At 37.5% G+C, this 288,358-nt stretch overlaps 1 protein-coding gene across 3 annotated transcripts; it reads right to left on the bottom strand.

Moving 5' to 3' along the window:
• Nucleotides 1-79,694: 79,694 nt before the first annotated feature.
• Nucleotides 79,695-277,263, bottom strand: NECTIN3 (nectin cell adhesion molecule 3). 3 transcript variants are annotated; one of them, XM_021007156.2, is made up of 9 exons: nucleotides 276,850-277,263; nucleotides 242,694-243,035; nucleotides 236,378-236,674; nucleotides 231,140-231,257; nucleotides 228,287-228,438; nucleotides 210,659-210,797; nucleotides 208,151-208,235; nucleotides 91,490-91,552; nucleotides 79,695-89,856 (listed from the first exon to the last, which is right to left on the bottom strand). In XM_021007156.2, exons 1-9 carry the CDS (start codon nucleotides 277,001-277,003, stop codon nucleotides 89,677-89,679), a joined length of 1,530 nt encoding a protein of 509 aa, XP_020862815.1. In that variant the 5' UTR covers nucleotides 277,004-277,263; the 3' UTR covers nucleotides 79,695-89,676. The 3 variants fall into 3 exon arrangements, with proteins under 3 accessions (XP_020862815.1, XP_078002826.1, XP_078002824.1); XM_078146700.1 differs by lacking the exons at nucleotides 79,695-89,856; nucleotides 91,490-91,552 and adding an exon at nucleotides 170,862-172,787; XM_078146698.1 differs by lacking the exons at nucleotides 79,695-89,856; nucleotides 91,490-91,552; nucleotides 208,151-208,235; nucleotides 210,659-210,797 and adding an exon at nucleotides 219,214-222,470 and having other exon boundaries at nucleotides 276,850-277,260.
• Between the last annotated feature and the right edge of the window lie 11,095 nt (nucleotides 277,264-288,358).

The raw sequence follows: 288,358 nt of genomic DNA, 5'->3' as shown, positions 1-288,358 counted from the left end.
ACCACACTTAGCTGATCATAGGACTAAAAGAGACTGGAATGTACAGCTAGGGCTACATGGGTTAGTGTTTCCTTCCCCTACCCCGTCCAAACCACTTTATGTGAATCTTTTTAGTGACCCAGGGGTTGTAACATTAAAGGTACTAGGTCTGCCTCAATATTTCTTAGGCTTTTTTCCCCTTATGATTGAGCCCCTAGTCTTCTTCTTTAACCTCCTCCCCAAGTTTTTTTCTTGTGTTCCATTTGTACTGAAAAAAAATCTAGAATCAAGTAAATTCATTTCAATAGGCATTTATAAGCACCTACTATGGTCTGGCATTATGCAAGGTAGTAGGGACAAAAAGACAAAATGAAAATTGACCATGTCCTCAGCCATCTCATATCCTAAAGAAATGCAGAGGGGTATAAATATAAAATATATACAAAGTAAATATAAAGTAGTTTGGGGGAAGTACTAATAATAGAGGATTTCTGGAAAAAACATATGTTTGTATTTGCATTTTACTTTAATTTCCCTGTTAAATTGTGAGCTTTTCCAAGATAGGGGACGTGTCTTTTCTTATTTCCAAACAGGAAACACAGAGGATAGAGTACTGGGATTAGAGTCAGGAAGTTCTGAGTCCAAATCCAGTCTTGTACACTTACTAGCTGTGTGACACTGGGCAAATCACTTAACCCTTGTACCTCAACTTCTTCGACTGAAAAATGAGGATCATAGGACCTACTTCCTAGAGTTGTTGTGAGGACCAAATGAGATATTTCTAAAGTATTTAGTACAGTGCCTGGTATATAGTAGGTGCTTGTAAATGCTTCTTTTCTTCCTTGCTTGCTTTTTTACCCTTTGGTAGTAAGAGATCAGTACTCTTTGTGAATTGACTGACTTATCTATGATATTACTACAAACAAAAAATGTCTATTAGATATACAAAGAGAAATATATATGTATATATGTGTGTGTATACACACACATACACACACACACACACATACATATATAGTTGGCTAAACTTAGCTATATTGTTGGCTCAGCTTAAATATTTTCCTTTTTTAAACATTTACTACATAGGCCCTGAGCTCACTAACTCAATTCGCACTCGACTAGCAGTTCAGGTCCAGACATAGCTGGCTAATTGTCTCCTTAGAATTCTAAGAGTAATCCTGATGGACTAGGGTGGTTTTCTAGTACTTTTTCTCAGAAGCCATCATCTGGTATGTTTCTCCAATATAATCTGACCCATTAATATCTCCCCTATGACTTGGTCTCTGTCTCCTTTTCATTTTGGGCACTCTTACCTAAACATGCTCTGTCTCATAACATATCCTCCCTAAAACGTGGCACCCATACTCGATCATGGTGTTCATGCTGGGATTTAACCATAGCAGAAAGCAGCAGAGGAATTACCACCATAATCCTGGAAATTAGATGTATTTAATGCAGACTAGAATAGCATGAAACTTCCTGATTGTTGTGTCATGTAGGGGATTCATTTTGAGTTTGCAGTTTATTAAAACCCCCAGGTCCTTAAAAATGTCAACTGCTTTTTTAGTGATGCCTCCTCAAATTCTCTATGAAGCTGATTTCTTGAACCCAAGTGCAAGACTTTACATTTATGCCTATTCAATTAAATCTTATGAGGTTTGGCCCATCATTCCCACCTCTCATGATCTTTGTGAATTCTGACACTGTGATCCAACATCTTAGCTTTGCCTCCCAGCTTTGTATTACCTGCAAATTTGATAAGCCTATCATTTGAACCTTTATGTGAGTCACTTTAGCAATGCTAAAATGCACAAAACCATAGACAGATCCCTGGATCACTCCACTAGAGATCTCCTTCTACATCACTGTTGACCCAACAATTGCTTTTTTTGATCGAAAGGTTCTGAATCCGGTTTACCATACAACCTGCCTCTCTTCATCTTGTTCATGAGGATCTACTGTGTCAATAGCATTTCTTCTATCTACCTGTCATAAACATGTCAAAAATGAAACAATGTTAATCTGTTATAACCTGCTCTTGAAGAAGCCACATTGGCTATCAGTTATAACCATTTTTCCATCTGGAAATGTTCACAGACTTACTCTCTGGTAAGTCACCGATGATAGCTTTATTGTCAAATTGAAGAGCCTTTTTTAGTCTTCATCCTTCTTGACCTCTCTTCAGCATCCGATTTTATTGATCATCCCTTCCTTCTGAATAATCTCTCCTCCCTGGGTTTTCATGACACTGATTGGTCGTGGTTTTCTTCCAACTTGTCAGGCCTATTCATCTTGATTACAGATTCATCATTCACATTCTATCCCCTATGAGTGGCTATAAATGCTGCAGGCTTCTGTTCTTGGCCCTCTCCTCTTTTCTCTCTACACTCTCTCGTTCTCGTCAGTTTCCATGGATTGCATATCATCTTTATGCAGATGACTCCTATATCCATCCCTCACATTTCTTTTCTGAGCTCCAGCCCTGCATCAACAGGTGCCTACACAATATTCCACCGCTTGGACATCCTGTAGGCATCTCCAACTCAACATGTCCAAAGCAGTACTCCTTATCTTTCCCAGTAAACCTACCTTTCCTCCTAATGCCTTTATTTCTGTAAAGGGAATTGCCATTCTTCTATCTACCCATATTCATAGCTTGTGAGCTTTTTTTTAATTTGTTTTTTAGGCGATTGGGGTTAAGTGACTTGCCCAGGGTCACACAGCTAGTAAGTGTTAAGTGTTTGGTCTGAGGTCAGATTTGAACTCAGATCCTCCTGACTTCAGGGCCAGTGCTGTATCCATTGCACTACCTAGCTGCCCCCCACCATCTTCATATCTTAAGATTCATCTTTGACTCACACCGTCATTCACTACACCCAGGGGGCAGCTAGGTGGCACAGTGGATGGAGCACCGGCCCTGGAGTCAGGAGGACCTGAGTTCAAATCTGGCCTCAGGCACTTGACAATTACTAGCTGTGTGACCCTCAGCAAGTCACTTAACACTAATTGCCTTGCCAAAAAAAAAAAGCACCTTATTTATTCATTTACCACATCCCTGTCCAATCAGTTGTCAAGTCTTATAAATTCCACTTCCTTAACATCACTCCCATGCTTCCCTTATCACTGTTAACATCACAAGCGTGCTAGTCCAGGCCTACATCATCCGTCACCTTGAATATTGAAATAGCCTTCTAACTGGTCTCTGCATCCAGTCCCTCCCCTCTCTAATCTATCCTTCACATAGTTGCCAAATTTATATTTATTTATTTATTTTTTGCTTTTTGATAAGGCAATCAGGGTTAAATGACTAGCTTAGGGTCACACAGCTAGTAAGTAGCAAGTGTCTGAGTTCAGATTTGAACTCAAGTCCTCCTGACTATTCCAAGGCCAGAGCTCTATCCACTGCACCACCCAGCTGCCCCCAAATTTATATTTTTAAAGGCATTGGCAAGTTACTTAACTATTCTTAACTTCAGTTACCTCATCTGTAAAATCTTAAAAAAATCATAATACCTCCAGAACTTACCTCACAGGGTTATTGTGAATGTCAAATGAGGTAACATATGTAAAGTATTTTAACAACATTAGATACTATCTAAATGCCAGCTACTGTTCCAAATGCATGCTCTGGGAATGCAGCAGAACTCTCTATGGTTTATGTTGAATTAACAAAAAGCCATCTCCTTTGTGCCATGTCTATCACCATCCAGCATCCTGCCACAGCTTAGAATTGTCTTCAGCTTCTTCAGATTTTTTTCTTCCTTATTTCTTCCTTGAAGCTCTTATTCCATTTTTTTAAAGGTAGGCTTCATTTTCCTTGATAACCTGAAAACTTGAGATGGCTCCTCCAACTCTTTCATCTTCTTTTAATCACTTGTAGTTTCCCAATCTACCTTTTTCTTCTGGGGCCCTTCCTTTCACATTTATGCTTTGTATACACATAGCTATTCCTCAAAGCTGGCTGGAAAGGTGAACATAGCACATCGTCTGTGAGTCATTAACAAATCTGTCCATCAGGTGACATGAAGAAGGCCTGGACTAGAACGCTTGGTACTTATAGTATGAATGGAGAGAAGGGAAGGACGAGAGTGATACTGAAGAGCGGAAGTGATAAAACTGATTGGACAGGTAAGGTACGTGAGAGTGAGAGTCAAGGATGAATCCTAGGAATTGTTTGTTGTTGCTCTAAATGGCAATTTTCACAGCTTCCTTTCTGGGCAAACTGCGTGGCAAATTACCTCATTGCACTTCCCATTCTCTATAGTGGGAACTCTGGAGTATGGGGCTCCTGAGCAAGTTTTACTTTATTAAGGGCTTCCTACTTGTGTAGGCTATCTGCCTTGGTTGGTAATAAGCACATTCTTGCCAAGACCAACTGCAATCATGACTTGTTCCAGGCTGTATGCTAGGAATTCAATTACTAGTAAAGTCCTAGCTAATTAAGTCTAAGTATCCACCTCTTTTTTTTTTTCCTTCTGTTCTCCTACCTTGAAATTCTCTGGCCTGCAATGTGTTGGGCCCTGTGCTAGACACTGTGGGGAGTTTCAAAGGAATGTAAGTCATTGTTTCTTTTCTCAAAGAGCCTACAGTCTTCCATATTTCCAATTTCAATTGCCTGCTAAATTAAGTCCAAGTCTAGCCTAGCACTCATCTTCTACGATATGATCAAACCTACCTTACAAGGCTTATGTCTCATTTACTTCCTTACATGAAGACACTTTGTCCTCTTCACCTCTGTGTCATTTCCCTTACCTGGAATGTCCCCTCCACTTATCAGCATTTTGGATATCTGTATTGCATCAGGTCAAATGCTGTGTCTTTCATGAAGTTATCCCCATCCAAAACAGATTTCTTCTTCCTTGACACTCCTATGCCACTTTATATTACTCCTCTTACTGTCCTGCTTGTTAATTTTTATTATATTATTTTGTGTAGATGCCCTATATGCCCAGTAGATGGCAAGCCCTTTGAGGGCAGGGACTGTGTCTTGTTCATCTTTGTATCTACCATAATCCCAAGACAAAGGCTTGAATTCAGTAAGGGTTCAATACACATTTGTTGAATGAATGAAATCATTACTTCAGCAGTAATTTCTAAAGTACAAAGCTATAGGTAGAGTGTTAAGGAAATGGTTTCCATTCCTGAAAGGGCGATTGATTTCTTCTCTGGCCATCACTATTTTTCAGGTTTCAGTTCTATAATATGTAGTAGGAAGAACACACATACACATGCACACATGCACATATACACACAAACACACATACAAATAGTTTGTTCTTCCCCATTTAAAAGAAGTTAAAATGTCATAGAATGATAGAGCTAGGAAGTATGTTGAGAAGTCATCTAGTGTAGTTTTCATCCTTGCTTCACAATTGTGTGAATTGTCAAAGTGGAAACAGAAAGCAAATTGCATAGAGTTACGGGGTCCATGGGATGGTATTGGCAAAGGTTCTCAAAGTACCTTTAGAATTATCACCATTTGAGCCAGAAAAGAATTATACAACAAAGGTGGGAACATTGTCTCCAGAAGGCCACTGTTAAAATATGCATATTATTATTAAGAGGAAACCTTTTGGCTTCAAGTTAATAGAGATTGGTCTATAAAATTGGGGAGAAGAGGTAAAAAGGGGGGCAGGAGCAGCATGAGGTTCATTGGAAGATGCTTGAAGGGAGTCAGGGGATTTGAGAAGAGAGGGAAGTTGCCAAAGGAGGGCACAAGACAAACGTCCTCCTCTTAATTTTACCTACAGCTCTGTCCTGCTGCCAATTAACTATCCCATTGTAAAAAGTCCCCAGGGAAGAATATTCCACAGCTTTTCACTGTCTGTGCAGTGGCATTTTTTCAGCAACAAGGGCACTATGGAATTACCTAGCAATGCAGTAATTGCAGGCAGGCTTCCTGAACTCAATGGCTGGGAAAAGGCCACTAATTTTTACACCAAATCTGAGCAGCTGCTCAGCCCGGATGTTTCAGAACCATAACTTACACTTGGCTACAAATACATATGTAATTAAACTCAGCAACTTTATGAGCTAGAAGCTCAGACATTGCCCAGTTTTATCCACTTTTTTCCTATGAAATAGAGAACAAATTAAACAGCATCCAAGGGAACCTGGGTGAACATTAAACAGAGACAAGAAAATTGATAAGACTACATTTGCTAGTTTCCCAAACCACTAACAATAGTAACTAAAAATCAATTTGAGCTTCCCTTTAATGATCTGCTCCTGTTGTTAAAAAAGAAACCCCTAAGTCATACCTTATCACCTGGGTGAAGTGCTTTTTCTCTTAAAATTCTTATTGCTTCTTAGGAAACACCTCAGCTACTAGCTTCAATAGATGTCACCATGTTGGTCTTGGCAAAGTACTTTTTAAAAAAAAAATTCTTTCTATTTTTAATTAGGAGCTCAGTAACCAATGGGCATGAACATCTTTATGTGTGAAGAACAAAAAAGAAGACTGAATGTAAAACTGTGAATTTGTCCCATACAATTTTGAAGTGTGTGTTATATTTAACACAGTAGTAACAAAATTGCCCTGCCTGCGTCCCCTTCTGAATTGTTTTTTACTTCTGAATATTCCTTATTTTATTGATGCTCTTTTCCTTTATTTATTGCATCTCTATCACTGCCCATTAACTCCCTCCAACTCCAGTGCAAGTTCTCCCTTCTAACAAATAAGTATCATTTAAAAAAAAATCAACATATTGGCCAGTCCCGAAAATGCGTGTCTCAATTTTCAAGTTTAGTTAAAAGGGTATTTCACAGTCTTCACAGTCCCTGCAAACAACAATTGTTTAATAAATGCTCATTGAAATGAAGTAATGGAAGGAAAGAAAAGGAAGGTAGTATAAGCAATTGGAATTTACTGATAATTCTAAAAACTAATCTTATGCAATTCTCTTAACCATCTTCTAGTCCAAGTCTTCAGCCAGAGCTAATAAGAGGCAGAAAAACAGTCAGACAGTCTATGCATCTTCATTCAGTTGTTCAGTAGAAGTGATGCTGTGATCTACTGTGTCAGCTGGCAAATATCAGGCAAGAAAAAGGGGCATTGTTTGTATCCCTCCCCCTGCAAAGGAAACAATCTTCTGTTCACAGTATTTCATTTCAACACTTCCTGTGTACCTACTATTGTTAGGGGCCACCGTTCTGGTCTGGTCATGAATATGTCCATGATGTGATAGTCGGCCTCCTAACGGGATGGGAGTTACACATACGTATGGGTTGAACTGATGTGGTTGAGGCTGCAGAGTTCTGGACTCTTGCCATGTCTCCATCGACATGCCCACTCAGTGTCCCTATGGGTTAGACCTATGGGTTCTAGCCAAGTCTCCGTCATTGGCCACCTGTGCATTGTGATTGCTCTTCATGATTGTGGAGGCGGGATTGGATTGTGGAGTATAAGTGGCTTGGTCTGGACGGGAGGGGCTCTTTTTCTACTCTTTCCTTGGCTTGCACGCTTTACCCTCCCTGTTCCTCCCACTTGCTCTCTCTGCTCTTAAATCTTTCAACATGCTATAATAAAAGTGATTGAACACTTCCCGGTTGACTCGTCCTTTCGTGTATCCGGGTAGGCTCCGAAGACTCGGTGGTGAGTATGACCCTGGTGGCCTGATCTCAGTAGGAGATAAAGCACGGCAACCCCGGCCGGTGCATACTATGTGCAGGACGTGCTAGTAAACTGTGTTGCATATAGTAAGTACTTAATAAAGGATCCTCAGATTATAGAGCTAGAGAAGGTAAAGGGCATATGATACAACCCACCTAAGGCCCAAAGTCAAACAGGTTCTGAGCATCAGAGATGGCCTCTGAACCCAGCTCTTCTGACTCCAGAGCCAAAGTTCCTTGCTGAGTGATTAGGGCAAGGATTATAGTTCAAGATATAAAAAAAGAAGAAAAAAACTACAGAAACAGTCTTGTTCAACAACCTCATGAGAGAGGGAGAGAGGAAGAATGGGTCTGGAATGGTCATTCCGTTGCTGTAGAGAACTCCCAGTGTGGAAATCCATCCACTGGTACAATTAGCAGCTGATTTGTAATTTGACGTCTTTCAAAAGTTTACATGGGGGTGAAGAGGGTAGTTAGGTGGCATAGTAGATAGAGTCAGGAAGACCTAAGTTCAAATCCAGCCTCAAACATGTACTAGCTGTGTGATTCTGGGTAAACCATTTGACCTCTCTTTGCCTCAGTTTCCCCATCTGTAAATTTGGGTAATAATAGCATTTATCTCACAGCATTGTTGTGAATATCAAATACACACACACACACATATACACATACATACATATATACATATATAATATTTATCATATCTCATATTATTATATAATATGTCATGATTAATATGTATCTATATATTTTAAGTTGCCTGGAGCATATAGAGGAGGCACAATATTATAATAAAAGGAAAACTGATTTTGGAGCCAGAAAACCTGGTTTCAGAGCCTGCTTCTGAACCTTCGACAAGCTTCTCTGTAAAATGATGGAGTAGACTCAGTTGCCTGTGAGGTCTTCTCCACTTCTAAATCTATGATCCTATGATTTACCCATTGTCATATATGTCAGAGGTGGGTCTTAAAATCAGGTCTTCTCAACTCTTAACCTTCAATCCACTCTCTCAAACTCTCTTTCACTCCTCATTTTAAAGAGGAGGAAACTGAGGCCCAGAGTAACCATCCAAAATCTATCCAAAGTCCCACAGAAAATTAATGACATAGGCATGACCTGAACCCAGGTCTCCTAATGAAGTAGGCCAGTGGTCTCTCTACTATACCAGGCATTGCATAATTTGGGAGAGGAAATTTGCTTAACAACTTTTTTTTAATTTCCTGATTGAATCAAACTAATTAACTTCTCTGGCACATAATAAGTGCCAAATAAATGTTAGTTATTATTATAATTATTACCTATGTATATGTTGCATCCTCTCTTGATTCATTTTTGCCTGTGTATCCCCAGAGCCTAGTGTAATGCTTTGCACTTACACAAAACATTTGTAATTTTAACAATGTGAGAGAACTTCCAGTATGGGAGCTCTCTTTACTGATGCACATCATCACCTATTTATGACTTAGTAGATAGGTCCTGGGAGTTGCTTGAGACAAATAGACATTACATGACTTGTCCAGGCTTATGCAACTAGAATCAGAGGTAAGACAGAAACTTCGGTTTTTCTGACCACACTCTACCACTCCTCTCCATTTTCTGCTTCCATGCCTTTGCATACACTGTCTCCCATGCCTGCACTGCTCCATCCTCTTGGAGCCCCCAGTTCCCTTCAAGGCTCAGATCCAATGAGTCTTTTTTCCCTGAGGCTTTTCCTGATTCCCCAGTTGTTATTGTTCACCTAATCACTGTGGATTTATTTTGCACATATGCTATTTCTTTTTCTGTACACATGTTGTACTTTCTCCTTCCAGTAGTATACAGTACCCTTGAGATAAGATATGTCTCACTTTCTACATTTTCAGAGCCTAGAACAGTGAGAGCATATACCAGGTGTCTAATAAAAGCCTATTGAATTTAAATAAATTTGATTTTCATTCTCAGTCACTCTCAGAACTTATCTATAAGTCAGCCACCTTCTTACTAAGCATCAGAAGGTGATGCAGAGGAACTGGGGCTTGGGTCCATTTACTACTATTGGACATTGAGAGTGATTGTAGTAACAGACCCAGTTGTTATTCAGTCATTTTCAGTCCTGTTTGACTCTTCATGATCCCATTTGGGGTTTTCTTGGCAGAGACACTAGAGTGGTTTTTCATTTCCTTATCTAGCTCATTTTACAGAGGAGAGACTGAGGCAAACAGGGTTAAGTGACTTGCCTGGGGTCACACAACTTAATAAGTGTCTGAGGCCATATTTGAATTCAGGCAGATGAGTCTTCTGACTTCAGGCCTGGCACTCTATCCATCATGCCACCTACCTGCCCAACTATCCATAGGAATTTTAATTGTAATTCACATTTACGTATAGCTAATTAGTGGCAGAGCTGACATAAAATTCCAGTCTCCTGACTCCAAGTTTAGGAATCTTTCCACTCCATTGCACAACTAGACTTTGAAAGAAACAAGGGGTAGTAAGTAATGGTAGTGGTAGTAGTAGCAACAGATTTAGAGGTTGACTCTAATGAGTTAACAAACATTTATTAAATACTTACAATGTCCCAGGCACCGTGGTAAGCACTGAGGATAAAAAGAATGTGAAAAAAGTAATAATAGGTCCTTCCCTCAAAGAGCTCACAGTCTAATGGGGGAGACAATATGCAAACAACAATGTACAGACAAATTATTGACTTCTGGGGGTGGAGTAGAAAAAGCACTTAGCTGAGCTCTCCCAACATTCTCCTCCAAACAACTTTGAAATAATGCCTCAAATTGATTTCTGAGTGGCAGAGCCAGCAAAAGGTCCCAGTGAGACACCCTTCCAGCCCAAGACAACGTAGGAAGTCAGAAAGAGAGATCAGTGAAATGGGAGAGGAGGCTGGCCCTGTGTCCACATGGATGAAACACCGGTGGTGGGATTAGGTGGTAGAAACAGAAGCAGCTGCAGCTTCAGGAGTTCTCAAGCCAGAGATGGTAGAGGAACCTGGCAACTGATCCGAAAGAGATTACAAGATACCTCTATGGTAGCATTATACACAGGACCAAAACTTGTTTGACAGCTTCATTGCTTATATTCACTTCTAGGTCATAGTTCAAGAGCAGAGAGGGACATTTTTGGTCAAGAGGGAGTGGTAGCCCTGAGAGGCATTATCACTTCTGGTCCCAAGGAAAGAGGGACCCTGAGGAGCAGTAACAATTCCAATTCCAAGGGATCAGAGGCCCTTCCAGGTTAAAGATCAGAATGTAGACCAAGAAAGCAGTGACCAGACCTCTCCCCAGATCACACCGTCTTGGAAGCACCCCAAATGTCCAAACCCCTAGAACTAGCTCAGAAAACAGCAGTGCAAAAAGAAAAAAAACCTGAAGCTTGAGACAGTATCTCTCCCTCCCTGCCTCCCCAACTGGGAACAGAGTTCAACATTAACATAAAGTTGTAAATTTAAAAATAGGGTAGAAAAATGAGCAAACAACAACAAAAATTACTGTGGTGACAAGGAAGACCAAGACACAAACTCAGAAGGCAATGAATTCAAAACAGCTATATGCACAGCCTCAATGAAAAATGGGAATTGGACACAAGCCCAACAAGAATTTCTGGAACAGATTAAAATTTTATTTTCAAAATCGAGAAGAGTAGAGGGAAAATTAAGTAAAGAAATGAAATCAAAGGAAGAAAATTATGAAAAGATAATTAATGACATGGTACACATGGCACAAAAAATACTGGAGAAAATTACAACTTGAAAAACAGAATAGGTCAAATGGAAAAAGATGCACAAAAATTCTGTAAATTGAAGTGAGCAGAACCAGAGAACATTGTACAGAGTAACAGCAATATTGTGAGGATGGTGAAAAACTTAGTTACTCTGATCAAGACAATGATCCAAGATAATTCCAAAGGACCTATCATAAAAAATGCTGTCCACCTCCAGGAAGAACTGTTGAACTCTGAATGCAGACTGAAGAGTACCTTTTTTTTTTTTTTAACATTTTCTGTTTTTTATTGTTTTGGTGTGATTTCTTTTGCAACATGGCTAACACAGAAATATCTTTTGCATGACTTCATGTGTATAATTGACATCAAATTACTTACCTTCTTAAGGAGGAAGGAGAGGCAGAAGGGAGGGAGAGAATTTGAAACTCAAAAATTTTTTTAAATGTTAAAAAAAATTTACATGCAATTGGGAAATATTTTATGAAATAAATGAAAATGATTTAAAAATAAATTAATTGCAGACAATTAAAATGTAAAAACAAGCTACAGACAGGGTAGATAGATGGTAACTACCTATTATCATTTTCCTTGACTTTTTTCTTCTTTCCAAGGAAACTCCTTTCCTAGACTCCATTGTATTGTCTTTCTTCTTGTACCAGAGCTTCAACCAGCAATTTTTGTAATAAGGGCAATTGAATTAGGAGTTGAGGAGTGGGCCTGAAAGCTACTGGAGGAAGGAAGGCCATTGCTGGGGACTGGGGAAACAAGAAGGGGCTGATTAGGAAGGAGATTACCTGGGCTACATACATAGTAAAAATTATTCTTGCTAAGTGCTGTGCTCAGTTGTTTCTACAATGAGGTATATAAATATCATTAGCAACCTCTAATTTCAGTGGCCTGGGGCAAAGCCCTATTTGCCTAATCCTAATGGCAGTTCATCCCTTGTGGCCTCATAACTCCTTCTTTCTATCTTTTAATTTTCTAATTTTTATTGTCTTCCTATATTTTTAGGATCTGCTAAGCTTCTATCTTTGACTCTCTTGTATTTTTTGTCTTATTTCTTTGGTAAACTCGGATATTCTCATAGATTTATCCTAAGAATTAAACTTCCAATGTGACTGAATTTATATCACCTGTCTTGGCCTCTACAGTGGGTAGCTGCCTAATACATACTTGACAATTGTTGATTTTATAGATGAAATGTAAAATGCTTGTAGAATGTGACTCAGCACTCTGTGGGAAGCAACTAAATATATCTATAAACCTTTCAAGAGTTTTAGGTCCCAAGACATTGTATCCAACTAAGAGTGAAGGCCCACATGGTGCATGAAAGTCAACCTTTTGCCCAACCTTAATCTGCAAAAAACAAAAGACCTCCAGTGGGACGGAGAAAGTCCCACAGTACATTCCTCTGGAAAACTCAGAACTGGTCTCTGTCTAGTAATTTCAGTGATGAACCCACATTTATTTTTGGTCTTCTAAGCACAAACTAAAACAATAATTCCAACTTTATAAGTTCTCACCATGAAAATAACAGATATAGCATTTTTTCTAGCTGCTGTGTTTTTCAATCCCTGCAGGCCAATTAAGCCCTTTCAAAGCCTGGGTGAAAACTAGAAGGTTAATTAAAATGTCTGATTTAGGAGGAAAGACAGAGACTAAACTACAGAATTTATATACATACAAGTATTCCACTAACTGTCTTTGAATCAACATTTAATTAAAAGGGAATATAGCTCAGCACCCTCCCAGTATTCCATCTCTACTCATACACTGGACCACAGGTTCCAAAGTCTCACTCCCTCATGTGAGACCCAATTAAAGAGCCACAATTTCTTTCAGGACTAGTTAAACTCGCTGTGTGTTTCCTCTACATCAAGATGCCCACCATCTTCACTTTGTTAAGTGCTGTCCAAGCAAGGCTTCTTGTTGAACCCAGCCCTCCCCATCCCACCTAAAATCCTAAAACCTTGTTCACTCCTTCTTCTCTACCAACACCTATGTAGTAGTGTCACTTGTGGCAACTGAATGAGATTATTATTGAGTTTGATTAATTAATACTCTTTTGAAGAGGTGGAAAGCATTGTCACATAGTGAAAAGAGGATGAACAAGGAGGCTGAAATTCTGAGTTCTAATTCTGGATTTGTCACTAACTTGTTTAATTAATTTTAGAGAAGTTATTTCCTCTCTCTAGACCTCTATTTTCTTACCATAAAATGAGGGGATTGAACTAGATGACTTCTAAAGTGCTTTAGGCAGGGCAGCTAGGTGGTGCAGTGGATAGAGCACAGGCCCTGGAGTCAGGAGGACCTGAGTTCAACTCTGGCCTCAAATACATAACACTTACTAGATATGCGGCCCTGAGCAAGTTACTTAACCCATTGCCTAACCAAATTTAAAAAAAAAAGTACTTTGGGAGTCTAAAATGATATAAATCTGTAACTTTTTTAAACCTTTTTAACCTTTTTTAAAAACTTTCCCAAGTAATGGAGATCCTTTAGACAATCCATTGTTGATTCAATGAACTTCAATCATTAAATATTTTAACTCATCAATACAATGTGCTAGTCTCTGGGGGAAAAAAGAAAGGAAAGAAAGAAAGAAAGAAAGAAAGAAAGAAAGAAAGAAAGAAAGAAAGAAAGAAAGAAAGAAAGAGAGAGAAAGAGAGAAAGAAAGGAAGAAAGAGAGACAGAGAGACAGAGAGAGAGAGAGAGAGAGAGAGAGAGAGAGAGAGAGAGAGAGAGAGAGAGAGAAGAGAAAGGAAGGAAGGAAGGAAGGAAGGAAGGAAGGAAGGAAGGAAGGAAGGAAAGAAGGAAGGAAGGAAGGAAGGAAAAAAAAGAGAAAAAGAAGGGAAGAAAGAAAAGAAAGAATGGAAAGAGGGAAAGAAAGAGAGAAAGAAGGGAAGGAGGAAAGAAAGGAAGGGAAAAAAAGAGAAGGAAAGAAAGGAAAAAAGAAGGGAAGGAAGAAAGGAAAGAAGGAAAGGAAGCAAAGAGAGAATGAAAGGAAGGAAAGAAGAAACAAAGGAAGAAAGAAAGGGAAAGGAGAGAAGGAAGGAAGGAAAGAGGAAGAAAGAAGGGAAGAAAAGAAGGAGAAGAAAGAGGAGGAGGAGGAAGAAGAGAAATGATGCAATAGTCACGGTGGTGGCAGTGGTGGTAGAGGTAGCAGCAGTTAGTGATAAAAACAGTAGGGTGTTCTCCACAGGTTTTCTCAAAAAGTATGTTAAAACAAACTAACTAACTAAAGGTCTAGAGTAGATCTCACAGTGCTTGTGAATTTCTTCTCCCTGATCCCCCAGGGTTTCCCCAGTGGTTCCAAAAAACATTCATTCAGAATATTTATTCAGGCCAAAGTTAAGCTTCTTTAAGGTAAAGAGAGTCATGCATAAATTATAAAACTATAGAATCTTAAAGTTGAAAAGGGCCTTAAGTATTACATACTTCAACTTCCCACCAGGAGTAGACATTCTTTCTTCATCTCTGATAACCTCTGCTTAACCACTTTCAGAAACAAGGAACTTGTTCCTAAGGAGGAATTTTGTTCCTTTTTTTTGATGGTTGCAGTTGCTGGGAGATTCTTTTTTTATCTAAGGAATCTCTTTATTTTTTTTCTTTTTTTAAAAACTAATTTATTTATTTTTAGTTTTCAACAATCATTTCCAAAAGCTTTTGAGTTTTAAATTTTCTCCCTCTCCCTCCCTACCTCCCTTCTCAAGATGGCATAAAATCTGATATAAGCTCTACATGTACATTCCTATTAAACATATTTTCACATTAGTCATGTTGTAAAGAAGAATTAGAACTTATAAGAGGAACCACAAGAAAGAAGAAACAAAACAAAACAGAAAGGAAAAAAAGAGCAAAAAGTATGCTTAAATATGCATTCAAACTCCATAGTTTTTTCTCTGGATGTGGATAGCATTTTCTATCATAAGACTTTTGCAGACGTCTTAGATCTTTGCATTATGGAGAAGAGCCAAGTCTATCAGTTAGTCATTGTATAACATTCTCCTGGCTCTGCTCACTTCACTCATACAAGTCTTTCCAGGTTTTTCTGAAGTCTGCCTGTTCATCATTTTTTATAGCACAATAATATTCCATTACATTCATATACCACAACTTGTTCAGTCCTTCCCCAATTGATGGGCATGCCCTCAATTTCCAATTCTTTGCCACCACAGAAAGAGCTTTTATAAAGATTTTTGGGCATGTGAGTCATTTTCCCATCTTTATGATCTCTTTGGGATACAGCCCTAGAAGTGCTGTTGCTGGATCAAAGTGTATGCACATTTTTACAGTGCTTAGGGTATAGTTCCAAATTGCTCTCCAGAACGGTTGAATCATTTCACAACTCCACCAACAACCTATTAGTGTTCCAATTTTTCCACATCTTCTCCAACATTTATCATTTTCCTGTTTTGTCACGTTAGCCAATCTGATAGGTGTGATGTGGTACCTCAGAATTGTTTTGATTGGCATTTCTCTGATCAGTAATGATTTAGAGTATTTTTTCATATGACTATAGGTACTTTTAATTTCTTCATCTGAAAACTGCCTGTTCATATCCTTTGACCATTTATCAATTGGGGAATGACTTGTATTCTTATCAATTTCACTTAGTTCTCTCTATATTTTAGAAATGAGGCCCTTATCAGAGACACTAGCTGTAAAAATTCTTTCCCAGTTTTCTGCTTCCCTCCTAATCTTGGTGTCATTGGCTTTGTGCAAAAACTTTTCAATTTAATGTAATAAAATTATACATTTTGCATTTCACAATGTTTTCTAACTATTGTTTGGTCATAAATTCTTCTGTTTTCCATAAATCTGACAGGTATACTATTCCTTGCTCTGGGAGATTATTTCTTATGTTGAGCAGAAATCTATTTCCCTTTATTTTCTACCCTACTCCAATCCAGTTTGGGATCTGAGGGGGAGATACTGTATTCAGTATCTTGCACTCAGTTACCCCCACTACAATTTAATGACAGTTCAACAAGCCTGTAGGGAAATGGTAGAACAAGCAAACATGGGAGACAGAAACACATCAACCACCATGACCAGTTCTGATGAGTTCTGATCCAAGATATACTGAGGCCAGAAAATCTAAGTGCCTACTGTCCTTGAGCCTTGGGCTTTTTCGTATTCAGAAATATGAAAACTATATGTACCAGGGTAAAGTTAACATTATAAGCAGCCTGAGGTATTGGATAGAGGGTATACCTTGGAAGCAGGAAGATTTGGTGTTCACATTCAACCTTTGCTATATATAGCTATGTGACCCTAAGCAAATCATTTAATCCCTTAGTGCCCTGATGCAGCTATCTAAAACTTTAAGTTTCAAAGCTGTTATTGATCCACATTGGTAGAGGGAATTTCCAATTGAAAGATTTTTCCTATGTCCAGACCCCCCCCCAAAAAAAGGGCAGTAAGAAACCCCCCTCACATATATTGATACATTAATCTTAATCATTCCAGACATTAATTCACATCTAAGTTAGCAAAATTCTTTGGGTGCTACTCTTTTTGAAGGGATCAGTCATCTCTACTATTTTTGTCTGTCACCAACACACACACACACACACACACACACACACACACACACACACATGCACATGAGCACATACACACATGCACATGCACATGCACGCACACACATATACACACACACTTTCTGGGCAGGAGAAAAGGTCCAGGTATAATTAATCTCCATCAAACTCTCATCTCAATACTACCTTCTGAAACAACAAAGAATAAGGCTTCTCCTTCTTCCACATACCAGGCCTTCAAATATTTAAAGATGCCTCCTCTCATGTCTTCTTCTCCAGGAACATTCTCAGTCTGCTTCATTATTTCCTTTCCTTCTAATATCTTCTAAGGAAAAAAAAAGTAACCTTATTTCACGGATTTCTTTTCTTTTAATATCATAATTTTTAAATATTACCCAGCCAGCAAACTATCTTTTATAAAAAAGAATTAAAAAGCGAGAGACAAAAGGGCAGTTCAGCAAAATCAATGGAAACATCAATCATGTCTGACAGTATATGCAAAATTTTACACCCATAGTCTCTACCTCTCATGCAAAGGGAGAGAAGTCTATTATTTCTACTCCTCTCCTAGACCAAACTTGTTCACTACAATTACAGATTGTTCAGTTTCATTTTTTTCCTTTCTCTTTAAAGCACTTTTCTTACAAAAACCTCATGAGATGGATGTTGAAGGCATTATTAATGCCATTTTCAGATGAGGAAAACTGAGGTTCTAAGTAGTTCTTTCACTTGTCCGTGATTCCATGAAATATAATCTGGCTTAGTAGATAAAAAGCTAGCCTAATGGTGGGGAAGACTTGAGTTCAAGATCTACCTCTGACTCACACTTGAGTGTGTGACCCTGGATAAGTCACTGTAATCCCTTGGCACTCTAGACAACTCTCTAAGACTCTGAATTGTAGAGAAATTGCCTACCTTCATTGGCAGGGAACTTCCTCATCTAGAGTTTTCTAGTGCCAATGAAAATAAAGAACATCAAGACTTGAACTCAGGTCCCCAGACTAAAAGTCTGTCCTTTGGCTTTTCCACTGTACCATATATTATACTTTTAGAGCTGGAAGGAAACTTAGAGATCATCTAGTCCAATCTTCCCATTTTATAAATAAGGAAACTGAGATTTCCAGAAGTAAGGTGACTTCCCCAATGTCACACAGGTAGTAGATGGCAGATGCAAGAGTCAAATCTAGGGCCGCTGACTCCTGATTCAGTATTTCTTTCATAAACTGTGCTGCTTACATATTATATTTCATCTGGTTGATTTCAGCCTAGCATTTTAACCTGTCAAGATAATTTTGAATCTTCATTCTGTCATCTAGGGTATTAACTACCCTTCCTAGCCCTGAGTCATCTGCAAATTTGATAAACATGCTTTCTGTGTCTTCAAGTTATTGATTAAAATGTTGAACAGGACAGGGCATATTCATAAACCCTTGTGAGTATGAATGGGCATTTATTTTTCTTGTTAAAAATTGGGCACCCTTTGACTGGTTAATGAAGCTGAGTACGACTGGCTTTACATAAAGAGAGAGGCAGCTACCCAAGGAGACGATTTTAGAGGTGTTAGAAAGCCCAGTATTAGACCTCTCCTGAAAATCTCCCACCTATGACCAGATAATTGAAATTTTTTACAAGACCAAACCATAATTAGAAATCAGGCTTAAAATGCAAGTATCCTTATAAGAAATGACAGAGTAGCTGATTTTCTCTGAAAGTTATAAATGACATACATGACAAGTTGTTTTCCTGGCAGTACATTTTTATAGATAGAGAGGGACAGGGGTGACATAGGAGAAAAGGGAATAGAAAAGAGAGACTTTTGCCCCTGAATACAAACTTCACCTACTTTAGATTTGTGCCCAACTAAAGATAATTCACTGGTCAACATAACTACAAATTGGGGGCTCTTTCTAGTCTATGAACCTTGGGTTTTTCTTCCCATTTCTAATAGCATAGTCTGTCAGATTGCATTTGTCAGGTATCTGTTATGTATCGAGCACTCTAGGAAGAGAGAAAATAAATAGGAAAACATGTTTGTCTTTAAGAAATTTACTTGTCTTGTTGGGAAGACAGGATCAGAACATGTGAAAGAAAGGAAAAAGGAAGGGAAGGGAAGAAAGGAAGGAAAGAAAGGAGGGACAGAGGAAAGGAAAGGAAAGGAAAGGAAAGGAAAGGAAAGGAAAGGAAAGGAAAGGAAAGGAAAGGAAAGGAAAGGAAAGGAAAGGAAAGGAAAGGAAAGGAAAGGAAAGGAAAGGAAAGGAAAGGAAAGGAAAGGAAAGGAAAGGAAAGGAAAGGAAAGGAAAGGAAAGGAAAGGAAAGGAAATTTAAGTATTTACTTATATGTCAGACATTATGCAAGTGCTTACAATACAAATATAAAAAGGATAGATATGAGAATCATCAGTATAGAAATAATAATTGAATCCACAGGAATTGATAAGATCACCAAGTGAAGTAGTATAAAGGAAGAGAAGAGGAACAGGACAGAGTCACATGGGACACCCATGGTTAGTGGGCATGACCTAGATGAAGAACTAGCAAAGGAGAATGGCATATATAAAATAAAATTCATAATAATAATAATAGAAAATGTTAAAAGAAGGAAAGTAAACCAATGTAGTAAACATTAAAAAATATTGAGTATGGTAGATATTCCGTATGCAATATGAAAATAAGTATGACATGCCTCCTAAATTCAGTGAGTCAGTGAACAGGCATTTATTAAGTACTTACTATGTGCCAGGAGTACCAGGGATTAAAAGAAAAGTCAAAACACAATCCCTTCTCTCAAAAAGCAGCCATTCTAATAGAGGACATAACATATGAATAATTAGGTTCATAAAAGATATATTTAATGTAAATGGAAGGTAATCTTAGAGGGAAGAGACTAGAGGAGGAAAGGAGCTACAAAGGACTCCTGCATAAGTTAGGGTTTAAATTAAGCACTGAAGAAAACCAGGGAAGCCTGGAATCAGAGGTGGGGCAGGAGGATATTCTAGTTGTGGGGCAAAGCCAGGTAGCATGCTTAAATTGGGAGAAAGTGTTACATTGGAGCACTGCCAGTGGACCAGATTAGCTGAAGGGGAGTAGAGTCTAAGAAGTCTGGAGAGGTAGGAAGGCCCAGATTGTGAAGAGTTTTAAATGACAAATATGATTTTAGATTTGATCCTAAAGGTAACGAGGAACCCAGGAAGTTTATTGTGTTAGGGGCTTAGGAAGATGAGCTGAGTAGCAGCTGAGTAGAGGGTACATTGGAGTACAGAATGGCTTGAAGTAAGAAGATCAATTGGAAAGTTGTTGCAGAGATTATATCCCTGGTATGACAAAGATAGTGGCTGTGTAGGTAGAGACAAGGGGACTCAAGTGAGAGATGTTGTGAAGATTAAAAAAATAAGATTCTGACAATAGATCGGTTATGAGTGTGAGTGATAAGTCAGAGTTATTTCTGGATAGACACTGTACAAACCATCTGTTCAAAAAAATTGAAAAAAAGAACTGATCATGCACTTGAAAAAGAAAAAGTTAAGCAAAAACTACTGCAATAACTTTGTCAATGCGTACAACATTCTACCCTTATTAATCCCCACCTCTCTGTTAAGAGGAGGGAGGTATATTTCATGAATGATTATAATGTGGTAGAAGTAGGAAACTGAAGCAGAGAATCATAGAATCTCAGAGGTCCAGGGGTGACAAACACAGTCCCATAATAGTCCCAAGTGTGTCTGGAACCAAATTAAAAGTTGTTGGAAAATAGTTAACAAAATAAATAAAAATACAATAGAACAGAGGCAATGTTAATTTGTGATTTTCTAAGTTAATATGTGGCCCACAAGGATCCTTATATTATTTGGTTTAGTGGCCTGTCTGTATCTGAATTTGATACCCCACTGAGATAGTCCATCCCATTGACCTAACCAGAATGCAGATTGGCAGAGAGTGATTTCTGGGTAAAGAATGATTTAAATGCTTACTTGAGAGCAGAAATTGTCTCTTAAGAAGGCTCTCCAACCCTCCAGGAGGCCCCACAAAGGCCCAGGGAAGCTTTCTTCTATGTTCTGCTGAGATGATATAGACATAAAGGCACTGCATATGAAAGTGCTCATAAAGAATATATAAAATTACTACTAACGAGGCAGACCCTAATAAATCTGCTGCTATTTAAGTCGAAGGAATCAGAAATGGTGAAAATAAAAATCACGAAGGCAGTGAAAAGAAAAGGTTTTCAGACCATCCAGGGCTGTGCTCAGAGTGGTGTTTGGAACCCAGTAAATTAAATACCTGGGAAACACAACAAGGGGGAAAACAAAACAGCTGAGTTTTTTTTTTCATTAACTGAGCTAAGTCAAACTGAACACAAAGAAAAGCTGCAATTTGGTTTCTAGAAAGTGTTTTAGCTGAACAAACAGAAGCTGTTATTGGACAAAGCTTCATCTGTGCCTTTTTAAAGCTCACTTGTGCCCTTTTCCATCTTGGGTTTCCTAAATAGAACCCCCTTTGGTTAAACAAACTAACAAAAATTATCTCCCAACTGTCTGAAGGCATAACATAATAATTTACATTTATGTCTAAGGTTTACAAAGCATGTTCTTCTCAACAACTCTGTGTATGATGTAGGGAGATGAAATGTTATTAATCCCATTTTACGGAAGAAGAAACTGAGGTGTAGAGAAATGAGAGCAAAATAAATTTCTCCATGAAACAGTAGAACATCTTGAGAGGGTCCTAGACTCTGAGAGGCAATGCAAGTGATATGAGAGACCCAAAAACAAAGGAGAGGGACCAGTGCAATGCTGTTATTGGGCATTCATTGGTTAGGAAAAGTATATAAGGTGGACACACAGTGGAGGAATAATAACTGATGTCTACACTGGTTTTCAGAGGTTTACGAAAAACTTTGCATATCTTATGACATTTGATCTTCAAGTACTACAAGTGATATGATCCCCATTTTACAAGTATTTGGGTGGGATGGGGAGGAGCTGATCAGAAGAGCTCTGATAATTCACACACACACCCAAGCTTAGATGATGAAATCATAGAAGATAAACAACAGGAAACAGAGATCACAAGGGTATAAAGTCATGAACAATGTGTAAAGAAGCTTATTGCTTTACAATATTTGTGGATATCCAATTAAAATTGGTAGAATTAAAGGTTCAGTCCATAGAGCACTGAGCTTGTAGTCAGGAAGATCTGAGGTCAAATCGGGGCTCACATACTTACTAGCTGTGCAACCCTGGGCAAGTCACTTAACATCTGCTTCTCTTAACCCACTAGACAAGGAAATGGCAGACCATCCCAGTATCTTTGCCAAGAAAGCCCCGTGGACAGTATTGGTGTGCTATGATCCACAGGGTCACAAAGAGTCAGACACAAGTGACTGACTGAACAATAAAAAGTCTGCAGATAGCCATGATCCTGATGGCCCTTTAAAAAGAGACACATTGTCTTAGTCAGTCAGTGACCCCTGGGAACAAAGAGCCCAATTTATGAAAAAATAGTTTTTCACCTGGGGGAGGAGGGGAGGATTTCCTTCTTCCCCTTTCCCCTGTAGGCAGAGCCATCTTGCTTGTTTGTCTTGTAGCAGAGTTACTCACCCACTAGGAGACATCCAGTAGGGAATAGGCCCAAGAACTGAGACAACAAATAGGTGAGGAGTGTGACTTCTGTGAGCCAGGAAGAGAGCCAGTCTTGGTCATTCACAGTTGAAGTATAAAGAAGACTAGGCCCAGGATACTCAGCCTAAGTCCTTAGTCTAGCAGTGATGCTTCATAACCTGAGGGTGGATGGAGGGGGAAAAGCAGAATGAGGATTCCATAAGGAGGGAAAGCATGCCCTTGTACTGCCTGGAATGCTCCCTTCCCTCGTCTCTGCCTCTTAGTGTCCCTGGCTGCCTTCAAGACCCTACTGAAATCCCACCTTCTGTAAGTGGCCCTTGCCCAATGTCCCCAGATGCTGGTCCTTTACTCTCTGAGATAACCTTCCATCTACTCTGTATATCTTTTATACATACTTAGCTATTTATATGTTTTCTCTCATATTAAAAGGTGGGCTTTTTTAGGGCAGGAACTACTTTTTAACCTTTTTTTTTTTTAAAAAACCCTTAGCACTTACCATAGTGCCTGGCACATAATAAACATTTTATAAATGTTTATTGATTGATTAACAACAGTGCCAGAGAGTTAAATTGTCTAGGCCTATCCCAAAGTGTGCCTCTTTACTACTGTGCTCTAAATGTTTTCCTTCCCTTACTATTGGTACCGTGTGCATTTGTGAGAGTGTGCCCAGATTTATGGTAAGGGGGATGGGGGTGGGGATGCTTTATAGCTTCTGATCTTATGATGCCATTTCATTAACTGCTTTTCTTTAAAGCTAATTACATCTCCTTGTTGACTATTAAAACTAAACACAGAGGTGGGGGTGAACCCAAAGAGGACCCTGAAACTGGGGCATCTGGCCCCCTGAGGACTCAACCTTCAAGAGAGTTGATAGAAAGTAGTCCTTGAGGTGGTACTACATACAAATAAGGAAATTGAGGTTTATGATGCTGCCTCTGACAAGACTACTACTTATTTATCCTTGGAAACAATGCCTCTTTTAACTTATCCTAAATCACATTAGGTTTTGTTTTTTGGCTACCATATTTTATTGTTGATTCATATTGAGTTTGTAGTCAGTCTACCAAAAGAACCTATTTAACTATGCTTTTTCCATCTCATAATCTTGAAGTTGATATTTTCTGTGCCCACTTTACATTCATCCTATTAAATTTAATCTTATTAGATTTGGCCCAATTTTCTAATCTGTCAAGATTGTTTTTAATCCTGATTCTATCAAGTCTGTTAGCCATCACTCCCAATTTTCTCCCATATACAAATTTGATGAGTTACTATCCATGCCTTTATCTAAGCTCTTTTTTTTTTTTGAAACAAGGCTGCGTGCTTGCTCCCATGCTTTTTAGCATGATATTTTCAGCCATGTTGTCAAATGCCTTCAATGAGGATGAACATAGCATCAAGGTCAGCTACTGCATTGATGGTAAATTCTTCAACTTGAAAAAGCTACAAGCCAAACTAAATTGAAGGGAGTGTTAGTGCATGATTTTTTGTTTGCAGATGATTGTGCACTCAATAAAGCCTCAAGATGAGATGCAAAAAAGTATGAATCAATTCTCTGCTGCTTGTGCTAATTTTGGCCCCTTTGAACCAGGGCAGATAAGAAGCATTGCCTACTCTCTCACCCACCACTTTTGCCTCCATTATAAAAACTCTTTACATCTTTTCTATGTGAGATAATTTTCCCATTCTTTCTCTCCTTTCACCCTTCTACCACTAACTCTCTCTTTCTCATGTTTCCACTCTTTTTTTAAGATCATCTCAACATAATAGTCACACATATCCATACCATTTGTCTAAGTAGATGCCTAACTGTCCTAATGATGATAAAGTTTTTGAGGGTTGTATGTATTATCTTCTTATATGGAATTGTACACAGTTTAACCTTGTTAAATGTCTTATGATTTCTTACTCATGTTTACTTTTTTACACTTCTCTTGAGTCTTGTGTTTGGATAACAAATTTCCTATTCAGCTATGGTCTTCTCATCAGAAATGCTTCACAAACCTCAATTTCCTTATATGTCCATTTTTCCCCTTATTCTCAGTTTTTCCGGGTAAGTTATTCTTAGGTGCAATTCTAGTTCCTTTGCCTTCTATAAAACCACATTCCAACCCTTCTGCACCTTTATAGTGATAGCTGCTAAATCTTGTGTGGGCCTGACTATGACTGTATGGTATTTGAATATTTTCTTTCAGCCTACTTGCAGTATTTATTCCTTGATCTGGGAGTTCTCAAATTTGTCTACAATATACCTGGGGGGGGGCTTTATTTGGGAATATCTTTCAGGAGGTGACCAGTTGATTCTCCTACTTTGCCCTCTATTTCTGAGATATCGGGGAAATTTTCCTTCATAATTTAAAACAAAAAAACATGATGGCTAGGCTCTTTTTCTTAAATGATCCATCCTCAATCTATTTTCCAGGTTAGTTGTTTTTCTGAGAAGATATTTTATGTTTTATTGTATCATTTTTTTAATGCCTCATGGAGTTATTAGCTTCTACTGACCAATTCTACTTTATATCGAGTTATTTTTGAGGTTTTTTAACTCTTTTATTATCTGGCCAATTCTGATTTTTAAGGATTCATTCATTCATTTATCTATTTATTCATTTATTTTTGCCAGGCAATCAGGGTTAAGTGACTTGCTCAGGTTCCACAACTAGCGAGTGTCAAGTGTCTGAAGTCAGATTTGAACTCAGGTCCTCCTGACTTCAGGTACAGTGCTGTATCTACTGAACCACTCAGCTGCCCCAAGGATTTAAATTTTTCAATATTTTTGTACCTTTTTTTTACCAAGCTGCAAATTCTTTTTTTCATTATTTCCCCCCATAGCTCCCATTTATTTTTCCAATTTTTCCTCTACCACATTTATTGATTTATTAAAATCTTCTCTCTTTTTTTGCCTTTTTCTCTCTCTTTTTATTTCTTTTATTAACTCTTCTAGTAATTCTTGTTGGGCTTGTGTCCAATCTGCAATTTTCTTTAAGACTTTGCTTGTAAATATTTTCAAGTCATTGTTTTCTTCTGAGTTTTCATCTTGATCTTCCCTGTCATTTTTTATGGTCAGGTTCTTTTTGTTGTTGTTGTTTTCTCATTTTCCAGCCTACTTCCTGACTTTAGATTTTATGTTAGAGTTGACCTCTGCTCACCTCTAGGGGGAATGACTAGTTTATGCTTCTGTCTGTTATGTTCTTCTGGTTTCATGGCTCAATCTGGAGCCCTGAAGATTTTTTGTGCCTCAAAATGCTGTGATCTGAGAGATAACTGTTACTGCCCTCCTGATCTGTGCTCTGCTTCTTACACATGTAGGCCCCTACTCCCTTGTGATTATGACATTCCTCTGTGCCATGGACTATGACCTGGAACTGGGTAATTGATGATAGAGATGACAAATGACACTTGAACCTACGTCCAATGCTGACCAGGTTACTGTCCCTGGACACCAGTGCTGCTTCAACAGCTGCCTGTGTGTCATGCTCTTGGCCAGCCCTCACTGGTGTTCATAGACTTCTCTTTCTATCTTCCTAAGCTGCCCTGGGCTGGGGGAAAAAAGACTCACTGTTACTTTTTCTTGGCTTTCCCCCTCAGAATTCATTCAATGTTTTCTAAGGTTGTTTTGAGAGGTTTGGCAGTTGTGACTTTTCACTCCACCACCTTGATTCCCTCCCCTCCCCCCAACTTGTATTGTCTCAATATCAGCAGAAGTTAAGCAAGTTCTCTAACACCCTGGGTGGACTCTATGTTGAGAGTTTATGGGAAGACATAAATAAAAGTAATGTAGGATGGGCCATCTGAGACAACTTCCAAATTGATGAGATCACAGATTCATCTGAATGTTAAGCCAGAACAATTTAGAAAACTATCCAATATGGGTTAGTTAGTGAAGCACCAAGACATTATTTCAAAATCATTTCACCTAAAAGGTAGTCAGTTTCATTGTATTCACTCCAAGACAGTGTTCTATTGATACTCCAATCAAGGCTGATGTTTAGGGAATGTATAAGAAGAAATGTGACACTCTAGTGGCTGCAGTTAGAATTCATGACTGCATTGTATATATATATACACACACATATATATGTATATGTATGTATGTATGTGTATATATGTGTGTATATGGGTGTGTACACATATGTGTGTATATATACATATATATACACACACATATGTGTGTATATATACATATATATTATACATGTCTTTAGATAGATAGACAGATAGACAGATAGATAGATAGATAGATAGATAGATAGATAGATAGATAGATAGACAGATGAGGAGCATATAGATCTTATAAGGACCCATGGCTTTGATACTAAGTTGTAGATCTGACACAAAAAAAATGGTCTGTGGATAACTATAGGGTTTACCAATCTTCATGGGATTACTAGCTATCTATGACTATCTCCAGCTAAAAAAGAGAGAGAAAATTTGGCGCAATGTAAACTCAGATTCTTGCAACTGTTTCTTCCGCTGGGGAATATTTATGGAGAGAGAATTTTTTCTAAGGCTATGAGAAGAATGTGCAGAATAATGAAATTTAGTAACAGCAACAATAAAAATTCATATTAAGATTTCCAAAGTGCTTTCACAAAGAGCTCTATAAGGTAGTTTGAATATTATTTGCAAATAAAGAAACCGAGGCAAAGCAAGTTAGTGACTTGCCCAGGGTTACTCATTTTTTAATTCTAGTAACACTATTTTCTACCCACTGTAACACATTGCAAGAAAAACTAAATGCAAAATCAGATAATCTCTGTAGCATAAGGGCTTGTTCACTTTCCCAGGGCAGGGTCAATTGTGGGGAGGCTCCAAACATGTCTGACCATTCATCTCTTTGGAGAATTCTTTTTTTTCCCCTCCTGGCTGTTGGCAGGTTTGTTCAGGCCTGACAGGCTCTTTTGCTGGCTCTCTGCCTTATAACCTGTAACCATTTAGTCATGCTCTGCTGACCAGGCTCATTATTTCTGAAGAGCTCAAGAAGCAAGTCATATGAATAATTGTTTCGTCCAGGCACCAAGGCAATCTTGTCCCTATAGGGTTCTCCCTACACATTGTGGCATTGTGGAGAAAACCTTTTGTGTTTGAACAAGTCTAAGCAGATTGGATCTTGCCTCACTCGGTCACACTCCTGCCATTCACTCCTGTCAAGTAATACCAACAATAACAGTAATAGTAATGGGTAGTAAAAGACTGTTTCATCCCAAAAGATGTCAAATTACCTTATATGTCTCTTGCCCTATGTTAGAAGCGTTCACTTTGCAATGAAACACAATCCCTGGAGAGGAAAAAAAAATAGCAATGGGGCAACGTTATGCCACATGACCAGAAAAAAAACAAGCTGGACAAGAATGCAAAAGCGCAACTGTAATTTGGACCCGAATGCATGGTGGATACTTACAAATGTTAAACAATGATACTCAGGGATGGATATTGTGCTGGGGATTAGAAAGCAGGCACCCAATTATCCTAAAACCATCAGGGCCCATTCATACATATGCTGAAGTGATGTTGCCTACAAGGAATTTCACAACTGCTACTCTACTTCCCCATATCTGAATTGTATCTGGATCAATTTATCCCACATCCCACATTCTTTCTTCCACCTTTGAGAGGCAGGAAGGTGGCATAGTGGATAGAGCACTAGATTTCAAATCAGGAAGACCTGAGAAACCCACTAATGGTGTGATCATGATGTGACAATTAAAAAGGCTCATGGCAGGCAGACTTCAGAAAAACCTGGAAAGACTTATATGAACTGAAGCTGAGTGAAATGAGCAGAACCAGGAGAACACTGTATACAGTAACAGCCATACCATGCAATGACTGACTTTGACAGACTTAGCTCCTCACAGCAATGCAAGGATCTAAGACAACTCCAAAGACTCACAATGGAAAATGCTATCCACATCTAGAAAAAGAACTTAGTAGTCTGAATGCAGATGGAAGCACACTATTTGCTCTCCTTTTCTTTTGTTGTTTTGTTTTGTTTCTTCTTTCTCATGTTTCTTCCTATTAGTTTAATTCCTCTTAACATCATAACTCATGTGAAAATATGTTTAATGAATGTACAGGTAAAGCTTATATCAGATTGCATGCCATGTTGGGGAGGGGGGTGAGGGAGAAAATTTAAAGCTCAAAATCTTATGGAAGCAAATGTTGAAAACTAAAACTAAATAAACTGTAAAATATTAAAAAGAAGTTTCAAGCGACATAGATTCTGGGTGATTTAATCATTTTATGAATAAGGCCAGCAGGTTATTAATAAAAGGATAGTCATTTGGCCATCTCTCTTAGACCAAAGACAATCAATGGTGGTGGGCTTACAGTTCATATAACCTTCAAAGCAATGAGGGGCTGCTAGTGACCTCATGTCACCCTTGGACAGAGAAATTACCTCTACTTAGACCACCACAGCCTTGGGCTATCTAGACAAAAGGATATGTCTCCATCCAAGCTAAGTAGAACACAATGGGCTTCCCCATCTTAGATTAAATTCTTTGTAAGGTTGGGTGGGGTCTGACCAAGAAGAGGAGAGTTAATGTAATCTCGTTATCAGTAATGTCCTTCAAGAAAACTGAACTTCTTAATGTGAAGAATTTAGAAAAAGGGGAGACCTCTGAATCTCTCCAAGATATTAGTTATTAATAATCATTTCTCTCAATGAGAAAGTGACTTATATCAGCCTCAGTTTACTCATTTATCAGATGGAGATAAAAGCAGTACTGACCTCATGAGATTGTTGTGAGGATCAAATGAATAAGATATGTAAAGCTCTTTGTAAATCATTAAGTGTTCTATAAATGTTAGTCATTATTATTAATATAAGTCTTCACAATGCACTTACCAGAAGGAGGTAGAGGTCTCTGTCACTTAGAAAAGATGGCATGGCCCTCTTAAAACAACCTTGAGACTTTCCTATGGCAGAATCTCCTTGTTAGATGCTATGACCTGAGAAAGAGAGAGAGAGAGAGAGAGAGAGAGAGAGAGAGAGAGAGAGAGAGAGAGAGAGAGGGAGAGAGAGAGAGAGAGAGAGAGAGGGAGAGGAGAGAGAGAGGACAGAGAGAGAGAGACAGAGAGAGAGAGAGACAGAGAGAGAGACTGGGATTAACATCATGGAAATATACAGGAATAGTGAGAGTTGTAGATGAATATTTAGCACTTGTTTGCCTATGTGTCTCAAATTTTTTAGTATGTGTGCTATACATTTTTGTGTAACATCATTCAGAAATCATCTCAATAATATTTTTTTGTTGATGGATAAGTAGGATTGTGTTTCTGCTTATACGTACACACTTTATATATCATATGTTATATAATAACACAAAAATGTCCACACTGATCCTTCACAAAATCCCTATATGCTTTGTATTTTTATAGCTTAAGTTTGAACAGTATGACAGAAATGATCATAGTATGTTTTGAATTTTAATGATTTTTTGTTGCAGGTATGCTAGAAGCTAGATTCCATTTCTTATTTCAGATCCTATCATATTCAGAAAACTTCTCATGGGTGATATGAGGAACAAACTTCTCCAGCTGGGAGAATTGCTGTCTATATCAACTATGCGATTTTTAAAAAATGTAAAGTGCCTTTGAATATCATTTAAACATAGCCTTGAGTGATAAAAGTATAAAAGTTTAAACATCGCCAGTGACTATGCTATACAGCAGGCAATAACTAGAGAAAGGCCAAAAGAGCACATTGTGTCAGGTTGATGGGGTGTGGCCCAAATCCAGGTCTTTGCCCCTTGCCCCAAAGGGAATCTGGTTCCCCTCGTCTACAGGCCCCAGCCCCTCATCTGCCTTTGAAAGCCTCAGCCTACTTTATAATCTCATTCAGATACCTTTCAGTTCCTTCATTATCTATTCCCATTGTCTATTCAATCTCTTAGACATTCCAATCTCTGGGAATTCTCACCCAGACCCTTTTCCCAGATCATTTTCCCAGACCCTTCCCTGGTCACCCAAAGTATAAAGATCTATCCTGGCCCTCATTCAGGGCTGAGAATCTCAGGCTCACAAGGCTGAGAACCTCTCACACCCGCTCATCCTCATGGGTGTCACCTGGCCCTAAGTATTGTATCACTAATCAACTTTTCCTCTGGCTGAAGAATATTTGAGTTGAATTCTTTCAGACAGGGCCCAGTACCATGATCTTGGGATTCCAGCAGCACCCCAAAAGTCCTAGACCTCTTCAAGGTCATCAAAATTTGGAGGGCATTAATGATACTTGCACTCCTTCAGTGGGTAGAAACAATCGCACTTTGCATATAATTATCAAGAAAAATTAGTTAAAATAAGAAGCTAACAGATAGCATTTTTCCTTCCTTCAGTAGCCATATGCTAAATGAACTTCTCTGTGGCCTGGTCCTATCTTACTGCCTTCTGCAATCATAGGCCTCTGCTAAAAAGTGTCTAGGGTCTTCAGGAGTCCCTGCCCATAGTATTTGAGGCTCACTGCTTCCCTGATAAAGGGCAGTATCCCTGAGTCTCTCCTTCTACAGGGTCTTATATTCCAAAGTTCAAGATCTCTCCCCATCCCCAAGTTCTTACCCTAGATGTCAAAAGTACTGACTAGGGTTCCGCTGAAAAATCCCCCACATCTCTCCCTCCCTCTTTCTCTCTCTCTGTCTCTGTCTCTCTGTCTCTCTCTCTCTCTGTCTCTCTCTCTGTCTCTCTCTCTCTCTCTCTCTCTGTCTCTCTGTCTCTCTCTCTCTCTCTCTGTCTCTCTGTCTCTCTCTCTCTCTCACCCACACCCACACATTGTTTTACAATACCAACAATTTGCTCTTAAGAATCAACAAAAGGTAGAGAGTTCTTAAAGAGGATCATGGGATCAATCAAATAAGCAACAAGCATTAATTAAGCATTTACTATGTGTCAGGTCCTGGGCCCAAGGATACAAATACAAAACCAATTAAACAGTTCCAGCTCTCAAAGAGTTTACATTCCATCAGATGACTTTCTTCCATTTGAAGAGGTTTCTTAAAGGACCTCTCCTTCTAGATCCTAAAAGTGGAAGATATTTCCCCCAGGATTGAGTGGGGAGGGAGAAAGTTTTAGTAGTACACACATTCCAAGATTCTTGGCCACCCTGAAGTACAAAATATTATGCAGGGAGAAAGGAGAGTATCATTTTGTGCCATGTTTAGAATTCTCCTATCCAAATACCCACCTGGCTAACACAGCTTAGGCTGCACAAACTTATCAAATTCTAGCTTAAGGTTTGCTAGGAGATGAGAGAAAACACCATTCTTTTCTAAATAGTATCATGCCTATTTTTGCATAACAATAGTTTTTTGACAATGGTTTAATTCCCAGGCTGCATGCACTCCATCCACAAATAACAAGGACAGAAACTAGACCTGTAATTTCATTGGTATCAAGAACTAACTCCAGGGTGAAGAAACTATCTCTAAAAATGTTGTTACCTTTTATGTAATTATCTAGAGAATTGTCTAAAAAAAACCTGAAGGTCAAGTGACCTGACCAGGATCATATAGACAGAATATGTCAGAAGCAAGACTTGAACCCAGATCTTCTTAGCATTAAGGCCAGTTCTCTAAAATAGTGTAACTGACATCAGGATAATTACAGTGCCCATTATTAAAAATGGCAAAGGTGTAGGGACCACATGCTGCTTCACAAGTTTCTCAAGAAAAGACAATGCAGTCTGAAATATCTGAATCCATTTTTTAGAACATGAATAATTTATACAGCATTTATATTAGTGTCAGAAATATTATCACATTTAATACCTTCACTGGTAATAGTAAACCATGTTTCTGTGATGGCTGAAAAGAGTCTGCCTCTCCTTTCCCTCTCCACCTCCTTTCTCACCCAAGCATGGGAAAATACCTTCATCCTTGAGGATGTGGTAGGATTCTCCCTCTGGGAAGCTCTTCATGCAGGAGATCATATCCTCCCACCAACCCTCTCCAGACCTCTTCACCCTTTGCTGCAAGCAAGATCAATGGAGCATGAGTTTCCATACTTTCTAGCCTGAAGTTGTCAGTGAGCCAGGAGCTGAGAACTTCTCAATTCTCAAAGGGGCAGCTGCTGGAGGTGGGGAGGGAAGAGAGAGAAAGCCAATGCTGGGAGTATGTAATGAATCTAATAGTGTAGTCTTCTTAGGAAAAGGAATCAAATGCATAATTATAAAGAGGTCATCACATCTCTGCTTGAGGCATTTGGTTAGTGTGAAGTACCAGGACCTAAGTTTCCACAAAGCTGACATTTTTGTAGCATTTTAAAGTTAACCCACAAGAAACCCATTATGGGCATTTCATGTAAGCTTCACATAAAGCTTGTGAGATAGATCATACAGCTATCATCATCAACATCAACAACAACAGTTATTTATTTAAGCACTGTGTTAACTGTTGTGGATACCAAAATAGAGCAAAAGCACCGTTCCTATCTTCCAAGAGTTTATATAATCTCTATTTTAAAAACAGAAAACTAGGGTTTTGAATTGTTAAGTGGCTTGTCTATCCATGACCAGACAGCTGAGATGGAATTTGAACCAAGGTCTTTATAACTCCCGAGTCCAGAATGCTATCCACTAGATCACATTTCTTCTTAAAAAGTACAACTAGGGGCAACTAGGTGGCATAGTGGATAGAGCACTGGCTCTGGAGTCAGGAGGACCTGAGTTCAAACCTGGTCTCAGACACTTGAAACTTACTAGCCACACAGGCTCTGGGCAAGTCACTTAACCCCAATTGCTTCACAAAAAAAAAAAAAATGTACAACTTGGAGTCTCAAAGTCCTTCCTTTTGGTTTGAAGAAACATCTCAGAAGGTCAGAAAAAAGGCAAGCAGGACAGCTTTGAATGCCAAAGATTAAACTTGTTACATTCTTTAAAATATTATATAGTGGGGCAGCTAGGTGGCACAGTGGATAGAGCTCCAGCCTTGGAGTCAGAAGGACCTGAGTTTAAATCCAGCCTCAGACACTTGACACTTACTAGCTGTGTGACCTTGGGCAAGTCACTTAACCCCGATTGCCTCACCAAAATAATAATAAAAAATAAAATAAAATATTATATATTATATATTCTTTAACTGAAGAGCATGCAGTATATAATAGAGACCTGAAGTTTCATGTACAATCCTTTTCTGTTCTATGTTGTTGTTCAGTCATTTCAGTCATATCTGACTCTTCATGACCCATTTGGCAGAGATACTAGAGTGGTTTAACATTTCCATGTCCAGCTTATTTTACAGATAAAGAAACTGAGGCAAATGGGGTTAAGTAACTTACCCAAGGTCACACAGCTAGCAAGTGTCTGAGGTCAGATTTGAACTCAGGAAGATGAGTCTTCCTGACTCCAGGTCACCGTTGTATCACTGTGCCACATAACTGTTCTACTGTGAATATATAAATGCCAATTCTGTTTGCTGGGTTCAGAATAAAAATAAAAAATTAAGAACAATTTTAAAAGAAATTACTCAAAGGAAATGTAATCAGTGGTGTAATAGGAAGCATTTGAAAAGAGACCTGGATTCAGGTCCCAACTCTATCACTTACTAACCCTTAACCTTTTAACCAAGTCACCTAGCAACTCTTGGGATAATTTTTCTCACTTGTGAAATGAGAGGGTCATCCAAGTCCCTTCCAATCTAATTCTGCAAAAAGGATTCATCTTAAGATCATAGATTCAGAGTTAGAACAATAGAGGTCTTCAGAAGCCAGGTACTACAACCCCCTCATTTTATATATGAGGAAAATGAGGGCCAGAGAATAGATTTACTCAAGGCCATGTAGGTAGTAGCACAGGCAGGATTTGAATCCACATCCTTCAATTCCAGAGACAATCAACGTGCTGCACTGACTCCAGTTGTCCTTTCTAAGAAAAGAGAACATGATTTATAAAACCACGAAGGAGAAGAGTTTTAGTGACAAACCAATGTAGGGAGAAAGGTTCAAGAAGCTGAACATGTCAGCGATGACAAAAAATGAGGAAGAATTTGCAACTACAGATATGCCAGAATTGATGTATTCAAAGATCTTATTTTCCCGGCACCAGAAAGTGACCAGTAAGGGGAAAAAAAGGAAGAAAGAACATTTTACTCCTACAGCAAGACCAGTTTGCCAGACAAATGAAACATCCTCAGGATCTAGTGAAGCTTGTTAATTATTGAGGTAAAAAGAACCATGGAGCAGCTAGGTGGCCAGTGGAGAGAGTGCTGGGCTTACAGTCAGAAACACTCACATTCCTGAATTCAAATCTGACCTCTGACACTTACTAGCTGTGTGATCCTGGGCAAGTCACTTAATCCCATTTGCCTCAGTTTCCTTATCTATAAAATGAGCTGGAAATGGAAAACCACTCCAGTATGTCTGCCAAGAAAACCCCAAACGGGGTCACAGAGTCAGACATGACTGAAAAATGACTGAATATCATAAAGCACCTTAGAATGAAAGGTTCTACACAAATCTAGTACGTGATTTTTCTTGGAAGAATTAGATTCTAAAATCAACTGAATTCCACTCAGTGATTCTTCGGCTTATTTTTAAAACGCATCCCTGATTTTTCACACAGCCTAGGAAATCAACCCAGTCTCAGAACAAAGCAGCTGCAGAAATTGACAAGAGTTTCTTCATCATTCCTCATGCATGAGGCTCTGTGGACAGATTCGTGACCCTCAGCCAGAATTAGTTTTCTGCAGATTCTAAATTTTCTTTGCAGGACAGGTGTTCTGTACAGAGACATTTAACCCTTGTTCTGGGAGTGAATTTTAACCTCTGAGCAGAGGAATGCATCAGCACAAAGATGACACCAGCAGCTTCCCAGGTTTAATTGAGTTCTTGGTCTCTCCCAGCTCTTCTGAGGGCTAGAGATCAGACTTTTCTTAAAGGGGCAGTAACACACAATGGAATGTAGCTGTTCATTGCCGGTTTATTTACTTCATGACTCTAACATAAGTATAGTTAAGGTAGTGTGATGGTCCAGGAAAAAAAAAACCTGGTATTTTTTTAGACTTTGTCTTCCTTTCAACAGGCTATCTCTGACCTGGAAATAGTCCTTTCTTTGGCCTGGCTTTCCTTTCCTTTTCTGGACTCTGATGGGGAAACCCCTATGTTAGAGTCATCCCATGACTCTGATAGGAGCACAGACTTGCATCTGGAAGGGTATTCAGAGGTGGTAAAGTTCCACATCCTCATTTTACATGTAAGGGCAAACTGTCAAGCTCTTTTCAGATCTTTTCTTTGATGGCTGCAAATGCCACTGAATTGGTTAAGGAAACAATGACCTTTCCCCTCTGGGCATTTTTTCCCAATCTTCTACAAGGGATTATGAAAGAGATTTATGATTTGAAAACCAGGGTACCCTGAACCCCGGAGCTATTTGCTAGTTATTAGACAAATAACCATTGCCTGGCTTAAAGTATAGCTTTCAGAGATTAAAATTGGGGTGTACATAAAATACTCACCATAGACTCCAGTGAGGTGTCTAAAAATGGACCCTGAATCTCTCTCATTGTAGAATGATACAAAGAAAAACCTAAACCTGAGGACCTTCAGTAGATAAGAGGCCCTTGATTTCTGTTGCAGAGAACCTGGTTCCTGGCTGAGTATCTCCTACTGAGATCATAGAATCACAAAACATGAGAGTTAACATCTTCCTGCAGCTAAGTGGTACAATGGGTAGAGCACTGTGCCTGGAGTTAGAAAGACATCTTTCCTAGTTCAAATCTGGTCTCAGACACTTACTAGCTGTGTGACCCTGGGAAAGTCACTTAACCCTGTTTGCCTCAGTTTCCTCATATGTAAAATAAGCTAGAGAAGGAAACGGCAAACCACTCTAGTATCCTTGCCAAGAAATCCCTAAATGGCATCACAAAGAGATGGACATGACTGAGCAACAATCACAACAACATCCTCCTGTCCAACTGAAAAGAATTCCTCCATTAACACACTTTGTAGGAGATCGCCCAGCCTCTGCCTGAAGACCTCCAAGAAGGAGAAGAGGTCAAAAGGAACAAGACAGGAGAACCCAAAGGATTTTTCTGGTCCCTAACAAGAATTCCTCATTTTTCTAAAAACAGAACAAAACAAAACAAAAACAACTAAGAGAGAGTTTATGTGCTTTAAGCTGAAAGAATATGACCTGTGCCTATTCCCTTGACAAAGAGAGCCAGGGATTTTAACCATTCCGGGAGTTGGAGGCAGCAGAAAATTCAGTGAGCAGCATCCAGCATAGATGATGTGCCCAGCTAAGCAGCATCTAGAAGAGAAGAGGAGAGCAGTGGGGAGCATTCAACTAAGCAATGTCTATTAGCAACTATGAGAACAGTAAAGAAGAGGATGATCAGGATCAGTATGATAAATGTGTGCCCTTCACGTGTGTTTTGACCATAACTTAGGTGTATGTCCTTACTTATGTGTTTTCTGCATGTGTCCACTCTTCTTACTGGCATTGTGTGTGTTACTGGGAGAGTAACTGAGGTGTATAAGTGCCCTTCAAATGTTGTTTTGTTACCTTTCTCATTTCATCATTTCATTAAATGTCTCCTGGCTGACCATAACAGGTGGAGGCATCAGTGGGGTCTCACTAGCTACAGTTTTAGGGAATGCAGACTTACACCTAAGACATTTCTTGAACCTAGGGTAGTCATTCCCTAGGGGATCTACTCCACCATTTGGAAGGTTCTTCTAGGCACTACATACAAATGAAGAAACCAACACTAACTAAAGTGGGGTGACTTATTCAAGCTCACAAAAGTAATAAGCATCAGAGGAAAGATTTAAACTAAGATTCCTATGACTCCAGAGTCAAGGTTCTAACCACTCCATCTCCCTGAGTATAACATTAGAGGTAGAGAATCATTTGGCACTTGGGTAGGACCCCTACTGTTCCTATAAAATACTTACCTTTCAAGGCTTTTACTATCTCTCCAGGAGGTGGTCTGTCCTAGCACATTGACTTGTCCTAGTAGGTGGAATGGTCTTAGCACAATACTCTGTTTTTCTAACATTGTAGGAGTTGGCTTATGGTCCCAGTATGAAGGAACTGGTACGCTTCTCTGGAAGAGAAAATGAGATCCTAGCTCTCTTCCACATGGATTAGGGGAATGACCTTTGAGATGAAGCTTGTGGTGCCAACACCTAGAAACAACTTCTCCATAGGAACACTATTAGCCACCCTCTATCCTCTTGTAATGGCCTAAAGGTATACAGTGATCATGCTGCTGTTAGCCTTATTTTATTGCTCTTGCCTTACCCTCTGAGTTCTCAGTCCTAGGAGATCCCTTAAGCCACAAGCTTTTCTTTGTGTGGTATTAAACATGCCTGTAAGAGAAGCCTATTGTTTTTCATTTCTGACACACGTAATTATTCTTCAAAACCCACTTTTAGCCAGCAACATAGTAGAGGAGATAGTTGCATTCACACACACACACACACACACACACACACACACGTATACATACATACACATATATGTACATGTACACACACACACCACACACACACACACACACACCCCTCTTCCCCACCTCCTCCAGGAGGTTTACAATCTACTTAATGTTCCTGAGATCAAATACAAATTTCTTCATCATTTATAAAGCCTTTCACAATCTGACTCGAACCTACTTTTCCAGACTTATTATGTATTACTCCCTTTACAAACACAAAGGTCCAGTCAAACTGGTCGTCTTGCTGTTTCTCAAACACAACCCTCTATCTACCATCTCTCTACTATTGCACTGACTGCCTGCCTCCAAGCATGAATGCACTTCCTCCTCACCTCTGCCTCTTAGAATCTCTGGTTTACATCAGAGCTCAATTCAAGTACCACCTTCTGCATGAAGTCTTTCCTTATTCCCCAAGCTGTCATGCCTTTCTCTATTCCTCCCCCCACAAAACTTACCTTATGTAATAATTGCTAATATTTCTATAGTGCTTACTATGAGCCAGGCACTGCTCTAAGCACTTTATAATTAATATCTCATTTGATCCTCACAAGAACCCTGAAAGGTAGGCACTATTTTTTCATTTTAGAGATGAGGAAACTGAGGCAATCAGAGGTCAAATGCCTTGTCCAGGGTCACACAGCTAGTAAGTGCCTCAGATTTGAACTTCCTGACTCCACGACCAGCACTCTATTCATCGTGCCACCTAGCTACCTCCATAGGCAGGTTGCTTATATTTATTTTCTGTATCTACTTTGTGGAGGAGGATGTGGGTTCAAAAGTTGACTCGAATACATACTGCCTAGATGGCTCTGTGCAAGTTACTTTAACTTCTCAGTGTCCCTAGATAATTCTCTGAAGCTAATAGGCACAAAGACGACATCTTGTACTGGTAGAGGAGGTTTCTTCAACTAAGAATTCCTTCTCCTCAGCATTCCCCATGCCAATGAAATCACATGTCTATCCCTATCCTAGATACTTACATATATACTCATACATTTTTTGTATTGTCTCCTCTGATAAATATGAACACTTTGAAGGCAGGGACTAATTCATTTTTGTCTTTTTCTCATCAACACATGGTAAAATGCCTGGCATGCAGTAGATGCTTGATAAATATTTGTCAATGAATTAATAGATATTTAGATACTTTTTATGTTTAGTCTTCTCCAAGAAAAAGAAAATGATTCCAATGTCTTCATTCTTCATACTTCGATTCTTAATTATTACCTAACATATTTACCAATGTGAGACATCATTTTAAGGATGGTAATATAATAATAATGTTACATTTGTATGAATAGCACTTTATAATTCTAAAATGTTTACATACATTATCTCATTTAAAACTTACATTAACTCTGTGAGGTTGAGGGGGAGGGCTAACATTATCCTCTACTGATTTGCTCTACTTTATTTAATTTATCCCTGATATAACTCATTTGTACATAGCTGTTTGCATATCATCTCCCCAAATTAGACTATGGGGGCTATTTTTACTTCTCTTCATATCTACACCACTTAGCACAGGGCCTGGCATATTTATTGTCATTTATTATTATTGTTATTGTTATTGTTATTATTATTATTAATCAATTATTTATTATTATTAATTATCTATTAAGTTGACAATAAATGTTAACTATATGACAGGAATGAAATGTGATTTACTCATGGCCAAATGATAACAAATCAACAACCAATATCAGAAGGATCAAGATTCCTATTACAAGTCTCACTCTGGTATGTCAAATTGCCTCACTTTGGATGAGCAGATACAATTAAGGGCATGATTTAAAGAAACCAGTGACACAGGGAGCAATAGCATACAGTGGAATAACCACTGACCTTAGAGTCAGAGGACCCAGGTTCAAATCCCACTTCTGATGTAAGCGTACTACTAGTGTATCCTTGACAAGACACTTCATCTCCATTAGATTTTGTTTCCTCATCTGTGAGAAGAGAAGAGTTAGACTAGATGGCTTCTGTGGTATTCTTCAGCTTTACACATATTTCCCTATGATCTATATGTTTAATATGCTATCATGGCATTTTAATTTGCATGTGCTGCTGTTGTTCAGTCATTTCAGCAATGTGCAGCTCTTCATGACCCCATTTGGTGTTTTCTTGGAAAATATATTAAAGTGGTTTACAATTTCCTTCTCCAGTTCAATTTACAGATGAGCAAACAGGGTTAAATGACTTGCACAAGCTCACACAACTAGTAAGTGTCTGAGGCCAGATTTGAGCTCAGGAAGATAAATCTTCCTTACTCCAACCCCTCTGCTCTATCCACTAAGCCACCTAGTTGCCCTAATTTTCATGTAGTAGCTATCTAATAGATATCTCACAAATGAATTATCAATGATTTCACCTTCTTGAAAAGGAAAATTTGAAAAACAAAGATGTATTTGTTAGCTCTAATTTTTAATAACGATAACAATAATAGCTAACATACAGCACTTGGTATGTACTAGGCACTGTGATAAACACTTTATAATTATTGTCTTTTTCTTTGAGAGGGGTGAGGCAATTGGGATTAAGTGACTTGCCCAGGGTCACACAGCTAGTTAAGTGTCAAGCATTTCAGTACAGATTTGAACTCAGGTCTTCCTGAAGCCAGGGCCGGTGCTTTATCCATTGTGCCACCTATCTGCCCTAGAAAGAGCTTTTTGTTTTTTGGTTTTTGTTTTTTAAGGCAATAGAGGCTAAATGACTTACCCAGGGTCACACAGCTAGTAAGTGTCTGAGGCCAGATTCAAACTCTGATTCCAAGCCTAGCACTCTATCCATTGCACCACCTAATTGCCTATATATAATTGCCTATAATATAATTATTCTCATGTGATCCTCACAACAGCCCAAAGAGGGAGGTACTATTATTATTTCCATTTTACAGATGAGTTAACTGAGGCAGACAGAGGTTAAGTGACTTCCCAAAGTCACACAGTTAGTAAGTGCCTGAGGCACTTATATCTTCCTGAATCCAGGGGCAGCACTCTATCCACTCTGCCAGTTTTAGAGTTTATTTACATAATAATCAATCACAAGGGTCACTTGCATACAAGAAGGAATGGTACATGAGAAGGAAAAGGAGCTGGGAAGATTATGTAGCTAGATTGAAAGCCAATACATAGGCAGCCCAAGGGCTTCGCTGTTAGCAAGGAAATATTAAAAGTATATAGTTAGTTCTTCAGCACATTGGACAGAGTCCACAGATTAGAAAGTGTGAAAATAGTAATCTATACTGGTATATTGGACTCACACCAACAAGATCAGAGAATCATGGAAGCATTGAAGATGGTAGGATTAATAAACATATTGAAGCAACATAACGGGCTTCTAGGGACCAATTAAGTAGATTCTTCCACCACATGAAACAGTTCCATAGTGAACTGAAAGAATTACACACCTCCTGAATATGAGCAATTCACTCCCTTCCAGTTGAGTCAATATTTATTTCATTAAGTCATATATAATCAAAACAGCAATAATGAATTTGTGAAGCCTTTGACTCTAGAAACCAACTCTCTGTTTCTCATTTATTATCAGAGAGAAAAGATTTGACTATCTTAGAAACACATGGAACAAAGAAATTGCCTAATGTGTAACTTGGGAGGGGAGAGGGGAAGAATTTAATGATGCATCTGTCTGTTTTGACATAGCACAATCTTGCAATATCTATTTAAAATAAAATCAACAGATTGGCAGCGATTAAAAATGAAAGGCTATAAAAAGTATTTTGGGGAAAAGCATTAATGTCTAACAGCTCTTGGTTTATGCTCTAGCACTATAGTAAATATTTTCAACACCAAGCGTCCCCTCCTAAAAGCCTAGTATTAGCGCCTGCAGAAACTATCACCATTAGAGACGTGAAAAGCTATCATTTTTAAAGATTAGGTGACGAGTCCATCTGGGATCCACTAATGACAGGAAACCTATAATATTTCAAGAAATTTTATTAGATGTTGTTCCATGTTATCTTTCAAACCACTGAGGTAAGAACAATATGTTATTGCTTAGTATAAAGTTGTCTGATGAGTGTCTTGGAAGCCCTTTGCTAAAATACTAACTGTTCTTATTCAGTAATTTGTTTCTGAGTTGGAAAATTTCTGAATTGAGGGAAATCTAAATAATCTTTTGGACATGTGCTAAATAGCTGAGTGGTGTATTTCTGTCTCTTCCGAATACTGTTTGTGCAGTTTCTACTTTCAGGCAATAGGCAGGGATGGATCAAAGCAGCTCCTTTCTCCAGCTCAAAACTACCTGACTGTATCAATACCTTATTAAGGCAAGTAAATCATGAAATTACACAAATGTTCTTCAGTCTTCTTAGACTATGCATGAAGCAGAATTAAATGCTGTGATCAAGACTTAAAAACAGCGATGCTGCCAAGAAACATTAGATAGACTTGGTAACACATCTGTTATTTTCCAAAGTGAGAGAGCTTAGAACACTTCTATCTAGAACACAAGCAACTTGGCTACCACAGGATGCCACAGGGGTCATGTGTCCAATGATGCCCAGGAAATATCAAATGATCAGACAGAGGACCTGTATTCAAGCCCCACTTCTTATCCTTAATGTCTCTGTGATGTTGGGCAAATCATCTATCTTCACAGGCCTCAGTTTCCTCATCTATAAAATGTGGAGATTGAACTAGATGGCCTTGGACCATCTACTCTCTTTCTTCCTACTTCTCTTTCTGAGAACTTCTGAAAAAGTACTTTGAGAGTACTTCCTATTCTCTTTCTCTGATCTTATGAACTGTCTTCACAGATTTAGAACTAGAAGAGATCTCAGAAGTTATCTTGGCCAACCTCCCTATTTCACAAATGAAGAAACTGAGGGCTATAGAATAGACCTCAGAAATCTCGTCCAACTTCCTTGTTTTACAAATGCAGAAGCTTAGAGCTTCAGAATGAACCTCAAAAGTCATCTTGTCCAAATTCCTTATTTTACAAATGGTGAAACTGAGGGCTTTAGAATAGACTTCAAAAGTCATCTTGTCCAATTTCCTTATTTTCAAATGGCATAACTGAGGCCCCAAGAAGTTAAGTCACATGGAGTAGCAGAGACATGATTCAAACCCCAAAGCTCTGATTCTAAATGTAGCACTCTTTTACATGGCACCTTTATCATTCACTCAGTCTACTCTACTGGATGATCAACCAGAATTTTTAAGGACCCAAGCCCTTGTACATCCCTCTGAATTACCTAAATAAGAGCAGATAATGTTCCCTTCTGTCCATGTCTTCACTAGTGTTGTCTCCCTTGTTTAGAATATTCACCTCGGCTCCCTGCTCCCCTCCCCTACTCCTTGTTTTCTCTGATCTCCATCTAACTTGGATCTGAGGCTTCATTATATTGTATTCTCCCTGAAGACAGAGACTGTCTTTTGCCTTTCTTTGTATACCCAGCACTTAGCTCGGTGCCTGACACATAGAGAGCACTTCGTCACTTCTTCTTGACTGACAGACTAGATAGAGCAGAAGAGATATGAAAAAGCATTCAGTTCCATCTCCTCACTTTCCATTCTTCCAGATTCAGTCAGGGTCTACCTCCTTCATGAACTTTTCCATAATAATCAACAACAACAACAATAGCTGGTTACTTGGTTGTTCTCCTTTGTTCTCAAAGAGACACAGGGCTAAGAGCTTTGCAATTATTTTCTTATTTGATCTGTACAACAACCCTAGGAAGTGATAATAATAACAGCTACCATTCACATAGCATTTACTATGTACAAAGGCACTAAGTCCTTTACGATTATCATCTCATTTGATCCTCACAACAACCCTGGGAAATAGGTGCTATTATTATCTCCATTTTACAGATAAGGAAACTGAGGCAAACAGGGGTCAAGTGACTTGCTCAGGGTCACACTGCTAGTAACAGACTGGATTTGAACTCAGATCTTTGCAACTCTAGGCCTGGTGCTCTATGCATTGTACCACCTAGCTGCCTAACAATCCCAACGCTCCATCTCTCCCCACCTCCTGTAACATGTTTTTGTACTAAGTATTCCATCACTAGCTCATTACTACGTAAAATTTTATCATTATCTGTTCTGGAGTTTAGTATTTTATCCTATCAACATAAAGTGTCCCAAAAGTCTTAGTGCCATTTTAAGCTACTAAAACTTGAAACCACACTAAGACTTTTGTGATACCTTGCATATAATGGTACCTAACAGCCAGAAACAAACTTTAGAAGCTTTCCATTCCAAACTCCTCATTTTACATGCAATGAGGGGACTGGCCAATGAGGGTTCACTTGTTAGAGCATGCACATATTTGCACAGCTTAGTAGATCATACAGAGCACATATGTACAATGTACCTTGCCTGGTTGAAATCCAATGCTTAGAGTCCTGGCCGTGATTCACTGAAGGGATGCTACTAGGAAGGCGGAGAATATTCTAATTCATGGAGAAGGTAAGAATGCCAAAGGTTCAAGCAGATAATCTCTCATTCATTTTCCAAGGAACCATTTAGGAGACTCTTCATCCTTAAAAGTCACAGCCCATTTACCCATCATGGCCTGAGTTAAACTCTCAAAGCCTAAGCATGTTGAATTGAAAGCAAGCAAGTAATGTTGAGCAGGCTCTGAATAACCTAACACAAAGGGCAAATCCATGCGTGTTCTAAGGACTGGGCTTTATTGGCCAGTTCCCTGGTCACCTCATTATACCCAGGTAAGAATATGTTCCAGAAGGGTTAGGTGGTTTGCCCAGAGTTACAGAGCCAATTAGTGGCAGGGCTATACCTCATTCAATAGGCTTTCATTAGTAACTACTATGTTCAAGGCACTATGGGTACTGGGACTATGAAAACAACACAATAAACAATCCCTACCATAGATTTTACATGAATAAAACCCAGATGCTTCAACCCAAAGGGGAAGAATCAAGCCAATAGTAGCATCAGAGACACAAATATATCATGGTACCAGATGTGAATTTATACCATAATTATTTTAATGACAGCTCAGAAGTCTAATTAATTAGCTAATTAATAAAGTGACAGAAAGGTAATTAATGTAATTTCTCTAAATAATGCTAAATTCAGACTACAACATTTAAAATTGTAATCTAATTCCCATCCAAACAGAGCAGGGAGAGGGACAATAATGTGTTGTTTGCTACATAAGGAAGGCAGTAACCTCTGAATAGCAAAGAATGCTGAGGTGACACTGTGTACCTATGTAAAGGACTAACTAAGTTAGCAACAGAGATTCTTAGGAGAAACACACAGGTAGAAGATAATCCAGGGAGACTGTGGAGAGACAGAAGATTTGGAATGACAGACATGCATGGGAAGCTAGTCTCATCATATCTCTGGATATTTTTGAAGTTCTAAAGATTGCTGAGAATGAACCTCCTCTGTGTGACACTCTTCTCTCCTTCTTGATTAGAGCTGAGATTTTATCTTGCTCCAGACTGAGCACTTGTGTATTTTTTGGTATACTTTAATCTGTATTAATTGTCTGGTTTCTGCTTGCTATATTGCTTGGATAAATTGATTTACTCAGTATTCACTCTTTGTAACATAGTCTTCTGTGTAACCAGTGATAAGAATAAATCAAGGTTCTCTCCCCCTTGAGAGTAATTAGAAAAACAGCTTTTGTTTGGAATGTGTCATGGTCAAGACTACCAGTATTTGAGGAGGTCAGATAGATATAATTTTTTTTTTAGTTAGGCAATGGGATTAAGTGACTTGCCCAGGGTCACAGCTAGTGTTATGTGTCTGAGGTCAGATTTGAACGCAGGTCCTCCTGAATCCAGGGCCAGTGCTCTATCCTCCGCGCCACCTAGCTGCCCCAGACAGATATAATTTGAATCTCGCTTGATACCCCTCGAGGAGATTGGACCAAGTACCTACAGTTCCTGAGTACTATCTCTGACTACTCCCTCCACATGTGTTGGTGGTACAGATATTACCCTTGGCTCTCTTTCATACACACAGATTGACAAGACTTAAGATCATATCTATCCATAACACTTATAAGCTGCATTTAGATATTTAGACATCCCTTTTAGGCATATACATGACAGAACAAACAGATATTTGGAGCTCAAGGAACCTTGGAAATCACCTAGTCCTGTTTACAGACTTTTTTTCACGAGCAAATCTTTGGGATTTTCCATGTATATCATCATATCGTCTGCAAAAAGATAGTTTTATTATCTCATTCCCTGTTCTGATTTCTTCTATTTCTTTTTCTTCTCTTACTGCTATTGCTAGTACTTCCAATACAGTATTGAATAATATTGGTGACAGTGGGCATCCTTGTTTCACACCTGATCTTACTGTGTGGGAAGGCTTCTAGTTTATCCCCTTTATAAATAATGCTTGCTGATGGTTTTAGATAAATGCTTTTTATCAATTTAAGGAAAAATCTATTTATAACAGCACTTTTAAGTGTTTTTAATAGAAATGAGTGTTAAACTTTATCCAAAGCTTTTTCTGTATCTATTGACATACGATTTTTAAAACTTTTATTATTGTTGTAATCAATTATGTCAATAGCTCGTCATCTCACAGATTAGATTGCTTCTTATGGCTAAGAGTTGTTTGTCATATTTCCTCTGTCACTAATAGCACTTGACATGGTGCTAGGCAGATTTTTACAGGCCTTTGTCCTTCTCTCATGCACTTAGGATCATAGGATCAAGCCTCTAAACCTAAAAAGGGCCTCATCTCGTCCAATCCATTTTGCAGGTGAGTAAACTGAGGCCCAAAGAGGTGAAGTGACTGCTCAAGGTCATACATGTAGCAAGCCTCAGAAGAGGAATTTCAATTCAATTCAGATTCTCTGACTCTAAAACCAGAACTCTCTCTACTGGACCACTTATCATATTCTGTGTTCACTTACAATCATTTGAATAGATATCATGTCTTCTTCCAGATTAGAAATTTTTGAAGGCAGTGAAGATATTATTTTTAACTTCTCTTATCACCTGTGCCTTTCACACAGTAGACAGATAATACATGCTTCTTAAAATTTGAATGAATGATAAATACTTGTTGATTAACTGGTTAGGAAGTTAGCACTAGCAGTCAGGAAGATTAAAATTTTCCAGGTCTAGTATCTAAAATGAGTTTGTATTCTAACCTCTTGTCTAAACTTTTTACCCTTTAGCCTGACACAATTGGGTAATCTTGTTAATATTTGTTAGCATCATCCATATCTTTGGCAAGATCTTTTTTGCAAAACAAAATTAACATTGATTTTTCTTTGTTATGCTGAGGCATGATTTTAATATAAAATATCTCTGGATTCTATGAGGATTCGGTATTTGTAATATTTGTGTGTGTGTGTGTGTGTGTGTGTGTGTGTGTGTGTGTGTGTGTGTGTGAGAGAGAGAGAGAGAGAGAGAGAGAGAGAGATTCAAATTGTATGGCTGTGAGGTCACAGGACACTATAGGCTCAGGAGACCTAAAAATAAATTTCACAGAGAGGGCAGTGGAGAAGCACATTGCAGATGTGAATAGGCCACAACATTTAACAGCTAAGGATCTTTAAAGAATTGTGGTAAAGGTGACATCAGAGAAATGTCTAAGCAATAAAAATGTGCTGGCCATGTGTTGATAACAAATCAGCCTGCAATGTCAGGAGAGATCAAGGAAGGCATCAGCACTTTTCATAAGACCCCTGTGGCAAATGTATAGGAGGCCATGGACAACAGTCACATGGGATGAGCAGGTGTGGATGGATAGCAATTTCTAACGCTGAAAGAAACACACGAACTAAAATCAAAGATCTGTTTGAGTGAGTATGGTACAAGGGAGAGAGCAGTAGTTCTGGAGTCAGAGGACTTGGGTTCAAATCTCATCTCTGATTCCTTTGTGACCTTGGAAAACTCATTTAATCTGTTTGACAGTTAGTTTCATGATCTATGTTTTTGGGTTTTGGTTTTTTTCTTTTTGGCTAGGCAATTGGAGTTAAGTGACTTGCCCGGGGTCACACAGCTAGTGTCAAATGTCTGAAGCAGGATTTGAACTCAGATCTTCTGGACTCTAAGGCCGGTTGCTGCCCAACTAATTTCATCATCTATAAAATGAGGGGATTGAGTTGGGATTTCTTCCAGCTCTTAGATATGTGATTCTCCTACTGTGATCCTCCCACTAGATTCAGAATCTATTACTGTGTTCAGAAACCTCTTTTAAAGAAGACAACCAAAATGCATGCTCATTAATTAAGGGATGGTTAAACAAATCATGATACATGAATATAATGGAATATCACTGTGCTATAAGAAATGATGAATGAGATAAAGATAGAGAAGTATAGAAAGACTCAAGTGAATTGATGCAAAGTGAGGGAAGCAGAGATAAGAAAACAATATATGCAGTGATTACAATGTCATTGTAAAGAACAATAGCCACAAAATAATTGAAAATGAATGTTGCAAAATTACAAAGGACAAGCATGAACACAAAGAAGAAATAAGGGGGCAGCTAGGTGGTGCAGTGGATAGAGCACCAGCCCTGGAATTAGGAGGACCTGAGTCAAAATGTGGCCTCAGACATTTAACACTTACTACCTGTGTGACTCTGGGCAAGTTACTTAACCTCAATTGCCTCACCCCCCAAAAAAAAGAAGAAATATGAAAAGACACTTACTCCCACTACTTTTCAGAGATGAATGGCCTATAAGAATGCAATATTTCATATATTTTCAGATTTTTTAATTCATTGATTAGTTATGCTGATTTTTCTTTGTTACATGGTAGGACTCTCTGGGAGGGCAAAGGGTAGGAATATAAAGGAAAATTGAAGCAAAATAAAAGCAGAAGATATCAATAAAATTTATTTAAATAAAAAAGAAGCTAGAAATTCTGTTCCCATTTTTGTCATTTATATGCTAATTGATGCTGGTAAAGTCAATACTCAATTAGTTCTATAACAGCAGCAATAAAACCCCAATAAGCTAAAAAAATAAATAAATAAAAATAAAAACAAAAAACAAACCCTTACCATATGGCATTTCTATATTAGTTCAGTATTTTCATAAAGAAAACGACAAGGTGATTATGAGACAGTCAAACCAGTCACTCTCATCATCAAATTTATTTCTTTAGAAAAGCAATGAATTGGTCTCTACCAAATAATTCTAGAATTCAGGCAAGAGTGGCTGTCAGTCGAAAACTTTATCCACATTTTTGTTGGTATGGGTATTCCCTCAATTTATTCAATGTAATCCAAAAACCATTTACCAAGAGTCTGTGTGTAAGGCACCACAGATACCAAGAAAAATCCCAAAACTGTTCTCAAGGAATTTATACTGCCCTAGAGCAATACAACATGTAAAAATAAAAGTTAAAAAAAAAAGGCAGCTAGGTGGTGCAGCGGATAGAGCACTGGCCCTGGAGTCAGAAGAACCTAAGTTCAAATCTGGCCTTAGACACATAACACTTACTAGCTGTGTGACCCTGGGCAAGTCACTTAACCCTATTGCCTAGCCCCCCCCCAAAAAAAAAGAAAAGTAAAAACAAAGTAATTTCAAGGAGGTGAGGAATAAAAACACTAATAAATAATGAAAGAAGAATTTATTAAGCACCTACTATGTGTCAGGTACTGTGCTAAGCATTTTACACATAATCTCTCATTTGATCCTCACAACCACCTTGGGAAGTAGATTCTATTTTATCCCCATTTTAAAGCCAAGGAAACTGAAGGGGCATGCAAAAAGCTACATGACTTGTCCAGGATCACATAGCTAGGAAGTGTTGGAGGTCAAATTTGAACTCAAGTCTTTCTGACTCCAAATCATTGCACTATCTAGCTGTGGTCTGGGGACAGGCCAACTATCAACAGCTAGAGGAAGAGGATCAAGGAAAGGAAATGTCCCTGAGCTGAGCCTTGGAGAAAGCTAATCATTCCACAAGGCTTAGGTAAGGAAGGAGAACACTCCAGGCAAACGGGTGTCGTTCAGTTGTTTGTCCCTCGTGTCTAACTCCTGGGGACTCCATGTGGGGTTTTCTCAGCAAACATACTGGAGTGGTTTGCCATTTCCTTCTCTAGTTCTTTTTACAGATGAGGAAACTGAGGCAAACAGGTTTAAGTGACTTGCCTGTGGTCACACAGCTAGTTCATTTTAAGGCCAGATTTGAACTCAGGAAGATGAGTTTTCCTGCATCCAGGCTGGCGCTGTGCCACCAAGCTGCCCAACACGCACAGGGAGCCCCCACCAAATGCACAGTGTTATTTATAGACTACCAGTAAGCTGGACTAGAAGAAGCAGGGAGAAGTCATCTAAAACAAATCTGGAAAGATAGAGAGAACTAGGATAAGATTGTAAAGAGTTTTAAATTGCAAAATGAATTTTTCTTTTTTATCATAAGGGAAATAGGGAACCATCAGAGATTCATGAGCAGAAGAGTGACATGGTCAGATCCTTGTTTCAGAAAGACTCTTTGGGCAGCTTAATTAATTAATTTATGCAGGATGGATCAGAGAGGGAGAGAATGGAAGTGGGGAAACCAATTAGGAGGCTATCATAATTGTCCAAACAAAAAGTGATAGTGTCTGAGGTAGAATGATGGTTATGAGAGTGGAAAGGAGAGGAGAGGTGGAAGATCTTTGCAGAGGTAAAACTGATGGATTTTGCAACTGATTGCATATGGAATGTAAATTTCTAGAGGGCTGGGACTATGTCGTTTGTGTTTTCCTATCCCCAGTAATTAGCCCACTGTCTAGCACATAATAGGGGCTGGTTGTTGCGTTGTTCATCCTTCATTCTCAACGAGGACCAATGACATCATGAGGATGATGTCTTGACTTGAGAATGAATTAGATTTAATCTAGGTGAGGCAGAGCTGTGCAAAGTCATTAGCCTCACTCTCTCCTCCAGAGTCATCAGAATCCAGCGGCAAGACAGAGGTCAGAATGACTGACAACGGCCCAGGGCGCAGTAGGTGACCTTGGCTTTTCTAAATCAAGGTATTTCCCAGGTCTCAGTTTGTCTGAGGCCACACCCATTCAAAGACTAAGGACCAAGGAGGAAGGAAAGGAAAGGAAAGAAAATTTAACTCCAAGCTGCCTTTTAATATGAGATGAACAAGCAATGAATTCTATTAAGCAAATATTGTGGGGAATGAGATAATCAGGGAATAGTTAAAGAACAACTGCAAAGCAGAGAGGACCCAGTACAGATCTGACAATATAAAATTGTTGTGGACCTGGTGGTCAATATTGTCTGATTTCCTCTAGGGGCATTCAGCAGCACGGGCATAGGAGCAAAGGAGGAGAATGGTGTGAGTAACTCAGGGTTGGGTTTTGACAAGGCATGAGAAAGGATAGGAAAAGAGGCAATAGGAGAAGGGGCATTGGATTCAAAAAAATGTCCAATCCGTAGAGGATGGTGCAAAGTCAAATAAATTGGTCAGTCACAAAGGGAGGAAAATGAGGTCAGAGACTTGGCCCCTACAGACACTCTCCACCACTCCTCCCAAGTCATTACTTGGTAGGCCAAGTTGATGAGCCTCTTTGAGGTAATCTAGTTTTGTCCTTAGATGACGGGACACATTGCCTTTTAGAGGTCTGAACTCGAAGTCTTTTCAGTACCTTATGGCATGCCTTCAAGATCACCGTTATGCTATGAGGAAGATATTGGAGTAGGACTGCAGAGGACAACTAAGCTTTTAATAAAAAACTGGGACCTACTATATAGAATATTGCTCATACCTTCTCTTATACCATGGATTTTCTGAATTAAATCTAATTCACCAAATAGTTATGTACCAATTGTGTCTAGAGCACAGCAATAGGAGCTGGGTAAGCTAAAGTTTAGGTAAGGCGTGGTACCTGTGCTCATGGATTTTATATTTAATTAGGGAGTTAAATTACACATAGAGATAACTAATAAATGATCAATGAAAAAGAAAGTACTATGTGAGGTCCTGAGGCAGGTCATTACAGGCAATGAGGATCAGGCTTCTTAGAGAACTCAGTTTTTAAAGACTAGATAAGAATTTAGGAGATAATTCAATTCAACTCAACAAGTATTTATAATGACTTTACAACGTACAAAACCCTGTTCTAGACACTAGGGATACAAAAACAAAAACAGCTTGTCATTTCATAGTGAAGTCAAAAAGAAGCACACGTTAAGGGGAACAGATAATAAAATCAATTGAATGTGAAGCATTGATGATGGGGAAGTTCTAAAGTTCTTAACCTTTTTTGTGTAATGGAGCTCTCTGGTTGTCTGGTGAAACCTGAAGATCCCTTCTCAAAATAACATTTTTTAAATGCATAGGGTGGGAAGGAGGTCGCTGGGGCCATAAGGATAGAAGAATAAGGTAGGAACAGTTGGTATTGGAATGCGATAAGAAATCTTAAGATTATGGTAAAAAAAAAATTACTATGTAGCAGCAAGGACCAGGAAGAGCTTATGTAGTTGGTGAAAACAGCTGTTTTAGGACTTTTTCTAAGAATGGGGAAAAGTCTGAGACATATGTAATTCTACAATAGTGTCTAGTAGAATATTAAAATGGTATATCACGTGGTCAAGACAAGTAAAGTCAGAGCAAAGAGGGGATGACCTGAATGAACTGCAATGAGTCAAGGGAACCAAGGTCACAGGAAAGATGGAGAATGCACTTAGCAGTGAGGGAAGGAAGGAGTGAGATTAGTAGAAAAAAATGGGCTTGTTTGGTTGGTGGGTGGAATTTGAATGGTTTGGTTCTTGGAAGTGGTACAATTCTAAGAGACAGTCAAGTTTAATGTGAAACCAAGATAGTATATACATGTTGCAAGATGGAGAAGGAGGGGGCTGGATGTTGAAGAAGTTGAGGAATTGTGGGGAAAGGTTATTAGAGAGGTCATTGGCATGAATATTGAAGTCCCAGAGTATAACGAAGAGGGTAGATTGAAGAGAAAGACCGCGAATTAGATTTTAAAGTCATTGAAAGAATTAGGAGAGTGACTGAAGTAGGGTTAAGAAATGAAAGCTGCAAGTATGGGAGAGGGTAGTATAAAATGAATGCACATGCATCAAAGACAAAAAACTGTCAAAGGATAGATGTGGAAGAAAGGTCTGGAAATGGCAATAGGGAGGAAGAAGTGTTCCCACCACTTCCACTGGACCTGTGTGTTGGGCTAGGGGCTAGATGGGGGGGTGGATAGGAAGGGGACAGAGAATAGTTGTTTTCAATTAAGATGGTTTTAAACATATGACATGTAAGGGGAGAACTAAGTTTCAATTAAAAGAAGCAATTCTTTTTGTGGAAAATTTCACAAATATGAGTTTGTTGACAATAGGTCACATTGAAAGGGCTCAGTGGAATGGGCAGGTGATAAGCAAATTGGATTATATATAATAATCAGAGGAAGAGATCTGGGAAGCAAATTCAGGAGATGAGACCACTAGCAGGCAATACTATCATCTTAGTTTCTAGGGTGGTGAGGTCCAGTGTATAGGACTGAAGAAACATGATGATAGTTTAATTGGAATGGCATACACTCCATTGGCAGATCATTCAATCTATAAACATTTATTACGGGGCTACTATGTACCAAACATTACACTTAGCACTCAGGATACAAAAAGAGGCAAAAGATAGTCCCTGTCCTCAAGGAGCTTACAATCTAATAAGGAATCTTAAACAATAGAGGATTTATAAAATTAATTTACTCCAAAACTTGGAATAAAATTTGAAATGCTTATGTTTTGTGAAAAATGACTTTTCTCTGTGAATTGGAGACTCAGAACTTCCCCTCTGCCAGCCTTCTGTCCAAAGTTGTTCAGAAGGACATTTCTGATAATGAGATTGCATTGAATCTTCTTATCTTGGTCAAACTCCAACCCAGGCCCAAATTGATTTTATCCCACTCAGGTTTGGTTGGAGACAGATTCCCAAGACTGGGGGTGGTATTTCTTTTGATGGGGGGAGATATAGGCCCCTGTGGACTAAGTGGTCTAAGGCATGTACTCAAGATCTCATTTTAATATATTCCACCTCCAGGTATGTCAACTAATCATGGTTGATTGGCACCTCTTGGGAATCTTTGAAGGGCATATGCCCAAAATGCCAGTTCTGAACCGGCCCTCAATTTTGTTTGTCTCTTTCTTAGAATAGATAATATAGGGTTCACAATTTTTAAGCATATATTCATGAAATCTGGATCTCATGCAGGCTTCTGTTCCAGATGACAGTTATAGGACTTCCCAGTTAGAGTGCAGGAAGGAGCTAACAGAATTAAAGATTCACCTACAATTAATTTCATTTCAATTCAATTCATTGAACTGGGTTGGTTGGTTGTTTTTCTCTAGACTTGTGATTTCATCATTATGGGGAGCTCTGTCCGAATAGGAAACTCACTCTGCAATACAGGTGGGCATGCACCTGCTTACAGTCTCAGGGAGTTCCCTAGTGCCCTGAGAGGTTAAATAATTTGCCACGGTTCACACAGTCAGATGTCTCAGAGACTTGGTAAGACTTGAATTAGGACTTCCTGGCTCCAAGGGTTGGTCTTTATCTACCACATCATCCTCCTTCTTTTACTGTTATATTTTCAAAATACATTCAAAAACATTTATTCCTTGTTTATTACATGCCTAGGATTGTGCCAAGTTCTGTGAAGAATAAAAAGACACATTCCACTCATACCAGGAAGTTCCCTATGAGAGCAGTAGTTTCTGGAGGGCAAGGAAGCAGAGTGGAAAAATTAACTTCAGAATCTGAGAACTGTGGTTCAAATCCCACCTCTGAGGCTTATTATGAGTGTGACCTGGGGCAAGTCACTTAACATTCCTGAGGCTCCTGGCTCAAAGGAAGCTTTTGGAACAGTGGTTGTTCATCTTTTGTTCTCAAAGAGGACCAGGAGGGTAATGTCATAAGCTGCAAGTGAGCTGGATTTAAATGAGGCAGAGCTCTGCAAAGTCATTAGTTTCACTCTCTCCTCCAGAGTCCAGTGGCAAGACATAGGTCAAAACGATTGGCAATGGCACCAAATGCATTGGGAGACTTTGGCCTTTTTAAACTAAGGTCTTTTTCAGGTCTCAGTTTGTCCGAGGCAACACCCATTCAGTAATTAGAGGATAGGTAAGAACGGAGGCAAAAGATGGGCTCATTTGCCTTCATAAAAGAATCAATTTGGGAGGGCAAGACCGTCAGAGTTTCTATCCAGGCCAAAAACAGTCACTATTTACACTGTCTCAGAGGCAACAGATCCAAACAACAGGCAAATGAGGCTTGGTCTGGGATCTATTATTGGTCAATCAGAGAAAGCCACAGTGATTTGGGTTTAAAGGCTCAGTCAAGTAGCTCCATTTGAATCCCAATGGGCTTTATCAAAGCCTGCTTTTTCAGAGCTATATTTCAAGAAATCATAACTGAAAACCACACGAAACAAAAGAGTTAATTGTCCTAGTTTTTTTTGGGGGAAAGGATGGAATAAATAAAAAGGAAGAAAAAATAACTAGCTACCAAGCCTCAAGATACCTGGAGTAGATGGCCTCTGAGGTTAGATCCAGGATTATTTTAGTCTTTGTAACTCTTGGGTCTAGGAGAGATTGCTACTTCTACATCTTTTGTACTTGTGTTCTTAGGGACTAGTGGGCTGCCAGGTTTGTGGGTGAAAATGCTTGTTGAATGAATGCTTGGCTGCTTGATTGAATGATAGAAGAATATAATTTACTGGGGATGAAGGGAAGCTTCACACAGAATAAACGTTCAAATAAGACAAGGAAGCATATGATTAAGCATCCAAATGAGTATATGCACACAATGCTATAGGAATTCAGAGGGAACAAGGGTGTGCCAGCAAGCCCATAGTTGAATTTTCAGTGAGAGCATTTACACCCACGGGAAATTGGCAAATACTATAAGTGAGGATTTGATTTATTATTGTTTGCTTCTAAAACAGGGTGTTGTTAAATCTTACTAGTAAACCCTCAAGGAGGAGTCATTTTTGTTGTGATGGTTGTTGGTGGTGGTCCTTTTAAAAGAAGAGCAATGACATCATGAGGTGATGTCTTGATTTGCTCACGAATTGGATTTAAGTGAGGCAGAGTTGTACAATCTGTAAGCATCACTCTCTCTTCCAGAGTCATTGAGGTCCAGCGGCAAGACAAATGTTAAGATGACTGGTGATGGCCCAGGATGCAATGGATGACCTTGGTGTCTTCAATGTCTAACTAAGCTCTAAGTGCTCCACAGCACCTGCTTCAGCTGCCTTCATAGTGTTGGAAATAACCTCTGGTGCCCAAATAGACACAGTAAGTTGGGTAGATTCAGGATAAGTGGAGCAGTTGAAACCTTTAATACACTTCGCGCAGGAAGCAGGTGTGGAACTCGAGTTGAGCACACACACCCTAGAGAAGTGAGAGCAAACCCTATATTGCTATTCCCCACCCCAAGGTCCTCCTAGCTGACTTTCATGGGTAGAAGTCAGCATAGGTCACCGATTTCCCAAAACGTCCACCACATGTGCCCCTTGGTATGTTTCTCCCCCCTTCTTCATACACTGAATGTTCAGAAAATGGAGTCTTAACCCTGCCCAGAGGTGGAAAAGCTAGTATTCATGAGCTTATTAAGATGAGTACTCTAAGTAAAGCTTAGCTTTTGTCCTACTTTCACCCTCTTTAATCAAACAACCAGTTTCACCAGATTTCTTAAAGCTCCTTATCCAGAGCTATTTTCCTCTCAATATCTTTATATGGAAATACAATCATTTCTTACTTCCCACAATAACCATTGCAAATTGTTCTCATCCTTCCATTCCTTCAGGAGAAGTCTTCACATGCTTAGGGCAGACATTCCCCTAACTCATCAATGGTTTTGAGACCTGTTGGTTACCCTCAATCTGGTTTAGCCTGTCTGTCAAAATGGTTTTACTGGGCTGTGGCTGCTGTTTATGCTACAGGTTCTTGGAGCCATAGGTGAGAGTTGAGTGACAGGTTATTATAAGCTAGAATAAAGGGGAAACTGATTCAAGAAAGAGTTGAGATTTAAACTGGTCCATGAAGGATGACTAGGACTTGAACTGGGAGAGAGGAAGGGATGGTATTGCTCTAACATTTAATTGCCTCAATAGCAATCAGTGGTTGATGGATTATTCCAACAGTACTAACAGAATCCATTACACTGTAGCTCTGTAATTCTGAAATGTATCAGGAAAGAACTAGGCAATCATATCACAGACTCATGAACCCCTTATCAGCCTTCCTTTTAGCACCTGAAGATTGCCATACTATTCTCTGAATTCCTGACAGGGCTTAGAGTAGAACAGCACTCAAAATTGCTCTTCCATTCCATGCTTACAACACATAGTGACAGAAGCTCTGGGAAGAATACCATCCTACCCAAGTGCTTGTTCCCCATCCCCCCCTGCCTTTTTTATAGATAGGACTGTAATACATAACTCTCTAGTAGAATGATTCCCTGACTCTTGCCCTGGTATAGTTACATATGCAACTGCAGTGGTGTCTGAATTTAAAATTACCAGCAGAGAGGTCAGCAAAGTGTGCTTTCTACCCAGTCAGATGAAAACTCACAAATTAATTTGTCCATTTAGTCATGAAGCCGAATAAATATAAGAGCTCTGGTTTTAACGTTCCTATAGACTAGTGTTTTAAGTTTGCCTTCCAAATGCACATAGGACATTATGTAGCATTTATTGATAGAAGCAATCCAGAAGTGTGACATTTGACTGCTCTCTCCTATGTAGCCCCAGGTACCACCCCAAAACCACAATTTAATTTTAGACCCTGAGTGAAAGGTTTATGGCCATCTTATTCGAACAAACACATGTTGCTGTGAAAAATTACCCTGTCTGTACCATCTGTTTGTCGGGAAGGTTTCATTTAGTCCACAGATCAGATGGATAAATCAGCTGAATTTGGACTGAACAAGGAGTCCATGTGGAAGACCAAAGTCTATGAGTTTCCAGTCATTGTTTCTCTAGCAAGAAATCTTAATAATAATGGGCTATAAACAAATGGCTTGATTTAATGTAATGGTCATTGATCTCTGCTTTGCAAAATTTACTTCCTAGATGGTCATGCACATCAATGTAAATTACTGATGTCTGTGTTACCTGTAAGGAGTTTTATGTCAGGCATATTAATTAAACTCTGTAAAAATTCATCCATCTTTTATGATATTCATTTTTTCTAGAGCTCATGGAAAAACTCGAACACTACAAAATTCTAAGGCCTTATATAGTAGTGGTGCTGTGGTTCAGTTGATGGCATGCTAGCCCTATAGTCAGAGAGACCCAAGATCAAATCTTGCATTTACTTGTATAATTCTGAATTGTTTTCCAAAATGGTTTTATTAATTCACAGCTCTATCACCAATATGTTATTGTGTCCCTAAGCAATTTTTGAAGCTATAAATGGTAGAACAATTGTTGATCGATATTGGTAAAGGAATTTTCTTATCAGGAGTTTCCTACATCAATGAAATTGCAAGACCAGTCCAAAGCAAACAAAAATTCTTGCATGGATATAAGCTATTGAATATCTATCCTTGAAGAATTAAAGTTGCTGGTCACTCAAATGACAAGAGAGAGATCCCACAGCCATGGTAGCTACATAAGGTGCAACCTGTTAATGATGAAGAATTTCACAGCAGAAACAGCTTTGAACAAAATTACCATATAAAAATAGGTTTACTGTGAACACTTTTAAAACATTTTTTCAGTTCCAATAAATATATTTTATTTACTTTATCACTTTTACAACTATTTTCTCCTTGACATATCTCACACTATGACATCTCTATCACCATTTCTGCAACCGAAGACAGCCTGTCTTGATGACTCTGATGATAGATAGAAGAGTTAGTCTTTTTTTTGTGTGTGCCATTGTGAAAATTACTGAAGTTTCCTGCACTTCTCCATAGTTCCCAAGGTCCTATCTTAAACTTATCTTCTCTAAATCTGGTATTAAAAGCAAAATGATAGGTTGTATGAAAACTCCATAAAATCAATATGTGGGGTGGGGAAAGTACAGCTTATATTTTATTTTATTTGAAATTTTTTTCAAATTTATTTATTTATTTTTTCCCAATTACATGGAGAAACAATTTTTAACATTATCTTTTTTTTAAATTTTGAGTTGCAAATGCTCTCCTTTCTTTCTGCCCCTCCTCCCTCCTTGAGAAGGCAAGCAATTTATATAGATTATACATGTGCAATCATGCAAAAGATATTTCCATATTAGCCATGTTGCAAAAGAAAAAACAGACCAAAAAAAACCAAGAAAAAAAAAGTTTAAAAAAGTATGCTTCAATACACATTTGGATTCCACCCCTTCCTTCTCTTAAGGCAGATAGCATTTTTTATCATAAAGTCCTTCAAAATTGTCTTGGATCATTGTATTGCTGAGGATAGCTATGCCATTCACAGTTGATTGTCATATAATATGGCTATTCCTGTACAGAATGCTCTGGTTCTGCCCACTTCACTTTGCATCAGTTCATATAAGTCTTTCTAGGTTTTTCAGAAACCATCACCCACATCATTTCTTATAGCGCAATAGTATTCCATTCAAATCATATACCATAATTTGTTCAGCCATTTCCCAATTGATGGGCATCCCCTCAATTTCCAATTCTTAGCTACCACAAAAAGAGCTACTATAAACATTTTTGTACATACAAGTCCTTTTCTTTTTTTTTTTTTTAATGTCTTTGTGATACAGCCCTAGTGGTGCTATTGCTGGGTCAAAGGGTATGTATGGTTTTACAGCATTTTGGACATAGTTCTAAATTGTTCTATAGAACAGTTGGATCAGTTTACAACTCTACCAACAGTGCATCAGTGTCCCAATTTTTCCAAAGTCCCTCCAATATTTGTCATTTTCCTTTTCTGTCATGTAAGCCAGTCTGATAGGTGTGAGTTGGTACCTCAGAATTATTTTAATTTGCATTTCTCTAATTAATAGTGATTTAGAGCACTTTTTCATATGACTATAGATAACTTGACCAATATGAGTATTACAAGAGGCATCCTAGTGTAATGAGATGGCCTTGGAGTCAGGCAGACTTGAATTTAAGTCCTGCCTCTGACTGTGGTCACACTGTTTGTGTGACCATGGACAAGCCACTTAGCCTGTAAAAATCACTGCAGACAACATTCTTAAGTGCAGGTAAATGTAACTGGGAAACAATTAACAAAATAATAAACAAAATATACAATATTTTATATACAAAATAAACAAAAATACAATAGAACATAGATAACATTAATAAGATGGATGCTTACATCAATCTTCTCAAAATATAGCCTGCAAGGATCCTTACGTGCAATTTAGTGCCCCCCTCTTTTTATTTGAAGTTGACTCAAGGTTGTTCTAGGTAACTCTCTAAGACTAAGTGTTGGAGAGAAGCATTGTCTACCTGTATTGGGAGAGGAAATCCCTCTCTAACTGACCCCTACACCATTGAAATCATAGATCTGATTTTTTAAAAAAATCAATAAAAAACAAGTATTGTCATATGTCCAAATGCCAAATGGATAGTCTTATCTTACAGACAGGAAATCAGTAATAGACTCAGGAAGTACGATTCAGGGAGGTAGCTTTAGGCTGATTCTGACCATGGCTATAAGGACCTCTTACTTCTCCAGGGATGGGTGCACTTTGTGGAGGGGCTCTGGAGCAGGTCATAAGCCCCAGAGTCCTCATATATCCACCAACACCTCTAGTCATGGCACTGAAGAGGGGAGAAGAGAAGACACAGGACCGGATACAATAAGTGCCAAAGTCTTAAAACCCAACAATTGATCTATCCCCTAGACTAGACACTCCTGTATTTTCATAGAATCCCTTCTCAATACTAGGTACACTGATTCTCACTAAACATGCTGTCATCACCAATCATAGAACTTCAGAGTTGGAAAGAACCTCAGGCCATCTTGTCCAAGCCACACCTGATGGAGAATTCTCCTTGCAATCTATTCCGCAGGTGATCATCTGACCTTCACTCAAAGACCTCCTGTGAGCAGAAGTGTACGGGGTGCTCAGGGAGGATGAGCCCCTCTAGTGTGAGGGCTTGCTTAGCCCTTTTCCGGGCTGCTCATCCACCTTTGGTGCATGCTTATTATCCAGCTTTTTCCTGTGGCTCCAAGAAGCTGTAGCATGTGCAGGGGCTACACCTCAACAGGTGAGCTAAACCAAGTTGAAGGTAAACAATAGGCCTCAAACCCTTCAGTGAGTTGGGGGGATGTCTACCCCAAGCATGTAAAGACTTCCCCTGGAGTCATGAGCAGATGAGAACAATTTGTTCCAGTGGCTAGGAAGGTGGCTAAAACAAGTGCTGTGGAGCACTTAGAGTTTGGTCAGGCATCAAAGATATCAAGGTCATCTACTGCATCCTGGTCCATCACCAACTGTCTTGACTTTTGTCTTTGCCACTGGACTTTAATGACTCTGGAAGACAGAGTAAGGCTGATGACTTTGTGCATCTCTGCCTCACTTAAATCCAATTCACGAGCAAGTCATAACCCATGATCCACTATTTTACCTCAACATTATGATGTCATTGATCCTCTTCCAAAATGAAAGACAAACAACTACAAGGGGTCATCCGATCTTCACTCAAAAACTTCCTGCGAGATGAGGTAATACTCTTTTCTATACTACGGTGAAAGTGACTAAAGTTTCCTGCAATTCTTGACACTTCTCAAGATCTCCTCTTAAATTAATCTTCTCTGCTCTGATACTATAAGCAATGCTATAGGTTGAATTCAAATTTCATAAAATTCAATACGCTGGGTGAAAGTACAACTTATAATGAGACCTCATAAAGAAGTCCCTGTGGCTTTTGGAAAAATGGTTTGTTTGTTTTTTTCCTTCATCGAGTCTAAATTTGCTTCCTTACAACTCCCACCTATAGCTCCTAGCACTGTCCTCTGGGACCAAGCAGAAGACATTCAGTCTGTTTCATGGGAAAGCCCCTAACAACTTGAAGACAGCCAGCATGTCTTCCCTATGTCTTGGGAGACTAAATATCTTCAGTTCTGGTAACCAGTCCACAGATAGCATAACGGAATTTCTTCATCATGCTGGTTGCCTTCTTCTGGATGCTGTCTGTCTTGCCTAAAATGTGGGTTCCAGAACTGAACATAATTCTTTAGATGTAGTCTGACTGGGACCAAGTGCAAAGGGACCCTCACTTCTCTGGTCTTGGACAATCAAACGTAAATACAAGGCTGAATGCTAAGGACTGAATGGAATCAGAATACATTAAATGTTAGCTATTCTATCACAGTTAGCTCTTTTTGAGTTTGTAGTTCACTAAAAATGCCAGATCTTTTTTTTTTCAAATTTCTCTCTATTCCTAGTGTCCATATTTCTTTCTCCTTCTCTATCATGCACTTGTAAAGTTGGTTTTTAAAATCCAAGTCCATATCTACATTTATCTCTCTTCTAGCCTGTCAAGATCTTTTTGGATACTGACTCTGGCATCCAGTGTGCTAAACAACTCTCCCAAGAGTGTGCCATCTAAAGAGTTGACAAGTATGCCACCTATGGCTTTATAAGAGCCAATGATAAAAAAAAAAAAAGTTAAATAGTGTTGAGTACCGCACAATCACAGATCCCTGGGGAATTTCTCTAGAGACCACTTTTCAAGTTGGCATAACCCACTAAGTATAGTGGCCCTTATATAGGGAGGAAACAGTGATATGTGGGGATAAAAAGGAAGAAAATAAGAACCTGCTTCATATATCATATGTGAGTTGTGGATTTTCTGATCTCTTCATAGTTCTATTCCAGTAAGAGATTGTCTAGCTGAGGAATACCATAGCAGGATCCAGGGTGCAGGCAAAGAAGGCTCTGGAGACAAACTTTGCCTACTCCCAGATTTTGCCCAAACCAGAAGCATTTAGCGAGAAATCTGGAGAGGCTGATGAAATAGTCATGGAATCACAGAATTATAGAACTTGAGAGATGGAAAAGATCTTAATGGCTACCAAGCCCATTGTATGTAGCAAAGGAATTTCCCACTGTTATATACCTGATGAGTGGTTGTCCCCCTCTAAGAGGGGGAACCCATTATTCCTCTAGACAACTCATTCTCTTTTTGGTTAGGTTTAATTATTAAGGATTTTAAAAATGATAACAAACCCAAATTTACCTCTTTGCAACTTCCACATGTTTCTCCTAGTTCTGCCCTTGGGGGCCAAACAGAATGAATTTGATCTCATTTCCATATAACAGCCCTGCATATACTTGAAGACAGCTATAACATCCTCCTCTCCAGGCTAAATATGCCTAGTTTCTTGAACTAATCATCATATGACATGGACTCCTCTGGACACTCTGGTAACATGTGCCAAATGCCCATGAAGGCAGAAAAACACCAAGGTCTTTTAAAGGACACTCTAAATGATCCTCACAATTCAGGCAAGTGAAAAAAAAAACACCTTAATTTCCCAAAATAAATACTAAGAGAATAGGCAAGGAAAAAATGTGTATAAGAAGTGAGTCACAGGGGCAGCTAGGTGGCGCATTGGATAGAGCACCCTCCCTGGAGTCAAGAGGACCTGAGTTCAAATTCGACCTCAGACACTTGATACTTTACCAGCTGTGTGACCCTGGGCAAGTCACTTAATCCCAATTGCCTATAAAAAACAGTGAGTCACTAGGGAAGGCAAAATGTATTAAAGATTATAAGCAAAGAAAAATGGGAATGGGCAACCCAAGAATATACTGAGATTGAAAAGTTGGGGAAGATTTCTGTGGACACATGGAAGAAGAAAAGACCAGAGAGAAAATCATCCTAGAAGTAAATCAGGCTCATGAGATTAATAGTGACTTTTAAATGGTTAAGGTATTGAACTGATTTCTTAATTTGCCTTTAATAAGAGAAATGGAGCAAAGCAGTATTTCCAATTAGGTTGTAATGTGGAGTTTAAAAAATCATATATCCACAGACGATCAGAAGAACCTGGAAAATGGGAGGATCGGCTGCTCAGCAGACGGTGATGAGATCTATTCTTGGCAGCGATAATTGTAAATAATTAACAGGGTGCCTGTAAAAGAACACTTCATTCGTGAATATCCTAGGAGATGAACAACAAGACAAATTAAATAAGATACAAAGGAATAGAGAGACAATTCACTCCTGGAGGCAGGAAGGGCCAGTCTGGTGCAGCTTGTTTCCCTGTGGCTCCTACCGTGGTCTAGAAAGCTCCATGTATCAGAAATAAAGTCATTTCTGGAAAGGATCTACTCATGTTTGAAAAGGGCATGGGAGACTTAATACAGTTCACTTTAATTTAGCAAATATTTACTGAGCATCCATGGGGCTAGCATTGTGCTAAGGCGTTGAAGGGTTGTGTGTGTATATATATATACATGTATATATGGTCTGTGACTTAAGCATTCTCTCTCTCTCTCTCTCTCTCTCTCTCTCTCTCTCTCTCTCTCTCTCTCTCTTTCTGTCTCTTTCTCTCTCTTTCCCTCCCCTCCCCTCCCATCCCTCTCTATTCTCCTTTCCCTTTCCCCCCTCCCCTCCCTCTTCTTCCCCTCCTCCCTCTTCTTCCCCTCCTCCCCTCTTCCCCTTCCCCTCTCCTCCCTTCTCTCTCTCTCTCCCTTCCCTCACAAGTGTAGACCACAGCCTATAACTTATCTATTCATTTCACAAGCATTTATTAAATGTCATTTATGTGTCAGACAATGTATTAAGTGATAGGGATACAAAGACAGAAATGAATCATTCTCTACCCTCAGGGAGGCTTACATTCTATTGGATGGAAACAACATGGATAATGTGGGAATGTGTTTTGCTTGACTATGTGTGTGTGTGTGTACACACACATACATATACATACATATATTATATATATTCATATGCTTATATTATATTATATGTATTTATATTACATATCTATTTAATTAGAGGAAGGACAGGAGAAAGAGGAAGTAAATGCTTGTTAATTAAAAATTAAAACAAAATAAAAAATTCAAAAATAGTGAAAGAATAATTGGCACCCAGAAAAGTAAATAAAAATAGATACAAATTGATTTCTAAGGGGAAAACACTAACAACTGGGAATTGAGGGGTGGTGATCAGGAAAGGCTGCCTGTAGGTGGTAGCACTTGAACCAATCTTTGAAGGAAATTAGGGATTTTAAGAGGCAGAGGTGAGGAGACTTTCAAATATGGTGGACAACTTGTGAATGTTATGTATGGGGAACAAGAAGCAGGCCAGTTTGGCTAGAACGTAGAGTTTGTGAAGGAGAGTGTTATGTAATGATCTGGAAGGGTAGAATAGAACCAGATGGTGAAGGACTTTGAAAATTAAACAAGAATTAGTAGTTTTTTTTCTCATGGGAAAGAGGAAGCCACCGGAGTTTATTGAATACTGAAGTGAAATAGAAAGACCTGTATTTTAGGAAAAGAAATCTTGTCACTGTGTAGAGGGGGCAGATAGATGGCATAGTGAAAAGAGTACCAAGCTTGAGTCTGGAAGACTCATCTTCCCGGGTTAAAATCTGGGCCACAGACACTTATTAGGTGTATAACCCTGGGCAAGTCACTTAATTCTGTTTGCCTCAGTTTCCTCATCTGCAAAAGGAGCTGGAGAAGGAAATGGCAAACCATTCCAGTATCTTTGCCAAGAAAAACCCCAAATGGGGTCATGAAGAGTTGGACACAATTGAAACAACTGAACAACAACAAGCCTATAGAGGAGAGGTTAGGGAAGGGAGACTGTTCTCATGCTACAGAGTTGTCTATAGAAGATTTATCCAGAATGTTAGAGGCTTTCCTTTGGATTTTAAAATGGTTTTAAAGGTACCAGTGAATACCTGAACTCTCTGTATGTTAATCCTCACTCACTATTTTATCACCTGACTTCTTTTGTCAATCATAAATGCTTTAAATAATATCCTTTATGCCAGCTATCATAGCAATACAGTGAAGCTCATTACAATCAACATGTGCCTTTCCATTGCCCTTTGAGTAAGCTGAAATATTGATTTTTCTAAGGTTATGGTATTGCATGTCACATATGTACATATGTGTACAAATATGTGTACATATGTGCAATGCTTTATATATACATACATTATGATACTAATATATTTATTTATGGAAGAACATTGAGATTTAAAAGATGGACTTTTACACTTGAGAAGCTTGGGTTATTTGAAAGAATTTCATAGTTTTCTGTATGTGATATTCCCCTCTTTAATTCTGGGTACAGCTTATTGTCCATGAGCAGTGCTTGTTTAAGAGATGTATACTCTAGCTGTGTGACTCTGGGCAAGTCACTTAACCCCATTGCCTAGCCAAAAAAGAGAAGAGATGTATACATATGTGTGTATATACATACATATATGTATGTGTATACATATATACATATGTATATATAAATATATATGCATGTGTGTGTGTTTGTGTATATATATATATACACTGATGAACTAACAGAAAGAATAGCTTAACCAACTGCATGTGATAATTTGAACTATACATTCTTCATCCTCTTTAAAAAAAATTGGCTAGGCTAATTTCTGGGCTGTGAATCTGAAGAGGTCCTGTAGTTTTGAGGGCTTGATGCAATCAGCACAGTGTCATTTGAAAATAAGAGCATCTGAAAAAACTTTGCTTTTGCATATGTGAACAGACGGATCATCCTACCTTGTGTTTCTGTTTTTTGTTCCCCCCACAACCTGTCCATGCATGAGTGTAGGGCACATAGTCAGATTAAGCCCATTGAATAACATTAGTGATTAGTTGGTGCGGTGCAAAGGACCAGCCTCGAAGTCCTGAGTTCCTGAGCACCTACATGCAAAGGTTCTTGTGAGGATTAAAAGAGGTACTATTCAAAGAGTGCTAGTACAATGCCTAGCACATAATAGGTGCTTCAAAAATGCTTGTTCCCTTTGTCCCTTCAGTAAATCACAGGACAAAATTTATAAAACTAGGCAACAACTTTCTTAAGTACATGCATCTTCCTTTTTGTGCCTTCCTTGACATCCATACTGGAAGGATCCCTGAACAAACATGGTTCTGTGATCACACCTTTTAAGGGATTTTTTTCTGATCATAAGCATCAGAGGTAGTTTGTCAGACCACCTTTTGCTTTACAAAGTAAAGTGCTTTTTGCTAATCCACAAATAAATACATGAAGATCTCTGCCTCTTAGGCAGCTGTGTGACTGTGAAAATGGGATCTTCTGTAGAAAATTATGTTAAATTTACATAGCCATAATTAATATGGCTAATTCCTTCTCATAATAATAATAAGTGCGTTCTTGGTCTATGCATAGACTATTCTCATAGAGATTTTCTAGCACTGGGAACATAAACCTATGAATCAGTAGCTTCTGAAGTTTTCTTGGTCACTTTTGTTGTTGTTATAAAACCATCTGTACTGTTTTCTATTCTTTTAGAATCTTCTGTTCTAAAACGTCTTGATAATTGGAGTGAGTCACCATTTCCTTCTCCAGCTCATTTTACAGATGAGGAACTGAGGCAAGCAGGGTTAAGTGACTTGCCCAGGGTCACACAGCTAGTAAGTGTCTCAGGCTGGATTTGAACTCAGGTAGGTCCTCCAGACTCTAAGGCTGGAGCTCTATCTACTGCACCACCTAGCTGCCCCTATTCATTCTTTCTTAGAATAATAATTTCTTTTTTTAAAAAAAAAGAATAATATTTTAAATTTCAGTTAGAGACTAGTGAAAATACAAATTAATTTTTCCCCATTCAAGTTCACATATGCCTCACTTAAGAATTCCTGTTTTGGATGGTCCTCTAACTTATCAATGACCTGCCTAATATGTGATCCTCACAATAGAACACAATACTCCCAGTGTATTGTGGTAAGCACTGAGACAGACTATTACCAGGGACTTTGTGATAAATGTTTAACAATCAGCTTTCTGGGGGATGTGGAACACCTGCATGGCACACTTTGAAGCTTAATCTATATTATTAACATTTTCCCCATCACTTTCCTAAGTTTAGGCAATCAACAAAAAAATAAACCAAGTTCTAATTTGTAGCATTTGCCAATTTTCAAAGAGGAAATACTGTGAAAATTTAACAACTGGCTTTTGTGAGCCAGTATGAGCCAGCTCTTACACAGAACTGACATAACCTCCCTCATACTGGACACAATTCCTCTCTTAATACAGCCTAAGATTGCATTAGGCTTTTGATTACCATATCATACTATTGAATTTGAAATCCTCAAATCTTTTTCATATGAATTGTCTCACAGTAACACTCCCATTATTTTGCATTTCTGAAGTTGATTTTTTAACCCAAATGAAAGGCTTGACTATGTGTACCTATTAGATTTCATATTCTTGGATTCAGTTCATTGTTTTAGCCCATCAATATCTCTTTGTAGCTGAACTCAATAATACCACATGGCAATGATCCCTTTCAACTATGTGTCATCTGAAATAAATCTATGCCTTTGTTCAAATAATTAATAGATCAGTCAAACACCACAGGTTCTAGCACACTAGGGCACGACTCTAACTACCTCCTTCCAAACTGATATTAAACCATTACTGACTACTCTTTGTGTCTGGCTACTCTACCAGTTCCAAAACCACTGAACCATATCGTTGCTGAGTTTCTCATCTCTCCATCCATGACAATTTTGCACTGAATCTTCCTATTGTCTAGACTAAATTTTTACTTTTCATCCCCAAGAACTGTATGAGAGGTTCTGTCAAATGCTTTGCAGTAATATAAGCAAACTTCATCTACTGTATTACCCTGATGTGCCAACTGGGTTATACTGTAGAAAGAGGAAATGAGTTTAGTCTGGCATGACCATTTATCAATGAAATAAATCATGTTGTCTCTTTGTGATCATTTTTATAATATGTTCCTGAAATATGCCCAGAATCAAAACCAAGCTCACTATCCTACTGTTTGCAGACTCTCTTCCATTGTTTTTTTAAAATCAGGGCAACAGTGTCCTTCAGTCCTATGGCGCCTCCTCTGTTTTTATAACCTTGGTAATCACAATCACCACTTCTTTCAGAACCCTAGAAAGCAGAAACTGAGGCTTTGAGATCTGAACTCATCAGAGGCAGTTCTGTGCTGTTTTTAGCACGTTTCTTATCTTGGATTTTGGCTCTCTAAGAGTAGCTTCTATTCTATCCTTTTCCAGTCCAAAATCAAACCATTTTCCCCAAAGAAAATAGAAGAAAAAAGAGTTGAGGAGTTCTGCCTCCCATCTGTCATCCACTATTATTTTTCCATCGTTGTCAATCAGCAGTTCTATCCCCAATTTAGATTTTTTAAAAAATTACTCTTTTTATTATCCTTAGCATCCATTCCTAACTCCTAACTTATTTTAAGCTTTAGTTGCTTAATACTATTGTTACAGAACTGCGTCAAACTAATGAATCTATTCTCTATTATACACTCTTGTTTCCAACATTTGTACCTGCCATATAAAAATCCAAGTTGGTTGATGAGTTTCCTGTACATGTACATTCGTTTCTTTAGACAACTCTCTTGTTTCTTATTCACCAGAATTATTACTCCTTGTGATTTAAGGATTTCACTCTTGAAAACTTCACATCCCTCTGACTTCCCTTGAGGATTTTAGGCCATTGGGTCCTATTTATCTTTTGAAGTCTACTCTCTTCATAATTAAAGAACATTTCAGATGATCCCCAACTTTCTTCTTATTTTCTATCATCCCTGGTCCCCATCCCATTCCCAACCTTGCTTACTCCCTGCTAAGGTTTCCATAATATCTTCTTTAGCATTCAATTGCTCCTTGTTGGAAAAATCAGGTCCAGACAAAGTTCCTCTTATCACTTCTTCCACTTTTACAAGTGCGAAATTATCATTATAGTAAATCAAGAATGTATTAGCAGCTCTTATTTGGAGGGAGGGATGGAGAGAGAGAGAGAGAGAGAGAGAGAGAGAGAGAGAGAGAGAGAGAGAGAGAGAGAGAGAGAGAGAGAGAGAGAGAGAGAGAGAGGAGAGAGAGAAAGCGAAAGATTACTGGGTAATTGAATTTTCCATTACTACAATATCATGCCTGTGTGCAGGTTTGTTCAGGTGGTCTGTATTACTCCCCACTGCTTCTGTTCCTCCTATTCATCTTTGCTCAAATATTCGTCACTATGTTTATTTCTTCTTGATTCTGAATTTCCTCACCCAAGTATATCTTTCAAATAGACAATGCTATTATGCTCACCCTTTATCCCTGTCTCTCCTTTTGGATAAGTTAAAACCTTCCAGAGTTTTATTATAGTCATAAAAGCTATTTCACCAAATCTCAGCGATGCTTATGAAGTCAAATTAGCCTCCTTATCTAGACTTTCTAGTTTGTTTCATTTGTTGCCCATGTTCAGTGCACTTGTTTTATTGCTGGCTTCTTAAATTTTTTTGTCTTCTATAAATTACCGAGCATCTCTATTGCTATTCTGCTTGTATAGAAGCTATCTCAAGTAACTAACTTGGTAGGTAGTTTCATAGTTCTACAGAAAACCTGTAGACAGTTTTCTCCTTTCTTTTCTACTTTCAAGTATTTTTCATTAGAACTACAAGTCTAGGGAAATGTATTTTTATAAAAGCCACATTAGGTGTACTATATATCCTTTGCCAAGAGTCCGTCATTCCTGCCTTTTAAATTATGGCCTAGAAATCTAAATCCTCTTATCAGACATCATCTTCTTATTTAGTGGCTCACTTTGCAAAAAACCCATGTCTCTGATTGGCATTATTGATGAAAATGACAACTATGGGGGCAGCTAGTTAGAGTAGTGTGGATAGAGTGCCAGCCCTGAAGTCAATAGGACCTGAGTTCAAATTCAACCTCCAACACTTACTAGCTATGTGACTCTAGCCAAGCCACTTGCCTCAAAAAAATTTTAAATAAAAAATAACAATTATGCTTTAAGTTATTTTATTTCCTTCCCAGGGCTTAATCATTCTTAGCAATAAGTAATAATCATCAAGCCTGACAAAACTTGGGAGGTTCTCAATCATGTTTCATATACTTGCCCTGGGAAGTCAGCACACTAGTTTCTGGATCCCTTGGCCCACTTGTTATGGTGAGTGTTTTGCATGAGTTAAAAGCCTCCAAAGCATGATGGAAATCAAATTGAGTATCCTTACATTAATTTGTTTACCATTTTTTCAGCATCAACAGCTGAAAATCAGGTTAGAATTTTTCCAATTGCATTCAGTATCTTCTCATCTTTCTTTTTTTCTGGTGTTTATTTTCATATTTTCTCTAATTAGTTGATTATCTACACATACACACACACACACAGAGCTGATTCTTAAATAGCTCTCATGTTGGTAACCAGACACTTCTTATCTGTCAACAATTTCATTTTTTATGATGCTGATCTATACACATTCTGGTGGCTTCCAGTCCACTTCTTAATGAAAGTATTCATTGAAGTTTCTTCTTGTTCAGTTTTTTCAGTCCTGTCTGACTCTTCATGACCCCATTTGGGTTTTTCCTGGCAAAGATACTGGCATAGTTTGCTATTTCCTTCTCCAGTTCATTTTACAGGTAAGGAAGTGGAGGCAAAAAGGGTTAAGTGACTTTCCCAGGGTCACACAGTTAGTAAGTGTCTGAGGCTGGATTTAAACTCAGGAAGATGAGTTTTCCATTGTGCTACCTAGCTGCCCCTATGAAAATTTCTTAGAAATATACAAACTTTTGGTCTCCTTCATTTATTAATCCTGAACTTTATTTCCCAAATCAAACAAATAAATAGCAACACAAGACAATTTGCAAAACAGTACAGCCTTGGAGCCAGGAAAGCCTGGGTTCATGTCCCATCCCCGACATTTATTTGCTATGTGACCATAAGCAAGTCATTCACCTTTTCAGTGCACTAGGCAAACTTTAAGTCTCAAGGTTGCAGATCTGAATCGGTAAAGGCAGATTTCTAACCTAATAATTCCTTATATCAATAGAATCACAGATCCACTTCCTATCCCTTTTCCCAGCAAAACAGCATATGATTAAATGAAAAAACTATGAGGTTATGAATGTTAAGTTAGATCAGAGTACAGTGATATCCGTTTGGGGAATAGACAATAGGGAAAACTTTGTGGAATTAGTAACACTGGAAAAGCTTTTGACTGAAAGGGGAAAGGCATTTTCAGAAGGTAGAATGGCATGGGGAAGGGTCAAGATTAATTTGTTGCAAAATGGGGTAAGAATGAAGCATAATTTTAGTTAGGGAAAAGCAGAAGATAAAGTTGGCTAGGTAAAGTAGAAGCAGACTATCAAATTTGACTGAGTAGTCCCTAGGGGAATTGTGACAGATTTATGAAAAAGGGAATGGCATAATGAAAGTGGTATTTGAGGAAGAGTTTTTTGGCAGAATGCTTTGGAAAGGCAGAGTCTGGAGGTAGAAATAGCAACTTGAGGCCTGATATAAAACAAGCTTTAGGGGTTGATGTAAATTGGTGGCAGGGTGAATGGAGGGATACGGATACTCAAAAATACATTTAAAAATTTATAATACCTTTGAAGTAATACAGGAAGAATTAAGGATTGCCTCAAGGAATATGAGTTGATAATCAATCTTCTTTTTGCAGAACTATATTGATTCAAAATGTTTAAAAACACTTGGTTACCATGACCAAAGAATTCATCACTTAATGACCAGCCTATTGGTGGTAAGTCTTTTCATCTCTAGTCACTCTTGTCTTTGGACAGTGGACAGAATCTGTCACAGGGATCATATTTAGAGACTTTCCAGTGTGGAAGAGCATATCAAGGATTGTGCTCTCCTGGTACAGGTTCTGAGAGTTCAGGGTTACTTACATGCCATGATAAGACATCAGCACAGGACTTCTGAGTGGCTAAATATGGACATAGAGGACTGAAAAAAGACAGAGTTTTATTACAGGGAGTAACATCATAAGCAAAAAAAGGCCTCCTAATGAGACGTGCTTGGTGACTTCCTCTGTTTCTTTTTAAAAAAATAAACTCGTAGTTTTATTTTATGGTCATATTTGTAACACAATTTTGAAAAACTACTTTTCTTTCTCTATTGCAGCCCATGTTCTACATATCTTTGGTTTTACATAGATGAAGTTCAAGTCGTGGCAGCATTTTGGATGGTAATTCATCTCATATGGCTCATTTCTCTTTACCTAGTTTGAAAACTGGCATTTCTAAAGTTACTCTGGTGGACATGTTCAGTTGGCAAACATAAAATGCAAGTAAAAGACAACTTTTAACCAGTAAAACAAAACAAAACAAAATGAAAAAATGGAAGAAAAAACCATTTCCAAATAACTATAATCTCATTCTCCCTTTCTTTTACCTCAGAAAAACTTAAAAAACAAAATAAAACTCCTCTAAGACCTATGTCTCAGGAATGGAGTGGGGCAGGGGTGGGGTGTGAGCCTTCAGTATGAACAGCTTTGTCAGTGGTGCTAGAAAACAATTTGTGTTGTTACCCTACACAACTCTCTCATTCTGCATCTCACTGCAGTTTTCAATCCCAAAGTCCCAGAACTGGTAAGAGCAACCTATCACTCCTTTGGGAATTATTGAACAAGAGGCCCCAAATCACTTTAATAATTATACATTTTGCTGTTGTTGTTGATTTTTTTAAAGCCTTTGACTCAGTTCTACATTTGTGGCTTATTCATATGCTACAAATAAATGTACTGAGGGCATTAGGGGCAGCTAGTGGATAGAGCACCAGGCCTGAAGTCAGAAAGACTCATCTTCCTGAGTTCAAATCTGGCCTCACACACTTACTAGCTGTGTGACCATGGGCAAGCCACTTAACCCTCTTTGCCTCAGTTTCCTCATCTGTAAAATGAGCTGGAGAAGGAAATGGCAAACCACTTCAATATCTTTGTAAAGAAAACCCCATGACAAGTTGAGTATGACTGAACAACAACAACTATTTGACATTCATATAAAAGACAGAAGTGTCAGCCTTAAGGAACAGAGATTCAATCAACAAAGGATCACTGCAAGGAAACATTAGACACTGTCTAACACATTATTGTAGGCTCTAAAAATTTAGTACCTACTGAATAGCTAGTAAGATAGGACCTGATGATCAGAATTACTCATCAGAAGTTTACAGGTGTTAATTATTATTACAGATGTTGACAGATATGTCAGCAATTAACAGAGGACAAATCCCCATACTGAAAGTATGAACTTCATGATATTTTGAAGATCTCAACTAATAAATGAATCTGGATACAGACCATTATCATAAACTAAGCTATTGTTTAAAATCATTTGGATAATAATACTGATCCATAAAACCTTATGGCAGCCAGCTGGCACAGTGGATAGAGAGCAGAGCCTAGAGTCAAGATTCATCTTCCTGAGTTCAAATCTGGCCTCAGACACTTACCAGCTGTGTGACTCTGAGCAAGTCACTTAGTCCTATTTGCCTCAGTTTCATCATCTGTAAAATGGGCTGGAGAAGGAAATGAAAAAGTCTAGTATCTTTACCAAGAAAATTCCAAATGGGGTCACGAAGTGTCAGACATGATTGAACAACAAATTATCTTCAAAGGGTTTCAGTGCTTGTGCATTAAATGATAAATTGTTAAAAACAGCCCAAGTTCATGTGTATAGTTCAGGAAAATATATGTGTAAGTCAGATTTTATTTAGTAGTCGACAATAGCCTTGGCAAAATGGAACATATTATTGGGAAATCTAAAGATGAAGGAGCTTTATTTCCAGGCAGAATTCATCTTTTCTACAAAATGTTCTGTTCTTTAGTCACCAAATCATCTACTGCAGGGCTGATGAATTTAATACATGTAGGCGACCAATCTATGTCCATAGTAGGCTTTTAATAAATGCTTTTTGATTTATTGACTGGATTCAGGCAATAAATTCCACAGCTACCTTCAAGAGAAGCATGTTTGTTGAAATCATTCAGATACTTGTCTAATAACCTGTTCCACTTTCTGCCAATGTAGCATAAAGTTAAGATTTAGCACGAAATTCAGGATTATACTATTTTAGAGCTGGAAGGAGGAGAGTCTAACATTCATTTTACAGATGAAATTATGGAGACTTCTAGTCTATAGACCAACTGCCATTTCATCCTAACTCCTCATACACAAATCAGTATTTTAGGAAGCCAGATTTGTAAAAGTTCTTTATTTTCCAAATGTACATTTTAGTAGAATTCTCATAGAAAGAAATGATCTTCTTGGTCATGGAATCTTGCACGATCTTAATGTATGCATAGGGGATAACTTATTTGACCTGTATTTTGTTCTACTAAATCAAATGGTTTCTCTTTGTTGTTGCTGTTGTTTCCTCTCAGATTAGTAAAGGATGGGGTGTACAGGTAATGACTGGGCAGAAGTCCAGAGAGGACAGATGGATGAGAAGGTTGCAATTTCTGCCTCAGCCTTTGTTTTGTTTTTGTTTTGTTTTTGGGGGTTAGGATCAAACTTTTGTTTGTGGGGAGTAGGGCACTGATCACAGAGGGACAAGTGATAGTTGGTTAGAGCTAGCAGAAAGGAAGCAATCCAGTAGCATGATGATGGGACCCCCACAGAGACACAATATAGACAGTCACACTGTTGGCCTTCTTCATTAAGGGGAGGGAACAGGAGACCTGTTTCCCCCGGAGTCTTTTTTCCAATCAACACTTTGGCTAGCACCATGACACGTTGTCCAAAGTCAGAAGCTCAATCTACGTGAATCATAGCAGTGGAGATGTATGGATGAAGTGAGAATTTTTGGGGTATGAGGGAGACGTGGGCAAATTTGTAGGCAGCAAAGAAGAAGCCAGTAGACCTGGCTGTTGAAGAGAAATTGAAGATAAGTAATAATGAGAATGATAGAGGAGGCAATCTACTGGAAAAGATGGGATGGAATAAGATCACTTGTGCACGTGGAAAGGTTTGCCTTGACAAGGAGAAAGGCTGCCTCATTATGTGAGACAGAAGTGAAGGCAGAGATAGTGGCAGAAGGCATCTGGGAAATATGATTTGATGATTAGGGGAGAACAGGAAGCCCTTAGTGAATGACCTCAATTTTTTTTTTCAGTAAAGCAGGAGGAGAGGTTCCTAGCTGAGAGGGGGAGGGCAGGAGAACTATGGGAAGTCTGAGGAGGGATGAAGGTTTGGGAAAGCTATTGTGGTTAGTAGGATAGTTAATTAAGGGTTAATTAAGGAAGTATAAAAGGACTGCCCTGCTATACATTTTGCAGTGGATCTAATCAGTGCCATTTGGAGATTTTTCTGCCTGAAAAAGGAGCTAAAAATTGGAAGTTCAAGAACTTAAGTGTCCATATACCAGGGGTATAAGCTGACACTAATTGGTAAGATGTACTTTTCTCCCAAAGGGATTTCAAAAAGCTGAACTATATTATAAATGTTTGTTGGAGAAATGTGGTCTTTTTTCTTTTTCTGATGCCTCTTTTCTTTCCTATAGCGAAGCTAGGAGTAGGTAAGAATCTGTGTCTTCCTGAGACCTCTCTGCAATTAGCATTCAAATGTAAAACATAAACCAGTCTTGGAAAAACTGACATTTCTTCACTCGAGATTCCTTCATCACTGACCTCATACTATAGTCCCCTATTCCCTATCCACAGGCAGGTTTCCTTTTCATCACTGTCTATGTCTGGACCTGGCATGGACCATGGACCATGGACACACACATATATATATATAGGTATGTGTCATCATACATCCCCCCCCATACACACACACACACACACATGTATGTATATGCATGTATGTTTATATATATATATATGCATGTATGTATATATGTATATATATGACACATGCTTCCATTTGCTAGGTCTTTTCCCATCAATTTTACAAAATCCTTCTTATGATGTCTGAAGTAGGAAGCTATCTCAGATTAAATACAGCTTTCTTTTAAAATACATGTTCAACCTCATTGTGTTGATGATTTTGTGTGTATGTGTATATAGTCTTGCGTTTGTGTAGTGTGACATACATAGTCTTATTTATTGATTATAAGCACCTTGAGGGCAGGAACCATGCTTCATTCTCCTCCCCCAACCTCAAATCACTTATTACTAAATAAATCTTAATTAAATTTCTATAGACGTGTATGTGTGAGTTTATAGTATGAATCAGCCAATAAAAAAGAATTTATAAAATGTAATAAAATATATAAAAATATATAATAAAATGTGCTTACTATATGCTGAGTTGCATTAAGGGCTAGGAATACAAAGAAAAAAAAAATAATACTTGTCCTCATAGAACTTTCATTCCAACGGGGGAGACAAATACCTAAATAGGCAAGGCACTAGTAGCTGGTGGTAAGCAGGAAAGATCTGTGTCAAGTGGCATTGAGGGGGTGGTGGGACCTGAACCCCAAAAAACACCAGGACCATGTCTCTAAAAGTAACCCAGCCTCCCCCTCACCCCCTTGAGAAAAATTTCCCTTGTTTCATGCCTGATTCTGTAATTCCTTTATCAGATGAGGCATAGGGGTGCCTGGCCCAAGGACTTTCTTGACATCAAATCCCCAAGGTCCATGCCTCTGACAAGTCCTTCAATGTCTGGCATATTCCCTACACTTTCCCATCTATAGCTCCCAAAGAAACCTGGACCCTTAGATTACCTAATAAGCATCCCTGGCATTCCTTTCCCTGCCCCTTTTCTATATAAGTTCTAGATTCACCCTGATTATGGTGCAAGTTCTCCAAAGGGACTTAACCCACTTCTATTGGCACTATAATAAACTGTCTCTTGACTGAAAGATGGTTTGAGTGTGTGAATTCATTCCAGGAGCCTCTGCCTTGGCATTCTCAGCATCCCAGCACCCATAACCTCTACCCCAAACCTTGTCATTGTCTGAGCTGAGTCTTGAAGTAAGTCAAAGGTTCTAAGAGGTAAAAATGAGGATGGCAATCATTTCAGGCCTAAGCAATAGCTAGGGCAAAGGCCCAGAGCAGGAATGTCATGTGTGAAGGACAGCAAGGAAGACAATAAGGCTGGACCATGGAGGGAAGTGATGTGTTTAGAAGACTGGAGTGAGAAGACAAGCCCAAGTTGTAAAGAGCTCTAAATGCCAAACGAATTTATACTGGATGCCAGAGGTAATAGTAAGCCACTGGATGAAGTGACAAAATCATACCAAAACTTTGTTGTTCAGTCATTCTTAGTCATTTGTCCTGACCTATGTCTTGCCATTAAACTCTGATGGTTCTGGAGGAGAGAGTGAAGCTGATGATTTGCACAGCTCTGCCTCACTTAAATCCAATTCCCTTCAAAGTCAAGATGTCACCCTTCTGACATCATTGGTCCACTTCAAGAACAGAGTACAAACAACAACATCTGACTCTTCGTGATCCCATTTGGGGTTTTCTTGGCAAAGATACTGGAGTGGCTTGCCATTGTCCTTCTCCAGTTCATTATACAGATGAGGAAATCGAGGCAAACAGGGTTCAGTGACTTGCCCTGGGTCGTACAGCTAGTAAGTGAGTGAGGCCAGATTTAAACTCAGGTCTTACTGACGCCAGGCCTGGTACTCTATCCTCTGGATCAACTAGCTGCCCTGAATCACCTAGCTGCTCTAAACCTAAACTTTACATGTGCCATTTTGGTGGTGGTTTAGAGGATGGAGTAAAATGAAGAGATACTTTAGGCAAGGAGATAAATTAAAAGGCTATTGTAATAGGTCAGGAAAGGGAAAAGTGATGATTTAACAGTTTGGCAAATAGAGGGAAGGGGACATATTTGACAAGAGACTGTAGATAGATCTACACTTTATTTGATCTCCCTACTTGTTAGAGCTTTGGAAGCACAGCTTTCATTGTTCTTTATTTTGGTACTACATGGAGTAGAGATCAGAACCAAATATGTACCAAATGATTTAGTTTGTGTTTACAAACATTTAATAAACACCTACTGCGTGCAAGGCTCTGGAGAAGATACTAAGTTGAATAAAACATAGCCCTTACTAGAGTCATAACTAGGGCTGAACAACGTGGATTTGTTCCAGAGTACCAAAATTTAGAGGGTGCTGACAGCAACCAAAGTCTTTCTTTGGCATCCCAGAAATAACTTCTTTTCATACTTATTTGGCGAGAATAATTAAGAATGAAGTTATTAGATCATGGATTGAGGACTATGACCCAGGTGAGTTCTTTCCTGGCCTGCTAGCATGGTGCCGCCTAACTCTAATCTGCAGCAGCCCCTATAAACATGTTAGTGAGTGTTTCACGTTGTATGTGCTCTTATTGTACTTCACACACACACACACACACACACACACACACACACACACACACTGGTGGGGGGCATGGGGGTGGTGTGTAGTGCTGTCTATAAATCGCTACTTATGGCTATGTTCTCTCTAGGAGATGGGGTATAACACATGCAAAGTTAATTATAATTTTGGGTAAAAAAAAACTTTTAAGTGCCCAATCTCAGTACAAAGTACTATCTGGGTGCTGAGGAAGGATTACTTCTGCTGGTGGATTTATGTAGGGGAAGGCATTTGAATGGGGTGGTGTGCCATTGGTGAACAAGCTTAGGTGGGGTATATGTGATGGTTTTTCAGCAAAGTTAAGAATATTTTGGCAAGCAATTCAAATAACTGCTTGCGTGCTCTGACACATCCTTTAGTTGTTTCAGAATGTTCAAAAATATTGTAAAAGGATATTTGAAACTACAAAAAAGTCATAATTTTTGAAGAATAGCCTTTTTATAGGGCTTCTCGCCTGGAAGATGTCTTGCTCTTTGTAACCATTCAGTAAGGTTCAGGTGAGAGTGTTTTGCTTAGGGAAAAAAAAATCCTCTTACATTTTTTGGAGTCAAGGTTGTATGTTGTATATAAGTGTGATTGTCTTTAAGTCACATGATCGATTTGGTAGGAAGAAATATAAAAGGATGACAAACCTTGTCACTTGATAGTAAAGATGTTTATTTAAAATGTGTCAACAAATCATACACTTCAGAAGAGTGCAAAAATAAAAGTCAATATCTGGTAACTTAAAAATAAGCACCATCTACAAATAACTACGTAGCATCTGTCTGTTTAATTATAAAATCTCATAATTCAATCTAACCTTTGACACACTTCAGCACTTTCTTCACATTTGAAGGTCCACTTACCCTTTCCCTCCCTCCTACATTTCTGTGTTAACTTTTCAGTTTTTTACTTTAAAAGAATGTTTACATACTTTTTTTTTGACAAATGATACAGACTATTGTTATCTTTCTACATAGGATTCATCAAAGTAAAAAAGTAGTTCAAACGAACTAGAAACTACCTTTGACTATCTCAACGTTACAGGTTAGTGCAGAATTTGTATTTCAAAACAAGTTGTAATACAGCATTTTGAAAAAAATACATTAAATTCTTTAAGGGAAGAAGCCATAAGACAGAAAGGAAATTTTGAAAGACAAACTTCTGATAAAAAAAAAAAGCAAACCACTAATCATTGTAATGAGTAAGAAAAGGGGGAGGTGTTTAAAGAGACTGGTTTGAATACACAGGCTCCCCATCAACAAACTCAGAATTTAAAAAAAAAAAAATACAGAAAATTAGTGAAGTTCACATTTACATAGTGTGTGAAGGGCAAAGCACTAGACATACAGCCCTGTAAGAATGAATGTAAATAATACAAAGGTCAAACCAAGCTGGGGCTAAAACTAAAAATCCCTTTAGCATGTTTTGTTGGGGTACGATGAAGACTAAAGAGATAGGCCAGCTTTGCTTCTCTTCGAAGTTCTTTAGATTTAACTTTACCCCTGACCCCAGCTTTTTAGCTTTCTTTTGTATGCTGTCTTGATGCCTCCTCCATTCCCCCTTTAGACTGTAAGCTCCCTGAGGACAAGTATTATCATTTTTTGCTTGTATATATAGCCCCATTCCTTTGCTCCTTTACTTCTGCCCTCCCACCCTCTCTTGTCCTTCCTCCCTTCCTCTCTTGTCTTTCCTCTTTCCTTCCTTCCTTCCCTCCTTTCTTTCCTTACTTCTCTCATTTCCTCCTTCCTTCCTTCCTTCCTTCCTTCCTTCCTTCCTTCCTTCCTTCCTTCCTTCCTTCCTTCCTTCCTTCCTTCCTTCCTTCCTTCCTTCCTTCCCTCCTTCTGTGGTATTGATATTTTAAAAGGAGGTGTTTTCTTCCAACTATAGGCCAGCAAATGTGATTTCTTTTCTTAACAAAGCTCGAGGACGCATTACTGAAGGGTTGGTTTGTGACCATTTAGAGAGGGAAGTGATGATCACTAAGAATGTGGGTTGATCAAGGACAAATTGTACAGACCAAGGCCATTTTCTTTTTTAGATGATGTTATTATATTAATAGATTAAAGAGCATTCCATAGAAATGACATACCTAGATTTTAACAAGGCGTTTGGCAAGGCTTCTCAGACTATTCCTTTATGTGATATAGAGAAATGTGGGCTTCATGATGGTAGTTGGGATTTCTACCCAAACAATGGTAACAAATGCATAAATCAACCTGGAGAGAGGTCTTCTGTGGAATGCTCTAGGACTCTGTTCTATTGAAACCTCTTTTGAACCAATTACTTGTTTTACTTGGCAGATTTAGCAAAACTGAAAATGACATGCAAATGAGGGGCAGTTTGAAAGACTCAAGATCACCAAAGACCCAGAAAGGGATCTATCTAAATATTTAAATATGAAATTAAATAGGAATAAATATAAAAGTCAACACTTGGGCTGAGCATAAGCACACAATGACAGAGACATGGATGGATAATAATTTACAAGAAAAATATCTGGGTATTTTAGGGATTCTTACAAATCAGCAACTTGACATGCTAGCCCCTGGAAAAACAAACAAAAATATGATTTTTAGGCTGCATTACTAGTTTTAGGCTGCCTTACTGGTAGATCCAGAACAATGGAAGTTATAGTTATACTGAACTCTTCTGCCCTGCTCAGACCCACAACTGAAGTATTGTGTTACATCCAGTGTCCCTTTTTGGAAGGCAAGTTTGACAAGTTTTTAACACCTTTTGAGGAGGGGGATGAGGTTAACAAGGAATCTACAAGCCATGTCATATGAGGAGCTGTTGAGGGAATTTGGAAATGTTTAGTCTAGAGAAGATAGTACAGTGGAAGCTGTACTGACTCTAGAATCAGAGGACCTGAGTTCAAATCGTGCCTTTGATGTTGAATACTTGTATTAAATTGCATGAGTTTCTTAAACTCTGTGGGACTCAGTTTTATCAGATATAAAATGAGAAGGCTGGATTAGCTAGCTTCTAGGTCCCTTCTTGTTCTAGAGCTAAAATCCTATATAAATGTTACCTTTGAATCCTCCCACTTGACCTTAAAATCTCTGAACCTTGGAAAGGCAACAAGGTGGCATAAAGAATGGAGCTCTAGGCCTGGAATCAGGAAGACCTGAGTTCAACTTGGGTCTCAGACACTTACTAGCTATGTGATTACAGGCAAGTAATTTAACCTGTTTGCCTCAGTTTCTCAACTAGAAAATGGGGATAATAACAGCATCTACCTTGAAGTGTTGTCAGGAGGATTAAATGAGATGGTAGTTGCAAATGTGCTTAACACAGTGCCTGGCACATAATAGGCACTACATGAATACTTGTTCCCATTGGGCTAGAGAACCACCAAGGTTTCTTCTGGATCTATGATCCTATGTAAGTAACATTGCATTTGAAAAGCCTAACAATTGGACCTAACAATTAAATGGAGGTTGGCTGCCTCTGGAGGGAGTGGGCTCACTCTCTTTGGGGGTTTTCAAGGGAATGTTAGGTGACCACTTGTTAGTGTGGTGTGGAGAGGAATGCTGTTGAAATTTAGGTTGGACTAGACAGTCTTTGAGGTCCTTTTGACATCCAGCACTGGGGTTCTGTTAGCCTACAAACTATTCATCATATCCTGAACACTGAATTAACAAACACTTACTGGTCAGTTCTTGTAAAACCACTGCATTATGAAAAAGCAACTGACAACCACTGTCAAACTCAATATACAAATGAGAAATAGACACAGGTGACTGATTTCATGAAAGGTTTTTCAGGAAGTTAGTAATGTAGGCAGAGTATAAATTCATTAGCTTCTGACTCTTTTTTCATGGGGACAGACTATCTTTCTATGATTTAATTTCTATAATCTTGACAAAGAAGACTTTGTCATGAGAGATGTGGAGATCTCAACAACTAAATTTAAAACAAAGTTTCAAATCTGGATAACCTAGGGAGGACACTGGGTAGGGTATTAATGGGATAAAATCTGGAAGACAGAATACACTTGATCAGAGACAATTTTTCAGCTATAAAGAAAGCAGAAGTTGGCTGTGGAGGGGGTGAACACAGCAGTTGCAGAACTTGTTCAACTCTCTGTGACCCCATTTGGGATTTTCTTGGCAAAGACAATGGAGTGGCTTACCATTTCCTCCTTCAGCTCATTTTACAGATAAAGAAATGGAGGGTTAAGTGACTTGCCTATGGTCACACAGCTAGTTTCTGAGGTCAAATTTGAACTCAGTTCTTCCTGACTCCAGGCTTAGCACTATATCCACCATACCATCAAACTACCCTTAAAACTCTAAATTAATTAGATACACTTTCATAAGCAACTTTATAAGTCTCACCTCTCTTGGAGCACCTCATAGCATTTTATTTTTCAATAAGCCAGCTCATTCATTTGTCCCAATAACTGATGAGGTGGGCAGCACCATTTTACATATGGAGAAATGGAGGTGCAAAAAATTTAAGGGAATTGCTGAAGGCCATAGCGGGTAAAAATCAGTAGTTGGAGAAGGTATTATGACATGAACTGGTTTTGAGATGGAAGCAAAGAGTAAAGATAAATAAGAACTATAAGGTCCTTGAAGGTGCCCCCCCTTTATTTATTTATTTTTGGCAATCCCATTGGCACATGTAATATTTAATAAGTGCTTGTTGAATTGAGAGAAGGCTAAGCAATTAAGAAGTCTCACAGGAACTAAGCTTTTTTTTTTGACATTTTTTATAAATAATTTGGAAGCAAGAGTAAGCAGTGATAACTATGCCCACAGAATCAGAGCCAAAAGGGTACTTTACAAGTTATCGATTATCTTGTCCATTCTCCTCTTTTTATGGATGAAAGGACTAGGGTTCAGTGAAGTTAAGCAAGTTACCCAAGGTCAAACAGGTAGTAAGGACAATCTGAACCCAAATCCTCTGACTCCAAATTCAGAGCTCTCTGGGCTATCTAAATTCTTCTGGGCAGCAAAATGTCCAACAGAAGTGATAAATTATAGGAAATTTTTACAAGAGAGGCTGAGTGGGGGGAAAAGTATTCAATAAGCTTGGCTGTCCATGCATTTGGGGGGACTGTAGCTAAAATATTATAAGCACTGAGAAGCCAGGCACAGCTAAGAAAAAGAACCTAGCAGTCATTTTGTTTCTTGATAATATTGGCCCAATGAGCAACTGTAGCAGAAAATGCAGCTTATTTTCACAAAGGTCTTAGATGTGGGATGAGGATAGGAAAAACTGGATGCAACTCAGGCTCATGCCCTGGAAGAAGGACAGAATGGAACTGCAGAAGATCTAAAGGAAAGTATCCAATAAAAAGGATTCAAGGAATACATCTCCTTCCACAGGAAGAGAGATTTCCAATAATTGGGACTCTCCAATCTGGGGCAGGGGTGGAGAGGTGGAGGGGAGATGAGAAGTTTAGAAGTTTATCAGATTATGAATTGTATGTAGAGGATGACCACATTCTTTCTTAGCTGCCCTCTGAATATGAGAATCAGGGAGCATCCCTTGAAATTTGAAAGAGGTAGCTTTGAGGACATTTTAAAAAACGCTACTTTCACAACCCTGTTATCCTAAATGGTTCTTCAGCACAAAATTACAGATGGATACATAAAGAATCTTTTTTTTTTATCAATAATACTGAGAAAGATGCACTAGAGTTATATACCTCTTTCCTGGCCATTAGGGATAGATTTTCATTTCAATACCTCTATTATACCAGACTCCTGAAAGATGTTCTCACCTCCTTTGGAAACTTTAACATTTCAGTCTGTCCAGTTCAGTAATATCAGGTCTATGCACCTATGCATCTATCCATCCATCCGTCCATCTATCTATCTACCAATCTAGCTAGCTAGCTAGATTATCTGTATATATGTGTGTGTATATATAGCTATACCTATATATACACACACATACATACATATATAGAGACACAGAAAGACAGAGATAGATATGTACATGTGTATACACACCCTTCTGTGTCCATAAACATTTTGAGTATTCCTTAACTGCTTTAAATTCAAGGAAAAACATTACCTCCCCCTCCCCCTGCACTTCCAGAAGCAGAGCATTAGGAAGTAATGGAGTCAGCTTTGGCAATAATGGATATGCGCATTTTTGAATGTGAGTATGAATGAGAATGCATGGATGTAGGTTTCAAGTGAAGGGGACACTTGATCTCTGTAGATTTTGGCCCCATTTCTCATTGCATAGTTATGGCCCCATGATCCTATGACCTTGTTAATGGAACAAGAATAAACCCTGATGAGCAGCAATACGTTTCTCATGGTAGGGGATGTTACAAAGCGGAAAAAAAAAAAAAAACAAAACCACCAAACAACAAAAACAAAAACAAAACAGATATAATACTACCCTGGCATATTATTGACCTATGGAAGAAGAGGCTCCTCTCTCTAATTCTGTAACATTCTTTGCCCCTCTTGTCCTTACCTGCTGGCAACTTATCTGAATTAGCAACCAAGATGACTAATTAATCTTTGGAAAAGGACACAGAGTCATATCTTAGAACTAGAAATGGAAGGGACATCAGAGATCATCTAGTCCAAGTGTCCTCATGTTACAGATGAGGAAGCTGAAGACTAGGCAGAGCAAGGGACCTGCCCCAAGAGTCGGACACCATGGAAAAATGACTGAACAACAACCTGTGAGGCCAGGGCTAATGCTCTTCCCACCGTAGACATTGTTTGTATGTGATGGGAAAGCAAAGCAGAACCAAGACCAAGGATGGGGAGAGTTGGCAGTCACAACGGGGAGAGGGAGATGAGATGGAAGATAGAAAACATAACAAGGGATACTTATAATATTATGTTTTACAAATGCACACATTTTTAGTGCCAGTATTTAAAAATTGCAAATCATGTAGTCATGAAGGGACAAAGATGCTCAATGCTTTGGAAGAGCATTTAGTGGAACAAAGTAGACTGACTCAGGTGGAGCTAGCAATAATTCTTAATCTTGCCTGGGTAATAGAGGGCTATACCTTTGGAGACTTATCCAAGTGCAGAAATAGCATATTGCATTATTTGTTTTTGTGGCTGTTGCTGAGTCATTTCAGTCATATCTTACTCTTGGTGGCCCCATTTGGGGTTTTCTTGGCAAAGATACTGGAGTGGTTTGCCATTTCCATCTACAGCTCATTTTACAGATGAGGAACCGGAGGCAAACAGGGTTAAGTCACTTGTCCAGGGTCACACAGCTAGTAAGCATCTGAGGCTGGATCTGGATTTGAACTCAGGTCTTTCTGACTCTAGGCCTGGTGCTCTATCCATTGTGCAATCCAGCTGCCCCATTTATTTTCACATTGCTACTACTGCATCAGGGAAATAGGACCAAACTGAAAAATTTTAATTACTTAAATGTAACACAAGAAGGACTGCCAAATCTATTTTTCAGTCATTCAAAATGCAAAAAAGGTGGGAGGGAGCATTATTGAATCTGTAATTGTATAAGTGATTATGGCTTTGTTGTGCTCCTGTTATATTCCTAGATTGATATAAGCTACTCTTTTAAAGAAGTCAAATTGTATTCACACTTTGATGGGGAAGGAGGTTACACATTTTAAACCTTGATGAGGCACACACACACACACACACATATACCTCAAACCAGCTCTTAAGAAAAAGACATGGAGGAAACATTCTATTGTGTGCAACTCCAACACCCACAGGGAGACTGATGAGAGAAGGCTAGTAAAGGCTATGCTTATAAAAAATAACCACCACCAAAACCCATGCTGTCTCTTAATATGGAAGGGAGTTTAGGAAATGCATCTCAAAGCAGGAAGGAAGAAACTAAATGTGCCCCCTCCCCCACTGGGCAGATATGACCTGGGAAACCTAATAAGGGGATTTTTTAATAAATGCTTATTGAGAACCTACTATGTGCAAGGCACCACGCCAAGGGCATCAAAAAATCTGATTCTTTTCCTCGACTGGCAGGGTTAAGACTTCCATATTATACTCATAAGACTGCAGACATTCTTCAAATATGTGAAATGTAGAAAGGAAGAGGGGAAAAAAGCTTTTCGAGAAAGGGTAAATCACTGTCATTTAAGAAAATATCCAAACTCATCTCTTGCACATCTGGCCAATCCCAGCTTTTGAAGCAGTTACATTTAGTGGGACTTGCTGAGCAGCTGGTGGGTTGCTATTACAGCCACCGAATGCATTTGCTCCTGGAGCCTGGGCTGCCTACAAAATGAGCAATAAAGGATGTGTGTTTAAGATGGGCCTGCACACTTCCCCTGGAAATGCAAAACTGCCAGCCTGAGCGGGTAAGTGCTCTAGGGATTTATTCCAGTTTTACTGTGTCCTAGTAAATCAGTTATAGGAAGAGTAATCTAATATCAGCTGGGGATTACTTCTGTAAGCCTCCCTCACTCGCCTTTTAGAACCAAACTTCCAAATTTAAATGGACACCGTCAAGTTGTCTGGGACCCAAATTTAGGGACCAGTAGGCCATTTTTGGATGACATTTCTCAGTTGAGGATAAAGCTGAATATCCCTTTTGGGTGTCTCTTCCTGTTTAGTTCAATATTTAGAAACAATAGATAGAAGGCACCAGGAAACACTATTACAAAGTTTATGTGACCTAAGTAAGTAGGGCCCAAAACTGCAAAAATTTATGGGTGTATTCTAGGAAAAAAAAATCATGCATCTTAAAAGAAAAATGTGAAGAACTTATTAGACTACTTAGCTCTAGGAGAAGGAATTTAAATGGCGGCAACTCATCCATAATCCACTGAGACGTAATTTATAGATGGGCATGGAATGGTGCAAAGCAGAGAGAATTAAGAAAATGGTGGTTAGGAGTTTCTGAGGTCCAATGCACAAATGGCAACTCCATAGTTTTTTGCTCTCCTTTTCATTCATGTTGCATTAACGAGTGACCATAAGGCTAACCTCATCTAACATCTCCTCAGGCAGGACCACATATTCCGTAGGGACATAAGAGCACAATTTTAAACACTACTTCATGGTGTTGCTCAGTAACTTTCATGTATTTGTGATAGTGTTTACATTTGTGAAAGTGTTCACATTTTTGTAAATACACTCAATTCCCATCCTCCCTTCTCTCCACCATTGTTACCATCACTCTGCCCCATTTTTATTTAGAGATACTGAATGGGAATGAGGAAAATTTGGACCATCTGGCACAGGTAAAATAATCCACTGGTTGAAAAACAGGTCAAATCAGTGCCACCATTTTTCTTTGTAATGTCCAAGTATTTTTGTGGAAAATTCAATGACCTTTGCTCTGGCTAACCAGGTAAACTACTGGCAGTCCTTCAAAGCTCTCTGGCTGAGGAGAGGCTAGAGCTTGGGGTCTGTGCACATATGTCATATAAAAGTAGACTTCTGTTAGTTTTAAAACTCTCTTTGCATTAGACCTCAAGTGAAGAGCTAATTCAAAGGTGTCTCTGCAGCACAGAAATGCAATAGGCAGTTCTGAAGTAGGTGTTACATAGAAGAGAAGCAAGGATGAATTAAAATACAGACACAGGGGCAAAACCTATGGGAAAAGGCAGTTGTTTGGGGGTGGCATAAGTGGGTTAGATCAGATTTCAGTAGCAGAAGGTGAACATGTCAGACAGAAGAAAGTGGAAAAGAAAAAAAAAGGTGCTGAAGTCAAGGACAGTTTAGAACAGGTTCCAAGAATCTAGTATTTAGGAAGGATATTAATCTAAGAAGTACAGAGAGTCTGTAGAATTCACAGGAACAAAAGAAGAGAACCACACTTGGTCACTGATAGAAAGGTGGACAGACAGCAGCAGCTGAGCTTTAGGTCATATTCTACAGGGAAATTTTGGCTTCAAAGTTGTGGCTGAGGGATAGGTGGCACAGTGGATAGAGCATTGGCTCTGGAGTCAGAAGGATCTGAGTACAAATGTGGCCTCAGGCATTTACTAGCTGTGTGAACCTGGGCAAGTCACTTAACCCTGACTGCCTCCAAAAAAAGGAGAGGAATTGTGGCTGAAGAAAAATACACATATAGCAGCTTCATAAGGGTTAAAGCCTTCCACTAGCTTTAAGTTGGAAAGCTGCTCTTTCTCTGTCTCTCTCTCTTCTCTCTCTCTTTTGTGGTGATTGTTGTTTTCCCCACACAGAGCAAATTATGCCTCTTTCCTTGGGTCTCTATTTGTACACAGGTATTGTAATTTTATTAAGCATGTCAGGGAAAGACAAATCCCAGAGAAATAATTAGTGGAATGGATTCTAAACTCATTTTCTGCACGTTTGAACTACAGATGAATGGGCTGGCAGGCCTGAAACCCAGTGAGGCTAGTGCAGCCAGCTGGGGCTCTATTTCTGGAGACTCATAGCAGCTATCACAGGCACACACTGGAATTTTAAATGAAAATGCTATCGCAGGCCAAATGTTAGTGGTTTGTTGTTTTTTTGAAATGAAACACACATATACACACATACACAGCTATACTTGATTCACAGATAGAGGTTGAGGAAAACCTATTCAAGGCCAGGGGCTGGCCAATCAATGGTGAGTCATTCATCAACACTCCAAATGCACTTGGTCCAGCCCTATGAAATTCAGAGCTAAGAGATACACTGCTTGATGTTTTCTTTTCCCAGTATAAGAATGAGCACTCTGTCACACGTCCATAATTACACGTAATGTTCTCGGGGGTTGATGTAGGATCTTCCAGGATCTGAGTTTTGCTGATGTTTGTCACAGCTCCAGTCTTTGAAACATGTCTGACTGTAAAGGGGATACATCTGCTGAAACCCATCTTCCCCCTCTGGATGGTGATCTTCATAGTCGAACTGTCTGCCATTTACCATAGTCTAAAAATTCAAATATTGCTTACATTAAACACATCAGCTGTTTGCATTCTTCTCATTCTTGGTTACTCTTAGGTAAGACTATGACTCAGTCTATGTATCCTTACCTTCCCCCCAACCACACATATCCACCCACCCTGGCAATTCTTCCACCAACCATTAAGTGAAAACTATAATTCTCTTTTCATTTGGGGATAAAAAGGAGATCATCCTTGCTGCACCCCAGCAAAAGTGGTGTCATTCCCAGGATACAAGATATTAAACAACTCAGGGACATTTAGAGTGTGACCAGGTTCAGATTTCTAAATTTAAAGACATCATTGAGAACATCATTGAAAAGGCAAACAACTATGGAAGACTTCAGAAGTCTGATCAAATGTAGGACTCAGGATGAAATGTGCTACCTATTTCCTGACAGAGAGGTGATGAACTCAGAGTGTAGACCGAAACCCTTTTTTTTCGACATGGCTAATGGGGTAATTTATTTTGTGTGACTATACACGTTTGAAATAGGTTGGTTTTTTTCTTTTTTTCTTTTCTCAATTGTGGTGGAGGGAAGAGGAGGTGGGAAGGAGAGAAGGTGAATTTTCATTGATTGAAAAAAATAGAAATTGGATATAAAAAGAAAGACAATGCCACTTCAAAGTTCAGCTAATTATATGATAAACCAGGAGAAATAAAAGTTGTGAAGCTCAGGAGTTTCTACCAACAAGGTCTCATAGGCTGATGTTGGGAATAGCCACAGTAAGTTCAAGGAGTTTAAACAAATAGAAAAGCCAAAAATCAAACAAATAGGACTTGGGAGTTGTGTATGGGAAGATCACAGTACTTCAAAAGATTTTAGAAATCATTTAGTCTACCATTTGCATTGTACAGCTTAAGAAATGGAGGCCCAAGAGGCTGTCTTAGCCAGTGTCATTATGTTGTTAATGAAAGAGTCTGGATTTTAATCCAGGTCTTTTAACTCTAAACTGTATGTTCTTTCCACTACACCATGAAAATCTGTATGTAAAAAATGGAACCTTATTCACACGCCCTCCTCCAAAAAACTCCTACAAAAATCCCTTTAGAGTTAAAATTTCTTCCTTGTTTTTTCTAGCTTATGTCATGACTGACACCTATTATGAAATATATTACTCATAATTCTTAATAGTGTCTAGGCCAGTGTCTCCCAACTTCTAGTCCAAGGCAAGGACATATGGGTCCCAAAACAATTTTAAAATGGTTTTCTTTTCCTTTACATTTAATTTTTCCCATCTATAATAAGCCCTACTATTTTCCAGAATCTGTTCTTACACACTGAGTAATTTAAGTATTTAAAAGACAGAGTGGTTTGTGGTAGAGAACTGTAATATTTTACTGGTGAGCAATATAGTTTGTGTAAAGTATCTAGGACACTATAAACAGGTAATGTTACTCAGAATAGTTATTTATTTCATGGGACATGATGTCTACTGCTTAGGAAAGACAAACCCTAAATATTTTATCAAATTTTATTCCAACAGACAGTCAAAGACAACACTGAACATAAGAGGAAAAAAAAAGAAGAATCTTCATAGGATTAAAATAGCACTTTACTACTACAAAAGCTGTGGCTTGGCCAAGTTCACACCTAGAATATAAGCTTATTACTTACAGTATGCTGAAAGCTGCCTATTTCTCTTTCTTTGTACTGACTCTGCAAAGGAAAGTGTTCTCTCTGTAGGAAAAAAACAAACAAAATATTTGCTTTTATCACAAATACAGAACTATTGCAAAAAAAATCCATTCATAATACAAATTATCACATATAAAACATCTGGCTTTAAACCTTATTAAAAACTGATCCAATTCACAAAAATCTCAAGGGAAATATTGAAAAAAAAGTAGGAAGGAATGGGGCCTAGCAGTACCAGATCTTAAAGCAGTAATCATCAAAACAGCATGGTATTGGATCAGTGGAACAGATTAGGTACACAACATAAAAAAAAAACAAAAAAAACCCCACAAATGGACACAATATTTGATAAGTTCAACTTATGGTATAAACTCATGGTATAAAGACTCACTTTTCCATAAAAAAAAAATGCTGGGAAAACCATAAAGCAACCTGCCAGAAATTAGATATAGAGCAACATATACCAAGACATATAGGCCTTCATCACCTAAATAACTATCACATAGGAGAAGAGTTCATGACCAAATAAGGGATGGAGAGGGTCAGAGAAGGTAAAATGGACAATTTTGATGCTACAGAATTAAAAAGTTTTTTTGTATAGCCAAAACCAGTGTAACTAGAAAACAGTTAAATGGAGGGAAAATCTTCACAGTAAGTTTCTTTGATATGAGACTCCAATATGAAGAAGGATCTGCTTCAAATATATGAGAATAAGAACCATTCCAACAATAAATAAATGGTCAAAAGATATCAGCAGTTTTCTTTTTTTAAATTTTCTTTATTTTATTTTTAATTTATGAAACAAAACAAGCATTAACATAACATAATAGAATTTAAAAAAAGATGACTGCACATGAAACTGCAAATCTATTTATGTACTATTTGCTGTTCCGTGTGTGTGTGTGTGTGTGTGTGTGTGTGTGTGTGTGTATAAAATAAAATGATCATGTAAATTTCTTTTTTCCATTTTTTTCTTCCCTCCCTCCCATCCTAGAGATGGCTACCATTAAATACAAATAATTCAAACTATCAACAATCATATGAAACAATGTTTAAAATCACTAATAATTAGAGAAAGGCAAATTAAAGCAATTATCATGTTCTACATCAAACCTACTGACAAAGGTGACAAGAAAGGAAAATTATAGCTGTTGGAGGGGCCAGCGGAAAATAGGCTCACTAATGCATTGTTGATGGAATTGTGACTTGGTCCAGCCATTTTGGAAAACAATTTAGAACTATGTCCAAAAGGTGCCTAAACTCTACAAAGTCTTTGATCCAGTAACACCACTACTAGGTCTATAAGCCAAAGAAATCAAAGGAAAAAGAAAAAAAAACGCCAATGAACAAAAATATTTTTCCCTACTCTTTTTGTTATAGTAAAGAACTGGAAATTAAGAGGTGCCTATCAGTTGGGGAATGGCTAGACAAATTATGGTATGTGGATGAAATACTATTGAGCCATAAGAAATAAGAAGACTTACGTGAACTGATGCCAATTGAAGTGAGCAGAACCAGTTGTGCAATTTATACAGTAATAGTAGCTTTATAAAGACAGATACCTTTGAAAGATTAAAGAACTCTGAACAATGTAACAACCAATCATGATTTCATAGGACTGACGATGATCAGTCATACCCACTTCCTGACAGAGAGGTGATAGATTCAAAATTCAGGATAAGACATAAATTTTTGGACACTGACAATGTGGTAATTTGTTTTGCTTGACTATGCATATTTATTACAAAGGCTTTGCTTTTATTTTATTCTTCTAAATTGTGGGAGAGTGGTAGAAAGAGGAAACAAATGCTTTTCAATAGAAAAATGAAATAGAGGAAAAAAAACCAAGATAATGCTTGCACCTGAAAGTCTGAATCCTGTTTGTCTACCTCTACACTTGCTATGATGGTATGAGAAAAATGCAGAAAAGCAATATGCTGTATGGAAGAACTTTATACATATACTTGTATCTTACTGGAGGCACGGCTCAAGAGAGAAGGAAATCTCTCAGCTGGCCTTAGTCTGATATTTTGGATGGGCTTGAAGTTGAGAAAAATATGCTCACCCTGTAGCTGAACTCTCTTACATTTGTTGCTATCTTTCCCGTTCAGAGTAGAGTGAGCTCCATAACAGAAGGCACCACTGTCTTTTTCTATGTGTCTCACACACACACAAACACACACACACACACATACACACACAGAGTTTGGCACATGATAAGCACTTCATAAATGTATTTTAATTCATTTGTTCATTTATCTCTTCTTCTCTCCCATCTCCCAACCAAGAATAATATAGGGATATACCATACCACAGAGCAGCTAGGTGGTGGTGCGGTAGATAGAGAGTCAGACCTGGAGTCAGGAAGACCTGAGTTCAATCTGGCCTCAGATGCTTACTAGCTATATGCCCTGGGCAAGTCACTTAACCTTGTATGTCTGTTTCCTCATCTGAAAAATGAGCCAGAGAAAGAAGTGGCAAAGCACTCCAGTATCTTCATCAAGAAAATCCCAGAAGAATGTTCATGAAGAATCAGACGTGGCTGAAATGACTGAACAACAACAACCAGATACCATACCATCCCCAAACTCATAGACCAAGAACAGTGCTTGGCACCTAGGAGGCATTTAACAAATTTTTGTTAATTGATTGATTAAAGGATTCTCTTTTCTTGTAGATAATGGTCAGCTCTTGATAATCTACAGGGGGATTATTCACTTCGTGATAACTGTGCTTCACACTTACATAGAGATTTCCAGTTTATAAAATGCTTATATTATTTTTTTGCTTGTTTTTAAATTTTTTTTGAATGTTTCATTTATTTTGATTTATCAACAATCACTTCCATAAGCTTTTCAGTTTTAAATTTTTCTCTCCCTCTCTTCCCAAGAGGGTGTACAATCTGACATAGGCTATACATATACATTCCTATTAAACATATTTTCACATTAGTCATGTTGTAAGGAAGAATTAGAACCAACAGGAGGAACTCCCAGAAAGAGGAAACAAAACACAACAGAAGAAAAAAAATAGCAAAATACTAAGCTTTGATCTGCATTCAAACTCCATAGTTCTTTCTTTGAATGTGGACACCATGAGGCCTTCGGAGATGTCTTAGATCCTTGTATTGTTGAGAAGGGTTAAGTTTATCAATATTAGTCATCGTACAACATGGCTGTTACTGTGAACAGCGTTCTCCTGGTTCTGCTCACTTCACCCAGCATCAGACCATACAAGTCTTTCCAGGTTTTTCTGAAGTCTGCCTGCTCATCATTTCTTATAGCACAATAGTATTCCATTACATTCGTATACCACAACTTGTTCAGCCATTCCTCAATTGATGGGCATCCTCTCAACTTCCAATTCTTTGCCACCACAAAAAGAGCTGCTATAAATACTTTTGTACGTGTGGGTCCTTTTCCCATTTGTATTATCTCTTTGGGATACAGCCCTAGAAGTGTTATTGCTGGGTCAAAGGGTATGCACAATTTTCTAGCCCTTTGGGCATAGTTCCAAATTGTTCTCCAAAATGGTTGGATCATTTCACTCTACCAACAATGCATTAGTGTTCCAATTTTCCCACATCCTCTCCAACATTTATCATTTTCCTGCTTTGTGATATTGGCCAATCTGATAGGTGTGATGTGGTACCTCAGAGTTGTTTTGATTTGCATTTCTCTAATCAATAGTGATTTAGAGCATAAAATGTTTATATTATAGCAAGCATATATTCTTTGGCAAATATTCATTCAGCCAGTTTCACTCACCATCACACACATGCCTCTAGTTTACCTGTCCTACAGTGACTGTTTATACCAGACATTCAAACTTGTACAAGCCTGAGCCAAATATAATTAGGAAGGTATAACTGCTACCCTAGAGCCCTTAAAAAGTGCACCCAAGGCAGGCATACTTCACTGCTTCTCTGTTGTTTTACATTATCTAGGCCATTGCTGTCCCTACCTTAGTCTGAATCATGGAAAACTGCCTCTATGCCATTATAGCATGTAAATGAAAAACTGGAAAAATTCCCAACAGTATTATAGTTATTTTAGTATACCTTCTTCCCTGTGATTTAGTATCAGTACCAAGAGGCTAGCACTGTGTCTTTTTCATCTCTGAATCTCCCATAGAACTTTGGAAGACTTTAACACATGTTAGTTGAATTGAATCAAAGTGGTTCAGGGCTCTGACCTAAGGACAGATTCACAAGATGCCTAAGCTACTGAATCCTTAATTCATCCTTTTGAGAAGGTATGTCTGGATTTTTAAAAAAGGCAACCCGAGTACTTATTGTTTCCTTCCTTACATCTAAGTACCCTTTATGTCACAATACTAAATTGGGAAGGAGGAGGGGAAGGGAGGAACAATAAAACTCTTTTGCAAATGGTAGTGATTTTCTGGCAACTTAGTCAACTTAATAAACTGGCCAGCAAATTTTTCAACTTTTTTTTCAACTGTTCAACTTCTCCCTTATATCTATGCATCCTAGAATGATTGATTCAGAGTTGTAACATGACTTAGATGCCATTGAGTCCATCATCCTCATTTTACAGATGAAGAAAATGGAGCACAGAAAGTGAATTGCTTGGAGTCACACAGCCTGTAAGTATCTGAGACAGGAATGGAACCCAGGTCTTCTTGAGGCCAAGGCCAGGGCCCTACCCACTCTAACATGTTGCCTCCCAGATGCCCAGGGAAGAGAAATCCACAACCATCCCAAGGAGGCAACATTTTTATTTGGCCATTCTTCTTAAACGGGAAGATAATTGTTTCTTTCTACAATATATTCTCATTTCATAATGGCTTTTAAAATGCGTACTTATCTACGTGTATACATAGCATGTACTTAGTTCAAGGCCCTAGGGCTGCCAGCAGCAGAAATAGCTGTGCACCTGAGGTTTCAGGGTCATGCACATAACTACTCACAGCTTTCCAGGGCTATTTCGAAAGCATGGAGACATAAGGTCAATGCTGGTGTGAGGCAGGAAGCATGATAACAGAAACTAGCCCTTGCATGTGTGAGGCCAGTGTATGGACAGACAAAACTAGGTTCAGGAGTCCATGTGGAGGGCATTAATACGACTGAGAGGTAAACTCATTTCATCTGTGTCAAGTATGGTATGAGACTTGAGATCCTTGACAGCTCATACATAGGGGAACAGATAGATAAATAAGGCAAATTACATCCCACGATGCTGTAAGAACTGAGCCACTGTCAATGATCTTTCAAAGATCATGGGGAACAGGACAGATGCCCTCTGGGATTGGAGAACAGTAACATCTTATTTTTTTAAGGGAAAAGAGTGCAGTTAGCAGCCATAGATCAGTGAATTTGACTTCAACTTTTGGCAAAATTCTAGGATACCTTATTTTATTTTATTTTATTTTATTTACCTAAATAGGATACGTTATTAAAAGGATGGTTTAATGAACATTAGAAAAGGAGAAAGAAATCACAAAGAGATCACATTTCTCATCAACAACAGGTCATGCCAGAGCAACTTCATTTCCTTTCTTGGCAGGGTTGCTAGATTAAGGGAACATTTTAGACAGGGTTTACTTGGATTTCAGCAAAGTATTTGATGTAGTTTCTCATACTATTCTTGTGGACAAGATGGACAGATGTGGGCTAGAAAAGACTACATTTAAGTAAATTCAGAACTGGCTGAATGATTGGACAGAAAAACACAGCTATTAATGGCTTGATGTTAGCTTAGAAGGAGGCTCCTGGTGGAGTGTTCCATGGATATGTGTATGGGTCTGAACTGTTTAACATTTTTATCAATGACTTGGATAAAAGGATACAGCAAATGCTTATCAAATTTACATATGGCACAAAACTAGGAAGGAGAGCTAACATATTACAAGATAGTTATGATGCAAAAGTAATCTAGAGAAACTAGAACACTAGGCCAAATGGAATAACTTGAAATTTTAAAGGAACTTGGATTAAAAAAACCCCAAAACAAAACAAAACAAAAAACCTAGCTTCACAAGTTCAAGGAGGCATGGCTAGACAGTAATTTATCTACAAAAGGTCTGGGGGTTTTAGTGGAACTAGAATGCACTGTAAGCTCAATTCAATTCCTGTCAATAGTATGATGCAGCATCCAAAAATAAAACCATCTGTTGTTTTATAGGGAGCTGGGGTGGGGGTGGGGGGTGGAGGGATAACGTCCAGGCCTAGGCATCGGTCCACATCTGGAGTATTATGTTCTTTTCAGGGTGTCCCATTTTAGGAAGGACATTAATAAGTGGGAGATCATCCAGAGAAAGGTGAGTAGGATGAAGGATTTTGAGATTATGCTGGATTAATTAAAAGAACTGGAGATGTTCAGCCTAAAACAAGAGACAGATCCCCTTACAATAAATAGGAGAAACATTATAGTTTTCTTCAAGTACCTGAAGGACTGTCATTTGAAAGAGGGGTCAAACTTATTCTGCTTGGCTCAATAGGTATCTATCAATGCATGGAAGTTGAAAAGAGGGAAATTTAAGCTTACTTAAACAGGGAAATGTTCCTAACATTTAGAAGTATCCAAAAGTAGAACAGAAAAGCTAGGTGGAGGGAGTAGTGGATAGAGGGCTGGGCCTGGAGTCAGGAAGACTCATCTTCTTGAGTTTAAATCTAGCCTCAGACACTTACTAGCTATGTGACCCTGGGCAAGTCACTTAACCCTGTTTGCCTCAGTTTCTCATTTATAAAATGTGCTGGAGAAAGAAATAGCAAATCACTTCACTATCTCTGCCAAGAAAACTCCAGATAGGATCACATAGAGTTAGACATGACTGAAAATATGACCAAACAACAACAAAAAGTAGAATGTGTAGTCCCAGGGAACAATAGCTCACCCTTTCTTAGCAGTCTTCAAACAAAGGTAGGATGGTCACTCTTTGAGTATATTGTAGAGGGCATTCTTGTTCAATAATCAATAAAATATTTATTAAATACCTACTATGTGCCAGCCACTGTGTTAGGATTGTTTGGAAACAAGTTGGAAGCTGGACTAGTGAGTTTCTGAGGTCCCTACTTAGGGTGAGTTTCTGTGGGAGTTTGGAGCATGTGTGCAGAAGGGACTGTTGTTTGGTTACAACACAGGATAGATTTCTTCATAAGGAGTGGCCTGTTAACAATCAAGGTTTAAGCTAGAGATCAGGTAATGAAATATATCTGCTCTTTCTTCCACAGTGTGTTAATGAAAACTGTATATATAAATACACATTCCACAGCTTTACTGGTCTTGGGGATCAATATAAAAAAAATGAATCAGATTTTGTTCATTCAAATGGGACATTTCCAAGTTGTCAATCTTACATGGGAAAAGAAAGTGCCCAGAGGTAGTAGGGGTGGGTTGGGTTGGTGTGTCCCATGTTAAGCCCAGAACTTGGTACATGAGCGTGAATAAGTTGGTATCTGACACATGGCACTCCCTTAATGACCCACATCCAACCTGGCCAGAAGTAAGTCAAAAAGGAAAGGTCTGGAAGCAGGAATCAGTCACAAGTAGAATTTCTGCAGAAAAGATCTTGCTTTTCATTTTAACCAAGTGATCTGAGAGAGTAAATGGCGATGAGTGGGAAAAATCTGGAAAGGAAGGAAAGAAAGGGGAAGGAAGGAGGGATGGAAAGGAGGGAGGAGTGGGAATAGGAAGTGGAAAGAGGGGGGAGAGGGGGAGAGAGAGAGAGAGAGAGAGAGAGAGAGAGAGAGGAGAGAGAGAGAGAGAGAGAGAGAGAGAGAGAGAGAGAGAGAGAGGAGGTAAGAAAAGACAGGCAGACACTCACTGTAGGGTAGATGCAAAGCTGACTAAAGGATAAAAACTAGAGATGATTATAAAAGCCTGATTGTTTCAAACAGAGTCAAGAGAGGCCATGTGGTACAGTAAGACAGACACAGGAAACTAGCTTTTAATCCTGGCTCTCCCATTAGCCACCCAGCTGTGTCATTCCTTAATGTTAAGCTTCAAATGCCTTGAATGAGTCATTTGAATTCTCTGGGCTTCAGTTTTTCATCTATGAAATGGAGGTGGGGGTGTTGGGTTTGACGACTTCTAAGGTCCTTCCTCTTATAGAAATGTTATGACTATAATTATGACTTCACAGTCTTCATTAATCTACAAGGGAAGAAAGAACAGACATATTTCATTACCTGATTACTAGTCTAAATTACTAGTCTAATTGGTCATTCCTTACCAAGAAATCCTTTGTGAGCATAGGTTGTGCCTTATTTGAGGAATGAGGAGAGCCTTTAAGGCCTTTAAAGAAGGGAATATTTAAGGGGCTGCCAGAGAGGCACAGAAGCACAGAAAGCTCATTTGCTGTGCATGTTAACCAACCACTAGGAAATAAGGAATGGTCATGTATCCTGGTACTATAAGATCATAATTTTTCAAAAGCAGAACACAAAATTTCATAGGATCATAGATTTAGAGCTGGAAAGGACCTCCGAGGTTTTCTAGGGCAAACTCCTTATTTTATAGATCAGGAAATGGAGGCCAGGATATAGAGTAAGTGACTTGTCCAAGGTCATATGGGTACTAAGTAGCAGAACTAGACTTTAAAGCCAGGTTCTCCAGACTTCAAATCCTTTCTTCTTTACACTGTACCATATTAATTTACTTAATCCAACCAAGTGGGATGCTTTGAAGCTATCTAGGGCTCTGAAAAAACTCAATAATAGGCCCAGTTCAAGCCTGTGTGGCTCATTGTTTAGGTTTTGATAGCTTATACTTAGTGTAAATCGCAATTATTTTTTGTTTTGGCCAGAAACTTTGAAGGTCTTCCCCTCCCAAAGTGATATCTTTGGGATGCTAAATTTGACCATCTTTTGTCTCAACTCTTACCTTGCCTTCAATCATTCAATGGGTATAGTCTCAGACAAACCGAGACCTGGGAAAGACCTTAATTTAGAAAGGCCAAGGTCACCCATTATGTCTTGGGCCATTGCCAGTCCTCTTGGCCTTTGTCTTGCCACTGGACCCTGATGATTCTGGAGAAGAAAGTGAGGCTGATGACTTTACACAGCTCTGCCTCACTCAAATCCAATTCACTAGCAAGTCAAGACATCACCCTCATGATGTCATTGCTCCTCTTCAAGAATGAAGGACAAACAACAACAATAACAACACCCAACTGTCTTCCCTGACCCAAACCACAGACGCCCTGATACAACTCAGACTGCCTTGACTTCAGAACCAGCCTCAGACACAGAACTGAAGGGAGGCCCTGCACTATTCCAAGCTTTTAGTGTTGGGGGGTAGTGTAGGACCAGAGCCCATATCCCACATAAAAACACCAAGTCACAAAAAAGGAAGAAAAAATGAGCAAAAAAAAAATCACTATACAAAGTTATGGTGATGGGGAGGATCAAGGCATACATAAACTTAGAAGAGGACAATAATGTCAAAATAGGTACAAGTGAAGCCTAAAAAAAAAATACAATTGGGTCTCAGGTCCAAAAAGAATTCCTGGAAGAGCTTAAAAAGTATTTTACAAAGCAAATTAGAGAAGTAGAAGAAAAATTGGGGAAAAAAAGGAGGGTAATGCAAGAGAATCATGAAAAAAAGAGCAAATGGCATGGGAAAAGCTATACAAAAAATTTACCAAGGAAAATAACTCCCTAAAAAACAGAATTGGCCAAATGGAAAAGAAAATTCAAAAGCTCACTGAAGAAAATAATTACTTAAAAATCAGAATTGAGCAAGTGGAAGCTAATGATTCTATGAGATATGAAGATACGATAAAAACAAAATTAAAAGAGGAAAAAGTAGAAGAAAATGTGAAATTTCTCACTGGACAAATAACTAACCTAGAAAATAGATCCAGGAGAGATGGATGATACAAGAATTATTGGACTACCTGAAAGCCATGATTAAAAGAAAAAACAAACAAAAAACCAAACCTTGGCAACATCTCTCAGGTAATTATCAAAGAAACTAGAACCAGAGGGCAAAATAGGGATTGAAAAAATCCACTGATCACCACCTAAAAAAGATCCCAAAATGAAAACTCCCAGGAACATCATAGTCAAATTCCAGAGCTCATAGATCAAGGAGAAAGTGATGCAAGCAGCCAAAATTAAGCAATTAAAATATTGTGGAGTTACAGTCAGGATTACACAGGATTTGGCAGTTTCTGCATTAAAGAACACAGGTCTTGGAATATGATATACTGGAAGGCAAAGGAGTTAGGATTACAACCAAGAATCACCAACCAAACAAAACTGAATATAGTATTTCGGGATGGACATTTAACAAGAGGACTTTTAAGCATTTCTAATTAAAAGACCAGAGCTCAATAAAAAAAAAAAACTTCCAAATACAAGACTTGGGAGAAACATAAAAAGGTAAAAAAGAAACAAGAAAGAGAAAATATAAGAAATTCAATAAGGTTAAACTGTTTTTATTTCTATATGGCAAGATAATATTTGTAATTTAAAATTTTTTTTCTTTTTTTTCTTTAAAAATTTTTTTTATTATTTGTAACTTTTAAGAATGTTATTACTATAAAAGCAATTAGAAGGAGTATATATAGAGACAGAGGATATGGACAAAAGGTGACTTTTATGGGATGATACCCCAAAAAAACAAAATAAAGGGGTGAGAAAGAAAATTGCATTGGAGGAAAAAGGAGGGGGACATTGAGTGGGGTACATTACTCAGATAAAAGATGCATGAAAGAGGTATTATAATGAAGGGGAAGATGGGGAGTGGGGTGGAGGCCAAAGCTCAAACCTTACTCTCATCGAAATTAGCTCAAAGAGGGAACAGCATACACACTCAATTGGATACAGAAATCTATCTTACTCTATGAGGAAGTAAAAAGAGACAAGGATAAGAGAAGGGGCAAGGAGGACTGAAAAAAAGGGAGAGTAGATTGCGGAAGGCAGTGATCAGAAGTAAAACACCTGTGAGGAGGGAAAAGGGAGAGGGTAAGAGAGAGAGGGGGATAAACCAGCAAAAAATAGCATGGAGAGGAATACAGAGTTAGTCACGATAACAATAAATGTGAATGGGATGAACTAACCCTTAAAGGGAAGTAGATAGCAGGATGGATTGAAAATCAGAATCCTACAATATTTTACAATGTTTACAATAAACAATGCTTACAAGAAACACATCTGAAGCAGAAAGATACACACAGAGTAAAGGTAAGGAGCTGGAGCAGAATTTATTATGCTTCAGCTGAAGCTAAGAAAGCAGGGGTAGCAATCATGATCTCAGACAAAACAAAAGTAAAAGTAGATCTGATTAAAAGAGAAGGAAAAGAAGGAAAATATATCTTGCTGAAAGATACTGTAGACAATGAAGTCATATCAATACTAAACATATATGTTCCAAGTGGCATGCATCTGAATTTCTGAAGGAGAAGTTGAATGAGTTATGGGAGGAAATATATAATAAAACTATATTAGTGGGGAACCTCAACTTTCCCCTTTCAAAACTAGATAAATTTAACCAGAAAATGAACAAGGAAAAAGTTAATTAAGGAAGTGAAAAAAATGAAGGAAGCAGAGAAAATTGAATGGGAATAGAAAGGAATATATCTTTTTTTCTGCAATACATGGCACCTACACAAAAAGTTGACCATGTATTAGGACACAAAAATCTCACAACACAATGAAGAAAAGCAGAACTATTAAATGCATCCTTTTCAGATCCCAATGCAACTAAAATACATTCAATGATGGACAATGGAAAGAGAGACTAAAATTTAATTGGAAATTAAATAATCTAATCCTAAAAAATAAGTGGGTCAAAGAACAATTCATAGAAACAATTGATTATTTCATTAAAGAAAATGACAATAATGAGAAAACATACCAAAATTTATGAGATGCAGCCCAAGTAGTACTTAAGGGAAAATTTATATCTCTGATTATTTACATCAGTAAAAGAGAGAAAAAGTGGATTAATGAATTTGGCATGCAACTAGAAAAAACTAGAAAAAGAACAAATTAAAAATCTCCAATTAAACACTATATTGCAATTCCTGAAAATCAAAGGAGAGATTAATAAAAATTGAAAGTAAGAAAACCATTAAGCTAATAAACTAGTTTTATGGAAAAAAAACACAATAAAATGGATAAACTATTGGTTAATTTGATTGAAATAAGGAAAGAAGAAAACCAAATTACTAATATCCAAATGAAATGAATGAATTCTCCACCAATGAAGAGGAAAATAAGACAATTCTTAGGAGCTATTTTGCCCAATTATATGCCAACAAATTTGACAATCTAAATGAAATGGATGAATATCTACAAAAAACATAAAGTACTCATATTAAGAGAAGAAGAAATAAAATACTTGAATTACCCAATCTTAGAAAAAGAAATTGAACAAGCCATCAATGAACTTCCTAAGTTCAAAAAATCCCCAGGATCAGACAGATTCACAAGGGAATTCTACCAAACATTTAAAGAACAATTAATCCCAATACTACATAAACTATTTTAAAAAAATAAACAAAGGAGTCCTATCAAATTCCTTTTTATGACACAAATATGGCACTGATACCTAACCAGGAAGAGTCAAAACAGAGAAAGAAAATTATAGACCAATTTCCCTAATGAATATTGGTGCAAAATTTTAAAATAAAATACTAATAAAGAGATTACAGCAAGGTATCACAAGGATCATACACTATGACCAGGTGGAATTTATGCCAGGAATGCAGGACTGGCTCAATATTAGGAAAATTATCAGCATAATCGACCATATCAATAACAAAACTAAAAGAAATCATATAATTATCTCAACCGATGCAGAAAAAGCCTTGGACAAAATACAGCACCCATTTGTATTAAAAACATTAGAGAGGAGAGGAATAAATGGAGCTTACCTTAAAATAAGTATTATTTATCTAACCTCCTCAGCAAGCATTATCTGTAATAGTGAAAAGCTAGAAGCCTTCCCAATATAATCAGGGGTGAAGCAAGGATGACCATAATAACCTCTATTATTTAATATTATACTAGAAAAGTTAGCTATAGCAATAAGAGAAGGAAAAGAAATTAAAGGAATTAGAATAGGCAATGAAGAAACAAAACTATCACTCTTTGCAGATGATATATTACACATAGAAAATCCCAGAGAATCAACTGAAAATTTGAAATTATTAACAACTTTATCAAAGCCGCAAAATGCAAAATAAGCCTACACAAATCAACAGCATTTGTATATATTACCAAGAGATAGAAAGAGAAATTCCATTTAAAATAACTGTAGACAATATAAAATAGTTGAGAGTCTACCTGTCAAGACAAACCCAGGAACTATAAGAACACAACTATAAAACACTTTTCACACAAATAAAGTCAGATCCAAACAATTGGAAAAATATTAATTGCTCATGGGTAGGTCAAGCCAATAAAGTAAAAAAATGACCATTCTACCTAAATTAATCTATTTATTCAGTACTATACCAATCAAATTGTCAAAAAAAATGTATGGCACTAGAAAAAATAACAAAAATTCACCTGAAAGAACAAAGCTCAAGGATATCAAGAGAATCAATCAAAAAATGTGAAAGAAGGTAGTCTAGCCATAACAGATCTCAAACTGTATTATAAAGCAGTAATTATCAAAATAATCTGGTACTGGCTAAGAAATAGAGTAGTGGATCAGTGGAATAAAGTACAAACCATATTACAGTAAACAGCCATAGTTATGTAGTATATGATAAACCTAAAGATCCAAGCTTTTGGAACAAAAACTCATTAATTGACAAAAATTGCTGGAAAAACTGGAAAACAGTACAGAAGAAATTAGGTATAGACCAACATCTCACACAATATACCAAAATAAGGTGAAAATGGGTACATGATCTACACATAAAATAAAAATTTACCATAGGTAAATTAAGAGAGCATAGAATAGTTTATCTGTCAGATTTATGGATAAGGGAAGAATTGAGGACAAAAAGATATAGAGAGCATTATACAATGTAAAATAGAACATTTTGATTATATAAAATTAAAAAGTTTTTGCACAAGCAAAATCAATGTGACCAAAATTATAAGGAAAACAGAAAACTGAGAAAAAAAATTTGCAACAAGTATCTCTATGAAGGCCTCATTTTTCAAAAATATAGAGAACTGAGTCAAATTTATAAAAATACAAGTCATTCCCCAATTTATAAATTGTCAAAGGATATGAACAGACAGTTTTCAGAGGAAGAAATTAAAGGTATCTATAGTCACATGAAAAAAATGTTCTAAATCACTATTGATCAGAAAAATGCAAATCTAAACAACTCTTAGGCACCACATCACGTCTATCAGATTGGCTAACATGACAAAATAGGACAATGATAAATGATGGAGAAGATGTGGGAAAATTGGAACACTAATGCATTGTTGGTGGAGTTGTGAACTCATCCAACCATTCTGGAGAGCAATTTGGAACTATGCCCAAAGGGCTCTAAAATCATGCATACCCTTTGACCCGGCAATACCACTTCTAAGTCTGCATCTCAAAGGGATCATAAAAACAGGAAAAGGACCCACATGTACAAAAAATATTTATAGTAGCTCTTATTGTGGTGGCCAAGAATTGGAAATTGAGGGGATGCCCATCAATTGGAGAATGGCTAAACAAGTTGTGGTGTATATGAACTGATGCTGAGTGAAAAGAGCAGAACCAGGAGAACATTGTACACTATAACAGCCACACAGTGCGATGACTGACTTTGTTAGACTTTGCTCTTCTCAGCAATGCAAGGATCTAAGACAACTCCAAAAGACTCACAACGGAAAATGCTATCCATATCCAGAGAAAGAACTATGGAGTCTAAATGCAGATGGAAGCATCCTATTTGCTCTCCTTTTCCTTTATTGTTTTGTTTTATTGCTTCATTCTCATTGTTCCTCCCATTAGTTCTAATTGTTCTTTATATCATGACTAATGGGAAAATATGTTTAATATGAATGTGTAAGAGGAGCCAGTAAGACAGATTGCATGCTGTCTTGGGGTTGGGGGGGAAGAGAGAGATGGAGAGAAATTTTAAAATTCAAAATCTTACGGAAGTGAATGTTGAAAACTAAAAAATAATTATTTAAAAAAAGAAATATAAATTAAAATAACTCTGAGGTACCACTTCATACCTATCAGAATGGCTAATATGACAAAAAAAAAAAGGAAAATATTGGATGCTGGAGGGGATGTGGAAAAACTGAGACACTAATGCATTCTTGGTGGAGTTGTTTTTGTTTTTTGATTAGGCAATGGGGTTAAGTGACTTGCCCAGGGTCACACAGCTAGTAAGTGTTATGTCTGAGGCCTGGATTTGAATGCAGGTCCTCCTGACTCCAGGGCTGGTGCTCTATCCACTGTGCCACTTAGACTTTGGGCTTCCTGTTGGTGGAGTTGTAAACTGATCCAACCATTCTAGAGAGCAACAATGCTCAAAGGGCTATAAAGATGTATATATAAAACTTTGGTCTGGCAATACCACTGTTAGGTCTATATCTCAAAAACATCCAAAAAAAGGGAAAAGGACCTATCTGAATAAAAATATTTATAGCAGCTCTTTTTGTGGTGGCTAAGAATTGGAAATCAAAGGGATGCATATCAATTGGGGAATGACTAAACAAGCTGTAGGATATGACTGTAATGGAATATTATTGTGCTATTAGAAACGACAAGCAGGACAATTTCAGAAAAACCTCAAAAGACCTACATGAACTGATGCATAGTGAAGTGAACAGAACCAGAAGAATGTTGTACATACTAACAACTGTATTGGTTGACGAACAACTGTGAATGACTTAGCTATTCCCAACAATATAATGATCCAAGACAATTCCAAAGGACTAATGATTAAGAATGCTATTCACCTCCAAAGAAAGAAATAATATTATTTGAATAGAGACTGAAGCATGCTATTTTTCACTTTCTTTCACTTTCTTTTATTTGAGTCTTCTTGTACAAAATGACTAACATAGAAATGTTTTACATAAAAAAAAATAAAGTGACAGGAGGGCTTCCCTTCCAAAATTTTCCTACTATCTAAGATTCCTTTAACAGGAAACAGACAGCACCTTTCATTCCACTATGAGAGCTAAAAGTCTTGAAAATACACATACCTGAATGATATAACGTGCATTTTGGTGAAATTAAAAGTATAAATTAGAATATTAGATATGTGCTTGTGCTCCTGCTGTGGCGGAATTGAGAAAGAAATAGGGATCCTGATGGAATCCCTAAAAGGAAATGCCACCAAGAAGGGAAACATCACTAAAGGGAAGGCTGGAGATTATCCTGAAGATGCTCAACCTTCAGAATCATGCCTTGGGTCTCAATTGGGCTTGTACTAACATAAACTATAAACCCCTCATTCCCGTCCCCAAAGCCCCACCTTAGCAAGAATTATTCAAAAAGATGAAGTTTGCATTCTGGGTCTTTTGTATTTTCAAACTGATGATTTCTTTGGTCATATTAATACCTTTCAACAAAATAGATAAAAACTTCTCAAATAAAGTAAAATAAAGGTAAATAAAATACCTCTCATAACTCTATATGAAAGGTGTTTTAAAATAATTGAAAAGGCATATTATTTCTCTTTTACCCATTCCTCACATTTAATTACTCAAATTGAAAAAGTCCATTCCCTCTCCCCACACCCACATGCCACAATAAAGTATGTAGAATAGAAGGAGGCGGTGACAATAAGAAATTGCCATCACTTATTAACTCTAAGTTTAATCACAAAGTTTACTTATTAGATTCTATGAACTCTTTCAGGCCAATCGAGTAGAATTTAATTCCTTTTAAGGTGATGCTCAACTATTAAATAGTATCTTGAAAGTGTTAATTATTTTTCAAAAGGGGAACAGTTTTTCCCCCATTTCACTGGTAAGATAAATTTAATTATTTCTATCGTGTATAAGTTCATTAATTTAATTTTGCAAAAGTGAATTTTGAAATTTGATATATCTTAATAGATCTTTTAAATCTAGGTTTATAGTCTTTGCTTGCTTCTTATATTAAAATACATGGAAAACAGACATATTACAACTAAATTGTCATATATATGCAAAACAAGGTAACTAATTAGAGCAGGTGGATCAGAAAAGTGTTATGGAAACTTGTGCACATCTATGAAATGTTCCTGAACATAAACTGTATCTACTAAATAATACAAGTCAAAATACAATACAGCCAAATTACAAACTTTAGAATGACACATACACATTAGTAAAAAGTAATAAAGAAAATGATATTATTGATTGTCCGGTCTCCCTCATCCTCCACACTCAATCACTGTTAAGTCTTATTATTTCTACCTCTTCAATCTTCTTGGCATGCATCCTTCCACTCCATTCCCCCTCATCACACACTTGGACTACTGTGATAGCTTTTTTTTTTTTAATAAACTTACTTAAGTGCATGTCATATCCCCCAGTAGAATGTAATCTACTTCAGGGCAGAGACTGTATTTTTTGACACTGTTGTTTCCAACCAAGCACAGGGTATCACAACAGCTTTTTAACAGATTTTCACTCCTGTACTCTCTTCCCTCTCTAATCCATCCTTCACATAATTGCCAGATTAATTTTTCTTATGCACAAATATGATCACATCACTCTCCACTCAGACTCCTTTAACGGCTCCCTAGGGCCTAATGAATAACATTCAGGCTCCTTAGTCTGACATTAACAGATTTCTACAATTTGGCACCATCAAATCTTTCCAGTTTTTTCTTATATAATTCCCCCTATACATGTATACACATTTAACTGGGCTATTTACCATCCATCTTAAAGTCTTATCCTGTGTGCTACCACTAGGCTTAAGTTTATGATATTGCTTCTACTTGGAAATCTTCTTCCATACTTTTGTTGTTCAAGTGTTTTCAGTTGTGTCTGACTCTTTGTGACCCCATTTGGGGTTTTCTTGGAAGAGACACTGGAGTGATTTGCCATTTCCTTCTCTAGCTCAATTTACAGATGAGGAAACTGAGGCAAACAGGGTTACGTGACTTGCCTGGAGTCATCCAGCTAGTAAGTATCTGAGGCCAGATTTGAATTCAGGAAGATGACTCGAGGCCCAGCATTTTATTCATTGTACCACCTGGCTGCCCGAACTTACTATCTTCCCCCTAGACTTTCATTATCTCCATTTGAAAAAATCTTACTCATTCTTTAAGCTCTAGTTCAAGCACCATATTCTTCTCATGATCCCTATAGCTATTAATGCTCCATACCCTACTATCCCCTTAGACTTTGCCTAGCACTTGGTTTGCACCTCTCATTTTAAAAAAATGATATATTTTGTTTGGATAGACATTTTCCCCCTAAACAATCAATTTCTCCTAACAAAGTAATGCACATAAGTCTTTCCTGAAAACAGTTAAGCAAAACCACTTATTAGAGTACTTTTAACTAGCAGCTCTTTACTTGGCATTTTTACAGATTATCATTTCTTAACCAAAAGGATGTAGCATCTTACTTTTAATAATAGCAAATTTTTTCCAGTATACTTTCCTTTAAAAAAATTGTGAGATAGGTAATAATAAAATTATTTTTTTTCTATTTTACAGATGAAGAAGATGAAACTTGCAGAACTTATGGTTAGCCTATAGTCACAGTATTGGTGACAGAGTCAAGATTTGAACCCTGAACTCTCGGGTCCAAGTTTGGTGCTCCTTCTACTACAACAATCAACAGGCATTTATTAATCTCCCAACTCAGTGTTAGTCACTGCCCAAGGTACTGGGGAAAGCAGGAAAGCAAACAGTCCCTGACTTCAGAGAACTTTAGGTATGCCTTTCTGTACTGTAGTTATTTGGGTTATAGTTCTTTACCATACTGTTAGCACCATGAAGATAAAAGCTTTGCCTTATATAATTTTATTAAGACTTTCGGGAGGCTATCACAATGCTCTACATATAGGAGACATTTAAAAAAAAAAGTTTGATCTTGCCAAAATGTTATAAGTGAAGGGGCCCAAAACAAATTTCCAAGAACAAACAAATACATCTTAAAATGATTTAGAATCCCCTAAATATGAAACCCTTAACTCCATTTATTTCTCTTGATTAGATTGTGGGAAGATAAACCACCTCTTTTTCATCTTCCCTAAGGATCCCCCTTTTCTTCTACACATAATGCAACAAATATAACTAGGATAGAGACTCCAATATGGAAAGTTATCTGTTCCTTTGCAGAACAGTTTCTTCCCCTATTAAACAAAGCTGGATAAGAGGATCCTTGAATATTCTTAACAAAAGACTGTAATTATTTTTATTTCCTGGTTCTGATATTTATAATAGGTGTTTTTCAAATATCTTCTTTTTTCTTTTCAAAAGTTGCAAGCAACCTGATCCACTCATTTACCTCCTTCAGATGGAATGTAGCTAAAGAAAAGGAAAGAAGGTGGGGTAGGAGGAGGAATCCCTTGCTATAGAAAAATGCAGGCCTAATTTAACTTGCAGGTACACTAAGAAATACAAGTTGGGAAACAGAATGCCCAAAGAATGCAGTTTTCCTTTCAATTAGTGAAATCACTGTCTGGAATTGTAGCTTGGCACTTTTCTCCACAATGGAGATAATGCTTAAATGACCTGCCTATAGAGCACCTTGGGCTAGAATCCAGCTCTTAAATTAGGCAGGATCAGAATGCATCAGTTCACCAGAAGTGGGGGCCCACAAAGCTCCTGCAATGCAGGTGGAAAATGGGTGTGTGCATGTGTGTGTGTGTGTGTGTGTATGTGTGGTGTGAGGGGAGGACATGAAGGGCTCTCCATAGGAAATCTGTTGACTTCAATATTATTGTTTGTCTTTTGTTCTCAAAGAGGACATGACATCAGGAAGGTGATGCCATGACTTGCAAGTGAACTGGATTTAAGTGAGGGCAGGCTAACTTCAATATTATCAAAAAGGGAAAGAGCAATTTTCCAGAGGCCAGACTTTAAATGGAACCCCTGTTTGGATGAGATATCAATTATGTTCAGTGCAGTTTTAATTTACTCTTCAATGTCAGTTATTAAACCATGCTGCTAAGGAAGCACCATCTTGTTAGGTGCCATCTTAATGACAGGGCAGGAAATATTCTCCATATGCACCAATGTAATGGCATGTCTGATGGGTAAAAAGAGCAACTTATTGAGATCTAAAGCCACACAACCATTCACGATAGCTTTAATATTCTTTAAGTAACACCTAGTACATATTAGAGAATTGCTGCCCAACAGGATTGACATCAAGCCACAGCCCTGCATTTAACTCAATAAGCACTTATGGAGTACATACTATGTACCAGGCACTGTTTTAAGTGCTGGGGATAGGAAAACAAAAAAGAAGTATTGCCTGCCTTCTTTGAGTTTACAGTCTAGTGAGGGAAAACAAGATGTACACAGATAAGTATATATAAAATATAAGAGGGTTAGATTTGTGTCTGGACCTGTAATTTCTTAGGTATCAGGGCTTCCCGGATGAGGAACTTCCTTTCTCAATGCAGGTCAGTAACTTCTCTGAAAACTGTACTCACCAATGATTGATTGCCTGGAAGCACTGAGAGGTTAATTAAGTGACTTGTCCAGGGTCACACCATCAATATGTGTCAGAGATGGAAACTGAAGCTGAGTTTTCTTGATTCCAAGGGCAGCTAACTATCCATTTTCTTCTAGCAATACACACATATGATAAAGTTTATATAATATAAATATACAAAGTTTATATAATATATACTAAACAAATACACATAAAATATGTATTCATGCACATACAGACATGTATGTTTGTGTGTGTGTGTGTGTGTGTGTGTGTGTGTGTGTATAAAATCTGAATTCTAGGGTAGGAGAGCACTAACAACTGGGGAGATTACAATTGTCCCCATATCTTGACTTTCCCCATTGCAGTTTTGACTTTCCCCATTGCCGATTAATATAAGAAATTAATAAAATTTTTTTGAGAATTTTGCAGAAGCAACAAACAACATGTAAAGGCCAGAAGATAACATGGGAAACTCAAAAATGCATAAAATATATGTATAGTATTATATGATATTGACATACTTTCTCCTTTAATACTATAATAATTCAGACTTCTTCTCTGGTATTAAAGGAGGACCAAAAAAATTTAGGTGGATTTTCCAGATCACAGGTGATACCACACTCCTAAACCCTGAGAAGTTACAGGGATAACCTGAGTTGAGTTGAACTTTGGAGGAAGCTAGAGGTTTCAAGAGGTGGACATGATGAGGGAAAACATTCTAAGCACCAAGGATAGCCTGTTAGAAGTTACGGAGGCAGGAGATGTAATGGTATGTACAGACAACAAGAAGTCAGTTTGGTCAGAAAATAAAGTGAATGAGGCAGACTGGTGAGAAATTAGTCTGGAAAGAGGTTAGAGCCAGATTGTAAAAAGCTTTAAATATCAGACACAGAATCTGTGTTGCATTTCAGTAGCAGTAGGGAACTAATTAAATTTGTCAAGCAGAAGTGTGATATGTTCACACCTGCATTTTAGGAATATCCATTTGGCTGCCTCTTGAAGAAGAGATTAGAGAGGGGAGGGCCTGGAGGCAAGCAGACCCGTTAGGACGCTATCTTAATAAATGCTGCAGGTGAGAAGTAATAGAGGGCCTGAATGAGGGTGGTGATTTAGCAGAGAAAGGAGATGAATGCAAGAGATAGTATGGAGACCTTATGGCAACTGATGAGAGAGAGAGAGAGAGAGAGAGAGAGAGAGAGAGAGAGAGAGAGAGAGAGAGAGAGAGAGAGAGAGAGAGAGAGAAACAGAGAGAGTGAGAGTGAGAACGAGAGAGAGAGAGAGAGAGAGAGAGAGAGAGAGAGAGAGAGAGAGAGAGAGAGAGAGAGAGAGAGAGAGAAAACAACCCTGAGTGGCTACATGGAGGGTGGTCACTGTGATAGAAAGAAAAGACAGGATACAGGTTAGGTTTTAGGGAGAAGATGAGTTATGTTTTGGACATAGTGAATTTGAAAGTCAATGGTACATCAAGTTGGAGATGTCAAGCATGGAAGTGGTGTTACAGAACTGTAATCCAACAGAGAGGTTTGTATTGAAGAGGTAGATTTGGAAGTCAGTTGCATAGAGTTGATAATTAAACCCACAGAAGCTGATGAGTTCATTGAGAGTATAAGGAGAGAAGGGGCTCAGGACAGAATCCTAGAGTATCTATCTCTACACAAAGCCCAGATGGTACATGGATTATGATCTAGCCAAGGAGATAAGAGAATGAACAGTTAGATAGTTAGAAGAACCAGGCAGGAGAATGAAGTGTCACAAAAATCACAAGGGAGAAGAGGGTAGTCAACAGTGTCAGAAGCCACAGAAAGGTCAAGGAAGCTGAGGACTGAGAAAAGGCTGGTGGTTTGATCAATTCAACATGGAGAAACACAGAGAAATTAGTTTCAGTAGAGTGATAGGGTCAGAAGCCAGACTGCAAGATTAAGAACAGGGACGAGAAGAAAAGCGTAGACAGATGATTTTTTCTAGGATTTTGATAGCGAGTGAAAGATTATAGGACAATATAGCCTGAGGGGATGGCAGTGTCAAGTGAAGGTTTTTTCTTTTGTTTGTTTCTCTTCAGGACAAGGGAGGTAGGCATGTTTGTAGGCAGGAGGGAAGGAGCTAGTGGGTAAAGAGACTGGAGATTATAAAAGGAAGGGATATCCAAAGCAATATCTAAGAGATGGTAGGGAATGAGGTTCAAGGGCATGTGTACAAGGGTTGGCAAAGACAATGAGAAGGCTCACTGTTTCCTCTGGGATTGATACAAATGAGGAAAGAGCAAAGAATGATGTTGAAAGGAACGGAGACAGACAAGAGGAAGTTCCTGAATGATAGCCTTAAATTTTCTTGTAAAGGATGAGGTAACACAACCACAGAAGCAGATACTCACAGAATCTGAGTTTGAATGCACCATTGAGAACAGCTTGTCCAAACCTGGACCTAATTCAGGAATCCCTTCTACAACACTCCTGACAGATGGCCATCCACCTTCCATGTGAATACTTCCAGTGACAGAGGGCTGAGTCATGGGGAAGCGCATTTTATTTTGGAGGAGCTCTGATGGTTAGAAAATACTGTATTTCCTGTTGAGCTGAAATCTATCTCCCTGTAATTTTTGTCCACTATTTTCTGTTCTGGACCCTATTCTGGAACATAAGTCTAATTCCTGGACCACATAAAGCCCTTCCAACACCTGAAAGCAGCTGCCACGCTTACCCCAAGTCTTCTCTTTTCTAAGCTAAAGGTGCCAATGCGAAGTTGTCCCCATGACCTGATGAACTGTCTGCCCTTCTTCCCTGATGTGACTGTCAAAAATAGGTCTCTGTAGGTGATTTAAGTCACTCCAAGAGAACTGATTATAAGCTAAGGAGTAGGAACGAGAAAGAAATTTTTGAAAGATTAAACAAGAGGAGCAAGTTTAAAAGCAAATGACTGAAATTGGATGGTTATCCCATTTCAGAGGCCCACATCTGGATTAGGAAACTGGAGCAACAGGCTGGAATTCAGATGAATCTAGGTAGCTACTGAATGGAGAACAGGAAATGTACAAAGGGTAATGAAGGGAGAAAATAAAAACAAAAACTGCTAGGTGATACATTACCTAAAAACTGGGGGACCTCAGTGTTTCTCAAGAACAAAGCTGGTTCTCTTTAACTCTTTAGTCCTAATTTCTGCTGGCTTAGATTCACCCTAGACACTGGGACAGATCTAGACACAGTCATAACCAGCACAGGGGAAAAGGGGAACTGCTCCAAGGTGCCAACACGTCGGGAGGGCATATTTGTTCCACAGGAGGGCACACTTCGACACTTCTCCATCTTGCCGTCAATCATGTGCCTTACCCTGCGGTCCTCCAGAAGTATACCGCGCTGCTGCATGAGTTTCTTTTTCCCACTGCAACCCCACACCCTACCAGTCTGTCTCGGATGATGCGCCTTGTGTCTGCGGGGTCTCCATCAAGTGAATCTGCCTCCAAGTGAATTTTCAGAAAGAGAAGGCTCTAAATTCAGACTTTAAGAGGAGAATGTGGATCTATAACTTGGCTGGGTCAGCGGCAATTCACTCTCTCCTTCTGGGCCAGTTTTAACATAAGGTTCTTCGCTTAGTCCTTGCCACCAACTCCCAATTGGTATTTCAGTTCTCCACAGTTCTGCCTTATTTTTCATGCCTAGGGTCCTACTTGGCATTTCTGTTGCTTTGGGACTGATATCCTGCCTTACCCCTTTTTCCCTTGGCTCCCCCGCCATCCTTTCAGGGACTGGAGTCCAACTGAAGACCAGGACCAGCGGTTGGGTCCCCATTACCATACTGTCAGATCACCTTATTGCTAACTATTTTTTTTTCCTTCTGTTTTGAGTCTTGGTGGAACTCTGTGAAACCTCCCGCCTGCCTACTTGAAATTAGTGACATTGCCTTCTGGGGTTTTATAAGCTGTATTAAAGACTGAGGAAGGCTTTTGTTTAGCAAAGAAGAATAAGGTTGTTTTCAAGAATACAAAAATATAGAGGAAGGAATTCCAGTTCAGGGGGAGGAAGGAGGGGCAAGCAAAGGAGGAAAATAATTGTTCTTATAGAAAAAAGGAAGGCTGTAAACCTCTGGTATCAATTGATCAGTTTACATTGCAGACACATAAAAGACCGTCGGGATGGAAGAGGAACAGGTGGGGGTAGAGCTTCTCTGGAGAGGAAAGACAAGGAATACTGTGAAACTAATTTGTAGAAGGGGAGGCCCTTAAAAAGAGACACAGAGAGGAGTAGAGCAATAGATACGAAGTGGGAAAAACAAGTCATTATTATTAGTTATAAGACCTAGAAAGTCAGAAGGAAATGGATTTTTAAGGTAGAAGATTTTGAGTTCAGAAACAAAAACCATCAAAAAGGAATGAGGTCAAATGTTCATGGAAAGGATTTGGGTAGATAACGGATGGAAAACTCATTCATGAAGATGAGGAGCAGCTGCTTGTGCAGAAACAGACCCTCCTTGCTTATGGACATGAATGAAACCCTTTGTATTAAAGAAGTCCTAATGTACTTGGGAGAAGATTAGTGTTTTTTTCTTTCTTTCTTTCTTTTTTTGAGGCAGTTGGGGTTAAGTGACTTGCCCAAGGTCACACAGTGCATGTCTGAGGCCAGATTGAAGGGTCAGTGCTCTATACAGGATTAGTGGGGTTTTTTGTTTGTTTGTTTGTTTTTTACAAGACAATGAGGGTTAAGTGACTTGTCTAGGGTTACACAGCTAGTGGTATGGTGACTGAGGCCTTATTCAAACTCAGGTCCTCCTGACTTCAGGGCCCATGCTCTATCCACTGCCACCTACCTGCCCCAGGATTAGTGTTTTTCTAAGATGCTGATCTGTGTGTTAAAGTAAGATCCTAACCAATATTGCCCCCCCCAAAAAAAAAAGTTGTTTCTGATTCTGGTTTGTGGAAAAATGCAAAAATTCCTATACAAGTTCCATGGAAGGACAAGAAGATAAGAGCAGTCAGAGTGAGGGGTAGGCAAGACACACACTTACAGCACGAAACTGGTAGGGGCATATGCATTTGTGCTAATTTGCCACACGTGGAAGTGACAAGCATTTTAAACACAAGGTCCTAGAACCTCTGTAATGTTGACCTTCAAATATTGAAATAGGGAAATATTCAGTTCCCAAGGCCAAGCAAAGTAAAAGGGTAGGCAACATAGGTAAATAATAATAAATTATAATGTCTGACATAGGCTTCCAAAGAACTTTATTCATATGATTTAATTTGATTTTCAAAACATCCCTATGAGGTAGATACCACATTGTCACTATTGTTGCTATTCAGTCATTTTCAGTTGTGTCCAACTCTTTCTGACCCCACTTGGGGTTTCCTTGGCAGAGATACTGTAGTGGTTTACTATTTCCTTTTCCAACTTATTTTATAGATGGGGAAACTGAGGCAGAGATAAGTGACTTGTCCAGGGTCACACAGCTAGTTAGGTGTCTGAGGTTGGATTTGAATTCAGGAAGATGAGTCTTCCTGACTCCAGGCCCAGCACTCTATGCACTATGGTGCCACCTAGCTGGCCCGAATCCAGCTCTACCTGACTTCAAAGAGTGGCCTACAATCTACTAATTCCAGGCTGCGCATATTTTCTTTATATTCTAGAGGTAGCATAGAAGAGGATAAAGCATTACCATTAGGGTGAAGAAGAACTAGGTTCAAATCTTACCTTAGCCACTGACTAACAGGGTGACCCTGAGCAACTTTCCTAACTTTTCTGATCCTTGGTTTCCTAATCTGTAAAATGGGGCGCCATTTTAACAGCACTTACCTCACAGGGTTTTTTCTGAGGGCCAAATGAAGTAATGTATGTAAAGTGCTTTGCAAATCTCAAAGTACTGTATAAATGTGAATTGTTATTATATTAAGAAGCTTAAGTAATCCAGATTTCTCTTCATTGAAATAGGATCCATTGTGACTGACTCTGAATTTCAAATTTTCAAAGTAGATGGAAACGATCATCTTCATATGTGCCCCCCACCCAGATTAAAACACGTTTATTCCATTTTAAGCTCACTTGCATTTATGAATTCTTATTTAACTTGGCTGCACTATTAAATATTTCATCTGAGCTTCCAAAAGTCTCATAGCGACAAGGCGCTAGACCAGGGGTGGGGAACTTGCAGCCTTGAGTACATGTGGCCTTCTAGGTCCTTGGATGCTGCCTTTTGACTGAGTCTAAGTTTTACAGAACAAATCCTTTCATTAAGGGGATTTGTTCTATGAAGTTTGGATTCAGTCAAATGACTGCACTTTAGGACCTAGACGCCGAGTGCGGCCTTGAGACCACAGGTTCCCCACCCCTGCACTAAACTAATGTGGGAAGCAGAAGAAAGGGGGAAGAAGGTGAATAGGACCAGGGAGCATTGTAGAAAATCAGCTGCCATAAGACAATGGTATAATTAATATGGAAAAGAGAATGAGCTAAGATTATAGGAGTCGGTAACATACTTATAAAAATCTAATGAAGACAAATTATAGAACATGGCCAGAAGAGGAAGAAGGACAAGAGGACTGCAAATGGAAAGGTTTTATGGCCTTACAAGAAAGCTGTTTTAGTGGTATCCTGAGTTCTTGACTACCACAGACAGGTATTTAGACAAGAAGGCCTCAAAACATGTAGGTGGCTAATCTACAGATATTTGACTAATTTGTGAAGTTATTTTTTTTTAAAAATTTACTTTCATGTATTTGCTATAAAGCTCTGCAGCAGTTTTTTAAAAATTCTTTTTATTTTTTTCAATGAGCCAGATTGAGGAGTGAGCTGCCTTGAAAAGATGTATGCCCTTCAAGTTGCAACCAAATGTTCCTCACCTACCCTAAGGATGCCAATGCACATGTAGACTTTTTTCAATTCAATAGGTTTTCCAGCCCTTCCAGCCAACCCCTGCTGGCATCCCATCCATATTTACAGTGCGGTCATACGATATCTTCCTATTAATAGCTTTCAAATGGCAAGACACACAGGAGTCTGGGGCATTGGCCTATAGAGATGTAAAGACACCTGATGTGTGATGAAGCCATTCTGTATTAAATTGCAGCAGCTGGGTGCCTGAAGGTCATGACTGTTGGGTAATCTGGCTCAGGACCGACTAAGAGACAGATTCTATTTCTCCTTATCAACTGACAAACAGCAACAACAAAGTAGTAGACTTTCTTGGTATCATAGGCTAATAATAGATAGGAATGTCAGAGCTGCAAAGGACCATGGAGATCACCTAATTCAAACCTCTCACTTTACAGAGGAGGAAACCATGACCCAGAGAAATAAAGTGACTTGTCCAATGTCATATTTTCCTTTGAGGAATCACCACTGTAAGTTATAGAATTTCATATTTGAAATTTTATATAAGTTATATATCTCTCTACTCCAATTCCTTCTTATGAGAAAAATTGAGTTCATAAGAAATGATGTATTAAAAATGTTAACTATAGCAAAAAGATGATCACGAAATTCAAGGCATAAACATTTGCAAAGGGGAAAAGATTATCCCTATTAGCAGACAATATGAGAAAGCTCTATAAAATGAGAGATGAAACTGAGTTGATTAATAGCTTTAGTAAAGTTGCTGGAAACAAAACTACTGCACACAAAAAAAAATCATTTCTATAAATTACTAACAAAAACCAGGAAGAAATGATAAAAGAGATTGAATTCCATTGGAAAGAACTACAAAATACAGATAATATGTAGGAGTTGGCCTACCAAGACACAGACAAGATTTATAGAAATATATTACCAAATATTCTTTGCAGAAATAGGGGAGACTTGAATAATTGGAGAGAGACCTACTGTTCATGATTGGGCCATGCCAATATAATAAAAATGGTGTTGCTACCTAAATTAATTTATAGATTCTGTGCTATATCAATTAAACTATCAAGGGGAAACTTTATAGAACTAGACAAAGTAATAACAAATTTCATTTAGAAGAACAAGAAGTCTAGAATCTCAAGGGAAATAAAAATGAGTAAAAGGTGCTTAGCATTTGGACTAAACCTCAAACTGTATAATAAAGCAATAATCATCCAAACTACCCCAGAAAAGTAGATCAGTGGAAACAGAAACAATTGAAAATAGTAGTCTAGTGTGTGATAAATCTGAGAACATGAATTACTGGGGAAGCGCTTCCATATTTGACAAAAACTGGTGGTAAAACTGGAAAGGTAGCTTTCATACTTTTGGCATTTTGGGGGTAGAAGTATTACATTGTCACAATTTTGGGGGGTAGAATAATTAAACAAAGGATAGGGGAGATCATAAGAGAGGAAATAGACAATTATGATAGCATAAAGTTAAAAAGCATTTACACAAATCAAGGAAGATAGAATTAAAAAGAGAAACTGAAAAAGTAAGGAAAATATTTGCACTAAATAATGTTGATAAAAATCTAATCTCCAAGATATATAGGGAATTGAAACAAATATATCACACCAAGAGATATTCTCCAATAGATAAGCTGTCCAAAAGAATAAAGTTTTCAAAAGAAGGATTACAAACCATAAACAACCATTTGAAAACACATTGCCAATCATTAATAAGTGAAGAACAGACATTAAAACACAATTTCACCATATTCCATACATTTATTTATACCATCTGGCCCCAATCTCTCTTTCTGGTCTCAATGGACATTCCTCTCCCTCCTGCACTCTGCAATCCAGCCAAACTGCCCTCGTCTGTTCATCATACACATGCCTTTTCACTTGCCATCCACCATGCCTGGAGCGTACTCCTTCCTTACCTCTATCTCACAGAGTCTATCTCCTTTAAGATCCAACTCAGGTACTATCTTTTGCATGACTGCCTTTCCTTATTCCACACCTCACCCTACCCCAGTAAGTAACTGCTAGTACCTTGGGATTATTTCATTCTTTGTATTTGCCTAGTATAATGGCTGGCACAATCAAAGGCTTGTTAACTGATTCACTGATTGATAATCATTTCCACCAACTGCCAGCTAACAGGGGAGGCAAACCAGTCCAACTAAAGCAGTAAGAAATATTAAGGGAGTAACAGGAGGTAGCACATCTCAATTATGTCAAAACGTCTTGACCACTACCTCCTCTCAGACACTGATGGAGACAGTCTAGGACCACGAACCTAAGAATCTTGGGAAGAGCAGTGCTTACAGAACAGTGTCCCTTCCTAGCAGATACCACCCTCCTGCCATTCCAAGACTATTGGTCCTGCTTCCAACCTGGTCCCAGGAGCCATAGTCCAGGAAAGCATCAATTCTTGCAGGGATGTAACCTGGGAACTTCCTCTGAAGGTGGTGGAGCCCCTGTTTCCTCAGCAACCAGAGCTACTGAAGACCCGGAAAAGAAAGTACTCACTATCAAAGTCCTTGGTAGTGTCGGATTGTTCAGCAACAGAGAGATGATGATATTAGTGGAAACGACATTAAACTAGATGCTTTGCTTTCACCTACTCTGTCACTACACTTTAAGAACCATGAGACCTTTCCATATGACTTGCAGCTGAAACTTTAAGAAGTATTAGAATGTAAGCCTCTTGAGAGTAGAGACTATCTTGCTTTTCTTTTTGTATCCCTAATGCTCAGTACAGTGCTTTGAACATAATAAAGCTTGATAAATGATTTTTAATTCATTCATTGGTTCATCCATCCATTCATTTATACATTTATCCATCTATCCATCCATCCATTCATTCTCTGGGGAACTTTTCTTTTTTCCAGTGTCAACCCTTCACTTTGCTCCAGCTCATTCCTGTTGCTGCTTAGGCACTCTCTCCTGGCAGAAGCAGAACTGTTTGAAATCAATTGAATTCCTCTGACTTTGGGCACTGCCATTCCATAGAATGCCACTTTCTCTGCTTTGCTGGTAGGAGATGCTTCTGCTGGTACCACAGGCCTCCATGATTTTTGACAACTCTTAAGGCCCTGTACCAAAAGAAAGACCACAGAACAGGGATGTAGCCTCATGTCAGTCACTAGTTTGACTAGGAAAAGATATGTGCTCACAGCTTGTGGGCAAGGGTATTGATAGATCATAGTCTTTCTCACTCAACAGCTATTATTAGGTGCTTACTACATGCCAGGAACAGTGCTAAATTCTATGAATACAAATACAAAGTCAGTCCTTGCCCAGAAGGAGCTCATATGCTAATTGGGAAAGATGACATATGATAGAAGGATAAAGGAGGAGATGTTAGCAGAGGGTATGGAGAAAAGAAAATTCAGATTTGGGAGTGGAGACTCAAGAAGAATGAAGACATAGCTGGCTTGGACACTTTTCTTAAAAAATATAGGTCCTTTCTGGAAGGGACCAACCAGTGGAAGGAGCTGTAGGGGCAGGGTGAATTTCTGGTTGAGAAGGATGGAGAAGCATGATGGAGAAATCCCAGAGATTAGAAAGTCTTCCTCACAACTGGAAACCAAAAGGAAGAGGGCAAGGTAAGGGGCAAGTCACCCCTTTAATATAGTATATCCACAGAATTCTAACTCAGCAGCCAATAAGAGGATTCACTCTAGTAATGAGTCACAAATAGACAGAAGCAATCTTCCCCAAGCTTCTACATGGTCACCAAGAATAGCTACTGAGCATACTCCAAAATGGAGCGTACCTGCTATACAAGTATATGCAAAATACAGACAGAATCAATACAATGCTGGAGACAAGATTAATGACTGGAGGGATTAGCAAAGGGTTTATGCAGAGAGCGGAACTTGAGCTTAGTTTAGAAGGAAATAATGAACATATCTGTCTAAGAGACAGAGAAAAAGGAATATGTTCCCAGCATTTGAGTGGTCAGCGAAAAAGCAAATAGGAGATGAACGTCCAGCAGGAAGGCCAGTCTCGTTGGACTAATGAGGAGGGGAAGGAGAGTAATATATAAGAACAGAAAAGGACTCAGTGAATGTTAAATTTTACTAGGTTAGCACAGTTTCATGCACTATTGTTAAAAGGTGGAAATTAGTAGATCAAAGGGTAAAAGAGAATTAAAAGGGCTGAAATTTTGGTCCAGACTAGGAAGGTTGGTTTGGTTGTTTTCCTTTGTGCTAGAAGAGGACCAAAATGACATCACTTTGTGTGGGTCAAGGCACAGTGTGTTTAAACAACACGAGCACAGGATGCTCTACCACAGACCAGGTACAAATAGTCCCAATGAACACTTGGAGTGGAGATATCTTTACATCTGTGCATCTCACATTTCTCTTGAGCTATTGCAAGGAAAGACAAAGACCTATTTCCTGGGCAAAAGCCCAATTTCAGTAAGCATTAATATTTAAGGTAGGAGCATGGTTAAGAGGTTTAAACATCATTCCCTTGTTACAGCTCCATAAATTAACACAACATGGCTATAAGAACCAGGGTAAAGCTAGAAATAAATCTGTTTTCCTGATTAAGTTCATTCTTCTAGCTCTAGGATTACTTTGTCAATATCTGTACTGAACAAGGGAAAAAGCAAGGTGGGATGCTTTACAGGTCAGTGATGTTCTTGGAGAAGAAATATCAATGGATGTCAGGTCCTGGTAGGTTAAAGTAAATGAGGCATTGATCAACCATGACTTCAAAATATGCTTGAGCAAGGATGCTTCTAATCTGTTAATAATCTGGTATAACAATAGCATTTTTTAATGTATTTCCCTCATTCTTTAATTTCTAGTGCAATCTTTCCCCCAGATAATTTACTCATTGATACGCTCAGCTTGTTTTTATTATGCTTTGCTCAAAAATTTGATGGAAAAAGTCAGGCATTTTGAACAGCCAGCTTAACTATCTTTTTTTTTTTGTCAGAAACTTTTTAATCATCTTTAGATTGTTTCTCAGTCTGGTACAAATCATCTTTTATCTTGTTGGTTTTCTTCTGCAGAATAAAGATAGATGCATTTGCTTTAGTCTTTCACTAATCATTGTTCTGTTCACAGTCAGAATAATTGAAAGCTCCTATGATAAGGGATTTTCATGTTTTCTTTCATTTATACACAGATCAGAGGAGGAAGATGTTTCTGTTCCACAAACCCACATCAACCTTCTCTTTGGTCATTTTATTTATCAACTTTCATCAAGGTGCAGTATGAATTTATGGCTGAGGGAAAACCCTCTGCCACCATCCCCAGCTCTTTCTGGTATTCCCATTACAGAATCCCAAAGCAATAAAGAATTGTAGAAGATGTTGCTACAGAAATATAGTGAGTTTTATTAACTTGCTCAATCAATTGACCCATTCACATAAACACATACGGATAGAACTAACTCTAATGGGCATCTTTTCATCTTCGTGTTATAATGACTTTGTCATCCATGTTTTCCCCAATACAGTTAGCTAGATCTGTTTTGCATGATAAGATTGTATCAAAGAGTCTGTAGTGTTTGGCTTGATGCAGTTAGGACAATGCCATCTGCATATCGGAGCACCTGAAGAGCATTAGAATAGATGGGGAATTCTATTTGGTCACTGTGCAATATCATTTATGATAGTGGTAAACACCTTGAGGAAGCATGCCTCTCTATTTTATGTTTCATTTGATATCAAAACTCAGCAGATTCTTATTTTAGTGGCTGCTTAGTCATAGAATCTTGTGCGGTTTTAACACCTGTGGGAGACACTTTGTTTGAGGCATGCCTCTCAAGGTGTATTCTGCTCTGAGTCAAATGTTTTTTTAAATCAACCTATAGATACAGTAGGATCTTATGTTCTCTAGAGTGCTCAGTCAATTATGTGACTTTGGAGATGTGATTTGCTGTAGGAAACAGTTTTTGAAAGTGGGCTTGTGGCTTTCTTATGTTTTCATCAAGGATATCCTGGGTAACTCATAGACCACTATAAAAGATTTTATAGAGAAAATAAAGTCAGCATATAAATAGGAAATGGAAAATAACCTGCCACTCCTACTCCTCACACCCTCCTCTGCCTTTTTTTTTTTTTGTAAAAGCACCATCTGTGATTATTTCCATTCTTTTGGAATCTTCCTGACTTTGAGCGATCATTGGATTACAGATCTCCTTCTAAGGTGCCTTCAAAATTGTTCCACCTCTAGCACAGATTTCTTCTGCACATATTTGGCTAGGTCCAGCTACTCTGACTTCATGTGCCATTAACATTTCCTCATATAGTACGTCATGTAATACAGATGATAGAGCCCAAATATAATGAGTCCACTATCACTAGTGATGACCGTAGATAAACAAAGAAATTCAGATCTGTTCCATTTTACACTTAGTGAATGACCTTCTTGCAGGTTTATTTAGAGACGTGCTAAGGATGATCTGTCTTAGTTTGATATCATGCCAAACGCTTTGAAAGCATGTTTTTTATGTCCCTCAACTTTTCCCCTTTTTGGGGGTGATATTGCTCTTGACCTTCTGATATTCTCCTTCATAATGTATTGCAAATGAGATTGTCATCTACAAGGCTATTGCCTTTGACTGCTATAACTCTGCTTGGCGGGCAGATCAAATATTTGCCAAAAGAAATGGGTTTTGAGCTCTTCCATTCTCCACATTGTATTGACTGTTTCATTTGGTTAGACTTCTCTAAGTAATGGTCATAGAATCAATGCAGTTTTCTTTGTCTACTGCCCATTTTTTTGGTTTGTGTTTTTTTGAATCAACAGCTTGTATAACAAGTTATAACGGAACTTACAATAAAATTTAGTGCCTTCTCATCTTTATCTTTTTTTAAAAATTTGGTATTGATTTTTATCTTTGCTCAAATTAGTCAATGATCTGATATCACATTACAGATTCTTGAACAGCTGCTACATGAGTAATCCACCATTTCCAAGTCACCGCTGCCACTGATCCTCTCAACACTGCTTGGCTCTGATCAACTAGAACTTCCTCTGTTCTATGAGTAGTACATTTATGCCTTGTCACGCAGGCCAGAATAGAAACCAGGCTCTGAAGAACTTAACCCTTATGCATGCAATTCTCTTCCTGGGGTTCCACTCTCCTGAATGGTGGTCACTTCAGTCACTTGCTACACCAAGGATTTGCTTCAGTCACGCTTCATTTCACTCTCTAGACATTTCCTTCCTAGCCAACGAGCTGCTACATATCTCTCCCAGTTCTAGAACCATAATCAAATCATCTCTGTCATTGCTCCTTAAAAGAGGTGTCAATTTGCTTCCCTAGCTCTTCACATCTCTTTCCAAACTAAAATATCATTTCAAAATCTCATTCTAAAGTCATCATTCCCCTGTTTCTCTCTATTAGAATGAAAGTTCCTTTAGGGCGGAGACTATCTGCATTTTGGAATTTTGTTTCTCCAGCAATCAGCATAGTGCTTGTTACACAATAAATGCTTAATAAATATTCTCCACTGATTCCTTCATGTTCCCCAGTCCTTGTGAGAGAAAATACCTTACATCTCCCTATACATTCTCATTTATACCTTTCTCTAGTTCTTATTCTCATCTGCTGTCTTTGCCCTAAATCTACTAGAACCTCCAACCCTACAATTAATTCACCATCATCCTATCTTTATTCTTTTTATATTCCCTCTAATCTTTTCTTCATAGAAACCAGATTTCTCCAGAACGTGCCTCAACCCTTATCATTAGCTACTTTTTCCCTGACTAACCCTGCTATACTGGGACAGGAAGAAAAATCAGAATACTCATTTTCCTTGACAACACTTATCCCTTCTGGCATCATTCAGCATCTCCTTCTTTGAGGTTTAGTCTATCCATTTATATTACCCATTTCAGATCCTTGTTGTGATCATCTACCAGCCTCTAAGTCATTCTTTCTCAATTCTCCAAGAATATCTGGCTTACCTTACTTTTTTTCCCCTTCCTACCTCAATCCCTATACTCATTCTTGATGCTTCTAACATATACAGTGATGTCTCATTGACACCCCAGCTTCCCAGTTTATTAGCCTACTCAACTCTCAAGGCCTCCCTCTCCAAACTACTTTATTAATGCAAAAAGGTAGTAATATCTTAGCCTCACCATCACCTCAAATTGTTCTATCCCCTAATCTTGAACCCAATATTCCCTATGATCATAATTCCTGTCCTTCCAGCCTTCCTCTGATTCACTCTTATAAAACCTGTGATTTGTCCTCTTCTTTACACTCGATGACTTCACTCATTAGCTATTCCCAGATTACCATATTCCATCTCCCATTTTCTTGTCTTTGCCCAAGCGGTCCTTCATCCCTGGAAGGCATTTAACCTTTCCTTCCGCCTCTTAGAATGTCTAGTTTCCCTCAAAGGGTCAGTTCAGATGCTAAGTGATGCAAAGGATTTTCTGATCCCCTCAGTTTTCAGAGCTCTCTCTGTCTCTCTCTCTCCACAAATTATCTTGTACTCATTTATGTTTACTTGTTTATTCCTTCTCTCCCCTTCCTCCCTTGTAGCAGGGGATGTTTTGTTTCTGGCTTTGTGATCCCAGCACTTAACACAGTACCTTATACATCGTAGATGTTTAATGTTTACAGAATTGAATTGAGTTTCTAGTAATCACATCTTCCTCAGTTTTCCCTGTCTATCCCACCACTCCAACCTAACTTTCATCGCTTTTCAGTTTTAACACAATAGTCAGTTCGACAAGACATTGTCTTCCATGGTTGAATCTCCTGGTTGTCTTGTTCTTTTTTCTTTTATACCTCTCAATCCTCAACCTTAGGCCACTACTACCCCATCTGTCTTCTTCACACTTACTGCTAATCACCTGAAATCAGCTGCTGGAAGCTGTGAAACCATGGTGACTGGATCTGATAGGGCATCTAAATGTCACTCAGACTGTGCTTAAATACTTTTAGTGATGAGTGACTTGGCAACCCAGCTCATTGTTGCATAGCCCTAATTGTTTGGTGGGTTGTAATGGAAAGAACATCAGACTTGGATCCAGGCCAGAGCTGTGTTTGAATCTTGCCTCTGATACTTACTTGATGTGCGACCAGAAGTAAGGCACTTTATATGAACCTCAGTATCTTCATATATAAAATGAAGATTATACTTGTAGTACCTACATCATCTAGTTGTTGTGAAGATTCAGTCATGTCATGTAGGTAATGACTCCATGAACTTTAAAGCACAATATAAATGTCACCTATCAATATTATATTTAATTTAAAAAAGCATCGCCCTATAACTTCTACCTACTAGTCTCTAGCTCATCCCTCTAGAGAGAACTACTTCTATTATATGTACCCCCAACAGGATAAATAGTACACATCTTCATTTCAGTATTTTCTTTCTTTCTTTTTCTTTCTTTTTTTTCTTAGTGAGGCAATTGGGGTTAAGTGACTTGCCCAGAGTCACATAGCTAGGAAGTATTATGTGTCTGAGGCCAGATTTGAACTCCGGTCCTCCTGACTCCAGAACAGGTGCTCTATTCACTGTGCCACCTAGCTGCCCTAGTATTTTCTAATATGATCCATAAAGCAGCTAGTATTTATTGAGCCTACTAAGTGCTCAGCTTATGCTAAGCCCTATGAAGGAGAAGAGAGAGTCAAGAATAATAATTGTACATTTGTATAATGCCTTAAAATTTACAAAGTAATTATAGAAAAATGCAAATCCTAATTCATATACACAAGGGACACATCTATTTAATTTCTCCAGGCCTCAGTTTCTATATGTGCAAAACAAGAGGCTTGGACTAGATAACCTTTCAGGTACTTACCAGTTCTAATTCTATCATCTTCATCTTAAAATAAGACACACATCAAATAATCAGAACTGAATAATCAAGGTCTGAATCATAAGGAAGTTCTACCACAGTGACCAACTATGCTTTCTTGCTTTGGATTCCCTATAGTTGGTGGTGTGAACATCTATTTATCTAATCTATCTGCCAAGAGCAATGGATAAAGATGCCTGAACTACTAAGCTTTTCATTGGCTAATTCTTAGTTTAGTCTTCAGTCCTATTTAAAAAAAAAAGCAGACCTTTTTTTTTAGCCTTTTTCACCAATTCTTACCTACAAGTCTCCTCTTCTCCTTCCTCACTCTCCTCATAATAAAAGAACAAATTGTTCGTGTCTTTTTAAAGTAATACACACGAATAAAGGACACAAGCACAGTTTTAAGAAAAGAACGGTCACCTCTCTAATTAGCTCCTTATTTAAAAGCTTTTCCTCAAAACCAATATCGTTAAGTCTTCTATACAGGAAAAAAATACGTTCAGAACCACTCTGGTGGTCCTCGATTCCCTCACCTGTAAACTAGGAATCATAACACTAAGACCACCTTATCAGTGTTTCATTGTCAAATGAGATAATGTATGTATGAAGTACTTTATAACCATAAGGTATTGTATAATATAAACTATCAGTATGAGTAAATACATATTTGAATAGTAAAATTATATGACTACAACTGAAATGGACCTTAGAGATCATGAAGTCCATCTCTCTTATTTCATAGATGAGGAAACTGACATAAACCCACATAATTAAGTATATAGTCACATGCTTACCTCAGATTTGGATGAGAAAAAGAGATTGTAACCTATGTTTTAAGGATAATATTCAAAAAGTCTATCAGTTTGAAATTGGAGATTTGGAATACTACCAACAAGTGAATGGCATTTTCCATATTCCAAATGTTTTCAAAAGAGCACTTATCCCATTGAAACCAACCTCAATTAGTTGACTTCTACTATTTGTTATATTGAGACAGACTTTAAATTAGATCGGGTCCATCTAGCACATCAAATCAAGTACAATTATGAAATGGCCCATGGGATAGTGAAGGAATTTACTTTTTTTTTTTAACCCTCACCACAATAAATGGGCATACTTTTACCCTTAGATAAGACACTTTTTATGTTATCTCTTAAGGTCATGTGCAAGTCATCTGAAGAGTCCAGATGGGAGGAACACTGGTAGACTGATAGTTCGTGATAACTCAGGCACTGTTTATACTGCTTACGGATGATCCAAGACCCCCTTTTCTCCTTCTACCCATCCTTTGCTAGTCTTTTAGCCATTTCACCAAAAAATTGTCAGAGGAAGGGAGTGAAGTGGGAACTGAAATTTTGCAACCAGTTGATAGTAATGGAAAAAAAGTTTGGGGGGAAAGTTTAAAACTATTACCTGTAGTGAGGTTCCTGTTTTGCAGTTCTTTTCTCCTACTCCAAGGTAAGTGAAAATTAATTCTGCTTTGGATTAGTGGAATTAGAAATAGCCCTAAATATTTTTATCTTAATTCATTATAAAAATCCTCAACATGAAAATTATTTACTATGTAGAATAACTCAGAGTAAAGATTCAAGATCACTGGATTGGGGCTCAGAAGATTTTGGTTAGAGTACTGGCTCTTCGATTTATTACCTGTTTGAGTATGGCCAATTCATAACTTTCTGGTCCTCAGTTTTCTCATCTTAAATGAAAGCGTACACCAAATGGTCCTGTAAGGTTCATTTCAAGCCTAAATTCCACAAATGTCCAGGAATGAAGGATTTCATTCTCTTTAGAGGTACCACACCATTTTTCATCTTTGTATCTGCAACACATAGTCCAGTGCCTTATGATCAGTAGATACTTCTACTTTCATTTGGACGCTAAAATTGTTTTATTTAAACCACTATTGATCACAACTCTTACCATTCCCAAACAGCTCTCCCAGATACAGTTTTCTGTTTTGCATTTTTACTCGGGCTGAAGTCCTGCATCACAAACGGCCCATTGCCCACGTTGATCCTGGGTGTTTCCCAGGCATCTCAAACTCAGCATGCGCCAAAACAGAACCCACAAACCCACCTCTCTTCTGAACTTCCCTATTATTGCAAAGGGCACCACCATCCTCTCAGTCACCCAGGTTCTAAAACTCAGCATCATTTTCAACTCCTCCCTCTCATTTACCCCATATAACCAATCAGTTGCCACATTCTATTGTTTCCGTTTCTATGGCATCTCTGGTATACATCTTCTTCTCACTTACACAACCACCACCCTATTTCCAGTCCTCTTCATCTTTTGTCAGGATGAGTGAAATGATCTAATTGGTCTCCCTGCCTCAGATTTCTTCCCATTCCAACCCATTCTCTGAAAATCTACTAAAGTACAGGTCTAACCATGTCATTCTCATTTTATTTATTTTTTTTTCATTCTCATTTTCAATAAACTCTGGTGGCTCCCTATTGCCTCTGGGATCAAATATAAGCTCCTTTGATTGGAATTTAAAGCTCTTCATAACTTGGCCCCTTTCTACCTTTCTACTTTACTTACCTTTTATTTCTAAATGCTCTCTATGATCATCCGGCTACATCTGGCATCCTTGCAAATCCTTGGACACAGCACTCAAATCTCCCATCTCCATGCTTTTGCAATCGCTATGCCTGATAAATACTTCTTCTTGACTTATGATGAGAAATGCTGTCTACCTCCAGAGAAAGAACTGATGCAGATTGAAGCATACTTTTTAAAACTTCATATTTCTTGTGTTTTTTTTTGTCTGTGCTTTCTTTTACAACATAACTAATATGGAAATATGTTTTGCATGACTTCACATGCATAACCTACATCAAATTGTTTGCCATCTCAATGAGGAAGATAGGAAGGAGGGAGGAAGACAATTTAGAACTCAAAATTTTAAAGAATAATGTAAAAAAATTGTTTTTACATGTATTTTAAAAATAATATACTCTTTCTTCACTTCTGCCTTTTAGAATCCCTGGCTTCCTTAAGACTTTACTCAAATATCACCTTCTGCAAGAGGGTCCCTCTGTTATTAAAGTTATTATGTACATTTACTTTGCAAGTATCTTAAATATGCTTATAGATGCACATGTTTTTCCCCCATTAGAATGTAAGCTTATTGGAAATTAGAGACTGTTTTTATTTTTTCTCTGTATCTTCAATGGCTGCGACAGTACCTGACATATTTTGTTGTTGTTCAGTTGTTTCAGTTGTATCTGACTCTTTGTGACCCCCTTCTGGAGTTTTCTTGGGCAAAGATACAGGAGTGGTTTGCCATTTCCTTCTCTAGTTCATTTTACAGATGAAGAAACTGAGGCAAACAGGGTTAAGTGACTTGCCTAGGGTTACACAGCTAGTAAGTGTCTGAGACTAGATTTGAATTCAGGTCTTCCTGACTCCAGGCTCTCCACTACACAACTTAGCTGCCCTATAGTGGCATATGGTGCTTTATAAATCCTTGTTGACTGATTTCTCAAATTCTAATTTTCCCCAACAGTAAAATCATGGATCATAGCTCTAGAACTGGAAGGGGCCTTAGTTACCATGTACTCCAAACTCTCTCAGCTCTTATGATAACACCCAGATACAACTCCAAAATCTTCCCCAAAGCCCATCTAGGAGAGGCACAAAACAGGGAAAGAGGAGGTAAAAGTTCTAACTCTGCCACTACCTTTCGGCTACATAACTTTGGGCCAGTCCCTTCACATCTCTCAGGCTCAGTTTCCTCGTCTGTGAAGTAAGGTAAGATAAGGATCTGACTGGATCATATCTAAAAGCCATTCAAGCTCCAATGATTGCTTATTTTACTGCTGAATTTCTTTTCTCAATTATCCTATAACTTTAGATCTAGCTCCAAACCTGTAAGAAGTAAGCCAACTTCTTACACACGCCAGTTTCTCCTCCTTATTTTTAGACTGATAGGTCAGTTTAAATCTCTGTTCAAAAATCCTCAAAATAAACTCAAAAGCATATGGAAGTAATTGTTGATAAATCAAAATAAATTAATTTCAAAAAATAAAAATCTTCAAAAGCTGTGCTAAAAGTGTTATGATATAAAGGCTATTGGCCCTTTAAGGAAAAGGTCTGGAAAACATTTTTTCTGGATACCTGAAGATACTGATTCAAACTACTACTATTCGCAACCTATTAGAGAAATAAGAAAATATTCTACAAGCCAAATCAAATTACATCTTTGCAGTGGACAAATAAGTTATTAAACAGTCAACGAGAGGGTGGTAACTCATAGGAGTCAAATGAAAAATATTCCTACTTTTAATTGGAAAGGGAAAAAGTTACTGGTCTGGGGAGGGGCATGTTTTCAGAGGCAGAATGTCCTACTTTTCTACAGAAAGGAAGCAGGGGTGCTGAGGTTGAAAAGGTAAACTTGGGCTTTCCTTATGATTAGCCCAATATCCTAGGCAGAGAATAAATGGCCTGTGGTTAAAAGGGAGAGTAGCTGCTCTCTGAAAGACGAGCGGCCAAGGGCACTTTGATGAACAAATCCAAAGCCTGGGAACAAACCGCTGGGAAGCACATTTGACTCCAGGCCGGGATTCAGGGCAAGTAATAAAGAAAAAAATCAAAAGATTAGTTCCTCAGGATACCGGCATACAAAGGCATATATTTCTTTAAAAACCTTGTCTTATAGCCAGGTTTCAAAGCCCTGGGGTCAGTCAGATCCAAGGGCTTCAGGAAATTAAAAAAAAAAAGTTTCAGAAATTGTGTGGCTATGCCAGGAAGAACAAGTTTATTTTCAGAAAAACTACAACCCTAGGTACAAAGCACTTCAAGATAGTTCTACCCTGAGGTGCATCAAGACAGGTCATCCCCCTATACAAAGTTATGTTTATAGGAGGGAAAGCTTGGATTCTTGATCTTTCTAGACTTTTATTACATCATTCTAGCTACAGTTATATACAGTTATAAACTCTCAGACCTGGAAGAAACCTCTGAAGTCAAATGATCACTTTCTAGGAACTTGGCTGTGAAAAGGGAGAGAGGAGATATAATATAATTGCTTGAAGACACGTTGGGGTTTAGTGAAGGTTTTTAAGGATGGGAAGACTTGTACTTATGTATAGGCAGTAGTAATTCAGTCAATAAACATTTATCAAGCCCCTACTATGTACTAGGAACTATGCTAAATGTATGGGATACAAAAAAAAAAAGGCAAAAGAGAGTCCCTGCTTTCAAGGAGCTCACAGAGAGATAGATGACTGAGGAGGACAGGCAGACGTAGACCTTGAGGGGACCGCAGAGGTTATCTATTCCAATTATTTCATTCTAAGGATGAGGAAACTATGGCCCAGAGAGAAGAAATGATTTTCTGAGGTTACACAGGAAGTAGGTGGTAGGATGGGAATTTGAATCCAGGTTCTCTGACTATAAACCTTAGTTTAATCCCTAACCAAATCATAGTACCTTGCTATACTATTTCCAACAAGAGTCACCTAGCCTATGATTTAATGCCTTCCAGCACTCAGAACTCACTACCTTTCTCCCCTGCCCCAATCCTCCATTCTGAATTGCACTAATTATCAGGAAGTTTTCCTTAACGTTAAATCAAAATATGATCTCCTGTCCATTTATTGGTTCAAGTGCCACCCTCTGGGGCTATGCAGAGTAGGCCTATTATTTCCTCCTCCTCTTCTACAATGACAATACTCTATATATTCTGTGAAGGATAATTATCATGCTTCTCTTAAGTCTTCTCCAGAATAAACATGCCCAGTTCCTTCATCTAATACAAACCTGGCTTTGTTTCCAATACCTTCAACTTTCTGCCGTCCTTCCAATGAACACACTCAATGCCCCCTCTAAAATGTAGCCCTTAGAACTTGGCAGGATGTTTCAGATGTGGCTTGAGCTGGGCAGGGGAAAGTAGGTCTATCACATCTCTGCTCCAGACACAATTCTAGTAATGCTGCCTGAGGATGCATTACATTTGTCACTGCCATATCCCACTACTGATTTGCACTGAACCTATAGTCCATTAATTACTTACTGTCCATGCCTCTCCCAACCTTTACTTGTAGAGTTAATTTTCTAAACATAAGTGAAGGGCTTTACATTTATCCTCAAAAATTTTATATTGTTAGATTTAGTCAACATCCTCATCTGTTAAGAAAATTTTTGTGTCTTGATTTCTGTCATCCCACTTATTAGCTAAACTTCACTACTTCTTGTCTTCTGAAAAGATGACACCCGTGCCATCTATGCTTTCATTCAAGTTTATTGTTCAGTTGTTTTTCAGTTGTGTCCAACTCTTCACAACCCCATTTGGGGTTTTCTTGGCAAAGATACTGAAGTGGTTTGCCATTTCCTTCTCTAGCTCACTTAACTAATAAGGAAACTGAGGCTTGCCCAGGGTCACACAGCTAGCAACTGTCTGAGGCTAAATTTGAACTCAGAAAGATGAATCTTCTTGAATCCAAGTCCGGCACTCTAGCCACTGCATCACTCTAGCTGCCCCAAAAGATCCTGGAGTGGTTTGTCATTTCCTTCTCAAATGGACTTGGTGAATTAGAGGGATATCTACCCCATGCATGTGAAGACTCCCCTGGTGGAATGGGCACCTGAGGACAATTTGTTCCAACAGCCATGAGCATCTATCTGCTGCATCCTGGGCCATCATCAGTCATCTCGACTTTTGTTTTGCCACTGGACTTGGTGAAGCTGACAACTTAGCACAACTCGGCCTCACTGAAGTCCAACTTGTGCACAAGTCATCACCTGTGATGTCACTGGTCCTCTTCAAAGGATCAACAACAAGACAAACAGAGATTAAGTGACTTACCCAGGGTCACACAACTGCCCTGTGTCAAGCATCTGAGGCCGGATTTGAACTCAGGTCCTCCTGACTCCAGGGCTGCTGCTCTGTCCACTGTGCCACCTAGCTACCCCCATTCAACTAATTTTGAGAAGTACCTAACAGCACTACCTAGCCCATATTTGTCAATATTTTTTTAAATCCCGCCTCAGACACTTAGTAGCTGAGCGACCCTGTGCAATCATTTAACATTTATTTGCCTCAGTTTCCTCATCTGCAAAATAGAGATAATAATAACACCTACCTCCTATGGGTGTTGTGAGATTCAAATGAGATTATTGTAAAGCACTCAGTATAATGTCTAGCTATATAAATGTTAGTTCTTCTTTTTAAAAAGGCCCAGGTAAATTAAGTGATTTTCCCTTATAACTAGTAAGTAGGAAGATGTATTGGGATTCAAATCTAGGTGCCTTGACTTCAAATCAGCTTATTTGTCCTCCAGGTTAAATCTGTAAAACTAAAGGCTTGAAATAGCAGCATCTGTCAAAAAGAAAAATAAAAAGTCGATTCTGGAAGTAATTAGGCCAAACAAGGTTCCCTGGTCCCTGGCATAAAGCCTCAGATATTGTAGCAAGCTCTCTACTTGGGTAAATAAGTTATTACATAACTACTTGCATGGTGTTTAATTTACAAATTAAAAAAAAAAACAACAACAAACCAACCTCAGATGAGATGTGATGGTGCCAAACAAACCCAGCTCCACAGCCCAGTGTCTGGGACCACTTTTGCCAAGTCAGCAGAGACAGCAAACAATGGCTGAGATTTGCAAGAATGACAGGGATATCTGTCTCACAGTTGGGTTCAACCAGATCATTTCTGGCACATTTACTGGTTAGGTCATTATGCTTCACTTCCTGTGAAGCTGCTAAACTCAGTCTTCCTAAATGGTGAGCAAAAGAGTTCTTATATCTCATGCTTTTCATCCTTTTTGGTCAGGCAGTGAGGCCCAAGAGATGCCATGTGTACACACCTTTATGTGGCTAGTTTTTAAAATCTCAAATGGCCCATGTGATTAGATCCCTATGGCATCAACCTTAGCTCCGTAGAACAAGTTTGATGGGCTCGATCTGCCAGGGTCCTAGGAGAGGGGCTTTTCATAAAACCCAGAAATTAAGCAGCATTTGCTTTGTTTGTCTTGCACAAACATCCGCCACTAGAAACGGGAGCAGCAACTGACCCACCAACAAGGCAGCTAATCAAATTCCACCCTACAGTGTTTCCTAGGGAACAAATATAGCCAGGGACTGGGAGGTCCTACGCAAAGCACCAGCAATAAGAGGACAGGCTGCATTTCTGCTCCATGGTAGGCCCCTCCTCCCACCTATTTACCTCTGTGCTGCACACATGAGAAGTGTGAGAAAGTGATTTCTAAAAGAACACAGAATCTACACCTTGAAAGGATAGCCTGAGGCTAAAGGGCTTGGTCACTGAAGCTGGGCTGAGTGTCACCAACCTCATAGCTTGGCTGTCCTATTTCCTCAGGGAAGGCAGTGTGTGGAGTCAGGAGTATGAAAACCAGGGTACTACCACCGTTGGGTGACCGTGGGTAAACAATCTCTCTGGCTGGTTTTCTACCTCTGCATGGCCTATTTTCTCAGGGTTTCCACATGGATGAAACTGAACAATGGATATAAGTGTTTTTCTATCATCCCCTTCTCTCATTCTTTCAGACAAGGACCTTTCTCATACTTTAATTGGGAATATGAAGAGGCCATTCTCAGTGAAATCCCCCTTCTCTTCACACAATCCCTGCATATCACCCCTCATTCTCTCCTTTACCAGTTTGCACCCAGCAGGTTTCTAGCTTATTTACCTGTGCTGGATTTTCAGAGAGGGGCCCTTTCCCAGTGTCCTCAGGCTTCTGGCTGTCTTTTTGTTGAGACTCGGGCTGAATAAAAACACTTACTGTACTGTCCCTTTGGACTTATTGATCATTAATCTGTCCGTTGCTCTTTTTAGATCTTTGCTGGAGTGCACGTGTGAGAGTCAGACTCCTACATAACTCTTCACACAATCATCTTAGATAGAAATCACAGCATTTGACATTGTTCACCACCCTTTCCTTTTGGACACTCAAGCCTCTTCAGATTTTTCTGTCATCTCTCTCTGTTGGTTCTCCTCCTACCCAGCTGACTCTATCTTCTGGGTCTCCTTTGATGGCATAGCAACCACATATACATACATATACATATATATATACACACATATATACATATATATGTGTATATATGTATGTATATATGTGTGTGTATGTATATATATATATATATATATATATATATTATATATAATATATATATATATATATTATATATATAAATAACCATATATAGCAACCTTTTGACTGTGGGTATAACAAAAAGGTCTGTCCTGGGCCCTCTGATCTTTCTACATTTGTTGTCCTGGTGACTTTATCATCTTACATGGGTATAATTATCAACTCTATGCAGATGAACACCAATCTATACATTTAACACTAATCTTGTTCCTAAGCTCTCCACGATTATCTCTCTATTGGATACTGTTTTTCTTACAGACACATCCCCGTTACCTATATGTACATGCTTCATGTGTAGCTATGTAGTATATGTGTATGTATGTACATACGCATATATATATACACATACACGTATAACATAATATAAAGATATAGATATATATTATAGTCTATAATAGAATATAAGGTCCCTGAGAGTGGGGCCAATGTATCCTGCCCCCAATCCAGTGCCTAGCACATAAGACTGTAAGATCCAAGAGAGGATGTTCAAGGCCATTGACCCTAACCTACTCATTGTACTGATAAGAAATTGAGGTTCTTGTCCAGAATCATACAGCTAATCAGTGTCTGAAGCAGGATTCAAACTCGTCTTCCTGACATTACACTATACCACTTAGTTGTCTCAATATGTTGAGGATTGATTTCTAACCTCTAAAGCTCTCTATATAGAAAGGCAAGGTACTTATTATTATTAAGTAACAGGTAATAGAACAGTGGAATCAATGTCTTAAAGTCGGAAAGACCCTCAGAGGTCATCTAATCCAATTGCTATCCACATCAGGAATTACATTGGTAAGATTCTCAATAAGCAGTTATCCAAACACCAGCCAAGAGCCTCCAGTTATAATAAGTGGAATGACAGTTGTTACACTTGAGTTTCAATCTGAGGTCTGATAGTACCTGCTTAACCTTGGCAAAGAGACTTAACTGGCTTCAGTTTCTTCACCTGTAAAATGAGGTGGCTGGTTGAATTAGATGACCTTTGAGGGCTCAGTCTCCTTTCTCTTCTTTCTCTAATCCCACTGCTTGCTTCCCCAAGGTAGACCATTTCATTTTGGGATAACTTTAATTTTTAAGAGGGCAGCTAGGTAGTGCAGGGGATAGAACTCTGGGCCTGGAGTCAGGAAATTCGAATCCAGCCTCACACACTTACTAGCTGTGTGACCCTGGGCAAGTTGCTTAACCCTCTTTGCCTCAGTTTCCTCATCTGTGAAAAGGGCTGGAGAAAGAAATGGCAAACCACTCCAATATCTCTGCCAAGAAAACCCCCAATCACGACGAGATAGACACAACTGAAAGAACTAAACAACAACAAAAAATTATTAAGAAGATCTTCCTTATGTCAAGACAAAGTCTATCCCTAACTTGCCTTCTGAGACAAAGTAAAAAAAAGCCTAATCCACCTTCCACATGACAACCCTTCAGATATTTGAAGACCACCCTAAAGTCCCCTGAAGATATCTACTGAAAACCATCTGAGCTTTCTGTCTACTTCTTTAGCTTGGCTGGACTTGGTTCATAATGGGATAAACACATTTTATCCTTCAGTTTTAGAGTTATCCCTCCTAGGTGACTGATATAGTTTAAGTGTTACATATAAATTTTGTATTATACTCAGAATAGCTGGGGTAGATATTCCCTGGGCACTAGGTACACTGCACCTTCAGGGCATCATAACCTTGGCATCAGAGAAGTTATTCTTCTCTAAGAGAAGATTCCCCAGGAGCCCTTAGGTGCTATAACATGGGACTCCAGCAGGGTAAAGCCCTTTGGAAGCCACTGCCTCAGTCTTAATAATTATTTCTCACTCAGAGAAACATGGTTCCCTCCAGGTCAAGAGACGCCTGGCCCTTCAATAAAGTTATAGTTCCCATTCCAAAGACCATTTCTCTTTCTGCTTTGGTCTGTACAAGGCAGCTTCTCTTTCCTGAATAGCTCCTACTCAGCCAGTGTTGCACAAGGAGATGTTGAGGTGGAAAGACACGCGGTGGCACTTAGTACTCCAGCCCACCGTCGCTTCATCTCCTTCCAAGCAGAAGTGAATCCTGAGAAAGGTTTTTTCGCTCCTCTATCCCTATAGTCTTCATCATTTGCAATCGTCCTACTCACATTCATTGTGATTTAACATTTATTAGGTACTTAGTGACCAGGAATTGGAGAGAAAAATACAGCCCCTTCCTTCAAGAAGCTGACATGCATATTCACAGTGTAAGAGTGACTAGAGAGAAACACATTACAAATATAATACTCTAACTTCTTATGGACTATATCCTAATGGCCAGAAACTTTTATTAGTTGTGAAAAAGTGCTTACCCATTCAATGTGAATACTACATACAGGCCACTAATTATGGCTGCTCTGACAGTGACCACCCAAGCCCCTCTGAGCTTTTCCTCCATCAGCTGAGATGATTCCCATGTCCCCTTTCTGCTGTAAAATTCTCAGGACAAGCTGGCCTCAAAGACTAACTTCCTTACCTTCTCTCCATTTACTTTGCTTGTTTTCCTTCTCTTCTTGATTCCTACAGCTTCTCTTTTCTATCAGGCCATAGTATATTGTAGCATTTTTGTACAGAGCATATACTTCTGAAAACCATCAGATTTCAGAAAAGCTGCTTGAAACATATGAATACAGCACTGACTGTTGTTGTTCAGTTGTTTTTCAGACATTTTTGACCTTTGTTTTGTCTTTTGGCAAAGATACTAGAGTGGCTTGCCATTTCCTTCTCTGGCTCATTTTACAGGTAGGGAAACTGAGGCAAAGAGGGTTAAGTGACTTGGCCAGGGTCACACAGCTAGTAAGCATCTGAGGCCAGGTTTAAAGTCAGAAGATGAGTCTTCCTCTGTCCACTGCTCCACCTAGCGGCCCTTAGCAGCACTGACTGACATGGAAATGTCAGCACCTACAGAACCTTCAAGAAGGAAATACCCAGCTGGGCTGCTCTGATCCAACAATTCAATTAGTTCATTACGTAATACATTAAAACTAAGTTGTTATTATTCTTTTTTTTTGTCAGTCCTATGATTTCATTTATATAGTGAACCTAAGAGAAGGAAAATCTCTGAAAGGGGAAAATCAGGATTATCTTCTTTGTAACATATTTTAGATGGTTGCCTGGGACACTGAGAGATTTGAGTGAGTAACCAGTGTAACACAACCAGAGGTAGCAAAGTCAGGGTTGTGCTCAGGTCTACTTGACCGCCAGCCCAGCTTTCCATCCACTATGCCATGCTGCTCTTATCTTTTGCTACTATTCTCACCACTGTGCCTTAAAGCAACGGCTAGAAATCTCTTTCCAAATACGCATTCTATGTTCATGTTAAAACTGAATGATAATGCTTCAGACATACTCATTTTTCCCTAATTTATATGTGTCTTTGCAACACTCTTATCTGATTACATGGCTCACTCTATTACCAAACATTAAGGGCTGTTAGGTTCATTATATGTTTGGATCGCCTGAAATTATTTTAATACCAGATTTTGGTGTATGAGATCCACATAGTGGAAATGATAATTTGGCAATCATATGCTAAAGATGGTGCTATTCCAACATCTGAAGGAAAAAAAAAACTTTTCCATTAAAACTTTTGTTGTTTTTAATTTTAAAGGTATGAAGATGCCATCATCTTTGTGATGTCAAATGTCTGGGAGAGAAGCATAAAGATTTATTTCATAGACTATTATAATATAGAAACAACCATCATTAGAAGTGCTTTAATATAAAATATTAATTATATAATACACATGTACATATACAGGGTGTCCAAAAAGTCTTGTGCAGATTTAAGTTTCAATAGCTTAAATTCAAACTTTTATAGTTTAAACCTACACTTAGGTTTCTGTGTCAAACAATGATCAATTAATTTCACATTCTATTCAAACTACTTGATAGGATGAGATACACTTAAATTTCTAATAAAATGAAGAATCTCTTAATGCAATTGTGATTTTTTTTTAAAAGCAGCAGTATACTGATATACTTTTTTCCCCCCATTGGTAGCTTACATTAACCTTCTAAAGAACTTTTCCTTAGAACTAATGTTGTTGGATATATTTGCCAGCTATAACTACATTTCACTGTTCAGTTCAATTCAAAAAAATATTACAAAGCACCTCACTATGCTAGGTTCTGGGGATATAAGTAAAAAAAAAAAGTTCCTACATCTAAAGAGCTTGGTCTAAAAATCATGATAATACTTTCCTTCTAATTAAGTTGTTATTTTATTATGTTATTTATTATTTAAATTTTTAAAAGCTCATTTTAAAGGCCTTGGTTTTTTTTTTGAGGGTTTTTTGTTTGTTTGTTTTATTTCATCCTTCACAAATCACAGAATCACAGAGCCTTATTGTTGTAGAAGAGATCTCAGGGATCAGCTAGTCAATGCTACCTGAATTATAAAGAAGTTTTACAACAGTGGTTCTCTGACTTCTTGGTTTCAGAACTTAAAATTTATTGAAGAGCTTTTGTTTAGGAGAGTTGCATCTATTTATATTTACCATAGTATAAAATAATACGTCTTAAAACAGTTTTGATCTCAAAGACCCCCTGAAAGGGTCCCAGGACCCCCAGGGATCCTCAGATCACACTCTGAGAACCACTGCTCTACAGTATCCACAATGAGTCATGTAGTCTCTTCCTGAATCCCACCAATGGCGGAGCACTCAACACTAAAGGAGGTGGCCCATTCTAATTAGGGATAACTCTAATTTTAGATCTTCCTTACACTAAGGCAAAATCTTCCGCCTTTTAACTTCTGCCCATTGATCCCAGTTTTCTTCTCTGGATCCAGGTAGAATAAATTTAACTCTTCTTTTACACGACAACCTTTTTTAAAATATCTAAAGAAAGTGATCCTATCTTCCCCTCAATCTCTCCTTTTTCCAGGCTAAAAATGATTTCTGGCTTATTCTAATCCTGGTTACACATTCTTTTGGTCAGTCTTGTGAAATGGGCAGTCCTTTCCTTCCTCCAATCTAATTTCTTGGTTTTTCTTTTAAACTTCTCTCTGCATATCCCAAATATTTCCTTCCTGAAATACCAATCCTATCAGGATTCCATGACACTTCAATGTCATTTTGACAAATGCTGCTTGGCTCTTACAGTCTATTACTAGAGTTCCCTTTCTGAATTATTTTATCTATATTGATATTTACCTGCTTGTTAATTAATGCTGCATTTGCATATTTCAAATAGCTCTGGAAAGAGCAAAAAAAAAAAGAGTATTGAAATGAAACCAATTGGTTCTACCAGAGACCAACTCTGAAGGAGACGTTTTGCAATATGAAACGAGGTAATTTAAGGAAAACAAGTAAATTTATAATAAGGTACTGAAATATGAAACAGTAAGTGATAAAAGCTGGGTATGATCCTACATTAAAAATTTAAGGCTTTTTTTTTTAATGGAAAATATAAAGTAGCTAGAGAAGTCCTGAAAGGGTCTTCTTTTCAAACAAGAGGCCTCATTTAAAATAATTTAGTCAATAAATATTAAGTGCCTACTGTGTGCAGAGGAGATATTTCTCATTGAATAAGCTAGTGGAGGGGGGAGCATTTCAGCAAATCAGAAACTAGGAATTAAAGATAGACATGAAGCACCCTCAGGGCCTAGAGTACCTGTGGTGACTAGGCATTCTCATATATATGTGTGTATATATATATACACACACACACACACACACACATACATACACACATATATACATACATATACATATGCACATACACACATATATATATACATATACATATGCACATACATACATATATATATACACATACACAGCTAGGAGGCCGGAATTGAGCTTAGGTCCTTCTGATTCCAAGGCCAGAGTTCTATCCACTGCACCACTTGGCTGCCCCTATGCATTCAAATATTACTGAACGACCAGGAGTTAGGATAAAAAATGAGAGCCGGAAAGAACCACAGAAGTCATTTAGTCTAACATCCCCATTTTACAGATGAGGGAACTGAGGCCTAGAGGGATTAGCTAACTTTACCAAGGTCACACAGGTGGCAGAGTTGCAGTTTGAACCTGGAAATCATGATTACAAGTTTAACGGAGGAATTCAGCATTCTTTTGACTATATCCCACTACCTCTGGTATAGACCAAACATTAAGCCCTCTTTACTTGGAGTCCCCCAAATACAGCTACATCTGTTACAAAATGGACTATAAAGATATTGTCATGGCACAAAATGATGTCTTCTAGACAAAGCATGCCTTGGAAATGTTTATATTAATACAAACAGTGATTAATATGATTTTGCATTCAAATGTCTCTCATCTGCATTAAGAGAAAGCATGGTGTAAAAGAAGGGCAGCTAGGTGGATAGAGTAGATGGAGTGCTGGGTTTGAAATCAGGAAAACTAATCTTGGTGAGTTCAAACCCCGCCTCAGACACTTAGTGGCTGTGTGACTCCGGGCAAGTCACTTAACCCTGTTTGCCTCAGTTTTCTCATCTGTAAAATGAGCTAGAGAAAGAAATGGCAAATCATTCCAGTATCTTTGCCAAGAAAATCTCAAAATGGGGTCAGGAACAGTGAATACCACTGAAAAGACTGATCAACAACAACAATGATGTCATGGATAGAGATCTGGCCTCAGTCAGGAAGATCCAGGTTGACAACACAATTGAGGGGAAGAGAAGGAGAAGAGGAAGGGGAAAGGATATAAATGTATAAATAAAGAATTCCTAAACTTTCTCTGCTCAAGGCACTTTTAGTGTCACAGTATTTCTTCCACCCCAAGGTCAAAAGAAATACTGAAAAGTGTCATTTATTAAGGAGCTAGGTCCAAACAATTTAATTAAGTATGGCCTAACAACTTAGCAGGTATTTGAAAGAACAGTGTATATAAATAGAAAGAAAAAAAGGTATATTTCATTCTGGAATGACTACAATTACTTACTAAGGGGATGTGTGCACTACTGAGCACAGTTTCTCAAATCTTAGAATCAGATTGGACCCTGTCACTCTCATTTCCTGTTTAACATTGATTTTTCTGTGGTATTTCCTTTTTTATCATAGCAACCTCTGAAATCCTAGTTTCCAAAAGACATGATGTTGCAAATAGAGAAAGGTCAAGAAGCTACTAGCATAGCCAAAAGTACAAGTAAATATAAACATTTTTCTTGAACATTAAAGAATGTTCTTGAAAGGAATGTAGCTCAATCTAACGTCGAAATTGTAGACTACCTCAAGCTAATAGTTTGCACTGTGTACTAAGGATGTCGAATATTGCTGTGTTTCCTTAAAAAATTTAAAAATATACTAGTGAACTCTTATGAGTTGGCTGGGGCATATTGGGGCACAGCTGGCATAGTTTGGGAATGGTGAGTATAAGCTATCTTCCTGCTTCTGCTCATTTCATTCTTCATCAGTTTCTGTAAGTCTTCAAAATTGGTCAATTTTATATTCTCTTGATGTAGTAGCATAAACTGTTCTTTTGGTTTTGCTCTCTTTGTTCTGTATCAGTTTGTACAACTCTTTCTATGTCTCTTTGAAATCGTCTATTTTCTTATTTCAAAAGGCATGATCAGGCATCTAGATGATACAGCAGATGGAGTGCTGGGCCTGTTTGCCTCAGTTTTTGCATCTGTAAAATGAGCTGGAGAAGGAAATGGCAAACCGCTCCAGTATCTTTGCCAAGAAAACCCCAAATGGGTTCATGAAGAATCAGACATGACTGAAAGGACTGAATAACAAAATGGCACAATAGCATTCCATTATATCCAAATACCACAATTTGTTAAGCCATTAAAAAACAAACAAACTGGAAACTAATGGGACTTCTCTTCCTCCAACCTCACTGACATTTTTAAACGGATGAAAAGTGACTAAAATGATCAGATAACAGTTATATTTGGAGGAAGTGCCAATAGATTGTTAATGAAAGCATAATTTATGTGCTGACTCACCGAATCTTTATCATTCTGACCACCGCTACCTCCTCCTGCTACCCTGACTCACTGCATGGGTCTGCTTGGTCCCTTTATCATTTCTGGTCCCCCAAAATTAAGGGCCCAGAGCAACCAGGCTCTGCCTGTCACAGATTATTAGCTTGTAACCACTCATCTTCCTTCATATGTGATTAAACCATATGAGCATCAATAAGAAATGATGAGAGTTACTTGCCACATTCTTCATTAAAGAAACGAATAAAAAGTCCTGGGATGACAGCATGGGAAATGAGTAAGCAGCAGGATGACCGAATTCTTCAGATCATCTAGAGCCCATACACGTAATCAAGTGGATCTTTTATGTCATCTATCTAATTTCCTCCAATATAACAGATGACAACACATTCCGCCTACTCATCCTGTGCCATTTTTGCCCATGTCTTCCTCAACAGGGGGTCTCTCCAATAGTTGGTTGGCATTTCTTACTTTCTCCTGACATGGAGAGAAACAAAGAGAATTTTGATTGTCTACGTCCTTGATGATCAGCCCATCTTCTTTGCCCATCATATAATACTTTGAAGATACTTTTTGTTCCTCATTTCTTATATGTTACAGCCTGCTCACACCCATCAGTATTTTTCCATTGCCCTCCATAATTATCCTTTTTAATTCTTCTGCTACTTTCATTGCTATATATAGCAAAACTGGTAACATACTCTTTTTTTTTTTTTTGCTTGTGAGCCAATCAGAGTTAAGTCCAAGGTCACACAGCTAGTAAGTGTCAAGTGTCTGAGGTCGAATTTGAACTCAGGTTCTCCTGATTCCAAGGCCAGAGCTCTATCCACTGTGCCACCTAGCCGCCCCACATGTGCTTTTCTTAAATGAGCTTTTGCTTTCATAGGAAGTCTGAGGTCATTAAAGGAATTGCTCATTAATCTAGCCTACTCACTTCTTGTTCAATGCTCACTATTCATATGTATTGTCTGTGTCAGATATAGATACTGATGACTGTCCATCCAAATGCATGTTAAAATCTTGGCAACAGACATTCTTTATTCATTTTGGCTTTCCTATGTGGATAGGCAGGCCAAATTCTTTTGAATGGTTACAGGTGTCTTCCACATAAACAGCTTAAAATAAGCCAATATTTATAGTGCATAACTTAAAGTGTATAATATTTACGTATTTTATGGCATATAAATATTTAACATAAATTATTTTAGTTGGCTTTTACCATAACCTCATAAAATTGGCCATATAACTATTATCCTCATGCAGATGAGGAAAATGATAGAAATTTAAATTAGGATTAGATCTTGAGTAGAGAATTGGGGGAAGCTTTAGAGACCATAGACCATCCGTTATTTTACAGATGAGGAAATTGAAGGCCAGAGAGTACATGTTACTTAACCAAGCTCAGACTGTGGGTTATCAGCAGAGTTCAGATCTAAAATAAAGCCTTCTAACTCTAAATCTGGAGCTCTTGACTCTTCACCACAGCCATTTCAGGCTCATAGACATTATTCAATGTGGCATTAAGTACAGGCCCCAATTTAACTAAGGTCTTCTGCTTCTCGGCAGCTAGGGGGCACAGCATAGAGTGCCGGGCCTGAAGTCAAAAAGACTCCTCTTCCTGAGTTCAAATCTGGCCACAGACACTTACTAGCTGTGTGAACCTGGGAGAGTCACTTAACCCTGTTTCCTCCATTCCCTCATCTGTAAAATGAGCTGGAGAAGGAAATGACAAACCACTCCAGTATCTCTGCCAAGAAAACCCCAAATGGGGTCACGAAGAGTCAGACACGACTGAAATGACTGAACAACAACAACTTCTGATTCTAAGTCTAGGGCTCTTTCCAGCTTGCCATCTCATCTTCCAGAAGAGGCAACTGAGACCCAGAGATGATAAATGACACATCCAAGGTCACACAGCTAGGAAGTGGCAGAGCTGAGACTAAAACCCAGGCCTTTGGGAACCATGTAACTCATGTATAACTGTGTATCATGTTAACTCATTATAAAGATTCAGATCTATTCAAATACTTGGATCAGTGATCTTTCCAGTTTGGATGTTGCTTCCAGAAACGCAGGTTGCAAATCTATCCACGCTTGCCCGTCCTCAACTCAGCAAGCATTTGTTTATTTTATGTGCTAGGCACTGCGCTAAGCTCTGGGGCTACAAACAAAGGTTAAGAATAGTCCCTGCTCTCAAAGAGCTCACATCCTAATGGGATCACAACATGCAAACGTATAGGATATACACAGGGACAGAGGTAATAGAGAATGGTGCCTTCATCAGGAAGGCACTAGTATTTAGGAGAGCGTGGGAAAGGCCTTTGGAAGAAGGTGAGATAGGAGTTGAGACTTGAAAGAAGCTAGGAAAACCAAGAGGTGGATTTAAGGAGGCAGAGAATTCCAGCCATGGGAGACAGGGAAAAGGCTCAGGGGTTGAGAGATGGAATTCCATGTGTGGAGAATAGCAAAGAGGCCAGTGTTACTGGACTGCCGAGTATGGCGAGGGGAGGAAAGTATGACACGCCTGGATAGGTATAAAGGGGCTAGATTGTAAAGGGCTTGACAAACCAAACAGAGGGCTTTCTATTTGATTCTGCAGGGAATACGGAGACATCGCAGTTTATTTTACAAGGGAGTGACATGGTCAGACCTTGGCTTTATGAAGATCACTTTGAGGGAAGTAAATACAAACAGGAGAACAATCTACAAAGTAACAGCAATAGTGTAGGAATAATCAGCTGTGAAAGACTCAATGATCTACCACAACCCCAAAGGATTCACAATGTAAACTGCTATCTTCCTCTAGACAGAGAACTGATGGACTCCCAGTGCAAACTGAAGCATATTTTTCTTGCTTTTTTTTTTAACATGGCTAATGTGGAAATGTTTTTTAAACAAGCAAGAAAAAATGAGGGAAAAAACCTCCTAAAATATGGCTAATGTGGAAATGACAGCTAGGTGGCACAGGAAAATTCATCTTCCTGAGTTCAAACCCAGCCTCAGACACTTACTAGTTGTGTGACCCTGGGCAAGTCACTTAGCCCTGTTTGCCTCAGTTTCCTCATCTATAAAATGAGCTAGACAAGGAAATAGCAAACCATTCCAGTATCTTTGCCAAGAAAATCCCAAATGGGATCACAAAGAGTCAGACATGACTGAAATCACTGAACAACAATAATGCAGAAATGATATGGGTTTTTTTTGTGTGTGATTTCATATATATATATAATGGGTATCATATTTTTTACCTTCTCATTGGGTGGTGAGAAGGGGAGGAGAGAGAATTTGGAACTAAAAATAAAAATATATTTAAAAAAAGGTCACTTTGGCAGCTAAGTAGAGGATAGACTGGTGTCATGAGAGACTTGATATAAGGAGATCAACCAGAAAGCTATTATAATATCCCGGTGTGAGGTGATAAGGGCCAGTATTAGGATGATGGCAATAGTGTCAGAGGGGAGAGGGGGACTATATGAGAGATGTTTTGAAGCCAGAATCAGTAGGTTTTAAAAATAAGTTATATGTGGGGAGTGATACTGAGGAGTTAAGGATAACTTCTAGGTTTTTAGGGTGAAGTGACTGAGTTGGGGATGGTTTTAAGGAAAAGATGAGTTCAGTTTTGGCCATGTTGATTTTAAGATGTCAAAAGGATATCCAGTTTCAGATGGCTAAAAGGAGATAAATGACTGGAGGAGAGGGCTTAATCCTAGATAAAGAGATCTGATAATCATTTGCACAGAGATGAGCATTGAATCTATGAAAGTCAAGAAGATCACCAAGTGGGACAGTACAGAAGAAGAAGTGAGACTCATCCATGTCCTTATTTATGTTTGCCATAGGAGTTCTACTCAAACTGTTGGGGTCTTTCCTCAATTTCTCTTAACACTAAGGAGCTACCAAAAAGATTCCTAGGTAAAAATGAAAAGCAATGGAAGAGAAGTTGCTTTAAGCAGACCTGATAAGTAAAAATAAGACTTTGCATAAAAAAATAAATGGGAGAGGGGGGAAAATTCTTCACTTTACAAAATGATTCATAATAGGATTCCTTTGAATAACAGCTATAGATTTAAAATGCATTTAAAACATGATTAGATTCCTCAAGACTTAATTTGCACAGCACTCTTCTGATACACATTTATTCCCCCAAATGAAGCACATGTACAAAGATATCGTCTATTACAGTATGCATAAGAAATCTACTAAGCTCTTAGGTGATATCTTTAATATCAAAATGAGACACTAATAAGAATTACCTCTGAAATTATCCAGAGTAAAACTACTGGCATCTCTGTTTCTAGGCATACACTAATCATCAGCTTCAATCAGGAATAAAGAAGCCTATTTTCATGAAAATAATTTAATAAATAGTGGCTTCGCAGTAATTTAATTCATGATGACTAAAGGACATAAAAATCTCTCTCCATTGTGTAGCACGCTACAAAAAAATCACCGACATTTTGTATTTCTAAGCTATTTCACAATGGTCATAATCAGAAAATAGAATACTGGGTTAGGTTAACCACTGAGGCACTTTATTATTTAATCTTTTAAATGTAAGAAGACTAACATAAGGAGTAGCCCATCAGATCTACAGATGTTAAGGTACCAACAAAAATTAATTAGTAATGCTAAAAAGTTCAGTCAAGTCACAAATATCTAGGCATAAGTGGAATTATGGATGACTAGCAGAAAAATCCCTAAAGAAGTTAGGATACCTGGATTCTGGGTTTTGGGCTACTACAAATAAGAGTCTCAGAAAAGCAAAATAATCTCTCTGGTTTTGAGCTTCTTGTCTATTAAAAAAGGCCATCTATATTTTAACCAAATACCGAACTGGGGTAATATAAGTGAGAATAATGATGATGATGATGATGATGATGATGATGATGATGATGATGATGATGGTGATGATAGCAGCAGCTAGCATTTATATGGAACTTTAATATTTGAAAAGCTTTTACAAATATTATTTCATTTTACAGATGAAGAAACCAGGGTAGACAGAGGTTAAGTGACTTGCTCAGTCTCGATTTTGACTTACATCTACCTGACTCCAGGTTCAGCACTCTACCCACTACGTCACAAAGATATAACCTAGGTTGTTTTCTGATTGTTTCCTGTATATTGATTCTACTTGATTATGAATTCTTTGAGGGTGCTACCTCTGTATCCCCCAGAAAGAATAGTGCTAGGCACATAGTAAGTGCTGTACTTGTCAGTGGATTGGTATTTTTTGAGGATGTTTTGAATAAAAGCTTGTGTGGATGGAGCTGTCCTTCAGAGATCGAAAACTGAAGAGGAGTGGGTAGTGGGGCAAGGAGGCCTGCCCTGAACTGTGCTTTGGAACAGGGAAATGGAGGGTGCTTCGGAGAAACCAAACTACTGAGGCCCAAATAGCATATAATGGGGAGGATGTTAAAACCAGACTCTGTTCTGGGGTTGGAGTTGGAGGGCACATCAGAGAAAATGAGGTACACAAAGATAATGCACCTAACATCCGTACAATAATCATAGAACCTGAGAGGGAGCACTGACAATAGCTGCCTGGCAACCATACTCCACAGCCCTACTTCTCATATATATCCCTGAGGCTGCAAGGCCTTTTGTGGCATTTTCTTTTCCCTTCAGTTAATTTTTATCATATTTCACTTGTATGAAAAAGAAAAGGGCGTAGGGAAGAAACACAAACTGTGACTTACCTAGCACACTACCTAGAAGAGGTCCAGGATGTAAATATAAACAATACTATGATCTCAAAAGAAACTGATCTACATACTTTTTTTTAACCTTTTCCCTTAATTGAATCTAACTAAAATTTTAGTTCATGGAAAAATTATGTTTATTGATTTTACCAAGTTAACGCCCTTATGCAAATAAGATACAGTTTGAAATCAATGGGTTTTTTTTACCTTTGTCAATTGTAAATTGCTATTGAGAAAGAAACCAAAATAACAGAAAAAATTTGCCTGCAATTATTTATGGCCAATTAAAAAAATCTCAAATATAATTATACAATATTTACAACAAACACTGATCCTCTCCTCCCAATTCTCAATCCTCTCACGTAAAATTCTGTCATAAACTGAAAAATGACTAGATATAATCAGAACAGTTTCTAGATGTTCCTCCATAGGTAAGCACATATGAATAGTTTAACATGTACTGTAGTCCCTTTCACACCCAAACACAGGCACCCAGTTTTAAATGTAGTTCATCAAACAGGAAGAGGCCAAAGTAAAATTTTTCAACCTTCCAGTTACATTATCTCCAAAAACACCTACAATTTCTCAGGGCCTACTTATAAGCAAAGCTACACTTTCACACTATCCTCCTAAAGTGTAATTTGTGGTTGCTAGGGGAACATATACATCAATAATGAGGCATTAAAATGTTTCAACCAAATACATTTACAAGCCATTTTCTTTAATAAGCAGGATGGATCACCTAAATAATTGTTGCCCGCCAAACAACTGAAATCAAGATTATTACCTTCTCCAGAGTGCCAATGAACTTATAATAGAAATCATTACAAAGTCAAGCATTTAAAGGCCTTTTAACAATTCTTATCCTATTTTTTCCCGCATACTTACATACAGAAAATTCCACAGTTCGCAAATTTTCTCTCTCATCCCAAATTCATTACAGTTTAAGCAATTGTAAAGATATCAATCAAAACATGCTTTAGGTTTTTAGTATCTATGCAAGCAGCCAGACAGTCATGATTGTGACAAGACCATAAAATACGTATAAAATTCATATGTTCAAGGACAAAAAGAACTCGCCTTTTTGGCAAAGAAACAAGGGATAATTCAACAAAATAGTTTTTGCTTTGGTCAAGCTGTTTTCCATCAAGATACAATGGCATATTTTGGAATGTGGCAACAATTAACCTAGTGTGGAACAAACGCAAGGTGAAGTGACTCACCTGCCATGTGTATACCTTCAATGACTGATTGTCTAACAAACAAACACTTATTGATCTGTGTGCCTAACACAAGATCAAAGATCTCTAAAGAATCAATCTTTAGCTCCCAGAGGGATGTATTCAGACTTCAGGTAATGTCAACACTACCCTCCTACCATCCACTAGACATTCTCTTCAAGGAAAAAAAAAATCATAGAACCTCAGTGTAGGAAAGTGATTTTAGAGGTCATTTAACCTCCCACCCCATATAAGAACCTATTGTACTACACCTCTGACTAGTTCTAGTTTAAATACTTCTGGTTAGGAAAGCTTGCTCTTCAAAAGGCTGCCCCTTCCTTTCTAAGTCATCTCAGATGGTTTGAGTCAGAATCCAACCCTTTGGAACTGCCACTATTCTCCATAGTTCAACTCTCTAGTGCCACATAATACAGACTTAAGGCATTGATGCCAGCTACTTATTCTCATTGCATCTTTCCATTAACATTTGGGTCACTTGTGAGTTTGATTGTTCAGAGATCATAATGTTCCATGACACATAGCCACATAGTGTCACTGTAAGCCCAGTGTTAGTGTGGGCTTTTGCAGCAAGAGATCATTTAAAGCCTGACATAATTTACCTAAAGGAACATGGCCCACTCTTCTCTCATCCTATTCTGGGGCCTAACTCATTGTCTATATGCAATCACACACACACACACACACTGGAGTATCCCCTCAACTACACAGCATAATCTGGGCATTATGTTGGTTTATCCTATGTAGATGATGGCAGGCCAATCTCATGAATATTCACAGATTTCTTCAAATGAATATGGAACAAAAATCCTTACACTTACCTTTATAGATTTAGATATTAAAATAAGTATGTTAAAGTACAATTTTCTGAAGTGGAAATAGCATGGAAAAGAAAATCCAACAAATGTAAGTTCTTCTAGAGGTAAGTAGGTGTGTAATACATAGACTGCAATCAGGAAGAAGTGAGTTCAAATCTGACCTCAGATGCTTATAAGCTGTGTTACCTTGGGCAAGCCACTTAACTTCTGTCTTCCTCAGTATCCTCAACTGAAAAATGGGGAAAATAACTGCACCTACCTCAAAGGGTTGTTGTGAGGATCAAAAAGATAATATTTGTAAAGTGGTCCTTATCGCAGTGCCTGGCATATAAGTGGGCTCTTAGTAAGTGCTCCCTCCGTTCCTTCCTTCCATCCATCTGTCCATCTTGGCTTGGTCACAAACTCACTCTGTAACTTTTTAAATCCCTTGTCACTTCCACGTCTCTATTTCTTCTGTCAATTTTGGGGACTCAACTAGATTATCTGCATAGCTCCTCCTTGCTCTAACATTCTGTCTCTGATCTTAAATTAAACATTATTCTCCTTCCTCACTCAAGGCAATTTGTTTCTCTACAAAGTTTAAAACTATTATGTAAATACATTAGAGTGGGAGCATGCCTATTTGTTTTGTTCACAAACAAAAGGTTAACAAAGAATTTCAGCAGGAATTAGATGGGCTAAGGGCCTTCTTGGATTTAGATAACCTTTCAGGTAAACATAAATGAATTCATAACATCAAATGAGCATACCTTATGAAACATTAATTTAACATTTTGTTTCTAACAAAATTGGGTAAAACCTTGCTCCTAACATTTCTGTCCCTACCTATCTGTTTTATAACATAGAACTGTTCTCAATAAGAAAAATCTCTTGTGTTTTTTAGATAAAGAAATCTATTAGGTCCTCTCAAATGTGTGAGGAAACTTCTACATCCTGCAAGAAAACATTGTACTTAGCTTCAATAGTCCTTTTACTTCTACTTACTCAGGAGTCAATCAAAGAGAGCCTGTAATTAAGACTTGCAGTCCCCTGATGTCACTGTGAACTTAACACAAGTCTCAAATAAGCCACTCAAAATTTAATGTGCCGATCAATTCTCAAATATGAATAGCCTAAATTTAATTCTTTAAAAGTCAAACCACAGAATACAATTTAAGTAAATTAATAGTTACTGTAATACCTTTCTGTATTAGCTCTCAAGTAGCTTTGAGCCATTAAAACAGCTAGAAAAAAGTTCAAAGAGTATGTATCATAGTTAAAATGCAAGCTTTTTCTGTGACTTATGTATTTCTTCTTTCAAATCTTTTGATGGTAGGATAAAAAGGGTTTTTGTTGTTTTTTAAGGTTATAATCTGATGATAAGTTTTGTAACTGATAAAGAATTATGGGAATTCAGCACTTTTTAAAATGTTTCATCATTCCAACTAAGATTCCAAATTTCAAATGACATATATGTATAAGTATGTATATACATGTACATATACACACATACATATAAACACACACATATACGTACATATAACATATATTTTTTCTTTTGGACTTAGCCATTGTAGGAATTTCTTCTGTTTGACTATACATGTTTGAAACAAAATATTTTGTTTTTCTTACTTTCCCAGTTGGAGGAGGGAAAGGTGAGAGTGAGAAAATGTAGATCTGAAAATAAAATGAAATTTAATTTGATTTTTGAGGGGGTTCTTTATTTTTTAATATATTTTTAAATTTCTTCATTTTTCCCCAATTACATGTAAAAATTATTTTTAACATTTTTTTTTAAATTTTGAGTTCCAAATTCTCTCCTCTCCTACTCTTCTCCCCTCATTGAGAAGACAAACAACTTGATATAGGTTATACATGTGTAGTCATGCAAAACATATTTGCGTGTTAGGCATGTTGTGCAAAAAAACATAGACCAAAAAAAAGAATGAAGGAAAGAAACAAAGAAGGAAGGAAGGAAGGGAGGAAGGAAGGAAGGAAGGAAGGAAGGAAGGAAGGAAGGAAGGAAGGAAGGAAGGAAGGAAGGAAGGAAGGAAGGAAGGAAAGAAGGAAAGAAGGAAGGAAAGAAGGAAAGAAAGAAAGAAAGAAAGAAAGAAAGAAAGAAAGAAAGAAAGAAAGAAAGAAAGAAAGAAAGAAAGAAAGAAAGAAAGAAAGAAAAAGAAAGAAAGAAAGAAAGAAAAAGAAAGAAAAGAAGGAAGGAAAGAGAAAGTATAAAAACAAAAAATAATATGCTTTGATCTGCATCCAAACTCTATTAGTTCTTTCTCTGGAGAGGGAGAACATTTTTCATCATGAGTCCTTTGGAATTGTCTAGGATCATTGTATTGCTAAGAATAGCTAAATCATTCACAGTTGATCATCATATAATACTGCTGTTACTGCATACAATAGTCTCCTGGTTCTGCTCATTTCACTTTGCATCAGTTCATATAAGTTTTTCTAGTTTTTTTTTTCTGAGAGCATCCTGCTCATCATTTCTATATACAACAGTACTCCATCACAATCATATACCACAACTTGTTTAGCCATTCCCTAATTGATGACATCTCAATTTCCAAGTCTTTGCCACATTAAAAGAATTGATATAAATATTTGTGTACATATAGGTCCTCTTTGGGATACAGAGACCTAGTAGTGGTATTGCTGGGTCAAAGGGTATGCATGGTTTTATAGCCTTTTGGGCATAGTTCCAAAGTGCTCTCCAGAGTGGTTAAATTGGTTCACAACTCTATCAACAATGCATTAGTGTCTCAGTTTTTCCACATCCCCTTCAGCATTTGTCATTTTCCTTTTCTATCATATTGGCCAATGTGATATATATGGCTAGGTGCCTCAGAGCTGTTTTAATTTGCTTTTCTATAATCAATAGTGAGCAATTTAGACTATTTTTTTTCACTAATGACTTTAGATAGCTTTGATTACTTCATCTGAAAACTGCCTGTTCATATCCTTTGAAACAATCTGCTTTGAGTTCAAATCCAGTCTCAGACCAGACACTTGACACTTACTATCCGTGTGACCCTGGGCAAGTCACTTAACCCCAATTGCCTCACTTAAAAAAAAAAAAAAAGAATCTGCTGATCACCTCCTGAAAGAGATCCCAAAACAAAAACTCCTTGAACTTCCTTGAAGGAAGAGGGAATAGAATACAACTGGGTCTAGCTATTCTAAACAGAAACTAATTGGGCCAGGGATCATTACAGATGAAAAGAAAATTCTTGAACATAGGAAACAGCACTGAGGTACAGGTATAGCTATAGGGGGTTTGGGAGGAAGAAGAGGATTAGCTCACTAAAGGGGGAGGAGTCAGAAAGTGAATATCAAGGCAATATAAGGGAGTAAAGACCAAAATCACCAAAGTTTTCAAGAGGAAGACAATTCAGTTAAAAAACTAGACCCCAAGCAGATAAAATAGAGGGATTAACCCAATCAGAAGAGAAGATGAATATCAGAACATACAAAAGATTACAGATCTCTATAAATAAATATTTCACAACAATAGGAATTGAATTAACACCGGATTAAACATAGAACCCGGTGGGGATCTCCAAGAGAACAAACTTCAGCAATATTTTCCAGTGTGGTTTAAGAGAGAGATCATAATCTTGAAAGCAGTTGGGGGAAATAAAGGGCCAAATTTATGAGCTACACAGCAGAAATAATTAGGAAGAAGGAAAAATTTGAATCTATGGTGGTAAGTCTTTGCAAAGAAATAAAAGAGAGAACAGATAGGAAATCAAACATACCAAAGTGAAGAACAATCTAGAAGAAGAGAAGCCCGAAACAGTATCATTAAAAGAAGACATGAACTCTTATTGATTTCAAAGACAGGAAGGTATAGAGACAACTTAAAAATCATAGTCCTCCCGAAAGAATATGACATGCTAAAAGAATGACCAAAACCAAAATAAGACAAAAAACCCTTAAACATCATGTGCAAGAAATGACATAAGAAAACTGCACAGAACTTTTGAATTCAGAAAATAAAGCACTCAAAAAAGAATCAACAGATCATTTGCAGAAAAAAAAAATGCTTAAAACTCCAAGAGAAACAGTGGAAAAACTGAACAATTCCAATGACAAGCAGCAAATTCTGCAAGTGCCCGGGTGAAGATAAGTATTTAAATTATCCAGAATCATCTTTTAAAACACAGACATACAAGTGTCAAGTTGGATGGAAATGGGGGAGAATTAGAAGGATAAAGAATGATGACGGTTTTATGGAGTAAATAGAGCCCAAAGTCATCAGTCTGAAAACAAACAAACCCTTTCTGGAAGAAATAAGTCTTCAAGAAAGACAGACATGCTTCTGGCAGGTCTGGTCAATGTAAGGATGAAGCCTTGAAGGACTATTTTCCTATCCTTTAATATCTTATTTCTTCTTATTTTTCACACACTTAGTCTGACTTTTTTGTCCTCTTTGGTATTATTGCATTGTCATTAAATTAAACACAAACGGGGGCATCTAGGTAGCGCAGCAGACAGAGCACCGGCCCTGAAGTCAGGAGGTCCTGAGTTCAAATACAGACTCAGACCAAACATTTGACACTAGCTGTGTGACCCTGGGCAAGTCACTTAACCTCAATTGCCTAAAAATAAATAAATAAATAATGAATAAATAAATAAATAAGCGAACAAACAAACAAATAAATAAATAAATGAATGAATTGAACACACACAGAGCTGTTTTTTTTAAACCTAGAAAAAATAAGGGAAGTTAAAATAAAAACAACTCACAACTGTGAAGCTTTCTTTATCTCATACCCTGCAAACTAGTAAAGATTGACAAAAGATGGGAATAGTGTTGGAAGGGTCGTGCAAAGACAGGCCCACTAATACACTGTTGGTGGAACCATGTATTAGTCCAGTCATTCTGGAAAACAATTTGGAATTATGCTAAGAAAATGACTAAAAGATCCATAATTTGAAACAATGTAGATGCTCATCGACAGGGGAATGGCTAAGCACATTGTGGCACACAAATGTAATGGAATATTCATGAAATAAGAAATTATGATTATGAAGAATTCAGGGAAGCATGCAAAGATTTATATGAACTGAAGTAAGAAGACTAATAAAACAATATTATGGTGATGTAAATGGAAAGAGCAATGACAAGAACATAAAAACAACCCTGAAACTGAAGGTTTAATTATAGTAATAATTAAGTTTGGCCCTCAAGAGGAGAGGGGCCACATCCCTCCCTCCTTTGCTGATTTGGGATGAGCTCTGGATAGGGAACACTGAGCGAACTCTTTTACTAACTGCCGTATCAGTTAGTTTGCTGAACTTCTTCCTCCCTCCCCCATACATATACCTTTTCTTCTTTGATACGAAAGATGGCTCTCTGAGGGATGGTAGAGGGATATATCTGAAAATGAAAGTGATACGAAAACAAAAGATATCAATAAAAATTAAATAGTAAAAGAAAAAGAGAGGGAAAAAAGATAGGAAAAACTTGTATCATCTAGAAAAAAAAAACCAAAAAACTAAATATGAACTAAATTGCTCCACTCAACAAGAGGCCTATTCTCAAATCAGAAGCAGACAGGGATGAGAAATAAAGATCCCTCAATCCAATTCCATTGTGGAAATAATATACATGTTTAATGTGTTGATGTTGGCAGAATTTTTGTACATTTTCATGCCCATAAAAGTTATTAAAACTGAATTGAACCCAGATTCTCTTGGCTAGAAACTATAATATTCAGCATTCTTAGGCCAATGACAGAGAACAGACATGGAATTTAGAAGCACCAAATTACAAGAATTTTGGATGTGGAAGAGAACTCAGATGTCATTTAGTGCAGGCCTCTCCTTTCTAGAGATATGGTAAATGAGGCTCAGAAAGATCATGTGCCCTACCCAAGGTCAACCATATCTAATTAGTTGCATAGCTAGGACTACATAACTGAGGTTACCAGACACCTACTTATGGCAGTCTTCCCACTATACTGCAATTAAGTGGGTATCAAAGTTACCTGTAGTCATATTACTCCCTTTGGAGTATTTATACGAACCACAGGCAGCATAATATTGATCCTGGAGTCAGGAGATGTGGGTTTAAATCCTACCTCACATACTTACTAGCTATAGGATCATGGGGAACAACTTCTCAGAGCCTCAGTTTCCCCATCTACAGTATGGGGACACTACTACTCATATTTCTTTCTTTACAGCATTGTGGTTAGGAAAGCATTTTGAGAACCTTAAAATGGTATATAAATGTGAGTTATTACCATTATTATCCCTTGTTTAATGAACGAATTATCATTCTCTGCATGAGAATGAAATGGCTGGTTCACAAAACTGTTCTACTAGTTACTAGTAAATTAAGGTTTTGTTTTTTATTCTAAGATGCTAGTTACCTCCTGTCCTAGATCGTGACTGCTACACCTCTGAACGCTAAGCAACCACCATATCACTCTGAAACCAACATAATAGAATGATCCTGATACCAAATTTTCTTTTCTGTTTGTATCGTCAGGTGAGATGTGCATGAGCTCTGCTGCTTATTTCCCTTGAGTATTCTGGAAGTAAACATGAAAACAAACCACTTTGCCTCTTGGTGGATAAGATCTGAGGGAACCCGTCATGATCAAAGAAAAACTATTTTCTTCAAATCACGTCACTAATTTTCATAATTTGTAATGGTAGTTTGCACAGGAACAACACTGAAAAGAAATGATGCGTCGTAAAAATATATTATCCAGATGGTTTTGATTTAATAACATAGCAACAGACTCAAACAGGCATTTTGCCTCATCCCAAATAGAAAGCACAAGACATTAAAATGTCATCATAGATGTTAAGGGACAGAAAAACATGATGAATAAAAAATGGAGACTGTGTGCAACATTAATTTCACTTCATGCAACGTTTAGACACAGTATAAAATATAAATAATTTACAAAGGAAACGTGCAAAGCTTAAATTTTTTTTTTAAATTGTGACTTTTATTATTCTGGTGCAATAATAATGACTTTGTCCATTAGGTCCTTTTACTAGGATACTTTCAGAAATCCATTTTTAAAGAACCTCCAGATCCATCTAACTGAATGCACTGTTTTGTAAACAGTAAATGTCATGGAATTGGCTGAGAAATGATCTATTAGATTGATGCTGATACTCATTTAGAGGCATTTCTCACCTTTTTAAGGGAAAAGGCATATATATATATATGTATATACATATATATGTATATACATATATATATATATTTAAACAACAGATTAATGAATGACCTTGGAACCTTTACTTTTGAAACTTTTCATCGCCTCCCATGTCAAGAATAAACTCACTTCTCATGAAAGCTCTTCACCTGGCCTGTCTTTTTCTCTATTCCCTAACTCTTTTTGTTCTATTCACCCTTACTCACAGGAGGGGATGGATTTTATCAGTTTAATTCAATTTCTTACAATGTCTAACATGCAGGTGGGACCCTCTAGGTCCTCAAGTATGGCCCTTTGACTGAATCCAAACTTCACTCAACAAATCCCCTTAATAAAAGGATTTGTTCTTTAAACTTGGACTCAGTCAGTGGGCCACACCCAAGGATCTAGAAGGCCACACGTGGCCTAGAAGGCACAGGTTCCCCACCCCTGGTCAAACATACACTTATATGGGCATAATGTAACAAGAGCCCAGCATGGGGTCTGCTACACAATAGTAATTTAATAATTACTGATGGATTAATTGACTCATTGGTACTTGAATAGTTTTATATTTTAAACAAAATTTACAATTTTGTAGGAAATTCTATTTCCCTAATGTTCTTCTCTCTATGTTGGCTGATAAGCCATATCAGGTTCTGAGCCTAAATCCATCACAGTATCTTACCTAACCAAACCAGCTCTTCCTGCTTACTTCCCTATTTCTGTTAGTGGCACTGTGGTGTGGAACTCCTGAGTCATCTTACACTCTTCCACCTCATTTGCACTCCCAGCCCCCATTCAAATAGTTACCAAGTCCTGTTTAATATGCCTCCTTAATGTCTCATGTATCCATTCCTGTCCTTTCCATTCCCAATACCATCTATTTTAGGCCACTAATCTCTCAATAATTTTTTGTGGTTTGGTCTCCCCACCTCTCCAACCTATATCATCCTATACATCATAGCCAGATCATCCTAAAGCACAGCTCCAATCATATTGCTCCCTTGTATAAAAATTTGCAATAGATCCCACTGTTCACAAATAAGATTTAAATTCCTCAGTCTGGTATTCAAACCCTTCCATAATACAACCCTAACCTATTTTTCTGTTCTGATCCTATTCCTCTATATGTACCAGATATAATCTCCACCAAGATGATTCCTTCATTTGTCCCTAAATACAAGCTTTCCTTCCTTCCCTCAGCTCTTTTATTTATATTATTCCTTTGCCAGCTTATCATCCCACAACCAACCACAGAAATTCTACATGTTTTGGAATACTGGACTTAAAATCAGGAAGATCTGATTTTGACCCTAACCTCAAATACTTAATAGCTGGGTGATTCTGGGCAAGTTATTTAACTTCTCTAGGGCTCCTTTTTCTCATCTTTAAAATTAAAATCATAATAGTACTTCAATACTTACCTCACAGGGTGTATGTGATATATACATATAGGCGCGTATGTGTATGCATATATATGTATATGTGTTAAAAAAGATATATATGCATATATAAATATATGCATATATATCTTTATAAGCTTTAAAATGTTACATAAATATGAGTTATCTCAAAAGCTATCTCCTTCCTGAAGTCTTTTCTGTACTCCCCATACAGATGTTTCCCTCGCCTGAAATCTCATGGCACTCTATGACTCTCTTATTATACTTGGCCTTGTTTAATGATAATGATGATATTAAAAGTTGATGTTTGTATAGTACTTTAAGCCTTACAAATTGTTTTATATATTCACTATCTCACTTAATCTCAGTCACACATTTGTCATATTCTAGCTAGTAGATTGCAAACTCCTAGAGAGCAGAGACTATGCTTTAGGAGTATCACAAAGTATTCTGTATCACAAAATCTAGCATACTCTTTGATCCAATAATAAATAGAGATTAAAAAAAGGACCTACTTGTACAAAAATATTTATAGAAGCTCTCTTTGTGGTGACAAAGAATTGGAATCTGAGGGGATTTCCATCAATTGGGGAATGCAGTGGAATACCATTGTGCTTTAAGCAATGACGAGCAGGATGCTCTCAGAAAAGCCTATAAAGACTTACATGAACTGATGCAAAGTAAAATGAGCAGAACCAGGTTAACATTGTACATAGTAAGAGCAATATTGTGAGTGATCAACTGTGACTGGTACAACGAGCCAAGACAATAAATACCAAAATCTCATGAGGAAAATTACTATCCATTTCCAGAGAAAGAACAGATGGAGTCTGAATGTAGATTGAAGCAGACTATTCTCACGTTATTTTTTGGGGTTTTTTTCTTTTGTTCTGCTTCTTCTTTCACAACATGACCAATATGTAAATATGCTTTACATGACTGTACATATATAACCTACATCAAATTGTTTACCATCTTAGAGACAGGGGAAGTGAATATTTGGAACCAAAAGTTTCAAATGAATATTAAAATTTGTCTTTACATGTAATCAGAAGAAAAATGATACTATTATAAAACCCCAACAAAATCTAGTATTGAAAGAAAACTTAGAGAACATTTAGTCTGATCTCTTCCTTTTACAGATGAGAAATTTGAGATACAAAGAATTTAAACAACTTGCCCAGATTCACTTAAGCAGTAAGTAGCAGCTCTGAGATTTGAACTCAGGTCCTCTAACTTCAAATTCAATGCCTTTTTTCTATACAATTTCAATTTTATTAGAGAAATTTTTACAAGGTTATCATAATTCTCAGAAAGTCCCGACTGTGTACGTTTCATAGGGAATATGCTAAAACCAATAACTGTAACGTTTCCTTTGACAACTCTGACAATCCTGTTGACTTTTATAAAAGGTCCTTGTCATGCTTGTTGTCGAAATTATAACTCTTATACACTCAAATATTGTTAGATAGTGATCATGAGTCCCTGCAGTGGGTAATTTTAGCATAAATCCTGAAATGATAGCTTTATCAAACTTGAGTGCAACTGGACAACAATATACTAACTGATATATGTATTCCCAAGAGATAACAGTCTACATAAATTACATAGGGTGCCATGTTTTGTGTGATTTTTCAAAAAGAAACAAAACCCTGCTACAAAGTAGGAAATAAGTATAAGGGAAATGATAAGTCTGCAAAGTACAAACATCTTATATGTTATTATAAAATGAGAAATAGGTATTTGCTATAAATCAAGGGGGGAAAACATCAGTGAAAAACTTTAATAGTTTGCCAAATATACAGTTATTAGAATTATCTAAATATCACTTAAATTATAAAACTGGTATAGATGATTCTATAAAATAATGAACACAAATTACATATCAACAACCCCTGCAGTCCAGTAATGGCCCCCAAAGCCCAACAGCATGAAATTCAATGCTTTTTCTACTACACTGTGCTCCTTTCATCTACGTACTTCCCAAAGCAGTGTCCTGGGCCCTCTTCTTCTTCTACACTCTTTTCTCATAAGGGGTCTGTTATTTTTATGCAAGAGACTCTGAGATCTCTCTCTCTCTCTTCTCTCTCTCTCTCTCTCTCTCTCTCTCTCTCTCTCTCTCTCTCTTTCTCTCTCTCTTCTCTCTCTCTCTCTCTCTGTGTGTGTGTGTGTGTGTATAAGTATGTGTGTATTTGTTTGTTGACTTAAGATAAAGATAGGAGAAACCACTGGAGAATGGTCCCAGAAGCTTTAAGTTGGCCCCGGGCACTATTTCTCCCTTAGAAGTGGGAAACCAAAGACCTTTACTCTAGGTCTACCCAAGCCATGACTAGATGAAAAGTTCTCACTGCCACTGCTCCTGGGCTTCCTTAGTTCACCTATTTCATCTAATCTTCTTCTAGGCCTGCAAACCCCACCCACATGCCTAGTATAAAGACAGGATCCTCAGAAACCCACACAATGCTTCACCCAGGCCAACCCAGCTGACTCCTTCAAGAGTGACCATCCAGGTCCTCCAGAAATTCTCCCCTCTTCTCTGTGATTCTAATGGCTAAGCTCCCTTCACCTACTGTTTCTCTAAGTTCTCTACTGAGCAGAATTCAATAAAGAGTGGTAACCACTAAAAGAGCTGTGCTCTCTTATGCTAGAACAGATCTTAAACTGAAAACAACCTATATTTAGGATATACACACAAATATATACATACATATGTATATATAAATGTATGTATGTCTATACATACATACATACATACATGTATACACATATATATCCATCTTGCACTCCAGTGTCATATTTCCAACTATTTGCTGGACATTTCTACCTAGATGCTCCTTCAGAATCTATAACCCAATGTGCCCAAAATAGAAGCTGACATCATCACCCAACTGCACTATTTCAAGTCACTGAGATTTGAAAAGTCTTCCTTCTCCTTTAACTCCCATCTGATCACTAGCCAGGTCCTATAAATTCTATCTCTACATATCTCATTCATGCTGCTGTCTCCACTGTCGCTCCAGCCCTAAACCATTGGCTCAGCTTCTAGCATTTGCCCTATAGCCATCAAGCAATGGAGCAAACTCTATGGACATGAGGCCAGCCATCACCACTAACTGCTAAGCAACTCTCACCAAGGGGCAGGCAAACCAACCTAACTGAAGCAACAGGGTACCCTGAAGAATATACATGAGGTGGCATATACCAGGCATGCAAAAATCACTGCTACCATTTCCCTTCAAATCATGATAAATACAACATAGAATCTTGAATCCAAGAGCCCAGGGAATATCTGTATCTCTCAGACCACTATTCCTACTTGCAGACCTGCCCCAAGTCATTGCTCTGAGAATCAACTCTGATTCAGATGCCAATTGGCAAATACTTCTGCAAGTGCTGCAGCCCCTGCCTTACTAAAGACCCAGAAAAAAGAACATTTTGGCCCTGTCAAATGGTTCAACATCAGAAAAAGATATGGTTTTATCAGCAGAAATATGATTAAGAAGATTCATTACCATAAGCTTTGCTGATGCTATGACTCTGCAGTCATGGGCTTTTCCATCTGACTTGCAGATGAAACCTCCTATATGTGTTCATTCTCTCTCTTTGTCTCTGTCTCTCTCTCAATGTGAGCTCTGAAAGCAGGGGATCTGCCTAGCTTTTCTCTTTGCATATCCAACATTTGTTTAAGTTAAGCCAACAAGCATTTTAAGTGCTTACTATGTGCCAAGTACCAAGCTAAATTACACTAGAGATAAAAAATATGAACAAAAAGACAGTTTTTGTCTTCAAGAAACTTATATTACAATGAGGGAAAATAAGATAAAAGGAAGTTGATTTTTAATTGATTCTGCTATCCATTTCCATTTTATGGGTGAGTTCATCCCATTCATATTCAGTTATAATTATTATTTTATTCAGTTATAATTATTCATATTCAGTTATAATTATTTTATGTAATTATTATTTTATCAGTTATAATTATTTTATATAATTACTGTAATTACTATTAATTTCCCTCCATCTGATTTTTACTCACTATCATTCTCAGCCTCTTTTCACCCTATCCTTGTTACCTTATCTTCTCCCCTTACCGCTCCTATTCTTTATTTTACCCACCCCTCTAAGAGTCCCTCCCTTACCTTCTCCCCCTACCCTCCTAAATCTTAACTTATGTGCCCTTCTAAAAGTCCCTCCCCCACCTTGTCCCCCAAGTTTTCTCACCTCTCTACAAGTTCAGAAGACTTCTACACACTTCCAGATGTATACATTGTTTCCTCATCAACCCAGATAAGAGTAAGTTTCCAACATAACCAGTCCTCCACCGCCATCTTCTTCCTCTGTATTAGTTCTTCCCTTCACAGCCTATTTTAATGAGGCAATTGCTCTTTTTTTACCTTTTCCTAACCAATTTTGTTAGAATCACCCCATCATACATAACTCAACTCTATAACTTTTCTTTCAAACTACCTTAGTAATGACGACAGTTTTAAGAATACTGATAACATTTTCATATATAATAAGTAAACAGTTTGACCTTAATGAGTGCCTTAAAATTAGTCTTTAATGTTTCCTTGTATTTCTTTGGGATCTACCATGGACAATGAAGCAATATCAATACTGAAACTATATGTACCAAATATTACAAAATCTAAATTTTTAAAAGAAAAGTTAAGTGAATTACAGGTGGAGATAGATAGTAGTAGTAGTATAATAGTGGGGTCCTTTGAACTACTCCAACCATTTTTTGGAGAGCAATCTGGAATTATGCCCCGAGTTATTAAGTTACCTATATCCTTTAACCCAGCAATACCACTACTAAGTCCATTTCCAAAGATGATTAGGGAAAAAGGAAAAGAACATATCCATTCTAAAATGTTTATAGCAACTCTCTTTATGGTGGCAAAGAACTGGAAATTGCAGGGGTGCTCATCAATTGGGCAATGGCTGAACAAGTTTGGTATATGATTGTGATGGAATACTACTGTGCTAAAAGAAATGATGAGCTCAATGATCTTAGAAAAAGATAGAAAGACTTCCACAAAATGGTGAAAAGTGAAATGAGCAGAAGCAGGAGAACACTGTATGCAGTAACAGCAATACTGTTTTAAGAACGACTTTGAGTGAATAAGTCATTTTGACTATTATAAATACCCAAATTATCTATGAAGGAAGATGCTATCTGCACCCAGAGAAAGAACTAAACAGAAGCATAGACCTATTTGTGTCTAATGCTAGCCACCTCTAGGGTAGAGGGAGGGGGAAGAAAAAAAAAAGAAATTTACACAATAACTTTATTATCTATTTAAAAGTAATAGCAAGTTGTACATAACAGATTCGCAGTTTCATGTATGATCATCTTTTTTTTTAAATTATACTATGCTAAGGAAATGCTTGTTTTATTCCATAAATTAAAAATAAAACAAATGAAAAAAAGGGACTTGAAGTGGGATTGGGGGAAGAAATCACACACATGCTGGTTAAGTCTTGTGGGTGTTACATACATATTAAGCCTTAATAAATGTTATTTTATTCACCTATCACCTCTCAGAGGATTATTTATTATGGCCTCTTGTCTCCCTACTTTTGGTTATCTCTCCTCTCTCCAATCCATTGTCTTCTGAGCTGTCAAAATAATTTTACTAAAGCATACAGCTGTTCATGTTTCTCCCCTGCTCAAAAGTCTCCAGTTGCTTCCTAATGCCACTCCTCTAAAATACAAAATCCTTAGTTTGTCATCAAAGGCACCACAATCTGGCTCCTGTCTCTCTTCTCTGACATATTTTAAATTATCATCATGTTGAAGGGTGGGGAGGGGAGAGGCGCTAGTCTTTCTTTGTATCCCCAGTGTTTACCACAGTACTTGGCACATAGTAAACACTTAATAAATGCTTATTGACCAGCTTCTTGAACATTTTCTAGCCAAACTGTCCTAACAGCTACTCCTAACATCAGTATTCCATCTCTCAAGTCTGCCTTTGCACTCACTGTCTTTGATGGCTGCAATGCACTTCTTTTTCACCTAAGTCAATCTTCTTGAAGGCCTACCTCAAAGGTGGCCTTTCCCAATCTCTCCCTCCTTATCCCTGTTTCCAACTCTAACACACACACACACACACACACACACACACACACACATATATATGCAAACTTTAGAACATAAACTCAAGAGTTCTGTTTCCTTTTCTCCCCCCCCTCTTTGGTCTTTGTACTCAGGACCTTGTATCTAGTAGGTGATGAAAGAATAGTAATTAAGGAGCACCCATCCCATCTTCTCTTACTGGACATACACTATCAGTTCTTGACCACTCTGGCAATCATCAGCATTGTCACACCATAACACAGTTGGGCTTCATTTTACTCTCATCATTTCTTTTTCTTTCTCTGCAAAAGACTCTGAATCTCTTTGTAGAATCAACACAGGGTTATAGATTACCTATTAGCCTGAAGGCAACTGAAGTCACATTCTTATATTCTAATCTAAACCAGTGAAACTTTACACAAACCCATATCTCTGTTAGTCTGTTAAATGTCTCCTTAGTACTGAGCTCCATGGCAGCTGCACACAAATTACTTCTCCACTTCAAATCTCCCTCCTTCCATTCTATACCGTTGGGGAACAAATTATCAAAGCACCAGAACAAAGGCTCTAGATGTCTACTTTGCTCTTGGAGAGTTGAAAACAATTTAGAAAGGGTCTTTGCTCAATCTTCACCCAGGCAGTGGAGCCAAAAGTTCTTGGGCGTATCCCAGAACTTTCTTGCAAGGCTAAAAGCCAAAAGAGAAGTTGCATCGGAGTCAACCTCTAGGTGAGTCAGAGTCCAAATGGAGGTTGGGTCCATTTAGTAGTGCACCTTGGTAAATCTCTCAGGTTTACATGGAAGACTTGCATGTTCAAGTTACTGGTGTGGTCCTATGACTCCAAAGGCAACATTAAGTGAAGAGTGTTGAATACTGAGGGCCATGATCATCTAGTCACAAAGTATTAAGTTTATAATCACTATAGTTCCTTTTAGCTTGGCTAGATAAATGACCACAGAATATTTAAGTGCAGGAATAGCAATGGCCTATATAGTTTGATGGCATGAGTTTCAGGAAAGCTCCAGGTCTCCCCCTCGCCAGCCCATTCAGTAATGGCCAAAAGTGAATAGTTAAAACTTTATTCCTTTTGTTGTCCTTCTAAAATGCAAACAACCCCCTGGGAAAGCATCATGTTTAAAAGTGTTATCTGTCTTGTCAGTATAAATGCTATTCAAATCGATTCTGGAAAGCTAGGAGGAACAGAAAGCTTTTGATGGAGAGGAACAGGAATTGGGTTCCTGAGGAAGAAAAGTACTAGACAATCACAAAAGGGATCCAGAATGGGGAAACTAAGGCCAGACTTCACTTCCTTCACAATTATGCCCAGTTTGAGGCAGTTCTCAGATGAAGAAATTGAAGCCATCTATAGTCATATGAAAAAATGCTCTAAATCATTTTTGATTAGAGAAATGCAAATCAAAACAACTCTGAGGTACCACATCACACCTATCAGATTGGCCAACATGACAAAACAGGAAAATGATAAATGTTGGAGAGGATGTGGGAAAATTGGAACACTAATATATTTGCTGGTGGAGTTGTGAAATGATCCAACCATTTTGGAGAACAATTTGGAATTATGCCCAAAGGGCTACAAAAATGTGCATACCCCTTGATCCAGCAACAGCACTTCTAGGGCTATATCCCAAAGAGATCAAACAAATGGGAAAAGGACCCACATGTACAAAAATATTCATAGCAGCTCTTTTTGTGGTGGCAAAGAATTGGAAATTGAGAGGATGCCCATCAATTGGGGAATGGCTGAGCAAGTTGTGGTATATGAATGTAATGGAATACTATTGTTCTATAAGAAATGATGAACAGGCTGACTTCAGAAAAACCTGGAAAGACTTATATGGTCTGATGCTGAGTGAAGTGAGCAGAACCAAGAGGACTTTGTATACAATAGCAGCCACGTTATGCAATGACTAAGAATGTTAAACTGAACCCTTCTCAGCATTAGGAGGATCTAAGACATCTCCAGAGGCCTCAGGATGGAAAATGCTGTCCACATCCAAAGAAAGAACTATGGAAGTCGAATCGCTCTCACTTATTTTTACTTTCAGTTGAGTTTTGTTTCATCTTTCTGATGGTTCCTCCTATTGGTTTTAATTTTTACTTACAACTTCACTAATGTGAAAATATGTTTAATGGGTATGTAAACGTAAAGCCTATGTCAGATTGGGTGGGGGGTGGGAGAAAAAGGGAGAAAAAATTTTCAACTCAAAAGCATATGGAAAAAAAAATTAAAAAAAATAAAAATTACAAAATAGGAAAAAAAAACCCTAAAAAAAACCAAACCAAAACAAACAATTATGCCCAGTTTGAAGAATTTACTTAATGGGTTAAAATGAGACAAGTGCCAGAGGAATAGACTGGAAATAATGACCCCTTTATCTCTTGTCTGGTCATGAATGTATGCAAGCATTTCCTGAAAGCTAAACTTGGAGCCAGGAGTTCTAGGTACTTATTAGCTTGGGTAGCAAGTTGGTACAGTGGATAGAGAGCCTAGCCTGGAGTCAGGAAGACTCATCTTCCTGAATTCAAGTCTGACCTCTGACACTTATTACAGATGTGACCCTGGGCAAGTCACTTTACCTTGTTTGCTTCAGTTTCCTCATCTGTAAAATGAGCTGAAAAAAGGAGACCTCAGACACTTATTACAGATGTGACCCTGGGCAAGTCACTTTACCTTGTTTGCTTCAGTTTCCTCATCTGTAAAATGAGCTGAAAAAAGGAAATGGCAAACTACTCCAGTATCTCTGCCAAGAAAGCCTCAAATGGGGGGTCATGAGGAGTCAGACACAAATGAAATGACTGAACAACAAAATTTATTAGCTTAGGCAAGTATTTTCAGGCTCTTTTGACCCTTGTTTTTACATCTGTAAAATGAATTTTGACCACATAATGTCTAAGATGCCTTCCAGTGATAACACTGTGAGAATCTATAAGGACAAAGGTATAGACTATATTAAAATACCAGCCACAAATATCAAAAATAGATCTAGACATATCACCACTTCTAAGGTTAAATTGACTTCATCTTTTGAAAAAGAAAACTATAACACCTACACTTTTAAAAATGCTTTGAATTATGGTCCTCACAATAACTCACATTTATATAGTAGTAGTTACAAAGTTCTTTTACATACATTACCTCTTTTGATCCTCACAATCATAATTATTCTCATTTTACCTACAAGAAACTTGAGACTTAGTAGGATTAAGTGACTTACTCAAGGTCATATAGCTAGCAAACATCAGAGTTAAAACCTTAACCTAGGTTTTCTGACTTCTAGTCTAATGTTTTTCCCATTAGGTAATACTGCCTCTTTTAGGGGTCTAAGAAAAACTGGTGAAAGTCCTTCCTAATAGTAGTCTTTTGTTAATAATAATGCCCAGGGGAAAAAATATGTCTCTTTCAATTTAACAAGTATTTTAGACATATTCTTAAAGCAATCATTCCCAACTATTTTATTTTTTTCCTATTTTCACTTCTTATTTAGTTAAGACTGTTGTTTAAAAATTGAAGACACTTGTTCCTTGCCTGTTATATCTTGAATGTGAGACAAAGGAGATATGAATGCTGGCATTTAGTTTGATTAATGAATAGCATTTGATTCCACTAGCCATTATATTTTATTAAATAAATGAACTACTTCCTGTTGAAAGATAATATTAATTAACTTGTTTGGGAGTTATTTGAGTAAGGCCATCACAAATTGCCCCTGATAATGGTGTCCCTTTCTCTAGTTCTCAGTTCAGATTTTTGCCCCAAGGCTCAATTGTAGGTGACAACTATCAATTGTTGAACAGCATTACCCTTTAAACTCATCACTGTATTTACTCTAGTAATTAACCCCTTCACATTTTCTCCTCCCCTGTGTGGAGGAGAAAAGATTCCCTCCCCCCCCTCCAGCTTGAGGACCATTACAGCTGGCAGTCTTTGGAAAGCTACCAATTGCAGGAACTCTGCAGTTTGCTCCTGAATATTGTAGCTACCAGAAGTCTTTTGTTACCTAGCAGACACTGAAGACCATCACTTCTAGAAACCAAATCACCCTCAAGGGTGAATTTGGCCAAGGGCAACAATGCTCCAGAAATACAAAAGACTGAAGGAGCTTTCCAACCAAATTGTAAGAAATCTTAGGGAGCAAATATTGACTTATTAACCAAATCTAGGAATACTCAAAGTGAGGGAAAGGGAAGAGGGAATGCTGTTGTCTGTCCTTCCTACTCAAAGAGGACCAATGAAATCATGATGTTGGGATCAATGTATGGTGTGTTCCACTGTAGCTGATCCATCCAAAAGAGCTCAAAATGCTCTACTACAGGTTGGGCATGAATAGTCCTTATGAACATCTGGGATGGCAATGTCTCTTCCTTTGAACTAATGACATTCTGCTTTGTTCATAGAGCACAGCATCTTCATTTGGGCATGCCATGCTGGGCAGTCCTGTGCCAGTTTCTCCCACGTCTCCCAATCAATTCCAAAGTTCTTCAGAGACCTTGAGAGTGTCCTTGTACTATTTCTTCTAATCTCCATGTGTGCACTTGCCTCGTGTGAGTTCTCCGTAAAGTAGTCTTTTAGGTAAACATACATTTGGTATTTAAACAACATGGACAGCTCCTTGGAGTCCTGCTCTCTATAGCAGAGTTTGAATGCTTGGCAGTTCAGCTCAAAACAGGACCTCGGTCTAGTACCTTATCTTGCCAGGTGATCTTCAGAATCTTCCTAAAACAATTCAAATGGAAGCGGTTCAATTTTCTGGCATGGTGCTGGTATACTATCCAGGTTTCCCAAGCTTACATTAATGAGGTCAGCACCATGGTTCTGTAGTCCTTCAGTTTGATAAGTGAACTAACCCCTCTTCCCTCCCACACTTTCTTTCAGAGCTTCCCAAAAGCTGAGCTAGCTCTGGTAATGCACACATCAACCTCATCATCCATGTGGACATCCCTGGAAAGTATACTCCCAAGGTAAGTGAACTTATCCACAGCATTCAAAATTTGTATATAAGCTTAGAACAAATGAAGAGAAGTACTGATGAATTCAGCAGACATGAAACTCACTCCACAAAAAGATTATATAAGCTGGGACTACAAGAAAATTTAATAAGTATTTTGATAAATTATAAGTGAATGAGTGATCAAAGCAGTTAATCAATACTTATTTATTATGTATCTATTATGTACCAGGCCTTTTGCAGGGTACTGGAGATACTGAAGACAGAGATGAAACAGTCCCTAACTTCAAGGAAGTTACTTTCAATTCAAGAAGACATCATATACACACAGAGTTTATATCTATATCTATATCTGTATCTATCTATGTATAGATAGAAATAGATATATAGATATTTATATAGATATAGATAGATATAGACATATACACATATGTGTGCACATACATATATACGATACATACAAAATAAATACAAAGTAATTTTGGGGGGAGACGATAATAATAGCTCAGATCAGGAAAGACCTCAAAGAGAAAGTAGAGCTTGAATTGGCTTTGAAGGAAGCAATGATTTCTAAGAGACACAAAGGAAGAAGAAATACATTCCAGCATAGGGGAAACTCTATGTACAAAGGCATGGAAATAGAGAGATGGAGGGTCATGTGTGAAGAAGACCTTTAAAAAAAAGAAGACTAAAGATAGGTTTCCGTAGAGTATGGGAAAGGAATTAATGTATAATAAGGCTGGCAGGGCGAGGAGCCTCATTACTAAGGTTATGCATTCATAGTAACATATAATAAGGCTGGGAGGGTGAGTAGGAGTCAGGTTACAAAAGTTATATAAATGCCAAACAGAAATTTCTATTCTATATTAGAAGTAACAAGGAACCACTAGAATTTAATGAGTAGGGGAATAAAATGGTTAGATCTGCACTTTTGGAAAATCATTTTGGTAGCTCTGTGGAAGAAGCATCAGAGTGAGGAGAGAGGATACAAAGAGACAAGTCAGGAGGCTATCGTAATAGTTCAGGTAAAATGTGATAAAGGCTTGAATTAGGGTAACGGTCCTGTGAGTAAAGAGAAGGAGATTGGGGCAATACATAACAGGATCACAGATTTAGACCAGGAAGTGACCTTAGAGGCCAGCAAAGGACTTGTCCAGGGTCACACAGCTAGCAAGTATCTAAGGATGAATTCGAACTCAGGTCTTCCCGCCTCCAAGCTTCCACTGTTAGCACCTGTCTAATGTGGGATTAAAATCAACACGACTAGGGAGCTGATGAGATAAGTGAGGTAAGAAAATCAAAGTTTTGAAGATAACTCTGAGGTTGCAAACCCTGAGAAGGCCAGTGAGGTCCCTAGAGAGCAGTTTGTAAGAGGGGTAGGTTTAGGGGAAAGATAAGGCATTCTACCATGGACCGACTGAGTTTGAGATATCTCTGGGACATCCAGTCTGAAACGTCCAATAGGCAGCTGGTGACACAGGCCGAACTAAAGCTCTGGAGAGACACTAAAGCTGGATAGATGAGAGGGTTGGGCTTGGAGTCAGGAAGACGAGTTTCAATTTTCCCTCACACTTACTAGCTGCCTGACCCCGAACAAATAACTTAACCTCTGAACCTCTTTCAGGAAAGGCTACTATTATTAATTATTATTATTTTGTGGGTCTGGGAATATATCTGCGGAGATATAACTAAACCCATGTGAGCTGATGGGGTCACTGAGAGAGCACAGAGAGAAGAGAATAGAGCTCAGGTCAGAGTTTTGGGGAACAACCACAGTGGATAGGGGTGTAGAACCAGCTAAAGACCCTGAGAAGGAGCATTACAGGGAAAAGAAGCAAGAGTAGCAGTCTCACAAAAACCAAGAGTCTGCAGGAGGAACAGTTCAAATCTCAAATGCTGCAGAGGAGTCAAGAAAGATGACTGATGAGACAGAGGAGGAGAAGGGTGGTGGAGATGGAGAAAACGAGAGAGGGGGGAGAAAGGGGAGAGGGAGAGAGAGAGAGAGAGAGAGAGAGAGAGAGAGAGAGAGAGAGAGAGAGAGAGAGAGAGAGACAGAGAGAGAGAGAGAGAGAGAGAGAGAGAGAGAGAGAGAGAGAGAGAGAGAGAGAGAGAGAGAGAGAGAGAAGAGAGAGAGAGAGAGAGAGAGAGAGAGAGAGAGAGAGAGAGAGAGAGAGAGAGAGAGAGAGAGATTTGGCAAGGGAGAGAGGGAGGAGGGAGAGAGGGGGGAGAAAAAAGAGGGGGGAAAGAGAGGGGTAGGACAAAGAGAGAGAGACAGAGATTTGGCAATTAAGAATTCGTTGTAACTTTGGATAGAGTAGTTTCACTTGAAAGCTGAGGTTAGAAGACAGATTGCTAAGAACTAAGAAAAGTGGAAGTAATGAGGATAGTCTACTGTTTCCAGGAATTTTGACTTTCAAAATGAAGAGAAGGGGCAGTGGATAGAACACCAGCCCTGGATTCAGGAGGACCTGAGTTCAAATCTAGCCTCAGACACATAACACTTACTAGATGCGTGACCCTGGGCAAGTCACTTAACCCCATTGCCTAGCCAAATTTAAAAAAAAAACACAAAACAAAAGATGCTAAACAAAATGAAGAGAGACAGGAAATTATCTTGATGGGATTATTCATACTGTTAAGTAAAGGTTTAAGGATATGAGGATACCTGGGAAGTGGTACAAGAATCACTGGTTAGGGAAGGATTGATTGGGGGTGGGGTGGGCAATCTGCCAGAGGAGGTAGGAAGGGGTGGGAACAAGGATTCATGTGGAAGAGTTGATTCTGGAAAGAAGGACCCCCTTTTCATGGTGTCATTAAGAGACACTATAATGTTCTAAATAAATCCCAAAACTTGGAACTCAGTGTCAAAGAGTAGAGACAGCCATATCTCTATAGTAGCTTAAAGGATGGGATGCCAGGTTAGAAAGACCATGGGCCTGACACAATATGGAATTTCTTACATGTTTGTTTTATATTGAAAGTTAAAAAACAATGATTCACTTTATAGAAAAGTTCTGGAGGAACAGTTATTCTACTGAAGAGTGCCTTTACCACAGTCTCTAGAGCCAAAACAAAATGGCCTGTAAACATCTCCCCACCAACAAACGCTTAGACAGTCATTTTTTTTTTAAGGCAACTGGGGTTAAGTGACTTGCCCAGGGTCACACAGCTAGTAAGTGTCAAGTGTTTGTTCTGAGGCTGGATTAGAACTCAGATCCTCCTGATTTCAGGGCCGGTGCTCTATCCACTGTGCCACTCATCTGCCTTTTTTATGGCTACTCTACATACCTAAATTATGAAGACTGATTAGTCAGACTTGCTGGAGCTGTTGCTGATGCTGTTGATGTTTTTTAGGAAAGTAATGCCCTCTAGACTCTGTAGTAAGCATCTGTTAAGTGAATGTCAAGTGCAGTATTTGTGAATTCATACATTATTTGAAAAAGAAAATCCTTACATGTTTTTCACCTGTTGAGGTGCATCCAATAAGTGAAGTACTGGTATAACTATGTGCATGATTAAGCACTCCTTTTCCTCTGAGACAGGGAGAATTCATTTTATAGTGCATTTTAAGCTTCTGCTTTCAGTGACACAACTCTTTTCAACTGGAAGGTCCTTGAGTAGGGTCAGGTTCTATCATCTTTGTTTTTTTTATACTCAGCATCAAGCATACTGCCTTAATAATTTTTAAAAGCTGAATTATGATTGTGTAGTCACCTAACTTCTGGTGGAGAAGGGAATGAGGATGAGGTAGAATGTTCCTAAAAGCGCATATGTTCAGGCATTTACAGTTGTGTCTGACTCTTAGTGACCCCATCTGGGGTTTTCTTGGCAAAGATACTGGAGTTGTTTGCCATTTTTTCTCCAGCTCATTTTATAAATGAGGAAACTGAGACAAACAAGTTTAAGTGACTTGCTCAGGGTCACACAGCTAGTAAATGTCTGAGGCTGGATTTGAACTCACAAAGATGAGTCTTCCTAATTCCAGGCCCAGCATTTTACACACTGCATCACCTAGCTGCCCAAAAGGCACACTGGGATTCTCAAATACAGTTATTAGATGTTACAGCCCCATTTTTCCCCAATAGGACCAAAACTCTGAAGTATGAGACAGGAGAAAACTAGAATTATGTACGGCAAGCAAAAGATTGGGTTTTCAGGTACATGCCTAAGACATAAAACAAGGCAAAACTGTAAATCAAATTAAAAACCGGAACCTAATGTTCTCTATCTACCAGCATCTTGCTGTTTTGTAGTAGCAGCTTTAGCTGGTAATTTGACACTTTTCTTTTTCATCCATCAAGCTCTTTGCACTTATGGTGAAAAAAAAAAAGGAACTCAAGATCTATTTTAAATACCTCCACATACACTAGCAAAATAAAGAAGAGGGAATCTGGATAAGAACAGCTACATCTTGTGCTCTCTAAGCATGCTAAGTGGCTAAACAGTTCCTTTTCTATCATCATACTGTGCTGGGAAATCTTGACATTTTGTTCCATTCATTTTATTTTCATTATGCAATGTTCACACTCATTACCGCAGTGTGTGCTTAAGCAGGAATTTTTGTTGTTGTTGTTATTAATGGGTTTACAAATGTTAGTATAATGACTCATCAGTGTTTATTTTATTTTTTTTGTAAGCATCCCAGTAGTTATGTGAGGTCTGCTGAGCATGGCAAAGATGTTTCTGTACACAATCCATATCCAGAATGGGAACACTGGCATGTCCTGCTAATTAGAATCACTTTTGTGCCAAAGGGAAATTTCTAATATGGCACTAAAAAAACCCTGTTTTTATGGGCTGACGTGTAAATACACAAATTGTGGTTATTTATTTAATTGAAGTAGAGACAATGATGACACAGCCAGGGATGGAAATTTTATAAAGTCATCATTTTACAGGCTGGTTTTGAGGATAGTACCATTGCATTCCAATACACTTTAGGGGTTGTATGTGTATATATGTCTGTATGTTTGTGTGTATGTGTAAAGATAACAGAAGTGAGGCCGATTTTCTGGATTTTCTTATTTTCAATAGATTTTTTTCTCATCTTTTGACATAATCATATAAGCTAACTGGCATTTCCTAATTTAATACAAGATTGCTTTGGGACAAGAAGACAAATGGTGAAATGTTTTGAGGGAAGCACAAAGTGGAAAAAGTTGCTGTTTGTTTCAAAACAAAAAAGGGGAAGGTTGCCTCCAAGTTTGGGGATTTCTTACATATTGTTGAATCCAGATAATAGAAATAAGCCAGATTCTTCCTGAAGACAAGTCTGAGGGTGTGGAACTAAAGGATGTTGGTTACCTCACAGTCTGTGTTTCTTAGATGCACTTAAGTGTTCTTGTCTCAGCAAGCAATATTTTCATGGACTTCAAGTCCTATTCCTGACACAACTGGCCATGTAACCATGAACAGGCAAGTCACAACTGGTTCAGTGATTCAAAAAAAGTGCAAGATATTGATCTGCCTCCATAGAGGTTATACACAGAGGAAGTCACAGACCTGGATTAGGTAACACTTGTTGAAGAGTATTTTAAAATCACACATAAAGATGCTTGACAGGTACGGGGTATAGTGTAGGTGGCCAAATATGGAACTGAATTATATCAAGACTTTGTTACATATGTGTATGTATGTGTGTGCATATCTATATCTATATCTATATCTATATATCTCTCTATATCTATCTATCTATCTATATATCTGTTACATATTTGCATATATATAATATATATATATATATATATATCTGTTACATATATATCTGCTATACATTTTAACCAAGAAAATGTAAAAAACACCAACTAGTCTCTCTTGGTTCCTTCAACACATATTATGGATTCCACCTGCAGGGTCCTAGGATCTAGAGATGCCCAGGCCAAAGCAACAAGAGCAGAATCCCAAGAGATGCCAGAAGACCCCAACTCCAGAAGAGTATAGGAAGCTAATGGTACACCAACAGAATCTTAGCACTTTGTGCCTGAGCCACCAGATGAATCTGCTGTGTTCAGATGCATGGTACAATGGACCTGGAGTCAAGATCAGGATTGATAACCTGCTTGTAGCTCACACTTTTGTGTCTGGATCACTTTGGCAGTCTAGTGAAGCCTCTGGATCCTTTCCAGAATAATGCTTTAAGATATACAGAATACATAGAATTATAAAGGAAATCAATCATATTGAAATAACAATGAATTTTTTTTCCTGTCCAAGTTCATGGATTCTCTGAAATCTCTTCACGGATCCCATGGGGGCCCATGAACCCCCAAGTTAAGAATTCCTGTTCTAGACAGTTTGCCCCAGGGCAAGTCACTTAACTTTTTCTACCTGTTTTCTCATCTGTAAAATGGGGATAAAAAAAAAAGTCCTGTTATGGTGAACAAGAACTTGAAAAAATTGCTAAGAATTTGCAAACATTATTTCTCATTGTTTGCTTACAGTGAAATGAGCTGACCCTTCCACGTTGGATAGAATGCCAGGCCTGGAGTCAGGAAGATCGGAGTCCCAATATGGCCTCATTTAATAGCTGTGTGACCCTGCACAGTCACTTAACCTCTGTTGGCCTCAGTTTCCTCATCTGTAAAATGGAGGTAATAGTAACACTTACCCCCCAGGGTTGCTGTGAGGATTAAATAAAGTAACTGTAAACAGCTTAGCACAGTGCTTGGCACATAGCAGGCATTATATAAATGCTATTATTATTATTATTATCATTATTTTAGAGGTTCAGAAAGCAGGAAAGTGAGTGGATCTGATTTCATTGACATTGTGCACTCTCAGCTGAAGAACACCCTTCTACAAATGCAGGTCAGCATTTTTTCTATGGTTTTGGAAAGTTGCCTAGAGCAGCTGAGTGTTATATGTGATTTGCCCAGGGGCACACACAGCCGACATATTTTAGGGGCAGGTCTTAAACCTCAAACCCAGGTCTTCCTAATTCTGAGGCCAGCTTTCCATCCATTACACCATGATGCATGGTGGATGGAATGCTGGACATGGATTCAGAAACACCCAGGTTTGCATACTGCCTCTGACACTTAGTAGCTTCTAAGCTAACATTTTTTTCCCGATGCCTTAAGGCCCTGTAATTATGTTCTACTTATTTTGTGAATGCACGTTTTATATACACATACTCACATACACACTTAGGTGAATTCATATCGTATGTGTACTCGTGCCATCTCCATCCATCCCCCTTTCCCTGGAATGTAAGCACCTTCAAGGAAAAGACTGTTGCTCCATTTCGATCTCTGGATCCCCAGCGCATAGCATGGTATTGAGCACATAGTAAGTGCTCGATAAATGCTTATGTGACTCTTGGCTTGATATCTAGGGACTTAGTTCTCTAGACTCTGCCTTCTCTACATAACACAGATCCCTAGAAGTTTGTTTTTTTCCAAGATTTGTTCCTCCTAACTTCTCTGAATATTTATTTTCTGTATATGATGCAGAGTTCAAACTACTTAAAAGGGTAATTCACATTTATTCCCATCCACTTTCCCGCGGCAGCTAGGTGGTGCAGTGAATAAAGTGCCAGGCCTGGGGTCAAACGCAGCCCTGGACATTTACTAGATCTATGACCCTGGGGAAGTCACTTAACCCTGTTTGCCTCAGTTTCCTATTCTGTAAAGAATGAGATGGAGAAGAAAATGACAAACCACTTCAATATCTTTGCCAAGAAAACCCTAAAGGGGTCACAGAATCAGACACAACTGAAAAATGATTTAACCTTCTTATCAACCTCTCTGTATTCCAGTCTTTGCAGTCTGACTTCTATCCTCACATCTCTACGGGAGTTGCCTTCTCAAAGGTCTTCAGTTTCAAATACAATGGCTTTTCCTCAGTCTTCATCTTCCTTGCCTTACGGGTAGCAGTGACGTTGTTGAGCACCTTTCATACTTTCTCTTGCCTTAACTTCTATCTTCCTGGTTCTGTCCTCATACTTTCTCCACCAGCTCAGATGACTTCCTCCTCCATCTTCCTGGTTATGTCCTCATACTTTCTCCACCAGCTCACATGACTTCCTTCTCCATCTTCCTGGTTCTCTCCTTATACTTGCTCCACCAGCTTAGACGACTTCCTCCTCTCAGCCTCAAAGCTCCTTCCTTTGCACTTTCCTCTTTCTCTTTCTTGGGTAATCTCACCTGCTTCCATAGCTGTCACTTTGGATGACTTCCATAGTTTTTTACAGTTTCAACTTCTCTCTGAATCTCAAAAGCTTCCTTAATTTGGCAGTCGGGGGCAGCACCTTAACTTTCTAGCCTCTTCACTAATACTACTTGCACAGGGTCACACTGCTACTAAGTGTCTGAGGCTGGATTTGAACTCATGTCTTCCTGACTCCAGGCCTGGAGCTCTATCTACTGTACCACCCGGATGCAAACTAGCTACCTTGCTGCGACTCACTGATTACGTCCTGCACTTTTTCATCTCAAAGCCTTCGATGACATCACTGATGATGCCCAGAATGCCTGCCTCCTCTTACTTTACCTGCCAAAGTCTAAAACACAGCAGAGTATAGTGGAGAGAGTGCTGAGCTTGCTGTTAGGAAGATCTAGATTTAAGTCACAATCTCTGACTCTTACTTTCCTCATCTGTAAAACAGGAATAAAACACCTAAAGTACCTGCTTCACAAGGTTTCTGTGAAGCTTATTTAAGATAATATATGTAGGTGCTTTCTAAACTTTAAAATACGACAGGAATGTCTTATCATTGAATTCCTATACTTTAAAATTCAATGCAATCATACCCCCCACAAAGTCTTCCTTGTTTCTCCAAATGTCTCAATGTATTGTGTAATTATTTTATTCATTTGTATATTTTGTATTATTCTTGTATGTTCTATCATTTTATAAGACTAAGTCTCATAAGGGCAAAGGCTATTTCGATGTTTTTGTCTCCCCCAGTACCCAATACATTCAGGAGAGTGAACAAAGTGACCGAACAAATGTTTGAACTAAGCCCTGAATTTTTAACTGCCTATTGGACACTTCTACTGGAAATTCAGTATATCTAAATATGAGTTATTTTTCTATTCAAAATTACTTTCCATCCACACTTCTCTATTTCTTTTAATGGATCATTTTTTTTCATTATCTAGACTCAAAAACTTAAAATTATCTTTCTCCCTTACTTTCCTCCCATCTATCCTCACCAATTAGTCACCAAGTCCTGTTAATTCTGTTTCTGAAATCTTTTATATTTCCAATTCCATCCTCACAGTCACTACTCAAACTCAGGTTCCTAATATCTTCCACCTGGATAATTCCAAGTATCCTATAGTTACTCTACTAGTCTTTCTCCCTTTTATTTTTGTCTTGAGACTGGGTCACCCTATTCACACAGGCTGGAAATGTAGCAAACATTCATGGCCTAATCCTACTACTGATTAGTACAGGAGCTTTGTCCAGAGCTCGGCCAACCTAGGCCAGCTCACTCCTGCCTAGGGTTCCTGGTGAGACCCTCACCACGCTAGTGTAGGACTTAGTTCAGATACCTGATTATCTTAGACCAACGAAGCTCAGAACTCCTAAGCTCAAGCAATTCACCTGTCTCCTTGACAACAAGGATTACAGGTGAATACAATTTCTATCTGGTATCTCTCTTCCTCTTAATTCTTCCTACATATGAATGCCAAATTAATATTTCTAATCCACAGGTCAGATCATATTTCTACCCATTATTTATTTAATGGCTCTAAAATGCCTACTAAAATCTGTTTTGTTTTGCCATTTATACCTTTCCTATCTTAGCATTCCTTTTCACGTGTTACCGAGACAGGAATTCTCATTCTTTGAACACATCTCATAGTTTCCTGACTATGTGTATTCTTGGCATAAGGGAACAAACTCTTTGCCTTATAACCTTCCTTATGCATAAAATGCCCTCCCCACTAGCTTTGTTGTTGTCATTTTTATATCAGACTCCTTGTGATCCCATTTGGGGCTTTCTTGGCAAAGATACTGGAATGGTTTTTCATTTCCTTTTCCAGATCATTTTACAGATGAGGAAACTGAGGCAAACAGGATTTAGTGACTAGCCCTGGGTCACACAACTAGTAAATGCCTGAGACCGGATTTCAATTCAGGCCTTCCTGACTCCAGGCCCAGGAGTCAGGCCCACCACACCACCTAGCTGCTTTACTTACTGAAATCTTACTCATGCTTCAAGGACTAACGAGGGCTAACCTCTCCATGAAGCCTTCTCTGCTTTACCTTAGTGAGAAGTAATGTCTTTCTTTGAATAGTACTTTGTTTGCACCTCTTTGATGCACTTGTCACACATCACCAGGGATTGTATTTTTCACCTCGGATTGAAACTTTGGTATCCTTCAGCCTTACCCCATTAATTGCCAATTCTGTTGATAAACTCTCTTGCAACTATTTCCTCCTTTCTATTTCCATTTCAAGTACTTAGTTGGCTATGAGGGCCTGAAGGAGGTCCTCATCATCACCTCTCTTGGGCCTGGATAACACAGGCAAAATGACTCTTCTGCACATGATTAAAGATAAGACTGGGCTAACATATTCTAGTACTATATCCAATATCAGAAGAGCTAACAATTGTATAAATGATTTTTATAACCATTGATCTTGGACACAAGAAAGTGTGAGGTTTAGAAAAACTTTATCAGTTTATGATAGTCTGAACTATCTTTCTAATGCTTCATCATAATGACTTCACACCTTTACTTCAAAAGCTTTCTATGGAACTTTAGGCACAAATTCATCTGGGCACTAAAGACTTTTCAAAATCAAGCTTCCAACTACCTTCCTAGCTTCTACATTCCAGCCAAACTAGATTATTCTCCAACCTTGTGTCATACTTGGAATAAACTCAGCCTACTGAAATCCCTTTCTTCCTTTTAAGGCTTAAAAGATGGCATCTTCTCCATGAAACAGGCCTGGAGTCAGGAAGATCTGAGGTCATATTCAGCTTGAGATGCTTACTAGGTGTGTGACCCTGGGCAAGTCATTTAACATACCTGACTCAGTTTCCTCAACTGTAAAAAAAAAAAAAAAGATAATACCACCTACCTCCCAGAGCAGGTTGTGAGGATCAAATGGGATATTTGTAAAGCACTTAGCATACATAGTACCTGACACATAATAGGTGCTATATAAATGTTGCTATTATTATTATTGTTTATTAAATCTCTGTGAAAAGCGAAATGGATAATTTTGATTACATTAAATTAAAAAGTTTTTGCACAAACAAAGCCAATGCAACTAAGATTAGAAGGAAGATAGAAAATTGGGAAAGAATTTTTACAACCAGTCTCTCTGATAAAGGCCTCATTTCTAAAATGTATAGAGAATTAAGACAAATTTATAAGAACACAAGCCATTCCCCAATTGATAAATGGTCAAAGGATATGAACAGACAATTCTCAGATGAAGAAATTAAAGCCATCTATAGTCATATGAAAAAATGCTCTAAATCGTTATTGATTAGAGAAATGCAAATCAAAACAACTCTGAGGTACCACATCACACCTATCAGATTGGCCAACATGACAAAACAGGAAAATGATAAATGTTGGAGAGGATGTGGGAAAATTGGAACACTAATACATTGTTGGTGGAGTTGTGAAATGATCCAACCATTTTGGAGAACAATTTGGAACTATGCCCAAAGGGCTACAAAAATGTGCATACCCTTTGATCCAGCAATAGCACTTCTAGGGCTATATCCCAAAGAGATCAAACAAATGGGAAAAGGACCCACATGTACAAAAATATTCATAGCAGCTCTTTTTGTGGTGGCAAAGAATTGGAAATTGAGAGGATACCCATCAATTGGGGAATGGCTGAGCAAGTTGTGGTATATGAATGTAATGGAATACTATTGTGCTATAAGAAATGATGAACAGGCTGACTTCAGAAAAACCTGGAAAGACTTATGTGGTCTGATGCTGAGTGAAGTGAGCAGAACCAAGAGGACCGTGTACACAATAACAGCCATGTTATACAATGACTAAGATTGTTAAACTGAACCCTTCTCAGCATTAGGAGGATCTAAGACATTTCCAGAGGTCTCAGGATGGAAAATGCTGTCTCCACATCCAAAGAAAGAACTATGGAAGTCGAATCGCTATCACTTATTTTTACCTTCTGTTGAGTTTTGTTTCATCTTTCTGATGGTTCCTCCTATTGGTTTTAATTTTTACTTACAACTTCACTAATGTGAAAATATGTTTAATGGGTATGTAAATGGAAAGCCTATACCAGACTGTGCGCCGTCTTGGGGAGGACGGGGGGGAGGAAAAGGGAGAAAAATTTTCAACTCAAAAGCATATGGAAAAAAAAAATACAAAAAAAAAATCTTCTCTGATTACCTCAGCTCAAAGTGATCTTCATCTCATATTTCTCATTTTTTTTCTGGACCTCTCCTTTACACTTTCACAAACTATAATACAAGGGAATATATGGTACCTTACTCCATTAGACTGTAAATTCTTTAAAAGCATATTAATTTCACTTCATCTTTATAACCCCAGCACTTCTTATGATAGGCAGCCTGACACTAAGAGCAAGATTAGTGGATTTGACATCGTAAGGGATGGTACTTATCAACTGTTTTAGTACTATTAAAAAAAGTTCCCAGTTAAAAAATCATATGTTAATAGTGCATGTTAAGAATGGTAGCAACCAAAGACTATTCTGCAGTAGCCTGCTTGATGATTACCCTGCAGAGTTAGAGAGTGCCTTGACCATGCCAACAGTTTCCTCTTTGTAACTAATTACAAATTTCTCCCAAAGATTTATCTGAATTCTCCTAGAATCTATATCGTTAGTTCTGCAAAATCTCTATACCTCTAAATTACTCCATATGAATACTTTTCAAAACAAACCTATAACGACCTTCAACTATGAAAGGAATCTCCCTTAATTCACATGCTCGACAAATATTTATTCAACACCTACTATACGCAGGGCAATGTGGAAGACGTGCAGATGGAAGCATGTATAAAGTCTTTTGCTGTCATGAGTTTAAAATGTAGTAATCTATAAAATGCACAAATAATGATACATGGAAGAATATGATATGCTTAACAAAATATAGTGAGAATTAAGATAAGTGGTAGGGGATTTCTACTTGAGGACAGGTAGACTCCATGGAAAAGACGAGGATTTTAAAAAGTAGCATAGGGGACAAGAGCGAACTAGTCAATGGGAACAGCACGCATAACTGCAGAGATGGGTAAATTTGCGTAGTACCAAGCAGTCTGTTAGTCTGGCTGTTGCATAGAGTACGTGTTAGGGAATACGTTAGAAAGTTTGGCCGGAGCCAATTAGTAGACTTTCTTGTTGAACTAGCAGTTACATTGCTAGGCATCAATCTGATTCCCAGTAAGAACCTCGCTTTAAGAAACTGTACCCTGGCTATTAACTGCTCCAACCAATACCAGAGGGAGAGCTCTAAGGAAAACAGCCAAGCTCTCTGTTTCTCAGAGAGCTGACAACCTTTGGTCTCTAGTCTGATGTTCCTTGGGGGCACACTCTTCTTCTTAGTCTAAAGAGGTGTATTTGGTGCGGCTTTATCCAATCAGAATAACTTTCACTTTCCATCACAGAAAAACCGAACCTTAATTCAGTGAACATAGGGATTAACATAACATCTACCCTATAGGCTACCAGACAAGCATAGATACTGTGCATAGTAGGTGCTGGGTTTTTTTCCTTTTAAGCTTAGAATAGAAAGAATAAAATCATCACAACTATACTAAAAAAAAAAAAAAGACAAAAAACATAAAGCTCCCTTGACCGGTCAGCCAACTTCTGCAATATAATGACAACAACAGACTTTGGCCCGTGGAGAAGGGGTATGTGCCTCAAGGGCAGGCCAAGGTACGGGCAGCTAGCTGCTCTTCGGGGTGCCACAGAACCTGCCCCAATATGGCTGTAGGGCAGATCAGGATCTCCCAACACTTCCTTGCATCTTCCTTCTGTTTTTTCCCCCTATTTCAGCTTTATGGGTAGGACTAATGACTCATCAAACAGGAACAAAAATAACCTATTTCACTTGAACGACTGGTAATATTGCAGCATATATCACAGAAGTAGCACTGGAAGAGGTATTTGGAGACTTGGGCTCTAGTCTTGACTCCATTAATGCCTAGCCAGTCATTTCACCTCTCTTTTTAAAAAATAATTGGATAAAGTTTTTTTAGGGGATAACTTTAAGGACCAGATAGTGAAATGTAATTAGCATTTGAATTGACAGCAAATTAAAAACTTGAAAAAAAGCTCTTACATATGACAAATAGTTCCTTTTATAGAATCACACTTAGTTTGATTAACAAATTTCCTCTTCTTCTCCACCCACCCCCCTCTATTAAAATTAAATGAGCCCAGGGTCTCAAAATTCTCATTTTGATCTGTTTTTGATTAGAAGTTATCCACAATTTATACTGAGTATAATGGGAATAATGGAGGGAGGGGGGCAACTACTGACAATTATAGAGTGCTTTAAGGTTTGCAAAGCATTTCTATTATGCCATTTATCCTCAAAATGACCTCGGAAAGTGGTTACTACAGGTATTATTCCCATTTGATAGATGAGGAAATTGAGGCTAAGACAGGATAAATGATTCAACCATGGTCACATAGCTGAAAGAGGGACCCTGGGGTTTCTTCTGACTCCAAGCTGAACACTTAAAAAAAAAGATACCATCTCTCCAAACCAAGTGTGATTACAATTCACAATGCATCATTTGAATGGTTGAATCCAAGTATATCTATTTTTTTCTATGGTAGGCATAAAAATTTAAACAGAATATGTGATGCACATTTTAGAATTGATGGTTTTATGACTTCCAGATTTCTTAAGAACCAATTTAAAAACAGGTACTGAATCAATTTGTTTTGATGATCTATTTTCAAGTCGTAACTTTCTTTTCTCTTTGGAGGATATTAAATGACTAGTTTTGTGCCTTATTCATACCTTTTTTCTTAAAGAAAATACTAGCTTGGGACTATTTCCCCTTTTTATGTAGACAGCAGATAGGACACTTTTATCTTAAGTCACAAAGCATGAAACAGTAGGAGAATGATAGATCTGGAGTCACAGGACCTGAGTTCAAATCCAGAAACATCTGTAAAATGAAAAGGTTAGTTTAGATGCTATGAATCCTTTGCAATCTACCTGTAGCTTATGATTATCAATCCACTGGAGTGATTTTTAATGACAGTTTAAGAAAAGAGGCATTCTTAGAACCCATAACGTGGGTATTTCCCCCTAATTCCTTTACAAATATGATGTAATCACATCTATTCATACAAGGAGATGATACATAACCAAATTTAAATATTGTCAAACATTTTTACAACCTTAGGTGAAGAATATATAATCGACAACTGATGAGCAGTATTTTATTAAGCTTTTGCTACAGTCATAGTTATCTTAAAGAGGACAGAATTTGCCTCATGCTATAACTACATAGTAAAGCCATTTGACAAAACTCTGCTATGTTATAATTCACTTTATCATGACTTTAGGCTGATACCAGAAACTCATTTGTAAGTATTTGCAGGAATTATAATTTCATACAGGATGAAGGGGAGAAAAAAACTTTCTGGCATGCATAGCATAGTTGGACATTTCCCGTCTAAAGTAATTCACTTAGAAAAACAATTTCCTTCCTGTTTTACAGTTATTTGTACCACAAAAACCAAGATTCTAATTAATTACATATTTCAACTACAGGCTACTGTTAGAATTTAACATCTGGATCCTCTGACCCTTATAGAACCTGTATCCTTTGTCTCTAATATTGACAGTAATTGGATATTTTCCAGAAAAACCCAGATTCCAACAGTTGAATCTGAAGAGGAGCTATAATGTTTCATGCAAGTTACGAGGCTGATCATTGCATTACAGAGGAGTGTAGTTGAACTACATAAATTAAACGTCATTTCCTATGACTTTCCAAATGAAGTCCATGAATAAAACATTCCTAAGATATCAAGTTGACTTGGAAGGGAGGAGTTATTTTGTCATCCTAAGGAAGTCTGTTTAACTATTTCTGGGCACTGCTTTGGGGGCATTAAGGCATCTAATCTGGGAATTGTTCAGATCGAACAGTAAGACTTAGTTTCAACAGAATCATTGTTTTTGGTCACTACCACTGTAGTGAACAAACCTGGAAGCCTAAAAGCATCTCTTGACTTAATGACTGCATTTCTAAGGAGAGCACATATTCGAGTGAATAAAAAGTGACTCAAAAGTCTCAATTCATTTACTACAGACCCTTTAGGTTTTTTTTTACAGTACAGAGCAAGACAGTTTGTTTACACTTTTAATTGAAGTATTTGTAAAGTTATCTACAAGCTTATTCCTCCCCAGAGTCCCCAGGAGCTAAAAATCAAATAAAAATATCCCAGAGTTATGTATCTGTAGAGACAGAGGGGGAAATTAATCATTTGCCATATCTGTTATTTCTTTGCTATTCTGCTCCCCTCAGTAGTTTTTGGACCTTAGTCTTTTATTGCCTGTCCCAAAAGATGGTATTTTAACCATCTTTCCACAAGTTTTCTTTGTTCTCTCTCAACTAATAAATCTGTAACCTTACAAAATCCTGTAGCTTTTAAAAAATAGTAAAAATACTCTAAATCTCCTGTTGGTTGGGCTAATTTTTAGATTTAAATTAGTCCAGTTATTTTACTTACCAATATTAACTTTACAATGGTATGTACAATGTCTCTTTGAAGCACTGAAGCATTTGTCTTTCACTAAGTAACTGATTTTTTTTTTAAAGCCTTTTTTAATCTATGTGAGATCATTATTTTCAGAGGGTTGGTGCAAAGTAAATGTCCAAAGTTACAAAATTTCAGTAAGTTCACATACCTTATTTGAAAAATAGAAACTGGTTCATCTATATAATCTCAAGAACCAGTACATGTTTATTCTGTAAGTTTCTAAATTTCTGTAAAATTCAGAAAGGTAATAACTTACACTTGTCTCACCTTCTCCCTCTACCCTGCCCCACATAGGAAAAAGTCCAGTTTTAGATAAACATATAGAAAAGTTAAAAAAAAAAAAAGACCTCGTTTTGGAGAAAAATGTTATGTTTTTGAGAGTCAGAGGAATTCATATAACATGGGCTACTCAACAAACATAGCAAGTAATATCAATACCATGTAGGTTATAGATTTTTATCCTTTTTTGTATCATCACAGATCCTCTTTTGAAGTCTGGCAAAACTTATGAACCCCTTTTCGGAATAATATTTTTAAATGAATATAATAAAATAAATATACTAAAAGATGAAGGATCATAAAGGAAATCGGTTATACTGAAATAGTTACTAAAACATTTTTTAAGTTGACAGGACCCCAAGTAAGTACGTACCCCTGATGTAGAAAGATTTGTTTTTGTGAGAAAAAAATGGAACTCAAACTCCAAAGCTGGTAAAGACCATATCATCAATATACCATCAAGATGTCCCACTCATGCTGGGGATCTTCAATAAATATGAACTAGTAATATCAGAAGAAAACGAAGAATTCACTGCTAAGCATTCATTCTGAAATGTACATTAACTTCCAAGTCACAGATCCTTCGTTGTCATCAACTGAAACACTACATTTACTTAAATTTGACCCATTTTTATTAAGCACCTACTACAAACAAATGAAGCAATGGGGATAAAAATTTGAGGTCCCCTAGCCTAGATGATATCTTGTTTTAGATCCTACGAATCAAAAAGGATGAACAATTGTCAGTCTCTAGAGCAATAACAACAATAACAGCTAACATTTTTTACAATGCTCTGTGGTTTACACCTTTATTTGGTCCTAGATAACCTAGTGAAGGAATGAAGGTACAGATAGACTGACTTATCCAAAGTCACAAAGCCAGACCTTAGCCAGTGTTCTTTTCACTACATTAACAGCTACAAGGAGTTTATCATTTACAAGGTAGAATACACATACAAAAACTGGTGATACTCATTTGACTGAGAAAATTACATCGGAGAAATGTCATAAGGAGGGACTTACATCTAGGTTTTTCCTTGTAAAAGTAGGCTTATTTTGAGTACTCTTGGAAAATCAAGTCTTTTATTGTGCTTCTATTAATACCTTGACATTTTCACATTACTTATAGTACTCTCTCAATTATAATAAAGCAGTTTGAAAGCTACTTTATGGGAATTTCATAAATCCTGAAAAGAACCTCATTTAGGATATGTAGGTGTGTATACACACACACACACACACACACACACACACACACACACACAGAGATTTAAATCAGAAAGAATCTCTGGTATAATTAGGACCAGGCCACAGGTCTCTTCATGTGAAGTACAAAATACTACATGCATGCCCAGCCAAAAAGTGACTAACATACAAATACACATCAACTAATGGGGGTAATCAAACACCCACTACACTTTGTACAGTACTACTGTGAGCAAAGTGCTTTATAAAGCCTTCACAAAGGCAGCTTGATGTGGCAGAAGTAGTGTTGGGCTCAGAGTCAGGAAACTTGGTCCATATTCTAGATCTGACAGTAGCTGTACCCCAAAGGCAAGTTATAGAATCATTAGGTCATGATTTATTGCTGAAAGGGGCCTTAGGAATCATCTAGTTCAACTTCCTTGTTTTGTAAATGAGAAAACTGAGGCCTACAGAGATTAAATGACTTGCCCAAAGTCACTGACTGCTAACTGTCTGAGACTGGATTCAAAACCAGGTCTTCCTGACTCCTAGCAAAGGGCAAATCATTTCAACGAACCTGTTTACTCACAAGTCAAATACCTCACGGGGTTTCAGTATCAAAGTTATAATATGTGATATTATAAAATGTGGTTTGTGATGACATTTTGAGCAAGTTTTATTGCCTTCTTATAGTACATATTTAAGAAAAGGGAAAAAGTCTTAAGCATTCACTGAATGTTGGGAAAAAGTGACGAAAATCAACAGGTCAGAAGACCCAGGGACCAACTTATGGGGGGACAAGAGCAAGAATCACAAAGCGCTGTTGGGCAGGGATGGGCTGTGAGCTTCATTATTAATGGGCAATCTCAAGCGATAAAATAACACTCGCCCGAGTTTGAACAATGAGCTGAATTTCTACTCTTATAGTATATTGTTTACATTAGCAGTACGTACTCTGGAGTTCTATATTAAAAATAGTAATTAAGAAACATACTTGTGTGGTGGTTCAGTCTTTTTTCAGTTATGTCTGATTCTTTGAAGGGGTTTTATTGGTAAAGATACTGGGGCAAACAGGGTTAAGTCACCTGCCCAGGTTCACACAGTTAGTAAGCATCTGAGGCTGGATTTGAATTCAGGTTCTCCTGACTCACTGGCTGGTGCTCCATTCAGTATGCTAGCTAGCTGCCCATAAATATGCATATGGCAGATTTTGAAGATGCCTCCTTTTCCATTATGAAACATGAGGAGCCTGGGATAGTTTCAAATAATTACAATGATAACTGCTTACATTTAAATAGCATTTCCAGGTTGGCAAAGTATTGTGCAGTATTCCTTCACAGGATCCTTACCTCCAGATCTGATAAGCATTTCTGGAGTTTAACTAGAAAGCTGGAGCCATACAATTAAACACTGACACACAGGCTGACAGGTGGACATGAAAAGGTAGATGAGTAGCCCACTGCCAGTCATCTTGGTTTGTGTCTTGCACTAGACTCCAATGACTCTGGAAGAGAAGGTGAGGCTGACAATTCTGTGACAAAACTGAATTCAAATCCAATTCACGATCACATCAAGATGTGTTACCGTGGTCATCAAAGGTCCTCTTCAAAATCATCATTGGTCCTCTTTGAAAACAAAGGGCAAGCAACAACAATACACAGGTTGGGCTCTCATCTTATTCTCTTTTTGCCTCTTATCTCATTACCTTGGGATTTAGTCTATGGCAGTGGGGGCCTGTAGTTCAAAAACACCAAAGAGAGAACATGGGATTGGGCCTAAAGTCCTTGGCTGCTTCTCCTATTTTATGTTTCCTTCCCTCCGTACAGGTTGGCAACTAGCAGCCAGTGATCCTCAAAGTTGGGTGTTTCCAACCTACTCTACAATTTTGTGGGTTTGAGTTTCTCATTTGGTGCCAACCCCTGAGGGAGGTGCTTCCTGAAACTAACTGAGGCTTGTAGGAAAAGATCATCAACAACAGAATTAGCCTGAATGTGAAAACACTGGCTTGCCTGAAGATATGGATCTTATGAGTCACTCTGATGAGATAGCAGAGGTTTGAAGTCAAAGTGAAATATCAGTTCAGCAGTTTCATGAAGAAATGCCTTTATCTTGCAGGGAGAGAATAAGAGTAATGGATTAGAGTTTTATAATTTAGGTTATCTGTTAATGTACACTTATGAGTCACTTGTTTTATAAAAACTGCTGTCATATATGATGCCTATTTTGTTCTCTAAACATCTTACCTAGAAGGGACCCTCTTGGCAACTTTTAGAGAGACCACAGACATGACCAATACCAAGCTCTGTTTTACAGATTTTTCCTGGAGCCCTAATGTGCCATTGGGGCACATAACAAGCCAGAGAGAACAACAAATAAAAAAAAGACCCTCTCTTTGGGGTGAAGCCACTTCTAGGATAAATCCTGCCTCCATGTGAGTCTACAGCATGAGCTCCTTACATGAAGTGAGGCCCTTGAACCCCAGGTTACAGCAAACCGGAATAATAGAATTGGACTCAATGATATCTACTAGCCCTAAGGTTATGATCTTATGAAAGTACTTTTTTACCTGCAAAAACTTGAAACATGAAACAAATACTTTAAATGAATCACTGCCTAATTTTTGTTATTTTAGATCACTGGGATGCGAGTTGGACAAGAATCACTTTTAAAAGTCTAGGAAAGTAATACAGGATAAACAAACATGACACTGTTTGAGTTATTATAACCTTCCGCCAAAGCCTACAGCATTCTGACAGGAAAGCTTTCACCCTAGTCTGGAAACAACTCAACTCTCAGGATCTCTGGCTGCTAGTTGCAGACCTGTGATGAGGGAAGAAGAACAAAACAGAAGAACAGCTAGAGACTTTCAATCTCATCTTACTCAGAACCAAGCCTCCACACCACTTCTAGCCATCTCTGCAGCATGATGTCTCCACTCCAGCAACCATCCCCATCTTCCCCCCATCAATGGGATGTTGGACTTGACCCCGTGGGATACCAAATTCTCACATGTACACTTACCCCTTATATTTACCAGAACTAGTCCTCCAAGACATTTCCAGCCATATCTAGAACATGCTGCTGCTACCACCTACACCCTTTTGCCAGATTTTTTTGTTTTGTTTTGTTTCTCCTCCATTAGAATGTAAGCTCCTCAAAGGCAGTGATTATCTTGCTTGCTTGTATCTTCTACATCGACAGCACTGTGCCTAGCATTTAATACATGCTTTATCAATCTAAGTATTGCTCTGATTCCTCACCATAGCATGGAAGTGACCCTAGGTTCTTAAAGACTATGCCAGTGGAAGAGAATGAGACAGCCTAAGTTGGGAAAGGCTAAGCACCAGATTGGCAGCAAGAAAACCCCTTTTTGGCCCAAGAAACTACTGAGTGATAGAGAGATTGGAAGATGAAATCCTAGGCTGCTGAAGAGCTGAACTTAATAATATAAATTATAATATAATACTATATATTAATAATATAAAAGCCACATAGCCTCAGCAATTCCACCATTTATCAGGCAGAAATCATAATATTAATTTATGTCATAAGGTTGTTAAACATAAGTTATCATAAAAACAAGTACATAGTGGTGTATATATAGCTGATCTGAGGCCATCTTTTGGTCAGGACTTGGGGTTTCATGGACAAAGGGTACTCCGAATGAGAAAACTCTCTCTACCAAGATAGATCAGCAACTGCTATAGACTCAAGAGAGTTACCTCAGGCACTAAGACATTAAGTGACTGGCCCAGGCCACAAAGAAAGTATGAGCCAAAGATGGAACTTGAACCCTGGTCTTTCTGAATTTTAGGACACATCTCTAGCCATCTCTTATATATGATCTTCACATTAACATAAGTGATTAATACTTAGATAAAACAGCTAAGAAACTAGTTAAAATTAAGAATTTAACATGGTTAAAATTTAAGAAAGATGTAGCTGCAACAGCATTTAGTAGACAAATGGGGTTAATGATCAAAAGCTCAAACATACAATTGCTGGCAAAGTATAAAAAAATTTCCACGACCAAAATCAGTGGTAACAAGAATTTCTTTTGACTTATAAACTCAAAGAAAGGAACTAAGTGCTTGATAAGCAATAAATAAAAAGAAACCATAAGCTGTTTTTTAATCATCTTCATTTATAGACATTAAATTCTAATTTCTCACAGTTCAGTGACTTACGCAAGGTAAATAATTTATTGACTGAGATAACACTGTAATTTTTAAACAGCTCCTTAAGAAAGATATATAGGCTATAGGAGGTTACTAGTATCTTTAACACATGGGTATCGGAAGCAATAACTTGAAGATAAGAAAGAAAGAAAGAAAGAAAGAAAGAAAGAAAGAAAGAAAGAAAGAAAGAAAGAAAGAAAGAAAGAAAAAGAAAAAGAAAAGAAAGAAAGAAAGAGAAAGAAAAAAGAGAAACAAAGAAAAAAGAAACAAAGAAAGAAAGAAAGAAAGAAAGAAAGAAAGAAAGAAACAAACAAACAAACAAACAAAGAAACAAAGAAACAAAGAAAGAAAGGAAGAGAGAAAGAAAGAAAGAAAGAAAGGAGAGAGAGAGAAAGGAGAGAGAGGGAGGGAGGGAGGAAGGAAGAAAGAAAGGATAAGTCAAAAGTATTTTCCGAACCCCAACTATGTCTTATTTTTTTCTCACTGACTAGGTGTTAACAACAAAGGGACAGTCCTGATTAGTTCAGTTGTCTTAGTCATCAACTAAAAAGTCCAGAGCAAAGTTTTTTTTTTTAACCATAATGAAATCATCCAAGTCAGGTTTTGAAAGCTAACAGATTTTTGCTAACAGCCCCAATCAGCAAAGCAAAGTGAAAATGATTTATTGATAATACTTATTCCTCACAGACAGTCATAACTATGAAATTGCAATGTTCATTCATCCATAATGCCATTTAATGAAGAGGGTAAAAGACATTCCAAAGAGATGTAGAGTAATATCAGCATTATATACAAAATATAAGGTGAATCATGTTAAAACAATTTTAAGTTTATGCATTTTGTTGTTGTTTAAAAGTTCTAGAAAAAAACCTTATTTCAACTCAGGAAAATACATACGAAACTTGAACAACACCATGAAATTAACAAAATTTTTCAAAACCTTTTTTTTCAAAGCTTGGTACTAGCTATACTATATTTAAAAAGGAAGAAAAATGGTTCATTACTCATCCAGATACCAAGACAGAATGCTATCTTTTGTGCCCATTTCACATGAGACAAAACTGATGACAAAAAGAAAAGCTAAGGATCATGGTTAAATGGATGGCTGAAAAAAAAGAAAAGAAATATTGAAATTTTCAGAACAACATTTCATCCAACAGATATTTCTTATTTATATACCTTTCCTTTTGAAAAAAAAAATATATATATATCACCATGTGTGGTCTCAAAAAAGACCTGAGAAAATATATCTCCCCTTCTTTCTTTGCAGAGTTGGGAGATGAATGGGCAATATTTCATATATTGTCAGATGTTATGATTACACTTGCTGGCTTTGCTGAACTGCTCTTTTAAACTTTTTTTTTCTTTTTGAATCTTCTTTTACGATAGATGGCTTGCTAATTGAGTGGTGTGGAAATGAAGGTGATATAAAAATAAAAGATATCAAGAGAAATAAAATAAAAATGAAAATTTAGAAAGTTAGCAGAGAGACTAACTCCTAGGATTTCTACTTTTATTTGAACTGATTTTAAATCAGTGTAGAGGTAAAGCTCCTCCCCTAATCCAAGTACTGGTGCCAGTCTCAAAGGGAGACTGTAAAAAACAAACCAAAACAAAAAACACCCAAACACAACAACACAACAACAACAACAAAAATTCACATCTGTTAGGAAGAGCAGGGAAGGAAAGGAGGGAGCCATTATGGCTCTGACAAAAACAAAAACAAAACAAAACAAAAAAACAAGTATTAAGGCAGAAGGTAGAAAAATTTTTTTTTAAGAATTTGTAAGTAATAACTACCCACTTCCCCTTCCCTTAACTTCATTTATGTTAAGTAGCTCCTTCCATAGGGCAGGGCTGCCTTCACAGAAATAAGTACAATTTGGAATGATTTTTAAAAATGCACAAGAGTCCTAAAGACACACTCAAATAATTTGAGGATTTTTACCTCCAACATAATTAGATTGCTCGTCACCTTTACTGTTCCAGGTTTTAAATCTTGAATCAACCCCAAATAATAAGTGAATGAATAAAGTCATACCATCTAATCTCTTTTGGGGGGCACATTCAGGTAGGGCAATGATCTTGATTCTTCATTGTACTATGGGCTATGGTTGTAACCCTTTGCATCTTATCACCTGTGACTGTGAGCACAGTGGTACCTGCAGACAATATGGTATTGGCAGACAGATCTTTACAGATGTCAACATCACATTTCGTGACTGAGTGGAAGGTAGTTTCATGGATTCCACAGGATTCCACATATGACAATATGGTTAGAAGAGAGCTATATGCAGCAGTGGACATCTCCTGCTTTAAGCCAAGGGCAGCTTAACAAGCTTCTCCTTGATGTCACAATCTCCCTCTCAGCTGTGACTGTAAAGCCTCTCTCAGTCAGGATCTTCATGGGGTAGTATGTCAGGTGCTAGAGTCAGCCAGATCCAGATGGAAGCTGGCAGGGGGCAGGGAATAACCCTCATAGATGGGCATAGCGTGGGTCATACTATCACCACCAGACTCCATCACAAAGCCAGTGCTATGACTGGAGTCATAGAGGGCAGCACAGCCTGGATGGCGATGGACATGGCTGGAGCACAGAAGGTCTCAAGCAGAATCTGTGTCATCTTTTCTCTGTTGCCTTTGGAATTCAGGGGGGCTTCTATAGGTGTTCACAGGGTATTCTTCAGGGTCTACATCGAGCTCATTGTAGAAAGTAGGTGCCATGCTGTCTCAGTTGGTGACAATATCACGTTCCATCAGGTGTTTCTGGTTCAGAATACTTCTCTTAGGGGCAGCTAGGTGGTGCAGTGCATAGAGTACTGGCCCTGGATTCAGGAGGATCCAAGTTCAAATCTGAACTCAAACACGTAACACTCACTAGCTGTGTGACCCTGGGCAAGTCACTTAACCCCACTGCCTAAAAACAAATAACAAAAACAAAAACAAAACAAAAACCCAGAATGCTTCTCTTGCTTTGGGTCTCATTCTCCATGTAGCTGTATTTCTAGCCCATGCTCACCATCATGCCTGGCCCATACTCACCATCATGCCCTGATGTCTTAGGCAAGACTGGCTAAAGGGCACTGTTTCCTGCAGACCCAGTTCTTACATTTTAGAACCACTGTCAACATTAAGGACAGCAATATCATCATCCACAGTGAACTCTGAAACAGTAAGTTTAAATTCTTAAGAGAGAGAGAAAGTGGTGCCATACCTAGAGACAGAGGGAGGCAAATGCACACTGGGTAGAAAAGCTCACAGCTTCTACTAAATTTATAATGATTTTTCACATGAAATGCAAAGGGGCTGGTCTATACATCAGCTTACATGTACTATAGCTATAAGATTTCCTACCTATAGACAATAACCTGAGTTATGATCATTGATTTGTCCAGAGAGCACCTAACTTTTATAGTACAGATAATCTGATGGTAGACATGAATTATTCAAAAGGAAAAAAATTCAGTTGCCAAGTACTTATTGACATTTGGCATATACTCATTAACGTGCTTGACGCTGTATATAGTAAAAAAATGATATACTAGAGAACTCTTTAATAAAGTCCTAAGTTTTAAAACTTTAATAAATTTGCTTTCAAATGGTACTTACATGTTATTCGTAGCATCAAAACAACTAAGTCATTAAAGCTTAAACACGCACAAGAACTTAATAAAGACCCTACAAAAGAAATGGTTTTTGCCAACAATGGGCTTAGAAATCAAGGTAACAGAAAAAAAAAATACATGCAGCAATTACTGAACAAGACCTTATAAAATGTGACCATTGAGCAATGAGAATTCCATAAGTCAAACAGAAAATCAGTCTCATTACTTTGTCATGCATTGTTGTTGTTTTTTTTTTAAAGTCTATAGCAGCCACAAAAGGAGAAATCAATGTGGGATGGAGACCTCAGAGAAGGCTTTATATAAGAGGCAGAAATTAGCATGGTCTTTCAAGGAAGTAGCTAAGTGGAGAGGAGGACATACAAAACAAAAACAAACTGAGGGAATTCTTATAAAAATGACTTAGGAATGAGTATGATGTTTGGTTGATAGGGTACATGCTAAAAGTTATAATTCATGCTTTCAGAACAATTTTTAGGACTGTGATGTTAGGATCCAAATTTGGCAGTTCTAGCTGTCAGAAATTTTAATAGATCTTTTCCATCTTTTGTCGGTTGTACTCCTATCAGGTTCATCCAGAAACATTCTTTGGATGATCTTGCTTAGTTAGGTTTCCTGACAACTTTTCCGTAAACATGTTTTCTTCCTCTACTGCTTTTTGATGTTTTATGAGATGATACTGCTAATAAACTTCCATTGCTGCCCTCTAAAAATTTATAAGTTTATATTCTCAGCCAGTGCCAGGCCCTATGCCATTTCACATTTTTATCAATGACTTGGTTAAAGGCCTAAAAGACACATCTATCAAATATGAAGATGGCACAGAACTGGAAGGGATAACTAACACACTGGATGACAATAAGGATTCAAAAAGATATTGACAGGCTTGAATGGTATGCCAAATGTAATGGGGTGAAATTTGATATGGGAAAGCTATAAAATATCTAATCTTGGGAGCTGATTAGATCACTGAGACAATATTGAGAAACAAAAGACCCAGAACAGACCAATGGGGGATACCCACAGTTAACAAAGATGATCTGAAGATCTTGCAAAAGAGACTGAGGAGTGGTTCAGACAGGCAGGAAAAAGATCAGGAAAAGGCTGCTTCCTGAAACTTAGAGAGGAAGAGAGTGTTCAGTAGAAGGTGATAGACAGTATCAAAGCCTGCAGTATCAAAACACTAGATTTGGTAAGTAATTAAGTTATCATCAAAGTGGTGACTTCAGAATCTGATTTCTGGACAGAAAATGAAGAAAACAAGTATACATGTTAGTTTAGCTGAGAAGGGGAGGCAGATATAGGATGACAGCAGGGATGAGTTTTTGTTTTGTTTTGTTTTTTAAAGATGGGAGAGACATGGGTACGTCTGTAGGTAGCAGTAAATAGGAAGAGACCAAACATAGAGTGGGGATGATAGAGGATCTTTCTAATCTAATCTACCAAAGAAGGCAGATGGGATAGAATCAAGGATGCATGTAGAAGGGCATGCTCTGGCAAGAAGGGCCCTATCTTCACAAGAGAAAAGGGAAGGGAACAGTCAGAGAAGACATTCAAGTTGATGTCAGATGAGAAAGGGAAAAGAGACAGGTCTGCACAAACGGCCTCACTTTTTTCAGTAATGTGTAAGATAAAGTTCTTAACTGAGAGGGTGAAGGAAGGGTGCCTGTGAGTTTGAAGAGGGCCAAAAATGTTTGGAATGGCCACTATGGTGGGTAGGAGAGAAAAATGATTTTGTACATTAGAGTACTGTGTGAACGTCTGGGTGTCATGTTTGAAGAACACAAATAAAGACAAAGAAAAACAGTATTTAAGTCTCAAAACTGTGCTATATGAGAAGCAATGGAAGAAACTAGGAATATTTAGGTCAGTAAACATGAGATAAGCTTTCACCTATTTCAGGGGTTCTTAAGCTGGGGTCTACATCGAAAACTCTCATTCGATATGATTAGTTACATTTGTAACCCGATTTTAAGCATTTAAAAACATGATTCTGAAAAGGGATCCATGGCCTTTACCAGACTACTACCAAAGAGGTCCATGATGTGAAAAAGGTTAACAGCCCTCGAACTATTTAAAAAACTGTACAGTGAAAGAGGATTTGTTCTGCTTAACCTCCACAGGGCAAAGTCAGGATCAATGGGTAGAAGTTGAAAAGAGATAAATTTAGATCTGAAGTAAAGAAAAAGTTCCTAACAATTAGTGGTATCTAAAAATAAAATGGTCTGCTTCCCAAAGGTAGTGGGTTCCCCCTCACTGAAAGTCTTCAAAGGCTTAATGACCATTTGTTAAGAACATAAACTTCTGGAGGGTTAGAGCTGTTCCACATCTATTTTTGTATCCCCAATGCCTAGCATATTGCCTGGCACACAGAAGGCGCTTCATAAATGTTTGGTAATTGAGTAGATGGTCCCTTCCTATCTAGATTGTGATTTTTATACTGGTGTTAACTTTAGCTTCCATCTTTTTTCATCTGTCAAGGAGATTAAGGGTTTACTAGTCAAGGGAATTTTAAGCTCTTTTGTTCTCAATGTCATAATGGATTTACATAGTCAAATTTTTTAGGGAATGGTGATAGCCTGTATCAGTGCCTGTTCTTATCCATGATGCATTATTCAACTTTAGCAGCTAGTTTAAACAGGCTGTTACTAAATTTTAAATTGTGCACTTCTCATTTTGTTCTAATTTTGTATTTTTTTAAATATTTATTCTAACAAGTTAATGATTTGACTATAAACAGAAAATTTTGGTCCAGATATGATTTCATCAGTCTAGAGACCTCTCAGTGTAGAAACGCCCACCACTCACACATAGGGACAGTATCTGTAACACTATTTTAGATAGCTGACCCGAGGACACTAAGACATTTAGGTTATTTATTCAGGGTCATTTAGCCTGTTATTTCTGAAGCAGAAATGGAATCCAAGTTTTCTTGATCTCAGAACTGGTTCTCTATCCAAAACCATACTGCCTTTCCATCTGTCTCCCTATGTGTGAATGATCATACTAACACTGAACTATTAAGTCAACGATTTCCATATTTTCTCTATTAAGAAACATGGTTGGGTCATTACCCATCTCTGTCCATCTGGTACAATTATTGTTCAAGTACTCTAATAAGTTTACCATGAAGGGTCTCCTTCATGTGTATGCCTTCTTCAAGGATGCCATAAATAATAAATAACATGTGTGCCTTCACTTTGCCTTGATGTCATGAGTTTTGATATTCAGGCTAGCCATCTTTTTTGTTCATACACATGACATTACTCTACCTTTTAAGTTCCTTATGTTGCAACCTTCTGACACCCACCAGAAGCTTCACACTTGCAGAAAACTCTGCAATATTCATTTTTAATACCTCAAGAGAGGTCTGACACAATAACCCCAGGAAAATATTAGTAACAGGTAGACAGGTTTCCGGGAGAAAGCTTTGTAATGTCTCAAAGGTAATCTAACCTACTTTTCACCTCCTCCTCTTGTTTAATTCTAGGCCTAGTTTATTGTCCATTTTTATTCATATTTCTCACATTTGCATATTAGTGGACCAACATTGTTGGCTGTTTATCAGACTGTATGACAAATCTGACAAATGAACATTCTTGATTTGTTTTGTTGTTTTCGGTAAGGGTAGCTCATTCAAATTTTTGAGTGGCAAGAGATAAAGGAGGCCAAGTGATGTTCCAAGGTTGATACAATACGCTGTCTTCCACAAATGAAGAACTTATCTATCTATAAAGAATCTCTTAATTTGAGCTCTACACCAAATATCCTACATCACAGTGGCAAACATATCTGATGAACATACGGCTCCTTCTTGCCTGATCTCTACAATCAAATGGTCACTGAACAAAGTTTCCTCTGTCACATCCTTCAGAGAATTTTTAAACATGTAGATGTATGAAGCCTCTTTGTTGGAAGAGTTTTTAAAGTGGTATATTTGTCTAATGAATCAAGTTCTTTTTAAAGAATCAACAAACAAGCACAGTGAGATCTTGTAATCGCTACATTTCTCGGCCATTTGTATGATGGTAAAGATTTGGTCCACTATAGAATATTGTTACAAAAGCCTATCTGTACTCTACTAACATAGTCATCAAAAATGCCTTTGATGCAATAGAAAAAAAATTGATATGGATGACAGTATGTATATATATCTATATATATATATATAGATATAGATATGTCTGTAATTGTTAATGTTTCTTTGGTTGCCTTACTTTGATAGTAATTAGGCCCAAGGTTTCATCCTCTGCACCCTTTCCACACACATCCAACTATGGTATCTCTTCTTCCTTCAGAGACTATGTAAATTAACTCCTTAATGCCCTCACAATTATGTTGGCTCCAGCATTAATCTCTTCTTTGGATATTTGGTGTAATGCAAATATGTTTTTCTTCAATTTTAGGCCATTCCTAAAAGCCCACTTAGAGCTGCAATACTAGAGTCCAGGGGTAGTGGCTTTACTGTTCTTGATGGTGGAAATCTTTTCCATTTTTCTTCTGTTTGTTGTCCTATTTCTAATTTCATCCTTAGATGTTCTAGGAATGACTTTGCAGAGTTGGGTCAATTATCAAGCTTTCATTAAACTTTTACTCTTCACTGCTTCATTATGAGCTAATACTGCTCATAAACTCGCATCATTCCTCTCTAAGATTTTACAACTAGTTTATAATCTAAACCAGTGCTGCCTTTGAGTGTCTTTCTGCTTACCCAAGTCAAGTATTTGCTGATTTAGGGAGTTTTTCTTTCTGGTTCTTTTGGTCCCCTTGGTATGGTAACTAATTTATATCTGCTCAACTTCTATACGAATTTGTTACAGTCACAATATCCATGTCATTTCTTCCTTATACTACTGTTACATCTTTTCCATAACCAATATCTTGTTTGAATAGGTCAAGACTGAGTTGCTTCAACTGCATGCTGTATTTTTTTAATACTTTTTATCCTTTCTTCTTCGCAATATAGATGTTTACTCTCATAATTGAATGCATTTAATGGTGTTACTATATAAAAGCAACAGATTCAGGTTACTGATGACTCATATCAGTAATAGGTCATAGGTATATAACACATTCACACTATATGTGCACACACATATGCAGAGAAAGAATTTTTGCATAAGTTTGTATAAACCTTGGAAAGGCTACAGACACACACAATACACTTATGCACAAATTCTATGTATTTACACCACACATCTATGTATACACACACACACACACACACACAGAACTAGACCAAAGGGTTACTAGGAGACTAAGTTGGACCACATTTGGGAAACCATGCAATGATTTTGATAATCTCTAACAGCTTTCTGTCATTATAGTGCATCCTGCATCTTTTAAATACCAATATTTTTCAGAGGACACCATCTAAGATGGTGACATGTGTTTTCCTGCTTTTTTTTGAGATAAGTATACAGAATCATTGATCTCTTTAATTCAATATCTTTGTATCGATCAAAGAATCTTGTACAGTTTTAATACATGCAAAGAAAACACCCTGTTTAAAGAAAGTCCCTAGAGTTTTATTCTTCTCTACTGAGTCAATTTTTTCTTTGAATCAGCAAACACTGACAAAAGTGGGATCTTGTACTCTCTACACTTTTGAGTCAACTATACAATTTTTAAAATGTGGTCAACATAAAAGTTTGTGGAAGCCTGACTATTCCCTTTCCATAATGACAAAGAAGGAATGTGACTTAATACCTGCTGTGGTCTTTTTGATAAATGTTATTTTATAATAGTACCATCTGTGACATTTTCAATCACTATAAATTTCCCCCTCACTAGTGCAGGTGAAGTAAGGGGCAATGAAGAAATGCAAAGTGGGACTAAGTAGGCTGTAGCAAATTACCAATGATTATCTGTATAAACAGAAAATGGTTATGTCATGAATGACTGACAATATCATTGGATAATTCTCCCTATTATTTTACTTGGTGACAAATCATGCAACACTAATTTTGACCAAAGACTCAAAATTTCAGGTAAATCAAACAGAAATAGAAAGATGTACATAACTTATAAATAGGAGTAAGCATTACTGAACTGCGAAAAATGTCATAAAAGACATAAAGATATGAATTACCAGAAAGGGAGGTATACTGGGTATGTACTTAATGTGAAGGGTAGTATATAGTCTAAATGTTATAGACTCAAATGATAGCTTACAACACTTAACAGAAGATTCTCTTCAGAAATTTTACAGAAAGACATGGACAACAATTTTTTAAAATTAAATTTTATTTTCATTAAGTTATCTACTTTCTCTTCTCACTTCTTCCCTGCCAACCCACCTTCTCCCATCAAAAAAGCAAGAGAAACAAAACCATGCCCCTTTTACAAATGTATACAGTCAAACAATACAGACTTCTGCATTGGCCATGTTTTAAAAGACGTAAGGTGGGGGTTTGTCTCATTCTGCACTCCAAAGAAGAAAGTTATAGAATGAGAGTAGATGGGTTATGATTTTTATGAGTAAAGAAAATAAATTTACTATTGGTCATGGGGATAAATTTACTATGTGGTCATGGGGATGAAATAATCTACATCAACCTAACCCCACAGTTACAGATTTTTCAAACATGCAAAGAGCACAGGTATAGCTTAACTAAAAATAAAGAACAGACTGATCAACATAAAAGTGTCTACCAAATTAGTGTGTGCATGTAAAGGTAAGGGTGGAGCAAAAACCTGCCTGTGTGGAGAATGTAGACAACTCACATGGATGAAATTACCAATCCTGAATTATCAAAGCAGTATGTCCATATTATTAGATAGACATATTTAAACATCCTTGATATAGCTGTGACTATTAATCGGAATATTTCACCTCAAAATTAGTAGACTTGGAATTCCCTAGTAGACTTTTTGCCTTGGGGTAACCCATTCATAACTTAAGCAGCTTCACTTCTAGATAGCAATGATATACTCACTAAAAATAATTTCTTCTACATAATACCAACCAATTAAAGGCACCTTAATAGTTTAGGCATCTTAGGGCTCCTGAGTCACTAGCAATGAGAAGGGAATGTCTCCTAGTACTGGTTGCTAAGATGTGTAATTAAATGGAGGTAGGAAAACTTAATTCTGCTTCTGTTTTCCCTAGGGAAATCATACTGGCTGAATAAGTGGGTGATACCTCTTCAATAGAAATGACAGTAGTTGAGACCTGGACAAAGATCATTTTCCAAAAGAGGTCCATCTAGTACTTGATGTGGTCTAGTACTCGGTCCCTGGTCTCAATCTGGTCCTTATACCTGGCTCTGAGAATAAGTACCAGGAGCCATGATCAGTGTCTTTCAGTTATGTCATGTATCCTTTCTTCACCAGGAGAATAAGTACATTTCTAACCATTTCGATTAAGTATCACAAGGGCTATCACAGCAGATAAACATAACACAATACATACAAGGGCTACTGCAATAAAATAACTAGGTGATAATTAGGTACGCTCACAGATCTCTCAGAAACTGGCAAGATAAAAGGCAGTTACTATTTTACATTTTGATATCCCAACATTAATATAATATACAAATAACCACATAATTATTCTATGACTAGATTCTAATATATGAATCATAATACTTTATCTTACAAGTTGATTGCTCATTTAGCTTCAAGAATGTCCAAATGCTTTACAGGCTTGGGAACTGTTTCATCCAACACTCAAGTTAAGACACTCCTGAAGAGGTTAAAGCCATTACTTAACACTCAATATAGTATATTCACAGAATCACAGTGTTTTAAAGCAAGAAGGGACCTTGGACCCTTTCATTTTACAGGTCAGTATACAGTATTGGAAAGGTGAAGAAATTTGACTAAGGTCAGAAGGTTGGTAGGTAGTAGATCCAGGACAATAAAATGTTCCTGGACCACCATGAAGCATACATTCTCTAGCCACTATCTTTCTCTACCTTCACCTTTCACTATTCTTCTACATGGCAAACCTCTCTCCCTAAAACATTCAAGCTTGCTATTCCCTATAAACAGTAATATATAATAGTACCTCTGTGTTTTTGCTATCTCTTCCTAAAATCCCCAGCTCCAAAATTACCTCATTTCCTAATCAATCACACAACACTTTGATTATTTATTGTGAAACTCCTCAACTTGCTGTCAAGTTCACTGTTGCCACTAATAGGCCCTCCATTCAATTACTGGTTTAATTAATAATTAACTAATTATTAACTTTTTTTATATCTGCTTGTTTATTTTCTCCCTCTAGGAAAGTGGCAATGTCTCTTTGTATAAAAGGGATAGGTGACCATTTATATATCAAGTCAAGTCATCCTCTTAAAACAGCAACAACAAAATAACCTATGTTATTAAGGTATTATAGCTGGAACTTATCAGAGGGTCCCAGGCAGTGAAGGAAATGAACAACTCAGAGGAATGGGGCAGCAACTAAGTATCTCTTAATACAATCCCTCCCTATACAGTGTCATTGGGATTTCCTCCCACTTCCATGACACTTCTTCTCCCGAACAAATCTGATTTCTAGTAAAGTAACTTACCATAAAACTGAAATGGCAGGAAAAATTCTTAAAGATTAATAGTAAAACTACTCCAAAATTTCCAAAGGTAACTTATGAACATAACACAGGGTTCAGTGAGTTTATTTTTTTATTTTGAATAACCTATATCTCCCATTATTATGAAAGAAAACATAGCGTTCATTTTCAAAGGAGGCAATATTTATATTTAGACTCCAATAGATATACTTACCGTTAATGTTCCATAAATCGAGAACCATACTTTTTTTTTTCATTTTTTTGTTTTTAGGCAATTGGGGTTAAGTGACTTGACAAGTGTCAAGTGTTTGGTCTGAGGCCAGATTTGAACTCAGGTCCTCCTGACTTCAGGGCCAGTGCTCTATCTACTGCGCCACCTAGCTGCCCCGAGAACCATATTTTTAATGAAAATTTTATTTCTAAGCATCTCAAACAAATTTTTGCCAACTCCTTAGAGAAAAACTCATGCCACTAATCATCAAGAATAGAGACAAATAGAGGCTAGCACTACCCTCGTTTCCAGAGCAATGAACAAACTATGAAGTGCCACATAACTACTATTCAACTTCAAGAAACAAACCATTTACATAAGGCAGTGGGTATTTTGCACTCTATTTGAGGTGATTTTTAAGTGTGCTCATTAACCTACCTGATGTGTGATTTCATTTTGAGGCACAGGGAGAGATCTTTCTTCGTACACAGGAGGTGGTTTATGTGTGGGTGGAAGATCGATCCTGCATTAAAAAGAATAAACAATATGACTGCCACATTTGATGAAAACAAAAGGAAAGCTGGGGAGGGGGGTAGGATCCCTATAATTCTAAACATGATTTTCATGATACTGTTTAAATTGTCTCAAATATTTAATATTCAGCACTCATTTTCATTTACCCTTCAGAGCTGAGAAAATAAGCTGAATTAGAGCTTAGACAAAACCAAATCAACCCACATATTGCTGTTAATATCAAAGGTGCAAGTACATAATACTATACACATCGCAAAGTTTGTATAGAGGGTTTTATTTTTTAAAAAATTATGCTACAACTTCCTATTAATGACATACACACACACACACACACACACATATATGTTTGATACAAGATATTCTTTTAAGCAGTATCATTAACATTATTTTTCAGGCTTATTAAATGCCTGGATGAGAAAAATACTCAATATTGACTTTTTTTTTTTTGGCAAGGCAATCAGGGTTAAGTGACTTGCCCAGGGTCACACAGCTAGTGAGTATCATGTATCTGAGGCCAAATTTGAACTCAGGTCCTCCTGACTTCAAGGCTGGAGCTCTCTCCACTATGCCACCTAGCTGCCCCAATGTTGACATTTTTTTAAAAAGCTTTCCATATGTGCAGAAAACTCGAAAATATCTTGCTTGTCACCCAAATATCAACGTTCTCGATGTCCTGGGCAAGTGGAAATCCTGTTTTCCAAAGAAACAGAATCTCTTCCTTCTAAGACAGGGAGAAAAAACTCAGATATACTAATAAAAATAAATGATTCCTTCTCTTAATAATTTTGCAAATTTTATTAAAATGAAGCAATATTAGAATGTTATTTTGACTTTTAAGTACCTGATTATAATAAAGCAAACTAAAAGACAAAATGTCTGAAGACCACCCGTAACAATCTAAATATATATAATTAATAAATTAAATTTAAATCTTACCAAAAATACCAGTCTTGGACATTGTAGTACTTATGTTGGATTTCACAAAAAACATAAATGTGAAATATGGGATGTACGTTAACAACTGCAGAATCATTAAAGTAATAATTTAAAAGCAAAAGAATGATAAATATACCAAATGTTATATGTATAAACTTAAAGATTGTTTTAGATACGTAGAAACATAACACTTGCTAGTTACAAAGAGAATAAAGCTGTCCAAGCACGAAAAAAAATGGACCATGCTAAAATCTCCCTTGTAATATTAATAGGATAGAACTGGGAAAATGAAGAACTTCCTTAGACTCCATATGAGACCTTACTGAGATGCCAAAGCTACATTATCATAAGGCAAACTGAAGATTAGGAAGTCCCAACACATACACAAGGTATAAACATTCTAGTCAAACATCACTATATTGAGACAGACATTTAAGAACTAATCATTATTTGCTGCTTACCAAATGACCTAAAACTTAAGGACTTGGGTCTTATAAGAACTAGAAGTATGTTTATAAGGACTAGCCGGAATGAGGCATTTTACTGTTCCTTTAACAGATAATTTTCTCTTCTTCCTCTACTTCTCCCCCCAATCTCAAAAACTCACTGCCAGAGAGAGGTGGAGAGCAGAATAATAGACTCTAAGGACTGGAAGACATTAAGGATTATCTAATCTCTCTTAATTCACAGATAAGCCAGTTAAGGTTAAATGACTAGTAGGCCATACAGATAAAAATAGTAAAACTAATATGGAGCTGATTCTATATTTCTGGCAATGTGATACTCTAGATAGAATGTTTGGTTTGTTTCTGTATTTAAAAGGAATTTTAAAAAATATCATTCAGCTAAAGTCAATTTATGCCAGAGCCCCAATTTATATGGCTTTTAAAATATATAAGATGTATAATTCCATAATGTAACCTCATGTCACATAAAAAAAATAAGTTCCCCTGAAGAAAGATGCTATTAAAATTTTCAATATCTCCTAACAGGTTGCTATATGAATTGCTACACAAAACTAAGGCTAAAGATGTTTGTGACTTAAAGCAACACACATTTTAGAAGACATTTACATTTATTTTTAGAAGTCCAATAAACACACACTGGAGAGAGAAAGAGAGAGAAAGAAAGAAAGAAGAAAAGAGAGAGAGAGAGAGAGAGAGAGAGAGAGAGAGAGAGAGAGAGAGAGACAGAGAGAGAGAGAGAGAGAGAGAGGGAAAGGAGGGAGGAAGCACCTTCTTCTGTGGCCATAGTAAAAGAACCTCAATTTACTTTAGGTTAAAATGTATGCGTTGCATTCATCTTAACTGGACCCTTACTTTTCCTTTAGGGCAAAATGTATTTAGGCATGAAGATGTAAATTTAATTTTACAGTCTTCCCTCAAATATTTAAGGATTATACTAACGACAAAAATTAAAACTCCTGAATGCATGCTGATTATTCACAATCAAAACACGTTAAAAAAAAATACCTACACTTTGTCAAGATAGGATGGCCTCTTTTTCCGAGGAGTCAGCAACACAGTCACAAAGATAGTAATGATAAAAAGCGCAAGGACAGCTCCAATAACTGCTCCAGCTACTGCTATGGAAGAGGTCTGCTTAAATGGAACATCTGGAATGCAACACAGATTAGGCTTTTTGAGGCAACTCGTGAAAAGTAAATGTTGAATGCGTATTGTTATGCCTGTAAGACGGAGGAAATATTTTCAAATTAAGGTATGATATTCAAAAATAAGCCTAAAAGACCTCAAATTGAATTTACTTTTTTGTGGGTATAGACATTACCAATTTAATCAGTTTTCTTATGATTTCCATTCAAAATACAATCTCCATACCCTTTCCCTGCTTTTCTCAAACAATGATGTCAATGCCTTCAGTTTAGCATTCACAAATAACTATGCAATAAATTTCTCTCTGTAAATTACTTTGGGGGTTTTGGAGAAAAAAATGAGGACTAGAGGAAAGATATGCACAATAGTCCAATAAGAGGTGATGAGATTCTGAATTAGAGTAGCAATCATTCAGAGAGACAAGGATGGGTATGAGATGTTGAAGCTGACTGGCTATTACAAAATCAACATGGAGAGTCAAAGACTCCTCAGCTGTGAACATGGCTAACTATAAGGATAAGGTCCTTAATAGAAATAGAGAGGTTAAGAAGATATGAGTTGGAGTGCCAGGAGGAGGGAGAAAAGAAATTATGTGTTTGCTTGGTTGAGCTGATGGTGCCTCTGGTGGGCCAACATCCAGTGGAGATAGCTAATGGGAAGTTGGTAATATAGGATTAGAGCTCAGAAATGAGACTTAGGATCAGATATATAGATTTGAGAGTATTCTTCAGAGATAATGGAATTCTTGGGAGCTGATGAGATCACTGAGAGAGGAGAGCCCACAATAGCCTTAGAAGGGAGCTTCACTGGTACAGGATAGAACATGGAGAATTATGTAGCAAAACAAAAAAAAAAGGTAGAACAGTCAGACTGGTAGAGCTAAAACAGAACAGTGTCACTGAAAGGGAGGAAAGAATACCAAGGAAGGAAAGATGGTCAACAGAATCAAATGTTGCAAAGAGGTCAAGAAAAATGAAGGTTGCTCAAGAAATTCAGGCATGTCAGAAACCAAGAAACTGTTTGTGATCTGAGTAGAGCAGCAGAGTTGGAAGTCAGATTAGAATGGGCGAAGTAGTGGCAAAAAAAGTAGTAAAAGCAATGGGGTACAGACAACAATGTTTAAGAGTTTATCTAGAAAGGCCATAGACATAAAAACTTGAGAGGGTAGACAGGAGGTCAACTCAAGGTTTTGAGCATACAAGTGAAAGCCATCTGCCACTAACTTTTCATAATGGCCCCATGATTCCATGAGACCTGAGTATATTTCTGAACATCAAGGAAAAGTGTCAGTAGGTTAGATAAAGGAGGTCTGACTCTTCATAGTCTATAAACATTTACTAAGCACCTACTACTACATGCCAGGCACTGTGTTAAAGTGCTTGAGATACAAAAAAAGAGAATCCCTGCTCTCAAGGTGCTCACAACTAACAGGGAAGACAACAAAGATCTACAAACAAGGTATATACAGGAGACACACACACACACACACACACACACACACACACAACAAGCTATATTCAGGATAAAAAGCAAATCATTAAATGAAGGAGGGTGCTGGAACTAAGAAAGGTTGAGAAAGGATTCCTGTATAAAATGGGATTTCAATTGGGGCTTAAAGGGAAGCCAGAAGTGGAAATGAGGAGGAAGAGCATGACAGGCATGAAGAACTGCCAGACAGCCAGGAAGGAGATTGTTTTGTTTGTGGAATATCAAGGAGACCAATGCCATGAAGAGTATGTGGCAGGGAATAAGGTATAAGAAGACTAGAAGAGGGGGGATATCACCTGGCGGTGGCAGGGAGTCACTAGAGTTAAGTAGGGAGATGACATGGTTGGTTCTATGCTCTAAGAAATTCAGTTTGGCAGCCGGATAGAAGGTGGATTGGAGCAGGGAAGAGACTTGAAGCAACAGTAGGCTACTGCAATGAGGCTCATCACCTGGAGGGTCTGCTATAGAGGATAGAAGGGGGTTATTTGAGAGAGATTGCAAAGATGAAATTAACAGGCGTTGGCACCAGATTGGATATTATGGGGTGATAGTGAGGAGTCAAGCATTATGAGCCTGTAGTACTGGTGCTGTCCTCCACTGTAACAGCAAAGTTGGGGGTGGGGGCAGGGAGAGAACATGGGAGTGTTTGGAGGAAAAGATAATGATGATTTTCACTTTGGACATGTTGAGTTCAAGATGTCTGAAAGACAGAGATGCTAGTGTGGAGGTCAGCTGAGATGGTGAGGCAGGATAGATAGATTTAAGAATTGTCACACAGAGATGGTAATTAAATCCACGGGAGCTGATGAGACCACCAAGTGTACACAGGGAGAAGACGACCCAGGACAGAATTCTGTGGGACACTTATTGTTAGAGGGATGAGCATCTAGCAAAGGAGATTTGAGGAGTGGTCAGATAGATAGGAGAACCAGAAGACAGTGATGTATTGGAGAAAATGATCAACAGTGTCAAAGGCTGCAGAAAAGTAAAGGAGAATGAGTAATGAGAAGAGGTCACTGGATTTGGCAATTAAATCGTTAGTAACTTTGTAGAGAACAATTCCAGCGGACTGGTTGAAGTGGCAAATTGCTAGAGGAGACAGAAGAAGATGAGATCAATGGCTTAAGTATGATTAGCCTTGAAGAAAATAGCTAACCCTTCATTTAAGAGTAAAGGAGAATAGTGCATTTCTTAGTCTTCTACTTTATGCCACACAGCATCATCTTCCCCATCCTGGATCTTTCCTCTATCCCCTTTTATACTGTTGCTATACCTCTTACTCATTTCTCAGTTTCCTTTTTTTTAAGCCTTCTTTATATGGATCTGAATGAAGGACAAAAAGGAAAATGAGTGTTTCTGGAAAAAAGAAAAAAAGTTTGAAGTCTTGAAATTTTATACTAGTATTTAGGGTTGGTACTTTAAAAGATGTATTAAATTCTACCTTTTTTTTCCCCTTCAAGGCTCTCTCTAATAAAGTTTCCTCCAACTCCCTCTCTCCCCCAGATAAATCAACAGACTCTATTATCATCCTTAGAATAAACAGAAATATATTTTCCTGTAAATATCAAGGTAGTACATTGAGTCTCTCATATGAAGCAACATCATCACCTATTAGGGCACCGGAATAATTCTAATGCAATCTTGCATCCATCCAAGCCTAGGGAAGTTTTGTTGAGAAGATAAACCTGTGCTGTATAGTGTTTACATAGCAGAAAACATAATTCCTGATTAGCTAAAAGAATGATTAGCAAGAGTTTGTTGCAGAGACCTCAAAGATACAAATGGAGAGAGGAGCTCCAGGGAGGCAGGCAAGAGAAACTTTTGAATGGCAGGCTGGAGGTCTCAGAGGCACAAATATGTATGAGGGCTGCTCCCATTGTGTTCCTGGAATACCTGGGCTTATAATTTCAGAACCTCAGAGTAGACCTCCCTTGAGTAAAATCATTCTCTTTCCTCACTTGAGCTGAAATTTAATCTTGCTTCTGGCAAAAGAACTTTGGTATATTTTAATTTGTAGAACTACAATTTCTATTTATTGTCTGTCTACATAAGGTTATTCATATTCATTATTTGTATTCTTTTGTGTTAGTGGTGTTTGGTGTGAAGGGGTTAAGCAGGTAATTACAAACTAAGACCTACCTCAGGGAAGGTAGGTGCTTTTGGCCTAAACTCCTAAACATTGTACATTAAGAGATATTTAAGAGGTGGCAGATAGATGTGATTCTCACTGATACTTCTCTCTGGAGGTGCCAGCCTTCAGCAGTCTAGGACCTTCTCCCACTCCCACAGGCCTTTCTACTACCCACAAAACATGAATGCACTCTCTTCAGGGACAGAATGGATCTCAGATCATATCTATTTGTGATATGCTTGCCACATCTAGATTAAATAGTCCACACAGATAACTTACATGCAGAGACTTTTTTGCAAGAATATTTTCACAATAATGATTCTTGATTGTTTCTTTTCCAAGACATTTTATTTAAAAAAAAGGTTTTGGAATTTTAGTCTTGATTCTGAGGTTATACTATATTTTTTCTCAGGTGCTGCCCATTTTCTTTTTCTGAAAGGTTGTGCTTAATGATTTCAACATGAAGAGCCCAGGACTCTATAGCCAAAGGCTATCAACCTTAGCTGTCCATAACAATGACCATTATATCTTTAGTGTAGATTAAGTTAATCTATAGTACCACACTTTCAATTTTAAGAAGCAGGTGATGTTGGTATGACTTCTTGATTTTCATTAGAATTTTAAATGTATTCCAGAGAAAAAGGCAGATTTTCAAAGAATTATTTTTTGAACAATAGTTTGGAATCCTATTAGGATCTTACTTGTTCTTCACAATCTCAAATATTTTGCTTGGGTATCTCAGAAGACTTCCCATTCTAGAAATCACATTTTGTGCTGCATTTTCTTTCCTCATAGTGGAGGGATTTTCTTTTGAGACACGGCTAATTTTCCTCTAGCTGTATCTAGGACTTGTTTCCCAGGGAATATTTCAGAGAAGCCTTGGTTATTTAAATACATATGTACATAAATTTTCTGAAGAAGTAAAGAACTTAAATTCATTATTTTGCTTCTCCCCATCAAACACTAGTTACACAAAAGAGTATCATAAATAGCAAACAAGTAAACCCATACGTATATCCAAGTAAAACAGCAAACAGAAACTGGAGAAGTGCTACAGATTAAGACACACTGAACAATACATAAGTATAAATAATCCCTTCAGCTGAAAGTGAAATAAGATCTCAGCTCAAACCAGGAGAAAATGATGTCATTTAGGGGAGGTCCACTCCCAGCAATTTCTAGAATTCAAAGTACTAGTTGACAGTACACGATGGGGCCAACTCACATAAATGTCTGTGACTTCAAAGTCTCCAGTTCACCACTCAAAACCCATTCTCTGTCTATGTTGTCTATGATGTCTCTGGAACAAACTGAAATAAGATCATTGGAGGTAAGCAATAACATACTCATCATCCTCATTCTCTCAGCCAATCAGGAAGTAAGGCTCCCTCTCCTTAAGTACCATTCCCTGCAGGGATGCCCCTCAGCAGCAAAATCACTCAGTCTTGGGGAAAAATACTATTATACCAATATTTACAACTTTAGCTAATAAAATAATAAAATGAAAAGAACTAAGACTTAGCCTTCATGTATTTTGAAATAATAGAATTTTCTGAATATCTGAAACACTTATGGTAAAAAGACAAACCCATTACTATCGAGAAACAATACTATTTATGAGCAGAACAAAAAGTACAATTGACTATAATTAAAACTATGATGCTTATACTATGCTGGCAACAATATTATTTCTGCAATCTTCTGACAGTTTTCAGCTTAAGTAATCTGATCCTGAATAGAGGAATGTATTTTCATGTCTTTTAAAAATATAATCAATGTATCTATTTGTATATTATTTAAAATCAAAGCTTAGGTTTCTTTACAATCTGGCTGATAAAAATGAAAGCACATTTAGAACCCATGCAAACCAATTTTACATCTGAAACAGAGATGTATATATTAATTTTTAGATAAGATTGAATGGTACTATTACAAATATAAAATATTAATATTACTGGCTTCATTCATTTCATACGAAATTACTTGAAACTGTGAAAAATAGTGCCCTTTTCTATCCTCATAGAGAGCAACCAAGTGCTGCCCCTTATTCACACCAAATTGTATCTATGATCTATACCTTTTCTCATCATTTTCTTGACCAACACCTTAGCGTATATTAATCCTTTATCCATACATCGTAAGAATATATCTGGTCCCCTTGCCTTATGCGCCACCCAGTTACCTAACTCAAATCATACAAATATACCACTAAAACAATCTTCTTAAAAAAAATCACTTCCCTCTTAATATTTGTCCAAATCTCTACAATAATTTTCCAATGCTTAATACATACAAACTCCTTATAAAACCAACCTTCCAGATACTCAACCGTTATTGTCTTACTCTTTCCTAAAATATGCCTCCTTTGGGGTTTGGCCAGTCCCTGAACCATGTATGCTTAAATCTCCTTAGTTTTTGTTCTCTAGTGTACCAGGAGTCTAAATATTAAGATCTAGGTTTTCCATGAAAATTTCCCCTAACTTCATGCAATAAATATCCTTCTTTTATTTTATATTGTTTTGGTACATAAGCTTAAAATACGATGTTTTAATCTGTGATTAAGAAATAAAAAAAAGACCTCAGAAAGTCATCTACCAACTTGATCATTTTACATATTTGATAACTAAGGCCCAGAGATATTTGACAGCTTACTCAAAATCATATACATAGTAGCAGCAGAGCTAGGACTTTCACCCAGATCCTCCAACTCCAGGATCCAGGGCTCTCTGAACTTCATCACATTGAATACATGAGCTAAACTAAAATTGTACACATTAATCTCCTGATAATTCCTCAAGTCTTTGGCATCTAGAATCTCTAGACTAGACTATAAAGTCAGGTGGCAATATCCTTACATCTTTTATACTCTACCCAATTTTATACACTCCCCCAAAACATAATGTTGGGTACAGAGCAGGCATTTAAAAGGAACATCATGGGGCAGCTAGGTGGAGCAGTGGATAAAGCTCTGGCCCTGGAGTCAGGAGGACTCGTGTTCAAATCCTACCTCAGACACTTGACACTTATTAGCTGTGTGACCCTGAGCAAGCCACTTAACCCTGATTGCCTCACCAAAAAGCAAAAAATAAATAAATAAAAGGAACACCATACAAAATCAAACTGATAGTTTTTTCTTCAAAATGGGAATGAATAACCACAACGATGTAAGACTCTTGAATGCACGCATTAAATTCAACTTGTTGATGTGATTTGTTGGAAGCATTCAACAAATATCTACATAGAAAACATTTAAATTGTATCATTTAAATTTTAAATTGCAGGTGACTGACACACTTACACAAAAAAAGGATACTTACTAACAGCACTATTCTAGGAAGTGATTCTCAAACAAATCCATTCCAAATAGCAAATTTGGATCATGAATAATCAAATTAGGCTCAGTTAGGAAAAATTTGGTTTAGCTTATTGTCTGCTTGCCTTAAGCATAATAATTATAGTTGCAGAAAAAACAAATTAACATAAGTAAAACCATCAGTAAAGTATAAATTTCTATTGTTACAATTTAGAGTGAAGTATATAAAGTGAATTATAGTATTTTAGATAAAAATATTTAATTGGTTTCATATGTAAGGGGGCAGGGAAACCAGGATGTAGAGAATTGACCACACAACAGAATGGCTGACTCAATTATTCATCTCCAGGTATTAGGAATAAAGCAGTAAAACAACTAATCACAAACACTAATTTGTTGGTGTACCGCCATTACCCAACAAGTACAGTTTAAAGGCCATATTGTATTTTAAGAGATAAGCCACACTGTCAAAACACATTGATTTTAATTATATTCTACCGATGAAAATAACCTCTTGGAAAAGTGAAATTGTGTTTTTTGGATTATTTATGCAAGACAGATATTATTCACCAAACATTACCAAATAACAAACCAAGTTTTATCAGCATAGAAAACTTAGAATGCAACATAAAATGGCAGAAATTCGGGAATACAGTCTATTAGGAGTGTTGTATTGTTATTTATTAATAAGAAAATATGAGTATTGGTTCACTACTGCTTTCAACAATTTTTTAAAAATTCACTAGAGGCATCATTTCAAACATCCTGGTAGATTTTTTAACAGGTTGCATTGCTTTCTTCTATTAAACAGATGATAACAGTTTTAGGAGTATCAAAACTTGAAGCAAAATAAAACCCATGGCCCCCCCCAAAAAATTACTAATTCACTCAATGATTGCTTTCTGCATTTATTTTCTATGGCCCTTACATGAAAGTCCACAGTCTACATTATCTTCTATCATTATTCCTGTTTACACTGTTGAAAAAGGCACAACCAATTCGGTATTCCATTTCTTTTGCTTCTTGCTTCTGAAAATCTAAAGTAGTTTGTCTTTAACCTTATAGACTTGCCCTCCATATTTAAATTTCTATTATAGGCATCCTTTAAATGAAATTGCATTACATAATTTGCTAACCATTCCAATTATATAGTTTTCCTCGAATATAATTCCATCAAAGCAGTTATCCAAAATAATTCTTTCCTTCTTGGACTACCTCTACAAAAATATAAACAGTACCTCTCCAAATAACAGTGATGGGGAAAAAAGAAAAGAAATGGCATTCTTATTTTTCTACTGTACTCTCCTGCAGTTAATTCAAATATGCAAAAACTATCCAAAGCATGTGAGAAAAAGGAATAAAATCATGGAAAAGGAAATATAACACTAAGTTTTTTTCTTAAACTAACTTCTTCCACAGGGTCAGTTTCTTGAATTTTTACACATTGCTAGATTAATTAGTTGTGTACATCACTTGTATTCAAAAATTAATTTAACAAAAATGTTTATTTCACACAACTATTCATGTTTACAATCAGGTCTCTATTTACAGCAAACATACATAATGTCATAAGAAACAATACTGCAATGCTTTTGAAAGTTAACACGAGTATCATCAGTCTGAAGTTAAGCTCTGAAACTTTGTAAAGTTTACCTAATTATTTAAATTGGTAAAGGAAACACTGAGTTATAGCAAATACTCAAAGGTCTGAATATTACAAAACTCTTAAATTTATAGAAGGCGCAAAATATCCCACATGAAAAAGTGAGTTCACAATAAGTATTTTTTTTCTAAGACACAAGCTATCTTTCAAAGATAATATAGTAAATTTTGATCTTTGAACATCTGAAATATAGGTTTAGAAATACATTACACATTTGTTTAGAGTTACTCCCAAGTTGAGAATTATGTACACTATCTGGTTTGTGATTGTTCTAAATATGAAACTTTGGTCAAACAAGAAGCCAAAAAAGTATTCCTTAACTGATTTAAAAAAAAAAAGAGTTCAGATTTTTTTGGTTCTGGTCAAAACACCAACACTAACAGTTTACACATGGAGCCAAAAATTTTCCCTTCAAAGACTTACTTCAGTCACAGTGTACTGTCTACTTTTTAAATACAGATACTGTATTTGCTGTAAAGCTCTAAATACTGTAGGTCATTTTGAGGTGCTTTTGCCACTTAAAAAAAAATACACACATTTGCAAAACTGGGTAACTCTCATATTGTTCCAAATTCATATTTTCTAGTGATTTGTATAATATTTCATTATGTTTATTGGTCAGTAATTAATTTTCCTAAGAGAATCTTTCAATGATAGACTTCAATAAACTATTATGTCTATCATTAGCCTGATATTATACTTGCAGTATTTTATTGACAGGGAAATACTCATTTTTAATTTCCACAAAAAAAAGTTAAGGTAAAAGTCACAGTAACTATTCCATACACATACACAATCTTGATTTTAGGTTTTAACCATTATAAAATGTTTTCAAATGAACCTGTTCTATATAACCTTAACTTTTTGTTCATAGTTTGCATTAAGTCTTACTCAAGGAAAACAACCTCAGTAAATAACCTCTGTTTTGCTTTTTCAATCACAAGATTTTCTACTGGCTTTAGTAACTCCATTTTCCCTTTAGTGTCACAGTAAAACAAAAACAAAAAGTATACACAAAAACAAGCAAAAAAAAAATTCCAGATATTACCTTATCAGTTAATAAACCACAAAATGAGTTCTTTGGACTGCATAATATGTAAGCCATTGTGTGATAATTCCAGGTCTTCACTGGAGAAACATTTAAATTTTAATTATTTCATGAAGAAGACAATATTTAAAGATTTGGATGACATTACCTTCTTAAATACACACATTTCAGAAAAGGAAATACACATTATATTTTTTATATTGACTTTAAATGAAAAACAACAATTTCCAAACACTGACCTAAGAGCATACAGGGAAAAAAAAGGTTTAGGAAAATATGCTGGCAAATTGGATTAGGTATGGAAGAATCTACTAGTCCTATAATTTACTGACTACAGACAATTCAAATATTGCAACTTTGGGATCACTGAGATCTCACTATTTTTCTTTCACCTCTGACTAAAGCCAAACTTAAATGACTAGAAACAAATAAGTCTACAAAATACATAATATATTTTTCTTATCTGCATATTATAACCAGATCTGGGCTATACTTCATAATTCCATTTGCACTAGAATTGACAGTCTATCATAGATTACTCCTGTACAAGAAGATATTTTGGAAATAGCTAAGAAGCAAGATACAGACTTAGCACTTATTGTACCATAACTAATGTTAACATCACCATGGCATCATTTTTTCCTCTCCATAAAATTAAAGTATATGCAAAATTACTTATGAATGTCTATTCCATTTAACTCTTATATGTTTCTTAAATAACCAAACTATGAAGGGCAACGGTGTTACACAAAATCCTATTAATTTAGTTAACTAAACCCATTCATTTAGTCAACTAATAGTTTCAGTGCAAAGAATCTTTAAAAGTATACCTGACTATATAGTCACAATGGCAAGGCTCATCTGAAATGAAGAGGTATTCATTCCTTTTCTGTTAACCTTAGAAAATAATTTTTAAAAAGGGAAAGTGGTTCATCAGGCTGCATGTTTTTGAAAATATATATATATGTATATGTAAAAATCCTGAACAAATCTGAGTCAATTTTGATGTAATGTCATCGGATGTTCATGGAAACCTTTGAGATCAAGAGGTATATCTTTAACAAAGTTGAGAATATAGTCTTAAGTAAACATTTAATACACAATGCCAAAGTAGTTGCTTTTTTTTTTAATTTTTGTACCAAAACAAATTATACATTTAACTTTAAGTTAACATTTTTCTTCTTACCTGTGCCACAGACCAATAAAGTACTCTGCATTAAAATTCAAATCTTGAAGACAGTAGTACAGCATTGAAAAAAATATATAAAGCAGCTCAGATACATTTAACCTAGATTTTACATTTCCATTTGTCAAGTTAGAATATAAAAAGTAAGCTTGAAAATCAACTTCAAAAATCTTATTTTTCCTTCAAGAAAAAGTATGAACAATCTGAAAATGATCAACTAAATATGAATGAAACATTGTACAGAGTCATTTTCATTTAGTGGTTGCTAAACATACCACTCCCTCCTGGAAATTACTGAACCATCTACATGTGAAACTAAGTCATCTTCGTTGTCATCATAACTTTCATCACCAACGAACTTCATTCCCATTTTTATATCTTCATAATAATCCATTGGTCTTTCAAACCTGTTCAGATTGTCTACATTGTTCCACTGAGATTTATCAGGTTCTTCTAAATAGTCTTTAGATATTAGATTGTTAACTGGATGCTTATTTTCTTTTTTTACACTGTCAGCGTAAGAATCAAGCTCATCTTGATGAAGAACATCAATTTGTGATTCTTTTTGCATATCTGATGGTGGAATGTAGTTCTTAGCAAAGTAGTCACCACGGAACGTCCGTCTTCTCCTATAGAAGAATATTCCAACCAAAACACTTACAAGGATCAGGAAGAGAGCCCCACCCACTGCACCACCGATAATGGTGCCAATTGTGCCATCCTTAATTGTTGCCAAAGTTGACAATGGGAAAGGCAATTTTTTAGGTGGTGCATCTACATCTTCAAATTCAACTGTTGAGAAACGCCACTGAACTGTAGGTGGTAGGGTGGTAGTAGTAGGAGGATCTAATGGAAACAGCAAAGATAGACAAGACACAGAAAGGCAAAGAATGTCAATGCAAGCTAAATCAGTAGCAAGTTGAAAAGAAGGCACAGTTGATGGATATATACATAGTAAAAAATAGTTTTTCATTCTTAATTTGATAAGACTAAGGTGCTATGTTACTTCATTTGACCAATATACTTAAAAATTACAACAATACCTGGTCAGTAATCATTGGTCTACCACAAAAGAATTAAAGAAATTACATATGGTATAACCCCTTAAACTATTATATTAAAGGTTAAGTTATCAAGCATTGCACACCAGGAAGGGGGACTACTTGCTTAGTTATATAAATTATGTTCCTGGGAAAGGCTCCTATATAATTACGATTTAAGAAATATTAGAGTCAAGACAATTTAATTTCTCAGCCAGTGGCAGAGGGGAATAAAATGAAAGAAGAGAATCAATTTTTGTTTTGTTTTGTTTTATTTAAAAGAAAAAAATTAGGTTTATTTAAATTTTATATCAGAAGCATATCTTTAAAGAATGAAAAACTATACATTCTTGGTAAGTGGAAAGAATAAGCTAACTGTTTTAATTATTCTCTCAAAAATATTTTTCTTTAGTGAATACACTGTCCAAATTTTGGAAACCAAAGAAGTATTAAATACAGATCATTAGTAATTTTGAAAATAAAGCACATCACATTCTCACTTGTTTAGATGAACAGACCACACCATGAGAAAAAGACATCTAAGTATTTTAGGCAACTAAAAAAAAATTCCAACGCTATCTTTAAGAAAGAGATTCTTTCATAATGTGTGGAATCAACATCAACAGGAATGGATAATATTTTAGAGAGAACATTCTAATAATGCTAAAAACATTAGATGCAAATGATCTTGCACAATGCTACTGTATTACCATGGAAATGTCCATTAACATCGAGAAGTACTAAATATGAGTCATGAAAAATAAACATTGGTTAATTATCAATTAAAGTGGTATTTTAGGACACTTTCCACAAATTATGTTGTTTTAGAAGAAACTACATGTTACAAAGGTTTAAATTCCCTATATTATAAGACTAGATGACCCAAATGAAATAATTTTGTAATTTAGATTAGCATTTGTAATGAGTTGGTATTGAAAAACTTTTTTAAAATGTTAGAACACACTAAATCTACATTGGGAAATTATTCTAGTGTTATAAGCTGCAGGAAAATACTTACTGAGGCCAGTTTCATCATGGAATGCCGTATGTACAGAATATGATGAGAATTTAGCAGGTACAGCATATATACTGTTGAACATATAATATTAACTAGCTTCTTATAAGTTTAAACATACATAGGACTTTGATTCCGTGAAGCATATCAAAGAGGTGAATATTAGTTCTTATAGTGTTCATAAGTGAAACAGGATTTTTAAAACTGCGGGAAGATACACTAAATAGGAGAATGTGAAGTATTCTTGATATCTAATCTCCATTAAGTTCAGCTTGAAAAGAAAAAATTATAGGAGTTATAATATAAAAAGTAGTAATTATTCACAAAAGATTTAGCACTTTATAAAATGAGGCAAAGGATTAAATGATTTTTCCTAAAGTGTTTTTTTGGAGGAAATTTAAGTTTCAAGTAGCAAAATATATCTTTGGAAAAAGTGTGTGTGTGTGTGTGTGTGTGTGTGTGTGTGTGTGTGTGTGTGTGTGTAGTTCATTTTTTAAAATGATTTAGAACTATTATTAAATTTTTTTAAAAAAAGAGTCAATTAAAGCCAGACTTTCTGAAATTAAATTATTTGTGTTTCACCTTTTTAATTCATTCAATTTATATATCCTCATAATCTTCTTTGAAGATTAAATTTTTTCCAGAGAAAGATTGAAGTTTTTAATGCTCATATTTGACTTCAATAGTCATTAAATTTGCATTTCTTCCTAATCTTCTTTAAAGAAATTTGATTTTTTTAAAAATTAGAAATAAGGAAATTTTTAGAAACTAGTTATAAATATTAAATAAGATGTTCTTTTTCTCAGTGGTGTACAAATATTCTGTGTGTGTGTGTGTATTTGTACACACACACACCCCACATATATGTGTAATCAACTACAGTCTCAAAGAAAACACAAAAACTAATTGCATCTTCCCATGGATGAATTGGATATGAACAATCCTTTACATATGTATGTACACTTCACCTTTCCCAAACAGTATATGTTTTCTAAGGCTAATTGCTCTTCTTTTTTTAATGAGAAAACTACCAGTCAAGATCAATTCAAAATGAATCTGAATATATTCCCATAGAAGTCTGATTACTTTAATGTCATGTCAGTAAGAGTTACATCCATTCAGGAACTTGGAACAAACACACACTGAACAATGTAAACACCTTTCAGGAAGAACAGAGAAAGGAAAAGAAGAATTATGGACAAGCAAGCTACAAAAAATAATCTCATTGCTAAACGGGTAGTTATTAACTTTTAGAAAATGAGATTCAATTCAATTGAATAGTTCAATAATTCAATTCCACCATAATTCAGCAACACACATTATAGTAATAGGTGAAAATAAACTGAGCAATGTAATGGTCAATGGAATGAAGAACATGCTGTTATCTCTCTTTGCAGTACTGCATAATAAAGAAGAAAGGGAGAACAAGAATCACTGCAGTGATTCATATAATCATAATGCTGCCAATGAGTTGGATGGACATGGTTAAAATAAAATTACAGATGGAACACACAGATTAATGACTAAATTTCCAGGACAACAAATAGCTGAGTAGCCTGGAGACACAGAGCTCACAATAAAACTTTTTGTCCATATGCATAAAATACAATGGACTAGTTTCATTTATGGAGGGAAAGATGAGGTTAATTTGGAATCAAAATTCAGCACAACAAATGATCTGTAAGAAAGTGACTTAGAAATTATAAAAAGGCAAGGAAATTGCACAAGATCTAAATCATTCCAATTTCATGTGATATTTTAGTTGCTATTGACAATTAAAGTAAACATTTGTGCCAAGTGGTAACATTCTTGCTCCCCTCAGTCTATCCATAAGAAGAAGAAAAAAAAAGATTTTGGAAAGACAGCAGGAGACAAAATAGAAATGCTATTAAGCAACCACAGAGAATCTAAGAATTTTAAGATTTAGATGGAAATGTAGACGTCACATAAAACCACTTCCCACAAAATTCCAGGAATTCACATTCTTTTAGAAGAATACCCCTAAAAGATATTCATCCAACCAATCTGAAACTACCTACTGTTGAAGAGCTAACTAACTTACATCAAGCAGGGCACTCCATTTCAGAAACTCTATTTAGTCCTTCACTGTATTGGGGGGGGAGGAATCTGCTTATAACTTTAATCCACTGGTTCTATCTTGCGTTTAGAAATCACATGACAGAACTCTAACTTCCTTTGCTTAAAAAGTCTTCCTAGTACAGTCCCCAGTTCCTCCAAATGATCTTCATCTGGCACTTTTCTAGACCTTTCACCATCCTGGTCAATCTCCTCTAGACAGGAACCAATTTGTCATGGTCTTGTCCCATATGGTTAATCCATAATAGGACAATTCCTTCCCTCATTCTGGACAGTACAGTTTTAATAACATAAACCTCAGATTAAAAGGAAATAGAGTGTGATGTAGTAGACAGAGGGTTGGCCTTGGGTTCAAGTCCTAACTGACAAATACCAGCAGCATAAATCAAGGACAAGTTATTTATAACCCCAATGGTTCCAAGAAACTCTCCAAGACCATAAAAAAACACTACAGAATTGCTGATTTGCTTTGGTGGAGAAAGTTTTGACCATGAAAGTTCCTTACAATCATGAAATTATAAGTATTGCATTTGGTCTTCCAACACGACGTCCTAACTGCTCCTCAGCCCCTCTACTCCCTCACCAAAAAAATGAAAATGCATACATATATAGGCCTTCATTATCTCATACCTGGACTATTACAACAGCCTACTGGTCAGTCTCCCCGTCTCAAGTTTCTCCCTTCTCTGGTCCATACTCCACTCAGAGGTCAAAATGATCTTTTGTAAAGTGTAAGACTGACTACGTCACTCCTACTCCAATGGCTCCCTATTGCCTCTAGGATCAAATATAAAATCCTCTATTGTGAATAAAAGTGTGTTGGGATGGATTTCTACCTGAAGTAGAACATCACTTCTTAATAACTTAATAAATGATCGATTTTACATTCACTTTAAATAAAGACTTCAAGACCACAAAGTATTAAAATTATCAAATTTAATTTTCAGTTTTTCTTGCTGGGATATCTATATGTGAAATGAATTCTGCTCTGTGTATATGCACATTTTATATTCACGTCTTCTACTAAAGTCCTTCTACACTGATTCATAGAGGCACAGATATGATGCTGAGTTCTGGAAGGCCAAAACAGTCAAGCACAAGCTTTAGCAAGTCCAACTATGTTAGAAAAGTTTCAAGGTACAGGTTTGATGTGTTGTTCAGGGGGTCACCAAGAAATTGCCCACCATATGAAAAAATTTTTTTGGCAACAGAAACTCAGCCAACTACCTACTAAGGTATGAAACAAGCAACACTTGGATGAAGTCACTGATCCTTGAACTCACATGTACACACACACACACACACACACACACACACACACACACACACACACTCTCTCTCTCTCTCTGTCTCTCATATGACAGTGTGGCACACCAGAAATGAAGCTACACTAGGAAAAAAAAAAGTTTTAGGATGGATCTAAGCTCTGCCACTAGAGACTATGTTGTTTTAATAAGTCAATTCCCCTTTCTTGGCTTCCTTAGACCAGATAGTTTCTAAGGTCACCACCTTAAGGTCTAGCTCAAATTATATGACATTATATATGTGTATAAAACTGATACTGAATCATGATGATGCTTCTGAATTATGATGCTGACAGATATGAATAAGTATAATTTCAAAAACATAAGACATAAGGAAAGTGATGTTAATGTGACTAAAAGAATTTCAAAAACTAAGTTTTAAAAACAGAGATTTTAAAAAATAGTCTGGAAGCAAAATAAAAATAATACCAGACTTAAAAATCTATCATATCAGTATAATACAAACTATATTCTATCACATAAAAATTATAATTTATTCTTTCCCAACGTCAAGGCATATGGTCAAAAACTATAGCATTATGTTTTTACTAATTCATTCATAGACAGATAAATACCTAGCCAATGCTTGATCCTACTTACAGATACCAACACAAAATAAGTTTTTAAAGTCATTTATAATGATATGGAAGGTCCCAAAGTTGTACACTTTAACATAAATTTTAAAAGATACAACCAAGCATGAACTCCCAATTCTCTCATAACAAAACCTAGTCAGAATATTTAACTGCAATTTTTATGGCAACAACTAATTTGGAAACTGAAACAGAAAAATACAATATCTTTAATTTCACATAAAAATATTCCTAATTTGATATCAAAGTGTCTCAATATGGAAGTCTTGATCTGTGTAACAGTTATTCCCAATAAAAATAAACAAGATATCAAAAAGTAGGTCATTTGTTTGTAGAACTTTTCTGTCCTGATCAATATGTTAGCACTCTTGACCAACAGGACAAAAAACTCAAAGCAAATGAAAGGGCAAGAAAACCTTGTTTTAGATTAGCTGGTAGAGGAACAAATTATTTTAAATAACCATATTTTATTAAATCTGTTTTCTCAAAAATGCTTAACCAAGGAAACCCAATAACAACACCAAAAAGGATCTTTATTTAGCTCTAATTAATACCATTAGGATATCTGATAGAACACTTTAAAGCAGTTAAATGCAGGGAAATGGCAACTCACCTAATATGTAGATAACCTTTTGGGCGCTTCGTTGGCCAAGGGAATTTGTAACCTTACAGACATAAACACCGGAATAATTGTAAGTCAGTGGATTGATAAAATACAGAGTATTCTCTGAAGTCTCTAAACCGTCAGGCCACTGTCCATCCAACCTGAAAGATGTTCAGAGATGTTAAAGACATTTCTAGAATACATTAATACTCATTTATTATGATCCAAAACATTGTTATTATTTGAAAAGGTATAACATATAGAAAGCTGGCCTAAGAGTAAAGAGTACTTGGGTTCAAGTCTCTACCCTGATGCACACTGGTGGTGTAAGCCTAGGCAAGTCACTTTACCTCTGGTAACTCAAAAAAAACTAAGACATTGATTATTGTCAAACTGTAGTAGTAGAGGAAGTTTTTTTTCCCCTAGAAGTTCCTATACCAATGAAATCAGATATCAGATCCAAAACATTTCAAAGTAACATTAGCAAAGGAAATTTTATTGCTTAAATACTGTTATTTGCAAAATTTGTAAAATATTTGTAAAATATCTCCCCAACCTCTCTTAATTCCAGTTCTTTCCCTCTGTTAATCATGTCTTATTTATCCTATATAAAACTTGCTTTGTATGTATTTTTTTTGCATGTTGTCTCCCCCCATTAAATTGTAAGTTCCTTAAGGGCAAAACCTTTGTCTTTGGCCACTTTTTGTACACCCAGCACTTATCAGAGTCCCTGGCACATGGTAATTTCAAATGTGAAGGAAAATCATCCTAACCAAACAGCAGTTTTATAACTCAGTAGTCATATTACTTGAATCACAAAGACTATTAATGTTTTTTAAGAGTTAAGTCAAAAAATCAGAAACAGAGGGAAAAAAGTTTTTGAAGATTATTTCCACTTTTATTCTTTACTTAGTAGTTATTTAATAGTTGCTGAATTGAGGTAAACCACATATTTTTAAAATGTCAATAAAATTAGAAAATGCCTTGGATGTAGGATCATTCAAAGGAAATCAACTCAACGAACAGTACCTTCTATAATGTGGAAGGCACTGTGCTACGAATAGAAAATAGAAAACCCAAAACAAAAAAGGTTTGGCTTTCCAGTAGTTTCTATTGTCCCTACAAAACTGTAATAAGTACCTAGATACAGAAATACAAGGTAATCTGAGGGTGAAGAGAACAGTAACATTTTTGTAGGTAAATCAGGGAAGGCTTTAAAGAGGAGATAGCCTACTCAGACCCTAAGAGGGTAGATAAGGACGCTAAGGGGAGAATGGAGGGAAGGAAGGAGTACACTGAAGTCAGAGGATAAAGAAGGCAGGAGACAGAATGCTGGCAGCACAAGAAGGATAAAGTAAAACTAGAGAGGAAGCTCATAACCAGACCGTGATGGCCTAAAATGTGCTCAAGACTTTACATTTTTTCTTTATTGATATCAGGAGCCACTGACAGCTTTTCAGCAAGAAAAGAACACAGTAAGACACGTGCCTAAGAAACATTAATGTCAATAGCTATGAGACCAATGATGAAGGTCTTACAGATGAATCAAGAATGTTTCAGTTCAGGTGAGAAGTGAAGAAAGCCTGGACTGTCCTTCCAACTGTCCCTGTACTTCATTCCCTCCTGAATCTAGAATCTTTCCTTATCATATAAGGACTCCACCCATTCATGATTTTCCAGACTATCATACCTGTCCTAATCTCATTTTATCCCTTCAAAACCTTGACTCTATAGTTATCCAATTCAACTTTCCAGTATTCTCTACCTTTAAATCCCTTGAGAGGCAGGATAAGAATAGAGAAGCCAAGAACAACTGGGTTCAAATCCAGCCTCAGGCACTTACTAGCTGTGGGACCCTGGGCAAGTCATTCACCCTTTCTGTGCTTCAGTCCTCTCATCTGTAAAACACATCTGATGGTCGTTAATGTCCTTTTCTAGTTCCAAAACTGTGATTTTATTAACCTGCTGCAGCCCTGCCCTTCCTACCTTCCCCATATTTACTCATTTCCAAACTCTAACAATAGATTATTCCCACCATTCTGGCTTTCTCCACTCCTACTGTAATGCCACTTAATCCCACTGAAGGAAGTCACAACCAGGCAGCCTGGGTCTGCTACAAATCTGTTCTCTATTCTCTAGTGAGCCTGGGCAAGCCAACCTTGTGTCTCTTTTCTGAATGACTCTATCACTGACTAATTCCCATCAGCATCAGCAGGGTACAATGAAGAGATGGATTTAGTCTCAAAAGCCTAAACTCAAATCCTGGTTCTGTGGCTTAATAGTCCTGTGACCATAGGAGCCACTTAATCCAAGTCTCAGTTCTTCACCTGTGAAACAAGAAAGGAGAAAAAGATGGCACCTTCTAGATGGCACCATTGGATGGAGGACTTTAAGGTACCTCCCAGCTCTAAATCTAAGATCTTATTATCTGCTGCAAATCTCCTTAAGCTATCAACTTTACTCTCTTTCCTCTTACATATCTGCTTATTGAAAAAAAAAAAGTCACTCATCAGGAGCAATCTTTTTCTCTAATTACCATCTCTAACTTATTCAACATCATCCATCCATTCTCTCCCCTTTGCCCTAATCTCGGATAAAGGACATTTCTTGTCATGTCCTATGGTGTCTTCTTGCAGCTTGCCCCTTAGAGTACTTCTTTACCTTTCTATATCAGACTGCGTAGTCTATATCCTTCCCAAGAATCAAAGGTCCAATTCTAATACTCTCACCTATAATGACTGATGGAACTTAGAGATATCAATTACAGAAATGAAAAGTGAAAGATATGAAGTTTTGCCATCTGTACTTTTCAAAATATATTTTACAGAAATTTTCCTCCTTTAAAGTTCAAAATACTGTTACCTGCTCCATTTAGACTGTGAAGGTGGTGGATTTGCATCTGCATTACACTTCAGATTAACATTCATTCTTCCAACAAACCAATTCCCATCATACCCTGTGACTGAAACTTCAGGGGCATCTATAAAACAAACATATTACCAATGAAGAACACAATATGTCATCTGAAATGAGTTTACAATACAAATATACTTAAGACATGTCCATAAATGAAAGATTTGTCTTATTTATTTGGACATATAAGTATAACTAATATTCTAATTTTATGAATAACAGTGAAATGAGTTCATCTGAAAAATAATTCAAGAACCAAACTGTCACCAAAAGCAAAACAAAAGATCCAAGAGTTCAAAATAATACAGTAGATGGTGGTGCTAATAGTACTACTAATACCATGTGACCATTTACTTAGTGCTTTAAAGTTTACAACGTAATTTACACCTATTAAATAATTTGATTCTCAGAAGTACTGCTGGTATTATTATTTTCATTTTTCAGTTAATAAATAACTCAGGAGCATTAAAACCTGATTTAGAGTCACCCTACTAGCAAGTTATCATCAGAGGTAGGAATGAACCTTTATCTTCCTTATTACTCAGCATTACAAGCTAAGAGCCTTAGGAGGCACATAAAAATAACAAAAAACTTTTCCAGAAAGTATAGTAACTAAAATACAAAAGAAACCAATTTTCAATGGCCTATTACAAAATTCTTTTGTGAAGATCTAGTTACTTTCCTTTTTTTCCAAAGCCTAATAACCAGGATTTAAAGTAAGAAGGAAGAACGGTACACACACACACACACACACACACACACACACACACACACACACACACAATGTGGAACAGAGATAAAAATATTTAACACCTGGGTAATAAAGAAGACAAGATTCAAGATATTGTGGGTTTGGGGAACAATGTTAAAGGAGAACTGGCCTACTAAAAGCAATTACCTTTGGGGGGGGAGAACAACAATATAATCAAGGATTCAATAAGTTTGTCTCACAAAGTTATAGTTTTACATACTAAATGGAAATGAAAAATGGTAAAACTGCTCACCCACCCTGCAGAAGCAGTAAGAATAAAGGCACATTGTTAAACTCAAAGTTGGTTAAAAATAATGATGACATTTATAATAATGATGTCCCAAGTTTCACAGATGAAAGAAATAAAAGATGCCAAATGGAAGATTAAATCAGAAAATTACAATACTTAGTTTTTTTAAAAAGCACTGTTGTATCATTAAAGTGCTCTCATTAAAAGAGTGTCATGTTAAATGTCTACATTTTTGTATGAATTGAGACATCTTCCCCCAAACTATGTTTAAAAAAAAAAAAAGAAAAAACCATACAGTTCAGGGGCAGCTAGGTGGTACAGTGGATAAAGCTCTGATCTTGGAGTCAGGAGTACCTGAGTTCAAATCCTGGCCTCAGACACTTGACACTCACTAGCTGTGTGACTCTGGGCAAGTCAGTTAACCCTACTGCCTCACCAAAAAACAAAACAAAACAAAACAAAACAAACAAAAAAAACACAAACCAATTCAGTGCAGGAGGGAGGGGGAATATACCACCACCACCACCACCACCACCCCAACCCCAAAGCAACATAACCTGCAATTAGGGAATCCAATCATTATAAAAAGCCAATTTTAATTATTTTAGGATTGAGTCAAAAAACTATAAAGAAAATGTAAGTGTAAGTTTATTACAAATACTACAAAAAAATTCTATTTAAGCTTACATACAGGAAGAAAAATAGAAGAAAAAATTCCATACTAAAAAGTATTTAAGGATGGGAGCTGAAATGTATGAGTTTAATAAAACGTTAAGAGGTCTTGAAGGCTATGCAGACGTGAAATAAGATTCAGTTATCTGTGTTCTCCCTGTTTCTCTCCTAGGAACACTTTCAGAATTGAAATTATTGGAGAGTTAAAGAAGAAAAGTCATAGAATGGATATTATACCTGAATACAGTGCTCATGTTTCACAGCAAGTAAGAAGACACACTCAGGAAGTGATCACTCTTAGTGGTCAGTCAATAAACACTTATTCAGCACCGACTATGTGTCAAGCACTGTGCTAAGCACTGGAGATTAAAAAAAAAAGAGGCAACAGGCAGCTCCTGCCACCAAGGAGCTTTTAATTTAACAAGGAAGATGACAAACAGAGAAGCTATATACAGGAGAAAGAGAAAATAACTAAAGGGATGGGGCACTAGAATTAAGAAGGGTTGGGAAACATTTCTGCAGAAGATGGGATTTCAGTTGGGATTTAAAGGAAGCCAGGAGGCAAAAATGAGGAGAGAATATTCTAGGCATGGGGGACAGCCAGGAAAAATATCCACAGCTGTGAGATGGAGTATCTTAATCTGAGGGGAAGGATAGAGGAAGGGAAGGGGTGGTTATGAAGGGCTTTGAACACCAAATAGGATTCTGTAATTAATGGTGAAGTTGTCAGCGAGCCAACAGAGTTTATTTTGGGAGAGGAGGGTGAATTCAGTTGATCCTAGACCACTTTAGCAGCTCAATGTAGGATGGCATGGAGTAAGGAGACCCTTAAGGCAGGCAGACCCACTAGCAGGTTACTGCAATATCATAAGCACGAGGTGAGGAGGCCTACACCACAGTAGTGGCAGTGTCAGAGGAGAGAAGGGGGCAAAGGTGAAATCATGAGGCCTTGGCAAAAGATTGGTTGGAGGAGGAGGAGGAGGCAGGGAGAGGAGAGATGGTGAGAAATCGAGGAGGACAGCTCCTAGTTTGTGAGCCTGAGGGACTGGGAAGATGGCAGTGACCTCGACAGTCACAGGGAAAGTAGGAGGGGGAAACGGTTAGGGAGAATGTTAACGATTCCTGCTCTGGACACACTGAGTTTAAAATGTGTATTGGACATTTAGCTGGAGATACTGAAAGGCAAATGGAGATATGAAACTGGAAGTCAGTGGAGAGATTGGTGAAGGACAGGTAGATCTGAGGATCATCAACACAGAGATGATAATTAGATCTATGGGAGTTGAGAGATCACAACATGAAGTAATATTAGAGGGAGAAGAGATTATCAAGTAATCAAGTTGCATGTCTAGGTGCAAATTTGGAACTGGCTATTAAGGATTTGAGAGACGTGAAAATAGGGCTGAATCTGACCACAGATGTTTGGGTGTCATATGAGAAAGGACAGAATAAAAGGTAGTTTGAAGGAGACAATTAAGAAGGAACTGTTTTTAAATTTTTTTATTTAATTAACTCTTATCATTCTGGAAAAAAAATCAGCTAAAATTTAAAAAACATTAGCCAAGATCAAAAAATCACAGATCCATAAATTTAAAGCTGGAAGAGACCCGTGACTATTTGGCTCAATCCCTTAATTGAAGCTCAAGGAGATTAAGGGACTGGGTCAAGGGCACAGATACAAGAAGTAGCAGAACCAAAATCTGAACTTAGGTCTAACTAACTCCTAATCTAAACTTCTCTTTACCATTCCTAGGATTTCTTAGATATAAACTTCAAACAATAAAATTACAATGCATAAGACATAATGTTTCCCAACTTATTTTTATAAATGTAATATGGATTAATTTTAGCAGAAGTAGAAAAAAAGGTAAGGTTTTATTTTCTTTAAAAAGCCCACTAAGTAAAAATTACACATATATTGTTTTATAATGTTAATGGGGGATGGGAGCAGGGAGAGGAACCTGTGTTACAGGTGTGAGAATTCCCTAACCTGATACATGCAATAGCCCATTCATATCTTAAAATTTCAGAGCACTGTCTGAGGCTCAGAGAGGTCAGTGACTTCCTTATGGTCCCAAAGCTAGTAAGTGACAAGGGCAGGATTTGAACTTGCCCGTGAACTTAATTTTATGACTTTCAAAAGCTTCACCTTCACAGTACTCCCTTTTTTAACCAATACCACCAGGTTAAAAGTATTCAAGCTTATAATTAACTAGGGGTCAGAGAGATCACCATCAAAACACATTTTCATGAAAACCGAATAAAGAAAATGAAAATTTAGTACCTTGAAAATCTGAACAAATACCTAAAGTGAGAATTTCAGAACTTGAGCAAAACTGAAGATTATTTAGTCCCACCCTCTTATTTTGTAGATGAATAAACTGACCCAGAGAGGTGTGAGGTTGGGTCCCTAAGACTGAAGAGCAAAGTCAATGGCAAACCTGCCAATAGGACTCTGTATCCTGACTCCCTACACTGTAGTGTTCTTTCCACATCACCATATTGTTCTCCAGCAGGCAAAGATTACTTTATTGTGAAATCCAAACCAAAATTTAAGACAAGTTCAAACAGTTTGGAAAAGATAAAAAAGGCATAAAGCAAGCACATAACATATCAAAAATCCCAACATTATGTTTATGCACACACACCCTCAAAACTTACTTCTGTTCATTGCCTACCCAGATTTTTTTGTTGTCACTGAGGGCAGGGGGAGGGTCTAGATACTACCATTTAACTCCTTACCTTCACCCAGATATTTACATCTCTTATCATCTAGATCACAAGTATAAGAATTAACACAGCCAACTTTTCATTTCAGTTAAGTACCACCAGAATAACTACCTTCAAAACAATAAAAAAAACAATTTTCTGGTGCTATACAATTTACTGTAGCTATGTCAGATAAGTATGAAGTGACAGATTGTTTACAGTGAAGTCTCATTAGAATACTATGCTACAAAGCAGAATTCCATAAAAAGGTGGTTTGGTTTGGTACCACATTTCAGGGGTCTGTTAGCACCATAAGGATGCAATTATAAAACTGTTTCTCATCACATGAACGTACTGGAATATACTGAAGTCACGCTTCAGAATATTAAGTGTACAAAGAAAAGGTAGCCCCAGTTTTCAGACAAATCCATGAAGAGCTATGTAAGTTTAAGATCAATACAAAGTAATAAGCATGAAGTATGCACTCAAATACTTACTAATGGATAAATTGATAAAAGATGGTACTTGTTTATTACCAATATGAAAATTTTCTGGCTAACTCCCAAAATTTAATTCAGCTGAGCCCTCTTTTAAACTCAATGTTTAGCAAGTGCAAAAATAAAGTTTATGTAAAAAATGTCAATGATAAAGCAAAATTCTAGAAAAATTAAAAAATCATCAAAATGTTTTAAGTATATATAGCATATATTCTGAAAATATCCTAGAAGAAAAAGATGATATTCAAGAAATACCTCAGTGTAAATAAAATGAGTGATGATTTACAGTAAATATAGATACTACTTACATTGTATATCCAGCATAAAAGAATATCGAATTTCCTTTTCCAAAGCAGGATGCCTCACAACACAAGTAATACGTCTTCCTCGAGCAAATTTGGTTGGAATAAGTTTATATTGGCTTACAATTGTCACAGTCTCATTTGGAAAAGAAGTTATGGTGGATTCCATTTCACCAAGATCACCTTCCCAGTCAATCTGTGCAACTGGTTTTCCAGTGGCTGCTGTACAAATGGCTGCTACGGTTTCATTTCCACCATCAATTAAAGGGTATGGTCCCTTTTTTAAGCTCACAGTAGGTTCAACTGTTTAAATTGAAAAAAAAAAGTTAAACTTGAAAATTAATGTTTATTCAAATGAAACCAAGCACTCCCAATATGTACAGCTTATGATCTACCTAATACCACTCAGATTGGTAGCTTCCAAGGCAGTGCCATTGTAGACTCTGTAGGTGATTTGACATTTTATCAACTTAAAGGAGGCTGGGAATAAATCCCATCAACAAGTCCTGGTTTCAAATGTATCCACACCAGCATTTGCTGACTTTGAAACAGGTACATCTTAATTCAGGTGTTAATTTCCTAATTTCCTAACTAATATATATCAGTTTGTAACTTCATTAGCTTCAAAGTCAACAAAGATCACAACCTCTAAATATAACAGTACAGGAGGGTCTTCAAAAGGCACTTTGTCTAAAGAGTTTATTGCCCTATAGTCAAGTTGGTTCTGGGCCAGCTTATGTAGCCCATCATCAGGATTACAACTAAAGCCTTTCCCGATTAGAGAAGCATGTTCTACTGTGCTCATTTTCTACTGGTCCAGCCTTTAAAAACCCAAGATCAGCTTACATTGTGATATGATGGCAGAGTGGGGTTTTAGGACAGCGTCATTATTAAACTGGAGCTGCATTCTTATTGGAAAAAATTGGTTTCAACATGTAATAAAAAAAAAATCATACTTAAGAATGCAGTCTTTTAAAATCAAAGTGGTTTTGGGGCAGCTAGGTGGCGCAGTGGATACAGCACCAGCCCTGAAGTCAGGAGGACCTGAGTTCAAATTCGGCCTCAGACCCAACACTTGACACTTACTAGCTATGTGACCTTGGACAAGTCACTTAACCCCAATTGCCTAAAAGCCAAAAAAAAAAAAATCAAAGTGGTTTTGCTTTTAAAATACATCAACAGTGACTATACAGATTATTACTGTTCCCTTTGAGTTAGATCCGTAACAGATGTAATATGTATTTTCTGATCCCCTAAATTAAGTGTAGGAATTTCTACTTCTAAATACAGAAGTCAGGTCTTTTAAATTCCCGAATATTATCTCATTTATTTAAATACCCCTGATGAAAGCTATATTAGCTATGGTATCATTAAGTATCTTTTATAAATTCTTTACTATGTGGGATAAACAAGGTATTAGGCACCAAAGCAGCATTTTTCATACTTTGACAAATACCCACTTAAATGTAATAGTTTTCCTCTAAAGTAGATATATGCCCCAAAGCTGCCTCTACTCAAAAGCAGCAATGGGAGGCCTGTGAAGGACTAGTAGTGGGAGCGCAGATAGACGCCATCTGTCAGAAAGATGTTCACAGTACCTAATCTGCTAGGAAACAATTCTAAGACTAAATAAATCGGGATGACCTAAGTGAATGGCAAGGGTAAAGGCTGACCTATACGGTCAATTCTGAATTCCTCCCCTTCCCCGAATGTCATTTTTTTCCCTTTTTCCCTACTACACCTAGAATTTTATACTATCAATCATCTCACAATCCTACTAGAAGTCTAAATTCCTACTCTCTATATAAAAAGCTTTCTCCAAGCAGATGAAGCAGGTCCCTTTTTAAATAACTACTGAAACATAACAAAAAAATCCAACAATTAGAATGAAAGTTTCTAGAAGCTAAAGACTACTATTTCTGATTTTTTTTTAATCCAGCGCTTAGTACATAGTGTCATAAGGTCATAGATTTACCAACGGAAGGACCTTAGATGTCATTTAGTCAAAGTCCTTATAAGGATATGGAGAGCCTCTGCACCAAAATGACATGCCCCATGTTCTACAGGGAGTACCATATACGGACAGGATTTAAAACCCTTTCTTCTGACACCAAATATACGTTCTACTGTACTACTTCAGATACTTTAATTGACATTTGTCAAGTTGACTATGACATGTATAGATAATGCTCTTTATGCCATCTCATGACAGAACCATTTTTATTTGTGTATGCTCATCATATATTAACACAAAAAATTTTGTTTTAGGTTGTAATTTCTTAAGAGCTTAATATGCATATTCATATTTCTTGCATTACAGAACAGCTAGAACAATCCCATAACAATTTATTAATTCTAATAATACCTGTTAGGAAACTAATGGGGTGGAGGAAAATGTTAACAAAAAATTATCAGTTCCATTTTTTGAACATTCTTGACTTTTTTTTAAAGAAAGGAATTACTTATTAAGAAGTACTTTATGAGGCAGCTAGGTGGCACAGTGGATAGAGCACCGGCCCTGTATTCAGGAGGACCTGAGTTCAAATCCGGCCTCAGACACATAACACTTACTAGCTGTATGACCCTGGGCAAGTCACTTAAGCCCACTGCTTAGGCCAAAAAATAAAAAAAAATTAATAAAAATAAAAAAAGTACTTCACTACTTTAAGGATGCTGAACCAAATAAATATTCTACAGTCAGTTCTAATATATAGTTTATCTCACATTGCACTGTTTGTTCCTTTTTCCTTTAGATCACACAAAGTAACAAAACACACACACACACAACACACAATCAGAAAAGGTAACTTAAAATAAATTCTCTTGCTCATTCAATTCAACCAGGCTACCTTCCTCCCAACTAAAGTTTTTGCTTTATACCTTACCATCTCTGTGAAATCTTTACTAACAAAATCTGGCAACCAGAAAGTCTCTGTCCCTTTCACAAAAAGAAAAGCACCTTTTCATCCAACCCACCATTCTTATCTCTAACCTGTCTCCCCTTAAGCTGTCAAGTGTTTTTCTTACAGAAGAGGGCAAAGGGAAAAGTTTTGTCTTCACTAATCTTTTCTTTATAAAAAAGATGCTTTAAAACCTGCTGAGTAGGAATCAGTTTTAAATTTTAATTACAGACAGACTCCTAGCACAAGGACAAACAAGAGTTCTTATATAAGTTCTTTGGCTAAATCTTATCCAAAGCCTATATCCAGCCAAATTCACAATTAATGATTAGTTGAGATAGCAACCAAGGGAAGCTACAAAAATCAAAATGTTTCAATTATATATCATGTTTTCTTGGAACATATCATTTTTATATATTTCATTTAATGGTCACAATTGTTTCAACCAAGTTATTTAGACTATACCCTTGGTTTTTATTACATTTGAATTGTTTCATTTTTAAATTACGCTCAAAATAACTAGGACACCAGTGGTGACTCTGAAGATAAAAGTTCCTCTAGATCCTGTCCTCTCCTTTCATTCCCACTGCTATCAAGCTGAAAGCTCTTTTTTTTTTCCTTTTTGGTGAGGCAATCAGGGTTAAGTGACTTGCCCAGGGTCACAAAGCTAGTAAGTGTCTGAGACTGGATTTGAACTCAGGTCCTCCTGACTCCAAGGCCAGAGCTTTATCCACTGCACCACCTAGCTGCAACATTCTCCCCCATGATAATATATTTACCACAGCATTTATGTAGGTGTATGTATTTATGTAAATTCTCCTACATATGAATGTCACACAATACTACTGTGCAATAAAAAAAAAACAAATATGAGGAAATGAGAAACATACAAAGATCTGTAGGAATGGATAAACTGAAAAAGAAGATAACACATACAATGACTTTAACAATGTAAACTAAAAGATTATTAAAAGTCTTAAGTTAAACCAAAGAAGGTGGTAGGAAACAGATAATAACCAGCTCCTCTGGTAAAGTGGAAGACAAACAGGAAGAATATTGTATACCTACTGAGATAATTGTAATGGATGTTTTTGCTTAATTGTGGTTCTTTGTCAGAACCGTCAAGGTGACTGGCACGGTAGCGTGTGAAACAAATACGAGGTGAAAATAAAAGACATCAGTAAAACTTACTTTCAGGACTCCTTTCAATCAGAGTCATCTCCCACTACCTGTCACTTATAGCATCAGTTTGTTCATCTATTAAAAAAATCATTACATTGAATGACATCTAAGGTTACCTCTAGTTCTAGCATCCTGATTCTACGATTCCTCTGAACTCCCAGCAATCTTTCATAACATATATGTGTACTTCTTGCACTGTTTTTTAACTTTTCACGTATTTGTTTTGTGTCTCAACCAGACTAAGTTCCTTCAAAACTTCTCTGTATTCACTTACTCTATTCAGCACCAAGACACTGGTTTTTTAAAATACATCAGAGACCTAAAAATCTATGTTAAAAAAGCTACCTGAAGCATTCAGAAGTTTCTAAATTTATTTTAGATACACTCACACCAAACATTATAAAAGCTGGAGAGGGAAAACCTATAATTGTACAAAATACAGAAAAATATCTGTTATAAAGGCCATCAGTTCAAAGAAAACCAGCTGAGGTGCCCAACCTACTCTGCTCTAATAAGTGCTTTTTTGATCTATTAAATGCAGTTAAAATATTCTCCAGCTATGTGAGAAATGTGAATTCCCATTTACCAAAGAAACAATTAGAATTTTTATGCATTATATATTTCTTGCTATGACACCTTCAACAATTTCATTGTAGTGAAATACTATACTTGTAAAGATTAGCTTCTGTGTCCTTTGGACAATCTACACTATAACCTGGTTTTCTTAACTCGTAAGATTAGAAAATCTGCGCCTTCCGTATAAATGAAATGATGGCAACGCTTTAAAAAAAAAACCCAACAAAAACCCAGTTGTGTGAGATAAATACTATCATAAGTACTGGATGAGGTGTATTTGCTACATATGAGTATGTAGCAAACACTCCCCCCCTTCTTGGCCTTTGCTCAGGATGTCTCTCAGGCATAAATGGTCTCCCTCTCCCTCTCCCTCTCCCTCTCCCTCTCCCTCTCCCTCTCCCTCTCCTGTGCTATGGATACAGAGACAAACACAGAAAACTAACAATAAATGTGAAAACTAAATTATGAAAAAGGCAGAGTTATAGGCTATTATTTGAAAACTTTTTTTTTTAAAAAAACCATATACTATTAGTTTTTAATTTCTTTTAACTGAATGATTGCCAGTTATGTTACCTAGTTAGCCATGCTAAATTTCTAATCAGTCCGTCAGCCGAACAATTTAACTCTCAAGAAAGCTTTCTTATAACTGGTCACTATCTTATCTTCAAGCATTACAACTGCACTGCCCTAATTAAGCCTGTCTAAATTAATTCATAGATTTGGTAATTAAACACAATTATTTCTAAAACTTCATGGAAATGGAAGTAAAAATTATATTTCCTAACAATTAAGTTCAAGAAATCTATTTAAATCTAAGAATAAATTTTACTTTAAAAACATAAATTTCATATTTCAAATATAATTCAGATAATATATCAGATGTTTATTTAATTATCTGAAAATATCCTGTATTTCACAAATTGCAAGTCACTAATGACAGAATCTACCTTAAATAATTTTGATTACTTATTTAATAATGAGTCAGAGGAATACTAAGGCATTTAACTGGTTGTTGTTTTTTCAGTTTCTGCTTCTACTCTGGGAAAATGCTACGAAGAACTGATTTGCAAACAACCTTTCAAATGAATGTGCAATGCTGAGACACAAAGTCAGGGAAATTCTCAAGAATTTTTGATTGAAAGTTTAAGAAAATTTAAATCATCTTACACCTTTTATTTAAAACTTCAAAAAAGTTCAGAAGTATAGCTCTCCTGAATGCTATCTGAAAACAACTGTTGTGATTTCTGTGAACATTAAACACTAAGATATTTTGGATATTATTCCCTAACTAGCCTAAAATATCTAGAGATTGTTGTCTCAAAAATACCAGGAATTAACCTCATGTGAATTTTCTAAAAAATCAATTAAAAACGGCAATGCTATTAAAATTTGAAAACCTAAAGAGAACAGAAATGATTAACTGTTAACCTGAAGCAACTCAGGTTAAGAATTACACGTCCAGGAAAAACATTTTAAAAAGAAATACGTTAAATGTACATGATTCACATAAAATTACCAATACACACGATGAAGACTTTAGAGTTAGAAGGAACTTCAGTCTTCAGTACCATTCTAAAGTTTCAACCACTTCATCTCTTTGGAAATCTCTTCATTGTACATAATATATTTACAAAGATTATTCATATATATTCAAATATACTTACCCAATACAGCTACAGTTGTAGATGACTGTGCATTTCCTAATGGGAATGTAACCGCTTTGCATATATACTCTCCTGAATCAGAGAAGTCTATGTTGCGGAGAATAATGGTTGCATCATTAAGTGAATGATTTTTAAATAAGACTCTCCCTTGATAGGCCTCTTGAACAGAGAATCCATACTGAGGATGATGAACTGCAACAGTCTGTGAACTTTTGCCTTGAATCTTCTCCCATGAAACTTGTGTTATAGTTTCATTTACTTCAATTATACACTTCAATGAAACATTCTTCCCCCATACTGCTGTGACATATGGTTCCACAATAATTGGTCCAGCTAAGGCACCTAAAAAAAAAAAGAAAATAAAAAAGTATTAGTATAGTTAATTAAAACTCAAGATACCTGTGAAATCACAACTACATTTTCTCCTTCAAAAAAATAAGAGAATTTTCAAATGAAGATTCTGAGGTTCTGGTCCTGAATCCCTTGTCCTGGAGGTATTGCCAGGATGACTGATTAAACTCTTCTACCCATCTCCCCAACCCCTTCCTTCTCTGTCACACTTCTCTCCTCCTCACTCTCCATTGACTTGTTACCAAGACATGTTATAGAAAATAATATACAGGAAAACATTACAAATTATGCTGTATTAAGTGAGCCGCCATAATAACATACTTTCACATCCTGTTTTGTCGTTGTCTCCATATCCCCAGTACCTCATACAGTGCCTAGCAATGCTTGCTGAATTAAATATAACAATCTCGACACAAAAGTGCAATGAAATACCTTCAATAGTATGAGTACCTCAACCTTTAAATAAGCTCAATTCAATCCATTCTCCCCCAAGGCATGGCCACATAGTCATAATATGTCTTTATGACAGTGACACGAAGCACTGGAGGGGCCACAACGTAAGACAAAGCTGTAATAAAGAGGGCAATGATCACATCTCAGTCGTCTTTCTTACCTTCCCAGCACAGACCTTTGCCCAAAGTACCAGATAACAATAAACAATTGCTAAATAAATGAACAATTATTTGGTAGTCACTGGGAAATTAACAAAGGTTCCTGATAGAGGAACATCAGGGCAGACCTGTGAATTAAGAAGTTAATCTGCTGAGAGCGTTTAAGACCGTTTAGAAAAAGGAAAGACTAGAGAAAGGAAAGTGGTAAGGAGGCTACTGCAATAATCTAGGTGAGAGTTAATGAAGGCCTGACCTAGGATGACATCAGGCGGAATGGGAGAGAGAACATAAGTAAAACAGATGAGGTTTTGAAAACTGTTTGGATGTATAACTTGAAGGAAAGAAGGGTCGAAGATGCTTCTGAGGTCAAAACAGATAAAAGGTACAACTGGTGATGCCAGCTAATACAGAAACATGATAAGGAATACGCTTTAAAGAAAGGAGAAGCTCAAGTCTGCATGTTTTCAATTTGAGGTTCGAGTGGAATATTCCAGGTGGAAGTATCCAGGAGGCAGATGAAAACGTGGGTCAGCAGCTTAGGGCTAGTTAATAGATAAATTCTGAAGTCACGTGGATAAAAATGATAGCTGAAACCCTATGAGCGAAAGAAGGAAAGAGCACAAAGAACAGTGGAAAGCAGAAACTTATATGCCAACATTAAAGATAAGTCAATGAAAAGGGGAGAGGGGGAGAGAAATACTGTTTATTTACACAAAGTTAATAGAGCTGTCTGGCCAAGATGCTAACTCGATGGAGGCAGATGTTGGTAAGCTCCCACATGTCTGCTTCAGCAAAAACCTGAAATTAACATCAGACTGAATAATGATCACAAAATCCAATGACACTTCCAGGTCACATGACCAGTGAGATAGCGGAATTAGACATTTTGTCCAGTCCTCATTGACTCTAAAAATCTCCCCACAAACAAGAATCATACACCAACAGAAAAGCACTTACAGCTTTCTACACAGAATATTATTGGGTCATAAGAAATGATGAAAGAAAACTGTGAAAACAACTGAGGGGTATGAGCTGATGGAAAATGAAGTGAGCAGAATAAGAAGAATAAGCAACTTTGAAAGATTTAAGAACTCTGATCAAGGCAATGACCAAGGATATCTCCAGAGGACCTGTGATAAAATATGCTATTCACCTTTTAACAAACAGATAATGGACTCGAGATACCCAAAGAGACATACTTTTTTGGACATGACCACTGTGTGGAATCGCTTGTTTGATTACGCTAAAAACAAGATCTGTTGGTTTTTCCTCTTTCAGTTTTTTAATTGGGGATCTATGATCAATATTATTGATAATAACAAATAGATTAAAGGCCATTGAAATGTTTTATTTAAATTCACATAAGAGAATAGATAGAAGGAAACACAAACAAGCAGAACAACTTAAAAGTTGCTTGTGGAATTTATTATATACTTCTTTTTCAAAAGCAAGAAGTATGAAATGGAGATTCAGAGTTTTATATTTAATACTCTGAATTCTGCTGTATAAATTGAAATGGGTTTTTTTGTGTTTAAATTAATTTTTTTTTTCCAAAAGTACCCCCCTCCTCTTAAAGAGTCTGAAGGGGTCCTTTTTAATACTATGAGTAGCTACTTTCTTACTGCATTATGTATGCAGGTAGGCTGATCTTGCATTCTGAGCTTGATGCATAACTTGATTCAAGATTTAGTGTGATGATCTCCAACCTTTTTAAAAGCTCTACATGCTAGTTAAAAAAAAAAAAAAAAAAAAATATATATATATATATATATATATACACACACACACACACACACACACACACACACACACACACACATATATATCTATTCATTTATAAATTATATGCATGTACTGGCATACTATTATGTACTTCATAACATTTCTTTGGCTTGATAAAAAAAAAAATTAAAACAAGTTACTAGAGCCAGGTGAATATGGTATCACACAAACCAAAGAAGAGAATATCAAGAAGGAATGACCAATGTCAATACACCAATGATCCAAAAGATCTGTTATCTCACCAACTGTAGAGGCTTTCTCAAACAGTTTAGCCATAAGGACAATAGTTACCAAGGATGAACAGATCAAGTAAGGGCTTTTTGAGGGTCAAGGGGACAGGTGTGTTTGTAGGCAACAGGAAAACAGCCAGTAAATAAAGAGAGACTGAAAATAAGAAGGGGAAATCTGCTAGAAAAGACATAATGGAATGGGATCATTTGTACACATAAAGGGGTTTAATCTTGGCAAGAAGGGCTATCTTTTCATATAAGACAAAGGGTGATGGAGACAGTGGCAGAAGACATCTGAGTAATATGAGATAAGGAAAAGGGAGCACTTGGTGAATGGATTCACTTTTTTGTATAAAATATGAGGCAAGAGTTCTTAGCTGAGAGAGTAGAGAGAGGAGCAGTGGGAAGTTTAATGAGGGATAAAAAGGGTTGGAGAAGCCAACAGTTAGAGGTACAGTGAATCAATTAGTATAGTGTAAAAGAATTGCACTGTTGGAGGGAGGGCACACTTGAGATTATATAACATAAATTTATAACATGCCTTTTGCAGTCAGTATGAAGCAAAGGCAGTGGATTGTCAGAATAATCTAAGGCAGGACAATATCAGAAAAAGGACTCAAGAGAAGAGGGTAGCATAAACTCAAGGTGCACAGACCATACTTTTTTGGACATGACCATTGTCTCATTATGCTAAAAACAAGGTCTGTTGTTGTTGGTTGGTTTTCTCTCTTTCAGTTTTTAATTGGGAACCCAGTTAGTATTATTGATAATTAAAGAAAAGAAAAGGTAGCCACTGAACATTTTATTTGTCTCTGTTCACCTTGAGTTTAACTCTATGATATCCTCTTCTCTTCAACCCCATACACCCTTGTATTATTTCTGATCTTGTCCTACCTTTATAGATTATGACACAGTTCACCAAAGGGTCAATGTGGGGAAGGAGAATATAGCTAGTGAAAGTGATGGCCTAAGAAAGAACCAAGGCTTGGAAGGATTAGACATAACAATAAAGATGAAGAACAGGGTTAAAGGTTTTAAGGTTGAGGCCAGCGTGTAATAACAGATTAAGAAAGAATTTCAGAGTTAATGAACATGGGGGTGGACCACTTGTTAGTGAATCCGAGATTAAGAGTATGACCATCTCTACACACACACACACACACACACACACACACACACACACACACACACACACACACACCCCTCTCCTAGTATTAGAACAGGAATTGTTGAGGAAAAGAAAGACTTGTGAGGCGGCACTGACCTCAGTAACTAAGGAGTAGTCACTGAGTCATCCTGGGATGACTCCATGTCAATCATTTCTGCCTATCAAAATAATTTTTGAAAGAAGGATTCAACAGGTCTAGCACCTACCAATTCTTTTTTCCAAAAACTCCAAGATTTCTGGATGTATAAACATGCTGCTTCTGTGCAGTGTATATGCTTTAGGCCTCTCTCATTCATGATTCATAAGCCAAATCTTCGAATATATTGTTTACCATTGTCTCCCTACTACCTTGGCATCTAAGTCACCAAATATCAAAGACTATTGTCGGTTTAACTTGGAGAGTCCAATATGACATAGTAGATCAATAAGAATTTATTTAAAAAGCCCTTAAGAAGCTCACAATCTAATGGGATCTCTTACAATTTCTCTACTTCAGCAAAAGAGGCTGACATATATGCCACAATTATCTTCTTCCTAGTTTTCCTGCAAATCCTGATAAGCACTACAATGAGGTGAACCAATGCTATCCCACCTGAAATGTCATTTGTTTTCCTTTCATATTTTAAAATCAAGACTTTTGTTCACCTATGAACCATCCTTCCATTTCACAGCAACTTCCCTTTGTCCTCTGCTTTTGTTTATAAAGAGAATGTCAAGATTGAGACAATAATCCCCAATAATGTCTTCTTCCTATCAGACAAGGATTTAATGTTAAAGTACCAATAACTTAATGTTTATATATTATCTAAGGACCATTCTTAGCATTCTCTGCCCCCTTCCTCCCACCCCACCCCCAATCTGCCATTATCAATGCAGAAGCAGAAGCTTCCACACAAGACTAATACCTATTCTGTATGTTTTTCTTTATTTCACGGATTGCCACGGTTGAAAAATTAACCAAGTAACTAACCTACCGGTGATGGTTTACTAGGACCATATTTGAAGTTTTTTCTAGGAAAATCTAGTTTGCTCCCTTCCATTCCTCTTCTCCCACCCCATCCCAAAAAAATCTGACACAACCTTCAAGAATTTCAAAGCAAGGGAAGGAATCAAAGTAAGACTCTGTGAATCAGTGTTAAACAATGCATTAATGTTAAGAAGGATGGTGACTAAGAGTAGTCCATTGGATTTAACCATCAAAATAATTGGTGATAACAGTAGAACAATAAAGACAAATTGCAAGAGAGTTGACCACCATTGCTAAAAAAGTAGAATTGAAGGTCACAGACTTTTGTAGACCATTGTCTCCAGGAGTTTGATGATGAATGGGAAAAAAAAAAGTACTATGGTAGTTTCAAGGAATATCAAGGTCAAAGGAAGTTTTATTAGTTTTGTTTTAAGAACAAGGAAAATATGAATGAGTGGTAAAATGAACTGTTTGCAGGCAGAGCTCAGAGTATACAGTATACAGAGTATATAACTGAGTACCTAGCTGCATAAGGTTTGCCTTTAAGATAAGGAATAAACTACCTCTTCAAAAACTAGGACAAAAATATGGGTAAAGATTAAAAAAAATTAAAAGAGAAGTTTGGGGTCTTAGCAGATACTAGTAAAGGCAATTCATAGCAACTTTAACCTATTCACACGATCTCAGTAAAGTGACATGCTGACTGTAGTGGGTAAGATAGAAATTTGCTCATAAAAGACAAGGTTTAGAGCAGGCACTGACAAATAAATGTAAAACAAAACAGTCAATTATTAATTTCAAAGCCTATTTAGCCACAAAGATCAATCAATTATCTATTAAGCACCAGGGCCAAGAACTGTCCTTACAATATATCCAAATTCCAGTCAGGTAACCTTCCATTCAGAATTCTATCCAATCTTCAAAACAGCCCCCATGCCTGAAAGCAGACTGTGTGTGGCTCCATACACCTCTTCTCTGCATGACAAAGTATTTGGAGGTTAAATAAATGAAGGGGAAATAGATAATAAAGAATTCCTGGAAAGTGGCTTACAATGGATCCTAATGCCCAAAACACGGAAAAGGGCTGTTCCAAAGAAAGAACACCAAACAGTGACAGAAAGGAAGACGATCTGACTAGAAGACTTTTTTTTTAAAATGACTTGACTAATGATGAGGGATAGGCAAATCTGAGCAAAAATGGTTAATTCAAACCAAAAATAAAATATCAAGGGCTCTGAACTGTCAGATATGACCTAGAAAAGAGACTTATGCACATACAAGGGGTTCTGCTAAGTGCTAGTCATTTTAAGAGATAATTTCCTCATTTCTTGGTTCTATGGCAATCCCTTTCCCCACATCTGCTTCCAGTTTTCCATAAACGAATGATAAGCACTTTTAAACAACTAGACCCAAACTTCTGAGATGTTAACAAGCAAAGACTGAAACAGTTACACAACAAACCCAGAACTCAAAAGCCAGAACTAGGAAAGGTTACTCAGTTTTGTAATAATATGCAAGGGGGGTCTGGAAGAAGTGAAAATGTTTATGTTACTTATGGCTATATATTTAATTCCATTCTGCTTTCCATGGAACATTCCTAATTCTTTTGTGCTGTCACATCATGCTACAGTAAAGTTTCAAAGCCTTCATGGGATCCCAATAAGTGGGATAAAATTTTCACACATAAGGGGAAGGTAATTTCAGAATATTACATGTATTAAGTACACACATATACACATATATGCGAACACACACATATGCACGCACACACACACACGTAAATCCCCAGCACAGGCAAATATTAAAAATTGATCCTGCCACAGAATACATACAGGAAAAGAAGCCATACCTCAAAAATTTTATAACGGATCAAGTGAGAATACATACGAAAACACTTTAAATGTAATAATACACAATACAAATGTAAAATGACAAAAATTTAAAGCGTGCAGGTACCTCAAAGGCCATCTAAGATCAACCGTTATCAGAAGGAGAATGCAACCTACAACATTTGGAAAAGTGGCCATCCAGTTTTCCTTTGAATATTTATACTGAGAGGAAACTACTACCTACTAAGGCAACCATTCCACTTTTAGCTAGCTCTCACCTTTAGCATTTTTTCCCTTGACAACAGTCTTGACTTAGTAAATCACATCCACTGTTCTTATTTCTGCCCTCTGGTGCCCAGGAGAACAAATTCACTTCTTTTCACAGGAGTTCTTCAGATACCTGAAGATAGGTATATCCAATATCCCCTCCCCAAGACTTCTCTCCAAGCTAAACATCTCTAGTTCCTTCAACGAATACTTATGTGATATGATCATCCTCTGGTTACTCTCTGGCTTGTCAATACCCATCCATAAATGTTACACCCAGAACTAATCACAACATTCCAGCTATGGTATGACCCTAAGCAGAGTCTTTTGCATTTTAAGATTTAAAGTATATTTAAAATGCTGATTAGTTATTACAGTTCTGAGTATAAGTGAAAAGACATGCAATGATAAAAGCTTAATTTTAAAATAAAATTTTCAACTACCCTGCCCTTTCAACATTAGAAAATAAAAGCTTCTTTTGAACAAATGACAAAAAGAGCACCATAGAAGCAAACAAAAATTTTCCCCAGTACTATAGAAAGGAATACTAGCAGAGAATTAAACTCCCTAGAAAATATTTTAGTTGTTAAACATCTAGGGAACTTAGTGAAAATACTGTGATACACAGAGCATATTAGTAATGAAAGATGGTACAATAACTTTTTTTTCTAATGTGACTTTATCTATACTTTAGTACCTCCCAACTATATCATCATAATTACTTATCAAATTAACAAGCATGTATTTTCTCTTCCTCTTAACCTCACCCCCTTGGGGGGCGGGGGTAGGGGGGAACAAAACAAAACCCCATTAGGTTAACAGGAATAATCAAGCAAAACAGATTCCCACATTGGCCACATCCAGAAACATAAGTCCCATTCTGCATATTAAGTCCATCACCTCTCTGTCAGGAAGTAGGTAGCATTTATCTTCTTCAGTCTTCTGGAAACACAGGTGGTCAGTCACTGCACTGATTAGAGTGAGTTCAATCAAAGTCAATTAAAAATTGTTCATTTTTAATCTTACATCTCAAGTTAGATATTAGTAAAGAACAGTTACTGCTAATTACTTCTATGATCTGCCTCCTCTGCTCCTACAGATTGCTGAAAGGAGAAGCAAGAAATCACAAAATAGAACTTCCAAGATCCTATGTTATTTTATCTCAACAGAGCCCCTCACTGAAACAAAGAAATCATTCTGTTTTTCCCTAATCAATTCACTCTCCCACTTTCCACAGCGCTGTCCCAAACTGAGGCTCTTTTCATCTCCCATTCCTCTCTGCTGAGGACCTGGCCTCATAAAATAGTTGAGGCCATTTATACAGAACTCCCTCTTCTCCCCTCCTCCTCATCTTCTACCGGTATCTCCTCATTTACTTCTACCTCAGATGAAGAGGGGGCAACTAGGCAGCACAGTGGATAGAGGGCTGGGCCTGGAATCAGGAACACATAAGTTCAAATCCAGCTTCAGACACTTAGCTGTATGACCCTGGGCACTTAACTATTTAACCCTACCTGCCTCAGTTTCCTCATCTGTAAAATGAGCTGAGAAGGAAATGGCAAACCACTCTAGTATCTTTGCCAAGAAAATCCCAAATGGGATCATGAAGCATCAGCCAGGACTGAAACAACTGAACAATACAGATGAAGAGGCAGCTGTCCCTTCTCTTGCCCAAGGCCAACTATGCACCTTTTTCTCCCATCCCTTCCCCTCTCTTTTAACAGGAAACCATCACTTTCATCTCTACTTAAAACTTCACATTATCCTACTATCCCCACTGGCTATCATCCCATCTCTCTCCTTCCCTTCTCGGTTAAAAGTCTGTGAGTAAGTTGTCTATATTGAGTGTCTCCACTACTCCTCTTATCAGTCTCTACTAAACCCTCTGCAATCTGGCTTCTAACCTCATCATTTACATGAAACCATTCTCTCCAAAGTTACCAATGATCTCTTAATTGCCAAAAAGAATAGCCTTTTTCATTGAATCTCCCCCTCCATCCTTCTACCTATCACTGCAGCCGAAATACTCTCTCTTTTATAGGTTTTAATGACTCTGCTCTCTCCTAAGACTCCTCTTTATATGGCTGTGCTGGTTCTTGGTCTGTATCATTCTCACTAATCATGAGTATCCCCCAAAGTTCTGCTCTGGTCCCTCTTCTCTTTTCCCTCTATACTATCTCTGCTGATTACCTCCAATTTATCCTGTATATATCTTCCTTTGTACATAATTGTTTTCATGTGATCCCTTCCATTAGACTGTGAGCTCCATGAGAGCAGGGACTATCTTCTGCTTTTTTTTGTATCTCTAAGCTGTAATGCCTGACACATAGTAGGAGCTTAAATGTCTGTGGACCATCTGACTTGGTGATCTATCAGCTCTCATATGTTCAATTATTATCTCCATAAAAATGGAGATATACATCCAGGCCTAGTCTCTTTCCCATGCTAATCATCCATCAGCTTTAGGACATACAGGCATCTCACATTCAACATGTCCAATACAGAACTCATTGTCCTTCTCCCCCAAATACATCCTTGTTCAAAATGTTTCTATTACTAATGAGGGCACTACCATTGTCCCCCAAGTTACCTAGTTTGTAACATCAGTAGTGACCCCATCTCCTTATTCTCACTCTACTTTAATATCTTATGCAATGCCAATACTAGTCTATCTTCATAATAGCTGTCTTATATGTTCCCTTCTCTCCACTCATACAGCCACAGCCTTAATTCAGGGCTTCATCACCTCCAGCCTAGACTGTTCCAATAAACCCAATGGTCTCTTAGTCTAAGTCTCAATCCACTGTGGTCCATTTATCACCCTATGGTGATTTTCCTAAAACCACATAAATCATGTCGCGCCACACATACATACACACACACACACACACACACACACACACACACACACACACACAGAGTCCCTCTCTCTCACTGAGCTCCTGTGGTTCCTTATTATCTTCAGAATAAAATAAAAGGTCCTCTTTTTTTTTAAAAGTCTTCTTAATCTGGCCCTTTGCTATCTTTCTGGTCTTCTTATACCTTCCTCCCTTTCATGCACTCTACAACCTAGCTAGAGCTACACTGGCCTACTTTTGCAAGTTTCATCAATTCGTCTACTACAACAGTCTGCTGGTTGATCTCCCTGCCTCAACTCTCTCCTTGCTTCAGTTCATTCTCCACTCAGCCTTCAAACTGATCTTTCTAAAGCCAAGTGTGACCATATCACCTCTCCTATTTAATCAACTCCAAAGGCACCCTATTGCCACCAGAACAAAATATAAAATCCTTTGGCTTTCTGAGGCTTAAAAATTAATCACTTTACTGGAGTAGTCAGTGAAATGGTCAATAAATTACTCATATTTTCTCAACCATCTACATCTGTCAGAGATGATGATGGTCTTCAATTGATCAAAAAGCATTTACTAAAAACATGTTGCAGGCAATATAACTGGGAATGTACTGGGTACACAACAAAAGGCAAAAATACCCCATACTCTCAAGGAGCTGACATTCTAATGCGGGGGGAGAGGGGAGGAAGAGAATAACACATAACTAGATATACACAATACATACAGAATGGAAGCTTTGTAAAGTGATTAATTTTTCAGCCTCCAGTAAATCTTAAAGACAGTAAGCTTTCAAGAACTGTAATCTGTATGAGCGGAAGCAGTACTACACCACAAACAGAAACAGGTAACTGGGGGGAAAAATGAAGTTTCTACAATAAATTCCTGCATTCAAATAATGCGCCTACAACATGCAATAACCTTTAAAAATGCTATGGGATATAAGGACAGCTTATATTCTACCAGTGGTATACAACACAAATCACAAATAATTAAATACCATACAAAATAATTTAAAGATGGAGAGAATACTAACAAGTGAGTGGATTGAGAATGGATTCTAGTAAGAGGAACACTTTAGCTATGGAGATAAGGAAGGAAAATAGGATCTAGAACTGTAAAGGACTCTAAAATCATTTCATCCAACATCTTAACTCATTTTAAAGAAAAGGAAAGAAATGTCAGAAAGGTTAAGTCAGATAGATTGAGTGGCAGACCTGAATTTGAACCCAGATCTTCCAGAAAGATCTCTCAGCTTTAACTGGCATGTAGCTACTGGAAGGCACAGTCTATCAGAAACTCAAAATGTAGCATGGAAGAGAAACCAATATTATAACAAAAAAGTCAATATGTGACACGTACCAAATGGGTGGGAGAGACAAGTGCTATAGGAGTTCAGAGAAAGACAGTACTTCCAGCTGATATATTTAAGGAAGACTACATGAAGGTCCAGAAAAATGGTCAGAATTAATGATAATTGAAAATGGGAGAGTTAGCAGAGAAGAGGAAGTAAAAGCATTCCAGTTAAAGGAAAAGGCAAGGAAAAGAACTGGAGTCAGTCAAAATATAAGTATTTATTAAAATGCTAAGTAACAACAGTGTAGTGAGTGCTGGGATACAAGGAAAGGTAAAAAAAAACAAAAAACAAAATAAAACAAAACAAAAAAAACAGTCCTTCCCTTAGGAGCTCACAATCTAATTAATGGGAATAAAAAATATGAAGGAACCAGAAATATTCCATCTACCTATAACTATAAATTTCTTTTGTATAATGAAATAGTGGGAGATAAAGGTGGCAAAGTAGTTTGGGCCTGGATTGCAGGACATCAGTGTCAGGCCTTTATTGTATTTTCCTTAGTACCCAACGGGAAAGCACAGGATGATAGATGCCTCAAAGGTAATTCAAGGCAAATCTTCTCATTTCTGAGATGAAGGTACTGAAGTGACCCATCCAGAGCTACACAGCTAATAAACACTGAGCCAAGACAAATTTTTGAGTGTTGTTAAAAAGGTGGGTGACTAAAAGGCAAAATCAGTGTTTTAGGAAGATTAATCTGATGGAAAATAGAATGGATTAGAATAGGAAAAGACTAGATACAAGGATACCAACAAAACAGGCCAATTAGGATGGTAGCAGTAGAAATGGAAAAGAATAAAAACAATACTGCCAAGATTATCTCCTTCTCAAATGACAATTCCCAGAGCCTAAACCTGTTAAACAGATCAATAGTGAGAGACAGTAGGCCCAACCCCTTTTACGAAAAAAGATGTCAGGTTTGCAAATTATAAGTTAGGTTATACAAAACTGAAAAGAAAAACTGGGGGCACTTAAGGCAGGGGGTAAAATCAGGAGTAACAAAAGCATGTCCTCCTCAAATAGTTTATCCCAATTTCCACTGTTTTTGTTGGCTGGATGATGTGACCATAGGGAGAGGAAGTTGCTGAGGCCTAAGGGGAAGAGAACAATTAATTTACTGATTCTAAAAAGAAAAATTCAAAGTCAACATTTATTAAGAACCTACAACATGCTATGTAGGCACTGAGCACTCTGAAAGAAAAAAAATGAAACAGTTTTCTACCTGCTCTTGAGAAACATAAATATATTCTGGGAGACATGTATATCTTAGTATGCATGTAGTTAAATACCAGATAGTTGGGGAATGTGAGAATGAAAAAAGGCTTCCTGTAGAAGGTGGTGGTACTTAAGTTCAGCCTGGAAGGAAGCAGGAGATTCCCAGGAGGAACATGAAGGACTGATTCCAGACGTGGGGCAAGGACAGCACAAATAATAAAGACAAAAGTTTGTTTATTTTTGTAACTTCGTTAAAAGAGGGACAAGACACTTACATGGGTATAGAGAATTTACTGCTTATAGTCAAAACATAGCTGTAATTTCTATCTAGAACTTCAATAGCATAAATTCTAGTCATCAGAGTTTATCCTAGTAACATCAAAAAGCAGTATTTTAAATAAGTTGTCTCATATTTCTAACAATCCACATGCTCTAACACCATTTCTTCTACTAAAGCACACTGACAAATAAATAATATCTTACATGACTGACAAGATGCTATGATCTATGGTATACAAAGAAAATATTAATTTAAAATGGTATTAGGGCAATGTTTTGGTAGTTAGTAAAGTTTAATGACTTTCCAAATATGAATGACAAATATTTTAGGTAAACATTTAAATTCTAGATCTAAGTTTCAAAACAAAACAAAACAAAAAGGATTCACATAGGGCTCTTCATTTCACTTGGCTTAAGAAACACCAAAACTATTAGGCTGTCGTTTTCAAATGAAGTTCTTTTCAACAGAAACTCCTTAGTAAATCTCAACTACATCTTCAGGGAAAAGGTAACAAATTTATTTAAATCAAAACAATAACAAAAACCAAACATGCCATGCTCTTCAATAAGGTTCTGCAGAAAAAAGCAATTAAATTACTATGCGACTGAAATAATATTTTGTTGCATGTAGATTGGCTTAGACATGTGAAATAAAGAGCAAGGTAGAATGATCCTTCTCTTAGCGGTATTTAAAAGTAGGTAGCAGAGTCAGTCTCCTGTAAGGATTTATACTAAGGTCTTATTTAATACTTTGAAGATGTCTAAAGAGGGAGAACACAATAAAATTCCTTAATTTTACAAATGATAGACATGAAATTCTTTTGGATAGAATGCCAACCTGATAATAATTTTATGGAAGACTTCACAAGATTGTAGGTGGAAAAGAAGCACAAGAATGAGCCTCATCATGAATAACTCTGAGGTAATGCATGTAGAAAAAAAATAAATGCAAAACTAGTTTTTGTTTGTTTTGTTTTTAATTATAGGTCTGAGCTGAGCTTTCAGGTAATATCCTAGTAAAGGGATGTCACTGTTGACTGCTCCAGAAAATATTATCAGTCAAATGTGCTGTTCCTACAGCTATAAAGATAAACGTCTGCATATAAATCTATTCCTTTCTAAATACGTAATATTTTTGAAAACAAAGAAGATCCAGGGAAGGCCAACTAAAATCATCCAAAGAACTGAAGACATTCTATATGATCTTAGAGTGAAAATAGAATTCTTCTGAGAAAAAAGATGGAAAGATAAGTAAGATATGTTCAAAGTCTATTTTATTTTCCTGAAACGAAAATTTTAACACAAATATTCTTCTAGTAATAGTATGTGGTTGCAAATAATGGAATACCATAATCTTTAAAGAATGTAAATTATAGATGACAATAGAGAGGTATAATAGTAAGCCATACCCAATGTTGGGAACATACCTGTACCTTTTCCTCACTTCCACATCTTAGAATCCTTAAATCCTTCAAGACTCAGAGCAAGTGTCACATTTTCCATAAGCTATCCTGGATCCCCTACTAATATCTTTTCCCCCACAATAAAATACATAAATGAACGAATGAATAAAAAAATTTCTCTTCATTTTGTAGATAAGTTGCATTTACTAATCTATGACCATGCCATATTATTTCCCCTTAATAGGATACAAATTCCTTGAGGGCAAAGACCATCATAGTTTCATATATGTAGAGACGGGATAAGCCTCAGATAACCAAGAAGAATACAAAAAACTGGTCCCATGCAACCAGCGTAGATGCCATAAGAAAGTCACTAACAGTCCTTAATCCTTGTATTTATGGACGGAAGCCACAGAACCTCATATTTTGGCTTTATATTGATAAAGGAAAATTTTTCCAAAAATTAAAGCTGTCCAGAATTAGAATGAAATGTTTTATGATGTAATCACCAGCATAGTGCCTGACATATAATAGACTTAAATGTTTTTTCTTCCCTTTTGTTTAATTGTTTATTCACTTTTCAACAGTTTACATATCTAATTCTTCACAATGACACTAACTCATCAAGTGCTTTAAAGTATGTTCTCAATACTGTTTTAACAACAAAAGTGTAAATTCAAAGCACTGTGCCCTAAGCAGTATGTGTTGCATAGTATGTACTTACCAAATAAATATCTGTTGAACTGAATTAAAATTTTCAGCACCAATTTTTTTTTAAACAAAACCTCTTTGCTTGAGGTAGTGAACCCTCAACTATCCAGGAAAGTACAGTAGCTAGAAAGTGTCATTCCCAGAAAGTATCACATAGGTGAGGTCTTACTGTACACTATGTAATTCTACTATTCATACTACATTCATGGATCAAAAACCAGACCACTACAAATTCAAAGCTGAAGCTATCAAACTTGGGATAGGAGGAAGGAGATCATCTAACTTTTATCCCTCCTCTTTGTTGATTGGTATCAGTTTACCTTAGCAACTACAACAGGTAAGCCTCTTCATTCCTCTAATCCCCAAGCCTCCCTTCTATATTTTCCTCTATTTCTCTCCATCTCATATTATGTATATTAAAGGCACCGGGCTACAGTTCCCACATCTGCCTTTAATATGTCTCTATACGTATTTTCGCCTTAGTCTCTACATGTTACAGAAAGGAAGTAGCACATGCGTTGAGGCCTTAAAGAAGCAAAGGATGTTGGAAGTTTGAGATGAGGAATGAGTACACTAGTTTTGGTTTAACTAAAAAAATATAGTGGGTAAAGAGGAATATGGTGACATCACGCTGGAAACCTTACTCGAAACAAACTGTAACTGCCAGGCTAAGGCTGTTTTCCGAATTGGGGTACTACAGACAAGGACCAAAATAACTGGATATTCCACACAGGGGAACTACAGACAAGGACCAAAATAACTGGATATTTTCAAATACAAAATCCACAAAAATAATCCATTTTATTCAATAAACACAAAGTTCAAATTAAATCCAACAAAAGATAAACAAAAGGTGAACTCACTCCAACTGACAATGAATGTGATTACTTAATAAAAACTAAGTTCATTCAGATATGAGTTAGTGCCTATCAAGTCTTGACATGAGCCTGCAACTGTCAGTAGGTGTAGGCTATTAACACAGATGAGTTGTACCATCAAGGCTTATTGCATTTAAACATTAAACGTTAAAATTTGAAGTTAATCTTTATGTGGAAGCTAAAAATACCATAACAGCTACTGTATTCTCAAAATCATTCATCCTATAAGCAGTCAACAAGCACTTGCTACATGCCAAGCACTGTGCTAAGTGCTAGGTAAAAACTAGTCCCTGCCCTCAAACAGCATACATTCTAAAGAAGGAAATAGCATGTAAATAACTAAATACATATAAGATACACACAGAGTAGATAACAGTAATATCAAAGGACATAGCAGCTAAAGTGATCAGAAAGTCTCCTACAGAAGGTGGGATTTGAGATGACCATTGAAGGAAGTGAGGAAAACTAAGAGGCAGAGGTGAGGAGGAATTAGGGAAAGCCAATGCTAAGTCAGGGAGTCTAGAACCTGAGGAACTGCATACAGGCCACCGTAGTTGCCTCAGAGTGGATGCAGGGGTAGTGAGGTACAAAAACTAGAAAAACAGAAAGGGGTCACACTATGATAAGCTTAAATGGCAAACACAGGACTTCACATATGATTAGAGAGATGAGAAGGGAGAACCAACTAAGTTCCATGGAGGTTAGGGGGAATGACATAGGCAGACTTACACTTTAGAAAAATCACCTTGACAGTGGAATGGAGGGTGGACTGGAGTGGGTAGGGAATTAAGAAAGGGAGACTAGTTAGAAGACTATTGCAATAGGCCAAGCAAGAAGGATGAGGATTTGAACTAGGGTTGGGGCTATATGAATGAGGACAGAGAAGGAGGCATATGAGATATAAAACGTGAAAGTAGAAGGAACAAGATTTGGCAATAGATTGGATGTTGGGTAAGCACGAAGGGCTGAGGTTGTATGACAGAGGTTTCAGGGCTGAGTAACTGGGACACCAAAAAGCACCAGGGAAGTTCAGAAGAGGGACAGGTTTTGGGGGAAAAGCAATTATTTCTGTTAAGGACATGCTGAATTTGAGGTAACAACAGTATAACCAGTTCTAGATGTCTAAAAGACACACACAGAGGAATCATACGAATACAGCTGATTACTAAACCCAGGGGAGCCAATTAGAACATTAAGTCAATAATATTAAAGCAAGAAAGTGGAGGCCCAGGATAACAATATAATAAGCTAGTTTTTTTTTCCACAAAAAGGTGCAAACTTTTAAGAAATAAAATAACTACAGAATGTCTGACAATAATTTTTCTAAATTTAATTGTTTTAATTGTTGCCTTTTTTTTTAGCAGTAAAGTGATATCCCCCCATGATGGATAAATAAAAAATGGGTTTAAAAAAATTCATGAAGCAGCTGAAACTACTACAACCAAATAGGGTTTAAGTCAAGTCAGCAAGTATTTACTAAGCACCTAATAAGTCTCAGGCATTGTGGAATAAGAACTATGGATACAGGGGCAAGTAGGCAGTGCAGTGGATAGAGCTCCAGCCTTGGAGTCAAGAGGACCTGAGCTCAAATCCGGCCTCAGACATTTGACACTTAGTAGCTGTGTGACCATGGGCAAGGCAAGGCAAGTCACTTAATCCTTACTGCCTCACCAAAAAGAAAAAAAAAACTATGGATACAAAGAACAGGAAAAAAAAATGCCCATGCTCACAAGGAGCTCAGAAGCAAAAAGGGGAGACTACTTCATGCAAACAAGATGTACAAAGGGTAAAATGGAGATCAGTTCAGAAGGAAGGCACTAAGGGATATCTAGAAAGGCTTCTAGCAAAGATGGGATTTCAGCTAAAACTTAAAGGAAGCCAAAGAAGACAGGAAGTGGCGATGAAAAGGCAGAGAATCTCAGGCATGAGGGACAGCCTGTGAAAATGCTCAGTCAGGAGATGGGAGTGTGTTACAGCCAGAAGGACAGTGTCAATGGACTGTGGTATACATGGTGAGGGAGAAAGAAGACTGAAAAGAGGCCATGTTATGAAGGCCTTTAAAAACTAAACAAAGGATTTTATTTATGCTTGATCCTGGAAGCAACAGGGAGCCAATGGAGTTGATGGCAGTGACATCACTAGACCTGTGCTTTAAGGTCAATTTGACAGCTGAGTGGAGGGAGACTTGAGACACCAAACAGAAAGACACTGCAGCGGCCTAGGCAGGAAGTGCTGCAGGCCCATAGTGTCAGCAGGAAAGGGGGCATATAGAAAGGACGTCAGAATGGGAGAATCAACAGAACTCGCCAACTAACTAGATGTGGTGGATGAAAGAGGAAAGAGTCAAGGTTGACACCAAGACTGTAAGCCTGAGTGACTGAGGGGACAGCAGTGCTATCAACAGTAACTAGGTAGAAAGTTAAGAAGTATGGTTTGGGAGGAAAGATAATGAATTCACTTTTGGATAAGTTGAACTGAAGATGTCTACTGGACATCCAGCTTTATAATAGGCAATTGGAGATGCATGAATGGAGGAGAGAGGTTAGATCTGCAAAGGTCCTTTTCCAGAAGATGATAAATGTATTCATAGTGAAAATACACAAACACAAAGTAGAAAATCCAGATCCACAAAATACAATCCATTACATTTATCACTAGGATTCACAAATAATTTTACTGATGGAGGAAAAAAGGTTATGTTTGCTTTGTAAAGCAGTTAGTACAATTCCTGGTACACAGTAGGTGCTTAATAAATGCTTGTTCCCCACACACACATATGCCCCTCATTCCTCCCCAAAACATAAATAAAGAACTCATCCACCATGGACAAGATACATTTTGTCTTATTCCAACTCATAAGAATATTTAGGGGCAGCTAGGTGACACAGTGGATAGAACCAGCCCTGGAGTCAGGAGGACCTGAGCTCAAATCCGACCCCATACACTTGACATTTACCAGCTGTGCGACCCTGGGCAAGTCACTTAACCCCATTGCCTAGCTAAAAAAAAAAAAAAAAAGAATTTTTAATAAACTTGTCTTACAAAAGTATGATGAATCACTGATTTAACAAAACAACAGAAAGGCAGTTTGGTAAAAAGAAATGAGTTTAAAAGAGGAACTGTATTTAAGTTCTCTTTAATTTTAGATTCCTTCCATTCCCACTTTACCTTCCTTAGCTTCAAAACAACTTAGTTTCTAAGGAAGATCCCCAATTGCTGGCCACCTTCATTTTGTTTTTTCTCTTGTGTCCCTCAATATACTGGACCATGAAGAAGAGTCACCTCTCTCCTTTTCTCTCCACTAACATTTCCATAAACAAACTTTCCTCTGCTATCACAATTCTGCAACATCTCCCCCTTTGAAGTTCACTCCATCTATCTCTATCATGTGTTCCAGGTGCTCATTGTTCTATTTATCTGTCTCTATGTCACTGTGCTGCCTCTTCCAAGCAATGCTTTAGCATAGCTTTCTTTCCACCCTAACCCCTGCCCTCATACTTAGGGACTATAATATTTATGTCATCTTAAACACCTGATCTCCCAATTTTATCAAGCGGGAATACTGGTTAGACTTCCAACACTAATACCTCATATGTGTGTGATCATAAGCAAGTCATTTAACCTCTGAATGACCTAGTTTACAGTACTGTTGTGGAGAATTGTTCTAAATACTATAAAGTCTAACTCAAATGTCAACATTCATAGGAAGACCTCTCTAACCTTTATAACCTATATTTTTAATTATAGTTAGTTATTTGGCATGTCACCTACTAGGACTATAAAACTTCTTGAAGACAGGTATTACATCATTTTTAAACTTCGTCTCTCTCCTCAGAGACTATCAGGTATTCTTATTCTATAAAATAAGCATTTAGATATTTCTTACACGGAATTGTCTATGATTGCCAATTCTAGAGCACAGTCATTTCCCCCCCCTTTTCTAGAACGGTCTTTCCTTTGCCTCTTCCTATCTTACCAATTCTTCAAGGCTCCTAAGTCCCACCTTATTGTGAACAGTGAATATTGTGCTGGGTAAGATGTGAAGTTTATAAAGGTCCTTGCCCTCATGTAATTTAATGTGTAGTAGTGGGAATAAACGAATACATATAATACATAAAACATTAGAGAACTGTGAAAAACAAATAGCTATGTGAGGTTTGATAGGAAAGCTATTCCCATTTACAAGTTGCTCTAGTCCTCACTGATGTCATTTTCTCAATTCCAATATTACTGTATTACATAAATATGCTATAAGGGTTAATAGGGCATGCCCTGAGTCACCTTACTGATGATGCCTCAAAGATAAGTGATGATAGATGGAGAAGAGCTCTTGCAGAAGAGCTTTCCTCTGCCCATTATAGTGGTGAGCTGAGACACCAGCTTAAGCTTCTGGTCTGAATTCTCTCCACACAGAACTGCCACAAGGAAGGGAGCCTTCTACCTCTCCAAAGGAGTAATAACAACTTGCAAGTAATGCCCACAGGTGATTTTCTGAACCAATTACTGATTGCCTTCTGGCCTATTTGTTTTCTTAGCAAAAGTCAGACACCAGAGGTTCTGAAAAAGGAGGCAGTCATCAACCTCTTAAAGGGACATTTCCTCAATCGAATTTTTGGAGGAGAAAAAGGACTACCAGAGCATTACCCTGCATCTAAAGAAGTGAAATGAGGCGGTGGGGTGATGGCGGGGCTGTACAGAAGAGGTCTGGAGTTTGCCAACCTCACTGTCATGAGTATATACGAGTAGATATCCAATGTGAACTGATGTGAAAAAGGATTTTCCAACAACCTCATGAAAGTGTTTTACCTAGGGAAAGTGGTGGGGCAAGAGGAAAGTGGGGGTGGGTATCGAATGAGCTATTTAATTACTTTTTTTTAATTATAATTTTTCACAGAAGCCATTGACTCCTTTGAATCTTACAATGTCCCATGAGAAATACCCATATTGCACAGTGAGTGTCTATGAAGTTAGGGACCTTGTTGACTGCATTTGAGAAACCTAGAAAAAGGCATATCTAAATTTTATTTAGGAGACTTCCTCAGGAGTAAAACACTGAGGCAAGGGCAAGGAGACAAAAGAGAGAAACTGTTTCTATTTAGGCCAATATCTATAGGATATAAGGGAGTCTAGAATTCTGGAGGGAGGGAAGAACAGAGCCCCAATCTCATAAGATTTTACACTGTTCCACGTATAAGTCATTATTTTCTTTTTAAATGTAAACTTAACCAAATACAAAAAAAAAAAAGAACAAGAATGAGACCTGTATAAGAAACTTTGAGCTTGCTACATATGGTTTAGTTTTTAAGTATACACATGTCAATGTAGTAGGTAATAACAAAACTGCTCTATTTCTATCTCCTGTACTTTCTTCTTCTGTGTACTTTTTAATACTTTACTCATGCTTTCTTTCTGTGTATTTATCACTATCCATTAACCAAATTCTCTTAACTCCAACACGTACACATCTTCCCAGCTCAAGCCCTTCCTTGCAGTATTAATCAACACACTTGGTATGAGAATTCACATCTCATTATGTATCTCTAGATATGAAAACAAAGATGGTCACCAATCAGGAAATTTCTGAAAAAACTATCATAATAGAATACTGTTACATCATATGAAACCAACCAATGGATTCAGGGTAACACGAGAATACTTGTGAAAACTGATGCAGGGTAAAATGAACAGAACCAGAACAATTAACACATTAACAATAATACAAAGAAAAAAAAATCTGAAAGACCTCAGAACCCTAAAAAGAAGAAACAATGGTACCTTCAAAAGTCTTACTTTCCTCAAATAATAAGCAAACAGAAGACAAAGGACAAATTTTATAACGTCTGTATTTCCCACAAAACTTAAGAGTACTGAAGATAAGACAGTGCTCAAATAATTACTGATTCATAAGTGATCTGTAATCTTACTCATATCCTGTCCTCTGAGAAGTTACATCCTTTCTGCAATACCAGTACTAGATACATCAAGTGAATGGAAAACAAAATTTTGTCCTTATTACACTGAAAAGGTCAAATCTATGGCTCATTTAGCCAACCAAAATGCAAAAGGCTGGCAGGGGAATGTCTTCATAGGGAATATTTTGGACAACTGTAGAGGGCAGCAAAACAACAGCATTTTTTTTAAGCTCTACATGTTTCTACGTAACTTCAGATTTTTTTCAATTTTAATTCCTGAGTCTGGAAAGTTTTTCAACTTTTAGAATGTAAGATCTTGTGTTTTTTATGTGTCCCACAAGGTTCAACAAAACTTCATTAACTGCTTATATATTCTTGAATGTTTTCACCAATCACAACTAAAACCTGCCATCAGATTCTGATCTTTGTCTTAGGTGCATAGATTTTAAAATGGAAGGGGGCCTTAGATAGCATACATTCCACTCTCCTCATTTCACAGATCTGAAAACTGAAGCCCAGTGACTTGCCCAACACCACTGGGCTTAAGTAAGCAGCACAATCAGGATTCAGATTCAGGTTCTCTGATACTATATGTGAATCAACCAATTTTATAAGCAAAAAAAGTTACTGTTAGCTCCTGTGAGATTCTATTTTAATGGATTTATGAGCATATCAGCTAGGAAATACTATGGATGACCAGTATTTATTGTCCTTATCCAGATTTATAACACTAGCTAAAAAGATTTGACAATGTAAAAAACCTGTCCCTTAATATAGGTATAACTCTTATGGGGAAAAAAAGATAAAAGAATCTAACACTTGACTAGACTCTCAGTAGATCTGAAATCTAAAAGCCCCCAAATGTCTATAAGTGTTCTACTTATGAGGGAACCCTTAGTATTAACATGGTTAAAAAGCATTACTAGAGGGGCAGCTAGGTGGCGCAATGGATAGAGCACTGGCCCTGAAGTCAGGAGGACCTGAGTTCAAATGCAGCCTCAGACCAAACACTTGACATGTACTAGCTGTGTGACTTTGGGCAAGTCACTTAACCCCAAGTGCCTTTAAAAAAATCATTACTAAAGCCGATAAAATTTAACATGCCATCAAGCCCATTCAATTCCATAATCCTTCAGTTGGTTAGGTATAGATATGGAGGAGATACGTCTATGATAGAGGTGACACAGATGTTACCAATATTAGCATGAGTTTTTCCAGTTTAGAGTCTTTTTCCTGTTGAAAGATTAACTCATAGAAATGTTGAGATTTACAGTGGTTAATGTAGCTATTAATGCAAGCAGATGCCAGCACAGTGGGATAAAGGCTGCTGAGTGCTTCCCCGATTGCTCCCCATTACATGCCACCTTTTCCACCCTTAGAGAATGATAAAACTATCGTAGCCATGTTCCATCTCTACGGACCTATTCTCAACCTGCCCCCTACAATGGCAGAGTTTCACTTTTATATTTCTTGCAACAGATGGTACTTTAGATACATACAATCAAAGCAGTTTTAAGGCAGGATCACAAAACTAGATTTATCTTTCATTTAGATTTGGTATCTTCTCAGCTTACCACCATGGGTAAGCTGTTTCAAAATATATCTCCGGGAGGCAGGGATTTATTCTTATTTGACAGTCCAAAATGTAAAATGAGTTTCAACTTCAGTCCATTTCCTAATAGTTGTGACATTAAAATTAACAAGCAAGAGAAGACCTCAGATATACAAACTACCACCAGCAAAAGTTTACTTATTTGCTACACAGTTTAAAACCTGCAAAATTTGTAATGGTCATAGAAATTAGTCTCTGAAAGCCTGACCACTGATTTCTCATTTTTATTAAGAATATCCTCATATATATAAAAAGCTAAGTCAATTATTAGCAATTACTATGTACCAGGCATGACTATGTTAGGTGCTGTAGATACAAACACAAAGAATAAAAAAAATCTTGCATTGTAAAAGAGGAGGCCACAAGTAGATATAAAAACATAAACAGCAAAAATAAGTAAATACATACAAAACAGTTTGGAAGGGAGGGCACCAATAGTTGGAAGGGACTAGGAAAAGTTTCATGAAAGAGATGAGCTTCATCTTTAAGGAAGACAGGGATCCTATGAAGTGGAGATAAGGATAGAGTTCACTCCAGGCACCCAGTACTGTCAAAGACAGAAGATGGATTATTGATAGAAACAGAGTAAAGTGAATTTGAATGTTATCAGAAGTGCCTGCAGGAAACGAAGTAGTAGCCAATGGGGCAGGAAACGAAGTAGTAGCCAATGGGGATGAAAGAAAGACTGAAGCTTTAAAAGCTAAACAAGAGTATTGTATAACTTCTAATTTCTTATATATACTTGGTTTATTCCACCTGCCCTTCCTGACTTCATTTTCTTAATTGTTATTTTCAACTGCTTCCTCCTAAGCACAGAGGACTGGAGACCAAATGGGGCAACCACACAGGCATCAATTATAAAAGAATTTGTTACAGAAATACTGACAATTCATATTCTTTTTTGCCTGTCCTTTTTTACCTTGGAGTTTAAACTATAATTACTTGGATGATGTGGTTTAGAAGAGTATCACCCTGTAAGTTTTCTGCAAACTCCTTCTCCCCCTCCATTCTGCTTTATAAGGTGATGCTACTCAATTTTTCACCAACCTCCATAAGTTTGTAAATGAGTTTACATTATAAATTACTACCATCCTTGACTGCTGTGCTACATGGTAAATCAAATGTTTGCTAGATGAGGTGGGCTGCTGACCTCCTCACACCTGTTTTTAAATTTCTCTATGAAAAGGTGACAAGAGTATATATATTATCCTATTTTTCAGTTTGGAGTGTTAACAGCATATTCCAAGAAATCATACCAGAGCTGTTGTAATGTTGACTTTTCATCCACCGCATTTCTTAGAACTTATTGCTGATTTTGACCACTGCTCCAAACTAGTCAATCATGTGCAAACAGAGCTGTTTCAGAAATGGTACCCACATTGGAAGTTTCTTTTTATTCTGAACTTATAAAAAGGATATTTTAATATATTTATAAAAGAAAAAAAGGGACAAAGGACTGCACATGAAACTGCAGCTCTCTATTACACAGTTTACTTTTCAAATATATAGTGTTCAACCTGTTACTTGCAAAGCTAACTTGCTTATGTGGTTCTTTCTGGCCTGCCTTCTATTCTCTTCTCTAGACTTTTTTTTTTTTAAAGATGTCAATGACCTTTTTTTTCCTCTTTTCTTTTTCTACCCTATCCTTATCATTTCAACCTCCCATTCCACCAATGGGGGAAAAAATCCCTAGTAACAAATACACAGAGTCAAGCAAAATAAATTCCCACACTGCACATGTCTAAAAATGTATATTCATTCTACATCCTGATTCCATCATCTTTCTGTCAAGAAGCAGACAGCGCATCATATCATAGTTGTTCGCTGCATTGATCAAAAATACTCAAAGTGTTCATTTTTTTCCCTTCATAATTCTGCTATATAAAATTGTTCTCCTGGTTCTGCTCACTTCACTCTACATCAGTTCATACAAGACTTCCTAGATTTATCTGAAAATATCCATTTCTACACCTATTATAACGCAATAAGATTTTATTTCTTTCATACATCATAATGTAGTTAACTATTCCCAAATACTGTATATAGGGATCCTTTTCCTGTCTTTTCTCTCTTTGGGGCAGCAACCTACATAGTAGTGTCAACGGGTCTAAAGGCACACAACGTAGTAACTTTGGGGGCAGTTTCAAATTGCTTTCCATAATATTTAAAGCAATTCATAGCTCCAATAACAGTATGTTATCGTACCTGCTTTCCTGCAACCCCTCCAACAACTGTCATTTTCCTTGTTTGTCATCTTTAAAGTGATGGGTAGGAGAAGGTAGAACTTGCACTGGTTCAATGTGAATTTAGTGATCTGAAGCATTTTTTCATATGGCTGTTGATAGCTTATATTTTCTTCCTTTCAAAACTGCCTATTTATATTATTTGACTTTATCTTTTGGGAAATTAGCTAGTCATTTCCTTTTCGTTGCAATACAGCCAATTTTATTTTTATGTGTGTGATCTTATTCTATCCATGGAAAGTGACACTAAGAAATTTAAAGGAATTCTCTGACTAAAAATATGATATGGTCCTTGTCTTCAAGGAAATGTAGATGAACATGTGCACCAAATAAGCGGTTTAACAATAAACATAATCATATGAAAGGGAAACATCACTATTGAGTTAACAAGCATTTATTAATCACCCATTACATGCCAGGCACTATATGCTAAGTGCTGGGCAAACAGAAGCAAAAAAAAAAAATCCTTGCTCTCAAGGAGCTCACAGTCTAATAAGAAGACAATCAAACAACTATGTACAAATAAGATATATACAAGACAAACTTGAGGTACAGTCTCAAAGGTAGGGCATTAAAGTTAAGGAGGATCAAAATCTTACAGAAGTTGTGGCTTTAGCTGAGACCTGAAGGGAGTAAGAGAAGACAGGAGGAGGAAATGAGGAGAGAGAAGGAGGTTCTAAACACCGGGAGGTGTTCAGTGAAAATGTCCAGTCAGGAGATAAAGTGTTTTGTGTGAGGATCACAAAGGAAGTGTCACTGGATCACAGAGTTCTTGGAGGGGAGTGAAGTGTAAGTATACTATAAAAGTGGGAAGGGAGCAGGTTATGAAAAGCCTTAAAAACCTGAGGATTTTATATTAGATCCTTGAGGTAAGAGGGAGCCGCTGCAGTTTATTGAATAGGAGAATTGACATGTGCTAGAGTGGCCTAGGAAAACTTCAAGGGAAAGATAACTATAATTTAAACAGGTGGATTAGGAGGAGGGAATTTCAAGTGATAAGAATCAAAACTGAGTATTGATGATCTGTTTCAGACAGTCCTTCCACCAACTTGAAACAGAAATATCAAGAATCACCTCATTCACAAGGTGTCTACATTTTCAGGCTTGGTCAAATAACCAATTGAAATTATGTCAGCTTTTTCAAGAACTATTCTCATTACCAGATCTTTAATTGGGCATGAGATAGGCTGTTGGTGGGCCTTTCTTCTTAAATGCTGCCCTCTACTGAGTGAAACACCAAACTGGCTTCAGAATGAATAAGCAAAACAAGGTGAGCGCAGTATTGACAGAGGCTAAGAAACTTCTAACTGAAATGCTGTTTATAGGCAAAGTTTTGGAAAAGTTTTATTGTTTTACTCTTACCCATCTATACATTAACATGTCAATTTACTATCGTACTCCAAAGTATTAAAACAAATTAGTTTCATATTAGTTATCCAGGCATCAAAAAGTCAGAGATGATGCTTTTGTATGCTTGCCTCAGAAACATGAATTCTGAGGTTATTCAGTAGGCAAACTGCCCTTGTTGAACAGTCCTATATTTCCCTTTTTGTCTAAACAGAAAATGAATACTCTACAAGAAGCAAAGATTGCTAGCACTCACTCATTCATATCAACAAGCAATGATTAAGCCCCTTCTACAGGCACTGGGGAGACAAAGGCAAAACTAAAACAATCTCTGTCATCAATGAGCTTACAGTCAATTGCAGATGATAGTGTATACAAAATGTGTGTGTGTGTGTGTGTGTGTGTGTGTGTGTGTGTGTGTGTGTGTACACACACACACAAAATAAATGCAAGGTGGTTTTTTTGTTTGTTGGGGGGGCAGGAAAGAGTGGATCTAGCAGCTGCAGCGATCAGGAAAAGGCTTCATGGATACTCTGGCACTTCAGATTTAAATGAAACTAGGATTGCCAGATTACTGAATAAAAATTATTAGGGACACAATACAAACAGTTCTTTCCAAAATTATCACAGTAGATGCACAAATGACCCATGTACTGGTTAATAACTGAGATACTATCCAAATGTTTTTCGTGGAGATTATATGGCAATCTCAGACTTTTCTATGTCTTAACATGTTTACTATACTACATGAAATCAATTATAATCACAAAAAAATCGTAAGTTTTCATCAGAAACAGAATAAGAAATTCAATGAAAGCTTTGGAAACATTCTTTATGAGGTCAAAAGTAAAGACAAAACAAATCACCATCGAAGAAAATCAATTATTTACAATCACTTTGAATTGGAAAGGCTGCCAGAGAAAGTCCAAATAATCCCATTTAATTTAAGAATAACAGTAATTTAATTTCACTCCACAATTTGCAATTAATTATAAATTACACTTCTCTTCAATACTTGGAAATATCCATACATCATTTTAAAAATACTGTTGTGATCAGCTTTCAGGAAACTCTGGCCAGAACATCTATAACACACAATAATTATTTTTCACCAATGTTATGTTTTTATCAGTGAAGTGATTCTAAAACTAATCCCAAACCTTCAATTTAATTTCAAAACCTTGCTTTTCTTCATTAATCACAAGTAAAAAATCAAAAGTTCCAATCCCCAACTATAGTCCTAATTGAAGGGATGTTAAAATATGTCCAAAAATTAAGTGCGGGTAAATACTAAATCCTCTTAAACTTTATTTCTAGTTTGGAAACAAGTAGTGGTTGGTTACAGTGTTAAGGTTTAGCTTGTACTTAATTCCCCTCCCCATCAATACAAGAAAAAAACATAAGATCATCTGTCTAAGAATGTGGAAAGGAACCTCAGAATCCAATGCTCTAATTTTGCAGCCAGGAAAATGAGACGCAAGGGATGAAAGTGACTTGTCCACAGTCATCCAACCAGTAATCACATACAGATTATGAAGCCGAGCCTCCTGACTCTACACTGTAGGAAGGACCCCAACAAATGGAGGAAACCAATATAATAAAGTTGGATGTATATTGTGATTACGGCTCTTAATGACAGATGATGTCTCAAAACTATAAGCTCCTGGTTTTGAGAGGTCTTTTGAAGGCCTTCTCAATAACCAAAAAATTAATTTCTATTCAGTAAAGCTAGCATAATCTTGAGAAGTATGGATCTGTACGTGCAAAGCACACCCATAGAACATTTTATTTCCTCTGACATGGCAGATGCTAATGAGACAACAGAAATCTGTCAATTTATGTAATTCTAAATCTGAATTTGGTAATTCAAGAATCTTAAAAGGCCATCTAATAGTGATCTATACATAACCTGTGGCTAAATTAAAAGCCTCAAAACTCTTACATCCTTGATTACTGATTCCTTGAAAGATACTTCAAGAATCCCTAAGTTTCCAGTGGATATTGTCAGTGTCTTTTTTATCTAAACTTTTTTTATCTCACCCAAATAGTTAACAAAGTATTCTATATTTATTAGGTCCATTTAATAAACATTTGCTGATTATTCCTCCCTTCCTCAAAGAATACTGTTTCTAGTTTTACCAGATGCTAATATTCACCATATCTGTTCATTAGCAGAGTATCATTTTGTAAAATATCAGGCTGAATTTTATTTCTTGATACATACAGAGAAAATAGGTTTTTTTCCTACTATTCATTCTTCTAATACAAATTAAAATCTTTTGAAATTAAACTTAAATATCTTCTCCATATATAAAATCCCTCCAGACACTCTGTTAAGTGCTGAAGACACAAAAAAAGGGAACAAAGACTCCCCTGTCCTCAAGGAGCTTACAATCTAATAGGGGAGAAAATGTAAACAAATATACACAACGCAAGCAAGCTATAAAGGATAAACAGGAGATAATTAGCAAAAGGAAGGGAAGGCTTCCTGCAGATATCACAATATCACACCCTATACTTACAAATAAATTTCAAGTACTTTGATTTCCAGTCACTAAATCTAAATTAATTATCTAAAATCTGATCATTAAAGTATAAGAAAAAAGAAATTATTTTTAAAAACTTCCCTTTGTTCTATAAAAAATTTCACTGAGCCAAAACTATATTCCTTCCCCAAAAGAAAAAAATTTGAACTTTACTAAACACTTTCTAACAGTCTTTATAAGTATTGATTAGCTGTGCCCATCTAACACAGTGCTTCACACACAGATGATATTTAAACATATGTGGAAGAAATGAAAGAAATAAGTAAAATGTTCTCTCTAAAAGTTTAGAAAAATACATTAAATACTCCAGTGTTTTATACAATGAATGAATATTGGGGATGTAGATTTAAAGCTAGCAAGATCTGTAAAAATGACATCTATGATAATTATGAAATTTTTAAAACTTAAGGATTATGACTATCAAGCATCAAGTTGACATGCAATGTATGCTGTAGTTAGATCATTATGTAAAAATGGATTATAGTTTCTGATAGAAATAACTTAGTGAGGCCTATGAACCCCTTCTCAGAAAGTTTTTAAATGCATACAATAAAATATATGATTACAAAGTTAACTAAATATAATAAAAGTTATCAACATATTTTTTAAAATAAAGTTCAGAGACCACTGAAAACAATAATGGCTCATGTGAAAACATGAGAGACTCACCATAAAGGGTTAAAAAGAAAAGAGCAGGTATCTACTAAATACCTATAAAGAGTAAAAGACCCCTTTGCATTTTAAATTGCAAACCACCTGCATTTATATTAAATATTATAAATGTAATGTTGGAGAGAATTGTACATATTAATATCACCAAACAAAATGAGAAAATGTTTTGTAGGGTATGTTTTTTTTAAAAGGAATAGTGATACTCAAGGACTAGAAATCTTTCAACAAACCAAGAAATGTTTATCATAAAAATTAAGTGGTTAAGTACAAAACTATTCCTATGCCCCATCTTTGCCCCAACTTCTATTATTAGATATGGAAATAAAATAGAATTGGGCAAGTAAGTATAAGTAAGTTATTCTTTTGCTACTCTCTGAGGCTTAGTTCCACCAGTCTCCTTCAACTATTTGTCCTACTCCAAATTTAATAGACTCCTCGTGCAGATTTTCTAACCACATGGTCAGGAAATACAACAGACTACTATCTTGACATATGGTATCGTATTACAGATAATTTGGACGACTGGAAGATGTTTCTATCATTAAAAAACAAAAAAACAACTTGTTGACTGTCAAGAGATCCCCACCAACCTACTGTTCCCTTATATCTAAACTGTACCAGTACTGCCTAAAATAAATGGGGAAAAAAATTAACAAGAGCCAACACTAATAGTAAAGTAATGATTTTGATAAGAAAAGATTTATATTTGTAAGGCCAACTAGTTAGAAATTTTCAATCATTTTTAAAAGACTTTAAAGACTGTTAACTGACTAAAATTAAATTAAAAATGTAATTTCCCCAATGAAAAAGAAAATGCATGAAAAAGAGAACAAAATGATTCATAATCAATTCAACCAATAAGAGCTCCCACTATATGAGAGGCACATTAGGATAAACCAATTAACACTGTTCAGAGTTTTGTGGGATTTGTTTTTTGTCCTATCACTTGTTAAAAAATATTCAAAAACCTGTAGATATAACAGAAAAAAAACAAGAACCTTAATTTGTTATTGCCCCAGGTAAGACAATGCCAAATGTGTATATATTTTTAAAGACTAATACTGAAAATATATACTGCATGTGCTGAAACAACACAATATGATGAAAATGCATCACTTTAAATCAGAATCATCTTTTAAGACGAGTCTTAACTCAGATATTGACCAATAAGCATGTACTGACTGACCAGTGCATATATATATATGTGTGTGCATATATATATATCACATATATGTATGTATATAAAATCAACAACTTATTTTTTAATATTTCAAGCATCTTCACTTAGCAAGAATTCATAAGTCAGGCCTATTTTCAAAAGACTAAATTCTAAAACTGAGGGAATAGAAAAACTCTAAGAAAACCAGATAAATTTAGGTGACCAACCTAACACTATCACAGTTCAGGTGGGAAAAAAAAAACTATTGCAATGAAAAGTTGAGTTTGTATACCGGGTGTCCCAAAAGTCTTAGTGCACTTTAAATTATAAAAGCTTACTTTTTAAAAAGAGTTCAAAATGCACTAAGACTTTTGCGCACTGCGTATGTTTACTTTAAAGTAAAAAGCCTTAAAGAACAACCTATAAAATGTTGTATATACCTATACTGAATGAACACAGGAAAAAAGATTTTTTAGTGCTTGAAAACAAAATATCAAGTTCCTCAAAAAATACTTGCACATTGGAAAAAAACTAATTTTTTTTCTATGTGCAAACCAATGTGTTCCTTCAAAACGCAACCAACACTTCACTTGCACAAACACTGTGAAAAGGTCAAGTCCCTATCCTTTTATCAGCTGGTCCCAGTCTTGATTGGGGCACTGCCTAACCAGATCTCCCTTTTTCCTTAGATAAATATTATGGTCCTTCAGTCTCTATTACACACCATTATAATAAAGTTGTAACAAATTTTTGGGTTATGATGCAAACACATCGGTCACTCAAAAAATCAGAATTCTGGGAACGTAATTAAACTAATACAGGTTAACACCACCATTGATATTTGTGTCTTCAAGATTTTCCCGAATTGTAGAAGAAAGAAAAACTTCATTTAGTAAAATTAAGGACAAACCACCGACACCATCATGCTGAAACACCTAAGTCAAAAACAGCTTGTTAATTCATTATACTGCAAGAGACGTGGTGATAAACCGGTAGTGGGAGTTCACTGCCCATAAGGGGCACTCAATCTCTGCAAGATAACTTTGTCCTCCTCACAACCACAGGGGCACAGCTGCCTCCGAGGATTTTCTCTTTCCTCCAAATCACACTATTCACCAAATCACCATTTACCTAGCAAAACTCTCAATTGTGTCCTTAAAACTGACAACCACCAATAGCAGCCTGCATTCACCTGCAACAGATTTTTTTGGGTGGTGGGGAGGAGAACAGATCTAAGTTTCTATTACTACCGCTCCCCACCAAAAATTTCCAGCAACCTTTAGAAAAAGAGATGGATAAGGATTTAAACAATCTTCCAAAGACCGTGGGGGGCGGTGGGGGGAGGGAGTAGAAGGGAGATAGGGCAAAGGGACAGAAATCTTTTTCCACACTACAGCACAAGAGGCAGTGATTTTTAAACAAGAACCAACAATAAGGTCTCTAGCCTCACTCTCCTGGGAACAAATGAAAACTACAAACTACAAGCATCCAGCGCCATCACTCACATGTTGGAGGAGAAACTGATCTAAAACTAATTCGTAAAACTAGAGACTTAATTTATAAGAAAATAAGAAGGCTTGGGAGGAGGGGAAAGACTAAGATGCTGAAGGGTGAGGGGGTTAGTTAGTCAGCTGGTGCAAATGGGCATTTAAAAAAAAATCATAACTCCAGGGGGCACAGGAATTCTTGGAAAAGGGAACGCAAACAGTGGGGTGGAAGCGGGGGGGGGGAGGGGGAGAACGAATGGTGTGTGTCGGGGGAGTCCCCAAAACCAGGAGACTGGCCAGCCACTGGGATTCCAGTAAAAGGAAGAAGTGGCTTACGCCGGCGGTGGAACAGTGGTAGGCGGAAGGAAGAGGTGAGTGTAGGGGATGCTGCAGGGGTGACTAAGCCGATGCTGACCGACTCCAGGACGGAGAAGAGAGCCAAATTACAGCTCTATCCAGCCTCCTGGGTCTCTATCTGTTTCTGTGGGTTTCTTGCAAGGGAGCCCAAGATCCGCAGGAAGCAATAGGGAAGATGTGGGTTAGGAAAAGAAAAAAGGAGGAAGAAGGGTGCAGCTTCATCCCACTCTTGTTCCCGGTCCCCCTCCCCAAACCCAGGCAGAAGTCATCGTCCCCCCCCACCTCTGGCTCCAGCACCAGAGAGAGATACACACAGAGAAAGACAGACAGACAGACACACACACAGACAAGACAGACACACACACACACACACACACACACACACACACACACAGAAAGTAACGGTCCCGAGGAACAAACAGGGAAAGAATCTTTAGCACACCAACGGAGCAAGTCTAAGCACTAAGAGGAATAAATAAAAACAAATAAATAAAACTCCCGCAAAGGGAGCCTGGCGGAGCGCGGTATGGAGAGATAAACTGGAGAAGGAGAGGCTGGGTGGAGACACGCCTTCCCCCGGAGCCCACCTCCCCAGGCCAGCTCTGGAGCTAGGGGCCCCCCCGTGCTACCCAGATGCATGCACACACACGCAGACACACAGACACCGGGGCGTGCGCCCCCTTGCACACTTCGCACACTTTGGCGGGGAGCGCGCGCACGCGCGCGCCCCGAGGAGCCGCCGGAGCAAGTCCTTGCCGCGCACCGGGGCTAAAGTTTCCATCCAAAGTCCGCTGCCCCCGCCGCGCCTCCAACCGCCGACCCCCAACCGCCTGCCGCCGTGGGGCCCCAAGCTCCCCGGCCGGGACCCCGGGAGGACCGGCGGCTCCGCCCGCCCTCCCAGCCCCAGGCTCCGGTTTCACCTACCGCAGAACCGGGAAAAAAAGAACAGCGGGAAGAGCAGCAACAGCAGCAGCGGCGGCGGCAGCGGGAGGAGCTGGGCTCCGGGGGGAGAAGCGGAAGAAAGTTGTGCTTTGCCGCCTCCGGGATACGGCGGTGCCGGCCCCGGGGTCCGCGCCATCCCCCTAACCCTCCCCCCGGCGCCCGGCCCGCCCGCCCCCCCGGCCGCCTCTACTGGCCCCGGCGCCTCGGGCTCCGGGCAGCGGCGGCCACGGCAGCGGCAGCTCCGCCGCGCGCGCCTCCAACTCGCTCCGGTCGTGCCGCCGCCGCCGCCGTCGCCGTCGCCGCCGGGTGACACTGAGCCGTGCGCTCGCTGCTGCCTCGACTCCGTCGTCGCCGACGCCGCTGCTGAGGCTGGAGCCGCCCGCCCGCCGCCGCTACCGCCGCCACGGCCACTCCCCTCCCCCTCCACCCCGCCCGCCTCGAACTCCTGGGAACTCGGAACGCACCACCCCCTCCCCGGGCGGGAGGGGGACCGGGCGCTCGGCGGGGGTGGGGGCGGAGCGGGCCAAGAGGAAGGGGACCCTCGGACTCCCCCGCCCCTTCTGTCCAAACTCCAGTTCTCTCGCCTGGATCTTTTAGTCTAAACCGCGCCCACCCCTGCCCAAAAAAGAAAATGTCTTTTCCCCCCTCCCCCGCTCACTCTAATAAGGGAGCTTCTCCCTGAACCAAGCTTTAATATAAAAGAAGAGAAAAGAAAGGGAAATCTGGAAGAGGTTAACGCACCCCGGCGCCCCCTTCCTCTTCCCCCGCCTCTCTTCGTTCTCCTCCTTCAGTAGCCCCCTCCGCTCTCCCCCTCCGAATGTTTCCAATGGTCTCTCCCGCCTCCTCCCCATCGGGGTCCACCGCGCCCCGGCGGCAGACGGCGGCTGAGGGCGGAGGGGCAATCACTGCTCCACGCTCCGCTGTCCGGATCGCAGGGAGGCGGGGCGCCCAGCGCCGGAGCCCGGCTGGGAGGTGGCGGGGGGGATCACTGGCGGGGGAGGAGGAGGAGAGAAGGATTGTCCTTCCGTCGACCATTTTAGAGGCTAACCTCTCCCCCCCTTACCGGACGCTGCCCTCCGCGACTTTGCTGTGTCCTCCTGGGCTCGGGGCAGCGAGGGAAGTTGAGAGGCAAAGGGGACCCATTTTCGCCCCCTTACTCCTCCTCAGTTAGGGAGGCGGCGAGCGGCTCTTTCTTGTCCTGCTGCCCGCAGCCCCGGGGCTGGGGAGGCTCAAGTTTTCATGGGCGTCTTTCGTGCCTCTGCCTTCCCTGGGAGAGGCGGCTCTAGGGGCAAGGACGGACTCCGGGAGTGAAAAGGCATCCCTGGAAGACTAGGGGGGACTTTCCGGAGTGTCGGTCCCCGCGGGGAGGAGAGGCGATGGGCTCCTCGGACCAGGTGGGGGGGTAGGGGTTGGATTCCTAGCTTGTTCGTGTAATTTTTTTATAACCCCCACTCCACCCCCCCTTTATTCCTTTCTATCCTTTGGCTGTGGCATGGGCCCCGGAGGAGACTTTTTTTTTTAAGTGCCTGCGGATTTCCTCCCCCATCACTCCTGGCAAACACGCAGCCCCTGTGGCCTGACCTTCTGGGGATGTATAGACTCACACACACACTTGCATCCTCCTTATTTTCTAGGGAGCCTGATGTTAGAGGATGTTTTGGGTTGTGTGGGGACACCTGTCACCAGGACTAGGACGATTAATTTCGCGTCGATCCAGCTACAGCCCACATAGTCGCAAATCTGCCCCCACTAAGCCGGAGCTGAGCCAGAACCAACAATCTCGACCCAAGGGATGGCTCCGATACTCGATTAGCATTTGCCTGTCACTACTATACTACTCTTGCCCTCCCCACTTAAATCACTTCAGGCTCCCCGTCCACACCCTCAGACACCACCCACAGTCTTCATTCAAGATTAAATTTAAACTATTTCACTCACCTTCCAAGTCTACCCACCATTCTTCCCAACTGCCTATTATCTCTTCTTTAGTAAGAGCTTAATAAATGCTTCTTGGAGTTCATGATTTCTGCCTCTCGTTGCCACCCTTTGCTCCAATCATGTATCTCTTAATCCCATCTTTTCTTCCCTTCTCCCACTTATACCTTCCTACACCCCCCTTGTTGCTCTGTAAATATGACTAGAATAGCCAGCAGGGAAATTTCATGAAAAGACCCACTCCTTCCCTCAAAATTTGCCCTCAGGAGTCGCAGTATCAGAAAAGCCTATCCTGAACCACCTTAGGAGATCCCCTGGCGATGACCAGAATTGACGAAATGTTGCTACTCTGACTCCGCTGTCAGTCTAGACGCTGCTCTCTCCCTTGAGAAAATTATTTTTTAAAAGAATTTCTGAAATCTAGTTCATCTGCACATTGAGACAGCCCATTGGGCAGTGAGTGTCTGGCTGCTTACATATTTTGTTCACGCTTAATACATTAATGGTGCTCACTTAAATGTTAAGCAACAGTTTTTATATGCCTTCCGATCCCATCCTCCCAGACCCCAACTCTCAGTTCCCTGATGGATCCAGACACCAGAAAAAGCCATTTATCCTATTTTTGAAAATGTGCCAAAGGATTTAAGTGAGGGGCACAGTACTATTGCTATAGAGACCATGAGGGATTACCAAGTTTTGTGCTTCTCAAAAGTATGATACAGAGATTCCCCCCCCCCAAAAAAAAATGTTTGCCTCCATCTTTAGAGAAAGTGGATTAGTGATATATGCTATGATTATGCTCTCCTTTGACGTAGAGAGATGAGAAGGGGAGAAGAGTAGTTATGTTTTATGGGCATTAGCAGGGGATCATGCCTATGCTGTGTGTGCATGTATGCACTTCTTTCTTAACTATGATTTTGAGCTAGCATCTTACAGCCAAGGATGTCAACGCACATACTCCACAACGAAAATGGCAATTATCGTTATGCTTATTTGCCTGCAGGGAAAAACTTGGCACAGAGAGGTTAAAATACTTTGTAAATATCACTTGCCATTTGTGGCTGATTTCTAGATACAACCTAGGTCGTGATTCCACTTTGACACTACTAACTACTCAAATTGGACTCATTAAATGAGCTACACAAAGAATGCAATTTTTAAGTGTTTAAAGTAGGTTTGCATCTTCCTTAAATATATGAAGTTTGAACCCAACAATTTCATGGTTCAACAGATAATTTCCAATTTCCATCCACATCCAAAAGCAGCATTGTCATCCTGCTGCTTTTTCCCTCAAGTATTTGAGTTAGAGTAACATTTAATTTAGGTGCTTTACAGTTTTTTCCACTGTTCTTGAATTAACTTCAAAGATTATTTCACAATAGTGGTTTACTCTATGAGATAGATTTCTAGAGTGCTTATTACATTGCTGATGTGGATATTCTGAAAATATTAAACATTTGTATATTATATAAATATAAATATTTTGACAAAGAAAAATATGTCCCAAATCCCTAAGAAGATAAGTATGCTAGAGCAGTGTTAATGGTTTTCCACCATCATGGGTTAAACTCCCTGCTCAGCACAATACCATGTTAATCTAGCTTTCTGCCACAGAGATTGTTTGCCAAGTAGAAGGCTTCATTAACTCTTAACTGAAAAGCAAAACTTGGAATTTTAAGAAAGAAGTGAAATATTTTCATTCTTGTAAATGTTATATCTAGTCACATAATTCAGGTTAAAAAGTTTAGGTTATTTCTTCAGTGTTATAGGTGAATGTTTATTGAAGGAAAATATAGCATGCCATATACCTAAGAATCATAGAATTCAGATTCACCCATTCTGGCAATACTTTCACTGTCAGCAAAGTGTCATGTCTTGATGTGTGAAGAAGCATGGCTTTTTCTTAAGGGAGTATAAGTAATGTTTTACAAAATTTAAAACTTTCAGATCTTGCTATATGATAGTTAATCAACATTTTCCCAGTTGGAAATGCATGATCTTTTAAACCTGCTAATGCAGTTAAATATAGTTAAATAAAAGCTTCAAACCACAGAAATATTCAGTTTTCTTCAAAATTCTCACAATTTCACAACTGTTTGCTAACATAACTTCAAACCCTGTTCTCTGTAATACCACCCAGAATGAAAGTGTATGCTTGCTGCTAAGACATGTAGACATGCCCATTCCAAAACTAGAATTGTTTGGTGCTTTGTTATTGTTTAGTCTTGTCCTACTCTTCTAACCCTGTTTAGGGTTTTATTGGCAAAGATATTGGAATGGTTTGCCATTTTCTTCTCTAGCTCATTTTACAGTTGAGGAAAATGAGGTAAGTGACTTGCCCAGGGTCACATAGCTAATAAAGGTCTGATGCCAGATTTAAATTCAGATCTTCCTGACTCCAGGCTCAGTGCTGTATTCATTGCCACCTACATGCCCCCTCTTGTGATGCTACTACTCTCCTATTTCCTTTTGCCAATTTTGCTTCCCCTAACCAGGACCACTTCCCAAACACCTTCATTTCCTGCTAATCACTCCATTAATCCCAGTAGGGTCAGTCATGGCTTTCAATCTTTTTGAAACCATAGAAATTTTTATATTAAAAATCCAAGATTATTAAGAGGTAATGTTTTAATAACATATACAAGGCACATTTTTATATATGTCAAATTATGCACTTTTTTGTAGTTGTGTTAAAGCATAGAAGTCTGAAATAATAAAAGTAAATATTAGGGTGAATAATGTTGAAGAGAGGTTATGGAGATGTAATAAATCATCTCTTTTTTTTTGTTGTTGTCCAGGCTATATATGGTAAAGTAAATAAAATTTCCACCTATAGGTGGCAACACTTGTTTTTCAATTTTTTTTCTTTTTGGTATAATCTTTGATTATAGTTATAAACAACCTGCTACAAGGTGAAGATGAGAATAATTTGATGATCAGAACCAAATACAGAAATTGTGCTTTCATAATTCAAACAAATTTTTTTTAATTCAATAACTTCACAAATACGTATAAGGGCTAAATACACCAAACTCTAGCAATCTATAGACCAGAAGATTTCAATGTCATATAATCTGAAAAGCCCTGCTCTAAGTGACTTCCTTTCTATAACCAAGGATAGATCTGGACCCCAGACTGAAAAGGGCCTTGGGTCATCAGTAACAAATCTAAACTAAACTAAACTCTAAACTGAACTAAAGAAATAATTTAATCTTAGACTGGTGGTGATGTGACGTAATGGGAAAAGAAAATCATTAAGATAAACATCGGAAGACCTGGGTTCTAGTTCTGGCTCTCCAATTTATATGTTTTGTGGCCATGTCTACCCAATTTGTCCTGATCCTTAATGGTGATGGTAATCTGCCTCGTTTTTTAAAATACCTTTGCCTGGTATTGGAGAGCACCCAGTCTTTTACTGTACATGCACATACATGTACACATGTATATACCTACACAAGCACAAAACTTTTCCAATCTTATACAACTTACCACACACTCACTGATCTGTTCACAGGATCACTATCCTCCAAACTTGTTCTGTACTCTCCTGTTCTTTAGAAGTACTTCCCTGCTTAACATCATAACAAGTGATGGATAGTTTTACTTGATGTTTCTAACTTGTAGTCTCTCTTTTTTTTTTAAAACACTGTTTTTTCTCAGTAGTACCCTGAAGCTTTGTGACAGATTTGAACCCATTAAATTCTCACCAAACAAGGAGAGGAGAAAATATCCTCACCCATTTTCTCTCAGAAAAAAAAAAGGAAATAATTTAAGGGTTTTAGCTTATAACATCCAAACATAGAAATTATTCACTTAAGCTACCAGATCACTGAAACTTGCCTTTCTTCAGGATCTAGCTTTGCCTTTCCAGTTCCAACCTAAATCCTTTAAAATTCAGCTCAAATATAATCTCTTCCATGTAGCTTTTTCTTATCTCCCTCTGAGTGGCCATAGCATTTTGTACCTCTTATCTCATTTTCATATTGTACCTTGTATTAAAGTCCCCATTTGAGCAAAAAATGTGTCTAATTCTTCTTCATATTCTCCATACCATGATAGGCACTTAATAAATTGTTGGTGAACAAATGCAAGTACCAAGAATAGAGAATGCAGAATTGGATTCAGAAAAAAAAATTTTAAACTAATGAATTTTGATTCCAGTGGACCTTCACATAATCCTGACCCTGCAAGTCCAGTGAAATTAACTTGCTGTGCTGGTCCTCATGAATACTTTTCTCAGATCTGTCAGGAGAAAAGGAGGGAAGGCAACATGGTAGAGTAGAAAAAGTAAGGAGTCAAGAGACCTAAGATCTCATCCCACCTCACCACCAGCACGAGCTAAAGTTCATTAACCTCTTTACACCTGAGTTTCTATAAAATGAGAATTGGCTTAGACCCTAGAATCATAGCTCTAGAAATGGAAGAGAATGTAATTTCCTTTAATGCAATGATCATTCTCCCATTGGAAAAAAAAAAAGACCTTACTGTCAAAATTAGTAAGCTTGTATTAAGGCTCCTAGAGATAAGTCACATAACTTTACACTACCCAATATCTGACATTAATTGCTGTCCTCTAGGCTAAATGGACACAAAAGAGTTTATGTACTTAACATTACTTAACACACTTCCTCTAGTTTCTCTGGAGACTACTCTGAAATCCAAATACTACATTTTCAGTTTCTGTTGTTGTATTTCAAAACTACACACACACACACACACACACACACAAAAACTGAAAACATTGCCTAAAGTTTCAACAGTTTATATTTGAGCAAGCATATGCATAGTCAACTAAAAGTTATTGAAAATATACTTCAGGAAAGTTATAGGATATTGTAAATAAGTATATATAAATCATCAGTACCTCAATATATTTACCTACAAAACATAGTAGGAAGGGATAGAGAAATTGCATTCAAAATAACCATAAAATGTACGAAATTCTTGTGAGTTTACTTACCAAGATGCATGCAGGAATTTTATGTATATAACTATAAGATACTCCTTATTTTACTTTTTAAAATTTTTTTAGGCAATTGGGGTTAAGTGACTTGCCCAGGGTCACACAGCTAGTAAGTGTCAAGTGTTTGATCCGAGGCTGGATTTGAACTCAGGTCCTCCTGACTTCAGGGCCAGTACTCTATCCACCACGCCACTTAGTTGCCCCCCAAAATACTCTTTATAGCAATATACAACCTAAATAATTGGAGATATATTAAGTGCACATGGGTGGGTTAAGCCAATATAATAAAATTGACAATGCTACCTAAATTAATTTATTTAGTACCATGCCAGTCAAACTACCAAAATATTACTTTACAGAACCAGAAAAAAAAGTAATAACAAAATTCATCTGGAAGAACTAAAGTTCAAGAATGTCAGGGGAAGTAACAAAAATAAAAATAAGTGTGAAAGGACGAGGCTTACGAATACCATATCTCATATTATGTCATAAAGCACGACTCACAATGATTTGGTACTGATTAAAAAATAGGTGGATCAGTGAAACAGATGTACAATATACAGAAGCAATCACAGTAGCCAATAAATTCAAAGGCTAAAGCTTTTGGGTAAAACCTCACTATTTAATAAAAATTGTGGGGAAAATTGGAAAGCAGTCTGGGGGTAATTTCAGTATACACTGACACCTCAAACCATATGCCAAGAGAAGCTCCAAAAGTACACATGGAGCATACATGACTTAGATATAAAATGTCACGTCATAGAAAAATTAGAGAAGCAAGGAACAAAGTACATTTTGGATCTCTGGATAGAGGAGGAGTTTATGACCAAACAAGGGATAGAGAGGATTACAAAAAATAAAACAAACATTTGATTTTATAAATTTAAAAAAAGAAATTTTTGTTGCCCAAAACCAATGCAGTTAAGATTAGAAGGGAAACATTTAGCTGGGGGGAAATTTTTGTGGCACATTTATTTAATAAAGGTCTATTTCCAAGATATGTAAGGAACTGATTAAAATTTGTAAATCTAAGAGCCATTCCCCAATAAATAAGGGATCAATTGATGAACAGGAAGCTTCAAAAGGAGGAAATCCAATCAAAGCCTTATGAAAAAATGTTCTAAATTACTCCAAATTAGAGAAGGCAAATTAAAGCAACTCTGAGGTTTCACCTAAAACCTATTGGCTTTTCAAAGATAACGATAAAGGAAAATGACAAATGTTGGAGAGGCTACAGGAAAATAGGCACATTCATGCCCTCTTGGTGGAGCTGTAAATTGGTTCAGCCATTCTGGAAAGCAACTGTTCCTCAGAAGTCCCTGAACTGGGGGCAGCTAGGTGGCGCAGTGAATAGAGCACCGGCCCTGAAGTCAGGAGGACCTGAGTTCAAATCCAGCCTCAGACCAAACACTTGACACTTACTAGTTGTGTGACCAGGAGTAAGTCACTTAACCCCAGTTGCCTAAAAGAAAAAAGAGAGAAAAGAGAAAGTCCCCGAACTGTTCATATCCTTGGCCCAGTGATACGATTACTTGGCCTATACCCCAAAATATCAAGTGAAGAGAAGTGTCCATATGTACAAAAATATAGCAGATCTTTATACTAAGGGAACACTCATCCTTTAGGGAATAGCTGAACAAATTAAGGTGTGTGAATGTAATGAAATACAATTGAACCACAAGAAATGATGAAACAGACTATTTCAGAGAAACCTGGGGATGATTTGGATGAAGTGCCACAGAATAAAGCAAGCAGAACCAGGAGAACATTTTATAAAAAATGACATTGTTAAGGCAAATAACTTTGAAAGAATTAAGAGCTCTAATGAACATAATGACCAATCATGATTGCACAGGGTGAATAATAAAACATTCCTACTATTTTCTACAGAGATATGATGGACTTTCAAGCTGCAGAATGATACGTATTTAAATAGTGCTGTTGTAGCAATTTGTTGTGATTTACTTAAATACATATTTGTTTAAAAAGAGTTTTGTTTTTCTTTTCTCCTTTTAATCCAAGTAATAGAAAGGTGGAAAGGAAAAGAAATAAATACTTGTTAATTGAAAAAATATAAAATAATAAAAAAAACATTCTTGAAGACAATTATCATACGTCCTCCAAATCTCATCTTCCATGAGGTAACAACAACAACAGCTAGCATTTTTGTAACATTTATAAGGTTTGCACTTTATTTTCGTGTCTTATCTCGTGTTATACACATTCCTTCTTACTTCAGTGATAAAGTTTAAGGTAGGGAGGGTTAAGTGACTTAGATTTACCTCGTGAATCTTATAATCTAAACTACATCCTAAGCTTTTCCAACGATACTACAACACATTAAAAGCTATAAACATCCTCAAGATCCTAAGTAATTGTCCCTTTTCCCAATTGACAAGTAGTATTTCAAAGCTTCTAAACTGTTGATACCCTGAGCTGGCATCTAGTCCTTCTTACACCCAGACCAGTATTGGGCACTCCTTTTGAGTTGGTTTGCTAGTAACTCTAGATACCCTATTCCTTAATTTACGGCTATGGAACAGAAAGAAGCTAATGGGCACATTAAGAGACCTAAGTCATTACTCTGACTTCATTTGTGCCAAACTCTCACGTTAAATTAACCCATAACATATCAAATGTATATGTATATTGTACCATGTGAGACTGAAGTAGCATGATCTGCTTGGGTAAGAGTGTAAGTTTAGGCAAGAGTATTCTTATTTCCTTCTTCCCTTTTTTAAATTAGATGCCTTAATAAGGACTAGAAAGGAAAAAAAAATAAGTAGGAGAAGAGAAAGTTTCCGAAGGATGATTTTTTTTTTGTTACCTTTGTTACAAGAGACAAATCACTCAATCTCTTTGACCCTCAATTTCCTCATCTGTAAGCTGAGCCAGTTGAATGAGCTGGTTTCTTTCAACCCTAGATCTGTGATTCTCTGACTCTGTAAGAATAGGGAAAGGTATACTTTCTCCTCTTTCCTCTATACAGTGAAGACAAGGATACATTTTTAAAAGATAGTTTCCTTGCAGAAACAACCAAGTTATGAGATCTTAAAAGAAAATACACAACCATCTTAAGAGAACATATCCAGTTTAAGCCCCATCTATAGATATATTGCAAAGAAGTTGCCAGTTTAATAGAAACACTTTTCATTCCTTTAAAATACAGGTTATCTTTGTCTTCAGCCTAGTAAGATAAAAATCACTTTTGAGATTTTTTTCTAAGCATTTTAACAATTGAATAGGTCCCCAAATGGAAAATCTTTTTAGTGTTAAGAAAGACAGCTACCAGCTAAGTGATTTAAAGGAAGCATATAGTCCAAGCAATAACAACCTATAAAAATATGAAAAAATACAACAGATGGGACAACCTGGCAAATTATTTGCTTAATTAGAGTCAACATTTGAAAAATTAAAAGGAATATATCAGACATTGTTAGTTTTAAACTTTCCAACCCAAACTTACTATTTTGAAATAAATTTGCTTAAAAATCCCCTGTCTCCCAAAATCCTATCTTTTAGTATTGAAAAGAAATGTAATTTCTCAGGAATTAAATCTTCAGACATAACTAAGAATCTATTTGGTCATTTGAAACTATTTAAAACTAGTTTATGAGACTTCACAGTGATAGCACTCCTTTTGAAACTATGAACTATAATCAAAATTAGATAAAAAATCAATAGCACACAAATATCAGTTCACTATTATCTTTATAAAGCCTGTAGTTGTGCATGCGTGTATATAAATGTATAACACAGTACATTCTGCACGTGTACTTAATCATTGACTAAATAATACATTCGATTAAAAATGAAGAGAATACTAACACGTTAGCAGATTGGAGTCATCCACTTGAAACCATTGTTCTTGATCCTACCAATTGGGTTCTTTACTAGACCAACCAGGGGACACAAGTTCAAAGCAAAAAACATTTAACCAACAAATAGGTTTGTTGAAAGAAAGCAAAGGCTCGTCTTTTAGAAGGAAAAAATGGTTGGTAATATTCTATAAACACATTCTAGAAGTTATCAAGAAACTCAAGAATATATAAATTTTCATGATGAAATTAATTCTGATCACTAAGAGTAAGATAAGTAGCACAGAAGGAGGCTTCCTGAAGTGAATCAGCCATCAGACATGAGGAACCACCTGGGGAGGTAAGTTTGCAGAGGCATAATCTATCATACTAACATTCTTTTTTAAAAATTGCATTTTATTTATTTATTTCATTAAATATTCCCCAATTGCATTTTAAAATATTTTAAACATTTATTTTAAAGATTTTATTTATTTATTTTTAAGCAATTGGGGTTAAGTGACTTGCCCAGGGTCACACAGCTAGTAAGTGTCAAGTGTTTGGTCTGAGGCTGGATTTGAACTCAGGTACCCCTGACTTCAGGGCCAGTGCTCTATCCACTGTGCCACCTAGCTGCCCCCATTTTAAAGATATTGAGTTCCAAATTCTCTCCCTCCCTCCTACCTCTCCCTCACCCATTGTATGATATCAATTATACATGTGAAGTCATAGAAAATGTAGTTACATATTATCTGTGTTGCAAAAAATAAAATAGGCAAGAAAAATAAAATGAAAA

This window comes from Phascolarctos cinereus, unplaced genomic scaffold, assembly GCF_003287225.1.
Source record: "Phascolarctos cinereus isolate Bilbo 61053 unplaced genomic scaffold, phaCin_HiC Scaffold_726;HRSCAF=1367, whole genome shotgun sequence".
In the NCBI taxonomy this organism is placed as follows: domain Eukaryota; kingdom Metazoa; phylum Chordata; class Mammalia; order Diprotodontia; family Phascolarctidae; genus Phascolarctos; species Phascolarctos cinereus.
Note: the sequence above shows the minus strand (reverse complement) of the source record. Positions and strands in the feature narration are given on the sequence as shown.

Excerpts from the sequence above, each read along its gene's own strand:
- NECTIN3 (XM_078146698.1), bottom strand. The coding sequence starts at position 277,003 with ATGGCGCGGACCCCGGGGCCGGCACCGCCGTATCCCGGAGGCGGCAAA. Across the intron at positions 236,675-242,693 it reads TACAACTGTAGCTGTATTGG|TTGAACCTACTGTGAGCTTA; the intron begins GTAAGTATATTT and ends CAATTTAAACAG. Across the intron at positions 222,471-228,286 it reads AAAGGTTATCTACATATTAG|ATCCTCCTACTACTACCACC; the intron begins GTGAGTTGCCAT and ends TGTTTCCATTAG.